This window comes from Periophthalmus magnuspinnatus, chromosome 16 (assembly GCF_009829125.3).
Source record: "Periophthalmus magnuspinnatus isolate fPerMag1 chromosome 16, fPerMag1.2.pri, whole genome shotgun sequence".
NCBI classification, from domain to species: domain Eukaryota; kingdom Metazoa; phylum Chordata; class Actinopteri; order Gobiiformes; family Gobiidae; genus Periophthalmus; species Periophthalmus magnuspinnatus.
The window spans coordinates 18,263,535-18,525,519 of record NC_047141.1 but is presented as its reverse complement, the minus strand read 5'-3'; the positions used below and the strand labels follow the sequence as shown (position 1 = coordinate 18,525,519).

General features: G+C 39.5%; 3 protein-coding genes across 5 annotated transcripts in view; 2 read left to right on the top strand and 1 right to left on the bottom strand.

The window, feature by feature from the left end:
* Positions 1-18,891: 18,891 nt before the first annotated feature.
* Positions 18,892-140,638, top strand: zfpm2a (zinc finger protein, FOG family member 2a). Its single transcript, XM_055227527.1, has 8 exons — positions 18,892-19,195; positions 54,134-54,274; positions 60,857-60,955; positions 76,585-76,709; positions 94,854-94,965; positions 135,818-136,024; positions 136,578-136,805; positions 137,087-140,638. The coding sequence occupies exons 1-8, from the start codon at positions 19,156-19,158 to the stop codon at positions 139,585-139,587; spliced, it is 3,453 nt and encodes a 1,150-aa protein (XP_055083502.1). The 5' UTR covers positions 18,892-19,155; the 3' UTR covers positions 139,588-140,638.
* Positions 140,639-141,054: 416 nt separating this feature from the next.
* On the bottom strand, positions 141,055-162,161 carry si:dkey-122a22.2 (uncharacterized). The gene is made up of 11 exons (XM_033980901.2): positions 162,012-162,161; positions 161,580-161,748; positions 161,404-161,475; positions 161,254-161,330; positions 160,683-160,783; positions 158,143-158,259; positions 157,158-157,232; positions 143,575-143,713; positions 141,550-141,632; positions 141,360-141,456; positions 141,055-141,261 (listed from the first exon to the last, which is right to left on the bottom strand). The coding sequence occupies exons 1-11, from the start codon at positions 162,069-162,071 to the stop codon at positions 141,094-141,096; spliced, it is 1,158 nt and encodes a 385-aa protein (XP_033836792.1). The 5' UTR covers positions 162,072-162,161; the 3' UTR covers positions 141,055-141,093.
* A 4,489-nt stretch (positions 162,162-166,650) lies between these two features.
* oxr1a (oxidation resistance 1a) overlaps positions 166,651-261,985 on the top strand; it is a 133,010-nt gene continuing 37,675 nt past the window's right edge. Inside the window, exons 1-4 of one of the 3 annotated variants that reach the window (XM_055227528.1) lie at positions 166,651-166,812; positions 178,085-178,160; positions 221,104-221,291; positions 257,300-257,382. In XM_055227528.1, coding sequence (XP_055083503.1) covers positions 178,144-178,160; positions 221,104-221,291; positions 257,300-257,382 — 288 coding nt within the window. In that variant the 5' untranslated portion in view covers positions 166,651-166,812; positions 178,085-178,143. Of the gene's footprint in view, positions 166,813-178,084; positions 178,161-221,103; positions 221,292-241,989; positions 242,270-257,299; positions 257,383-261,985 lie in introns of those variants that run through there. The other 2 variants (XM_033981697.2, XM_033981698.2) reach the window with 2 other exon arrangements.

Here is a 261,985-nt window from a genome sequence, read left to right as displayed (position 1 = left end):
GGTGGCAGATCTGTAACATAAAATGGCCCCTGAACACATCCCATACAAGCCAGTGGCCAGAGTTTGAGGCTTACTCCGTTTGAGGCTGGCACCAGGAGCGTCTCTGGACCAGGGCAGGATGGGCACTGGGCAGTATGGTGCCTGTGTCATCCTCTTGTCCCTTGTGGATTCCTGCTATTGAGGTGATTAGAACATCTTGGTCTATGGTGTAGGGGACAGATGGAGAGACCATGGAGTTGGGGAGTGGAGATGTTGATGAGGAGGGAAAGGAGAAAAAATGGCTGCCCAAGAGCATTTAGGTCCAGAGAAATTTAAAGAGCTTTATGGAGGGGACTCTATTAGTTGTAATTTTTATTTTAAGCATGGCACTTGGCCCTGACCTAGCTCTAACTTTAAACCGGTTAAATATGTTATGTACATTAGGGGGTCTAAAATATACTGTTGCTTTAAAGAATTTTTACTTTAAATGATAAAAAAGGCTAAAGGCATTGCAGCTCATCACTGATTCAAATTTAAATTTGTCCGGCCTCCTCACACTGCCTCTGTCAGAAGGTCCTCCTCGTGTGTGATTAATTGCTTTGTCAACCATCAATCTCCAGCAGCACCACAGAATAGCCACAGGAGCTGCAGCCAGTCACCGTGGTGAAGGGATGGCACAGGAATCCCCATGAGGCACATATTAATGAAGCCTAGTTAACAATTTGCCATTTAAACCTAATGCATTCTTTAATTAATTAAGAGCTCATTTATAAACACCCAGCACTTCTCACTCACTTCAAATTTGACCCAACAATAGAGTATTTAATGTTTTATGGCAGAGGCATAACATATTTAAATGTCATTAATATGTGAACACCAAGATAAACATACTTAAAAATTCTATTAGCTGTAATGGGGCGCGTCTTTGCCGAGTGTCCCCCTGTTTTAACCAAATACGACAGACTGCAGTACCAGTGGTGGGCAGAGGTGGCGATGACTTTTACATTCACTTTACATTTACTTGAGGAACATTTTAATGCAACATACAAGATAATTTTTATTGTTGTACACTTTTTACTTTGGCTTGAGTCAAAGGCCATGTAAGATATTTTGGAATGACTGAATTAGCATTTAAATTTAATTTTCAGCTTTCCTCTTTATTGATTCTTGAATAAAATTGTGTTTTTTGAGTATTCATCCCCCGTCTATGTGACCAATGTTTGTTTTCAAACACGTTCTACTGGGGGATTTCCTAGTACAATTTAAAACAAAAAAAAAACTTAAATGATTATTTGTATAGCCATTTTTACTTGTTCAAAGTTGTATTTCGAACAATACCTTTACTTGAATTTTGCTGCTCTACCCACCACCAACTAGAGGACAATTTCAGCTCATGTTCAGGTATAATTCTAGCCCTGAAGGAGGAAGAGGAAGAGGAGGGAGGTGATCATTTCTGTAACATCACATGATTATCTTGTACTTTTCCAATCCAGATATCAACTAACTGAGGATCTAATTTCATGTCACACACCTTTAATAAGAAAAAATAAATTGGCTCCAAAATTGGTTGGTCACTCTGAAATTGAAAAATGGGTCAAAGTTTCTGCAATCCCACGTGTCCGCTAGGCTCTGTGATTGCACATCGATATGTGCAAGAATTTCCACTATTCAGAAGAGCATGGGGACATGTGCAGGGGGCTACAGAGATGGAAGTTTAAAAGCTGCTTTCTAATAATCATAAAATTATGAAATTTTCTTTTTTTAGCAGCACTTACTTGTTTGTAAAATTGATTTTTGTGGTACACTGTAGCTGTAGCAACTGGTATATTCTTGAGGACAAGGATCCCTGTGGAGAAATATATCCTCTCCATTTGACCCATCCTTCAGTACCACTGGGGCAACCTGTCAGGAGCAGTGAGCAACAGGACAGTGTCTGGAAACCATCTCCATATGTTTAATAAAGCTTGGTCAGAAGTAACTCATTTTTATTGTGCATGTTTTAGTTTGATGGGCAAAAAATGTATTTGGATATGTGTGAAGGGGATTTTGGAACGCAGTCCAAATATATCAACTGTTCTTAATAAGTAAACAAGGTTCTTTATCCTTTATCCAGTTTTGCAGCTAAATGGAGGGTGAATATACACCTGAAATAGAAGTGTTTTAAGTTGAGATATGGGCACTGAGGTGACTGACAGTGTCTCAGCAGAAATGTACACTGCATGGAGTCCATTCAGAGAGAAGGGATCTTTCATTACAGCTCAAAGTTATTGCCTTTGCCTTTCACAGTACTGTATGTCTTTATGCTCCAATTTGCCAACATTTAAAGTGCATTTCATGCATATTTTAAATGGGAATTTGTTAAAGTTTAACTGAGCCAAAGCTCCCCCCATAATCATTTGGATGTTAATGATGTCTATAGAAGTGCGGAGTCACCCCTGCGATTTAATCAAACCTAATTTGGGTCAGTCCGTTTGGCTGCAGCTGAGCACCTCCACATCATCATTATGCTCCTTGAACTTTAAACTCTGAGTTCACCTTTCTGCACTCAGCCCAGAGGAGCGAGCCAGGACCAACCAGCTGCTGCTCCTCTCCTGGTTGTTACAGTCTGCTTGGATACTTTTGGAGCTGGTCTGACAATTAAAGATGATTTCACCTACAGCATTGCATTTTTCTACCAATGAGAAAACTAGTACACATTCAAAAATTACATCTGCCAAACCAAATGAGACAAAACACCATTAGGCAACAAAGCCAATTTTTGATTTCTCTCTATTCATTTTTTTTTCTTTTTCCATTTTGCTATCTAGATTACAAAATATGAACGTGTTACATTGTTAAGAATACTCATTTGCAAACAAAAGTAGCATTAAAAATTGAATTCTAGAAAAAAAAAAAAAAATTCCACTGCTAGCCTTATATGAAATAGAAATACATTTAAATTTACAAATCATACCAAAAACTGAATTACTTTCAATATTTTCTTGTAATTTTCAACTTGCACCTCTTGGTTCTGTCATAGCCTGCCCGGGTTTTTGGACATCTTTGGACATGCACTTGTACGCGCTGCAGTTTTTTGGTTCTGAATTTCCACCATGATCCAAATCAGAAATGAGACTTTGTGTTTAAGATTTCACTTCCAAGCTCCCCTTCTGCCTGTGGGACCTGCTCCTTGGGCTTTTCATCAGCTGCCATTTTCGACGGCATGCAGTAATTTCATGGCTCATTGCAAGCGCTGAAAACCTTTGAAACTGCAAATGTTAACTTTGCCTGGCCCGGAGCCATTTAGGAAGCGATTAATTTAGCAAACAGAAGTGAGCCACTCTCTCCTCCCCTAGCCTGTGCATAAATTTTGGGGGGCTTCTATCTGTATTTGAGTAAGAGTGAGCAATGTAATGACGACTGCTGTAATTGTGGTTCCTGGCTGTATCTCTAGTCATCTCTCTTGGCTGGGGCTAATATAGGATGTAGCAGGGGTGGAATCACTTGGAACACGCTTGACCTTATTTCTTGTTACGAGCTGTTAAAGCTGTTAAAGCGTGTTAAAAGAACATGTTTGTTTGCAATTTCCACACCTCTCCATCACCGCTTCTATATATTTGCAAGCTTCATACTGAATGATCACGACACTCCCGTATCTTTCCGAGATGCGATACGGACGCAACAATTCAATTTACCTAAGCAGTGGAGAGAGGGAGCGAGAGCGTTGATGGGGGGCTTTTTGGCAGTGCCGTTCGCAGGAAATAGTGGTGTAGAGTTCTCCGTGTTTGCCCATCCTGCAGGCATGTTTTGTCACTGAGTCTGTGCAGTTAGGCATGGGAGAAGGCAGAAGGTAGTGGGTCGACAAACCTTCCCCCACAGCTGTGCCCCTCCAAACTGGCACCCCACTCCTCGCAGCCAATATGAAAACAAATTCTCACCACATTAATTTTCCTTTTGCAGGTGGAAAGGTCCTGACAACATAACGTATAGCGCATAGTGTACAGGAGGTATGCTGTGTACAGAAGCAGAAGTAGCTCACGAAAAATCAGTTTGTCCCCCAAGAGTAATGTCCCTCCGTGCTGGGACTCAGTCTGGAGTGTTGGCCCCCTTGTGTGCATATACATCAGGGAAAAAGAGGGAAGTACATTTATGGCTTGGCAGCAGTCTCTGAGTCTCCCTGATACTGTATAATTACAAGAACAAGGACAACACTTTGCATTGGAAACATTGTGATGAAACTTATCCCAAGAGGTTGTTGAGCTGCAGACCCAGAAATGGACTTCAAATGCACCGCTGGCCACATGGAGGATGCAATGATGAGCTTCTTAGACAGCATCTTTTGATCTCTTGTTCATTATGAATTAAGTCTTTGCTAGGCCTGTCACAAGAATACATTTTGAAACAATATATATCACTACAGTTTGCAATAAATGATAATATTGAAACTGCTTCATGCCGCTGACATAATTAAAATAAAGCAGGATAATTTCAGTATCATCAGGAGGCTTGAGCTGCAACACATAAACAGCAGAATGAACCAATAATTAGCTGTAGAAATTATTTATTTAACCCTTTACAACTAAAATCTGACCATATTACTTAAAAATGGCAATGGCATCTTCCCATTTTTGCAAAGAAATTGAACACACAATAAATATTGAGCCCCGAAATGTATTGTTTCAGCTTTCATATGTTGAATAATAAGTCAATATAATAATTATTGTGACAGGCCCAGTCTTTACTCATGCTTTATTAAGGTAAGTTGTAGTTATTATGAAGTTGTACCAGAAAAACAGCTTCAATGTTTTACTCACAGATACTTTATCAACTTATCTATTACCTATCTTTACTACAAGAAGCATCGTTAAAAGCGAATACAAGATTTAACTTTGAAGCTATTATTAATCACTATTGCATCTTTACTAATAATATAAAGCCATTTACGTTTAACATTGCACTGTTCGCTTTCATTCCTAACTTCATAATAGATTCCACAGATGTTCAATAAACAGCTTGCAATAGTTCACAAGTCAAGGATGCACATGCACAAAAGAGATCCAAATCCTGCTCATAATGCTCCATTAAAACCTCCCATTGACTTTTGCGATGCATTGCGGAAACTACCGCTTCCTTACCTGGATGCCCTCAAACCACACGTGCATCCTGTTTCTCCCCCACACCATTAATTTCACTGAAAGCCATTCACAATAACCACGAGATACTGGGCAGCGTTGCTCAATGCTTTCTTCCTCCTTCTTATCATAAAGGTCCCACATGTCTTGGCAATATTCCCAAAATAAAAAAAAAGATAAATTTCTCCTAATTACGTCCCTCGAACAATGTTGTTTGACGGCCAGACACGTCAAATTAAATAGTATTTTGATTCGGCAAAAGTGGTGTCAAGGTCTTATATATTTTCATTGCAGGTACATTGACGGATAAATTGTGCGGGAGAGAACAGTAATTATAGGGTGGAAATAACATCAGAAATTAAGCAAATTGTGAAAGGGCTCGCTTTTAAATAGGTTTGAGCAATGAATTAAAAAGACCATTAACTGGAAGAAGCAGGTGTTATGATGGTGGCCCAAACAAAACAAATAGGATGGGGGGGAGGGGGTAGATGCAGGTGTGTGCTGTTATCTATGGACAATCCCATGTCATTACAGAGTGGAGCTGTATTTAGCAGATTTGCCACACTTTCACACTGTGTCCATTTGTAATGCATTGTTAAAATCGGGCTACAATTTATTACATTTCCAATCATTCAGGTCAGCGGTGTTATGAACAGCTTTATGATAAGATTTGTCATATTGCAATGTTGTAAATGTTGCTTTGTGGGGCAGAGTGGCAGAGTGGTTAACGTCTCAGCGAGGATATTGAAGGTTTGGTCTGGGGTCAGCTGACCTCAATCTCACTTTACCATCTTCTCACTTTACCATCTGTTTTCTCAAGCACAGCAACCACCCACCGGAAAGAAATTAATGTTATGAGGAAAATATGTGACTTGAATCTAAATATAACAAATACTTAAAGGGCTGCGCTAACCTAGTTTTAAGTTAGATTTTATGATACAGCTACATCAACTTTATACTTATCCCGTTGATGTTGTTTATATTCATATGTTAAGCTTCATACTGCTATTGTGTGGGTGATCTGATTCTTAATGACGCGCTCCACAAAATGTACTATTACCATAAATTAACCTCTAAATTGTTAAAAGCTAAAAGCAAACTGTGAATCAGCTTGAAACAGAAAATAAACAAACTGTAACTAAACAGTGACTCACTCAGAACTTGCACACTGCCAGGTTTTTGGTCCTCAGCCCAAAATTTTGCCATTTCGTCCTTACTGTACATTTCTCAAACTTCTTTCCTCCCCTTCCCTCTTCCACACATCTGAACCAATTCAAATTCAAATTGTCCTCTCCATAAATCACAGCATATGATTCCAGCAAATATCAAAAGGCAGAGGATCAGAGTCTCATTTCACCCCATTTTGTGTTGCCATATTTCTTCTTTCATTTTTTTTTTTTTTTTTATCAAACTTGTCTGGTCTTTTCATGAGCCCAGAGAAATGTAAAGGTGATGAGAGGTCCTGTGGCTGATAGGACAGTGGGCCGCTGCCGTGATCACACAAAATTACATCAAGTTTTCCCCTCAGCTGAGCTTTTTTTATTTAATCAAAGTTTCTTGCCGCCCCGATGGTGCCCTGTCTTTGGGCCAGGTGTCAACCACTCTCCCATTGATGTCAATGCTCTGTAATCACAATGTCTATCCACAGATGCCTGCTTGCTCCAGCGTCTCACAGGGGCATCGCTAGCCCTGCCTAAAACCTTTGAGGCATGAGAGATTATTTCTGCAATCTAAAAGTGTGAACAACCTCTAGGAAGAAACCAAATCACAATATAAAGTAATTAAGCACATTATCAACGTGGAGGTTAATTAGCGAGACCCAGTACACCCGCTCCACTCGCAGCATTGCAAACAGGCGAATACTGCAGTTTTTTCCCTCTTTTTGACCACACATGTCTATGCAAAGGCGGGCACTTGATTGTTACTGTTTGGGGCTCTGAAATTGATTAAACAACTCGCAATCCAGCTTAATTAATGGGAACTATCTGTAGTTCAAAGCTATTTAGTTGAACGTTGCACCCCTCCGTCTCATTTTACTCAGACAATCATAGAAATTAATTGAATTCTAGCATACGGTATGGAATAACCTTAAAACAATCTTTGATGTTACAGCCTACATTAGAAGCCATTGTGCGTATAAACACAGCCAACCTGTGAGTTGATATAGGCACTTTATCCATTTACATGAAAGAGCCGTGCCAAGCTGAAATATCACAATACAGCCTCCACAGCATGGACAGCCTCTGTATCTCCCAAGTGCAGCCCAGTCCAAAATGGCACATTGACAACAACATACATAGTTGCTGCATAAAAACAAAAGCAAGGCATTCCTAATTATTGACAACCAACATATATTTACTTTTCCTCATTTCAAAACGATAAGTCCTTCAAGCCCCAGTCGGCGTCTGCAGTGCGAAGATGTCCCTATCAAAAGCGACAGGCGTACCTGTTTGTTGAGGGAAACTTGGCAGGAGAATCCCTTCTGTGGCAGCCGGGCTGGAGCCATTAACCAACTTAACTTTCTTCTGCTCATCGTACTTTGATTACTGCCTTTGTGCCTTTTATCTGGCTTTATTGCATTGGAGGAAAATAAAACATTTGGCATGGGCTCAGCTGGTGCTCTTTCTGGTAACAGTTGGTTAAAGTTACTGTTTTTGACCCATTAAATCTGTTTTTACTTTTACTATTACTATCCGCCATAAGCTTTTGGAGAAATGCTATCATTTCATAAACAATTTGCATTGTGTTTTTATCACTGCTTTCCCCATGCATCATGTTCTGTTGTTTAGTTCTTCCCGACTCAAAATGAGGTCCTTAATAAATCAGATTGTATCTCTGTCCAAGAAAAACATGCCAAACAGCTGCTCCACGGGTCTTAAACTTAAAAGCATCATGGCTGACCTTTTTCACCTCCTCTCTCTCCTCTTTTTTCTCCCCTTCCCCCTCCTTCTCTTAAATGGCTGAAGGTTGAGATGGCTCCCGTCCAACATCTCTGCGCCTGGGACCACACAGATGGGGAGAGATAAAAGTTGTGTGTGCGAGCTGCCATTTTGCACAGGAGTGAAGGGTGAGGAGGGGGGAGGAGGGGGTAAAGGGGGGAGCCACCTGCACCGTGACATCACAGTCTTATCACACTGATCATGTATCACCTGCAGCTCGGCGTCAGGCCCCACCAGACACATTTCATCTGTCATCTGGCCGAGGATCTCGATATAATTTAGTGTGCTGATGTGACATCCCGAGCCGGCCTGTTGCCAACGCTAATCTTCCACTGGAGGACTCTCATCTCTGCGCGCACTCATGTCCTTGTGAGCATCTATCTATCAGATGGAGCCGTGAGTCGAGGAATCTGGAGTTCAAAACTATATTTCTATATTTAGAATTGGCTTCATAGTCCATTTATTGACGGCGAGGAGCCATTACTCAGTTGCAAACTCACTACTGGCCTTGCATGCTGTCACTGTGCTTGTTTGATTATGGCATTTGAGGTGGAGAATGCGTGCCTGGGATCCAGTTGTGTCTCTGTATGTCCTATACAAAAGAATCCTTCGTCCGGTCATCACCTCCTCCACTGCGCATCAGGCCAAACTTTTTTTCCTTTAAATTACAGTGACACATGGGAAACAAACAAGCGCACTGGTCATTTAGAACAAAATCAAACTTCTCTCACCTTAGATGAACGGTGTACTTCATTCATTAATTTGGCAGAAATTTGTGATGTTTCCTGCATTTTTCCCCTTCCTTCTTTTTACTCGCATGCAGCCATATTTGTTTTGTTACTAACGACAATGTGTGTCCCTGATTGGCTAACTCACCTGTCAAAATCAGTATCCAAACTACACATGTTTGTAAAGTATTGGAGAAGTGTGTATTCCAGGGATCATCATCAATCAAATATTGAGGAGTGACTGACAAATAGTGGAGACTTTGTGGAAAAATGTATAATATAAAATAAAAATTAGGAACTAATTAACCATTATATTCCATGTAATATGTTAGAATGGTCAAACTCAGTAGAAGAGGAGATCCTGATGTTTCTGTAGAATATCAATATTGAATTGTGTCCTTCTCAAACCCAAAACTTATAACAAGCTTGTAGTAATTATCCTTTTTTCTACATTGCAGGAAAAACAATACATTGTCAGAGATGTTAAACAGATGCTATAGCAGCTGGGTAAGTGTCTTCAGCCCACAATGTTCTGAAGAGAGTGAGCATCTGTCTTTTACAGTGTGCAGAGAGAAGCAGACAGTCTGATTTGTACATTTGCATACAAAGATTCAGAAATGCAGACTTTCTTTTCAAATGTTCTCCAGTTTCCACTTATGCGACTATGGAACGGAAACTTTTGGAGTAAGTATGCAAAACTGAGATTATCATATAAAAGCCAGGAGCAAAAAACACACGGAGTATCAAAAAGCATAACCTAATTAGAAGCACTAATCAACTTTAATGTCTTCATATTTAAGGAGGGGAAGGGTAATTAGTGCTGGGGTGCCGTCTCTTCCTCTGCAGTCATGCTACTAACAAGAGCGGATGCTGTCGAGAATGGCCACCCATATAACAGCTAATTGCAGGTCTTTGCCCTCCAGCACCCTCCCAGTCATAGAGACAACAGGGAAATTGGCCATTTCAGCGAGTGCAGCTATCATTAATAATTAATGACATTTTCAAGAGTCAGACTGTCCCTAAAAACCCAAGCAAGTAGTGCAGCAGGAGCCACGCGCTTGTCCTTGCTCTGATAGCAAATATAGGCTTTTACTGAGAAGTTTAGGTCTCTCTCCTGCATTTAGATGTGTCAATCCAGTGAAATATTTAGTCGCCTGCCTGAAATAGGACTTAATGGACAGTGTTCATATATAGTCATATAATAATTTCTATATTGTGGAACAAATATAGAAACTTGCATCTCTCAAGCCAAGAGCATGACATAATACAGTTGTGCTCATCTTACATCTAAAAATGATAATGCATACTATTTAACAGTTTAGTGACTTCAAACTTATTCTAAGAAAAGCTTAAACCACAGTTATTGTGTACTGAAAATTCTGCATGACAATTCTCATTGTGGTATAGCATAGTATCAAGCCTTTTTCTTGTTTAAAAATGGACAACACTGGTGGACAAGCTGTCAAATAAGCTGCAACCTATAAAAGATTACTTGTGATTTCATTACTCAAAAAGTTTACAGCAAATGAAGAGGTGTTTCACTCCTGCTTTTAGTAAATCATGACTCTCACCACTTCCTGACTCCTCAAACCCCACGCTGCAAATCCCTACAAACTTGTCGACTCTTTTGATCCGTTTATAGTGTTCCAGTTCACTTGCAGATCGCGCCCGGCCTTTCAGAGTGTGCACACCTGTTGCCTGAGCCTTGATTTCGTTTTTTGATCTGGCAGCCCTTGGACAAAAGAGACGAAAGAGGAGGCTGAAGAAGAGACCAGATCCTTATCCAATGCACTCTATACCGGACAATGAATTTCTACCCCACCATTCAAATATATCTGCAGAATGCTTGAGTGATTCATTACAGAAGATCCTCAAGTGTGACAATGGACCACAGAAATGAGAGATGCTATCTGTCATTTCCCTGATCCTCCTTATCCCCGTGGCCTGTGTACCTCCATTAATTAGAAAGTAGGGATTTCCACTCATCAACTGATGGGCTTCATGCTTTGGGCCAGCACAAATCTCTGCGTCCCCACTATCTCTCCATCGCCTCCCTCCTTGTCTGCAAACCACCTTGGATTGTTCACACTCAAAACTAGGTCTCAGTATTTTGGATGGCTTTAGCGATTCATACAGTGATAAGAGAGGCAAGTTATTCTCGAACGTCATCATAAAGTGAAGATGATTTCTGACAGATTTTTAGTGTCCAAAACATGCCCATAAAAATATATTAAAGCAATATATATTCCGTAAAAAATGTTTTGCTTTAAATGTACATTTACACAGAGGAGCCAGATTGCGCCTTTCTAAGTGAAGGCACCTCGCAGAGCCTTTCCTTATTTAACAAAGCCCGTCATGCTTGAAATCTATTATTTTATTTGACTTTATTGCTGTGGTCTTGCATAAATTCTAGTATATCAAAGCATTCAAAAAATATTCAAGAAAGGCCCAACTTTGTCCTATTTATAAATGTGTTTAGTATTTAGTATCAACCTCCAGCTCAAATGGGTGTCTAGTTTCAATACTGTAGTTTCTGTACCTGGGTATCCTTTAAACTAATTTGCTTTCCAGTTACTTACCTATAATGATATTAGTAAAAGAAAAAATCAGTTCCAAAATCAGGACAAAAAGTTTTAGCTTGGATGAGCTGCTTTTTGTCCAGTTAAGAAGACTGAATTTTTGTTTTGCCATGGATCATACCTGAATTGGAGGGATTACCCAGATAAAGTGATATACTCATCATTCCGTGCTTCTTGCTCTATCCATGTCAATATTTTATAAATGTGTAGCATAGGATTTTCTTTGAGAGCTTTCTAACAGTGGAGGTTGTAATATGGTTTTCTATATATTCCTTCCTTGCATTTAAACTACTCTCTTTTAAAAGGAAGATACTAAAACATTTAAACACAACTGGACACTAAATGCAAATATTATATGACAAATGCTAGAGTATGAAACATGTAAATCTACATAATGAAAGATGTTATTTTGCAGTTTAGCTAAATCACCCTTTGACCCTGCTGCGGAGAGGAGGTATTGGGGAGATTTCGCAGCTTAGGCTTGTTCATATCCACAGTCCCAGTTAAATCTGCTCCATAAGAGAAATGCAGGATAAGCTCTGCACACATTACTGCTGCAGCTACACAACTGGCAGCATCAACACTACTCCTTAGCACGTCACGCTAAAACGCCAAAATCTGACGACAAGAGAAACAAAACGCACAACATCATGCAGCTCATATCATGCATTCTCTGTGGGGATTTAGCAGCTATACATTCCACATTAGTACTGCGGTTTGCAAAATTTAAAAACGCATCTTGCTGTTTTAGCCTGTCTTTGTTTAGAGATAATTTAAGTTTTCCCAAGTGCCACCCAGGGGAGCTATATCCCCATGAAGCCCATTTTGTAACTTCTCTTTTCTTTAACTTCAGCCCTTATATCCAGATGTAATTATTTAATATACACCCACTCATAGTGTGCATGTGAGATATGAATATAATTGTATGTTACTTTTTAATTACAGGAGAAAATCTAACTTGTAAGATGATGGGCTGGAAGGTGCCATTGCATTGTTATTTTTTTCATCCTGGTTTTCTGATTATGTGAGCCGGGCTCCTTTGCTAAGCGATGATAAGCAGAATTTCCATGTTCTCTGCATAATTAATCCATCTTTGCCTCTCTTCATGCCAACTCTGCCGTTATCGCCCGCACATGCCTGAATTGCAAAAGAATCCTCTCTTCAATTGGAACTTATTGATATTCGAAAAAACTGGAAATCCTCAAAATTTAAGCCACAGATTGTTAAATGGATTAATTTCGCGGCAATCGCAAGCATCTAACGCGGAGAGACAGGCACGGCAAATTGAAAGTGTCTCCTGTTTGTGGAGTTTTAGTCCCAAATGATAGGGTTTATTGGCATGTTTTTTCCTCCATAGAGAAAAATTACCATTTATTTGCATGCCATAAAATACTTTTATATGGTTCGAAATTCAGAGGAATTTCTTTCAATGCCTGTCATTGGCTTCATGATAACAACTTGAGCTTCCCACATCTGGACGCTTTTGATACTGGCTGAAAGGAATGTGTGAATATTTAATATTTTTATCTGTTCTCATCGATGGTTTCACTATTAAGGATGGCTCTGCTGTTTGCATGGAGCCTGCCAGATGTAGATTTATTTTCTGAGCTGTCTTCGGCCTGCCTTTCTCTGAATATATTGATGCATTTTCCATTTTGCTTTGCACTGATGCCTCTGCATATGTAATAAACCAGCAGACACACTTATAAAATACATCAACACACTGTATAATAATGTGGAGGCTGCACTCCCTCATGCATACACAGGGAAAGGGAGAAAAATCAACTACACATATCAAATATAATTTAGTTGACCTCATAAAAATGAATCAGGTGGAATCACAGCATGTCAAAACACATGAGGTGCTCATGTTTAAAGCAGCAAATCTGTTATTTGTTCACTTTGCATAAAAACCTTTGACACACAGTGATATATTGAAACACAAGCTGGAGCTGCACAATGAGTCGTAATGTTTACACATACGGATGGGCACAGGAGAGGAGACTTGAGAGGGGAAAATGTCACACAACAAAATTATGACATAACATGACATGAACGAGTTGAATCATATCAAATGTTTTGGACTCAATATATTGATTCAACTGTTTTTACATGTTTAATTTAGAAAAAACACAATTCTATCGAAATACACATTTATATACATTACCACAGAAGCATGTATTTTATTTAATGACAGCATGTAATGACCTAATTTGGGTACTTTAATTGTTCTAATGTGTAAAAATAGGCAGACTACTCATATAATATTAATAAAACAACAATTACTTAATAACAGTATTTTTGTATTGTTGTGTTGCACATGTACATGCCTTTGTGGTTGCATGTGTTGGCAATTAACAACTGTATCTGGAGCCATTTTCTTCCTGTTTAATGTGTAACATCGTCTTCAATGCAGCTCCGTTTGTGTCACCTCGTATTCTACAAACTACTTTCTTATATATGTTTGAACAATTTAGTCCTGCTGTATTAATTAAACAAATATGTTATTTCCATCTATAAAAGACTGACCGTTTAGCCCCTGGAGGCGTTACACTCACAGCCCCTGACCACATAAAGTGACAACAGAAAGACTGTACTTCTATGTCGGTCCTCCTCCTCTCTCCCCAAAATCCTCTCTTTACAGATCTCCACTGTTCCAGTGGGAGGAGCATAGTTTGTTCATCCCACCCCTTTTAACATTTTCATCTCTTCTTTTTGTAATCTTGAAATGCTTTGGGCTTCGGTGGCTTTTGTATTCTGTAATTGTCGAGGTTCCCGACTTTGGTTAGCATGATAGCTTGTTGTGGTATTGTTTCAAAGCATGGCATAGGACATTATATTCTCCCCCAAGAGAGAGTGAGAGAGAGGGAGGGGGTAGAGGAGAGGGGGTAGTGGTAGTGGTGGATAGGGCTGGCACATGGGTCTTTAAAGCCGGGGGTGATTTTGGCACAGCAGCCGGGCGAAGTGGGCACTCTCTCAGACATCTGTTTGCTCACTGCTGCTGCTGCTGGAGCTCTGCTGGTGGGACTGAGGGACAAGCTGGACAGGGGGACACGGGAGGACAGGGGGACATAGGAGGACAGGAGAGAGAGGGACAGGAGGAAAGGGGGACAAGGGAGAGGGGACAGGGGAGAGGGGCGCAGGACAGGGGAGAGGGGCACAGGACAGGGGAGAGGGGCACAAGACAGGAGAGAGGGAACACTGGGACACAAGAATAAGTCGGGGGAGATAGGGACAGAAGGACAGGAGGGAGGAGGATGATTGAGAGGGGGATGTGAGGAGACGGGAGAGGAGAACAGCAGAGAGAAGGACAGGAGGACAGTGGATAGGGGGACAGGGGAGAAAGGATGGAGGCGGAGCATTAAGGCACAGCTCACATGGATGCCAACATCTTCATCAGAACAAACAACTTGGACTGAATAAAAGATCATTACTGAAAGTGGTGAAAGAGAGGCACATTATGTAGCATGTTCGACAAGGTTGCTGTGTAGAAATCAATATTTAGTCAAATCTGATATTAGTTACAGAGATTACAGGGATTGTTTTAAATGTTTCCTAAATTTGAATTTGAGTGACTCTCAAGTGCTTCCTTTTAAATGTGACCAGCTCCCATTGGTCTGTCCCTGTCTGCTCTGATTGGTGGTTGGGAAATGCCTGTAGCTATGTAGATCCAACTGTGGTTGAGTGTGACAGATATCTTATTGGTCGCCCACCCGTCACAATTACCCCATGAGGTATATCTTGCAATACACATTTTTATTAATTTCATAATGAAATGAGGTAATGGTGCAATAAAATATTACATCCTATCCTTCATTGTTGTAATATAAAAAGAGAGAACTGTTCAAATCAGAATGTTTAAGTACAGGGAAACATAATGAAAACACATAATGCAAAAAACAAAAAGAAAACAGAAATTGGATATATATGCAATGTTCAGTGAGAGAACTGCGAGACGAATTTCCCTATGGAGACAACAAAGTGTACCTTAACCATAGCATGATTTTTAAAAATGTAATTATAATATGCTAAAAACATATTTAATCTAAATGAATTTTATAATGATCTAAATTGATCCTGTAGTATTTATAACACAAAAAATTGCTTCACAACAATAATAGTTGGTAGATACATTTGGGTAGGTATATCTTTGAGAAAAAAATATCAGATCGGGGATAAAATTGCTCCATCTAACTGTGAACTTTTGACATTGCAGGCACATCATATAAACCATGAATGTGTAATCTTATCTAGCCTAAAAAGTAAAAAAAATAATAGAATTGCAGTATATAGCAGACTCAAGACTCAAACTTAAACAGTAGTGCGGCCTTCATCTCTTCATACCAACCACCCACTTCTCTGAGGATACAAACCAATCCCCAACAGCCAGAGGGGTGCAGCACAGCAGGTGAACTGTCCCCCCACCCCCCTCCCTGTCCCGAGCAGACCAGCAGACCAGTGCCACCGGACATGTGTGTGTGATCCCCAAAAGAAATCAAGCCAGTCATTTGTCACGGCACACTCCGGGACTTCTCTCTTTCAGCACATCTCTGTATATATACTTCACTGCAGAGGAGAGAGTTTGCAGCTGTAATTATAGCAGTAATCCTGTTTAGCTCCCTCGCAGAATGAATACAAAATGCAAGCTACGTAATGTTGTTGGACACTTTTATGAGCTAATGTTATATGGTAAGTGACTGTATAGCGACTGGTGTGTGCGGAACGCAGCATAGGATGGGTTAAAAAGAGGGAGAAATGCAAATAACGAGAGAATAAGTTATCCCTGTAAAGTCGCTTCTCCATTTTGTAATGTGGCTATTTTTAAGCAGTTCAGTTGATATATACATCTCTACTTTTTTTTTTTAATGATCAACGCTAAACTTACTCATAAAAAATCTAAATAATTTATAGCAATACTCTATGTGGAATCATTGTAAACAAACAGCGAGCAGAGGAATAAAAGTCAGGGGCATGGCTTGTGTATAACGTGTCTCTACAGTATCGCCATGTCCCTAAAGTACTGAGCTCATGCTAGTATACTACAAAATAAATCCTCGTCAATTTATCCATTAAGATAATTTCTATTTATTTCAATTATTGATGCATTTATTTGCTAAGCAGCTAAACATTACTCTACAGCTGTATTGTGTAACTATTTACTTTAATAAATAAGAGTTGTTTAAATAAATCTTTTATAAATGAATATGAATATAAAACTCATAACTGTAACACAATGCAAGTTTGTTAAATATTCTTGCTTCCTTTCCAAGTTTTTTTAACTGCATACTTGTAGCATTTTTTTTTTGGTATTGCTTGTCACAACATAAAACTATTGAATGCATTTTTTTTCCTTTTTCCACAATAAAAAAACAACAGCATGTATAAAAACATGTTCTTATTAAATGAAGCCAGCCCAACTACACTTGCCCCTACACCGAGTGGCATTCCCCAAATGTGACTTGGCACTTTGAATCAAATGAGTTCGCTCTTTAGTCCCACCTTTCCCCCTCTAATCAGATTATGTGAGTGCACTGTGTAGCATCTCTGCAGCATACAGTCGACTTTAACCTATTAATGTGGCCAGCCTTGTGTCAGTGATTTCCCCTGCGATGGAAACAGTATCATGTTAATTATCACAACCATCTGGTCTGCTCTTGGAAAAAAAAGTATCATTTTTTCTGCAGACTTGTACCTGTCACTCAAAAAATGGCTTCAAACAGACCACTGGGGCTGTGGAAGTGCTCAGAAGAACTCCGCCGCAGTCTCACCGGATTTAGGATGGCGTTAAATTAATCGGCAGCTGGCAATTTGGGTCTCTCCTCTCACTGTTGTTGCTCTCTGCACCAGTCATTGATTTGGGCGCCCGCTTCCTCATTTGTACTGCTATTTATAGATATTTAGCATGGTAATTTTGAGTCAGAGGGAGTTCAGTATTTACATGAAAAAAACATTTTACTTAACTTTTAACAAATCTGCTGTAGAAAAGTAAGAATTAAATGTTACACAGTTTTTTCTGGTTGCTTGTTTTTTTTTTGTTTTTTTTGCTTAATGAAATTATACTTCTCCAGTTGACTTAATTAAACCTTTTACTTGCTGTATTGCTGTTATTATTGTGTTACTTTACCAGATATGGATTGATACTAAGAAACTTTTTTTTTTTTTTTTGCACTTCTGTACTCCTGCAATGTGGCAACTGTGGGCTTGTGGTGGGTTGGTACAACAAAGTTAATTTATGACCGGACCTCTTATATGTTTTTAAAAATGTTTTAGTAGTAGACCATACACAAAAAAATCCCGTTTCCTTTCCTTTTGCACAACTGGAGTTGCTTGAGTAATGCCCAATGTATCAATTTAGGCGTTTATTCCTAACTAATGCTATAATAAAACCTTTCAAATTGGGCTTTCCATCAAATCACACTAAATTTGACCAAATTTGTAAAATAAATTTCTCCCAGGAGGCAACAGCCTGCTGGGATTTTGAAAGACAGATGCTCTCCTCAAAGTGAACCTGTGCTGACCCCTCTGCCACATAAATTATTCTGTAGTTTCAGACTCTGCCCCAAACTTGTGGAATTGGGTTACAAGATAATTTCACAGACCACTTGCTTGTCTTCCTTGGCAGTCCAACTGGCTAATTGAAGAGTGATTTCCAGTCCAGAACATGGCAGTGAAATCACACAGGCGCTCATATTGCTACATTTTTTTATTTTATTTTTTTATTAAATATCATAAATATTCAGAATGTATTTTAGGTGGATATGCAAAGTGTAAGCTGCTTGAAGTCTGAGTGACAGTCCAATCACATGTAAATAGGCAGAGTGGGAGTGCAAGTGTAAAGGCCACAAAGGGAAAGAAAAGGCAACTACAATATTTATTTTTAAAGAAATTGTTTTAATAATAATAATAATAATAATAATAATAATAATAATAATAATAATAATAATAATCAACCACATGTTTTGTTTCCGGGTCACACCATTTGAGGCCGGACATCAGATCAACAAATGGGATCAAGTGCATCATGGAAGAATGACTGGCTAAGCTGCTACTGGGCTAATCCCGGGGCATTTACCAATATCGGCTCAGATTGGTCTCTGATATGACAAGGACCACAAGCCACATAACAGCAAATTACCTTGGGCCACAGCAGGTCCTTCACACTGTCTCTCTCCATCTGGGGATGACAGGAAATGTGAGTAGACAATTGTTCTAATAGTGGAATTGATTTTTAATTCGTATTTTTAATAGACCTATTAGTTTTTACGCGCAGTGGAATTAAGTGCAACTTTGCCAACGGTCAGTCTAAAAAGTGTTACAAATTATACACTCAATTAATAAGAAAGTAACTATGAATCAAGTGAGGTTCATCAAACCACAGCTACGATATCCCTAGAGGAACAAACGTTATCTTCAAACAAAAGCGCGAAACGTTTTCACCTCCCTAGTCAGTCCGAGCGGATCGCGGCGAAGCGCAGCCTCATCGCGGAGAAACGCTGCTGAAAAAGAGTGAGAGAGCGCGAGAGAGCAGGAGGAGGGTGTGTATGTGTGTGTGAGGGAGAGAGGGAGAGACAGACAGAGAGAGAGAAAGCGAAGCCTGAGCCAGAGAGACGAGAAAGATAAAGGAAAGACAGACGGAACGATAGACTTGTGCGTAAAAAGTACTAGTGCCCCCTCTTTTCTTCTACTCCTTCCTCCTATCCTTCCTCTTGTTCTTTCTCAATTTCCATCAGACAAAAATCCCAACCGGCTGCTTGGATGAACCAAAACCTATCGATCTGTCAGTACTACACCTGGATTCACTGACCAGCACGCAGCAGGCATGTCCCGAAGGAAGCAGAGCAACCCCAGGCAGATCAAACGTAAGTTTCTGTTTTTTTATGCCGCCAAGCTTTGACTCCAAATCCGCTTATTAGACTTTGTGTAATATTGTAACGCGACTGACCACAGTGGAGCTGATTACGCTGCGTGTAACTATCGCCACGCGTGTGCTTGTCTGTCATGGTCCGTGCGCTCCAGTCTTCCTCTGCTCTTGTTTTCAACACCTCGCTTATAGTCCAGATCCCCCGGTGCTGCTTCCCCAAACTTTTAGTTACTGCCGCTGCACTTATTTAGTTACTCGCTGTCCAGCGTTGCTCCTTTATTTATGACAAAACTCTACCTGATTCAACCTCCTGTGTGTCTCAAATGTACAAACTATTTGTCTTGTCTCAAATTGTCGATCTTGAATTCGGTGTGTTTTGTTTGCACTCATTTGACGACTTGACTTGTGTGTGTAACACACACACACACCCTCACACACACACACTTGATGTTTACCTACTGTCGGGCCTGTAATTGATTCTCTATTGATTACCCATACTGACATTAGATAATGTGTGGCTCATGTTTAAAGGGGAAGAGGTGACTCAAATTTTGGAAGCTTGTATTTCCTTTGCTCTCCTGATATTTTTGTTTGTTTAAAAGTAACCCTCAGTGTTGGTTTATAACAAGTTATATTACACATATATTGTAATTGATTTTAAATATGCCTAAATTATTGTGATTGAAAATATACATAATATGATATTACATGAAAGACACAAATTTACAATGACATTTTTCTTATTCTTAAATCTGGTGATATTTTGTGACAATCACACCCACACACTCACATTTAAAACACACACAAACACGTGAGCCTTTTAGTCATCTTTTGTTGCAAAAGCTTTTGGGCTGTTTTATTATGATTTGTTTATAGCTCACATCTCACAACCAAAGGGCAAAAATGTTGCATGTCTCAGTTTTGAGTTTGGACGTGGATTTACACCACGTTTGTGGGTGTCTGTGCCACTGTGTGTGTGCTGTACATTTGTGTCAGATGTCTATCAAAATGAAAGGATTTTATATTATTTAGTATTGGCTTAGTTAAAAGACGTTGGTGACATAAATTCATTACACTTTATTTCTTTTCTTTTTTTTTGGCTTATAACTTGATATAATATGTGGTTAGTGTAGCAGAATTCTGTACATTTATAAATTACTGAGGATATCTTGTCTTGTGGATAAACAGCATGCTGTGCATGATAACTTAATTTAACACTTAATTTATAGTTACTGCGGGGCTACAATGCAATAAAAATAAGACTTAAAAGAACTTAGATTTTTAAGATAATTACCAATCTGGTGATCAGTCGGACTTACTTTTTTCTTGTTCATTGTTTAGTGCCCACAGCTAAACATAATCAGAACCACGACAAGGATGACGTGATAGGCCCAGTGTCCTCAGGCCAATCCAAAAGCTGCATCCATGTTTTTGTCACCATGTGAAATAAGTCGGACATTATCTGAACATGCGTGTAGGTCTGTTAAGATAATAAATGTTGAACTACGAGATATTGCTGAAGACAATATAGGATAAATGATCATATTGAATGCCATTTTGTCACTGACACGATCACCCTAAAGCAGGACCCCCCCAAAAAAACTATTCTATATGTACAGTATTGTTAATGAACATGAGCTGTAATTAATAAGTGAAACACTTATGAGTCATTTATTCAGCTCTCAACAGCTCAAATCTTTTCACGGTGCAGAAAAATAACCAAAAGTCCAAAGAAGAAGCACTCACGATAAATATGGACCCCCCAAAAGAATTATTCCATCTATCATTTATTGAACGATAAGTCGATGTAGTAATTATCACGACAGGCCTACATTGAGTGTGTCTCTGTTATTGGGACCAGGTCTTATGTGGATGACTATGTGACTATGTGTAGATGGTATTAATATGGAGCAGTGTCTAAGTGTCTAATCAAACTATAGTGCAACAGAAAGGTCAGGAGGAGCCTGGATCCTCTCAGCGCCGGGAACTCTGGGAAAAAGGCACTCCACTGAAGTCAGCACAGACAGTGGTTTTAAAGGACAAAAAGGTTGTTGGGCGCAGTCCCCCACCCCTCCTGCATACATTGGGCTGTTATCTAAAATTGTGATTTATGCAGTATTTTAATATTTTGCTTATTCTTTCCCCTTGGGTGCTCTCTGAGCAGTGATAAAAAGGCGATGCTGAAAGAGCACCATTAATTTGCTCCGATGACTGTGGAGATAAGGCCAGATAATGGGAAAGATAAGCAGGGAAGATATACCATCTGAAACCCGATTATTACCATTAAAATTCCAGCCCAGCAATCTGCAGCTGCCTGATAATTCCTTCTCCGTTTCCACCACTTTGGATGATAAGGCAAAAAATAGTCACTCAGTGCTCCTTGATTAGGCTGCCTGGATATCCCGATAATACTGTGATAAATTATGTATTTTCCGTTGTTTTTTTTCCCTGAAACGTTACATCAGATTTTTTTTAATATAAATATATATTTCTATGCCCCTCCTGTATCCCCCTCCCCTAGTTGCTTCTTCCAGAGAGCGGAACAGAGCCATAGACTTTTATTGTAATAAGAGTTCGATGGAAGGAGCAGATAGAGGTGGAGGTGTTTTGTGTGGGAGCACATATCAATGTTATCAGCTCATCTCCCAGGGCCAGCTGCTAGCTGCTGTTGTTTTTAGCCTTATCACCCTGTGCCAATATGCCAATAAATTGCCCAGATTGTTAGCTGTTCGGAGACAGGTCAGTGGAATTTGACAGGAATGATGAAAATATCGCTGATGCTGGCTGGATTGCGATTAGCTGCTGTAATATGGTGCGTGAATTCCTCCAAGCTGTAGCCTCTCTCTCCCCTCAGCCCTCTCCTGCTCCTGTGGCTGGTGTCCATACCTCTATTGGAGCCGAGAGAAGGAACATTTTGATGCTTAATAGGAAGAAAAGATATGAGCAGGCTGAATTGAAACCAGGCCCTCAGAGTAATTTTTCTGTAAAATTGCCCCAAAGTTTGGCGGTGGGTGTTGGGGGAGTGTGGATGATGTAGGGAGCCTGTGTTTATGGGAACATATTGGAGCAGCCCTGTGAGGCCACGCGGCGACGTCTAATGTCAAATGTGCTTATTAAACTGACTTAGTGCTCTACCCTTTGTGTTGTCTTCACCATATGGAGCGGCCCACTGTTTCCCCATACACTGCATGTGCACACTGTATGGTCATTATGTTGCTCTTTTATTGCATTATTGTGTAAGACTTTTGCAGTCAGACCCCTGTACAATGTCACTATATATTTCATCTTCTACTAGTGCTGATCCTATATATGCTGTATGGCCTATATGCTGATTATTGTTACTGATTGTTTTTGGCAAAGCTATTATTTCCCATAGTATATTTGGGCCTTTCATAAAATTGTTCAACATTATGATTTTACTGTATATGTTATTGGCTGTACCGTGTGCCATGTTACTCCCATACATACTTTACATTTTCCACTAATCTGCTAATTACTGCAATACGAAATGTTGTTTAAAAGTGTGTAGTATTAATTGTTAAGGATTTGAATATTTTTGCGTTTCAGTTTTTCTGTTTTACTCCGATTTTTTTTTCATCCCAACCATAATTTTTGTTCCTTGTCGCTCTCCCTCCCTCCGTCTCTCTCTCCTTGTAGTGAGTCTCTCCAAGTCCTTTAGCATAAGGCCACTTTATGTAGCGTCAGCATACAGTTTATCATATCAGGTGACGTTTCTATCTTTGAGGGGCATTTATCAGAGGCAGATTACAGTGCTAAGGGATAAGGGAGTGTTTACTGTATTGACTGCCAACATTCTGGACGTGTGTGTGTTTGAGTATACATTAGTGTTCCTGCTGTACATATGGGGAGGAGCTTAGGCGCTTGATGGAGAGAAGTCAGTTTTTGTTGAATTCTGTCATCCTTTCCGCACTCACGCTCCATCTGTTTGTATGCTTACTCTGTTTATTTAATGTTCTCGAAGAAAAAGCAGTCATTCAATCATTTATAAAGCAATGCCTAGTGCCTATACGTAACATCTGATTTTGTCCATATTCCAAGAGTTCTGTTACATTGAAACGTAAAAGTAGAAGTAAACAATAGTTACCCGTAGAAAGTCCAAAATGTTGCTAAGAAAAATGTAACTTAACACTACCCACCTCTCTTTACCGTATTGTCATATACATCATTTTAGCCTTTGCTCGCTAAAACCTGTCCTTCTCCGGTACAGCCAGATGTAGTCAGATGTGTTGGGGGCGTGAAATCAAGAGGAGTGCTTTGTTTGCCAGCCCGCGTGTGTATATTTAAGGGTCTCTCTTTCATCGGGTGACAATCAGGACGTCTCCAGTGTTCGTCTTGTTGATTTCTGTCAGGAGAAGAATGGTTTGCGAATGCCAACTTTCCCTCCAACATCTGTTCACTGCCAATAACAGCTTGTGGCTCGTCTTAGCTGAAGGATCCCTGATTGCCTCCTCCACTTTTGACACACAAACACAATGCAGATGAATGTCATATTCTTATAATGTTTTCCCATTGTGTCTGCACTAAATGTTTTGCATTGGGGACGTCTTCATAGAAAAGGTGCTTGTGTCAGTGGTGTACACATATGGAAGTTGCGTTCAGAGATTCATATTTGCTGGTTGATTGTTTAATGATTTCATTGAATTAAAAACGTATCTAATTAAAACTACTGTCATATTAATTATAGCCAAGGGTAGGTGATTTTGTCAATAAAAAATAATCTCTCTATTTTGGAGTATCCCTGTACTTTATGTAAGTTGATGTTAAAGTTCAAGTACGAATGTGAAATTACTGTAGAATGACACACAGAAATATACAACTTTTTATTGTATAATTTTATTTTATTTATTTTTTATTAAAGTATTTATTTTATATAGTCAATATTCAACTTTTTATTGTTTTTTTAAATTAATGTATTTATTTTATACAGTCAATATTCAAATGTTGCATACCTTCAAAACAACAACATTCACAATATTATCTTTTTATTTGGTAACCTGAATTATATATCAAATTGTCCTGACAAGTCCTGATATTGACCTGTTATAAATCTCAGCCCAGTCCAGTCTTCCATGATACTTAAATTTTACTTTTTACATTGCACTTTTCACTTACTATCCAAAAATGGAGCCAATCTGCGCCTACAGCCTTTTAAATATTGAATCAAATTAGGAATATTACTAAATCTCAAATGAAAACACCAACATGTGAGACATATTACCGTTTATTGTTTGGTTGTTGCATCACAGGTCTTCATTCTTTTGAACTGCAGCTTAAAACATGCACTGTAATCTAAATCTGTTGGTCTTGTTTGTGTGCGATTGTGCATGCGGCTCTACTTCCTGTGTGGTAATGCACCCCTGGATGTCATACCTACAGCTCTTCCCACTGTACAGATTGGACTAGAGAGTGTGTAAGCTGGGACTGTTTTAAAGGTGCAGGTCACTTCCTGGTGCAGTTTCCTCTCTATCTTCCTCTTTCCTGAATTCCACTGCTATTATTCCAATAACCCCCCGATGTGTGCTGTTTTTTTGTTTTTTTTTCCCAAACCAACCTTGATAGTCATTCGATACTGGGTTGGAAATAACTATATTTGGCGTTTTGTTCAAATAAGTACCTTTATTTAATCTTAATTACATTTTTCTGCTAAACAATTACTGTCTTCTGTTATTAATCAAAAACTACTATACTCAAACATAGATGACAAGACTAAAATATGATAATGGGTGTTGACTAGAGCTGCAGTGGTCGCAATTAGTAAATCGTAAAACCTCTACAAACATGTTCTGAAATGAATGAGATTCTTGTATCAGTTTAGCAGTTCAGATTCCAGTCTTTCTGTAATAATAATGCTTCTGGTCATGTTTAAAATGTGAACTTTGAACAGAATCCAACTATTACAACAAATCAGTAATCTCATCATTATCGCAATGCTCCTCAGAAAAATAACAATTTGAAATTTTGCTAAAATTGTTTAGCCATAATGTTTTTCACTTGCACTTTTTTCATTTTTTTTTTGTCTTTTTGTCAATGTCCCATCCCTTTGCATTGTCTTCTAGTGTGTGTTCCTCCTCTCCTGTTTATTTACATTTTATATCAATGACGCCCATTGAGCCCCCAGGTACCAATTGACTTTCAGCCTGTTTTAAGTTAATAGCCTTGTCTGTTCGCTTGTTCGGATCAATGTGGGTATTAATTAATCGCCCTTATCACAGGCAGCATCTAGTTCCATTTGTTGTTACATCAGCCAAATATCAATGGAGAAAGTGAACTCCCCCGATGGTCATGGCAACTTCATCTCTATAGGTCAAAGGAGTTTATCTTATCTTGCTGCTGAAAGTGGCAAACTGCGCAGGAATCTAGTTTAGACTCAAAGATCATCGATTGGATGCCTTTTTTCACCCCACCTTGTTGTTTCGGGGGAAAGGAGGGAGGAGGAGGAGGGGCGGGTTTCTAATCGCGACAAAGATGTAAGATTTGAATATTGATGTGGAGCGAGAAGGGCCCCCGGTCTGGCTGCTGTTCAAGTACGTCCTTCTAAAGCCCAGACAAAGATTTGGTTATCAGAGATGTCAGTGTGCCCAGGGCTCTGAAGTAAGCAGTTACATTTACTTGAGTAATATCTTTTGAGGTAACATGATGCTAACCTGAGCCTAACATGAATGGATTTGAAATGTTTTGTCAAAATTATTGTGTTTTACTTCAATTCACTATCAAAAATAGTAATTTTTAATTAATGATGATTTTTAATGATAATGATGACACTACTACTACTACTACTACTACTACTACTACTACTACTACTACTACTACTACTACTACTACTACTACTACTACTACTAATAATAATAATAATAATAATAATAATAATAATAATAATAAAACTATGAAGCAACAATACTTTATACTTTACTTTTTGTTGCGTTAGTATTGAGTTCCCTGCTTTCCTCTGGTGTGTGGAGTGTATTATGTTTGTATGACAGAGACTTCCGTTAGCTGAGTCACATGACTGCTAACATGTCTCACTCCACATCCTGGTCTTTATCCAGGCCTCGACCTGTGCACCAGTACTGTCTGCAGAGCTATTCATGGTGAAGAGTTGCTGAACTAATGTTTATTTTTGTGTCTATACATAGCTGTGTGGAGTGTTTGACACAAAAATGTTTATGAAAATTTTAAATGTATGCAAGCTTTCAATAGTTTTATGGTATGTTGAGAAATTATAGCCTTTTCAGACAGTGTATTTTTACATTGTTTAATATTTACATTTTTTTCTTTGAACGTAGCAACATAACATTAATAAGGTACATTGGAATGTGTACAGACTTATTTTAGGGTTCTAAATGTAAACTGCATGTTTATTATTGTTGCAGTATACTATTGTGTTTTTTTTTATAAAAACAAAAAGTTGCAACTTTTTGTTTATTATGTATGTGTGTATATATATATATATATATATACATAATTATAATTTTTTATTTTTTTCTATTATTACTTAACAGTTAAACATACCCCAGCAACACTAATATTGTTTTAATCATATTCATTAAACTTAGCTATCAAATTGCAGAACTTTCATTTTTTTTCTGTTCATGCTTACATGTTGTGCATAAATGTGTGCATTTCATTACTGTACTATGGGGTGAGATTCCACACGAGCTGATTCAGTGTTTGTTTAGAGTGACACAGCAGTGGTTTGCCTCCTCCTCGTGTGGGATGCTAACTCTTGTGTTTGTATATACAGCAGCAGTGGGCCGGCTCTTCTGTAGCTCATCATGCTACCGCCAAGCTCCTCAGGGTTAGAGCAGAGAGCACAGACACTGTCTGCGCTTTCTCTCCCCTTTTTTCTCTTCCTCCTTTTGCCTCTGGGACACAATTGCCTCATTTAACATTCTCTATTTGGCCCGTGCCAGGAGGGGAAATAGCCCGGGTGAGTGAGAGAGGCCACCACACATCAGGAATTCTTCTTTCATTTAACTTGCACGGCCCCCTTTCACCTTGCTGATGCACACGGATCAGGAAGCGAGATATTGCTCAATTAAAAGGATTTCTGAGGTTGCTCCGGAGGTATTGCAGTTATTTCTGAGCCCCGGCCAAGGTTTTGATGTATCATGGATATGGATATTGGGTTCATCGCATTTGTGTGATGCTTTGACATTTCCATAAAGAGAAATGGCTCTATGCCTGCAACTGCAACTAGATGTACCATTCTAAACTGTAAGCTCTCTTCTGAGGCACTATTGAATCATACAGTTGTGATTGCAGAAAAAATATCTATCTATATTTAAAATAAAACTAAAATTTTGTTTAGGTTTAGTTCTGGTTCATTTGTCTTCTTTTGTTATGGTTAAGATTCAGGAAAATGTTTTATTTATTTCAAATATTAAAAGAATACCATTACTATTTAAAATTTGGACTGCAGAATACTGTTCTGTTTGGTCTTTACATGGGTAAGCTATATATTTTTTTTTACCCATTTATCTGTCTTATGTTAATGTTATTTAGTTCTGGTTTTGATCTCTTTGAAATCCAATGTGTTTAAAAAAAAGTTCACTGTTAAGGAAGAATAATCATCTAATCATATCATGCAATTCTGGCATTATTAAAACCTGTTCTCAATTTGGTGTGTATTGCACTTATGTGTGTGATGTTTTGAAATATCAATTCAGAAGTAGCCATAAAAATAAGTCTGTGGTCTTGAGGTTTGGATTCGCAGATTACAAATGGAAGGGAGTCCTGGGAAACTTGACTCATAATTAGTTTTAAATACGTTAGCATTTTACTGTAAACATATAGCTAAGTGACCCTGGTTTAACCCACATATAGTGTCAGTGTTGTAATTGTATTTGAGGAACTAGACAAAATGGTGATAATTAGACTGTAATCAAAGCATGTAATTTGTATGGTGTTTTTATGGCGTAACATACCAATGGCTGTTCAATGTAAATCTCTGTTTATTTGACTTTACTATGGCTGTGTTTGTAAAAAGGAGGAGGAAGGGAGATACCCAACTTTACATTGGGATCAAATTGCAGCAGCGGCTCTATAGTTAAGGGATAGGTGGCAACAGAGGATTAAGTAACAAGCTTTTCACTTCAATTTGTACATCAGCATTTCCCAGTTGGCTAACACTGTGCAACACTACAACATCTTGCGCTTGGTGGAAAATCGCTAATGACAAAGCTTTGTACATAGATAAACAATTTCTGTCAAATATGCGGAAAATATAAAACAAACTTCAAAACATGTTAATACGTTAAAGAGGCTGTGTTTTGATTTGCACCACTGCAAAGCTGCTAAAGCTGTTGACAGCGCAGCTTACACATCATGTGATCACCAGCCCTATCTCCTGCATATGATTAGCAGCCACCCAGCAACATAAATAGACCAAAATGGAGTCATATTGCAAGCTAGACATTAATGATCGATTTTACACATGCTAAATTATGCAAATCAGATTAGGCCTGTTGCGAAGTGCATGCCTCCTGCTTCCTATTATCTTGTAAAGTGACAGTAAACATCCAAATAGAAATTCAGCTGTTATTATTTCAGCATCGTCCAATTTTATTCTTTCCAAGTATTTCAAAGTATGCTTATCTAGTAATTACTAAAAACTGTTGACATTGAGAAAGCGCTGTAGCCAACTAAAATGCCTTTTTGTCTCATGATATCAGATAGGATTTTATCTCCCGTTTCATGCAATTCCTGAAAACGGCAGATAACTGGCAAAAAACTCTCATTCCAAACACAGAATTAAGCACTTCCATTTACTTAAACAATGATTACATTCGGCATCTTCAATTATAATGAAAATAGCTGATAATATTTCTCCTTCTGGTCATGTCTGGGATGTGAATTTCTGAGACATTTGGTCCATAATCAAGTTTTTAAGCTTCAGAAAGTGGATAACAACTGGGTCAGATGATAAGCCTGAGCAAAACAGGAGGAAAAAAAACGTCTTTTCTGTGATAGACGAGGAGAAAATCTGATTGATTGATGTCTGCGGGCTTTGCCACCATCACACGGCGCTTGACAGTTAGTTTGGCATCAGATGATTTCGCTCTTAAAGATTGGGGGTTCGAGGGGGAAGCTAGGCAAATATGAAGGACATAAAGGTCAATGGCTTCTCTCCTCTCCTCTCTGTATCTATCTCTCCCTCGCAATAGCCAGCTTTGACAAACCGTAATGTGTTGCTAAGCTTCGTGGCAGCAGGACACATGGTCGTAGTTTGTACCGTAATATCCTATTGCCGTAATCTCACGAGGAATGATTGAAAATGTTGCTGGAAGAATCTCGGTGGTGTTGACATCATCTTAACTGCAGCGGACTGGCAGATGTCTCGCCACTTGTTTGAATTTTCCCACGAGAGCGAATATAAGTTAAACAACAGCTTTTTGACTCAGATCTGTTATTGTAAGCAGGATCTGATAAGGCAGTGTTATAAAGTTTGTGTAGCTAAGAGGCCAAGAAGCGGGATCCGCAGCCAGTGTCGTCCTCGCTGTGGTTTGGGAAAAAGGGGAACGTGGAGCAGTGACAAAGGATGATTGGATGCATATTGTAAATAAACACCCAAAGCTCTCACTCCAGTCCAAAAATCATGTTCCATTCAAAGTAAAATCCACTTTGGTTGTGTAGATTGTGGAGATGAAGTGACAACGTTGCCCTGAGTGTGACCCTGTCTGCAGTGTGCTAAAAACGTTTGTACAAGTTTACCAAGAACAAATGTTTGGGGCAGCACTAAGGCCAGTGTTTGTGGCTGAAATGAAATAAAATCATCCATGAGTGCTCTTTTCTAAAGTCTGATACTGAGGCGCAAGGCTGTTCTTTTATTCAGAGGGTCCAGCTTCAATAGGCCTGTCCATTAGTTTTACATACGACATTTCCAAGATCAAGGTCTCACTTGTAATGAAGTAGCTATGCAAATATAAGTCAAACTCCACTATTGTGAAACACTTGTTTTAATCAAGTTTTTCATTGAAAACATGGCCTCCTTTCAGTGGCCCTGACAAACAATAAAACGGATAATCCAGAGACAATTCCCGTGGAATGAAACCGGACATCGTTTAGGAGAGAGACAACAACTCTTTGTTTGTTTGAAGTGGTTGATATGACAACCTTCTTGTCAAAGACTCTGGGCGAATGAAAAGGATTTGTAATTACCATAATTATCTCTTATATGTTTTCACCTAATGATGTCCATTAGAAGGCTTCTGAGCGCCTCACTGTAGGTCCATAGACTCATAATACAGCATGTTACATTACACAGAGCACAAGTAATGAACTTCTTTCATCAGAGATGTTTATCAGGCTGTGCTTCTGGAGGGAAAAGCCAATATACTTCAGCTTTTTGTTACAGCTGGATTATAACAATTCTCACAGTTCCCACTTATCTTTCAAATTTTCTCTACACGTGATATCAACCCAATTGGCTTCATGTCTAAACAGGACGGGCCCTAATCTAGACCGCTGTTCGTTTCATGTAAAACATCTCATTTTATGGCTTAGGATGGTGGCTGCCTTATCGTTACATAATTCGCTGGCCTTGCTGTGATTCTCTTTGTGGCAATTTATTTAAATTCCCTCATGTTTATATACGTATTTTCTGTCTCTCTTTATTCACATTGATTGCCTTTCATAAGTTCAAAGCCTCATCTCCAAGACTTTTGGTAACTTTACAGATAGGAGCTCACAGTGGAGCGGTCTGTAAAAGCTATTTTGTTGGAGAGCAGCAGGAGGACTGTTAGTGCATGTCCTTGTGAGAGCTGGCTGCAGGTTGAGCTCAGTCAGATGAGATCTGATACAGCACTGTAACAGTGCAATGTCTGAGGACCACAGCTCTACACTCTATGCACTAAGGCCCGTCCATCCGGCATGTGGCTGCACTCCTGCTCCTTTGGTCTTTGTCTGCCACCTATCAGCATATCAGCAGTGTCTCTGAAGCCCAGTTGTATAATGCACCATTTATGGCTTTGTGGAGAGAGATGGCGGTCGGTTGGTCGGCGGAATGGCTCCAGGCCTTCCCCTCAGTGAGTGGATTAGCCGCGGCCCGCTTTAGCGCACTCTACCGCAGTGTGAAATCGGCCCGAGCCTCCCTCTCTCTCTTTTCTACTCTCTGTTTCCTCACCTCCATGCAAAGCTTCTCCCAGCCATCTGTGAAATGTGGAAACTGTGTGTCTAAGTTGAGTTCAGATCCATCCCCTCGTCGAGCTGAGGCCAGGACGCAAATGGGCAGGCGTAGTTGGAGGGGGAGGAGGTTTTTGGAGGGGGGGGGGGGGGGGGGGGGGGGGTCGGCCTAGTGATGTCTTGCCGCGTGTGCAGGAACCTTGCCTGTTCTCCGCAGGCGAGTTGGAGGAGGGTCCGGGCCAGGTCCAAATCCCCCTCTCTGAGTGTGTGTGTGGAAGCGAGGTGGCACGGCTCCCCTCAGCTCTGCCCAGTGCTTTGAAGATAAGATGGTGATACAGGGTCCCTTTCGGTACGTCGCTACCCGATGGTCTTTGTGCGACACACATGCTTCTCTCCAAAGGACCCCGCAGCTAAAACACCTATGGTCTTTACTGAAACGAATCGTCCGTCTGGCCCCGGGTCAAATGAGATTATGAATGGGTGACAAAATCCTAGATCGTGTGTTTTCCTGCTATTTCATGGTGATAAGTGCTCTTCGGCTTGGCACTGTATTGTATTTCCACTTGATTTCTCTCCTCTGAAAAGAATCACTTTCATAAATTCAAACTAACCACGGTCTTGCTGTATGTTTTTCAGTTTTCCATGGCAACCAGTTGTCATCTAACTGCTGATCTCTGCTATCTGCGGCCACACAGCTCTTGATCATGACGGCTTTTAAAACATGTTGTTGCTCTGCATTTATACCCACATTGTGTGGCTTTCTCTAGCCAATTCTCCCACTTCTGGCTCTCTACAGCACGAGGACGCCCATCATAATCAGTCTCTGAATTATGATCTCAATATTCCCTTTATTTTTGCTCCTGTGGCTTTGTGGTTCAGATCTGTGCATAATGTCTTGTGATTGCATGGTATTATGGCGGTTTGGAAAGCCAAGTCGAGGTCCAGCCACAAATCATCTTTCCATAGACAATGTGAATGTGTGTCCCTTTGAGCTCATCAGGCATGGGGCGTTGATTGCTTTTTGATACCCCTCCAAAAGTGGATGGGGTCCTGCATACATCAGCTAATTAGGATGTACTTACAGCGCAGTGTTTGTGCGGGACAGCTCCCACACTTTTCCTCCCATACTCAGCCTGAGAGCTGCAAACACATCACTAAAAGCTTTATCACATTTTCAATGAGAAGGGGCTAGATTTTGGGTGGTTTGAAGGAAAAAAAGAGAAAAAGTATGGTTTTGTATGTTTATTTTCAAGTTTATGTTCAAACATTCAAACATATATATATATATATATATATATATACATATATATATATATATATATATATATATATATATATATATATATATATATATATATATATATATATATATATATATATATATACTTTTGGATTTTAGGTTATGACAAAAAGATGCCCACCTTTAAGTATGTTAGTTTAGGTTAGTTATGGAGCCCTTCTTAACACAGCCTTTTTACATTTACCCAGGCTTGTGGCTAGCATAAATGCTAAACAGTTGTGAACCAAATGAGGATATTGTGCAATTACTTGGAGTTAACTTCACGGTTACTGATGACTTCCCATTTTGAGGGCCTGAATGGATGGCAGTGGCACAGCAGAGTGGAGGGAGGATGCAGCTAATTAGGCAGCACAAATGAGTGAGTATATCATCCACAACACCTTGGTGAGATACAGCCATGAATGAAGGACAGAGTTGGGACGAGTGTTGATGCCACAGAAACCTGTTAATCCCAAATTAGCCAATAAAGTCTTGTTATAACTTTCTGTTATCACGGTAGATTATTGATACAGCTCCTCACCTGCTTCACTCTCACAGCCTTGATTTAAATTCTGTTTCTTTTCTTAGATACAAATGCTTTTCTTAATCATCTCATACAAATAAAGTGTGATGTCAAACCCTTTGGTAACACAATTTATGCAGATGTATGATTGCTTGCTCTTTTATTTTTGGCTAATTAATATACAAATAAATAAATAAATAAAAATGACAATACAAAAAATCTCAGCATAGTGATAGAGAGAAATATATGTAAAGAAATATAATCAGAAGAACTATCATTTTGGGATTCAAATTTTGATCTTTTATTTTATTGTAAAAAAAAATAAAGCTTTTTTATTGAGGTGGAAGTATAAGTTTCATTCTCTGGGCCTCCAAATCACATACATTAAGTTATCCCTGCTCCACCAAAGACCTGGCCTCATGCTATGATGTGAGGAAGGTGCAGGAGAGCCTGTATATATTTCATAAAGGCATCCCATTACACCCCCATGGCTCGTGTGGAGCAGTGCACTGTGGTCTGGTCCCCAAGCAGCAGGAATAAAGTCGGGTTTGTGGCACAGGAACAGAAATCCAAGTGTGGTTTCCTCAGGTAATCTTGACTCTGATCTTAATTCCAATAAAGTGTTATTTTTTTTCACAGCGTAAGCCAGATCCAAGCAAGAACACTCCAGTCGGTATTTCTGCGGTCATACTTTATTGAATATCATTTGAGATAAGGGGTGTAATCCTTTGGGGGTGAGGTGATGTATATTGACCAGTGCAATGATAGCAGTACAGTACGAGTCTGTGATTTCAAACTCACAAAGTATAACAATCTGTGTGAGTCATCTGAGCTGAAAACCTCTGAAATTTTAACAAGTGGCTTTTTATTGTATATTGTTACCAGGAAATGTCAGACTGCATTTAGGAATGTGGATTAAACTTTTGTGTAATGTAGTATATTTTGAATTTCAATATTGCTAATGGTGTTGGAACATTATCCATAGAATTAAGTGCGATGTTTCAGATGGATCTGCTTTGGAAGATTTGAGTAAACCTTTGAACTGCCCTGATAATATGGGGATGTATAAGGCCCAGATGAATGGCAATAATGGCAACACACAACTGTAATGTTCAACACAGAATATTATGTGTGTTAAGATTTTCTTTCTAAAACAAGTAAAAGGTCCAATTTTCTTTTTTGTTTATGTAATAGCTTACAGTTATATAGTACTTATAGTTTTCTTATAGAATTGATTAGTATCTGGGTATTGATACCCTATTTGCCAGTCTATTCGCTGTATCTTCATACTGTGCCCAGAATAGCATGTTTTACTCTGCCCTGGCCTCTACAAAGTGGTTTAGAGCTAAGAGTCAGGTCAGCAGGGTTAGTGCAGCCCAGCTCAAGTCTCACCTCTAAAGTGACTGTGTTTCCTCCATCACCTCTCTGCAGCCCTCTCTCCTGCTTCTGCTACGGGCTTCATTTCATTGGGCCACTTTTATCTTGACTGGCCAGACCCATGACCCCTGAGCACTGATAGGCCAATACAAGTGTGGAGAGAGCCTCATCGGGCAAGTGTGAACACCAAAACTCCATCGGACTGGTTAAACTTTACTTTTACATTCAGTTTGTGTGTTTTTGCATGGGTTCCTGCTCTTATTGATGTAGTGGCCAGAAGCTCAAGTCTTGAACAAGACTTATTAAAAGATTATTTTAAATTATTTTATTGAAATTACAATTACTGTTACAATTCAAATTCATCATTAAAGTCTAAGTTGCAATTTTAGCTAAGCTCACCTGGCTGAAGATACTGTTTGAACAGCAGTACTAGTAATAGTCATAGTTGCAGCTGTAGTAAAGTGTAATCACTGGAGTATTAATTTAAATGTATGTCTCTGGGTAAACTCTCAGGAGCAGTGGGTGACCGCAGTGCAGCGCCCAGGGATCCATAACTAGATCTTAAGCTAGGATCTTGCTCAGGAGTTATCTTGAATTAGCCTACTGTGCAGGTTTTAGGTTTGTTTGGGGGATACTAAAGTGCCTGAAGGAAACCCACCCAGGCACGGAGAGAGTAAATGTTGTATAGTATCTCTTACCTTTGTATTTTTAAGTAGTTATTTCTTTAACCTGAGCTTAAATTGCCTGACCCAAACCCCCAAAAGTTTAGCACAAAAACTTCACATACTTTTTTCCCAGTCTGGCACAGAAATGGTGGCAGATTTTTGTGGAATATTTATCATGAGTAAAATGCTAATTTGTATTTGAATGTCTTTGGAGTTGAAAATATAGACAGTGTGAATGGTCCCGTAAAGCAAACACAGACATCTAATTCTAAAACACAAAAAAGTCTGTGAACTGTTCAATTTCATGAGTATGGAAAGCGCCTCGTATTTACTTTTTATTTTGCATAGAAGAAGAAAAATGGCTTCCCTGTAAAAACAAACATGAAAGAATCTCCAAGAGTTCTTTAGGCACTTTCTGTGTTGTGTTTTGTGTAATGTATCTTCTGCACTGCCTAGGTAGCCGCTGCCATCTGACTGCTTTTTGAAGTCAGCAGAAGTCGACAATATTTGCTTTTCCGCACATTTTTGCCCACTGCTTTTCTTTGTGTTTGAAAGTAGGACCAGCAAGAAGCCCCTATCAGTCCCTTCTTTGGAAACAGTGGCTTAAATTGGGTGTTTGGTTTGACAATGAGCCCTTGCATCATTGTTAGTCTCAGTTCAACATGGTCACTAGCCCAAAGTGATGGACAGCTTAGCAGGGGAGGGAGGTGGTGGGAGAGGGAAGGCACTGGGGCCAGGATGGGTTTGGAGGGCAGAAGGAGCCAGATTGGGCCATTAGTGGCAGATATCCTCGTTGGAAAGCTGCTAGGGTGCGATCTCACCAAACTAACAGACAAGCCAAGAAATGTTGAAATGTGAGAGAGAGGGAAGCCATCAGGAGACAAAGAGCAGTGTGTTTTAGGCTGTGGGTGCAAATCATATATGCTTTATTTGTTTACACTGATAAAGTACAGTCATATCTCTTTTTTACAAAGTTATTATTATCTTTGTGAATTTGAATTGCGTTACCAGTACTGCTATCTAACTTTAATTACAATGAATTTATTGCCATAGTTTCCGATCATGCAGGCCAGGAAGTGAGCTAGGGCTGCAAGATATATCACAATTTGAATGGTTGCAATTAGAATTATATTATTTAAGTTACATAATTTCCTCCAAAAAACAAAATGTTTTGTCTAATGTATGTCTAAATCCTGTACACATATGCTCTGAAATGTGGGGTATTCTTGTATTAGTTTAGCAGTTTTTATTTCTGTCTTCTCTCAAATATTAATGCTCCTGAACATGTTTAAAATGTAAACTTTGGACAGAATCTAATGCTTGCCCTAAATTGAACCCACCTCTTAACGCATCTTAACCTCATATAGGCCCTATTTTTTCTTTTCTTTTGTGTAAACTCACATTTATTCCAAATTATGTTTCATTTCAATGTTTTATTCTGTTATGTATGACGCTGCCCCTGTATTGTGATAGAGGTGTGTGTTTGTGTGTGAGTTTGAGGGGAGGCTGAGGGGCTGGCCGGACCCCAGCCTTATCAGCACCAGATGCAGGTTGACTCCGCACTTTGAATGGAAGGTACAGCAAGAGAGGGGGAAATTAATGAGAGCCATAAAGCCACTGGGATAAATAATTAGCCAAGCGCTGCTAAGATCTGTCCCTTTAATTGTGAGTGCGAATAAATCCTTCTTGGAAAGTTTGTTGTCAAAACTGCTGACTGCTGCCATGGGCTAAAGTGGGGTGTAGCTGTTGTAGTGGCTGCAGTAATTGTAACAGAGAGTGGTAGTACAAGTTATAGTATTTTCATGGTGTTGTAGTAGTTGGTGCCATAGTATTAGCTACAGAAGAAGTTGCCGTGGTAGTTGCTGAAGTTGTAGAAGTAACCATGGAAACACTAGCAGTAGACTTATCAGTTGCAGTAAATACAGCAGTAGTCAAAGTAATAGCAGTACTAATAGTAGCTGTTTTAATAGCTAGGGATCGGACAAGGCTTCATTCCTCAAGATCTTGTGAGATTACATTTTTTAAGATTGTGCACTTATGTTATGAACAATCTTGTGATATTTTTTTCCATGTGTTTACATTTGGCACTGACAAAAACAAATTAATACCTGGTGAGTTGTCTCTTTGAGAAGCCTCCGTTTCTGAAAACACAGCGTGACAATGACAGCAAAATACAAAATAAAAATAAATTGAAAATTTAGAACTAAAAAGAGTCATTTTATGTATAATAAATTGTCTTGTCTCGTTCTCGTGGACCCAATCTCGTCTTGTGGGAATTGTGTTGCGTCTCACCCCTAGAGTAATAGTTATATAGCACTAACAGCAGCAATCATGTATTAACTGTGTTGTGCTTAAAACTACAATTCTAATAATTACCCAGTGCTGCTGATGTCTGCCCCTTGTAAAGTTTATTTGTAAAACTGCAGTTAGCTGGTGCCATTGGCTGGTGTGGTGTGTGCATATGTGCAGTTTCTGTCTGAGTTTTGCTGTGTTGTCCCCTCTTCATTTGTCATGTATATCCCAGTGACAGGTTTTGCCGTCCTGCCACCGATAATTGGCCGGACCAATGCTTCTTCCTGCAAATGTGTACGGCAGCACAGACGGACAGAGAAAAGACAAGTCAGCTGTCATAATGCGCTTCATAAATCATCGGGACGAGAGAGTGTCACCGTTGTGTTCATATTTTTGTTTAGAATAATCAGAGAGACATAATGCAGCATGTTTACCAGAGGTGTGCATTTTTAGAAACAAGCGCAGCGGGTGGAGAAGCCAAGAATCATACGCTAGAAAGTGCATTGTTGATTCAAAATACTCAAGATTCGAAAGTGTAACATTAAAATAAAAATCTGCTAATTCTAAATAATAAATATCCCCAAATTGAAAGAGTAAAAATAACTTGCTATACTACATCTATTTGTACTGTCTATACTGTAGATTTTGTATTTATATTCAAAGTATATTTCTATTTAACACTTTATTTTATGCATGCCCTTATCTTATTATACTTTATATTGTACTATAACTTCACTTTTTTATGATTTCTGATTATGATAAGTAGTACACTCAAACTGTACCCTTTGGTTAGTATTTTTCCTACATACATATACATAATTATATTCTAGCAGAAGTTAAAAGTTATATTGCAATGAACGTACTCATATAATACGTAAATAAAAAAATAATAAAATAAAACAGAGTAAATGTACTTCAGAATGCAAGATAAAATTACTATTAGAAATACTAGGTGATGGATTGGGAGATGCTGTGCACTTGTGCTAAGGTGACTGTCACTTTACCTTCCCCTCATCAGGATCAAAGCTAACTCTCCAGTGTTGAAAGGACTCTTGGTGCTGTGTAGAGGTGAAGTGTTTACATGTGAGTCGCTCCCTGAGGATTTTCTATCATGGAAGTTGTCTATATGAAGCACAGGGACTTGTATTGTTCTTCTCTTTCAGCAGTAGTTTGGAAAAAGGGCTGAGCAGTCACTGACAGACTTACATTATCCTGCGGTGTGATTGTCATTTGTGTTTCTGTGTTTAATAATCATCCCCTTTAATCTTATTCTCAGAAATAAATAAACAAGTGATGCTCCAAATGAGAGAGAGCACACGAGTGAGCATCAGAGGATTATGGGAATTGGTGAACAAATAGAGCTGTTAAACGGGACTCTGAATTGGAAAGTTGGATAATTGAGTTATTTGCAATGCTTTAATATGAACCACAGAATCTTCAAATGTAAAAAAAAACAACACATATGTCTTATGCAATTGAAATGTCCTAGGGATTTGTTTCAGTCATGCACATGCTTCTTTAGTACGCACTGGTAAATTGTAGGGAATATCTTCTACTGTATAAAGCCCACATCAACATGGCCATATTGCTTATTGATTTTTTGGGACATTGCTCCTTTTTCTAATCTTTTCAACTTGACATTTGGAAAGTCAGAAATCAATTATGTTTCCTTCTCAAATGAAAGGCAGAAAAAAAAAATGTATGACTTTAAAGTCGTCCGAGCTCCCCTTTGACATGGCACATTACAAAGGGAAAGGGAAATCTCACTGCATACCTGATCCATGAAAAAAAGCCTTTGAAATGGATGGCTGGGTGGGATCCAGTCTGGCACCAGTCGTGGCATTGATGGCACAGCCCCTGGGCGCAGCCGCACTTGGCCTGGACAAGATGGTGCTGGGCCCATATCAGTGGGCACTGGCCCATCCTCCCAGAGAACTAAGCCATGCTGTCTGAAGAAGAACTGATGGGCTGGCAGCACATATGGGCATGTTACGCCTGTTATTTCAGTCAAAACAGCCCTGATGTTATCGGAATCAGTCTCCAGCACAGCACTGCTCTGAGGCTGGCCCTAATGATGGAGCAGCAAAGACAGAAAGTACTAAAGCTGAAAACAAGGATCTGTAATGTACATATACTTTCTGAATGGCCACATATAATTGCCCAGGACTTTCTTCTATCTTGCACATTGTGTTGAGGTGACAATTTGTTCCAGCTAATTGGAAATGTGCGTTGGCTTTCCTGTGCACAAAACATCATCCTATCACTGGTGACACTGATATGATAAGCATGGTTTCCGCTCGGCTCCACTGTTTTTCAAGGCTCGACAGGAAGTTGACAGCTGCAACATTTTTCAGAATTGGCGAGTTGATAACCATCCAGCGGCTAATGAAACTTGCACCTTTGATGAGAAGTTGAAAAGAGGCTTCCACTGTTGGCTTGGCACAGCATTAGACATGTGTGCAGACAGACAGAGCAGAGAGAGCAGAGGGGGCAGGCGCTTTTAATAGGGCTCCTCCAGAGGTGAGGCACTGAACTCCAGGTCTGAGCGGGCCACCACTACATATCTTTTGTCTTTCATTATCTTTATTTCCTTATTATTTTAAATGGCCAGTGTGTTTTTTTGTTTTTTTTCTTCTCTAGAAGCTTTTTTGATATCCATTTAGATTGGTGCTTCATTAAAAAACCTCAGACAATGGAGTGACTTCTAATTAAGAAGCGCCGCATCTGGCCCCTGGCACCCTATCCCGTTGTTCCATCTATTTTGCTGGGGAGAATTCATTTGTTTCTTAATTAAGAAAAACACCAATAGCGTGAAAAATCTGCTTATGGTACCTGAATCCTAATTAGTTAAATAGTGAGGGGAAGGGGAAAACACATTCCAGTAGCCCTAGAAATGAACTCCGAGCTGATAAAAATGAACTAACTAGCCTTGCATAAATCGGAGCTGGGGAGAAAGTGTACCGTCATTATGGCTAAGACAATATGCAAACTATCTTCAAAGAAATCAAATTGCTGGAATGTTTTCATTTGCATGTATTAACCATTAACATAATGAGCAGAAGTGACATTGGACCCGGATTGTGTGTCTGTTCGGATTGATAACTCTGCTGCATCTGCAAATAGTCTCCACTGCAAAATTATGCCAGTAGTCAAATCAGGGCTGAACTGTGGAGCGGGTGAGCGAGTGATGGAGTGAATGAGGGCTGGATGGAGAGAGAGTGAGAGAGAGAGAGCAAACCTGCTGCAGTGTTGAATCAGAGCCATCTTCCTCTGACAGCTATCCTTAAACAGGAAGAGGCCTCCGTCATTGTCCCAAAGGAGCAGAGCTGCTGTCTTTGGGGAACTCCGCTCTCACACATCAGATGAATGAGACATTTCATATGGAAAAGTTGCAGCATACTCAGATTTTAAGACTCGTTTGCAAGATTAGCATTGAAATATTGTCTTAAGTTAGTGTAATTTCTTCCACATTTGCCACTTGTGAACAATATATGACACATTTTTTTCACTCTAGTTTGTCAAAATGATAGATTTTTAATGACAACTTGTAGCAATGAAGTCAGAGAAATATATGAAAAGTTGTAACCGATTGCCTTACATTTAATTGCTGTTTGTTTTAAACAAATGTTCATATGTTCAATCAGAACATATATATATATATATATATATATATATATATGTATATATATATGTATATATGTGTATATTTTTATTTATATTGATATAGATAATGAATGGTTAAAATTGTGTGGGTGGCCAGTACTTTGTAGACCCTAGAGTGGACCCCCTCCTCTCCCCGCCTGCCTCCTCCCCCTCCCTCCCTCTCCTCTGTACATATCGGACATATGCACACGCACTCCTGCACACAGCTCCAGCACACACGTGTCGCCCACCATCAAGCCCTTCCAACAAAACACGCTGCGCTTCCAGGATACCACAGGCTCACTTATCAGCTCAGCAAAGACTCGCCATGGCCCACATTGGCGAGTTGGCGGGCATACGGCCAAAAATCCTCTGTGTTCCTACTCCTACTGCAGGCATCATGCAAAACAGCGCACTGTCTTCAATATTCACAATAATTTTTTTTCCCAGGATCAGCCTCTTAGGTCAAATTATTCAATTAAGTGTCTGTTTATTACTGATACCAAAGCTGGGTGGCGGGTGTACTTATCACCTTTTTTGCAGATTGGTGTTCTCGCAGAATACCACCATAAAGATTGCCTTGGCTGTAATTAAAATGGCACAGAGACAAATTTGGAGCTAGGCTAAGACACGGGGAAATGGAGGAGGTAGGGGGGAATTGCAGAGGCTATGTTCTGTCATCCAATAAAATAAAAGTTGAGGTGAAACAGTTGTTGAGGCACGGATACATGCTACAAAGAACAGGTGAAAGAAAGAGCCTTTTGGTGGAGTTGTTGTCATCGCTGTGGAAACTAAACTCTGTAAACAGAAGTGTGGTGTGTGGAAGTGGATGCTGTTGCCGGGCGTGGGTCCATCCGTAGCCCAAGTATTTGATGAGCTATTGGCAGGAGAGAGGAACACGTGTCTCTGTGCCTCGTGGCAAACATACCTTTCACCGCCTTTGACTCCTCCAGCCTGTGGGTCTCCTGCAGGAAAAAATATGAACCAAATCAAAGCACCAATAAGCTGATGATGTTAAGCCAAAATCAGGAAGAAAAGCTGGGAAAGACCTGAGCCACTCTGGATTTCGACAGAATCTGCAGCGCTCTCTGACAAAAATTAGCATTGTTATCGCAGATAAGTGGCGATGTTTTTACTTGGTGGTACATTTTTGTGGGATATGTAAAATGTAAAGCCAGCCTCTAACGATTGCCTTAATGACGCGGATCTTGCTTTTCTCCCCCGAATCAGGTCTTAGCGGGTTCTCAGTGCGGGATGTCTGATATCTGAATATTAAAGGAGTTTCAAGCTCATCTGCAAATGTGATTTGCACATATCACACTTGTGCAGTCGTCAAGCTGCTTCATCGCCAAGCTTCAGAGCAAAGACGGCTGGGGAAGAGGGAGAAAAAAACTGAAAGAAAGATGCACATATGGGTTGCTATTGATGTATTCCATTTCTGACCTAATTTAAATCCCTGCCAGCATGCTCATATGCATACTGTACATTTGCTAAATTACAGAGAGTAAACCTTGCCTCCTCACAGAGACAGGTGTAAACATCAGTGTTGTCATAATGCACCCGCAGTAAATATGATAATGGTCTCATGCTGCAATGGAGCACAAAATAATTTGGACATCATTGTGATGCTTACAGGGCCCAGGGGAATGCCCTCTCCAGCGAAGGTGCCCCATTGACATGCCATACACGCCAAGATATAATTATGGCTGCCTGTCTTTGTTCCTCCCAAGCTTCCTCTCAGAGCACTAGTAATTTGCTTGTGATATTTTGGTATTCTTTACGATTGAGTTATTCCCTGTGGAGCTGAGTAATAAATGGGTGTAAATGAAGTCTTTCTAATTCCAAGTTTAGAACACTGTGCGAGCCGTGACTACAGTTAGGAATTATTTTTGAATGCGCAGCTTATTTTTATTCTGACACATGACGGCGCCTCTCCATTTTGGCGTGTGCTCTGAGTGTCATCACTAGCTATCTGTGTGGGACGTTGGCGATAATAAGGGGCAATGCCAGAATATCTTAGGGTTATGCAGTGTGTGGATGCTGTGGTTTGTTGTCATGATAATCCCCTCATTTGTAGCGTTGGGGATCAGCAGGTTAGCGCTCTCCTCTTGCCTGCCATGTCAAGACTCTGGGACTGGCGAGGTAGATTGTCATTTCTGAGGCAATATTTTGACAGCGGCTTCACTTTACTCGTGCGCTGTGGCTCAAAGGTCAGAGCCGTGCTACTTCCATTTACTGTGTGTGAACACTCAATCCCTGAGGACTGCAGCGGTACGACTCCCACTGCTTCCTCTCTTACACACACATACACACACACAACATATACACACAAACACACTGTCTGCTGCCTCTGCGCTCTACCCCTCTTGTTTTAACAGTGAGCAATTACACAATATGTTGGACTGTTGTTATTGGTTACTAAATTCATTTTTTGAAGGCAGGTTATCACAAGGTGGTGTTTGACCTTTAATCTAATCACTGCTAATGGATCAAATTATTAGCCTTCTGTACCTAGAATGTCCAACAAGCGTAGTTTTGGATAAGGTTATGGTTATAATGACAATTCAACTCAGATTACAACAATGGCTCATGTAACTGATCTAAAGGTGTTGAATTTGGTAATGGAGAAATGTCATATTGGTTAACTTACAAATGCTAGATGCTATTACAACTAGGTTTAAAAATAAATACATTTTATTAAATCATGTCTAAAAATAAGTAATTTTTTCTTTGCAGTTTAGTTCCAATTTGTAAATACTCGTTCTTGTGGGTGACTGCAATGCTCGAGCCACATGGGATCACAAGTGAGTGTATCACGGTGGCGGAAAGCCTTGTTAAATGGTATGGTATAATAAATCACCGTATACTTTAGAGTGAACTTGTTGTCATGGCAGCTAATAGAAGCTGCAAAGACAAAGGAGCCAGATTGAAGAACATTTTGTAGGATTTTGGACATGCCACAAAAAAAAAAGAAAACGAAGTTGACAAATTTCAAAATGATCTGTACATTGCCTTGAGAACTATAATAGATCTGATATTACAATATACAAAGCTTATATCAGGAGATGTCATACCATTTATTTCAGCCCAACTGTCACTCCCTCAAATTCTGTATCACCTCCTCTCCTTCACTCAGTGCTTTTTGGCCTATATCATGCTGAAATACACCCAGGTGCGATTGTTGGTGCTGCACAATGTCTCTATGGTGTAGCTGTCATCCATTTTGCAGTGTGCTCAGTGACACTCCTCACACATAGAGGCAGGTTATGTCAACCAAATAAGGCACTTGTCAGTAACACAAAACCACATTGTTGCCACACCATTGTTACCTGCACTCCCTGCTATCATATAAGAAGTGATGGAGACAGCCCACAGCCCTCAGGGGTAGTATGGGGTATAATGCTTACCAAGACAGTCCTGCTCCAGGCCAAAGACTGCATCATTATTAGCAGAAGCTTGGGCACTGTTCTCCAAGTACATAATTTTGTCTGGGGTATACTAGTGGTTCTCAAACAGTGGTGCAGGAACAACTGAAGATACTATGTGAGTTGCTTCTTGTTGCAATTGCTTTAATTATATTCTAGACCTAGATTTGGTTAGTTTGGTTAGTTTTTGGTTAGACTAGATCTTTAGTCCTAGTGCTTCCTGTTCCTTTTTTACTCCTGGCTAATACTCACCTAATTCATTGTATCTACTATCATAAAGTAAAGTCTTTTTTCTTATAGGGTCCTGGTTTTGACCTATTTTAAACTTGGGTCACTAAAGATTTTGTCTCCATTTCAGACTCAAAACACCACACATTTTCTGAGGTGATACTTGGTGTTAAAAGTAAAAGAAGCTCTATTCCATACTGCTTGAGTTTGGCTTGGTACAATGCGAGGAGCGGAAGCGGCGAGCTACAGCCGAGGCAGACAATAAATGATGAAATCCACATGAAATCAGATGAAAGCTACAGTACACAGGCCGGAGAGCTCTGATTCATCATTTATTTGTGAGCTGATGATAGTGGAGGTCTGCGCCGTGTGGGACATGTTCTTTTGTTTGACTGCCAGACTCATAACTGCAAAATAGAACACACTGCTGTTTCACTAATACAAGGATTTCTGGTTTCAATCAGGCATTTTGGTCAAATCTTTAACTGTCTTAAAATAGATGGGGTTTCAACTAACCATGTGTACATATATTGCCTTATTAAACAGTCGTTTGATTATGGGAAACAAAATATACACATCAGGTTTTTATTATAATTCGACTTGAATTCTTATAAAATATTTAGGACTGTTTTTCATTATGTAAGTGATTATATGCTGGATTAAAACAAAAAACAAAAAACATTGATATAACTATTGTGTTGCCTATAATCTGCCACCACAATCTGTCCTAAAGTTGATCATTTATCAATAACCACATTCATCTGCAGTAACCACAACCTCCCATTGATACTGCAGTATTTCTGTGCACAGCTATCAAGGGACCAGTGTATGTGTGTGTGCATGTGTGTATGTGTGTGTGCGGCTGAATCGTAATCTTGTGCAAGAAGCTCCACTTGGCCAGATCAAGAATTAGGCACGAGGCGAGGAGCGAGGGAGGAAGGGGGAGGAAGAGCCCATCGCAGTCTGTGTTTTAAAGGACAGTGCTTTGAATGTCATTTGACAATTTCCTTTTAATTAGAACTAATTTACAGAAAGATGCCCAGCAGCTAATCTTTACAGGATAATTAACTTCTATTTTCTTTACTTTTAATTAAAAAGTGGAAAAGATTTAGCTGATCCACAAAGAATTGTTCTTTTGAAATGTTCATCAGACTTCACACTTCTTTTGGCATTGGTAATATTTAGATCCTATCTGCGTCTCACAGTCTCCACTCAGTTATTGCAATGATTTTCTCCCCCCTTATCCACGGTATTAAGAAGTGGAACTATCAATAGTGGAAATAGGAACCAGAGGCAAATTAGAATTGAATTAATGAAGAATTTATTGCAAAAGAAACCCCCCATACTTCATAATAATACGAGAATGAAATTGACATCTTAGATATATCCATTTCATACAAATTCCTTGATGGGAAAATATTGTTTTATCTACATTATTTGATACAGCAATCATTCCCAGTCTTTTCTGAAGAGTCCCATTAAATTCTTTGAAATGATGCTGGGCTAAGAGCTAATTGTTGCCAAAGCACTTCCAGCATTTAGCCAGCCATATTACTGTTCCAGCCCCCACAGGCTCGGCAGCCACACAATTAAGTGATGAATACAATGCTTTTAGGTTAAAGAGTGGCATCTTATTATATAGTGAAAAACTCCCCCAGCTTCATTGGTACAAAAACAGCTTTTCTTGCCACCATCCAGCAGACTTTACTTAGTGGAGATAAAGTGGGCCAGTATGAGGCAAGTGTACACGAGACGGAGCGCTCAGACGGGCCAGTGGCTGAAGATGGATGCCCCCACTTAACCATGATAGCTCCCCGGAGGAGCCTCACTCCATGGCTTCATTAAAAGTGAACGTTCTGGTGAAAAGCACACTTATAAAGCAGTAATTAAGAGAGCACATATTTTACCTGCTTTGTTTCGCCTGTCACGTCCAGTGTACAGGCACATGCTTAACTTTTATTTCCTTATAAGTAGCAGAATGACACTAATAAATCAGCGGGGAGGAAGTAAAACAAGGCTGGAAAGGTCGACATGAAGCACAGTACACATACAGTACTGTAGTCTTAAAGAGGACACAACATAAAACAAAAATACAAAGCAATGCTCCTATTCTTACACAATTTGTAATGAGCAGTAGCTAGCATAGATATTGCCATCTTACCTGGTGCACATGCTACTGCCTTAACAGTACCTCTACTACTGTCTAAAGTTGTGCATTTGTTTGGATTCAACACATTAATGTTTCCTTCCTAGAGGGACTGCACATTTTTGATTTGTCAGAAAGAAAGTGGTCCCTCTTTTTGCATCTCTAAGCTACTAAAACTAATGTGATCTAACAATAACCTGAATACTGTGATAATGCACTGTCAAAAGTCTCAATTATATCATAGACTCTTCCTTTCCTATCCTTTAAAACTAGTGTCTTGTTGCAGCAGCAGCCACATATGCCATGCTCCACTTCAGTACGGAAAATATGAAGAAATAACCGAAATGTTTTTAAGCACATTTATACCCCAGTTTCTCGTAATATGACAGTAAGAATGGCACCAGTGGTTTCTCCATGCATTTAAAAGGTGTTGTTTGAGTGTTGTTACATCCTTATGCCTTCCTAAAATATAGTCCAGATAACTAAGACTTTTGTTTCTTCTGATAAGTGATGGTGACTAGTTTGTTTTCAGCTATTACACAAATGAATGGACAGTGCATCTTTAAGCCTGTTTTAATGTGCATGTTGGACTGCTGAAGCAAAGAGAAGCCCGAGCTGAGACCATATCACTTTAGTGGGAGAAAATCACTTGGATGCTTGCTCTTGTCAGTGTGTGTCTAAGCTCCAGAGACAGTGGTAGAGGCAGGAGTGGAGTGAAAGTGGACCCGTGCAACTCCACAGAGGGCCGGGCTGGCATCTGCTGAAGCCCTCGGGCACGCTCAGAGGTGCCTCCAGCATTTTAATGGCATAGTCAAATGGCAGCGTGTTTTTATGCCATTCCAATTCACATTCATTGGATAAAGAAGTAAGAGCATGTTCATTCCCCCTTTTTTAACAGATAAACCGGGCGTGACAACACACAACTTAACTCTGCAAAAGATCCAGTATTTGTTTGGTTGGACAGAGATGCTTATTGTTTATGTAGCAATTGTGAAAGACTGTTGTATTTACAGTGTGTGTGGTATATATTCTACCATATTTATTTTATTTCTATGCCCAATGAAGACCCCGGGCAGGGGATAGTCAGTAGGACCAATATTCATGGGTTTCAAGTTCCTGTTATATGCAACATTTAGAGGACTTTTCCTCATTCAAAATGTGTAATATTTAATACATGTTCATTGTTAATCATAATTTTACAGTGATCTTTTGACCTTGTGCAAATCCACAGTAGCACATAGAGGACATGTGGACTGTATTTAAATATTTCAATGTAGTCGGTCTCCTTTTTTCCACTTCAGTTTCCAGGCAATCGCTGAGTTTTGAAGTTGTTTGTTTACTGTTGATTGTAAGTGCCCAAATTTAGGAAGGCAGCCATTTCTAATCATGAGAATTACATTGCTTAGCAACCGGAAAATCTAGTTAAACAATAGCATTGCTTATTCTTGGTCACAGACCGCGGCTCTGCGAACACATTAGCCTCCAGTGAAGCTCTTCCTTGCTCCTCCCTGCACACACACGAACACAAACACACTATAGAAGTTATTATTTAGTTTTGACTGGAATTAATTCTATATTTAGGCTTTTCTATGCTAACAAAATACACACAGTGGGTTGCCAAATGCCCATTGTACATGCAGTTTACTGCACAATCATAATCTGGTCCATTTTTTATTTATTTGATCCATTAGAATGTTTATTAACAAAACATCTATTACTTTAAAATTGCTTAAAGGACTCTTGGTTAACGTTCTTAGTCACACCTTACTAAAACTTTTGCTCAGTATATATACACTAAAAAGATGACTGAATTTAAAATGTCCTTTGAGGGTTCCTGTAGCACATTAAGCCATTAGCAGTTGCATGAATGGTATCTATTTCATTCCAGTGATCAAGGATTAAATTAGAGACTTGAGCCCTGTAACATATACATAAGTGTGCTCTAAGGCTGTGGGAGCACCCTGCCTCCCAAAGGTCATTAGAGCTGAGGAGAGGAGATGGCCCCAGTCTCTCCTGCAGTCTCCTCCCTCCCGCTCTCTCTGCTCACACTTCACCACAGTGCAAGTTCAAACTAGGGCCAAGTGCTCATTTTAAATGCCATTGTATATAAGTTTACATTTGGGCATTCATTTAACAGTTATGTTTTTATATCCACACTGTATATTTTAATTATTGAATCAACCGTAACTGGACACTTGATAATACAAGCGGCACAAAAGCAAGTCTAAAACACATTTTTTGGGGGAAACCCTTTGTATATTATTCATTTTGCATTTAAGTTTGTCTGTTTCCTAAACTGATAAAAAGGAAAAATAGTGAAATTTCATAAGACTATGCAATAGATTTGGTTGTGCTTAGATAATTACATCCAAAGACATAAACGTGTGAAATGTGGAAAATGCCCTTAAATGTAATAATAATGTTGTCTACCAAACTGTGTTGCAGTGTCCATCCTCACTTCCCAGTCCATCAGAATATGCTGAGGATGAAGCATTTACTATTACTGATGAATCTCACTATTTTCGTACAGCTCTTATTTAAACTTTGTTTTATTATTTTGCCTTAGCCCTGCTGTCAGAGCCAACATGAGTGTATTTCCACCTGGCTGAGAATTGAACGGCGACTTGCGTTTTCGGAGACAAAGTCCATATGTCTTTATTCCTGCCCTGCAGAGGTTTGGAGAGTCCTGCAGAGTTCCAGTGTTAACCTGGAAGTGCGGAGGGCCCCATATCAGTCCTGGCACAAAGGGGCAGTCACAGGGAGTGCGCTTTGGCAGGGGCTGAGCTTAGGAGACCTGCTTTGGATTTTAGCACCACAATTATGCATTCATGTTTAGTCTCAGGTGCTAGCGTTTTATCCGCGGGCCAGCTTGGACACATTTTGTATGAATAAAAAACTGTATAGGTGGGAGCTAAAAAAAATGATTTCCTTTCCTTATAGAGATCTGCGGCTTTGTTCTGTCAGATTCAATTACCTCACCTCTAATTAGGGCGCTATAGAAGAGGCTGGGTCCTTGATACACACATGACACTGTGGAGCTAGGTGATAATGCATGGTATCGCTATCAGAGCTCGGCCACAAGCAAGCCACATTCAGGATGCTGGAAAAATAACAGCACACCGTGAAATTAGGAGTAACCTGCGCACAATTTTGAAGTAAATATATCTGGTTTTGCATGTGTGAGTTTGCATAGGGAGATTGGCACATCTATAGGTTTGTCCTTTTTAACTTTTAAGCCCAGATCAATGGAATGTTTTATGTGCAGATATTTTGGGAAGCAGACCATCAAGACAAACCTTGAGTGGTCCATAGTGGTCCGTGTCATTTGGGGAGCGATATTTCAGTAATACAGTTTGGAATTGCAATAGAAAACAGTAGATTATGACTATTTCATATAATGTTATTTTGTTATTTTGCTTTAAATACAGCTGTGTACAAATTGACTAAGGGAGTATAGGGAATGAATTGGCAAATTGTGAGGGATTTTGTTTGTATAAATTTAAACAACAGGGTTAGCCATTTTTATGCAAAATAAGAGTGTATGTTTTGTTGTTTGTGGAAGACTCCATTCAAATTGCGATTGATCTTGCAGCCCTATAGAGAAGTACATTCTTACAAGCTATAAACACTATAAACAATATTAAGACGTATCTATATTTTCCAATAAACCCTGCACCTCCCTCAACTGCTCAATATGGTGTCTCTCTGCTCCCCTTCCTCCTTGGACTCATTAATCCTGTGTCCATCATAGGGTCTCCGAGTATCACCCCATTTTATAGACTGTGCGGGGGCATTACCATACCCCCTCCCTGCTCCACTCCCCATGGCAGATCCCTATCACACACAGGCCACGGCACCAACAAAAGAGCCACTGTGATCACGGCCGGATTCAGCTCGACGACGGCTCTATTAGCATTGGCTGCTCCTGCCGCTGCCCTGCCGCACCACTGTTTGAACAGGGCTGAGGTTTCTGTCTGTCCTGGTCAAGAGGAAGCACCCGATGAATGTGGGTGATACAGTCAAGGGTGGAGGGTGGATGGCATGGCTTTGTATCAGAGGAGCAACAATATTCTTTAAAGGAGACATTCTTTTTCTGGATATTTTGTGTCAAACTATAATATAGATGATTATTTTAGATAATTTATATATATATAATATATTATATATGTTTTATTGTACACTGCAGTGTTGGATTAAAACAGCTTAATGATAGAAACGGTTCCAGTAACTTGGTGTTCAAAACTGCAGAAATGATGAAATGATGAGTGGCTTTCAGTAGTGACTTTTCAGTTACGTGTTTTTATTGCTGAAAATGTGTTACATTATTTTTTAACAATGTTAAGTTAGTTTACAAAAGTGTGTGGCAATAGAGGTATTTATAAACTGGTTGAAGTCTCAAATTCTGACCAAGTAAAACGTTGGTATGTATGGTAATGTTGAAGGAATGGTGTAATAAAAGCTCATAAAAGTCCATTTTACATATGTCCCCTTTAAATGAAGACTAAGCATTAATACCCTGTACTGAATTTGTTTAAGGCTTGTTGCTTGCTTTTTTCTGCTCTAAGTCAAGTGCAGTGGTTGTGTGGTGTCGCTGGCCATCTGAACCTTAGTGGACTGGTGATAAGAAGCAGGAGCACATTCCTGGGCCCAGTTCGTCAGCAGCAGAGCCTATAGAAGAGTGGGTCACACTGTGAATGTGACAGGATTTTAAACAGTACACAACTAAATATAGCAGGGACGCCACTATCAGAAAATGAGTTAGGAGTGTGCTGCTGGTCGTTTAGAAAGTCATTATTCTTATCATTGCTGTCTCTGAAATAATTTCAGGTCTCTCCATGCAATGAATACTGTATAATAAACTAAACATGTGAGAATGCAAACAAACTTTAGTAATCTGGCCCCGGAGTCGCCATCAGGGCCTTTTAATGTGTGCTGAGTATTTCATTTTCCATATTCAGCGCAAGGCCCCGTATCTCCATCAGTTTGAAAATGCTCCATTTAGTTGCTATCTGCTGGAGTGGGGAAGTGAGATGCCCTTATTCTGAGTCTATTAAAGCTCAATTCTATCTCATCTTATCTGCCTAATCTTTGTGTCTTATTGACCATGAAGTTTATCTGTGATCTCCCGTTCCCCTTATTATCTCACAACACTGTAGCTCTATTTGCTAGTCTGCAAAAGCACAAGCGCCTGCATTCACCGCTGACTTGTACGTACTCTTCTTTTTCAGCCGTGTAATAGAATGTGTGCATAGAAACATATTTTTCCTGTCTTTCTTTCACTTGGATTGCCTTGGCAGGAGGTAGTTTAACGCCACTCACACTATCTTCCCTTGATAGTACGATATTTATCTGTCTGTATCATCTTAAGTGATGGTAGCCTCATAGAGTGTCTTCACGCCTCACTTCACTCTTCAGCGAATCAGCAGAAGGCATCAGATAAGATCATAAAACTGTACTTTCATTTAAAAGCTTCGCTGCCACCGCCACCACCGCCGCTATGTCTGTATTTGAGATCTGTGCGCGCTAATTCTTTTCATGTCCGGAGCTCCTGCAGATGTACGCCGCTACAAAGGCCTCATTTAGACAGCTAATGAAAAGAGCAAGCAGTTTGTGGACATCACGGGGGTCTTTTATGATGCACAGTGTGGGAAGAAAGGAAATCAGGAGAGCCCCACTTTGTAAACTCAAATTATGGTTGGACCAAAGCTGAGAGGCTGCTGCCACAATAGAACAAACAGGGACAAGTATCAATGTAGAGCGATGGTGTTGTATATTACCATTAGCTATGTCATATATGATAGGCCGATATCAAAGTACAGATAGCTTACAATTACATAGATTTCTTTGGAAGAGGCAAAAGACGGCAACCAATACTTGTTCTTACAATGTTAATGATACAGTCCTGTGGGACCCCTGTGGACACAATGGAAGGATTCATTTATTGTCACCATAACACACCTGGATTGAAACAGTGATGCTATTCCATATCAGAATAAACAGGTTTATCCTCGACCAATGACCTTTTGTGAAAATAAAAGTTTTAGCCTGTATTTAACCAGTCCATGTTATTAATGATTTTGCTCTAGTCGTTCATTGGCAGGCATCTTTTGGAGAGGAGACATACATGTTCTTAATAAGATTCAAATGCTGGCTGAGATGTTTTTTTTTTTTTTTTCCAGGACTAATACAATTCAGGTACCAGTACAGTAATTCCATCAACGTCCTTGATTGAAGCAAAATAGTAATATGCAAATACTAAAAGAGAGATGTACAGCTACAAGCAAAACTCTGAAATCATTTAGATTTAAAGAAAGAATATTGCACAGAGGGGGGAAAAATTAATCACACGGAAAAGTGTCTCCTTTAAGATTGCACTGGTGTATTACCCGGAGGCATGGAATGTAAATGGAAAAATCAACATTGTACCCTGTGATAAGGCTACCAAATTAATAAAAGTATTTTCTTTGCCTCTCCCATGCTGATGCCTGTAAGTCTGGAGAGGACTTTTTGCTTTTTTCATTCTGTTTCTGAGTGGTTTTGTTTTGCAGGTAGTGGGATTAACATCTGTGGTCACCTTTGTTTGTGTATGCTTTCTCAAGAGCTTAAACAGAAGGACAATGTGAAATTTACTAATAAAATGCTATCCAATTTTGGCATAGACTTATTATCCCTTATGCCAATAACCAAACCTCGACCCAAACAACATGGATTTTGAAGCCTGTCGTGTGGTGAAATTGCATTGTGCGTAGGAGGTGTAGTTTATATGGAAGACCAAATACTAGATGTATGGATATAACGAAAGAGGACATGATGGAGGTGAGATGACAGATTATTTGCTGTAGCAGAGTAAGAAACAAATTCATTTAAATATTGTTTGATTTCCTTTAAATGTGCAAAGCGTTCACACTAAATATTGCTTATGTGAAATTCCCCAACATATACAACATGGGATAATGAATACACCAAACTTTTATAAAATGTTTCACTACAATATTAATAAAAGTGTAAAATTAAGTGCAATTTCAAATATATTCATACCAAATATACACGTGGGCTTGACTTTATGCTTAAAACTGAACACAATGGATTGCTGAGCTACACTATGAGTTGCATCTGCATTTGTAGTATCTCGTCAAAGGAGCGGAGCCAACCCAGATTTGAAAAGCAGCCTGTGGGGTGTGATGAAACGTCTCAGTGCTGTTTGCTCTTCTCCTGCAGGTCCTCTGGAGGATGGCCTGGAGGAAGAGGAGGAGGAGTGTGTCTCTGAGGGGACCGAGCTCCTGACCAAAGATGAGTTCTCGGCAGAGTTTGAGGCGGAGAACATGGGCTGTGAAGACATGGAGTACTTCTGCAGCAAAGGTGAGCCAACCAACTAGTTATTTTAAACCCCAAACTCCAAAGAAGCACTCCTGAGCAATGCGAGATACAGACTCGTTCTTTATTCCTATTACAAGACAATAAGTTTGGCAACAGTTGTCCCAAGTAAGATCAACGGCAGCCAATGTGTCTACAAATAGTTTTTAAGTCATTCAAGATGGCCAAGCTAAAAAGTGTGCTTAAATATTGACTTGTCTAAATGAATAAATAAATAAAACAAAAGCACAAAAATCACTGAAGAAAAAATAAGTTCAAAATTAATAAAATAGTGAAATCACTGACTAAAACTAATTAATTTTCACAGATGTTGAGCCAACTACTTTTCTGAGTGTGTTCAAATCATATCTGGCAGAAGTTGTATCCTCTTAATAAAGTTACTTCTAGTGCGGGTAGTTGAAATAATTCATTTGATATTTGATCTTGGCACCCACCTAAGAGAGCTCTGGTTTGATCAATGCGGAGTGAGATGGCATCATCATCACTGGCCTTCCCTCTGATAGTGCTGGGAAGGTGTGCTATGTTACAGTCTATACGCCAAAGCACTGGAGAGATAGCAGCTACGCTAACTCCCTGTGAACAGCACCTGCTAACCGCTCCCAGGTCCAGCACTATAAAGGCGCCAAAAGCACCCTGGTCGTCTTTGAACTCCAATTCAATTAGATAGCTTCTTTGTATGTTTGTTTCATTTCAGTCACACCTTGCCATCACAGGAGCTAATTTGTGGTCTGCTCGAGGTTACAGTGTGAAGATGACAGACTGGTCCTGCTCCCTCCTCCCTCTCCAAGTTCTCTCTCCCCCTGCGGTGGTGTGGCGTCGCTACCCCAGGTGTCCCCACTCATACTAACACGCGGGTGCCACAAATTTGACTTTTTAATAAAGAACCAGTGCTTTGAATGTCGGCCGCGTCTTTCCTCTTTTCAAAGGAAACTGTTTAGAATTATTTCTCCACACCTCCTAAACTGATGTGCCTCGGGATTACATTATTGAAGGGAATAAATCTTTCATGTTTGAGGTAGGCTATGCCCCAGTAATCGTATCAATAATTCGTTTTTCTTTTGTTCTTGGGCAAAAGTCGAGCGGTTGCAATTGTTTGGAAATTGCAATTACCAGCGACGCCTCGTTTGCGTAGCCTTTGTCTCCCTCTTAATATGTCCTTCTGCATACTTCAAAGTCTTTGTAATAACCCAGCAGCTATTAAAGCGATGGCGTGGCATGTATTGGTAGTTACCAATAGAAGAAAAAGTACAACTACTTCAAAGGGCCTTGTCAGAGGCACTGATACTTCACTTGTTTTGGATAAAACCGCTGCAGCTCCAAATCTTCTCCCCAATCCCTATGTTTGTGAATAAAGTCAACACTCGCTATCCCACATGTCAAAAATACGACTTCTCTAGACACTGTTAATCTGTTTTGTGCCAAGCTTTGCTATATCTAAGCTTATAGCAGCTAAGTCTAACATTGAACATTTGAACATTTAAAACCCTGTGATGCCCCTATCCGAATTCCCTTTCTCCTCGTGGCAAGTGGTGTCCAACCATCAGGTGTAGCCATTCTCCCTCATGATCCCTTGTGCAATTAGATCTATTTAAAAGTAATGTCAACGTGGCTTAAATTTACCCCACTTATGCAGAAAGTGCAGTGAATTAACCGGGACGCAATCCTGGCAGCATTAACTGGTTTAAGTGTGTTATTCCTTCACTATAGGAGGGCAGAAGAGAGCCCCCTTGATTAGCTAAACCCTCTCAAATGTGATGGCATGTTGTAATTAGCCCGGTGTGGACTTGAACGTGGGTTTTAGAGAAGCCACTCATCCCATGGCCTTTATCTTCTGTGGCTAAGGTCTCCGATGTGAGGTTCCTCCACTGCGTGCTCCTCTCCTCGGTTCTAGCTTAGCCTTGTATCTGTGTAGTTGCTGTCTGAAATGGGGCTTGTCAGGGGGACCTAAAACCTCCATTAAAAGTTTCAGCTCATAATAGGTATTAAAAAGCTGTAGGAACACAAAGAGGGAGTACCAATTTTCATTAACATATGAAGCACTTATTAACTTTGATCAGAGTGCGGTGAAGTAGCAAAGCTGCTTAAAGGCGCAAAGGTCAAAAACTTGAATGCCACCAAAGACTCAGCCATTTGCCTGGAGGAAGAGGGGACTCCCCAGATAAATGCATCAAGCACCTTGTTCCAAGGATCCAAGAATGGAGAACTTCCAAATCGATTGTTCTGTTTGGACTGTCGAGTCCAGGGAATGGTGGATGTTCTGTGTTTTTGGAATAGCATTGCACACAACAAAGTCTATCAAACAAAACATATGAGAGAGGAGAGGGGTAGAGGATATGGCCTTTGAGGTGGCAACAGCTAAAAGTAACATTTCACATTTTCAGTGTATCTGTAAATGTTTGTGTTCATCAAGGGTGCGGTTTTCATCATTATTTTATACAGTATTGCAGAAGGCATCAAAATGACTGCCCTTGTTATCATTGGACTGATGCAGTGATGATTAAATATAAAATACAGATCCAGTCAAAACAACATACATTTGTCTAAAATGTGTTTAAGTCAAAAGTTTTCAGTGTGCGTCTCATAAAGAAATGACCTTGGTTATGTCTCTGGATTAAAACCAATTCTCAGTGAGTTGGCCCCTTGTGTTGGGCTGGTTTCACTTTTATGGACAGTTCCAGATAAACTCTGTGACTCCACTGAAGATTTATACTCTATTGACACACCTGCCGGTGTTTTTGTCCAAAAGCTGCCTTTCTTCTGAATGGGATCTTTTTACTGAAATGGTGAAATTTCACCTTGCTGTTTTACCCCCTCTTTTATTGTTGGCTATCTGTGAAGTTCAGCGGGGTGTTGCCACAAGCTGTTGCCTTTGTGCGCTCCAAGTGTTTGTGTGTGATGACAAATGACTTCCTTAGTTTGCTCTGACACTGAATTTACATGTCGCTTCATGTGTCTCATTTCCACCATGTAACAGCTTTCTGTGAAGGCACGTTACATGTTTTTTCAGCCCAAAACGATGATTACGGGGGTCTTATAAATGTTGTGTCAGAACACCATCAAGCATGACAAATTTGTGCATTTGCACTCTTTTGAACTTTTGGCCCTTAATAAAAAAAAGAATTATAATGTGGGCAATATTTTAACACACTGTTTGAATTAATGCCCAGGATTGCTAAGCAAGGACATAACATAGTAAACAAGCGTACCTTGACCCTTCAGTAACCCAGCTGTGAATAATTTGACATTGCAGCAGTCAGAGGCGTACAGCAACAGCAACAAACAGAAAGTAGCAGAATTAATGATGGCACTTTTTGTGTGGCACAGAAATAATCAGAATCTGCAGCAGCAGAAGAGGAAGATCTCCTTGGCCGCAGCTGCCAGTGCCCAGAATGGTGGATGTGGATTTTGAACGCACAGCCGAGGCTGGAGAATATGGAGAAATGCTAATTTGTGGTGTGATAAGATGAATCGAGTCATCCCTTTAGCCCCATTTGACTCAGTGCAGGAAATGAATCATTAATGTTTGTTAAGTATGACAATCTAACTGGCCCAGATCTACATGCTCCGAGACTGAGGCAGAGTGCGATAAAGAGCGGCTGCAGACACGCAGGAAAACTGCCAGATTCTGTAATGATGGGAATTTATTGGCATTTAAAGAGACAGTGGAAGAGCATTGCACTAATAGCCTCCCTCTATTGGAGTTCTCTGCCTGCCACAAATTGCATGCAATTCAGACCCATTTTTCAGATAGCAGAAGTCTTACAGCTATGCTTGACTTTGGAGAAAAAGGTTGCTTCCTGGAATTGACTTTATCTGTAGCAGGGTAATCTGCATCAACACCCAAATATGCAATATCAACTGACTGGCTGCCGCTGCTGGGAAGGGGGCAGCCATCGCCCTAATATTACTTTCTCCAAATCACTGCAGCTCCAGTACCAGATTGTGGCTTTAGAAAAGTGGCCCAGAGTTAAAGTCATTGAGCCAGAATTCAGCCTCATATAGAACTGTGCAATCCTATACCAAGACTTAAAATACTTAGACTCCATTTTGCAGAAATTGCAACGTGTCTGTGGACTTACTGGTCAGGATTAGAGGGCCCTGAGCTTCTTAAAGTTACACGCTATAAAGATTGACATTTTCAAGGGCTTCCTTGGCTGAGACAATGCTAAAAGGGAGAGGAAAAACCAATATGACTTTGTTGCTACCTTGCTCGAGGAATTGTTTGTGTAAATCGCCTATAAGCTTATTGACCTGAATGTGTGGCGTGCTGCGTGTGACTGCGATTTGGCTACAGAGGTGTCCTTTGATGAAGCAGTGATAGGGCTGATTTTAACAGCTCACTGGTTCCTCTTGCATGCCCGCCAACCCTGAGCCCAGCAGGCCACCCCTCTCCATGCTCCCCTCCCCCACGTACCCTGCCCAGCCCGTCTGCTCCTCACATGCTGCCTTAAGTATCTCCATTCCACTGTGAAGGGAGATGTAAATTATGATCTAGGTGATAATTTGAAGAATAATCACTGACAATTGGTCTCCATTGATAGTGTGCAAAGAGTTTCAGTTCAAATCATGAAACAAAGCACTCTAGACTGCTGACTAGATCTTGGTCGGTGAAATGGAGAACCACAATCTATCTATTTTGACATTGCAGGGTCAATACTAAAGTCACCTCTATGTTGTATTGCGTACTATCAAATAAATCCTGCATATTCCAGCAGTACTAACTCCCTGCCTGGCTTTTCCCACTGACATTTGTGCAAGAAACTTCATCAAAGCCTTGTGACATTGTTCCCTGCGAGGGTGCCTGAGTGATTGTGTTTAAAATGCATTGCAAACTGTGTTAGATAGAAGCAGAAAATCCTTAATCACTGCTTAATTAAGGAATCATCTTGTAGCTTCATTTCCCGAGCTCTAATTAAACACTTCCAATACGTTTCGTTACAGGGCTTAACATGTTCGCCTGAGATCAAGGTAGTGCCTTTAATGTTATCTCCCCCGCTTTTTTTAAACTCCGCTCCATTGGAAGGAACTGTTGATATGCGCCTTTGTTATCCTCATCATAATACGAGTCTGGTATGCTAAAGAGGTTCTCCAAACCCAACAATAAATAGTGGGGAATTTAGTTGCATGTGTGTCCTGATAATATACTGGGAGAGGGCAGAGAGAGTGCTAGACACTTGCATAAGCAAAAGTGGGTCATAATGACCTCCTGTACTGTAACTAGGACGTGAGCAGACTATCCTTCCAAATCTCATCAGTCTTTTCTACATTTTCTCTGAGTGCAAGGCAGAAATCTGACATCCATAGCAATGTTTGCTACCTCCTTTGAAGTGAGCCATGGCAAAAAAGATAAACATACATGGTGAGTGGTGTTGATCTGAAGATTAACCTAAGTGTGGATGGTGCAGCAAAGAGTCCCTAGGCAGTTGTCACCATAAGGAAACACATCATATATTGTTATATTTTATGTTTCATTCCATTAAAACCACACATTTAGTACATGACATACTGGTACATTTTAAAAGTCTTTGAGTCTTGTGAATTTTGCCATCTTCATATTCACATTTCATATCTAGACATCCCTATTTCAACTGTATGAAGTGTAGTAATCCATTGTGGTAATCCAGGCCTGCCCTTGACCGTTCACTATTGGGTTTAAAACATCAAAGGGATGGAGATGATAAGGTGACAAAAGTGGGAGAAATGTTTTTCTGCAAACTATGGACTAGCCCTATTCGCCCAGGGCAGGTTTGCTCTTAGTTGGAGACTTTGGAAAGACTGTGTGTCAGCCACATTGGATTTATTTTGAGCACTACACTTGGGGCATATACTAAGCACTGATTTATGTGCCTATAAACCTAAAGTACAAACTGTGCTTACTGTATGCATACAGAAATAGTCTTTTTTTACTCACTGAGCTTCGAGGAACACTGGGTAAGCACTGCTGGGTGTATTGTGGTCAGTATTATAGCCCTGTAGAGATGAAGGTGGGGACTGTTTAACAAGCCTGTAGCACTTACATCCTGGAGAGAGATACCCAAATATCCCAGAGCATGGCTGAGGTGCGCTGCAGACTGTAAATCAGCACAACATCCTATAACACACATTTGGGAGAGCTCCACAATAGATCAAACGGTAATAAATAGCCACCTCGCTCCCACACATTGCTTTCCTTCCTGTTCCACAGGCCTGCCTCCTGTTCCTGCAGGCACTCATGGGAACCCCTGTACATAAAAGTGCACAGCTGGACCTGTGTGCAAATACACGTATACTGTAATACATCTACATAGAATTCATTGAAATATATATGTTTTATCAACCCTATCTAGAACATGTGATGGGACTGTAAAAACAGATAAAAGAATGTTTCTTTTCAATTACAAAATTGATGTTTGGTATAATGCAGTGGCAGACTATATATGACCACAACTTTTTGTGTATGTGGTACAATGTGGTATATGTTCTTATACATAATTCTTGAATACTACATATTAATAACTTGTTTTTTGATTGTAACGTATAAGCAAAAGAAATCAGTTTAATAAAACTTTATTTTTGTGTGCCTGGCAGGAGAGGAAGACGGCAACCGAGAGGCAGGGGAGTCCGAGATGGAGCCCAGCGAGAAGAGCCGGCAGGCTGCAGTGGGACCAGACGAATGGGACGGGCCAAGTAAGTGAAGACTCACAAATGCTAGCAGCAAATGTGCACATGTACAAGTCATATAAAATTCATATAAAAGGAAGCAAAACAACTGATTTAATCAAACCCTCATCAATGATTTGCTAAAGGTTTAAAGTATTTATAAAATGTTAAATACAAAGCCTAGAGGTACTAACTCCATATTTTTATCTTATTTAGTCTTGTGAAAAGACTAACTTTATCAAGGGGATGGATATTGCATTGAATTACAATTACCGCTCAGCACCAGTCTAAAGCCACACTGCTGAATGCACAAAATATGATTCCTTTTAATGCATAAAATGACCTCGAGAATTTATTGCAGGTACATGCATTTGTCAAAAAGAGAACAGTAGAGAGAGAGGGAGAAAAAGTGGATTTAGGCAAGTTGTGCTGGCTGGCTCTGCGCCCCCCGGGGTGTGTATTTTATACTGACAGTGAATCAGTGTTATCGCACCTATCAGATAATGCATTTATCATTAAATTTCACATTTGCATTTAAATCTGGGAAGGAAATGAGCATTGCTGGCTAAAGATAAGAGCGCAGGGACGACAGTAATAAACCATCACTGTGATCAGTCAGAGACGGGGCTGAGGGGGTCAGCACCCAACCATGGGCCCTGACAAAAAGAAGGCAGCACACAGGGAGGACGACGGCCTTTTGGGTAAGGAAATGCTGAGCTTCAAAATACGGATTTGAAAAGGAAGGATGGATGTAGCATGAGGAGATGTTTGACGGACTGTAATTATGCTTCTACTTAGCCATCAGAATGAGAATGAGAGCTTGGAGACACGGTGGGGCAAGAGACTGTCAGTGTAAGGCAGTGCACGTGTGAATGGCACAGGAGGTGATGTGAGGCCATTTTCTGTTGTACTAAACCTCAGTGCTTTGGATTATCAAGCAATATCCACTGAACACTGACCTATCTGTGCAGCATAACAGTGAAAAATAGCACAGAGCACATGGCTGCTCCCTCACAGAAGCATGCTTTTACATATATCAAGCCTCCTGTCTGATCTCCCCACCACTGAAAGCGTTCATCATGAGGGCCATGTGCATGTATTTAAGTTTGCTAACATCTCTATGATATACTTCCAATTAGTGAGGAGCTTGCACTGAAGCATCTGTGCCCCTCCTCTGTTTTCTCTATGGGCTGCATAGAGTGGGCAGAAATTAATCTTGGCACATAATAATGCCATTCACTCTCCAATCATGGCTGCCATGAAAGGTCATTTCCCTTTTTAATTTTTCCCATTGTGCTGAAAAAGTCAGATGGCCATGTTATAATTTGAATAAAGCAGGGAATCAGACAATCAGATAACATTTGAAATGACATGACTTCCTGTTCAAAGCGATTAAAAGCAAATTTATTTAGTTTGGAACTGTCTCCCCTTTAATCTCTTTGTAAATGTTCAGATAGTGAGAGTTGAAAAGTTCTTTGTTATTCTTTGGCTTAAGTTTAAGCAGGTGTGATTATGATCACTAACAGATAATTTTTAATCAGCGTGCATGTGCATGTGAATAGGCTGTGTAATGGCCGTCACATAAAGAGAGACTGAAGCCTTTAATGAGGTGGGCTCACTGGAACATGCCCACCTGCTTTGGTGAATCTATTCAAGCACCTCTACAACGTTTCCCTTTTGCTGAGTAACAACAAAAGCCTTTACAATTTACATGCTGTAATTGAACTTTTTGTGCCTCTTTTTCATCTCCACTTTGGTAAGCCATGTCGAGTGCTGTCCGATCACTCCGGTGCTCTGATTGTCTTTCTGTGTGGACCAGTGCAGAGCCGAAGAGAATGACTCACTATTCATCTGATAGCTGAAGCTTGCAGTGTTGTACACAGTGCTAGAGCTCTGATGTGGAACACCCAGTGAGTTTGGTCTCTCCTCTCGTCTCCACAAGTATGTCCTTAAGCCAATCGCGCTCCAATCTTGTGTCTCATGTTCATTTCTCGTCACGGCTGTTTCACAATCAGCCTGTGATTTGGGAGATAGCGTTACATGCTATTCTCTTCATTTTCATGAACTAGCGGTGATATGGATCTGAGTCTGGCTCAGTCTTTCTCTCTCCTCTGGGCTAATTGGGAATGGTGTGTGTGGTAGCAAGCTAACTCTGTTAATGAACTTGTTCACAGTCTTATCTAAATGATTCCATGTAAACCACTCCCCCTCATAAAAGTCAGCCAAATGCCAGGGTTTTCTTAAGAACATTTGAGTTGAGATTACAGCTACTGTAGAAAGGGCCGTCTGCACTACTCAATAAGTGACAGTACAATTTTATTATTAGGCCTCTTTCGTACGTACAAAAAAAGTCAGCCAAAAAGATTTGTTTAGACAAAAGATGTTTCTTGAAATTTTAATATTTTCCAATTAAATATGCATTTTCAAAACTATTTTGTACCATTACCTGCACATAAAAAATACTACCCATTATTTCATCTTTCTTTTGCCAAAGTACTAGAAAGGCATAAATCAAAAGCACAGACTCTTCTTTTGAGGGAGGTGAGTGTGACAGAGAGGTAACAGAAGCAATATGATCACCTTGTCCGTAAATCTCTTGGCTGTTCCCGATGACCAGCACTACCCAGCATGCTCGGCGGTCTGTGCCAGCTGGAAGGGGGCCAGGCCGAGCAGGGGTCAGTCCAAAGAGGCTACCTGACAGACGCACAGACAAGAGCCCTTAAGACAATCTCACCCCCTTCACCTACATCAAACATGCACACGCAGCTTCACTCGTATGGAAAAAGTCCTGAGTCTGGTTTTTGACTCCAGCCAACCCAGGAGTGTCTGTGGGCCATTCCTCTTTTTGTCGTTTCCAAAAAGCTGCAAGAAAAAAACACAATAACCATTTCAGGTTTAATGCACATATGTCAAGCTAAGAGGAAAGGAGGAGCAGATGGGCACGATACTGTGGCAGGTGCCTCAACAAATGTTTGCGGTCGCCCGAGCTGCTATTTATATCACGGTGAAACACAGAGACACGCAAATATTTGCAAAAGGACAGTGGGCCCTTTTTGTTGGGAGTCAAAGTGATCACCAAAATAAACAGATGGGATTAAACCTTTGGACTATCAGGGCTAGGACTTTGAAATTCCCATAGTAATGCTGAAGAAGGAAGGATTGTGCTGGGCCATTTCTTTAACATGTTGGAATTTTATCTTTAAAAGAAAAATTCCAGTGGTTTTCCGTCATCAGCGCTTGAAACATTCATAGTTTGAATTTTCGCAGGTTGTTCTAATAGTAAACAAGGTAGCTTCTAACTTAGAACCCATGTCCATTATAAAGTCAGGGCGTCGTCTGAAGGGAGGGGCCAGTGGAAATGAGCGAGAGAGACAAACAGAGCACCCAGATGCAGATTAGGCTGCAGAAGATGAGGGTGTAAAAGGGATTTAATGGTAGGATGGATTAGAGAAATCCTTGTAACAATGTTAAATAATTATGGTTCCAGCCGAGATCAAAGCGCCATTGATTGAACCCCTCAAGCCTCGGCACACAGAGTCTTGGAAAGCAAAGATTGGTAAACTCCGACCACTCCGGCTGCTCCACTTAAATTGGATTGGAAATATTAGGATACAGACCAATCCTTCAGGAGGGTTTTGCATGCAGCTTTTTGTCACCGGAAATGTAGCTTTGGGAGCGCTCTGAAGCCGTGATAGTGCACTGTCTACACACAATCATGAGAGAGAGGGTGTCGCAGCTGTCTCTGCTGATACCTAAGCGTTTTAAGCAGACTTATAGACACACTTGACGGTTATATCAGCAAAAACTTTCAGCGTACGCTTTCATTTCAGTTTTCTTCCCCACCGCTTTCTTCATAATCAAGAAATTTGGACGTGCATCATGGCAATTCTGCGTTAAAAAGGCAGGTTTTATCTAGCTTCTCCAGGGTTTTATTCAAAGTCTTCTTGTCAAGTCTCACAAAACATGAATGACATCGAGATTTCTGATAGCAGCGATGAAAGGCATCATCAGCGCTCCTGTGAGTTCCGCGCTCTGAGTGATGTAGAATTAAACCGTAATCAAAGCAAAACATGTAAACAGCGTTTGTCTCATCCCCACTTATTCACATTCTTAAGACATTGTTGATGAAGGCTTTCTAATTCGTGCGTCACCTGTATTTGGGCAAAAAAGCTCCTTCAATTTACAATATGCGATGATAATAATGAAATATGCAACAAGAGATTAGCCAAATCACTGTACTTCAATGCTGCGTGGCCTTGATTCAAACGCACTCACTGATCCGCTGTGCTAAGAAGCTTTATAGAGGAACTTCATGCTTGTTAGTTATATATAATCTAAAATGCAATCGCAGTTCTTATCATCAGGGAAGGACTGTGCTATATCTATTGTGTTAGGGTGCTGTTGGATATAGTACAGAAAGGCCTTATTAAGATACTGTGCTATTTAAGTCTTATGGATACTTTGCAATATTAACAAAAGTCAATTTAATAATATCATAATAATATTAGAATAGCAAAAAATGTACGCTAAACGCACTTGCCTTATAGAATAGACATGAGCAAAGGCACTATATGAGTCTTGCAGTAGTAAAGGCAGTGTCCAGACCATATTGACAAAGACCGCAATCTAAAAGTAAAACTTGTAGGAAGTTTGCACATTTTTGCCAACACCTGTAAACTAATTATAAAGCTTTTATTATTATTTCCTAGGAATTCATAGCTGTTAATACTTTCTTGGTTATTGAGTGGCTGCCCCTGGGGACAGTTGACACTCATTGCGTCTTCCTTTAGCTCTTTGAACATGTTTGTTCTGCAATGCGAGCCCTCCCAGGAGCTACGGGCACTGTTTTTTCCAAGAGGTATGATTGTAATTGGGTGAATATTTGATGTGTGTATTTAGAATTTGCAGTGAGACCCTGGTGCAGACACTGCTGGGGGGTAACACTGGCTAAACTGGATTGCTTTAGTAAGTCTGGTAGCAGGGTTTCTTTTTTGGTCTTTTGTTAACTCAAACTGGCCACATCACAGACTGGAGTTTGCATAGTGTTTCATGGATCGTTTTTGGAATTTACGGACGGAGCAATCTCCTGGTATGTATCCTATAAAACTATAAGAAATGCTGCACAAACTCTTTAGTGATGAAATAGCTGGAATCACACACACTATAAATATTCATGACATCATTATTTTGTGTAAAGTACAACAACCTGGCTTGTTGGTCCTGCTTCATGCACCTTTGTTGTGTGGGTTACATGGTTACAGAGGGTGGTCCCCTTTTGTCAAGTGAATGGAAGTACCAAATAATAGTTATAAAAGTGATAGTAAAAAAAACTTCATAAAATGACATGTTCTTCCCTGATTGTACGAGTGTTGTGGTATTCAATTATGCAATTTCCATTGGCATATTAATCATCTTTTCAACAAACAAGCCGCTGTTAATTAAAGCAAAGCATGGATAAAGACGTGTTGCCGGATCATCACTCTGTTTATCACGGAGCACAGACCGCGCTTAAGTCAATGCAGCCTGTGAGAGGAATTTCAATGCTCTCCCACTTTCTGCCATTGTACATCTGTGTGGCTCACTATGGCACTGTGCAGGGGCGGGGCTTGTGACGTGTCATATCTCTGTCTGTACTAATCAGGAGGGGGGACTTGTTCAGACACTTCTGATGGTGAATACTGAAAATGAGATATGATTAGGCATAGATTACAGATCTGCAATTCAATAAAAATACTTTATAAAAATTGTGTTTAATTCAGATCAAAGTATAAGACTATAGGCTAATATATGACCCTAGCAGGACAAACCAGGTCTATGCCAAATCTAACCATTGGACCAAAGTAGTGCTGATCCATAAGTCACAAAATTTAAAACATTGAAAAGGTTTTATATGATAATAATATTTTTTTCTCCATGATACATTTTCTTGGAGTAGCATTTTCTTACAGTGCTACAACATACCTTTTCATACACCCTACTTGTCATCTTTTGACACTGTAAAATTCACTTTGCTGTGACTAGATCGCTCTGCATGATTCACATATTGCGATTGGCCCCTGTGGTCAGCCATATTGAGTTTGCACAGGGAACAACATGACATCTCTGTAGACTCTGCCTGCTCTTCTTGTCGCCCTTCTTTGGATTTTTGTGCCGTCTGTGTGCCTCACTCATTGGTGCGAAGGGGATGGAGATTATTCAGGATTTGGTAAGATATGGGACTTCTCTAATCATAGCTGACTGCCTCCACTGTCATTCAGTCACTAAATAGAAGTGTGGAGGGAAGAAAGAAAGTCTCTTGGAGATGGGAGCAGCCAGCAGCCATAGCGAGCATGCACTAGAGTTGAAAAATAGGAAAAGCATCTGTAGACATGCGGTGTGTACCCTGTCCTTCTTTGTATGACTTTATCAGCAGAGCGCTCACTAAACTGGAGTCTCTTCTTAAGTTAAACATAAGATCGTTGTGGTTTGAAGCACTCCACTGCTCTGTGCATCTAAAAGGCTAAACAACTTCCCGCTATACTGTCTTGCACATCTCCAAATCACACCTCATGGAGAAGAAAAAAGTGTTTTCTGCAGCGTCGGCTCAAATCTAAATTCACTCAAACATACTGTTGCACTGGAGTCACCCACACATGCATAACCCCACCCAGCCTCCCACACCGCCATCAAAAGAGGGACAGAGGGGAAGAGAGAGAGAGAGACAGAGATGGAGATGGAGCAAGAGGAGGAGGAAGGAGAGAGAGAGAAAAGTCAAAAACCTCCACATAACAATGCCAGAGAAAAATCAGAACATTTTCCACCGAAAGATGGGCCATTTCCAAATCCTTGTGCCCTATCAGACAAATTAAAGTAAATCAAGCATGAAATGAAGCAGAAGAGCCCGGAGATAAGGCTCCTTTAAGTCGTTTACAGATTAGGACAGAGGGAGAGAGAGAGAGAGAGATGGAGAGAAAGAGAGAGAGAGGGAGAGAAGGAGAGAGGTGCATGGCCGGTGCCACTGAAGGCTGAAGCTAGTTTCTCATTTCACAATAGCAGCCTGTGTATAGGATTACTCTCCCCCGTCACTGACATGAGCAGCAGTGGAGGGAATACAAGTCCTCAGAGTGTGTCCACATCACAAATGTTTCCAAGCACAAAAATCTCCACATGTCATCGACAGAACAACCTCACCCACCAGACCTGCATAGGCCCAAGCACAAAGAGCACTTCAATTGTACATGCTCTCTCAATGGAGCCGCTAAACATCTACTGTCAATATTAAGTCAGAGTTATAAAATTATTTACATGTGGCAAAATGAGGCAAAATTTTATGATGAAAACAATCGGCTGAATCCACTCAGAAGTGTTATTCAATTCATTGTCAATCTTTTTTTTATCAAGACAGCATCACTACTCTTGAACAATACTACATTTCAGGTTTCTCTAATATATTTTTTTGTTCTTGGTAAGATTCAATCTACAAAACCCTTAGATTTTTTCTTTTTTTTCTTTTTCTTTTCTCTGTTAGCATGCAAGGTTAGAGCATATTCATATATATATATATATATATATATATATATATATATATATATATATATATATATATATATATAATTTCTATATATATAATTTCTTACCACGCAAAATATAAATTCAGCATTCAATTTTGTATTTTTTTTTTTTTTTTTCCACAATCTTTTTTTTCACGGTTTTGTCTGGTCACCTTTTGGTTTCTTTACAATGAGCCTCGGAATGCACAGATTGGTTAAGCTACATCACATGATCTTATGGCTGTCACCTCCGATACGTTAGAATATATAAAGGAGGCACATGGGGCTGTGCACAAATTATATTCTCACATTTTTGTCGCTCCATGAAACGGCTGGTTTAATACGTGCATTCCATTTCCTGTCTTACATCGTCGGATTAATTGGTGTTTTATTTTAGTCCTTGCGAATAATCAAAACATAATTATGTAGCTAGTTGCTCGTAGAGATATTTTGCACACACATATAAGCGTTTCATTCATGCATGGTAGGCAGAGGCGCCCCCCTTCCCCTCACAAGCTCACCCTCCCACACAAGAAGAGGGGGCATCTGCGCACACCTCTCCACACATGATTGGCTCTTCTTGCATGTATCTATATTTTGGCGTAAAGAGAGAGGTCGAGCCCAGTTTTCGGTTAGCTGCCACCCCAAGCCGCAACCTTGACCTTGCTCGCGGTGCTCTGGACTTTTAGGTTTAGTCGCTTTATCGCGCTATCTCCAGGCGTTTAAAAATACTCCTGAAACTCAACGCTTTAACCCGCTTTTACGCTGTTCACATCAAAAACTGGATGAAAAAAGGAGAGCTTAATCCATCTTATCTGTTGACTGTCAAACTGCTCTGGCTAAAACCTACTCACAAAAGACAACTAGGTCACCCAGGAAAAAAAAAAAAAAAAAGCATTCCCGTGTTACCAAGAGGCTCCTTGGTAATTAACTTGGGAGGAGATTCAGGAGTACTTAAAATAGTCTGCTCCTAAATTACCTAGGATGTTGCAATGTTTACTTTTTCTTTGTTAAATAATTGTTTATTGCCAACCCACACAAATAGACGAGGTGGGTGAAGGGTCTTGCCCAAGGACACAGCGAAAGTATGAAATGTAGAAAGTGGGAATGAGTCCACCAATCTTCCAATGAGCTAGTTTTTATTTACCTCTGAAGTTTAGCAGGCAAATGATTATGTGAACCTTTGCAAAATAGTATTTTCATCATGGCCTCTACTTTTCTCTTCGGTTTTAATTTATTTTGTTACATTAATTCATATTTTTGTTCATCTATCTTTCAAGTACAATCCTATAATTACATCAAACAGAATGGCCATACCTTTCACTAAATATTACTTTTTGTGGACTGACAAAACAACCATTTTCTGCAGTGCTTTTCTGCCTTTGTCCCAAACACATACTTTTCCAGTGAGCACACCATCAATTACTCATCCACGCTGACACTTTCAGGTGGAATAATGTCCTTTTGACGCTTTTGAAATTTTAAGAAAAGCGTTTAAAACAATCTTGATTTCCTGCCAGAGAGTGTCTCGTGTGTCCTCTAGATGTTGTCAGCGATACGGAGATATCTTGGCGGGGGGACAGTCATTCTTTAAGTTTTGCTGTCTTCTTTTACATGCTATCAATAGAAATAGCAGTGCTTCTGGAAAGATGGATGCCTGGGAGATTGTTGTCTGCGGCGTCTGCCTCTGACTTGGCTGGGCTGGTGATGAAATGGTGCTTCTGACAGAGCATATATTTCAATTGTTCAATGACACCTAACAGCAGCTCTGGGTTGATAATGTACTGCCGGACTAACTTTGAGTGGGAGAGACATGCAGTGACGTCCTATTGCCATGCTATTCTTTTCATTTTGAAGCTCGACATTATACGGACCAATAATAATAATAATAAAAATAATAGGTCATATGTTGGAGAAGTAATTTTGAAACATGCAGTTAAATAACATCCATTTCATTTATCCCCATGAATATTTGTATGTTTTACTTGTGCTGTTTTCATTTAATGTGAGTGACTTTTCAATTCAATTTTTTTGGACCATCTGTTAATATAAATGTTTGTGGGAAAGTTGTACTCTGTTACTCTAAAACGAAGAGTATCTTTTTGGCTTATTGTTATGTGGCTCAGTGGTAGAGCTTTTATCCATATGCATGTTATCGGCCTTTAGTATTTTGACTTCAACTCTAGTCTCTGCCAAATGACTTCACCCTTTTTCCTGTGCTGTAAGTTAATAGTCCATACATATTTTAACACTGACATAATGTTTCTTTTTAGTTTTTTTTAAATCATACCATCTTTAAAGGTGCGCAGTGTAACTTTTCTGGTGGAGGTTGCACATTATTGATTTTCCTTGTATGTTCTGCAGTATGGCAAGTAAACCTGCATCTCTACGGACAGATTACAGGTCATATCTGAGGAGAAGCAAGCAAAGCAAGGCAAGTTTATTTGTATAGCACAATTCATACACAAAGTAATTCAAAGTGCTTTACAGAATAAGAAAGACATTAAAATCACAATACAAACAAACCCAAACATAAATAATCATCATAAAATTAACATTAAAAGTGAAGAGTGTAGAATAAAAACCTTTCAGTCATATGCACGGCTTAACGGAACCATTTGGAGCATGGATTTAAACATCGTCAAAGTAGAGGCCTGTTTCACATCTTCAGGAAGACTGAAGTCCTCAAATTGCGAGATGGTTTGTTTGGCACTAATGTCGGAGTAAGAATGTATGTTTATCAAGGTATTTCATTAGCAATAAAAAATGTGTAAAACAATTAATGCAAGATCAAATGAATGCCTACTGAACATTCCAGACAGACCAATAACAGTTCCGTGGAAACAATAATACGTAATACAGTGGGATATTAGACAATAACGAACTGTTGATCTGACTGTCGCTCTGAAAACGCTACACGGTATGGTTACTGAGGCTGAGTACGAACACTGGTGTCTTTTAAAACAAGCTCTCACTGAGATAATAGTGTGGGATTATAAATGATGCATTTTACTCAGCACGACCTGATAGTAACAGTTTGGACGAAGGAAAGAAGAAAGTTCATGCCTGTCTTATCAAAGCCCTGTGACATTTCTGCTTCTGCTGTTAAATTTCATATCACACATCGCCTTCAAAGATTGGCCACCTTTTGTTGAACTGATACTGAGCGCTCCATCTCACCCCATATGCCTCTCCTATGGTATATTAATTTATTGCCCATTTGCCACCACCATAAGAGCGACTATTCAGAAGATTGAGGGGACATATCTGAATTGCCTCTCACAGGTTATTGAACTTTGAACAGTGCATTGCTCAAATCATGAGTATACCTTACATTTATGGTTCTCAAACTAGGATAGAGGCCACTGGGGGTACGTGGACTTGATTTTGGTCTGGCTCAGTATTGTTTAGAGCAGGTTTAGTATCCAGTTTTCTAGGGTTGATTGAAATTCTCCCCAATATTTTATGTGGTGTATGGTTTTAAAAGCTTGAAAACACAATAAAACATACATAAAACATTTTTTCCTCTATAATATTCATATTGTCATACAAAATATCTCAAATCTTAGCAATGGAGAGTTAGTTGATGATGTAATTTGTCATATCTGTCCCGGAGCAGAGGGCTCATTCCAGGCGTGAAACTGTATTAAGGAAATGTATTCTTACTATTAATGGGACTCCATAAGCATAGGATTTTATGGCCAACTATATAAGTTGATAAAGTGCACAAAGAATGCACACCAATATGAAACTGCACTGAAGCTGCAGCACTGGGAAATAAAAGCATCCTCTATAGTTTGTCTTGAAAATTGATTTGGATCACCAAGAAAACAAGAATGAAAGGAAAGAAAGGAAAAAAATGCATTGAAACAACTGCATATGCAAATTATTAAAATGTGCACTATGTAACTTTTATGGTGGTGGTTACATCACTTGAAGATGTTAATGCTTTTCCTGCAATGTTCCACAGTATGGCATTAAATGTAAAGTGCATATTTCATTATGGATGTTTTTATTGCTTCAACTTCAACTAGTTGCATCACCTGCTTGTCTCTGTAGATCGACAAGCAGCAAAAGCATCTCCATGAAGACAAGCATGTGGTGTACTCTTTACCAGAAAAGTTACTTATTGCACCTTTATGTCTTTCTCTCTTATAAGCACACACATTTATCCTGCCTCTTCTTATTTTTAAACCACACCACCACACTGGCACCGTGCCACTGTCAAACCTATTATCACACTTATACCACTGAAGCTAGTGATGAGGTTCCATGTCCTATTGCACCATAACCCACAGGCAGGACAGGGACATACACAAAAGAGTGAAAAATACAAGCAGATGCCAGCAAGGAGCATCCTGGGTCCTATCTGACGAGGATCTCTGAGGACAAAGGGACATTCAGTGGTCTGCCAAGTGTCTGTAGAGTGCAGAACAGAGCCGGGACTGTAGCGACAGATGATGATCTTATCAGGGGGGAGGGAGGTGTGGGGGCCTGCTTTGGGAGGGGGCAGCAGGGGCTCTTCAGATACATCCTGGGGCTCCTTTTGCCAAGTGTGTGGTATTTCAGAGGAACGGTGCTGAGGGCAGAACACAGGTGCTAGGTTGGGTCAGCCATTTTGAAATGTCTTCTTGGTTAAATCTGATGACCTGCACATTCCATATTCATTCTCAATTACATTTATGGACATACAGATTGGTTAGCATCTAATGCTAATACATTGTTCCTTATCTAAAGTACATGTTTTTCAATTAAGGTGTGTATACAATTTTCACCAGGATTTTTGCCTGTCAGTTGGTTCCCCTGAGGAAAAAAAACAAAAACATACAGAACCTAGGTAATTAAGAGTGTATAATACTTGGCTATATCTTTCCTTTCCTAATGTCACTCCCTTTTATCAGAGCTTGGAACTGAATCTGTGTTGAGTATGGTACTGTCGTATTAAGTATTAACCTAATTAGAATAATTGTCAGTTATCCGTCTGACACCTGGACACATCTGCCCAAATATTTCTGTTGTTTGCAAACTTATGCACGCTTACTACAGCAGACAGTGTGGAGGGGAGCCTCATTATTCATGCACGGGACTTATTTTGTGTGGAGATTTTCTACTAGTGTCTGCAACAGATGTGACAAGCCATCTGCCAGCCAAGGTCCTCAGGCAACATTTGGTGTGAGCTGCGCACAACTGGCACCCAAAACATGGTGGCCGCCGCGATGCGCAAATTCAATAAGACCCCCTTTTCTCTCTCGTTCTTGCACCTACACTAGTCACCTCATTATTTTTTACCCCCAAAAATGTGTGAATGGTTTGGCTAGTCGGTTGCTTGGAACCGCGAGTCAAGCGGGGCTAAAAGGGAACTTGCATCCAGGCGGGTAAAGGCCGCGGGTCTTATCTGAGGACAAACAGAATGCATCAAGCGGTGGCTGTGGCTCGCAGTGATGACGACCAGCTGTGCTCCCATGTTTAATTATTTCTCTGTAATGAGCTTACCCACCTTCCTCTGCAGCTCCAGGAAGACAGCGCAGGGAGCACTGAGGGAGAGGAGAAGAAGAGGCAGAGATAAGGCTGATTATCTTAACTTTTGGCACAAGTCCAAAATGTTGAATGTTCGCACTAATAAAGGTTCTCAAACTGTGGACAAAAACTGATGGTATGAAGGGTCGTAATAGTAATACTCTGAAGTCACAGGAACATTTGATTTTGTGAACATTAATATAAAGTTAAATCCTGGGTTTTCAACTTTTGACACGATGTAATGCCCGATTCCTTAGTATTTTGTTATTGTCCATTATATGGTAGCAAAGTGCAAGGCTAAAAAGAGATGCTAGCATATTTTATAGTTGTTAGAATCTTGCATTTTGAAGAGACACATGGTTAGTGCTTCTGGTTTATTTTAGACCTGGTTTAATCCGGGCTCACACTTGGTTAGGCCCTGCTTTTTTGGTTGACCTCTGGTTAAATCTAAGTTCATTGTCCTTATGTTTTCAGTTATGGTTTTGTCCTGCCAATGTTGTTTTTTGGGCCATTTTAGTTAGTCAAAATCGAATAATTTTCTGTGATGTATTTAAACCACCACTCAAATATTTATCAAAGAATATTTTTGTCAGTGACATTTTCACTTTGATTGTTAACGAATGTAGCAGCAGCAAGGTGTTATTTGCAGCACGCAATGGTACAAGACCCATTATGTTTATGCATGCGAGAGAGCACATGCGCACACATTTCCATAGCAGCACAAGGGGCCGGACACAAAGGCGTGCCACAGATACACAGTTGATATTTGGAGCGGAGAACAGGGCAGGGGAGGTCATTATAGCACAACGCATCAGAAAGTTCAATAATCACCGCAGTCCATTCAGCGTCAACCCGGTGCCCTGTGTGCATATTAGCAACTCGTGCGGACACCAGTTCAAAGAAACAATGTTAACAACCTGTGTGGAGTTTGGGCCATGACAATAATTGTTTACCAGAGGGGATTGCTCTCATTTGAGAAAAAAAAAGTGTATGGTCAGTAAGCTCTGCCCAGTCCACATGATTCAGTTGCATTTAAATTACTACTGGAATGACTTTACTACTGCCATTATTATACACTCTAGCCTAGTCAATTTTGCTTAATGACATCTTAATATTTTGTTTAATCACTGTGTTGAATAGAGCTGGGGAATGTCAAAACAACTGTTACCATGGAAACTATGTTTGTGTGCAAAAGGTCCATAGCATTAACTAAAGCTATGAGGAGAAAAAAGTAAACAAAAGTGCAATGGAACAACTTCATAAACTGTCACTACTTGTAAATACACACATTTACATGTCACATTCTAGTGCCAGACACTTTTAACAAATAATGTGAACAAGGCAGTTTATTTAGGTCCAACCCTGACCTCTGACATGGGTCCAGTCCAGTGAAGAAACAGTTACATAAAGAGGCAGTTTTCAGACATGACTCACAGCTGAGAAAAGTCTTTTGGCAGTGGAACATTTTGTGTCCAAGCGTTGATAAAACCTGATAGCACTTGTTACAAATATCTGATTCATCAACTTCCACCGTCACCAAGGAAACTGTAAATGCAAATCCAGTGTTGTGTTTGTTTTAGATCTGCACTAGTCCTTGATTTGCAAAGTTTATGAAATAAATATTTGGCCTACTAGAAGACATTCAATGTTAAGAAAATTATTTGGTTAAAAAGGAATCATAATAAAGTAATCAAATAGGAAGCATGTTGTAAAAAAAAACAAAAATGGTTCAACAAGACTCTTAAACCACCTTGTTAAGTGATTTTACAAGTCCAGGACAGCGATAGAGTATGGATCAGAAAGCACAAATTTCCATTATAATTCTTCACAAATGGGTAGACTCCTTTAAATGTAAAAAAATAGAAAGACATTATTCAAGTTAAAATATAAAGTATGATCCAGTAAATGTAAACTGTTTTGCTTAGCCTGGCTCACTTATTCCTATCAGTGTTTTGACAAGTTGAATTTTAGTCTTAGTTAAGTTGAAGATTCTTTTGGGGGTTCTGGGATTGAAAGGGGAACTTGGATTTAGTTTCTACTCTGCTCCTCTCAGTCTCATAGTTTTTGATTACAAAAATATGACATTGACAAAATGTGCCAAAAATATTTTAGTGTATGAAATCAACACTGATTACCATTTGTCATGCAGTTTATGATAACCATGTCATTAATCACCATCTACAAAAGTCCAGTAAGTCTAAGTGATAAGCCTGGTGGGGTATATAGTACTAACACTGTTATCCACTTTTACTGTTAATGAACTGTAGCTGTAACAAGGGCTCGGCTTCCTGGAACAACCGAAATAGGCCTGCCACAAGCTGCTCCTGCCAGCCAGCGAGCCTGCACAGTCTCACCCAGATTATCTGCACACAAGACACCTTTCAAGTAAGGTTAGCGTGCCGCGTGTGTGAGGAACACCATCAGATGGGTGCTCACTTGATTTGCTTATCCATTTTGAAAGTGCGTGGCTGTAACCTCTGCTGTTTATCGCTGAGCTCAGATGCAGTGCTGTATATCTGCTCATGTACTCACTGTGATGTCGTGTGGACCTTGTTGTATGCAGGAATATGGCTGATTTCTGATTTTTTTTTTTCCCTGTGCTTTTTTTAGGAGAGTTAGACGTGTTTCTGAAAGATGGAGAACGAAGGATCCACAGCAGGCAGCAGCTCCCCGTGGGCACGACGTGGGGGCCATTCGAGGGCAAGATAGAGATGAACACGGACACCAACGCACTGGTATGCGCATCCATCTTCATGTCTTCCTTGTGTTTATAGGTGTGGCCCAACAAACAGTGACCTGCATGCTAATTTATGAAACTACATTGTTCCTTGGTGATCAAGTGCATGGATGTTTGTTTTTTCAGTCTGTGCTTTAGAGTATTGGCTAATGTCCAGCATCTGTCTTTCACTATATATTTATTTTAATGCAATCATTTCTTAACTCAGTATCATTGAACTCTATTGTCAGATACATTATTGGTCAGGGTACATTTCCCTTAGGCCCATAGCTGACATTTCCACCAGGGTTCCTTACAATTGAATGAAGCTCTTTTCAGAAGGTAAGTAAATATATGAATTTATGCATTTTTGTTACATCTTTGCTTTAGTTGCTCCTATGGGACCCCGCCTCTCTCAGCGAAGCAAATTAAACAAATAACTAAAGCAACATCTGTAGGCATATTCTGAGCCCATTCACTAATTATTACGGGTAATTATGCTACTTGGAATATTTCTATATATAAATCATATTTCAAGAAAGCCACTCTGCCCATTGAAAGAATCTATTACCATTGACTCCCATGTCTCTCAACACCAACTCACAAAAGCTTTTGAAGTGCATCTATTTTAACATTTTAAGCCTTATATTGTATGACAAAACCTTTTAATTGGTGGATTTGACGCTGGGTCCATGCTATGAATAAGGTCCAGTCTTTTTCATGTCCCCTACCCTCCAGCTCTCTATCTCCTCTTTGAAACCTCCCCAGGCTGCTGTTGACCCACTGCTCTGGTGGAGTGACTAGCCCTCTGTGGATTCGATACTTTTGGATTAATTAAGAAATTCCTATTAGTATTGTAACCAGTCGAATGTTCATCCGGTTAAAAACATATGAAAAAGTCCATGAGGATTTTCAATACTAAAGCTATTCACCCGGTACAGCCAGATCTCTCAACTTTTTATTCAATCATTCTCAACTGTTTTCTAAGCTCCTCTCATGGTTTTGAAGTCATCAGTTGCTTTAAATAACTGAACCCATATTATAGGCGTGAAATATGTCTTCTCTCGGGCCAGAGTCAGTTATCCTTGGGCGGAAAAGTGATTTGACAGAGCAACACCTCGGCTTGCCTTCTGAAGTAATGCGTCCCATATATTTCTGTCTCTGTTTCTCCAACAACCTTTAGCATCTTCCCATCACGCAGTATGGTCCAAGACGAGATGTGTGCTGGATACCAAATAAAGGACTTTCTTTCTTCACATTGAAATGGGGTTGTGCAATTAATCTAATCTGAATTGAAATCGAGTTTCATTCATTTCTAATTGTCAATGATTAGCTTTGGTCCACAGTGAGTTTTCTGTCAAAAATCATGTGGTTTAGAGCATAGTTCAGATTTTGGAGGAAGAAATGTCAGTATTTTTTTTAATATGTTGTTTGTTTAGGACATGAATGTTGAGTTGATCATTATGAGGGAAAAAATCCTTGTGATATTGCCCAGCCCAAGGCCAAATAAACCATTTATTATGGGAACAGACTTTATTGTTGGTTATTACTATACACATTCCATAATACTCAAATACAGTCAAATATGCAAAAGAAACAACAATCACGAATTTGATTTAACATTTTTGAATTATGTTTTGCATTCTTTCATTTCTCACTTCGTACTGGTGTATAGCCACAGAACTGATGCGAAACAAGACTGTCAATCTGTGCCTGCAACCCCTCTGACCACATTCATATATGACCTCTAACTCCCTAACTTTAATTTCAGCTTTTTTCACCAATATCCTACAATGAACTGTTTCACATCTCATGATCCAAACCATCTTTACAAAAACATCTTGCTGATTTATCACTCTGAAGGTGAACACATTTCAAAACTCTGCCCTTAAACCTATCAAACCAATCACACAACTGCTGATGACCAGACTAAGTGCTCTCCGTGCAGTCCAAGTTTCCTTCTCTATCTCTACAATGTGCACAGGTGTTGGCCATCACCTGTAATGGGGCTATGGAGGGGTCAGCGAGACTGCCCAACCACCCCGCAATTAAAATAGAGGAAAAGAGAGCTGCCATCGTGCCTCAAAGCATCTCATGTGTGTCTTATCTCACGGGAATCCTTTTAAAATGCTTAACTGCTTTCTCTGCTCCCATCTCACCAAAAGGGCATTAACAGGTTTTCTCTTACTATCATTAAAGGCTAGGTCATTGCAGTGGTTTTGTTTTAGTTTTTTACATTGTTTTTGGACTAAAATAGAACGGCATTTCAGAACATCACAGGGGAATCTACATGTCTGAAGGTGCATAGTTGGATATCTTATTTCTTTCTCCAGCTCAAATCTCATTGGGTTGCCAAACATACAGCCGTTGGCAACATCCCTAATATGGCGTTTCATTTATCTCAGTTATTTTGGTGGGAGGCGAGGGAGCTGTGTAAATCTTAAAGCGCTGATACAAAGACGGCTAAAGGTCCGATGCTAGCCTTACCTGGAGACTGAGGGGGAGTGAAAACAGGCTAATGTAGATGTATGGGAGGGTAGGCAAAGCAGCTGCAGGAGTGTAGAACAATAGGGGATGTATCGAAGCAGAGAACAAACTGTGGACCTATTCTGTCATTCCGATTAAAGCTGCATTGTGTAGAATTCTGTAGTAAAGGAATATGCCATGAAATGCTTTCCGTAGTGGTCATACAAGTGTTGATAGAATGTTCTTGTTGGTGTGAAATTCTGGTTTACAATTTGCTCATAATTGCCACTTTAACATAAAAACAGCTCTCATCAGAACACGGAATTCTTAAAGTAATACATTTAAAAAAAAAATAAAATAAAATAAAACAATATTTTTGTCTCTCAGCCATCATAGAATCAGATAACAATGTGAACCACAGTTGAAAAATAATCCACAAGAATTATGGGATTTTGTAAGGCCTTTGTCTCTTTATTCAAGCCCATAATCTGCTGGTGAGTTATAGACATCGATACAAGTTGTATTCATTCATTTAAAAGCATCAATCAGCTCCAACTTTACTAAGGTCAAGCTATTTTTGCACAGGCCCACAAGCTCATAGCTGTTTCCCTGTCTTTGGCATGGAGCCCAGACAGGACTAAGTGTAATGACCAACGCAAAGTAGCTTCTACAGTAAATAATGAGGAGAGTGGGAGAGATTTAGGGTGAGACTACTGAACATGAGCTGACCTTTGACCCATGGGAGTATGTGGACTAATAGGCCTACTTTGTGACCACCGAGTCCTATGCTGCATTTATGTTGTCCTCGGGAACTCGAGAAAATGTTTTTCCGAGTTGAAACATGCATAGAGTCACTCGTACAATTTGGAAAAAACAACTTAGGAGCTCGGGCCAAAATCATCTGCTCGAGTTCCTCTCCTGACGTCATCTGCTGTGTGCAATGAATGAAAATCAGCAGATTTTTCAATTTATCTATTTGAGTTCTTTGACTAAAAGTTACTACATTTAGGGGTTAACTAGGGGTCAGTTATCCATATCATAAGAGCCACAGATCTGCACAAGAAAGACTTGAGACTACAAGTACGACTGTAATTAATTACCAATGTCACATTAGTTACAAATAACATTTCATTTTGAGAAGGCTAACAACAACAAAAGACTTTCTGAAATAAAAGCACATGAACACAAACAAGCCCGAATTCCGCCATCTCACCTCGGAATCCCCTGTTCTCGAGAACCAGATGAATGCAGTGCTATTTTACTTTTTATTTTATTTTTTATTGTTTATTTGAATAGGGACAGATACAGCAAACATAGATTAACAATTCAGTTATCTGAGGCAGGTATCACAGTGTGTATGGCCTAGGCTAGTTCGCTAAATTAGTCCCCGAAAGGACTTTTAAAACTATTCAAATTTCACAAAAAAAAACAGTGGGATTATTTGTTGAAAAAGCAATAAATGTGAATTTGTCTAAGTTCAATATATTTTTACCAACACAAATGAAAATAGGCAAAAGAAATTAGAAAATTAGGAAATTAGAAATTCTTCATCTTACCTTACCTTAGCTTACAAATACCTTAGAAATACCTTCTATTATAGTGTGAGGTAAGCAAATCTGGCTCTGTTCTTGGTGCACATTTGTTCGTGCCTGCCCTGATGGGAAGCCCCCTTTAGTGCAGTGTTAGTGGAACATTTCAGCTAGTGACCGACAGGCCTCAGGAGCAGAATGAAGTGACGGATGATGCAGAGACTGGACAGTGAGCGGAGCATTACACACAGCCACAGCACAGAGAGGCATTGCGCTAGAAAACGAGACAGTCAGATAGCAGCGAGAAGAAAAACAAGGGAAAAAGCATGACAGGAAATCTGGGCATCTGCAGGACTGAGATAGGGTCACATCTCCAGCGTTTATCAAAGAGGGAAGCAGATTTCACAGCTGATGGGGCGGTGTGCAAAGGTTTGTGGACCCCAGGGGCTCGGCTTGGCATCCGCACCACAGTTAGAGTTATTACTTTTGCAGAAATGTTAACACAATCATATGGCACTATCATATGCAGGGCTCACTGGGCTATTTTCCTCTCCTTTATCACAGTATCAGTATATTAAATACAGTTATATAACATGCAGATAGATGTTCTGACAGGCAAACACAGCCACATTCCCTCCCTTTTTCTGTGGCCTCTGAGATACTAAACCTGGTGCACCAATGTCTATATCACACAAATTTACTGAAACTTCGCCCCAGGCCCTGTCTGTAGGCCCTCATTCTCATCATGTCAAAACAGACCCCTCAAGTTGCACATATTCAAGGATAGTTCTACTCCCCTCCACTGATCAACTCTCTATAAATATATTTAATCAATTTAGTAATATAAAAGTGATTTAGAAACTTGGGGCCATCTAATGACATTTTGCCCCAGAAAAAGGTGATGTAGAAGTTTGCCATTTGTAAGTAGCAGACAAAAAGCCCAAACATTGTCAGTATTTGTGCTGCTTCTCTCCCTGCTCCTCTGTGTGCTTGTGTCCGTGAGAGTATGTGTGTGTGTGAGTGATTGAGCTGCCAGCGCACACTCCCATCCCTCACTCGTCTCTGATCAATCAGACCATTAGAGTCCCATTACAGCGGCCCGGTGCAGGTGAGACACACGCCTCCGCCTGCTCCTCACATTCCCCAAATTAACGCAAATTAATAGTGACACTCAGACATAAATGTGTGCAATCGGGGCTAAATGAACAGTCTGGGTCGAAACTATTGAGTAGCAGGTGTCTTTAAAGGGCCTAATTACCTATGTTGGATGGGAGCTGGAGCAGGGATGTGCAGGGCTGGAATGGGGCTGGAGAAAGGCTGGAGCAGGTCTGGAGCAGGGGCAGGAGCAGGAGCAGGAGCAGGGGCAGGAGCAGGGGCAGAGGCAGAGGTGGGGCAACGGGCGCAGGAATGAGGCAGGGCTCGAACATGGGCTGGAACAGGGGCACGAGCATGGACTGGAGCAGACCTGGAGCAGGGGCAGGAATGGAGCAGGGGCAGGAATGGAGCGGGGCTGAAGCAGGCCTGGTCCTTGGTGTGCCTCCAGTAAAAGCCCTGGCCCTGGGAGCACCTCATTGTAGGTGTTAATAATTGATTGGGAGGCAGCCTATTAATGAGCAGCAGATTTAGGACTGTGTTGTAAATGTGTTGATGAGGGTGTAGCCGCCTCTTGTACAATGTTTTACCAATGCTAATTACTAGGGCTTAATCAAGGTGCACTGTAATGAGACGCATTCAATACAATACTGGATTTTATGTGTCTGCGGGACCTTTTAGTGCAAATTACATGCTAATTGAAATATAGACCTGTGTAATCCAGATTACTATCTATCACCATCTTTTCATCTAAGTTTTAGGAGCAGGGCTGAAGCACAGCTAGAGCAGGGCAGGGGCAGAGCTGGAGCAGGGCAGGGGCAGAGCTGGAGCAGGAGCAGGGTTGGAGCAGGGCTGGAGCTGGGGCAAGGCTGGAGCACAGCTAGAACAGGGCAGGGACAGGCTTGGAGAAGGGCAGGGGCCGGGTTGGAGCAGGGGGAGTGATGGAGCAGGGCATGGCGGGAGCAGGGTTGGAGCTGGGGCAGGGCTGGAGCAGGGGAAGGAATGAAGCAGGACTGGAGCAGGGCAGGAGCAAGGCTGGAATAGGGCAAGAGCAGGGCTGGAGCTGGGGCAGGGCTGGAGCAGGGCTGTCCTGTGGTGTGCCTCCAGTAAAAGGCCCGGCCCTGGGAGCACCTCATTGTAGGTGTTAATAATTGATTGGGAGGCAGCCTATTAATGAGCAGCAGATTTAGGGCTGTGTTGTAAATGTGTTGATGAGGGTGTAGCCGCCTCTTGTACAATGCCTTACCAATGCTAATTACTAGGGCTTAGTCAAGGTGCACTGTAATGAGACGCATTCAATACAATACTGGATTTTATGTGTCTGCAGGACCTTTTAGTGCAAATTACACGCTAATTGAAATATAGACCTGTGTAATCCAGATTACTATCTACCATCCGCTTTTCATCTAGGCTTTTATCTTATTTATTTTAATAACAGATATGCCATAGCCATCAGATATAATGATCATCCTGCACTTTTATAATATTTTGCACTTTTCACAATGTCTGAAAAGCAAAAACACAGAGGATAGATGCTGAACAGTGATGATGTTATTTTATTTATTTAGTCCCAAATTAATTTTACTATTTAGGCAGTTACAGCAGGTCCATTGCTTCTTTTATGCAGTAAGTCTTTTTGTTCTCATGTTACTACTATATAGAGTATAATCTTTATGGAGTATGTTTGTTTGGTTCCTGTGTGGGAGGGCATCTGAGCGTGTTCCTGTGTGTATGCTGACTGCTGTTTTTTTGTAGACGACTAGAGAGAGAAATGTCCCGATACTGTCCTCCTTTTCACCTGGGACAGGGAGGCACTGGCTGTCAGCGATGAACTCTGATTATTGTGTGTTTAGTACAAGGGTGAGAGGAATATGGACCATGCTCCAAAACTGCTCCAGAAATTATTCAGCCCTTCACTCAAGCCATTTATCTCCACCTTGTGCCCACCTCTCTCTCCAACATGTTTGTCGTTAGCTACCCCTAAACTTTAACAAGTGGTGGCAGATTTTTCTGTTTCAGAAATTATATTTTTCTTCTTGTCATTGCTTCATTAATCAAGAGGAGGCATTCTGAAAAATGTTTTGTTTTGGAGGCTGCAATCTATTTAGTGTGTGTGTGTGTTGTAGTTAATCTGCGCCCGTGGCAGGTTTCCCCTCCGAAACGCAGCGCTAAGCAGCGGTATCGCAGGCCTATTGTTGTAGCCTCTGTCATAGCAAGGAGAGCCTGATGCAGGCCTGGGCTGGCCTGATAAGGAAAAGAGGATTCAACATGGCTGGAAAGGAGAATCAGTGGGACTTGAGAGTGGAGTAGGGATGGGGCAGATGCGCTCAGACAGACACATACAGTACATACACAGTACACAGCAGACACACAAATCATCTGCACATCGCACTGGCACCGGCCCAGGCAATTATTTACAGTAACAGCCAATTACATATGCAAGAAGGCACCCCCGGATAGGACCTCTGTGTAGCATAGCCGCTAAATGATGCGCATCGGCAGGACATAGCCTCAAATCTGCACAAACAAACACTCTAAACATGGTGGTGCATGGCAGTGTGTACTAAAATCTATATTTTTTTAACAAGAGCATCAGTTCAGAGATTGGTAACTGAGTTTGAGTTGCTGTGTTGGACACACATAATTTTGCCACTAATGTTGTGGCCTCGTCTAATGAAATAATTGGCTCAGATTTTAGGCAGAGAACCAATTTGTGATTGCATGCATCAATTATTTGTTGGGATCAAACCAGTATCAGGGCTGTGGGTCTGTTCAAATGCCTGCAATTACAAGGACTTGGCCTGCTTTCTGATGCTCGATGTTATCCATATATTTCTTCTAAAATATTGCATTTAGAGGGAGGTTAAAGTAGTATTTTATTAAATAGTTTGCTGTTACCTTAGATGTCAGTGAGTCAGATTCCAAACCCTGGCCTAGATAAGCTCCATCCCTTGTTTCAGTGCAGTCTCTCTCAGTGTCAGTGTGCTCAGCTCTTGGTGCGTAGCTGAACTCGCCCACGGCCCTGTGTACTCGCTATGAAGCACTCAGTCACTGGGCTACACTCACAGCTCTTATGGCCACTGTTTGAGAGATAATGCATGGTTGAGTTGATCTACAAGTGAACCTGACATTTCACTGTCCTTACATCACAACAGCACTCCCCAAACTGATGTGGCGGCCCCAGATAAGGCAGTACTCTCTCATGGTTAGCTTTCTGCTCACTGTAACTGCTCCAAGCTTCTGCTAAAACATGCGGAGGACAGACCCTGCACAAGCTCATTCTCCGTATAGACTGGTATATTTGTTGTGCCAGTGAATGAAATAATTGAAATAATAGTAGATGTGTGCGTGAGGCCTCTTATCTGTAAATACATGATTATCTGCGAGGGAAACCATGGTTAGGGCTGTTTTTAATTAAGATAACATTCTAATATAATATAACGTGTTAATCCTATCCCAAGGATCAAATCATTATCTTTATAAAACAAACACATTTATTCATCTGATATTTGGTTAATGCTTTAAGCACCGTCTTCAACGGTGTAATTGACATACTCAATAATTCATATGTATTTTAATTTTGATAAGTACTTATAATCATCATTTATTTTTTTGTTAGATACAAATGCAGTAATGCATTACTAAGAATGTGACACATCTTTTAAAAAAGACATAAGATTAGACCAGTTTAGCAAATGAGGATGAACCATTTAAAACACGGTAACACTATGTATTGCAGAATGGGTAATTGTTGGTTGTTTTATGTGCTTCTGATGCTTCCACTTTGTACTGCCTCCTGCTGTGTGTGGGTTTAGGAAAGAACCAGTGATGACTCCAAATCCCAAAATGCTCCTTGTCCTGGGGCTCCTCCCATCCCTGGGCTGTGAGCTCCTGTCTGCTCTGCTCCACCAGTCTTTGACACAGTGTGGATCTGTAACTGTCAGTGGCGACATGTACAATCTGCATCTATCCTTCTGCATGTCACAAACACGTAAACAGCTTGATCCCAACATTAAGATGCATGAACAACTGTTCCATATGGGAAAGCAAAACACTTAAACAAGTCACACGCTATCGCTCACACACTTATCTCAGAGTTCTATGAATTTGAATGACTGCTCGGAGCAGATTTGGTAAGATCCTCCTTTAGCAGTGATATTCCTACAACAAATAAGTGCAGATAGGACCCAGTTTTAGAGTTAGTGACAGACGACAATAGTCAGCTCAACTCCCTGGCTTCACGTGCATCTTCTTGTTTTACAGTATGCAATATGTCTTCCCAAATGAATGATTCTCCAACACTTCAATACACAACAGACCTACTGCAGCAAAGGCACTTGAGGAGGACGCAGACAAGGCGAATAGAAAGAAAAATGAAACAAAGTTGAGTGGTGCCAGCTGCTCTGCCATCTGTCACTGTCAGGCCGTAACTGTGAGATGTTGATACAAGTTTCTTGAAAAGTGCTTCAGATAAAAACCTGATTGTTTCCATTTGTGAGCCCCAAAAGTATATTTTATGCTTTAGCAAGTAGTGGGCACATATATGTTATTCTTGTGATCTGTTTAGAAGAAATTGTGATAGTGGCAGTCTAATTTCTTATTTTGTTTATAGCACTGACTGGTGTAAGAGGGAAAGCCTGAAACATTTTTCCTTGATAGGCAGGAGTCCCCCCTGGAGGCGGGCCCCCTGCTGGTGCAGCTTGATAAGTGCAGACTGTCCTGCGTTTTGGGTTGGACACTGTGATTGTAAGTCTTTGGGTATAGTGCAGACATGGGCAAACTATGGCCCGGGGGCCACACACGGCCCTTTAGGCTTATTAATCCGGCCCGCCGAACGTGACCAAATGATATTAAAATAGGTAAGGGTAAACCTTGTTCAAAGTTTTCTACTGTGTTTATTGGAATTTAATAAATTTGTTATTAATTTAGTTAATGCATTTAGAAAGCAATTTGTACAATGATTCTTGCATATTCATACTTTGCTACATGTTAATCTCTGTAACATGCATAATGTAATATATAAATATATACATCCTGGCCTGACCCCTGAGTCAAATTTTAGAACCCATTGTGGCCCGTGTGTCAAAAAGTTTGCCCATCCCTGGTATAGGACCTGTGAAGACAAAGAAACAAAGATAAAGAAAATCAAAATTATTATAATAAAATTATTGAAGAGGTTGTTGTTTCCAAGCCATAGGTGTTTGAGGAGATAGTGGTCAGGACAGTGTCTGCTGGGTCCATGATGGTCCTTCCTCTCCTCATTTACACTCTTGTATGAGGCCTTCAAAGCACCAATATTACACTCCGGGTCGTCAGCAAACTAATTGGGTAACAAAGAGCATTTCCAGCTCGGGAATCCCATCTCTTACCAGTGCATGTGCTGAGACTCTGATAAGAGAGTTCACGTCTAATGCATTTAGTGAGGGCCAAGTTCACCATCTTTATCTTATTTACTTAACTTGGTGTAAATATTGTTGCTCTTTTACGGTGGATTTAGTGAGACCCCATTTCTCTGCAGTGCACCAGGATCAATCCATCATACATAACACATATGCAGATCATTATGGGCTATGGAAATCATGCCCACTTTGTCCAATTTCACTGTTTAAGTTACAGATGTGATGAGCATCTTGTCTTTGTTCTCTATTCCTAATATGTTTTACTTTGTAATGTGCTCCCTGCTATCACCACTTATATTAATATGACTAGAAGGCTTTATGATTGGCTGCTGAGAAAAAGGCAGCCCTGCAAGTTGTGAAATATATAAAAAAAAAAAATCCCATACTGTAGATGTCTTTCTAATGCATCATGAAATGTGTGCCTCGACCAGAGAAAGGCACAGAGTTCAAAATAATATTAAAATCCAATACCTAAAGGGGTGAGATGGGTTTATCTAAGTCAGGGGCTTTATTCTAGCATCACTCTTGCTATTTTATTGTTTGTCTATATTTGCTGCTTTCAGTTGATGCTGCTGTGGTTAGGAGGGTGTGGATTTGTCATGACCCCATTGACAAATTGACTATGGGGTTTTCCCTCTTTCTTCCCTTTGAAGAAATTCTACCTCTGAATGTTTATTCTCGACAGGAGAAGAGCAGGATCTGTACGGAGCATGTGCCACCTGCACTCTCTGACCCCCGGGGGGCGCAGTAATATCCATACAGGGGAACATTACCAGCTCCAGGTTCGCTATTATGATCCCTCACACAGCTTCTTCTTGCTCGGGGAGTCAAGCCTAACTTACATGGAAAAGATCAAACAAGTCGTCCAATTGAATTCAAATAGGAAATTTTGTGTAATTCAAACAGTGAGTAGCGAAGCGAGGTGCACTTCTGTCCCCTGACCAAAGCCAAACACAAGAGGAACAAGTTTACTCTGTACCTCCAAGAAATCATTAACATATTCCGCCACAGTACTTGTTTACTACTTCAAATACTTCCAAAGACAAGTACATTATAGAAAGTTATAGAGCCAGACACACATAGACTTTGTGAAACTATGGCAACTGCTCAAGGGACCAGCAAACTATTGTTTATTTTGGGATATGAACCTTTATAGTTACAAAGATCTGCAGACTTAGAATTAAATGAAAAAAAATCAAGTAAATAATATTTCTCTGTACCAAAGTCTTGTTAGAAGTGATTGACTGTGTAATCTACAACTATTTTTAATTGTGCTGTCTGATGAATAACACAATGAAGCTTTAACGATATTTGTGGTCACAGTACTTGAAATCTTAATTCAGATTGATGTTCACCACAATCACCTAGTATTTGTTAATTTATTTCACATTTGCTCAGTCATTTTCTAATTATAAGCATCAGAGCAGTCTCAGTGACTGCAAAATTCTTGATGCTGACTTGTGATTATCCCCAGGGCCAGACTTGGGACTGTTCTAGCCGGAAAGGAGGAAGTATCAGAGGTAGAAGGAGGAGAGATGGGCTGCTTGTCTCCAGGGCAGGGACAGCTTACACTAAACTGTTTGGCTTCAGACTTGGAACACCTCAATGTGCCCCGAGCTGTGAGCAGAGACCCCCCTCCACCCTCTCTCTATTCTTTACTTTCTCTGCTGGTGACTTCAACGCTTTCATTTTTGTTCAGTAAAGGTCAGTAAAGGGCCAAGGACAAACTTATTAGAACAAATCATATTTAGATTTATGCAGCATTTTGAGATACTTACAGTGAGTTATTGGTGTAGAATGTTCTACAGTATGGCATTAAACTTTTCTATCCCCATAAACACAAGCAGACAATGCTACCAGGAAAAATTACAGGTCAGATCTGTGGAGAGGTTACCCCACTCACAGTATAGACACATGTCTTTGAGGTAATTTATTAGCAATAATAACAACTGTAATAAATGCAAAATAGATTAGGCTAATGCCATGCTGTGGGAAATTTTAGACAGAGAAATAGCATCTGGGAACAAGCAGCTGGTGTAAAGTTACATAGTGTCTCTTTTAAGTAGATTCTTTACAAAGTGCAATATAAGTATAGTAACTCAACTGAAAGTCCATGTCTAGGCACCATATTTTGTATTCCTGATAGCACTCTTTTCCCCACCCAGATGCTTCTACAAGCCTGACTTCTGGACAGCATTGTACATCAATAAATGTACGTATGCTAGCAGTTTTAGTTATTTACATGCATCTAACCATGTTTAGCAATCAGGCCATACCCCCCTCAGCGAGTGCAAATGTGACCACAGCTAGCGTCTCAGTTTGAGCAATAGCTAATGCAGCACATGAACTTTGATGCTTATAGTCCAGTCAGCGGGATAAAAGGTGATTTAAATGAGAAAATATTTATTCCCCATAGCGCGGCCGCCATGATAGCACCCACCAAATAAAGGCATGTGTGTGCACTGTGATGGGTGTCCCTTTAAAGATTCTGGGAACAGTAGTCACTCTCTCCCCCAGTTTAATCGATTCTCAAAATGAAAAGTCAATTTAACAAAGTTGAAAAGAGAAAGATTGGGCTGAGGCGAGGAAAAAAGCATTCTCTTGCACTCAAGCAGTAAACTAACTGACGCACATAGGCACACACAGGCTGAGATTTCGAGCTGAATTATCTCCCACCTCACATTTGCTCTTAGGCAAGCAGTTTAAAAGCCAAGCGATTGAGCCAGTGATCCAATTTGAAATGCAGAAATGATTAGAGCAGCGCCTGCCTCAGTTCATATCGAAATTCTCTGATTTATGACAGGGCAGGAGCCAAGATCTATCTCCAAAAGGGAATTAGTGTGCGATTCCTGCATATTCCTTGTTATTTAGCCTTCCCAATACCAGATGCTATAGCCTTAGAGACAGGAGGAGATGTAGAGAGGGGGGAGGACCAAGCGGATGAAAGCAATATATAGGTATCTTTTCATTTGAGCTGATGTCGCCCTAGCCATTTAGAGGAGAGAATGACACAAAAGCCGACTTGAGAAATTGTCGTATTCCTTTATGCAAAAATATTGACAGAGAACCTTCTTTCAATGAAAAAATATGCAGCAGCTAACAGTATAAGCCTTTGCCAGCAGAGGATAGTGGTAGACTATGAGGTGAGCTTTGGTCCATTTATTCAACAAAAAGACCCTGCGCAACCCGTCCATCCTTGAGGCTAAGAAAATATTAATACGGTGCGCGATAACGAGGGCTGCAGGAAAATCTCCCTTAATGAAATTTCCAGTTGACCACATGCAATTTGTTTCATCGCACCGAACAACTAATTGCAGCGGACGTTATCAAGGTGTGAGTGTGCTGTCTGCTGTAAACTGACTGGTAAAACAGGTACAAATCCTTTATCCCCACTGCCATGTTAGGAGCAGAGGACATATAAACTTGACATAACCCATACATAAGCTTGTTTCTATATTGTTAGACAGCCAGAATTGACAGAACGGTGGAAATTAAATAGAGTTGTTTTCAGTGGGAAAACACAGGGTCAAATATAGACTAAAATGGCCAGCCAAATACTAAACAAACATCTGGACTGCACTTGTTTTGCATGTAGTTTTGATTATTTTCAAGCAAATATAATACACTTGTTAGGTCTTGACAAAGTTCCTCCTATTGTACGTATTGTAATTAAAAACACAAAATGAGAAAATTTGCAATGCTACTGAATTTGAGCATGAGGTCCTTGCTGTGGACATAGATTCTTAAACCCTAAACAAAATCAAATGTGTAATGTTTAATGTTTAATTCCTATAATTCCTGCAGTTTTCATTCTTTTGTTTATTTGTACATATAACGACAAAGCATGGCTCTGCTCAACTCCTCACAGTGTAGCGGTAGTTGGTAGCCCCATGTATAAAGCCAATGTCTGGAGATATTCAGACGGAGTGGTTTTGATCTCTCAGTTGTCTAAATCCTGCAGCTGGGGATCAGGATGGATACAGTGGCAGTCAGTGACCTTGGTGGGGGAGGGGGGGAAATCGAAGAGGAAAACCTTCATTGGCAGCACCAGGTTTGTGTGGCTCTCACCTGGCTGACCACGAGCAGGTTAAGAGTGTCTGCTGGAGCTGAAATGGTCAGTGGTGATATCATTAGCTGTTGTTTACACAGGAGCTGGGAGTTAGCCGGAGCCCAGTGTCACAAGCCACTTTCTTCTTCACCTCCTTCAGCTGATCAGAGGATCATGGTATCAAGGAGGGATTAGTAGCGACTTGGGATTTGTGTGATTGGTTAATTTATTGCGGTGATGGCAGGTCTTTCATCTATGGCAACATTTAATCAGCGCAGCCACCGAGGCTATTACAGGTTAGCTCTTTTCTGGAGTCGGTCTGGCTGTGCCATCAGCTCTATCACAATTCCCCTGAAATTTCCAAATTATCTGGAACAGGCTTTAGCTCCTCAGTAATAAAAATTAGAACAGATTCCTGATAGAAGCTTTTGCTCGCACCGGGCCAATTATAAATAGTACAGCCCAGCCTTGGAAAAGCGAAAAGGCAGAGGAAAAAATCCAAGTGTGAGAGATGTGCACTCACTTATCGTTGAGCCCCTGCGCCGCTCTGATCCAAATCCGTGTGGCTGAAAATTTATATTAGATTTTATCACAGAGGTCTAAGTCTAGAAAAATCAATGAAGGTTATCTTTTATGTTGCAGCAACTTGTGGAAATATTGATTTTCATTTTATGGCGAATTTGGAGCATCAGTTTGTAATCACTTCCTCGCTGACTACACTGTTTCGGTCACTGTATCTCTTACACGCTACAGCAACGTAACTGAGGGAGAGAGAAAATAGTAGTTTAGTATTGCACCAGTGGAGTGAAGGCATGGGAGGATAAAGCAGAACACATTACACAGGAGCAGGGCCAGGGGCTGTGCTGCCTCTGACAGGGATAATACTGTGTAACTGATACTAAATACCCCATATGAAGGTAACAAAGATATGCCCTCTTTTCTAGATAGATCTTCTATAAAATATGTAAAGAACGTTTCACTAAATGTCTTCTTGTATTTTATCAGAGTTACACATAAATACAATGCCACAGATTTATTAAGGATCATGTAAAGGCTATGTGCTGCTAAGATTTTTAGAAGAGAATTCTTCTAGGGTTGCATTGAATAATAATAATTGTATTTTTGGGGGCATGCAACCACACCTGTTTGTCACAATAACATCAGGATTACAAGCATTTTTGCATGCACACTACTAAATTTTCTAGATGTATACCAGATATCTTGATTGCTATCTCGGGTTTGTATAATTAGAGCATATTTTGCTATGTAAACAAGATGATTTTGGGTTATAACTTCCTGTACCTATAATCAAACATTGTATTTGGGTTATTTTCTGCTCTGAGAGCCCTCATATGATCCTATATAGTTCCTCTCTTGTTTCCTTGTAACGCTGTGTGTTTGTAAATCCAGTTGATCACATTGTCGCCTTGCTGCATGGAAGTCGTCATTTTGTGGCTGTCAGTCTCCATTCCCTGTGGCCCGGACACTTAGACCAGCTGATCTGCTCCTACAAATGTTTTCATTTGCATTTAGCAGACGCTCCCTCCCTGCGCCCGCGCCTTCGCCCTAATCCCCCTCTGTGTCGCGTGCACTGGCTTCTCCACACAGCTTTGTCTTTGTGATGGCTGCTACATGCTGCATGCTTACAACGCACTTAGGCCACTATTGTCAATATAGATGCATTATGTAAATCTATGTTCTCACATTGTGCTGGGCTGTTGCTATTGCACAGTTAGCATTGAAAAGAAAAGGCTTAGAAGGGGCAAGAATTGGCTGCAAAATCACAAATAGTGGATATTAGTCATAACCTTAAAATGCTGTTACAACAGCATGTGAAACAAATAAGCAGTGATTTGTAACAGTGGAGAAGTGTCTAGTTAATGCAGTGTTTAGTCCCTGTTGGCCCCATTAGGAGCATCTGGAATATAGCGAATTCCCAGCGGCTCGGAGGGACAACGGAGAGGCCTCTATAGCGCTGAATAAGAGATGGCTCCCGTCTGGAGATCTAAGAAAGGGTTAATCTGATTCCCATTTCAGATAGTCGTCCGGGCAACAATCGGCCAGTTTGTGCTGCTCCTTTGACAGGGCTGTGAGATTTCCAGGTTAGCCAGATAGAAGACTTTATTGTGAGGCTAATTTGAAATGTGAAATGGAGGATGACTTAAATTACAGAGGTCTTCTCTCTCTTATGTGCTGCCAGCGCTGGATAAGGCGATGCCAGCAGAAGGAATAAGAATATCAACAGACACAATTTACTGTCTGTGTTTGATCACTTTGGCAGGGAACGATGCCAACGCACCCGCATGTATATATAGGGCATATGTATCAGTCTGTCTTTATTTAGAATATATATTTGTGTTCCTAATTTTGCCCACAAATCCGCAGCAGATCCCTATCTCCTCTAAGACATGTATTTGCTGTTTCTAAATAATGCTGTAAAAATGAGTTTGTCCTGCAGCCTGTGAGGAGATAGAGTTCATGTGAGAAATGGCGGTGGCAGAGGAGAAAGAGGAGGAAGAGGAGGAAGAGGAGGAGGGGGCAGGCAGTGCACATGCTCATCTCTTGTGCATATCTGTGCCAATTCAGACCTCTAACATGCTCAAGTGACATTTGCATTTATCCTTGAAGGTTGTTGCCTTTTGCGGGGGAGAGCGCAGTGAAAGGCGCAGAGAGGACTGGTATTTTTTCTGGTGTATTAGGCAGATGGACAGTGTCCTGTCCATTTGTGACTCAGATGGAAAAAGAAATGAAGAGTGGAGTTGCACCCCAGCCCATTTTCCTTGAGCTAAACTATTTCGGTAACAGTCTAATGAAGGAAGGCCCAGGGGTTCAAAAGTAATGGCCTTGAAAAACTGACATTGTGCCTTTGAGTAATAGGCGAGTGGAGCCACAGTCCGAGATGTGTCTACCACCCCCTCAGCACCATTTCACAGTGCAGCGCAGCCTGGCCTTTAAAAACAAACAGCATTGTGTAAAAAATAAAATCACATGAGGATAAATAGAGCCAGCCAATCTGGTGACACTGCGCCGTGTGAATCTGCAATGAGGGGGTTGTTGCACTCTATCTCCCTCTCTGATTTTTTCTGTGCAAGAAATAAAAGTCCACGTTTGACCTCTGACCAAGAAGAAAAATGACCTTACACATTCAGAATAATTTTCCAGCATATTATAAAAACTCTAACCTCAATCGCCCTTTGAAATGGATACTGATTCTTTAAATTCTTCCTTGCTTGTTTCAGGAAATAGTAAGATCATGGTGATAGTGAGGCACAATGTGCCCAAAGTTCACTGCTGAGCGCCCACTTCCTTCTCTTTCAAAGTCACAGCCCTTTTACCTTGTTCTTTCTCTTTTCTTTTGCAATTCCCAGACACTGGAGATTGTAATCTCAGGGTTAAATTCTCCATGATAAGTGGTTCTTACACATATAGGCTCCTGCACTGGTCACTACTTCACTAACAATTAGGCGCAGAGGAATTCGTCCTCAAATCCTTTCAAAAGGATTGTGGCATGCTGTAGAGTTTGTGAAAATGGTGTTTATGGTTATTCAGAGCATAACTGTGTCTTATTAATGCCGCTTTAATCACCAAAAAGAGACCCTGATTAGTGTGTGTTATCTGTCCTGCTGCAGAAGACCAAGAGCACGGTCCCGGTGGTGCTGAGCGCTGGCCCCAGGTGGCTGCTGGATGTGACTTGGCAGGGAGCAGAAGACAACAAAAACAACTGTGTGGTGTACAGCAAAGGTAAGCACTCACACACACACACACACACACACGCACATACATACATACACCACTGCACTGGCTGTTATCAGAGAGGCACGCAGGACGCCACGTCATGCACCAACACAAAGACACTGACATCCCTCCGTCCTCCTCTTTCTCTCTCTCTTTCTCTCTCTCTTTCTCGCTGTAACTTTTTCTTCTCAAAGTCACATATGCGCACACACTTAACACACAGAGAGCCTCTCCTCTAATCTGTTGTTCTCATCCACTCAGTAATTTATATCACTAAAAGTGTGATTAGGACCTGAGAAACATCACTTGACACACTAAGTTAATGGTCTTTAGATTTCACAAGGTAATTAATGCCCCTTTTTTTCTCCTAAGTGAATCCCTATCTCAAAGCAGATAGGGCACACAGCATGAGTGCAGCCTGCTCCATTTTGCTTCATATGTTTTAGCTCAACTCCTGTAGTTCTGGATCTGACCTGCTGCGTGAAAAGTAGAATTTTTTTAAAACGCGCTACTGAATGGCAAAATATATTTAGTTTGGGCACAGAATTATTTTGAGGTATAAACTTTACTAAAACTGTATTTATTTCAGATTTTTTTTTATCAACCAGAATTTACTCTAGTTAGTGTGTTGTAATGAAAGGTCTGGGCACATATTTGCATGATAGAACCAGCTCCTTGGCTACTCCCAAATAGCTCTTTGCTTGTTTTTGTACATTGACTCTCAATATTGAAATAACTATATCAGACAGTTCACTTTTATGCTACCCTACAACACAAGATCAATACAATGACAGATTAACCCTTTAGGTGCTTCAGGCTATTTGAACAAGAAGCAACTACCGGTACTATTGTTTGTTCTCCTCTTCTTCTTGCCGTGTTATTACCAGACAATTCACACAAACTAACACCTAAATAGAGATGTTGTTTTGGTTTTTGAAGGTTGAAGCAAAGAGACTCCCGCATTTATCACTTTTCAGAAATGATTACCCCGTGACAATACCCCAAAGTTGAAACTGAGCTGCCTCTGCCTGAAAGTGAATAAGTGGCAGGAGAGGGGATTTGAAAAAAAAAAAAAAAAGAACCCGGATTTTCGCTCTCCCAATTCTCATCTACTAATCACTCCACTGCACTGGGGAGTTATCCTCTTAACCGGCTACTTAACTTTGTGCTCTTTATCGCCAAATCATTAAAGTTTTGATAAGCTGTTAAAGCAGATTACGCACTTCCGCTTTTGGAATCGTCTAATCTTTCAGCTCTGGGAGTGAGTATATGAAACACAAATAGAGCAATAACCGGATTTGGCTGGTTTTGTTGAGTTACTTTCATACATGTATCATCCAGATAGCATCGCACAGCCCCCATCACCTCCACTGTCTCTCACTGACGCAGGCTTTTGTTGGCACTTTCTACATGGCCTTATTAAATTAAATACAATAACTTCTGCACACGTCCTCGTTCGAGAGCTGGGCTGTTGTGCTGCGAGTTTGTGATGAGTGCAAATCCTCCACAAGAATCATCTGATGGAGAAGATAATGTAACCGAGCTCTCTGAATCTAAAGAATTAATTTAAGTCGACACTAAATGCTACTTGTAAACCTCTCATTCAGATTACTATTGTTGGAACATTCATGGTTCTAATCTAATTGTTTGTAACTATTAATCCTCACACAATCTAGTCTCTCCCAATCCCAGAATTAACTATATACTTTATATCTTCAAATGTAGCTTCAAATTAACATGAACAGTAATCAGAAGTAAAAGTATTATGGAAAAGCGTATTGTAAAAGATCTGTAATGTGTAAATACTCTCACTACAATTTCAATTACCACTAAGGCTACAACAAATTTAAACCATGACTTACTTTTTTGGTAAAAGTAATAATTGCGATTGCGATTGTTTCAGTGGGTTGTAGGTAAAATACAGGAAATAGTGTTGATCTAAATGTGTTAACATGGACCCCCTGATGTAACACTTAGCATTTGAAACCAGCAGTGGTACTCATCAGCCCTTTTCCACAGGTCTTCATTTCTTTGGATAACCCGGTTAGGTGAATGCAAGTCTCCAAAATTGTTCCACATTTTTCCCTCTTGCCGACTTTTTGCTTCAGAAAGTAGTGGAGCTTTTGATGGTTTTGAACACTTGGAGCCTTGCGTCCCTGTCCGGAGTGTGACTACATTTCCCCCTTTCACTCTCTCCTCTGCGGCTTCTTTTAAATATTCCTATCTGCGTGTGTGTGCACCCTCTGGAGGTGACATTGAAATTGAATGTCCATCCTCTTTCTGTAAAAATATCAAATCTTTGTCAAATTCCAAATTGAATTTTTGCTGCAAAGTTGGAGGGGAATCGTGTTTATCATGTTAACGGCGAACTAAAGTAGCTCTGGACTAACTTTTCCTTCTGCCACCCAGAAAAGCAAAGGCCTGGGTATATCTGTGGGCTGGTTCATTGCTCCCTGCGTTACTTATGGAAAACTGTGAATATCTAAATACACATATGTTGGGAGAATATGTTTTGGCTCACGTTTCACTGGTCCCGGCTTCCTTTATGGCTGCCTGTGCGCAGATAGGACGACTTCACTTTGGAAGTTTGCCAGTGTCTATGGGGGGAGTGTGTCTAAGTACAGGCTGGTGATTGGTTTGAGTGGGTCTGTACCTATGATTTCTGCATCACATTTTGCACAGCTCTGCCTTGAGGTGCACTGTAAAACTCCATTGTGCATGTTCAAACTAATTTGAAATAAGTTGCGCTGTGAACTATATTGGTCTCTAGTTATATTACACATTTCACATTTTCTACATCTGCTTCTGAGGACTTTTCTTGTTATAGTATTTTTTAAAGCACTGATGTGATCCCTGACCACAGTGAAATCATTCTAAGATTCTACAAAGAAATGCATTTTGGTATCGCTGCATTGGGCAACTTGACTGAGCAATGAATATACATATTTTTTAATAAATATAATATAATGTAATATCAGTGTATTTAAAATGACAAATTACAAAACTCATCTACTTTTTTTTTTTTTTTTTTTTTTGAACAGTTTCTAGTTATTTGCGCCATTCACTGTCATACATTTTATCCAGGCCTTTTTTGTACACCTGTATTACCAACCAAGTAATTTGAGTCAACCTGTTTCTCTATGCAGTAAAATGTATTCGAGGGAACTTGTGTGTGTTTTTACAGTGTACTTGTCATTCAGGAAGTTGAGCTGAGTGCATGTGCAGAGGAGAGCATGGCAGCAGTAAAGTGACTCCTGGGAGACTTGCATTGTGTGTTATGTATTAAACATGGGCTCGGTGTGTAACCTGCAGAGGCCTGTGTGAGTGTGGTGGCCTGCAGGATGCCTCAGGTCGTCCTCACCGGGACAAGTTCACCTCACAGCACACATCACTAACTGGATCGGGGACTATTTTAAGAGCTAGTTCTTCTAAATGTGAGTTTAACCACAATTTGTTTATGGGTTTTTGTCTCTATATCTCTTTAGACATATGGAGACAAAATACATATGGTTCCAGCATACTAAATCTAATCTTTCAACTTTAACTAAGCCGGAGTAAGGTGCCTCTTCACCCTGGGTTGGTTGTATAAGATTGAGCTAAAAAGGGGGTATTCTGCAATATATACTTTTTGGAACTTTCTACCACTTATAATGTTGTTCCCACATCAGAAATATGCCTGAAGATGTTTTAGATGCCATCCATGCATGTTTGTGTAATTTTGTATTCTCCCCAGGCCCCATTCAAACCCTCCTGTTAGCTCTAAGATTTGTCCGGTGCTCCCACATGAGAATGGACAATTCTCCATAAATATACTAAAGCATGATACAAAACTGTACAAAACAACTTGAAAAAACTAATAAGATGTGCACACTGATTGTGGAGTGATTCAGACCATCAAAAATGAAAGTGAAATTGATAATAACATGTTAATGTGTTATGTGTTAGCAGTTAATACCCCATAGAAGTAAATTACCCCCTCTTTAAGTAGTAGTTATAGCTGTGGTAAATTTCACTACACTTTTTTTTTTTAACACCAATTAATTTAGATTTATTATTTTTTATTTTTTCTTAATAGTGTCCATACAATTCTAATCTAATCTTCATGTTTTAGAATTCTCTGGAACTCGATCCTTTTTTTTACTTATAATGTGATCTTTTTTATTATTATTATTATTATTTTTTTATAAATACTTAAACATACTTAACATGTCCCCAAATGCTGTAATATCACATATTTTTATTTGAAGGTCATAAATCCCAGTCCTGTGTATTATCATTCAGCCACTTAATTAATATATTTTCCTCTTTGAGTTTTTCTCAGTTGAAATGGGAGCACTCAGAGCCTGCAGTGCGGGTGGAGAGGCCAGTATCAATGTGTCAGCGGGGCCCTGTTTGTTTTACATTAAACTCACAGCATCCAACCATTACCCAAACTCCCCACTCCAGCTCTGTGCTAACTCATTATCAACAAATCCACCTGGAACTCCCACAATGCACTGCTCCTGCCTGCCCGCCTGCCTGCACACTCCAACAGACAGTCTCTTTGAAGCGCTCAAGTTATAGGGAGAGTAGTGTGTGGAATAATTATATGTTACAGTAATGCAGAGGCAAGCGTGCGGAGAGACAGAGAGAGAGGCAGTGACAGACAGGGAGCACACAAACAACAGATTGATAAACAATGCAGCTGGGATAAGGATGGAGGAGTGGGAGAAGAGAGGGATGGGTGTCATGGTGTCACGTCACTTCAATACAAGCGTCAACAACACGCGCTGATGGGAGGGCTCCACAACAATCTGCTCCTCTGTCTAATTGATGATAGGAAAAGCATTTTGAGTATGTTTTTAGGAAACTTCAGTGGAGATGGTATTGAACGGGTTTGTTAATTATTGCTACAGGTTACAAGGCACACCATTATAAATAATAGTGTGTGTGTGTGTTTTTTTATTTTATTTTATTCTAGTACCTCCCTATGAGAAAAATGATACGCCATATACAGTTTAGTTTCACTTTCAACCCCAGACATATATAGTCATTAGGTGGAGGAAGGCCATCCGGTGTTGAATGTATCATGGTATAAAGATGCGCTAACTTTTCTGGTGGAGGATTTGTCTGTATTTCAATATGTACATGGAGACAACAGGTGATACCATTAGGACAAAGTAGATAGCTATTAAAAAATAATAATAATAACACCTAATTGTATATTCAAGTAAGATGACAAAAAAGCAATACATTCTCCATTTGCAATACATTCTCCATTTAAATAAGTCATATCTTGTCTTATAGATTCACTCAAGATTCAGTTGGCATAAATATCTTTAGGTTTTTAGTACCAAATCTGACCCCATTCCATTTTGACTTGGGCCTACATTGTTCTGGTCCATGTCACCTGATATGAGAAACTATAGTCCCCGACAGAGACCATTATATGTAGCATTATTCAGAGGTCACCTAAACTTTTCTACTATAAGCGGCTTAAGCCAGACCACATCCCGATACAGCATGTCCAATAAGTCTCTGGAGCAACTTAGCCCTTTGTTCGAGCCCAAATTGACCAATGTAACAAGGGCGTTTTACATAAGCCAGCATAGTGGAGAATTAACCAACTCTTTGTATTATTTCATATTCTCTAAGTCCCTTCAATCAGATCCTCTCTTTATGCCATTGTCCACTGGTCCACAGCTCCAGACCTGTGAGGCATAACATGAACTAGCATGACCTGTCTGGACACATGCAGCCTGAGAAGAAAATTGGACTTAAAGGGTGGAAATGGCTGTATCAGAATAGGAACAGAACTTTTTTATTTCTCTACACTTTTTACTTGAATAAGGTTTAAGATTACTTGGAGTGCCACTACTATTACTATGACTACAAGCACCGATTGCAAAATAATGGCCTTATTTAAATTCATACAGGGGAACCCCATGAGAGCACTAGGGCTCTCTTTTTCATGGGTTCTCTGTTTAAAATACAATACAAACAGAAAAACAAAACAAATAAGTATATAAGTCCATATAAAACATTAAAATAGGTGCAGCTGTGTGTATAAAAGTTTATTACCAAATTATTAGATTGGGAATTTTGGATTTCATTAAAAGCTTGCAGTTTTAAAATCACCTGATCAGCAGAGGGAGCACTTGTAAACAAAACAGCATCATCTCCATGTAAATGTATGAGGCTAAATTGCAACCAATGGAACTAATAAATATAGTAAAAAGTAGCAGGCCCCAAATTTTGCTTTAGAGCACTCCGTTACTTAAAGTTAGAAAATTGTATTTAAACCCATCAGCTACTAGTGCTGCTCAATTACAACATTAACTGCCATTATGATTACTTTATGCCATATCAGTGTGTGTGCCATTGAAAAGTAATATTTTATAAGATGTGTTAACTTTTTCAAAAAATAAACAACTTTAGTAAAATATTTAGCTACTTCCATACTTAAAGGTTAGCTTGTGTGCACATCTTCAGTCTCAGGCCACACGCAGCTCTAAACAGTATGAGACGAGAGAGGTCTTGCAGTTCACAGTTTAATTGTTCATTTCAACCCTGCTCTTTCAAAATGACTGTGGCGACAGTAGGTGCGAGGCTTATTATCTCTTATCTGAGAACATAGCGAAACAGTGTGACTGAATAATAACTAAACACGGCACACAATGTAAAAATTTCATTATCAGTGTATTAAAACAAAATTGTACCCTAAAGGAGTCCCCCGCCACAGCTCCGAGCCGACGACTAATTATGTTTAATTAAAAGACAACGGAGATCAACAGAATCATTTTCATTAGGAAATTATTAACGATTGCACTGCAACAATAATTGATTGCAGTGAGCCACATGATAAGTAGAGTCAGGCCGCGAGTGAGAGGGGTGGAGGAGGAGATGTTACTGGTTTAGGCATTTGGCAGGCTGCTTGTAACCGCGTCTTGTAGCTAAAGCTTGCACATTAGCTACTGAATGGAATTTGAAAAGGGGGTTTTGTGAAGAAAAAAGAAAAGAGGAGGAAGAAGAGGAGGAGAGAGAGAGAGCATTTCGGGTTAAGAACGACAAAATCTGCCATCTGAGTGGACTTAGCCATCCCACACATACATTTAGGAGCATTTGTGCAGCTTGCAGGCCCGAAAACATAACATGCATTATTTCCGCGCTATTCAAAAGGGCGTCTCTGTCTGCTCTTTCTTTACATCTCACTGCGAGGCATATGGACATGTAGAGAAACACAGCCGTACACTAACTCCACACTGCTGCATTCATCCCGAGACGCTTCCCTCCAACACTCCTCTTTTATGTGCATTGTTCTCCCGTTAGCCTGCGCGAGACGTTAGCGTACCACAGCAGACACCACACTCTGCAAACAGCAAAAATAACGAAAATGCACATAATGATTCCTGACACATATGGATCCATCTGTATTCTGCACAGGATAAGCTCCAGACAAAATGCAACAAAACAAGGAGGTTGTACAAAGAGGTGATAGGCAGTGATGATGGTGGATAGTGTGCTTTGAAAAACAGTTTAGGGATCCTCAAGTTCTCCCAAACTGATTCAGATATTGATAGTGCCAGACTATTTTTGCATAATTTGAGTTTATTTACTTTTTAATTTACGTCTTGCTTTGTTCTTTGTTTTTCCTGGTTTGTATTAGTCATGGTGTAATTCTGGGTTTAATCTAGTATTGCCACAATACAAAATTTTGATTTCCATAAGGAATAGGTTAAGTACTGATGTTAATACTACAGTGACTTCATACAGTGGAATTTTTTCATCAAAAAATAATATTAGTTTCTTTAATACTGTCATGTGGTTCCGGGTGTCTTGGATTGTCATTCTTTGTGCTAGATTTTATTTCATTATTAATACCTGTTTGAGTGTTTTAGTTTTGATACTAGCTTTAGAATTGATTAGTACCTGAGCATGGATTTTTGGCAACTCTGGTGTAGTCTTTTTTGCCATGCCTAGTGAAGCCTGGTTTAGTTCTGGTTCAGGCCAAGGTCATTCATTGTTTGGCATAGCCCTAAAATGTAGCTCTGATTCAGCGGGGGTAGTTCAATGGTACACATTTTAGTAATGCATTCAGTTAATCTATATTTTGAAAAAAAAAAATACACACACAAATAAACAAAATAGTTGATAAACCAATGATTACTGATCAGAAGTCTAATGTTCATACTCGTTTCTAGGATTGCCATTGTACTTTCATAGAGGGTGTACGGATAATGTTAGTGGGCTGTCCATAGAGCAGAAGGCTTTGGGTTGTGCATATTTAAATGCCTTGTAGAGCTTAAGTAGGCCCACTTTTCCGTGTCAGGGCAGCGCTCAATCCTGCTGCGACCGTTAATTACGATACCATTTTGCTCCGGTGTGGCTAATAGGAGTGATGTACTGCACCAGCGTGGCTTTATAATCGTTTGAGTGGAGTACCTGGACTGCACTGAGCGAACGCACTTTAAGCACTAGGTTTTTAAGGGGAAAGTGTGTGTGTGTGTATATCCTTCTCCCTCCTCCTCTCTCATTCTGTCTGCTTAACGCCTAGACATGAAGGGCCTGTCACTGACTTAACTTCTCCATAATTGCATAATCAATGATGAAAAATGCTTTGGTATTGATCATGTTGAGAGGCTGAGTGCAGGTCTGGACTGAGGCCATCGCAGAGAAATGTGAGCAGATGTGCACATAAGTCAAGCTATTTAGCCCACACATACACAAGCTTCAGTGTAAGTGAAGAATATGTAAAGTTACTACATGAAAATACTACTAAATTACATTGATTGAAATGTTTTTATAGATTGTATTATTGTGTTAATTCAAAAACAATGTAACACTTTAGAAAAACTACAGTTACCAAGTCTGAAACATTCTTAATAAACTATTTGTTCATTATGAACTAGGTTATGCTTTATTAAGGCTATTTAAGGTAGGCGTAGTTATTATAAAGTAGCACTGGCAATATGTTCAGCTTACAGCATAAAATACTACGAAATCCCACATGTAGTAATTGGTGTAATGTAAACACAGTAGATCTCTAAACGTTCTTATTTGTGTATATGCTTTGCTCTACAAAAAGTATTTCATGGTCTCATCAGTATAACATTTGCTGAATTATAACTTCAGTTTGTTTGTGAGTACACTTTGACTGATCAGGTTTAAATACATGTGTAGATTCTAGTACCAAATGCATATATTCTCTATTGAGGTCATAGATTTGTATAAATTCTAATCTCTTGATGCACTAATATAGTTTCTCCATATGTGCCCTCTATGAGCCTGTTTTATGAGTTATCTGTATGGCTCTCACTGATGTCTTTGAACTGGTTAAGTGGATTTTGAGGACCGCTTCTTAACATTTGGAGCATGTCCCTGACTGTGAACACATTCAATACAGATGTAGGGAAAAAAGATCACATTTTATTACATTAATCACTACGAGTTAATGTGATTATATGTACTTTATATTTCACTACTTAACTTCACTCCCCTTTACGGCATAATCAATGACCACTTTTATATTCATTGAAAACGTCTAAGGAATGAAAATAAGCCTTCTATAAGTTTCTCCCCTTTTTAATCTAGTCCCGGATCTTGAGTCAGTAATTAGAGAGTCCATTTTGTGTGTCTTTTAAAATCCCCTGCACTGCTTTTAAGCCAAATATGATCTGGCCAACCTGCCCCCATCTCTGCTGCTGCTTCTGTTAAGTAGGTGTGAAAAGCATTGTCAATTGGCTACAGGATAAAACCGGACCAGTGCATGCCATTGGTTAGAGTGTGAGCCCACATGCACAGCAGAGATGAAGGGGCAGTTTTGGTTTTGCATGGAGGGGTGCAGATAATGGGAGACAAAGGCTGAGAGCTGCAAAGTGGGGCCTTTTTGGGAGAAGGGGATGGGGGGGGTTGTCATGCTGTAGATGGGTCAGAGTTGGTGTGTGTGTATATGTATGTGTGTTTGTGTGTGTGTGTGTGTATAGGTAGAAATGGAGGAATGGAGGAAGCGTCTGGGGAGGTAGCGGGCTGTTAGATCAGTGTGATGGAAAAGCAGGCTGTAGAAGTCTGAAGTTTAACAAAGGGCTGCAAAGGTCCAATCAAGGAGAGGAGAAGTCAAAACAAGATGAGTGTCCACTAGGAATATGCATATTGGCATCAGCTTGATATGCTATTTAATAATGATGAAATTATAATAAAAAGCTTTGGTTAGTTAGACTGCCTTTGGTGTGGTTCAGTATGGTTTCTTTCTAAGATGTGAAGAAAAAATCTAAACATAAATCTCAATGATTTCTCTCATTATCAAATCAGGTATATACTCAAGTTTGATCCATTTCGTCCTGTTCTTAAATACATAGTGAACAGATTTCTAGCAAGTAAGCAGTACTATAAGACATTTGTGTCGTGCTTATAAATAAGAAAATATATGATATCTTTCTGGTGCAAAGTTACTGTTCCATGTGGAATTCTGATCTGCAACTTTGCCACTGGATGTCACTAAAAGCTGCAGACTCTGCTTTAAGGAAGAGGAAGAGGTTAACTGGGGCCTTTAGCAACAAAGAATTTTGCTGGATTTTTGTGGAGCTGTTTCAATGAAAGATTATTTTAGAGTTTGAAAATGAAGTAGTTACTTTTGGAAAATAAGTTTTGTAAAGAGTCAACCTGGGAGTTATGCTCTCCACCGTGCACAGCCTGGGGCAGACGAAGAGGCACAATCTTCTGATATAAATTTACATTTCCTTGTACACACAGAGACCTACTTAAAACTAAATCATATAAACAATACAATAGCATTCATCTAAACATAATAACTACTGCTTTTAGATATTTTAATGTTAGTAGACACAAAATGATTCCATTTGGCAAGAAAATTTACTACATTTTTATAATGATTCAACATTAAACATTCAACACTAAAACTACTGCCATACATTTAATACATAACTCATTTCTTTTTTACTTTTATTCTAATTGTATAGGAATTTGGGACACATTCTGTAGGTTTCTAGCACAAAGGAACATACCAGAGTAAGAAAAACAGTGGTGTACTTGTGTAAGAAAAACACATATGATAGGGCTATAACTGTGAGAATACGGCGCAAACAACCACAGTATATACAGTAGGTGCTGCAAGTAGGGTCTATTTTTCCTTTGATAATGAATACCCCTACAAATCAATTTTAGGTAGTGCAAAACATAATCAGATTTCCTCAGAAGAAATAGCTTGACACATTACAAAATTGTTTTGCAGGGTCGCCTCTGTGTTCATGCAGGAGAACCGGACGATAACCTTTATACATACCTTTGCAGCTAATCCATTTTATTGATTGTACACCCGGCTGCATGAAAAAACGCACGGCCCATAGTCTTTAGAGCGGCGTATCAGTGCCATATCACACTTTTTCTTTTCTCATTGCATAGAGCTACACAGGAACGAGCCACCTCTACCACTACTGCCTTATCTGTGGGCTGCTTTATCATGCAATCTGCTACGGAATCTCGGTGCTTATAGTCCAATACCACGGGTAAGGACATACTAGGTAGACGCCATAGGTATGGGTTCAACAATGAGGTGCTTAAGTGTGCTTTCAAAGGGATGAGTGGAACATTAGAGCTTGTGAGAACAATTTGGAATTTTTAACACGAGTAGACTCCGAAAGCTATGCACGTGTATTTGTTTATATTTAGCCGTCCTTTTAGTTTTTTCTTTGTTTGCTGTTCCATTTATTGCAACATATACAGCTGTGTTTGCTATGGCTCCATTAGCAGTCATTTAGAAAGTCATCATTTTCGTATATATATAGTAATAAATGAATCTTAATTCTCCATGTCATTATGTTTCACAACTTTTGCTGTAACTCTTTATATGAAAAGCAATGGAATCCAGCCTCAAGAAAAAGTTCATCAGGGCATTAAAAAAAATAAAAATACAAACCAAAACATAGACTTCTTAAGGGCTAAAGATTAGTAGCAATTGACAGAAGAAGATGATGACGAGGACATAGAATACTACTGTTTATCTTTGAGTTACTACTAATGAAGTGGTAGTGTTATAAGATTTATTATGGCAGCACCGCAGTTCTCCTGAGGTCCAGCAGAGGTCGAGCTGTTGAACTGTTGTGACCCCTGATTCTTGCCTGTTGGTGGCGGCTGACAGGGACTGGTGCTCCTGTCTGCTCTGGGTGTGACTGTGTATATTAGAGGGAGACAGGCGCGCTGTAGGTACTGTATAGTGTAGAGGACTAGACATCAGTGTCGCCTGGGTCAGACAGGGCCATCCATTCTGCACACACCCCAGGGAGGAGAGAGGAGAGAAGAGGAGGAGAGACAGTGGAGGAGAGGAGAGCTCAGATACATGTACTGCTTCTTCTTCAGACTGTCAAAGCCTTTCCGTTGTGCTCCCCCGCACTCGCAGGAGACCCATCTGTCATTACTCAACTAGCTGTCTCTACCAGGACAGGACCAGAAAACCACTCTGTAATACGTAACAGGTTGTTTTCATGTGATGTCATGTGTTTTGGTACTGTTTATGGATTTTATTCCTCCCTGATAATAATAATAGTTGATCAGGCTAAACTGTTATAGCACCTGAGATTGTGAAACTGGAGGAATAACAGTCTTTATATTGCTGGATATCAGGGGTTACATTCCAGTATTGTATGCTTAACGTAGTTCACCACAGTTTGGACTACTATTTACTCATTTAAACTCTGTAAGAGCTGATGTTTTGAAGATTCTCTGATCCACATGCTTTGCCATAATTTTTTCTACAGTCCATTTTGTTGAAATTGTAACACATAAACCTAAGGACAAATATGTATGCTGCTTTTAAATGACCAACTGTCAAAGGCCATAATACCATGCATTTTTTTTCTTTTTTTTACCTACATTTCCTTTACAGAGAACCAGCTGACTAGCCTCTCGAAAATGGATGCCTTTTCTCCCCCCGTGGCCCGAGCTTGCTAAGCCTGCATACAGTAGAATAGTGTCCAGCTAATGCTGTGTTCCAATGCCACTTGGAGTCACGTCTTCCCCTCTACATGCAGGATTCCCCCTGTCCCCCATTTTCCCCTGTAATCTCTCCAGCGTTCTGTGTTATGGGGTGGCTCGCCCGCTGCTCCTGCCGCTATCCTTCAGCCCCTCTTCTTCTTACAAGCCAGCACCTCCACCATTTTAATCCCTTTGACCCAAACCCTGTGTGTTTCTCTGTATCAACAGCTCCTGGAGATTACATCCTCCTGCCTTCCCTCCTCGCCTCTGCGTGCTTCAGTCACTGTGCGAGGCAGAGGCAGCCATAGCCATGCGCTATAGGGTCTTAGTCAGACACTGCTGCCTGTGATAGCCTCTGTCTCCAGTTAGCCTAGGCTGAGGTTAGGCCAGATGCAGGCAGCTGGAATAGCAGGGGGATGGTGCTGATGCACACCCAATCAAGGCTTAGGTCACCAGGGGAAGATGTGAGGAAAAGAAGGTTGAATGGAATTTGTGGTTTTTTATATATATTTACTTTTTTGTTGTTTTTGTTTTAAATGGATATTTGAATATCTTTACAGGTTTGTACAAGAGAGTAAAGAGAGAATTATGTTAATAGTTTGGGATAGTGAAGTTATTTTGGACCCACAGTAGGTAGAAACACTTTTTTTTAATTTTTTAAGCTACCCCTCCCACAGTCGAACTAGTTGAGAAAGCACCAGCATCAGAGGAACCACATCTTGACCAATTCATAAAATCCAGTGTTTTGAATTCATTTTGTACTCTTTGACATTATCCAAAAAGTATGGTTTGAAAGGAAAATTGCATTAGCCACTATACATACAGTATGTATGATAAAGTTCAAAGCTTTTTTAATCAGTGCTGCATGAACCTATATGCATTCAAATGTAGATGTATGCATAAAAATGTATCTTCTAATATGGTTATCCGTAAATTTGTTTTCTAAGCTACTTAAGGGAACATAAAAGGGGATCAGAGTTGAGGAGGTTAGAGGAGTTATCAGCCCCGAGCCTGTCAGTGTGGGGCCTGGCTTGTGCTTGGCTGTCAGCGAGTGAGGGGATGGCACCAGGAGAGTTTGAGCTTCCTCTGTCACCAAGCCCTTCTCTTTCATCTGCTCATGTCTCTAGTAACCACTGATATGAAATTACGGGTTTGTCGTATAAAGAGCTACAGTGTATTTCCTATGGGTCACATTAGATGCCTGACCTCAGTGAAGCCATATCATCTTTTTTTTCTTTTTTTTTTTAAATATTGGAACGTGTTTGTAGTCTACCAAAGTGCAAAATTGAGCAACTGTATTAGTAGAGTCAGGATATGTCATAGGTTGCAGCAAGATCTGCAATCTGATTGTCTCCAAGTATAGATATTATACAGTATAACATTTAACTATCTACTGTCTATATTCATGGTGACAAGCGGGTGATTCTTACTATACCGCCTGTGTATAGGTGACATAGTAAGAATTCATATTTTTCAATTTTAATTTTAGGCAAAGCAATGACATCTCCACGCAGACAGACTCCCCTATCCGAAAAGTTCCACATACTTTATTTATACTTTTCCGTGGCCTATACCTGCTTCACATTCCATGAATCAATAATAGAGAAAAGGTAAGCATTGTCAAGAGGGCAGTTTGTGCTCTCAAGACATAAACTATGACATTTAAACTAATTTTCAAACTAAGATCCAAATGCATAGCCATTAAAATCCAACCACATGTCACCGTCACCTCTTGCCTCTCCCCCCTCCCTCGCCATACATTAGGGCACACTTCTCATCTCCCCTCCCACTTGAGTCTGGCCTCCGGAGAGGGTGCAGGGGCCTGATTTAAGGGGCCTCTTGTGAACAGGAAGGTTGCTAGTGAAGACAAAAAGCACAGACAAATCACACCGCAGCTGTCTCAAGGTTTTCTGTTAAACTTACCCATGAAGGCAACAGTGAAAAATCCACACACTCCATCCTGTCAGCACGCTTTTGGCTTATCTTGAGTAACTGTCAAGGCTGGGAATCTCAGCGAATGGACAGAAATATATAAAATTAATAAGCTGCTGGATGTTGTCAGGAGTTATGATGCTCCATAAATCCCAGTTTGATCGTGGCGGACAAGGCTTAAACCCACAGCCTCCTAGTGTTCTGAGCAGTGTTTTGGATTTTGTTTGGAAGATAGAGGCCCTTTGCTGGTTACAGTAAGGTTTCTCATCTCAACATCTATCTAATGTCTGTGGTGAGTGGCAAAGATTGAATAAAGCTGACACCCATTTTTGTCAGTGATACGGTCACAAGCAAAGCACGAGGAAACCAGTGCAAATGCAGACATTGCATATATGCCGTTTGTATAAAGTTCACTTGAAATCTTTAGGTTTAAATTAGCAATGGCGCATATCCAAACAGTATTGAGCAAATGTACCTTACTCATAGACGATCAGATATTTTGGCATAGGTTATTGTCCTATCTGACACAACTGTATATGTGTGTACGCTGGCATAGACTGGACGAGCACACATGGAAAACTGGACTGTAATCCTGTGTAGATGCATTATATTTTTACGCTTAATAATTTCAGTATTAATTTGCTATAGGTATTTCATCAGATGCCCTTCTGTTACACATTTGTTCAGCCTTGGTACACTGTATTTTGAATGATATATGGAGAGTTTTATTATTTCCATATCCACCCTTACTTTTCTTTCATGAGTGACAGATATTAAAAAGATCGCCCAGAGGTAAATTGTCAGCCATCACTACCTTTTAATAGAAGGGCACAGCCATGTAGCAAGGTGAAACCGTGGCCAAAGGCAGCGAGATGGTATTGAGTCAGCAGGAGAGGACAGACATAACAGTTATCAGTTGTACTTTCTTGGTCAGGTCAGGGGTCCAGGAGCTTTTGTTTGTTTGTTTTTTATACCACTAGGATGAATGCTATCTCTGTCACCATCCACACAGGCCTGCTCCTTCAAGAGATGCAGGTAATATTTCATGTAGAGAATCAAGCCAGTCCACCAACTGGTTTCTAAAGTTAGACGGCCACCACATTCATCATAGTCCCTGCTGGCTTTGTGAGGAGCGCTTCCCTTTCAGAGTGGTTTTGTGCGTAAATAAGGAAGGGAAGACACTAATTAGAATGATGTGTCTAATCTCTGGGGCTTTGGCTGTCAATAAAATGTTGTCAGGAAAAATGACGCGTCTCTAAATGAAAGTCTTGGCAGGTTTGATATGTAAAACACACGTGACAGGGATTCACTCAACAGCGCACTCATGTGACAAGTTGTCAACAAAAGTAAAAGGAAAACAAAAACATCATCAGCTGCATCAGAGCCACACAATGACATTCTGGTTTAGGTGCACCTGCTGCTTCCCTCCGCGCGCTCTTTGGGAGAGGTCATGCTTTTTGATCACGAGTTGTTTCAAGTAAATGTATTCCACTTATTTCTTGTAACTGCACAAAAAGTAATGAGGTGCCAGAGATACATTTATGAAGACAATAAGCAATGCAATCTTCTTTGGAGACAATTAGCACATAGCTGCGACTCTGCCCAATATCGCAGCCTTATGTTGCTCTTCAATATGCAGCATCTGACTTTTCTCCAATTACATTATGTGAGGTCTGTGGGCATGCGGGCACACTGCACTGAATAGAGGATGCCATCTTTGGTGTGATATTCTCCAACACTTTCCCCTGCATATGCCTATGGCTCTCACCATGAATTATTCAGAGGCTTCCTCCACACAGAAGAATGAGGAGCCCGGCTCTATAGTAAACAGATTTTCTGCTCACCGTCCTCAGAAATCTGAAGTGTAGGGCTTTGTAAGTGCCAAATAATTACACGCTGCCCCTTCTCCATTTTGTCTGGGCTAACCTGACCTCACAAAGGCGGCTGGACTGAATAATATTTTGTCATTGGCCAAACTTGGAGTTAATTAAAGTTCTACCTCAGTGCAGGAACAAACAGACACAACCCAGTGAATATAAATGTCTAGGCACACTATTAGCATGTAACAGTATCTACTGTTCCAACATTGTTTTACCATGTTTTGTGAGCAAATATTCCCAACAGGCTCACAAAAATGTGCACACAGTCCTTGTGTTGATTTATTAAACTGTAATGGATATCAGCAGCCCTAGAGTTTGACTTTGGCTATGTATAATCACTTTAGTTCCCCGCTAGCTATTGTGCCTTGAAATAGGAAATATGAATATTACATGGGGTTTAAATCCCTGCAAAAATCAAATTCAACAAGAACATGGCCATATCCATAGCAGTGTAGGAGGGACCATCACTGACTAATGCAGATTTGACTGTATTTCATTCCCATTACAGTAGCATGAAATCAGCTGAATGTTTAAGAAATGAACTTGTAGTGGTGCAGGACTATTCTGTCTGAAGGGCCAGCCCTGACCTTGAACCAGACTATCACAGATCTGTGTCTGACACATGTCATGTGTGGAGAGGAGGAGGAGCCTACAGGGAGGACTCTTGGTCCATAGCCCAGTGTGTGTCAGAGGCCGCCCCAGTGTCAAAGAATGGGCATGTTTGGCCCCAAACACAGACTGCACCTCATCCACTCATCTCAGCACGAGAACACCTTTGGGTGCACCATGCAGGAACCACAAAGAGCACGCACACACAAGAGTGATGTGAGGGGAGGGTCTGTATCTCCACAATGACTGTAAAGCTCAAACCTGCTGAAGCAAAGCCAAGCTGCTTTCTCTCTCTTCACGTCACAGGGAACCCTTCACATTCAGTGCCACGCTCCTTCTTACACACCACAGGAAAACGCAAACTACAAAAGACTCCAACTCCTAATAGAGACAACATCTAACACACGCCTCATCTGCTACAATCAGATGTAGCCGGAGTGCGCATCATCACATGTGAATGAGTTAACACACAAATCGGCCTTCACTGTTCCTCTGCTTGACTGCTCTTGTACTCAGACAGATTGTATGAAGGCGGGGGAATAATTTGTTATCGACTTCCAAGGTGCTGAAATGGAGATCAAAAATCCCCATTACACAAAAAAGCCGAACATCTGGATTTAACAAAGCCTGCTAACGTCACACAGTTGACATGTATCATGACATTACTATTGAAAAATCCACCTTTTATCATCAAACGGCTGCCCTTTACCATTGTAAGAAGCTAATTGATGGACTAGGACCTTGTTGTTTGCATGCTCCGCTTCAAGCAGCCAAAGTCACTCTGGCTCCTGTAAAACAAATATAAAAAGTTTGTTTTTTCTCCCGAGTCAAAAGAAACCTTGTCTTTGTTTGTGTTTAGTGCGTCTCTGCATCGACACAGGGCTAAAACCCTTAAGACTTTGGCTCCTAAATAACAGCTCTGAAGCTAGGTCTCTGCTTTGTCATCACGCTTGAAGAATTCCCTTTTAATGTACTGTAATGTGAAATTCTGTGGGGACAAGTTTAATTGAACACAAACCAGTTGGGAGTAGTGCTGGAAGCTAGGTGATGTTGAGGTTTTTAATCTGTGGCTCCGGAGACGCTTGTTGACGGAGTGGTTCTTTCTCTTTGTGCAGGAAAAAAGAGGAAGCCTAAGAAATGATACATCCATGGATAAAACCAATTGGCAACCCTCAAAGGGACGGGGGTGATAAGGCAAATCCAGCACTTGTAGAGAAATAAAAGAATCCAACTGTTCATTAAAACGGGAAACAAAACAGGCGATTGAGAGGGACGGCAGACTGCGCAGTGGAGGAGTGAGTGGAACAGACAAACAGCGCCAGATATCAGAGGCAAGCATTGGAAAATAATCAAGGATTTGTGAGGGGAATTAATAAGTAAAAGATAGGCACAAATAAGCATTTTTGCCTTACTCTGGGCAAAATTAGCAGGGATGGACCACAATTATCAAACAGAGGAAATGGCATAAGCTACATAGACACCTCATTATAAAGGATAACCCAGATATGAAGAGTGGTGACGTTATATTTCAGTGACTGTGACTGAAAGGCAGCGGCTCTTTGTGCGCATCACCAAACAGATCACTGGATAGAGGATTCATGCATCTCTTAGAATGTACTGAACAGAGAAATACTGTCTTTTACTCTGCCCAGTTGTACACTAGTTATAGGAACAAAGCACAGATTTTAACATGCTTGAGAAAGAAAACTATTAATTTGTTTATAATAAAAATAATATATATAATTTAAACATATGTACATCCATATTATTTTGTAACATTTTTTTCCTGATTTGTTGAAGAAGTATTGATTTATTAACAGCAAACCTCAGAATGTAACAAAGTACCAAACATGGCAATGAGTCTGCTTTTTTATGTCTTGTCAGATAAGATAATAAAAAATACTTTATTTGGATATTTTATTAATGATAAATGACATTATATTCAAAAAAACAGATACATGAAGGCAAATATATTTAATTTCCAATCATGTATACAGTCTTCAAATCAAATATTCTGAAAAGTTTGTAACTTTGAAACATTCAGTGTAAATGTACAATAGGGACTTGATTTGCTAAATTATGACAAAAAGTAGATTAGAAAGGTATACTGTATACACGGGCTGTACACTCTATGGACCATATGCCTGAAAGCAACATATCTAACTGTTGTTGTGGCTCATGACTTCATCTAGTGGTGCAAAAGCTATAACCTATGTTGTTGAAGTTGACATTCACACCACTATGGTTTATCTACCAGTGTACACTTACTATCCGATTCAAATTGTAGCAAGTTTACATGGAAAGATGTGGTAAAAAGCTCCTGTTTGTATGTTGATCACTATTGTGGGCTCATTGCAAGGCATATGAATTAGCTAGCTGACCCTATCCCCTGACCCTGCGCTCTGTAAGGTCCAGAGTCACGGACAGGAGCAGATACAAACAAAGACGATGATGAAAAACCTGAAGAAAGCGGAAGGAGGGGAACGTTGCTGAGCAGGGTTAAAGCTATAAAATTGTCAGCAGTTGTATGATCGGCCAATGAGACGTTCCGTTGGTGTTTTGTGTGAAAGCGGGCCATTCATCAACATATCAATAAAAATATGAAGCAGATTATTATTGTGTTTGCTAACCATGGGCCCCATCGTAAATAATGGCCATGCCGCTGCTGCCCGTATTAATTATAATTAGAATGCTGATAATGTTCGTGCTCTTTTATTACGGGGGCTGAATCAATTTTACAGTCTTATTCAGCATTACAAGGTCACGCAAAGTTGCTGTGGCTTCCCTGTACAGTGTTTCTTCAGTCAGCAGGAGGCCAGGAAGGCAGAGAGCAGCGAATATGTCTCAGCATGTTCATTCCAGATTTTATTAACAAAACAAACTTAAAACACAACCTTATTGCAAAAAAGTTATTCAGTGGTAGAGAGGTTTCTCAGCTAGGATTTGATCTGTTGCCTTCATGATAACGTGAACGTGAATGATGTGGTGGTGAATAGTTGATGTGTTAAGTCAAGTTTATGTCCTGATTGTTTTGTGGTGCTAAAAGAAATTCTGAATTTTATAAAATAAATTATAAACTTATGATGTGCAATTTAGAAATGCAATTTACCCCAGATTTACCGAGGCTTGGGACTGCATGGCTCTGAAAAGCACTGGCTTATGATGGTCGCCGTTTTGAGCTGTGTAAATATCTTATCATGTCTAATATTGAAATGTTCATAGCATGTCAAAGTACAGCCTTTCCTGCATGTTTTTTTTTTTTTTTTACCATTTATGTGTTAACCCTTGATAAGCAAATTTGGCACATGTTGTGACTGTACACCCTTTCAAGAAAGATTACTAAGAGCCACCAGCAAATGGATTTTGGTGCAATCTTTTTCTTGGTGGTTTGATTTACATTTGTTGACAGTTCACAGAAGAGAGAGAGAGTATTTTTTGTCCGAATGTTTCGTCTCAACTTAGTCTAAATTCATAAGGCACCCCACCGGCCTGTTCCTCTGTTTCTCTGCTCCTTGTGAGCTACTGTCAGTTGGCCCAACAACAGACTTTCCCAGTCTATCAACGGCTGCTACCTTTATAGCTCCCTGCTTTTAAAGACACAGATATACGTAGCAAGGCTTGGCAAGGTTCAAATGAGCAAACTATGCAAAAGATCTTGTTCCCCAAATCTTCATGTTTGTTTTATTTCTTGCCTTAGATGCACAGTGTTCTCCCAGTCTATAAGAAGGTATTGGTGCTTCAGTGAGTCACCTGTTAATAAATAAGCTTGTAATCTGTAAAATAAACATGATCATCCTAATTAATGTTATGCATACACAGGGATTTGTCCAATTAGAGATGCATAGTAACGTCTATAGGATGCAGTGTTACTAAAAAGAAATGCAACAAGCATGGGGTTCTCTCCCATACACCAACTGAATCTGTGTAATTTTGATAAAAATATATGTGGTTAAGTATTACATATAAATGCTCATATTTTAGTTTGGTATGTAAAATATGTTTAATATTTCAGAGACATTCAAGTGCAACATGCATGTTGCCTGCCTGGTGCAAAAAATATCAAATTAAGTTTTTTTTTTTTTCTGAAATCTCAATGCTATACACATTTACATTTTATAAATGATATCTGTGAGAAAACATTTTACATATCCATGTTGTTATTATGTCTCGTCTTGGTTGGTAATTGGGTGCGCTTTTCCTTTCAAGGCTAAGTTGTATTTTCTGCCTGTGAATGCTGAAATGACCCTGTGTTCCCAGTGAATTCATGCATCTGTCAAGAAATTATACATTGGCCCGCCCTCATTGAACCAGGCATTGACTCTGCGCTGCAGACTGCCACTCTGGCCCTGAATCTTGATTATGGATTCTGTGATACTGTAAATGACTTGAGAATCCCCTTTTCTCAATGTTTGGGGATTAATCGGTTTGTGGAGATGCGCTTCCATTTTTCTCTCTTTTTTTCCCTTTTTGGTCGGCGCCATCTTGAACAGCCTTGCTCATTTCCATTTCACCATCACATTGTGCATACCAAGCAGATTTACAGATAGGTAATCCTTGTGACATTTTTTCAGAAGACAGGTTATTAGAGGATTGAGTGGTGCGCGTATGAGTGTGGCGGAGAGGGGGAGAAATTATGTATGTTTTTTAAGTTGGGCAACAATGAGCTGTGTCTCAAGGCAGTAGACATGGTAACTGTCTCCTTTCACTTTTCACCTAACAACACCGAAGCCCCTTAAAAATGAGAATAGACACACACAGCACCCCATCCCAGCATCCCACCTCCCCTCTTTGGGATTCTTTGAAATGCCGGGGGCTAAAAAACTGGTTCTCCTCCCCTGGCTTGCTGCACCGAGCCCTTAGATTATTCTTGAATACCAGCCCCCCTCATCCTCATGTACCCCCCTCCATCCCCTGTCTCTACCTGTCACCTGTCAGACACACCACACCTTTTAAGAGGCCAGTCATTTCCCGCATTGGTTTTTGCCGTGTCTTTCATATCATGGCTCATTAAAGCGCAGCTCAGTACGGCAGCATATTTACATAGAGCCCATACCGGGAGCGGGTTTTAATTTGCATCGGTACAGAGCATGACCGGAACCGAGGAGTGCACTGCCGACTTTTTCACCGGGTAGCTCCAACTACCACTATCCCATCATCACTGCCTGTCACCCCCTCCCCATTTAGAAAAAAAAAAGAAGAAAAAATGTGCGTAATTGCTTGAACGGGGCAAGAAGACAGAAAAAAGGGGGTATGGAGGTGTCTTCACAAGCTAGCAGTGCCGTTGTGATCATTTTACTGGATATATACCATTCTTTTTTCCCACAAAGTCCCAACTGTTTGAGCCGAGCACTGTCTGGCTGTTACATTGGTGCTTGGGTCCAGAGTGGGACTATTCTGCCATCTGCGGCTACTCTTTTATCCCAGTTATGGCTGTTTATGTTCATGTGGTTAATTATAAGGCATTTCTCATTTTAATTCCATCTTAAATCATTGGAATCAAACTTTAGTTTAGCACTTACAGTTGTAATTTTTCAGTTTGTTTTTTTTTACATTAGGGTAGAGAAGTAAACGAAATTGCTACTCATAAGTAATCATAATAATTACAACTATTATTACATCTAGTACACTGTCTATGACACTGTTTTTAGTAGTGCACACTTGGGACATTTCCTAATTCTCCTGCTATTGCTGTTTCTAGTATTACAACAACAAATAGCTGAAATAGCACATATCACTTCTAGTAGTACTTTAACAAACTACTGCTACTAATACAATAGTTTCAATACTTCAGTAAACGTAAAAGCAACACGTTTATGAGAAAGATCGATGTAGCATAATGAGTTATCTTCAACTTTGAGTTCATATGTTTGTGTTAATGCCAGACAGTACTCACTTCCATTGGTCAAACGAGCTGGGATCAGTTGTAATATGTTATCTTATCTGTCTGTACAAAAAAAAAATCCTTCATGAAACCTTCACGTATTCTTCCAAATTAAGCGATAAGTTCTGTGTTTTATAGTTAAAGGGGTGAGTTCGTTTTGAAGGCAATTTTTGAAGTATAGCCCCTCTGTTATTTACATGACAAGATAGTCAAGCTGCCAACTTCCTTTATTCTATCTCATGGCGCAGGCGAACAACATCATTTCCCTTTGACAAGATTTCCAAGTGAGATTCCTCTAAAACGGAGGAGAGCCCATTCCCAGTCCGCAGCTCCTCTCACTCCCACATCAGTAAGGCGATACCATTATCAGTGTCTGGTTCAAGATTGTATTCAAAAACAGACAAGACAAGGCTAAATGTTGTCATAAGACGTTCTCCCAAAATACCCTGTGCGCTGGGAGTTTTCGCAGTTGCAGAGTCGACTCTCCTCAAACATTTGCTCTCCTCCCACATCTCTGGGGGGACCTACAAACTGGCTCATCGCATGCACTCCAAATAGCAGGCTGTTTATCATGCATTGTCATAGAACAGTGCCCAGCTATACAACCTTACCCTCCCTCTCTCTCCTGCTGGCCCTACATCCCATAATAGAGCTTCCATATCAATCAACGGCAATGAGGTTGGCTCGGGCCTCCGCGTCGTGCCCGAAAAACAACAGCAACAACGTGCCTGCAGTAGCCTCTCTTTGCCCGGGCACAGCCACACCCTGGTGCCTAAAGGAGATGGACGTAGCCTGGGTATTGGGAGACAGACAAGGAGGCAGACAGACACGTGGCCATGTGATTTCGGTATAATTTTGGAAAGCATATTGTCTAATTTTGCCATCTGTCCGGGAGGGAGCGATGGCAGCGTGGAGCTCATTTGCCGTCTGCTTGCTTTATTGCAGCGATACAGAACAAGTTTTTGGAGCAGGATGCGGGGCTGGGTGTGCGGCCCACTGGAGCTGGGAGGAGTGTCAATACAGGCATCAGGAGCCCCCCAATCTATCATCTTTGTCTGACATGGAAACAGCAAAAGTAAACTTCAAAGCACCTGCCAACACCTGAATGAATGATATATGAAGAATTTCAATGTGAAGTGGAAGGGTGTTCTCAAATACAGTTGTCAGTGTTTTGTGTTGTATTATATTGAGTGATATTGTTATGCTGTTGGTCAGGTCCGTTAGCTGTAATTTGGAAGAAAGAATGAAAAAAGGAGAACATATAGTATTTAATATATTGCAAAATATTTCTTATAAACTGAACTGAACTGCCAAACCACCAGAAGACCTATTAGTTGTCTTTGCTGATAAAAAGTGAGCACTGAATTTAAAATGTATTCCTACAAAAATATACTGATACTTAAAAAAACTAAACAAAACTGCTGTAACAAAACAAGAATAAAATTTCCCATTAACAAAAAATACTGCACAGTCTGAGGAGATTTTTTATATGACAATGTAATATTAAAAATGCGCATGTGCAGTTTTCAAGCCAACTTTAAAAAAAAAGTTAGATTAGTAGCTGTGGCCATACAGTCCATCCTCATACAGTAGCCACACACACACATATCCCTGTCGCACGTTGCCGGGTGCGTGTGGTTCAGCTGCTCCTTGGCTCCCACATTAATACAGAGCAGATTGGTGGAGATCTGCAGCCCTTGTTGTTTGATCTTTCCTCCTCTTGCCACATTTCCTGGCAGTGCCGGCCTGCCACACCGCGTGGCGCAGGCAGGACTGGCATGGCCTCAACGTGCCTGCCAGGTTTGTTCTCTGTCTTCTTCCTCGTCCAACTTATTCCCTTATGGCCACGCGGTGGATCCAGCTCCGCACATTACAAGAGCTCCCCCAGCCCCCAGTGACAGGCTGTGTTCAAGAGAGCTCCAATCCACCAGTTTGTCGTCTTCAGAAGGGACTGATGCGACTTCCTCTTTGCACTGATTATAGCCTCTGTGTCACCTTTATACTTGTATGACTACTAGTTTGTTGCAGCTATCCAAATCCAACTCACATAGTACATTTTATATCAGGCAGCTTCAAAAGCGCTGCACAGAGACAGAGAACAATTTTAAAAAACAACATATGGAAAAAAGGTTCAACTGAATCTTACTAGTCTTAAAGAAATAAATTCAGTCAAATTTAACATAAGCAAAAATATAATATATAATAGAATTTGTAAGCCATTACTGCAGCAGAATAATAGCAGCAGTAGCAGAACATGGTACTAGGATTAATATACGTAACACACAGACATGTACATACTAATAACTTTAAACTTATTTTAATTGTATAGTTTTAATGTAAAATGACTTGTTAAACCATTACTACATGAAGAGACAGAAGCCAACACCTAGAGCATGCTTGAACAAACACTATGTTCTTATCAATACATCCTTATTCATTCTCTACTGTGTTTACCCAGTACTTTCATTTGGCCCATAATGCATTGTGGCGGAATAGAGAAATTGTTTAAAATGTCACAATCAAATACAAGTATGAAAAGCAAATATATCTTTGAACTATACAAATAGTATTGCATTTCTTTTACACTAACTTCTATGTCATACTACTTATAGAATTACTATTACTATGGTTAATAAAAATGACACCGGACACTTTACAACAAATAAATACCAAAATTTTGAATCCAGTTTTACTTATATTGTACACTGCTTTCCAACATTTTTATTCCAGTGTTACAAGCAAGAAAACCGCAGAAGCTAATTCGCTATTAGCATGGCCCCATGTTGTCAGTGCCCAATTTGCAACGCTCTAGCTGCCATTTTAGCACAATCTGTCTCCCCTTTTATGAATCGGCATCAGATCTGGCGCTTATCTCCGCCCCTCTTTTTGCATTAACCACTTCATTTGTGACTAATGGCAAGTGCGTGATCATTATCGGCCTAATTTATTCCAAGTTTAAGATGAAGGGCCAGATAAGGTGCACGAGACAATAAGCTGAAAAAAGCCTGTGTGATGCAGTTGAGTTAATGAGGCACGCCGTCTAGCCTCCCCCTGCTCTGTTCTGCAGCGGTGCCAGGGTCAGAAATACTTGCTGATTGAGAGTGAGGGGAATACGGCTGAGATGGCAGTTCAAGGAATGGGACTGGAAAGAGAAGGTGCCAAAAAGTGCTTTGAAGGTGATATGAGATCATGAAAGCATTTGAAACAGAGACTCAGTCAGCGGAGATGTGAGGGGGGAACGAGGTAACGCATCTGTGCAGGCCAGTGTGGATTCAGTCAGGTGTAACGCGAATGAAACTAAGAGTATTGATTGTTTCTACAAATTATTAACAAATATCCGTTTTGTATGTACGTAGTGTAATTATTTGTAGGTAATCAAAATCAATCAAGTCATTAAATGTGTGTATTGTAGCGAAGTAGTTAGTCAGGGTTGTCAAAACACATACATTTGAACAAGTATAATTAGTGAAAAAAATAACTTACCATCAAGTTTTAGAATGATGACAACACTTTGGTTTATGGCATTGCTCTGTTGTCCAAAGACATGCATGTGTAAGTCGAATACTATCCCTATAGAATCAGTGTGAGACCGAATGCCATCTACCCCAAAACCCTTAGCTGCTCTGTCGGCTCTACCCAACATGCCCCTAATCAAATAAAAAAGAAATCATGCAACGTTTAAAATTGAACTTTTTACTTTTGATAGCCAGATTTCTTCTTTTTTTAGTTTGTGCAAGAGTGTTAGAAGCAGGTCCAAAAACACATTAATAATGATGAACCAAATCTTGGCGTTCGCTCATTACTTCTCCATGGTGCTCTCAGGAGTGATCAGTGTGTCCCGATGTGATGGGATCAGTCTGCCTCTCCGCCTCCTGGGCAACATATGGAGCCCTCCAAGTTAGCGCTAAACTTCCCATCGGCTGTTGTGAAAGTGCGCGGCTAACTGTGGCCCTTCGAGAGCTAATTACAAGCCCTTGTGCATAAACCCTGCTCGGATGTTGCTGTGGGCTGCACTGGCGCGACCGTGGCAAGATCTGTGCTGCCTGCTACATAATAAACACCATTTGCATATAATGTCAGACATCGTACGCTAAATTCTTGTACTGATACCCATTTTGGTCCTCCTTAGTCCTGGTTTAATCCTGGTTCCAATAGTTACAAATTTCGGTTATGTTGAGGAAATTAGTATTGTAAGCCACTTTAGTCAAAAACCAATATGAGGATATTTTTGTTATATCATCCAGCCATATGATTAGTCAATTGTTTGTCATGTGATCGGCTTCATTTTTCAAGCACTTGGAATCTATTACTCAATTTTTAAATAAGAACTGTACCCACGCCCCTATGACTTTCTACTTTCTCATACTTTTTCCACTGAATATCTATTTTGTTAAATATAATACCTCTGCACCTGATGCTTGTTTAATTATTCATTTGATTTGAGACACAACATATTGAAAGAAAAGACATGCCATCTGATCATTAAATTCCTTTGTATGTAAGATATTTGTTCCAGCTGACTATTTTACTATTTGGATTCTGGATGCTCAAATCCTTAACCAAAAACTAATTAGCCTTCACCCTCCAGTGATTACAACCTGTGATTTGTAACAGATAAAAAGGCCCTCTTAAGGGATTCCTACAATACATATTTAGCTGTGGAGTAATTAAGCTGTATTAGACTTCATTCATACCTGCCAGAGTGGAGCAGCGTAGTGCTACACAGTGACTCTTTCAATTAATGGAAATGTCTAAAGCAGTGTTCATCAGGGATCAGTGTGCGGGGTCGCGCCTGCGTTTGTCATGCAGCATGCGCCAACACAATTACACACAGCTAACGCTAACTCAGCCACTGATACTGAGCAGCACCTTACAGTGGGCTGGAAAAACTAGCCTGTAGAGCTGATAACAATGAGTTGTGTTTGCTGGTAGGAATTACATTTCTTAAAGATGCACTATGTAACTTGTCTAGTGAATGGGTCTACCACCTGCCTGTCTTCATGAAGATGCTTTGAATGTTCCACAATACCTTATTAAATCAATATCTTTATGGAAACAATCGGGTGACACCATGTACCCAGTTATAGCAGGTCAGGTTCTATGGAGAGGCAAGACATGCACAGTAAGAATATGTTATTTTTCTGACAGTAGCTCAGTTGGAGTTTCAGTTAGAGTGTTTTGTCCTCTGATCCGGGTAGCGGTTTGGATCCCGCTCTTGACATAAACATCATTGGTAGAGCAATCAGATCCACAGACCCACGTGATGCGATTCTAGCTCCCACAAATGAGTACTGTTGTTGAGTAATAAATTGCTCTTGTTTGTACTGCAAGGCTAATTAAAGTGTAGTGTGTGCGTATATATACATATATGCGTGTGTGTGCGTGTGTGTGTGTATGTATATGTACTTTCAAATTTTGACGACTCTTCCAAATAAAAGTATGCTCCTCCATCTAAGCGAGTATGTCTCTGTGGAAAACTGTAGATTCTAGACTTGTAGGATGGAAACAGCCCAACCTTTTACCAGCTGTAAATCAGGTCTCACTTTGAAGAGGTGGAAAATAAATAATGTGTGAAAGTGCAGTGATTTCAGTGATTTAGGGTTGCAGCTTTGAGCAGCGTATTACTGCAGGTGACAGCCGCTGGCAGATAGGCGGCTCGTGTTGAGAGGAAGGATAAGAGGCTATGACATTATGTCTGCAGGGTTCAGGTGTCAGAGTCACAGCGTGCTCCACTATTACTGGATCAATACGCCTCAGTTTGGACTTATCTGGTGCTCTGTGGTTAGCTGACGCTTCTCTGGGTATATAGGAAGTAAATGCCACTAAAGACCGAATACTTCCTTGTTTCTGGGGCACAGGTGAGAAATATTGGTTTGAGTCCTTTTTGAACAAGTAGAGTTTAAGATGTTCTGTTAAGTGTAAAATGATTTTTCTGAAGTACCACATAAAAATACACTTAAAAATGCTCTTATACACTTACTGATGATAGATTTTAAAGTGTAACACCCAAACCTTGATCCTATCTTCTTGCCTGGTTCATATCTTTTACTGTTTGCTAATAGATGGGCCATATTTTAATATCGTTTAAAGTTTGTGCAGTTTGTATCAGCAGCTGGGGTCAAAATATATCAGCTGTGTACTCTCTGTATCTAGTTATAAAGTGTTTTATTGTCCAATAATCAGGAAGCATACTGTTATCATGCTAGATGTAGTTGTTTAAATCAACTAGTTCTGTTTTTCATGTTTTGCTCGTTTCATGACAGTAAAAATCAGGTAAAGTGTAATACGGCTATCAGCTCTGCATTGTGGTTACATTTGTGGGAGCCCTGTAATATTACATTACATTACATTACATTACACTATAACATTAACAATTATTTGGGATAAAATGGTTGTAGTTTTATTACTATAGAATTGCTCTAGTTATATTCTCCAGCTGGAATGTGCTCTTAAGACCTCTCCTTTATGCTTTAAGGAGAAAATCATGTCATGTCCGCTCTGGTGGAGGAAACAGAGGCAGCCAGAAACAAGGAAAAGTGCGCACTTTCAAGTCTTTCATTAAACTTCTGAGGCGTTGAGTTAATCCTTGCTGTACACAGAACAAAAACTCAGCATTCAACAATTTAAAGGCAGAAGGAAGAGGGAGAGAGGGAAGGGGGGAGAGAGTGAGGAGGGAGACAGGCGGGGGAGGGGTAGCCTGATCGCTACATATTCATATTCCTATGCAGGCGTTATCACTTAAAAGGCTTCCTAATTACAACAACAAGACAAAAACTCCTTGGATTCCTTCCAGACCCACTAAATGATAAAATAAGCTTGCACTCTCTCTCTCCGTCTTAATCTCCGCAAAGCACCTTGGAGCCTCATCTCCCAAATACAGGCGAATGAATGTGAAAATGCCATTTAGAGATGCAGGTGTGACATTTGATAAGAAACTTCTGGATTAAATATGTTCTGCTAATGAGGAACCCAGCTATACCCCATCAGGGCAAACTATTGGTGGGTTTGTGTGCTCGCTGATAACGCTTCCACGCGCAAACATCCAAATTCATTATTAATAAACAGCCGCGGTCCCTCTATCACACACAAAGTCTGGATTCTTCAGTAGAGAGACAGGGATGTAGCTCTTATTAGGAGCAATAGCAGGGGGAGGGAGCAGGCAGAGCATGTAGCTGGGTAGGGGCATATCAACTGTGTTCATATTTAGCTGTTTAGGGCATTTTGGGGGGCGGGCTGAGTTTGAAAGCACATGTTGACGGTGCATTGAATGTTGGAACAAAAGAGTCGAAAGTTTCAAGGGATCTGGCACCGAGCGTAATTCTTTTGCTGTGGCTAATACGGAAAAGAGGGGAAAGGCGGCTAAGCCATTGGTGCAGTAGACTGGGAAGTCCCTGGCCCCCGCTTGACATTTATAATGATTTGGAGCAGATTATAGCCGTAATACTGCTGTAGTCTGTAATGTGGCTCTGTAATGAGGTGTGAGTGCATTACCAGCCCGCCGAAGTTGAAGCTTTTCAGACCTTTAAAAGAAAAGGGAGTGAGCGGTTGAGAGAACAGCACACTCAAATGTATTGCATTCATTGTCAGCGGCACGAGGGGAGAGGGAGGACTCCTGAGGCCGGCCCTGTTCAGGAGAAGTGTCAGTCTAAACCAGCTTAGCTCAGCCAGCCAGCAAAGTGTCTATGTGACAGGCAGCAGCAGAGCGTTATTCGGACCAGTAACTGAGGACCACGTCTACCGCCTGGAAAATTTATATTCAAATAGAAATTAGAAATGGATTGTGTTATTTTGGGGAATGTGGCACTTTGTAAAGGCTGCACAGACTGGTGTAATTCTGAGGGAGCCCTGCCAGCACTCCGCTTTGACAATTATTATTTTGGCCTGCTGGCTTTTTACAGTACCTCGTCAAAATGACAGTGGTGCCAATTCTAAAGTCAGACTCAGAAAATGAATATTCTAAAAGGTGTTAAAAAATGCATGTGTTATCTGCAAAAATAAAAACACAGGTAATTCAGCAAGCGTGTGTGCAAATGAAGGTTGCAGGTGTCGGTGGTCCATTTAAACGCTCTTTATGATGTTAATTAGTTGTTAGCGTAATTTCCAGCCTCCGCCATCAAGCGTGAGAAGTTCACAGACCTGCTGTTAACTGGGAGTCAATGCCATGGCACCAATTCAAGAGCTCCCAAAGAGGACGGCCAGCGATAACGAACAGGTGATGGGGCCTGATGCCTATGGCAGCCGGGCTATTGCAAAGACAATTGAATTTGTAGGGAGAAATGAATCTTCCGGACAGCATATCAAATGTTAAAACAACACACATTGCATGCAATTTGCTTATGCAGGCGGGTGATAAAGTGTGCTTATTTAAAAGATAAACAAAGGGGAATCTCACGCAGTAAATTGTGCATGTGTGTTTATTCCCTATGAGTAACGCCAGAGGTTTATGGGCCCAGACACAGGGAGCCATACTTTATGACTACTCTGTTTGTGTGATAGCAGTATTTATGATATTGGAATTTATGTTGCCCTGTATTCTCTGTCTGTGTGGATGTGTGCGTCTGTGTTTAAATACACTTAAGGAGATTTGCTGTTTGTCTCGACCAAGCGCCTTTCACTGATGTCTCAGGTCAGATTCATTATCCCTGTACACGAGCCTCCCAAGGTTAAACTCAGCACACAAGTTTGCTTTCCCTTTATGCCATTAAAGGAGGCTCTTGTCCAGTCTGTTCTACAGCTAATCCAACTAATAACATTCTGCTTAAGATTTGTGTGAAAGAAAACATTAATATTTGTTATTTTGTTGAATTGTTTTGCTGCGGTCCCCATACAGTAAATGCCCCCACCCATATGGACAGACTGCGGGGCATCCCTCTCCCTCTCTGTCTTCTGAAAAAGGCAAATGGGAAGATTTAGGGATTTCGCCAGAGCTCAACTCTATATTATGTGCTTACTGTGATTTCCGGGGTTCTGTCTATGGGATATTTGTTCCCAGCTTTTGAAGAGGCAACTGCTTATTATATGTCAAGTCTTTTGTCAGTTGTATTATCATTTTCAAGCTCCCAATTGCAGCTATGTCTATCTGTGAAATAAATACTAATATCACTTCTGCTACTGTTACAAAAAAGATTTTCTCATGTAAACATTTGTTTTAGAAAGTGGGGTCAAAAATTGTACTTGATCAGACTATTTATTTTCCCTATTTCCTATTTATTTTATTTAATGAGAACTCAGTAGCTATAGTCACATACTTTCACTTGACCTCTAAGTTGTTGTCTTTTTAATGTGCTGTCGATTATAAACTATCATGGCACACTAGTAAATCTGGCATGCATCATCTCCACTATAAACAGCCTAGTACAATTGGCTGTATATTAACAGGCGTCACTGTATACAGTCCTGTCAGGACTCTATTACGGAGCATGCGCCCGCCCCTTGTTTTGATACAGCAGTAATTTAAAGAGTGATCTTAATTGACTTATTTTTTCCGCATGCCTGTTGGAGCTTGCATGCACTGCAATAAGAGTCTTGTTTCTTTATTGGGCCACACACAATGTACTGAGTTCAATTTTACCATTCATAATGAAGGCAGCCGCGCCATTCAAATGCAGCCATAAGCACACAGCAGATAAGAATTTAATTAAATGTAGATTAAAACCAAACAGGAAAACACACTGGCTGATAATTTTTTATCACGTCCCCTGGTCATATTTTTTTCCTCCCTCATACTTTCGACTTGTTCTTCCTTGGGCAACGTCTTTTCAGCTCTTGCCAAAAAGTGGCACGAAATACCTCGCCACCTCTCTCTCACCGCAGTGCCGTGAGATGGTGCAAAATGCCAAACGGAGGGCGGTCATAGGACTAATCGCGATCGGCATGTCTGGGGGAGGATGGGGTGTAAGGGAAGAATTAGTTGCTTCATCCCAAATTTGCATCGCATTCGAGAGGACGACCCCGGCACTGTAGGCAAGGGGGAACATATCTCACTCTGTGCAGCAACAATTAAATATTACCCACAATGCCGTAGAAATGTCACCTTCAGTATCAAATTGTCCATAGTTGCTAAACATGGTGTTACAGAGAGTGCCTGGAAAGCATGCCTGGGCAGTGCAATCTTGGTTTTATTTATTTATTTAAGCAGCATCAGCTAACACAGTGTAGAGTGTAGTGGAGCTGGTGATCCTCAGGCGCTAATAGTGTGCTGAACTCCACTGGGGATACAAGCCAACAGAAACAACTGCAGCCTTGTCAGGGATTTCCCACCAGTGCAACATTACACCGCTCTGTGAACATCCGCCAAACTTGGACCAAATAAACTTTATTTTGAAGAGTTTTGTGAATTTAATGAAAGCACTTTTCAATTAATGCATTTCAGTTGAAGACGTACATTAATTTGGCACCATCTGGTCTACTTATCATGTCACATTTTTCACTTGCATCCAGATTTTTTGCGATTTTAGACAGCTGTTTGTGAAATTAAAATTATGAAAACAAATGTCTGCTCAATAAATTGCTTCTTTCACTCAAAAGTAAGTCTGCATATATGCACGTTGATGCTGTACATGATCATTTGAATATTTTTATGGTATAGAAGTCCTGCTGCTCTATTAGCACAGAGGTTACGGACATGCTCGTCCTGGCTGCTAACATGGCAGAGGGCTTTTCTGTGCCACCTCCATAGCGGCCGGTGCCCGTTCGATGCCCGCCTTGCACCATGGTGCTGCCTCTCAGTTCCACTCTATTACCCGCATGCGGGCGATTGGCCCTTTCTGTGGGGAAAAGAGCAATTTCCTGTCGCAGTCTGTTTGATCAAGTGCTAAACCCTTGTGATCAATAGAGAGACAGATGTCGGCTCCAGATGGCCGCGTGGTGATACCTGGGGCATCGCGGGGCTTGCCAGGACCACAGAATGGCAATGAGCAAGGGCAGCTCCCGATGCACCAGACACAATATGACACACACAATTAGACCTTTAAGCCAAAGATTATTTATCTCTGCTGCAAACCCACACTACATTTAATTAGCACATACTTTTGCAATATAAGATCATGTGAGCAGAGACAAAGAGCATGCTGGGAGTGTGGATGCATTGAGTGGAGCAAAACGATTTACAGAAGAATGAATACCAGGCCAAAATACTGTATTCAATTTTTTAAATAATAATAACATTTTCTTATAACCAGATCAGTCATTTTGATTTCCAAAATGGATGGCAGGTGCCTTTCTCTGGCTCTGTTTTTCTGTGGATAGAAAAGAATTGCCAACACCAGAAGGCCAGAATAGACCTTTTTCCAAAAAGGAGAGACAGAGGAGGAGAGAGTTCCCATTTTTTAAACAGCGAGCATTTGCATTAGGCCTGGCATGCAGCACACTCCCCCTCACAGTCAGCGTGGCCAGCCCATGTGGTGCGGGGTGCAGCCATGTTGGAGCAGGCACTGAGGCTCTCTGCACTGGCCCTCGGCCGCTCACCTGCTCCCGCTGAGGCATGATGGGAAGGAGGACATGGGCCATGGGGCCACAGCTGGAGGGGAGGGAGGTGAGCTCTGCTCTGGTGCGAGGGGTCTCCCAGTCCCATTAGCAGGGCCTGGTCCGGACGGGCCCCTGAGCAGCCGGCCTCCTCAGCGGGGGCCGCAGTAAACACATGTCGACCGGCCACAACCGGCCCATACCGCCCTACCCGCAGAGCCGGTGCACTAATAGAGAGCTCCATGGACAAACCTGTCCAAATAAAGAATAAAGAGGAGAGGAGCCAGTCAGAGCTTTAATAGTCTCCTCCAGTGAGAGTGGACAGGACACTCTAGAGTGTGGCAGCTAATGAGGAGGAGCTTTGTACTGCACCATTATTGTCTCACTGACAGCCCACAGCCCACCGCCTCTTATAGAAACTCCAGCATCTTTGCAGTTTTCCTTTGCTGCTCATGTTTCTTTTTCCTTTTCAAAATTACATACTTTTAATATGACAAATCTTGCACGATCATTTCCAACTCAATTAAACACAGGTGTGCAGATGTAATTAATTTTGAGCAAATAAGATGAAAATTGTTGAGCTTTATAAATGTTAGTTAATTTAAAGCAAAGCAGCTGTTCATTTCAGTTCTTGTAGAAAACAGTTACTGTCTTATTCATGTTTGTATTGTGAAAATGCTGCTCGACTTCCCACAGAGAAGTCAGACAAATTCTAACTGACTAAAAGATGTGTTAAATCATTACTGCAGTGTTTTGTCTCTAAAACACTGTCAGGTGAGTGTTAAATGACAGAGCTGCCCCATGTCTTTGTTATGTGCACATACACTGTGTGTGGAGGTTGTGTATGGGGCTCTCCCGGGAAGACTTTTTAATTTGTGGATTCTGACCCACATGCCATTCACTCAAGGCCATTCATGAGCTGTGGTACCGGCTGGGTCTGCAAAAAACACTTGATGCTAAAATTAGTCCGATCACACACTGAAGAGCAGAGGATTCTTCAATGGTTCTTCAATGTGGTTCTTTGTTAATAATAATCATTTGAAAAATGAGCCAATTTGTATCATACAACTCCATCATTTTAAGGAAACTGTGATTATACTGTTGTTTTTAAAACAATGTAAAAAAAAAACAAAACAAAAACCATTATAAAACATTAATTGTGGTACAATCTTCATTTTAACATGATTGAAATTAAGTAAGAAGACACAATACTATAAAACTTAAAACAATACTATAAAACTTAAAAACAAATAACAATATTATCACTATCCCAGAGCTCTGTCTCATTAAAAATGCAAAAATGCAAACAAAAATACACATCATTATTATAAGTTATTTCACAGGAAAGTAAGAAGTAACTTGGATAGACCTTGCTGTGCTGCTATGCCATGTATAAGGGGTCCTGACTTGAGCCTGAGCAGAGTCCACAGCAAAATGTGGGCCTCTGAGGCTTGAGCATGAGAAGAGTGCCTCCTAGTGGATGATAGAGGAAACACTATAGGAACGGGCTGAATTGGAGAGAGAGGTGCTGCCAAAGTGTGTCAAGTGAAAGAATAGTAGTGTCAGCTAATTGTAGTTTAGCGTAGCATTAATAATAGTAAGCTTGTTTGAATTCTGTTCCAACTCAGCGTTTTCTTTTCTAATTCGGTTGTAAAAATAGCTTGACAGTCATTCTAACACGTCTGATGATCTCGAAACAATCCAAATATTTACCAGCATTCATGAGGTAGATTTTGTTTAGTGTTTGTCAGCGCTGATATGCTCATTATACAGACAAGATAGTCATTTCCATAAAATCACAATTGAGTGTATTAGTTTGTCGTTTTGTAATGGGTTCTAGTGGATGTAAAATAAAGAAAAGGTGATGACATGCAGCTACTTGATATTCGTAGGTGTTGGCGAGCATGTTCCTATTTGACCAGGAGGGTCTGGAGCTGATTGGGAGACAAGCTAGAGTAGAGGTCTTTAATTACGCGCCTGTCTTTTGGCTTCAGGCATCACTGGCCCCACTTCACAATTAAGACCAGTAGTTAGTGTGCAGCCAATAGACACAGACAGGAGCAAGGGAAGAAAAGGAAGTTTCACATCAACAACAAAGAAAAATGTAAGCCTCTTTCTCCAGTAATGTAGATGGGAGCACTTTAATTTGTTTTAACTGGGCCATGCATTTAAATTGACATATCCTCACATGCTTTTTTTTTCTCCCAGTCAAAGCAGAGGTTGCTAGAACGTGGGTCTCTGATACATTTATTAGTAGAATTTTCTTCAATACGCATTTTAACTTCTGCTTATTTGTGACATTGTTTTTCACTATACGCTCTACACACCAACAACACATCTACACATAATTTCTTTATTTATTGGTATCACTTAAGTTTAAGTAGCACATATTAATTGTTAACAGACATATTAAGTAAATAGGATGGTTGTTAGTATATATGTATTAATGCTCTTGTCTGTATGCCCTATTACAAGTATTTAGCCTTGAACCATTTTTCCCCAGTAACTACCACTAACTACTAGCAAACCAATCACCACATCCATCGCAACTGATCCCTACACTTAAGTGTTACCAAATTTATATGTACATTATTGTATGCTTGATTACATCTCCCTACTACTGTTACTACTTAACTGATATATTTGGAAGTTTACAACTACTATATATTTGGTTTAGTAATTACTTCTGGTTGTGTATTGAGTGAATTAACAATACTCCAACTTCCCCCTCCCCATGGGTGTTTTGATACATGATCAGATGGTGCCATAGGTCTAATGTTAGTTTTCCCCAAATGCCCGTTAAGCCCCTCCCTCCCTCATATGTGAATAGGACTGTACTCCAATGCCGTAATGGCCACTGCAATGGTAATGTGTTTGGACAGATGGGCGAGGCAAGTGCTGATGCGGTGCTTAACTACGCATTTTACAGCTAAACTATTAAAGAGTTGCGCTGTTTACACACCAGCATTTGAATACCTGTCTTCAGGCCAGTTTAATTATCCCGGCCCTTCTGTTATTCCCGCCGCTTTGTTGTCTCTGAGCTTTGCACCAGGCATGAGAGATTTGTTTGCAGCTTCATTAAGATATGGTTCTGGTAGCGGTTTGCAGGGTGCGGAAAAATTTGTTTGTGCTCAAGTATCTTTGCTCTGTTCTCCCCTGCAATGCACCCCCATACGTATAAAGATAATGTGTGCATCCATTTTCTTATAAAGTCATTTAAAGTCAGAAAATTAAAGAAATGCCCCATGATGCCTGCACTTTGAAATCTCTCAGAGCTTTAGGCAAAAGGGGCGGAGACACAGTGCCCTGTGATTCATTGGTAGACCTTTGATTGGTTTAGGAGCACTTAGAGGGGAAAGGGTTTGCATTATAATGTGTTTTATGGATTCCTTCATATGTTCCTCTTCAATGGTATGTTCAAATGGAGCATTAATCAAAGAAAGTGCAGGGTGAGGGCATGGAGCCAACCCAGCCAGAGTTGTGGGCCGGCTGTAGAAGCAGTGGTTTTTAATTATCTGGACGACGTACAGGATGCCGTTTTTGATTGTTTTAATGAGGCAGCTGGCTTATTGTCTCCCCTTAATTCCTCCATTGTTTTTAGAATATGTCATAGTTCTTTATTCTTTTATCAGGTGCTCTGCAGGAGGATTTAGACAATAGCCTTCATTCCAACTGCATTGGCCACTGCACAAAGGCGGCTCACTGCAGACAGTTAGCCGGCAAACAAGTGCAAATCACCACTACACTTCTGCAGCCTCTCCTCCAGTTTTCTGACTCACACTTTGGCCTCTGGCTCTGACATCTAACCCTCTCTTGACACCTGTATTGACAAAGATATTGCAGGGTTAAGAAATCGTCATAATCGCTAAAACTGTAAAATGTAAAGTGATTCTCTGTGATATACCACAATCCTGCACCAAATTACAACAAAAATATTCAGATAAGAGATGCATTCATGACTCACATTTATAAGCGCATGTTCTGAATTCAAATCTAGGTTGTTGGGTAGCTTTGTCTATCCCAGATTTCTCTCTAATTTTAGGGTTTGTTTTTTATGTAATCAAATATCATAAAGGAACAAATTAAATCGCTACAAAAAAGGTCACACTTTGGCAATTTCGTGTTTCCTGTTAATCTCAATTGGAAGGCATGTTTAGGGGAAAAGTACAATCGACAAGTCCATATGTCACTCTGCATTAACTTGCATTTTTACATTCACTGCCTAGAAAAGGTAAATTCTATAGTTTATGCATGACAAATTGTAAGCTTGTGCGCACACTGGTGTTATCACAAAGGTGATCGTGAGGACAATATAATGATGACAGTTGAGTTCCTGCAGCATCACCCTGCTCCTCTTGCTCTTGGCTGGGTAACTTTACCAGAATGCTGCCTCAGTGTTTGGTGTTGCTCTGAGAAAGTGGGACATCCTCAATCCTCAAACTCTCTTCTCACTTACGCACACACAACAGATGGATGTGTAGCAGTCTTGGCTAAAGGAATGCTGTCACACTGTATATTCAATGCTTTCAAAATGCAATAGAACATTTTCATCCAGCTACATAATCTACTTTATTTCAGCTGAGTAGAGCATTCAACTCCTTTGATTTAGATTGATCCAAAAACATTGAAGCCTATCTTAGCATCTTCTCCGGTTCATAATTCTCTTTGTAAACCAAGTGTTTCAGAACTAAGCGCTACTTCACACGGGAGAGGAGAGACTTTTTTTGTGGCTGCGATATATTCCCTGCCATTGTCGGGTGGCAGTTTGTATCTACCTTGATGGTAACTTGGGCAGACAGTGGAGAGGAGTTTTGTTATTTTAATTAGAAGATAAAAATTCAAAGGGGCTCTCCAGGCAGTGTGTGGTATGACAGAATCAGAAAGATGAAGTGCGGCAGGCCTGAAGTGTGCGTAGCGTCACAGCAGATTGTCCGACAGATAGGAGCTGCTCTTTAAAGTGGCAATGACGTGCACGCTCTCAGCCATGCACACAAATGCCATTCAGAAAGATACCATATTTTAAAAGTATTTACTTCTTATGACATCTTTGTGCTGGTTCAAGCCATACCTCTGCAGCTAGTAAGTTTTCTTTAATTTAGGCTAAAAACGTACCCTCCGTTCAGGTCAAATGCTGGCTTTAGTGGCTTATTGAACAGCCTGTCAGAGGAACTTTTGCTCTGGCACTGAGCTATGGTTTTGGCACCTAGTAATAACCATTTAAACAATAGCCTTTTTAAAATCGGGTACTGAAATGCAATTAATGAATATGCTGAAAAAGCTTGTAGTTAAAGAAAATTGAGGCCTATGTTATTTGGTGGCTGAGCTGAGCTGGTTAAATCCTAGTGAGTTGAGGTTGTGTGTAAACAGGAGTAATCAGTGCTGCACACGTGTGGCTCTGTCTCCTCTTGTCCTCAGCCTCTGTAGCTCTCCTCAGAAGTCTCTTTGTCTCGCAGCAGCCAGGGCGCACATCACATGTCCCCTCTCAGCCTGACACTCCGTCGGTATGTTTGCACATCTTTGAAAGCTAACAGCGTGCTTTAATTAATTGTCCAGCTTTCCTCAGAAACAATGTCCTAATTCTGCCATTTAGTGGGAGCGTATCATAGTTTGTTGTTATCTCCCCAGCCAGATTTCTGTAAATAGTCATATTAAAAACTTTAATCTCTTCAATGGAAAATGAAGTGCAGCTGAAAAGCCTGTCATGTGCAGAGATAAATATTATCTAAAGCTAAAACCTTCACTCTCTGCCTCTCCCCTCCCTCCTCACAGCCCTCCCCTCTCTCACTTAATGAATATGTTCAGAAGATTTCAGAGCAATGCTTAATCCCAAAACATAACAATCTAATGGCACAGAGGACCTGTATACCAGCTGACAATGGTGCCGCTTATCGAATGTGTTTTCAATGTCAATTGCAAATTACAGTAAAATGTGTTCTACTTTAGGACTTTAAGAGTATGTATTGTACTTAAATAATATTTACAATATGTTCTTTACACTTTAACGCTTTTCAGAACATTATCGTGCAACATATAACAACATCAACTACCATTACCCAAACACCTTTCTGCCTTACCTTACATTGAAGGCCAGTTGTCTTTAAAAATCTTTATCTCTGTGTTTTGCCAGGTGGTCAGCTGTGGTGTACCACCACTAAGAACATGATGGAGGATGAGGAGCTGGTGGCATTTGCAGTGGACTTTGACTCTCGTCTGCAGGCGGTGAATCACATGTCTCTGAGCGAGGGCATGTACCCAGCGCGGCTTTTGGACAGTATCCAGCTCCTGCCACAGCAGGCTGCCATGGCCTCCATCCTGCCCACTGCCATCGTCAATAGTGAGTGTACACGCAGCAGCATGCACACTGCTGGAACCAGGCGAGCTTTTGTTTAGGGACACACAATCGCTCTTGTGTCTTTCCTCTCACACACACCAACACAGTCTGCATTCAGTCACCTGCTTAACAAGAAGCACCGTCTCCGCCGGGCCTAGATTAACCCAGATGAGTCCCTGTGCAGAAGATAAGAGCTATCGACCTTCAAGTTTTGGGTTCACACAAACAGATTGGAGCTCAAACTAACATGTTAATTGCAAAATACAGGCCTCATGCAAATAGTGCGTGTTTACTTAGCAAAGGCTATCTGGGTTCAGCACAACAGGGAGGCTTCTGTAAGCAGATGGTCTAGTGTTCTTGTTTGCCCTTGAGAAAGAGCACCAAGCCAGTTGTAGCAAGCAAGATATGCAAGGGCTGAGGATTTGGAGGGAAAGCTTTTTAACTGTAGGAAGAGTCTGTATGTGTCTGTGTGCGGTCTTTATCTGTACATGTTAGAATATGAAAGTATGGGATAGATTCTGATATCACAACCTCTTTGTCCTCTCTGTCCTCTCAGAGGACATCTTCCCCTGTAAAGCCTGTGGAATCTGGTTTCGGAGTGAGAGGAACCTACAGGCCCATTTGATGTACTACTGCAGCGGGCGGCAGAGGGAGCCAGAGACAGTGGTGGAGGACAGTGACACAGGGCCACACCAGACTCCCAGCACCTGTCCATTTCCTCAGTGTAACAAGAGCTTCTCTGGAGCCCGTGCACTGGAAATACACTTGAGCACTGCACATAGTGGTGAGTGAACAAGAAAATAACCACACAAATCGTATTCATGCATGGGACATGTTGGTAAAATGTATTGTGAAGACATATTCATATTTGAATACTTTTGTCATAGAATCAACATATGTCTCTGTCAGCAAATAAAGCTGACATACATTAGTCAGACTCAGAATAATGCATTGAAGCAAATACTCTTGGCATAATGCATGAGCATGTGATTCTTCCATAGTTTGCTGTAAAGCAGAAGTGGGAGGCAAGATTCTGAGCATTTCTCCCTTTTATCTTCTTCGCAGGTGTCAAAATGGAAGAGAGCCTCCCTCCTGGCACCAGCTTGAAATGCACAATCTGTAACTACACGGCAGATTCTCTTATTACATTCCAGCATCACATCATGTCTCACCTGTCACAGGCGGCCTTCAGATGCAATCACTGCCATATCAGCTTCCAGAGCCACAGGGAACTCTTACAGCATCAGGACTTACACGGGCATGGCAGCAAACTTCACAGAGAGGGCGATGGCACGGAGCTGTCCCCCAGGGGGCCGGAGGAGAGCCTGCAGCAGGCCCGAGCTGATCTGAACAGGAAGGACGCTCTTCTGGGGAGTCCCAAAGGGGCCCTCACCAAGGAGCCCAGTACAGACGGGGAGGCTGACAAAGCTGAGAAGAAGCCCATGCTCTCTGCTCAGAAGGGAGAGGCCCACCCAGGCAGCAAGGCCAGTTTTTCTTACACTCGGATCAAATCTGAACCTTCCAGCCCCCGACTGGCCTCCTCCCCTGTGCAGCATAACATGCCTACATTTCCCATGGGTCCATTCTTGTCTCAGTTTGCTTTCTCCCAAGATATTTCAGTAGTCCCACAGGCTTCTGAAATTCTGGCAAAAATGTCAGAGCTAGTTCACCGGAGACTGCGCCACGGAGGGAACAGTTACCCCCCTGTCATCTATAGCCCTCTCATGCCCAAAGGGGCCACCTGTTTCGAATGCAATATCACTTTCAGTAACCTGGACAACTATTTGGTTCACAAAAAGCACTACTGTAATAGCCGCTGGCAACACATGACAAAGTCTCCGGACTTTTCTGCCTTGTCTGATAAGATCCCTGAGGCAGTGAGCCCCAACAGTGGACACAGTTCTGTTAGCATGTTAGCAGGCTGCCACCCAACAGAAACTGACAGCCATCTGATGCAGTCTGCCTGTCTAAACTCCAATGTGCTGGACATGATCAATGCAGGGAAAGGAGCAGATAAGGATCTAGCTGGACAGGTGAAGAAGGTCTCCACTCCGACAGGGACAGAGGACAGGCTCAATGGCAAACCATTGGAGGGGAAAAGCCCCAGTACAGGTTTAGTAGAAAGTGACAATGACCCAAACAAGACAACTTGCGAAGCCTGCAATATAACTTTCAGTCGCCACGAGACCTTCATGGTCCATAAGCAGTACTATTGTGCGACACGTCATGACCCCCCCATGAAACGCATGTCTGCTAACAAGGTTCCATCCATGCAGAGGACCATGAGGACCCGCAAGCGCCGGAAAATGTACGAGATGTGTCTCCCTGACCAGGAGCACTCAAGACCTCCAATCGGACAACCAGGTTTCCTGGGTGTTCCTCCAATGAACCCTTGTACATCCCAGGAGGCTGTAGACAACATCACTGATCGCTTCCACCCACGCTGTGATCTGTTCCCCAGCATGGTCCCCAAACACCTGGAGGCCTCTCTGACTGTCACTAAACCTATTCTTCCCGCCAAATGCAGTACAACAGAGCAGCAGGAAATCGATGCTCCAATTGATCTGAGCAAAAAGTGTTCACCAGGTTCTGACAAAACATGCATCTCCCCAAAAAGACTCTTGGATTATCATGAATGTGCGGTTTGCAAGATAAGTTTTAACAAAGTGGAGAACTACCTGGCACACAAACAAAACTTCTGTCCTGCCGGAGCTCAGCCTCAACCGCCACAGCCACAAGCGCACAATGAGACTGGCAGCCTTGATACAACTGTATTTACAGAAGTGAAGAGTGAAACCAATAACAATCCTGATGACATATTTGATAAGAGCCCGGGCAAATGTGAGAAGAATGGCAATGGGAAGGTGCTTGTGCAGAATGGAGGCATGTTCCCCCCTCACCTGGGGCCTGTCCCAGGACTCAAGCCTTTTGCTGAACCCCAGCTCATCCCTTCAAAGGACGAGAACAAGAATGTGTTTCTGCCCCACTGCCTTTATCCTGGGGCAATAAAAAAGGTTAAAGGTCCGGAACAAATATCCCCTTATTTTGGAATAAAGCCTACTGATTATGGGTCTGCAGGAGGAGCAGGTCAGGGTGAGCTCATGGAACAGGAGCAGAGTGTGAATGGAGGCAGTGCTACTGTTGGAGGGGACACAGGAACAACTCCCCAGCAACCTGCCTCCAACGGCTGCCCCCACCCTGGCAAAGAGCCCCTTCCTCTGATGCCCAAAAACCGCAGCATGGTCATTGTCAACGGGGGACACAAGCCAGAGGACTGTACAGACACGGCTCCTCCACAACAGGAGAACCAGCCTCAGCCGGAGGGCCAGCCCCCCAGTGCCTCTCCCACGTGGGCCAGTGAGAACCAGAGCAACACCAACGAGAACATGTCCCCCTCCGCTAAGTCCCCAAGTGAGGAGGCAGCGCCCACCGTTAATAAAGGCGTGAATGGAGCTGGGAGTGGAAAGTACTGCCGCCTCTGTGACATCCAGTTCAACAATCTGTCAAACTTTATAACCCATAAGAAGTTTTACTGTTCTTCACATGCGGCAGAGCATGTAAAATAAGTGCAGAAGAACACAAACTGTTACTCCCTTTGCCCTAATATTCCCTTGAACTTTGACTCCTTTTTCCTCTTTGTTTTGGTACACTGTTGTGTCTGAAATAGTGCATCATGCAGTGCTATCTGCTGCTTGTGGACAATCAAGAGAAGCTTCTTCTTTCATTGTTTTACGACTTAAACATGCAAAACCATTGGTTAAAAAAGAAAGAAAAATAAATCAAGAATAATATTGGTGCCACTTTCACATTAATTTATTTTACAATCAGTATTAATAGGAGTAGTGATCTTAATTTAAATTCAAAATGAAATTTATATCAGAGTTGTTTGTAATGTTATTGTATAGTCATTCTTGTGTAGCACACATATTGTTTACACTGTATTGTAGGCTCAATGAAACAATAGACAATACAAAATGAGATGCATTTTAGACACAAAATAGCTACTGAGGCACTTGTATATTCTTTTTTGCTGAACCACTTTCTGTATATGCCCGAAATGTCACTAGCAGATGTTACTAATGACATGTTACTGACATGTTAGCCTTCAATATCAGTTTGAGGGTGATCAGGCACTATCCTGCAGATGACTTGGGGCACATACACTTGGCTTTGCATACATCTGTGGCTGTTTGTCCCTGTCTTTTTTCTTCAACTCAGATGTGGATGTTTTCATGAGGATGGCAGCATTCTTGTATAGTACTTGTATTTCTGTTTGATGATACACTTTGGTCTCCCTTTTTGAATTTTGCTCTCAATGCAATACTCTGTAAATGAGGGAACATTACTGAAAGCAGTATTATGATGGGGACTGTGCATATAATTATTTGTAACCCCAAAGGGAAAAAAGAATTTAAGTTTATTGCTGGTGGATGGGTGGGAGGTCAGTGGGGATACTGATGTAAAATGATCATTCCAATGTCCTGACTGTGGGAGAAAATGTTTCTTAAAACGTTGTTGCTATGCATGTATATGGATGGAATTAAATTCCAGATCTGTTGGAAATTTTTATTTTGATGTGGTGTCATAATTAAACTTAAATCCTCAGGATAAACACATCTCAGTGGTCTTTTTTAATTATTTTTCATCAGATCAGATGTAGAGTGATTTATCGGTCTCAGATCAGAGACATACTGTGGCATTTGTAAAGAGCACCAGAGCATTGAACATATTTCCTTATGGACTCTGGACTCAGTCCAGGCCAGGGATATTGTGGAACGATGAATGCTCAACCAACTGAGGGATGGAGCTTTAAAAATTTCCAACAATCCAACAAAGCCTATTTTACCTTTTGTAAATATTAAGATATCGTTGGCTTATTTTACAACTAGAGAATTAAACATTATTCCATTGTTGACTAATTTTCAGATGTACGTCTTAGCTTCATAACTATAATAACTCATACATGAAGAAAATACAAAACTACATTTAAAAAATATATTTTTAATCATAATTCTTAAAAACAATATTCCAACCGATATTTATCAGATATTACATTGACGTTTTGGCAGAATCTATGCACTGAAGTGGTTGGCTTGTCTCTGGTTGACTAGCTTCCTCAGGTGTTGGCTGATGGCAGATGGCTCCTTGTAGATCATTCGCCGGTCAGCTCCTTTTATGTGAATGTGATTGGCTGATGGGTATGAAACCTCCAGAAACTTCTTTTGAAGCTTAGCCACCATCTGGTGCAGGAAAGAGTTGGTTATAGACCATTATTACCACATATTCAGACAGAGAATATCTACTAAACCATACTAGACTCCATTTTGAAGAGGCTCACCTGGTTGAGCTGTTCTGGTATTTCTTGGTCAAAGTGATCTCCAGTGATCACAGTCACAGATGTCCTGCTGGAGAGGGGCTTAAACTGTGAAATGTCTCTAGAAAGAAGAAATGCAAAAATATGTGTTTCATTAAAATTATCAGAGTTAATATTTTCTAAAAGCCAACAGAAAAAGTGAACTTTTCCATACTGTACTTGAGCTGCGCTTTCATTCAGAAAGTAATGCTCATCCACAGCACTGCTCTGATGGGCAGGATTACACAACAGGTATTTCTAAGAGGAAGAAAGAGATTCACTCATTAAAACAACTCATTGTATGTGCATATTGCACAGAACTTGCTTTTGCCAAATACAATTTTGACCTAGAGTTCACATTGTGAAATATACTAACATACATGTATAGAGATGAACCATTTTTCTTTAAACCCACAGAATGACCCCATTTTGGACTTTTCTCAATTATATACAGGTTAAAAGAATGTACCCTTGAGAATAGGACTTCATGCTCTGTTGAATTTTGCTGTGTTTTTTTTTTTTTTTTCCCCACTGTGTGTGCGTGTGTATATTATTCGAACCTTCAGAAGCCTTTCTACCCAAACCTCACTCTGTCCTTGGAGATTTCAAGCACAATGATGTCCTCATCTCCTTGGCAACTGTAATACTTGAAAAGCTAGGACTGACATCACTTGTGCCATCACATGTGGGCGGCTGGCAGTAGCAGACAAGGCTGTTCCTGTTTTAATTTAATACTGGATCATATGAACAGATGTTGATGACTGAATGTATGGCTCGAGTATAGAAAAATATTCAGAGGTACACTATGATCTTCCTCATATTGATGAGTTAAAGATTTGCTAAATTTACGGATACTCAAAATGCTTACTCTAATTCACACTCACATTAATGAAGTGACCCATGGACAAACAAGTAAAATAAAATAAATCAAAGAAAACAAAAATGGAACCACAGCACTTTTTGAATCAGTACTTATCAAGTCTAAGGTAAAGGCTTGGTAAAAAAAAAAAAAAAAAAAAAAAAGACTTACATGCCTCAGTTTACATACATACATACACACACATTTTTTAGAGGACTTTTCAAAGTATAGATAAATAGAGTTAATAGAAAAAATAAAAGAAAATTAAAGTCCAACTTTTTTTTCAAAACAGATACATAATAATGGATCAATTTGATAAACATATAAATATAAACATTTCCATATAAAAATCTCATCCCCAATACATGTTTGAAATGTTTGTAGGTTATATTAACAGCTTATTCCACTAGAACTGCATGGCCTGTCACAGGGCTGCATTTACTATACAACAGGGATCAGGAGATATGATGCACTTGTGTCTTGTCAGTGTAACAGTTTTCATTTATTTAAAAAGGAAATGTGTCTGGTGTCATATCATGCCAAATTCAGCCTCTTTCAAAATGAAAACAAACCATCATCCACTCTCATCTCCAGTCATTACTCTCACACTAGCACCATCCTGTGGCCAGATTAGAACCATGAGACAAACGCATGTAAACACTTCAAACTAAATATATTCTATGCATTTTTTTCAATACATCACACATTTAAAAAGTAAAAAAAAACAACAAAACATTTCAAATAGGATTTTTTTTTTACCGGTGAACACTACTGAGCATTCCTGTATGTCATTCAATATTGTGATGTCTGCACACACTATGGATGACAAATGCTTTTATTTTAAAAACACACTTTTACAAGAGGTTACTAGTAACATGTAAAAATAGTGTAATAACACCAGTAGTAATAGCATTAGTGGTACAGTGAGTGTTGTAAATTCAGAAATTATTCAGAAATATTGGCAGTAAAAATATTTCATATAAAAAAATACCAAGTTATTTTCTCCACTGTACGTATTTTTTATCTCACCCCTGAATCACATCAATCTAGTGATGAAACAAAGTAAAGTAGTTTTATCTAGTGTTTCCAATGGAGGGCCCACTCATCTCCATCTTGTTATTGTTTTTTGCCTTGTCTATCTTCAGAGGTCTGTTGAGAGACGACTCTGATCACAGTAAGAATGCTTTTTTTTTTTGCTTTTTTTTTTAATAAAAATGTGTCTGTTACCATACTGTGGAACATTTTAGGAAAAGCAATAACATCTCAGTGGAAACCAACAGGTGGCGAACTCACCACCAGAAAAGTTAAACATATTAGATGAGGTTTGATTGTGTCTCTCACCTGCCGCTGAATGACCTCCTCGGACACATTCTGGCCTCTCACAGTTGGTTCCAAAGCCCCCAGGATGATCAACATGCGGCTCAGGCCCGTGGCTGCGCAGAACTGCTTGGCTTGGAGTGATGGCACCAGCTTCCCATACCTCAATAAACACAAACAGACGAAATAACAAAACTCATTAAACTTTGGCAACGGGCACTTCAGCCTTGTAGCCATATGGCAATTAGATTAGCTATATACCCTTGATAATACTGGGATAATGGAAGACGTGACACTCAAGTTATTTAGTGATGCAACATTAGTGGAAATAAAGAAGTTAGGCCAAATCTACCAGTGCTTTTAATTTTCTTTGAAGCCTATTCCAAATGATGTTATAGGTAACTATCACAGTTGTCACATTTTCCGATTTTTGTCCCTGAGGATTGCCACCTGCTAATGCTGGAAGGAAAGTCAGTGACAGTTTGTGTACAGAAAAACACTGCCATAGTGCCATAAGTGAGTCAAGACATTAAGACTTGTCACTCCATGTGCTAATGAATACAATGAGTTTCTGTAAAGTTAAATGTTACAGCTATGTGCATCACCATATGTGGATATAATGTTCTTGCTTTAACCACTTTCCACTACAAAAGTTTCAAAAATTTCTTACACATTTCTATTCAAGTCACCTTCCCAGCAGTTTCAGTTCTAACAATTTGGTACATGTTTGGCAGTCATCCAGTATGTGTCACCTTTTAATAGCCTTAAAAGACCATTCATAGTGAACAAATAGTTTATGATGAATGATTCAGTCTTAGTAACCACTTAACCTAATTGTAACTCTTTAATTAAGTAAGTACTAAGCCTGAATCATTCTTAATGTTTGGTTCATTATGAATCAATTTTTTTATTCATGACTAATTAAGGTGTACTTATTCTAAAGTGGAAACCAGTAACTCTATAGAAGCTGCAGTTTTGGAAATGCTCTGACTCAAATAGCTATTGCATTCTGAGTTTGATAAATATGGCAGAAAGTATGGATGCTTGTTAATTTATACAGCTTCTTAGACATTATTCTTGCTGCCAAATGCATCATAATTTGATGCCTCGTACAGCCTTACCATACGAAAGAAATTATTCCAGCTAGCACTATGAAAGCTACTACACTATGAATATTTGGTCAGCTCTTTTCCGACACAAAATCTTAAAGTTTCTCTCTTGCAAACATTTGCCTAGGGAATGAGAAATGCTCTTTTTTTGGCAGATGACAGAAGAAGAGCAGTGGGATTTTGTAACCCAGGAGGCCCAATCGGTCTCGGCTCACTGGTGCTCTGAATTGCCTGGTCTCAGCCTGTGGAGCCCAATCAATAGTGCAATGTGCCTGCTGCCGCCATGACGATGCAGCGCTGTCTTCCCAACACGCTGTAGATCTGCGACAGCGGCTCCTACCTTGTGCTGATCTGAGCTACATAGAAAAAACATACATACACTATTCAATAGTACTGTTTAATATAAGGGCAGAAAAGCTTAGAAAAACTTTTTACATGTGGTAAAGTGGGCAGTTCCACAGGTGCTAATATGTTTAATGTCAGGGTTTTCTTTAGATATAGTCACTTCAAAATGCACAAGAAAATTATAGGTATTGATATAAACAAAATAAAATCAACATCAAAATGCTGCACAAAAACTCAGGGCGAATAAATAGTGCAGCTCTGATATTCAGGGGTATATTCCAAATTTTTAGAAAGGCCAAAGGTCTGTCTTTAAGATCTGGGGGTCTCATTTATAAAACAGTACACTAAAATCCAAAGTTATAACTGTCAACTGGACAAAAAGTTGTAGGACTGAAGATGTTTTGCTGCTCATCCAAGCCGCTTCTTCAGTTCTGGTCAGATTGCTAGTGGACACTGCCTTAAATCTATGTGCATGGAGGAGCTAATTACACTGAATGTAGACTAAGACTGAATGCAGGCTCATTTAGGCTGAAACTGTAAACAATAGCTGTTTACGGTTTCAGTGTAGTTAGCTCCTCCTTGCAGATAGATATATGCAGATAGACTATGGATCATACCTGGGTGACTGAGGGATTACACAAATATAAAACAGTATGTGGAATTGTGTCTAAAAGTACTTAGTAAGAAAAAACAAACTTCACATATGTGAAAAAAAAAACATTTATAAAAGCCTCTCTTTCCAGCAAGTCATTTCATCATGGGAGGACAAGCCCCTATATTGAATGTACTTCCAGAACATAACTGATGGCTGATATCAAGAAATCCAACCAATGGCTTGAGAGAACTGGTCTGGACTAGCACTAGTGCAATAGAGGCCCAGTTCTACCAAACCAGACAAGACCCAAGGTGGAGGCTGTAAAATTATGTCCCTGAGAGACAATCCAGAAAATAACTGGGTGTAAGATGCTGCAGGGAAAGCATACATGGAGCGGTATAACCAAGTGTCCGGCATAGTGTACAGAAACATCTGTGCAGAGTACGGACTGGAAACACCAAGGTCAAGGTGGGTAACGCCTCCAAAGGTAGTGGAAAATGACCAAGCCAAGGTCCTGTGAGACTTCCAGATACAGACTGATAGAATGGTAATATATCAACCGGACATCGTGGTGCTGATTAAACAACAGAGCAAAGCCGCTGTGGTGGACCTTGCAGTACAAAGTGATGGGAACATCAGGAAAAAGGAACATGAGGAACTAGAGAAATACCAGGGACTCAAAGAAGAGCTGGAGGAGTTCTGGAAGGTGAAGGCATCAGTGGTTGTGCGTGTGCGTGTGTATATATATCAGTCACAAGATCATATTTCATATGTGGACACAATCTTGTGGAGATCTTGTAGAATGTGATCATATGCCATTCCTACTCACTAGACAAACATAATGCATTTCTGTAAGTCCACTCTAAATACTGAGACTGTGCTTTGCTCCACTGACTTCACATTGTACACTGTGCTGCTGTGCTATCAGGCTGCCATTCTAAACATGTACTTTTCATGTGTAAAAATAACCTCTTTCACCTGTTGTTGATATGACATGTCTCTACCATAGCTAGCTCCTGCTTCAAAATGCGTTTTGATTGAAGTGATAAGGTCGATAGAACGCACACAGACGGGGTTTTTCATCTCCTACAAATGGCTGTGTATAGATAACATATCGAGCATATTCATGTACAAGTTAAGACTCCAGCTGATTTATACAGTTGAAACCTGAAGTCTACATAAGCTTTTTTTCCCCTCACTGTCAGACTAAACGTTTTCTGTTTTAGCATTAGAATTACCTAATTTATTTCTACTTGCTAAATGTCAGAATAATAAGGATTTTTTTAGACAACTTTTCATTACTTTCTTCAAAGTCAGATGTTGACATACATTTCAGTAGAATTTGAGACCATTGCCTTTAAACTGTATGACTTGGGTCAAACGTTTTGGACATCCTTCCACAAGCTTCTCAAAATAGTTGGCAGGAAATTTGGTTCATTCCTCCAGACAAAACTAGTGTAACTGAGGTAAGTTTGAAGGCCACCTTGCTCGAACATGCCTTTTCAGGTCTGCCCATAAATCTTCTAATGACTGAGATCAGGGATTTGTGATGGCCACTCCAAAATGTTGACTTTGTTATCCTTAAGCCACTTTGTAACCATTTTGGCAGTATGCTTTGGGGCATTGCCCATCTGAAAGACCCATTTGTGTCCAAGTATTTCCATATAATGTTCTTTCCTCATGATGCCATCTATTTTGTGAAGTGCACCAGTCCCTCCTGCAGCAAAGCAACCCCTCAACATGATGCTGCCACCCCCTTCTTTCTTCCCCTTTCTTCCCCAAATGTAACAATGCTCATCATGGCCAAACAGTTCAATTTTAGTTTCATCAGACCACAGGACATGTTTCCAAAATTAAGGTCTTTGTCCCTGTGTGCATTTGCAAACTGTAACCTGGCTTTGTTATGTTTCTTTTGGAGTAATGGTTTCTTCCTGCATTGTGGCCTTTCAGCTCATGCCAGTACAGTACTCGCTTCACTGTCGATAATGACATGCTTCATCCAGCATCTTCACAATATCTTTTGCTTTTGTTCTTGGGTTGATATGGACATTTTGGACCAAGCACGTTCATCTCTGGGACGCAAAACCCGTCTCCTTCCTGAGCAGTCTGATGGCTGGACATCCCGATGGCTGGACATCCCATGGTGTTTATACTTGCATATAATTGTTTGAACAAATGAACAGCACCTTCAGGCATCTGGAAATTGCACCCAAGGATGAACCAGGCATGGCAAGTCCACAATTCCCTTCCTGATATCTTGGCTGATTTCTTTTGACTTTAGACAAAGCCACAGGTGTGTCTCTAATTAACTCAAATGTTGTCAATAATCCTATTAAAAGCTTTTAAAAACATGACATCATCATCTGGGTTTTCTCAAATTTTTAAATGCATAATTATCTTACTGCATGTAAACTTCTCACTTTAATGAAATTTTATGAAAAATCTTAAGTCTTAAAAAATCCTTCTCTCTCTTTTTCTGGCATTTAGTAAATAGAAATCATTTTGATCATCCTAAATCCTAAAAAGAGGAAAAGTTTAGTCTGATTTCATGTCAGAAAAAAAAGTGTTTGTATCTTTTTATATAGTGTATGTAAACTTTTGGTTTCAACTATATATACACATGCACACAGGAGGAAGGAACAAAGCCTACAAGAGCTGGATGATATGAAAAACAAACTCCCCCTTATATTAATTAATCACGATTTTTAATTCAATTTCATTTTGTCTTACTAAAAAAATGCTTCCATTAGTTTCCTGAACATAAACAATACAGACAACAAAAAATGGTCCATTTATTCCTCCAAAGTCTGACCTCTGCTGCAAGCTTTATCGGCAGTGGATTGGCTATAAACCTCTCAATTGAAAAGACCCAAGAATATCTTGGACAATTGTAAATGGTTGAATCTCGATCCCATTTCAAAATCAGTTATCTAGCCCTAACTATACAAGTCAACACCAACACTTAATCTGGACTAAACCAGAACTAAACCAGGATTAAACCAGCCCAAAGGGAATAACCAACATCATTTTTGTTGAAACTTTTTAAGTCAGACCCACAAAGAGTGACATTTTGACATTTTCATCTTCCTGCTACAGTTTTCCCCTGAAGTCTTCTTGGCACTCTAATTTAGAGCTATACCTTTTCAACCTGCCTCTTAGGTGACAACTTTTCTTTGCAGTTTTTACCTGTCAAAGTTTTCTTATAGCTTGATTAAAAAAATAATAGCAACAAAAATTTAATAAATAAAGTTGCTACTTATCAGCCCGCCAGTCCGAATCTGGTCAAATCACTCCTAGGTCTGGCACTGCACATTATTTCAAGGATTCTCCAGCCACCTGTCCTATTCCCTTTTTCCATTTTTAATTCTGCCCCGGAGTGAGGATTATGCGAAGCAAGGCATGCGTGTCAAAGGGAAATTTAGTGGGTAAAGACAGCCCAGATTGGCGGGGATGAATTAAACAGATAACAGAAAGAGACGATGGAGTGTGCATGTGTGTGTGCTTGTGTGTTGATGGGGGGACATGTAGAGCAAAATGCCTCACCGATGTTGGTCATTTCTGAAGGGGTTCTTTTTTTTTCTCCCCCCCACAGGAGCGCCCAGGCAATATCTAAATTAATAAAGTGATGAAATGAGTTTGTGCCGTGGACTTTCTGCTGTTTGACTTTCCCATCTGGATTAGTGCAGGCTGAATGGACGCTCTGTTACTTTTGTTACAACTGCGCAATTCACTGTCGGAATTTGGCCCGGCGCTGATAAGACTTCCTCCTCCTCCCTCCCTCCTCATTTCCATGTCATTCCACATGCAGGGCCGCGGTTACCTGAGAGGCCGCTCACACACAAAGCAGGCGCCATTACACGAGCTCCTACCGACTATTACAACGAACCAGGGACGCTTAAACACTGGATATTACATGGGGCTCACCCAACTCTTACACCTGCAGACGCTTTTAAACACTTGTTCAAGCAAAAGCCAGCTATAAGCACATAACAGAATATGTAGGTAGGTGTGGGCGGCAGATGCGTAAAGAGATCTATACAGTAAAGACACAGGAAGGCACAGTTTTCGGCCATTTTAAATTAATGTTTGCCACCAATATGCATATACATTTTTATTTGTGGGAAAATGTTACTACCAAGATATAAGCTCCCTTTGTAGACCACATCACTACTCATTCATTACTTAAATGAATGGGTAGAGATGTACAAAGGTGAACTACTTAATTGATCAGCTTTACAGCACTGATAGATCTGATGCAATGCAATAGACACAGATTTTCCATATAACAATCCATGTACCTGCAATGACATACAAAGTTGTTTAGCTTTTTTTTTTTTTTTTTTATGGAACCCATAATCTTCTTTCACATAAACTACATTCTTGGGTGGCATAGTGATTTAAGGCAGGGGTTCCCAAACTTTTCAGGCCAGGACCCCTGCTGAAAAATAAAATAGAAATTTGTAACAAAACATTTCAAATCTGATTTCATTGTTCATCTGATTGTTCATTGTTTATTTGAAAAGTTTATTGTGTTTTTTGGCCTATTTTTTCTAAAATATACAGTAAAAGCCAAAAGTAAAATCTGTCAGCTGGACAAAAAAGTTGTAGAAGTTAAGATGCTTCGCTGTTCATCCAAGCCGCTTCTTCAGTTCTCCCCTGAACTGACTTAATGAAACGTCTTCACTCCTACAACTTTTTGTCCAGTTGACAGATTTTACTTTTGGCTTTTACTATGGATCAGACCTGGACAACTGAGGGATTACACAGACATCTTCTAAAATATACAGCGTTGTTTTGTTTGTTTGTTTTTTATTTGAAAATTAAGTTTTACAACAAGCTCAATACTTTGTGACCCCCACTTTGGGAACCTTTGATTTAATAGTTAGAATCAAATCCATGTTTTGGTCACGAGATGAGAATCCTAAGGCCTTTCTGTGGGAGTTTACATGTTGCAGTGGTTTCATCCACCACAACAAAGTAAACATTCTAAGATACGAATTCTCCTCTGCACCTGTCCAGACCTGATCAATGTGGAAATTCTGACTTTGACACCAACATGAGCAGTTTGTTCACCCCTAAATGAACAAAGAGGGACGTTATTTGGCAAAAAGTCAAATTATACAATCTTATGTTATATGAAGTAAATATCCATTAATGATACATGTATTTAAAAACATTACTAATACGAGATGGTGATTAATTTCAAATACCATATTAGTCTTTTGGGTTTACACCATTTTGAACTCCATCTATAATGTGTATAATTCCCTTACATTTACATGTATATTTCAATTTCTTTCAAAATTACTGAAAGTACAAGCATTAGAAATGTGTTTGCCCAATCGCAGCTAAATGTAGAACATTGGAAATCAGTATGTAATACACTCACCTACCACAAGGTGTCATTCTTGCCCCACAGCTGTAGAGGTTTTCTTTCGCTGAGGCTTCTTCCACATTGCATCAATACTATAGATTACACTGGGGTAAGCACACTGGGGCCACGGCAGCTCTGCTTCATTAGTGAAGCGTACAACAATAGTTACGCTTACAGTGGTTCTAATTACAATTAATTGGCATTCCTGACTGGTCCAAAGTTCTCTGAATGAGGAGAGGCAATAGGGGAGAGAGCTGAGTCAGAGAAAACTATGAGGAGACTTCAGGAGGTATTAAAGAACGTTGAATTACATCCCATTGGTATGTATAGAAAAGTAGTCCATATTCAGTTTGTAAATCCATTAATACTGAATTTAGTTTGCAAAGCTCAATGCTACCGACACTGAATAATTATATTAAATTAAATTAGCACATATTAAATTAAATTAGCACAAATTTCATAAACTATCATCAGCTATCCACTCAAGCATTTTAATTTTAAATGCTGATGGAAACAACTATATATTTACACAAAAGAAAAACATTAACAAGCCTCAACTGGAAAATTAGAATAGAAATCCGGGCATTTCAGTTACTGTATTTTCATGCATCTTTTAAGATAAAACTGTAATAACTCTAGCCATGAACATAGCCAACCAGAACACTACACAACCTTCACGACTGAATTTACAAATACCACACTGTACTGTGTGAACAACTGCTGCTGAACTGAAAAAATAATGCTGTTTATTGATATTGCAAAATGATTCAATACATATCATAAACACAAATGAATCACTTTACTATTAAATATGTCAAATACTGTGCATTTACTACCTTTTTAGAAGAGGAAAGTGTCCCCAATTGATAAAATGTCAATTAAGCAGGCCACTGATGTCCAAAAAGTACAAACTTTTTGAATCAGAAAGCATAGACAAACTTTGGTGGCAGAATTTGACTAGTTGGCATAAAAATAGTACCACCATCAGTGTAATATTCTATCTTGACTATAATGACTAAAAATGGACTAAATATGAGCTCTTACATTTTGCACTTCCATCTTAATATGCCACCATTTTAGATTTATGCAGGTCTGAGTTGATAACATTGGAAAAAAAAGGAGTGTAAACCAGGACTCAGCAGTGAGGGGGAGAGATTATATTATGTCTGTAAATCTGTCCACTAACAAAGAACTGTGTGGATGAATAAAAACACCCCTGTTGTCCCCTGTGTTAAACCCTGTCTCGCTCATAAATCAACCTAAAAGCAGCAGTAGAGTGTGAGCGGTCGTCAGTCAAAATGGCATACGCTGAATGTCAGACAGAACAGGAGCCAGGTGAAACACAAACCAGGACTATCTGCTCCGCATAGGGACAGACTGGTGATGTGTGTGGGGTGCATAGATACAGTGTACATGTTTATGTGAGGGCATGTGGAGGCACAGTGGGCATATTAATGACCGCTGGAATGATGAATGGGACGCTGGGTGTCATTTTCATTTTGAGCCTCATAACTCAATCAGGGATCCACCCAGAACCTGGTGCCACAGCTGTGCAGCCCACACTGAAGACATTCTCTCACAGCACCTTGGCAAGTGCTAGTTAAATTTTTGACTTTGTTCACTTTTTTTCAATACAGGAGTGAAACACCAAGCATCCAAACCATAATACATTTGAGGTAGACATGAAGAAAAAGCAAGGGGAGCATTTAAATAGAATACAAATCACTGAGTTAACCACAGAAACACATAAGACACTAATACTTACCATACTATAAACACAGCCCTCAACCATTCTGAACATGTAGTCAAGGTGGGTTCTGATGTCATGTGTCACCAAACAATTAATGAACATTCAAGATATAACATAAAAATATGAGACGAAGTGAACAAGCAACAATACCAACAGTAAATGATGACGGGTAACTACAGGAGCTCACTTTTTACCAACTTGTCAGCTAGCTATGATTCACCAGGTCTTGGTAAGTACCTACATGTATTTTAATGTTTTTTGTCACCAATTTAAAATTGTCAAGTGGTAGAAGTCTTGACAGTGAAATTTTTAACAATCAAAGTATCTCCCAACATCACCATCCAATTTCATTTTCCCAGTGGCTAAATAAGAACATACCCTTCCAGCCCAATGCTAAAATTGAGTAGTATATTCCCAGAGGAGCAAGCCCTGGTTCAGCAGCTTATTAAAGCCAGTTTTACTGGAAAAATCTGTATGTGGGATTGTCTGTATATGTGTGAGAGTAAGGGATATAAACTGGTTCTAAATCTGACATAGCAAAAAATAATAATTAAAATATAATAATAATAATAATAATAATAATAATAATAAGCTAGAAGCACTCCAAAGATATAGCGCCAGAAGTCAGGAATCAAACACATTGATGTTCTGTTCTAGTTCAGGCATACACGTTAAAAACAAATAACAAAATATGTGAATGATTTTGAGATCTCAGTTACTTGATTAGTCCATTGTATTAAGAAGAAGAGGGCAGAGGACAAGGCGAATAAAGCCTTTGATTCACAAACAGCAGGTATTGCTGCTGTTTGTGAATCAAACAGCAAACTCGGAGTTATCCATACGCTACAACACAGAGCTCATGTAGTGCCCACAAACATAGAGGGAAAAGTGAAGGAGGGACAACACGAGGAGAAAGCCCTCTCGGCTTGTGGATATCAAAAATGAGCCTTCAGTAGAGCTAAGACTGATAAAAAACAGGAAAACAGGGAATCTGAACATAGACATATTCCTTACACAGCTGGTGTGTCTGAAAAGCTTCAGAAAATTTTCAGACAGTATGAAATTCCGGTCTATTTCAAACCTACTTTAAGACAGAAACTGGTTCACCCAAAGGACAAAACCCCAGGCCATAAACAAAGCAATGTGGTCTACTCCATATAGTGTAGTGAAGAGCGCAGTGAGCATTACATTGGAGAAACTAAACAGCCACTTCATAAGAGAACGTACCAACACCCTCGCAAGAGCTCCTCTGGACCCCAGTCTGCCATACATCTCCATCTCAAATGCACTAACCACTCCTAACCACAACCAGAGAAAAAATGTTTTGAGAGGGGAGTTAAAGAAGCAATTTTTGTTAGGAAAGGCAGTTCTTCCTTGAACAGGAATGGGGGCCTTAGACATCACCTTTCCCCCATATATAACTCCATCCTCAGACTCAAGGCAAACATAGGAAACTAAGAGAACAATGGAGCTAGCCAGGTAGACAATAGGTGTGAAGAAAATCCATTAACGGGAGTTTGAATATGTTAAGTACATCTCAGGCACAGTGCACACTTAGCTTAGCTCAATAGACCTAGCCTACATACAGAAACTGTAAACAAAAGCTGTTTCCAGTTTCAGTGTAGTTAGCTCCTTCGTTCAGATAGATATAAGGCAGTGTCCTCCAGAAATCTGACCAGAACTGAAGAAGCGGCTTGGCTGTGCAGCAAAAGGTCTTCACTCCTACAACTTTTTGTCCAGTTGACAGATTTTACTTTTGGCTTTTACTATCCATTGCATTAACTTCAATCAACTTCTTCAACTACCACCAAACACACAGACGCTTACTGTGCCATAAAACACATACAGAAAATCTGTCCTTTTTTTAATGAAGGAAGTTTCAATACCTGGTTCTGGTTCATATCTCATAAACACTCCAAAACAAATTTGTACTGAACATATACATATAAAAATAAAGTGCATTTGCATAGTGTTGTCTGCTGAATTTAAACCCATATTATTGTTAAAATAACAACAAGATTCATCTCTGTGTGATGACGCACACCGCATTCAATGGGGCTCAAAAAACAAAGAGCGACAGCCGCATTAGTGAAACACTGGCTGTTCTTCTGAATGGAATTTGCCCACACTTATGCCAGGGCTTCTCCTAATCCCCTGTAGCATGACCAAACGCTTGGATTTCCATCAGAAAGCATTAAGCAAAACCCAGGGAAATGAGACAACAGCCACAGATACTGCAAAAGATATCCATAGTCCTACAACTGACCCCAATATATAACACAAAAAGAACAGAAAGCCTACTTTCATGCATTTACACATAGAAATATAAATTAGGTGATGGTGGCAAGTCAATTAGCAGGATATTACACACATTTTTTTAGAATGAGCTTTTGTTAATAAAAAGGTCTTGGATGTGGAAATCTCAGGCAAAAAGCTGATAGAGTCTACCATAATAATGTGAAGATTGGCTACTGTCTAAAACAACCATCACAAGGTTCACACAGACAGACAGATTTCACTAAACTGTATATAGTGTATTAAAATAATGTATGAGTAAAACACTTATGCTCTGTGTATGTTTGACTACACAGCACTATTCACATAGGAATCATAATATATTTATTAGAACGGCATATTTTATTACAATTACAAATCACTTCCTTCATCTCTTCCCGTTTGTGATCTCTGTTGAAGATAATACATTGTGCATTTACATGCATAGTTTCTAGATTGTGTTCTCTCTCTGGTACTTGGAAGAAGCCCAAGTACATTTGTGGCAGGAATTAGGACTGTTACAATTTATTTATAATATCTTTAAGTTTTGTTTAGGGGGCATATAGATTGATAATAACATTTTAGAATATGTATGGTTCTAATTTTACTCTGTTGAGAAAAGATGAGATAATCAAATAGTTTTCAGCTTCATTTCCATCATATAGAATAATAGAATTGTGGTAGTGCTGTCATACACTGAAATGAACGTCTATTAATCAGCGGGTAATTGGACACATAGCCCTGATAGATGGTGCTACTGCACTTTGAGTCACGTACAAATTGGCCATTTTCAGGGAACCATTTCTTATCTGCCTTGACTGATGCTTACATAACCTATGAGCTTACGCTGTTGGACAGAACTACAAAAGCCATGAAACTAAGCCACACCAGACGAGCCATTTTAGCATACCTTTCAGTGCACAATTTTTGACTCATATGTTGTATTTCTGGTGATGCTGTAAAATTAGATACAGTTTAAGATAATGTTTTGATATGCTAATAAAAGTTTATTATTATTATTATTATTATTATTTCTTTCAGCTGCTGTCTTGGTGTGTCTCAGTCCTACCAATGCATGCTTTTCTCATACACTAATTAACAGTGACCTCTTTTACTATACAAAAGTCTTATCTGTGGACCTACAGACCTCCTGGCGGCTCCTGAGTTCATAAGCCCTGTCCAAACCATCCTAGTCAGTCACCAAACAATAATCATTTCCCATCCAAAACAGAAAAAAAGCATGAATCTTTGGCATTAGCCTACAGCTTTATAAAAGTAGCATTGAAGTAGCATTCGGTAATTGTCTCTTTCACCAATACTGCTCCTTCATGACGTTTTCTTCATTATCATTTGCCAGTCCCCTTTCATAGAATCATTAATGCATAATGAGATATATTCTATGACAATGACTACCACTTGACACAGACAGTATCTCTCCTGGAGGATTAAAGCTGTGTTATTAGACTTTCTGTCAGTCAGGACCAACCATCATCACAGCGCCCTGCTCTCGTCTACGTCTGTTTCATGCTACAAGATTATGAATGGCTAATGAGCTTCCTTGGCCTCCAATTAATCAGGCTAATGAGTCCCACCCAGCACAGATAATCAACTGTGGCTTGATTCTTGCAGTAGAAGCCAATACTGAGAATTTAGACACCGATTTGCAAAAGGATGAGTAAGTTCAGTCGTATCATCTGTTTTAGATTTTTCTCTTCAATGTGCCCTCCATGGCTCTTTATCACATTTTTCAGGAAGCTTAACATTTTAACATTTTAACATCTTTTCCAAGTAAATTTATTCCCATGTAGAGTGACATCTTAAACCAGTTTCTGAGGGGCCATAGAACTGAAATAGTATTCAATCAGATCTTGCAGTAGAAAAAGTAAAACAACAGCCAGCTCACAAGTTTAAGTGTTTTCAATAGAAATGTTATCAGATACTGTGATAGTTTATGTTACATACACCAAATACCTCAACAGGTTAACATGCAAATAAATATTCTGATGTCGTGAAGCAATACTCAGGTTGAAGTGAAATCAAATATGCAACAATTATAAGATCACTCTTTTGCTAGCTACTTGCTGTTGCTGATCTTGACCTTGTCTATTTCATCACCCTCTCATCTTTGTTCTCCCCTCTGTAATCTTGATGCAAACTCACCAATATTCTTTCCACAGGTCGTCCTCAAAGATGTCCTCTGGGATGGGATCAATCATGACCAGGTGGGACACTTGCCTGCAGGACAGAGGACACACCACATTTTCAGATGAGCAAAGACTCATTGACTTAGGCCTGACCACTTTAGCCTCCTGGCCTGGGTGTAATGACTGTTAGGTAGCTGCCATCATCTCCATCTGTCTTTGGTTGAATCGCCTATGCTTTCAATAGATCCAAGGGCGATATTTCTATTGGGATAGGTGTCACCCACTCACCACCACTTAATTTTCTGCATTTAACGACAGTGACATCACTCCTGATTAAATACTAAATCTTTCATCCCTGGTACGGCTCCTTGTCACATTTATCACGCTGTTGTCTCGGAGATAGTCGAGTTATGGGCGATGATGGAAATTACCATGGGAATATATCTTTCTCATATTATACCTGTTTCATGGTGGAATTAAATGTATACAAACAATGCAAAGAAGATCTACAAAAAAAAAAAGAAATGAAGAAAAAAACTAAGTGGAAACAAGTAAGAATTTAAGAAAACAGTCTGTCTACATCATGCTTAGGATATGTGTAAATAAAAGCTACTCATCTACATCTCTTCATCATTAAATGGAGAGATGTAGACTAAATGTAAACAAATAAAAATAAATAAAAAGATTACAGACTTATTTACTTTTTTATAAATACATCTTATACATTACATGCAAGCAATATTATTTATGTGGATCAATAAAATCAAGTTTATTTAATCAATTCTGAATTAATTCAACATACTACGGGGCACTGCAATCTAAGGCGGAGTAGTCACAACAGCTAGTTAATTGCATGGCCCTAAAGGCATATCAGGCCAGTTCTGTTTGAAATATTGTTGAGGCCTTCTTGCAATGCAATGTGAAATAACATAAATGAGCAAACTAAATGTGTAACAATGTGTTTCTCCAAAATAAAAGAGAAGTCTCTTGCTTACACTTACACATCATGAATGTGGCTGTAGAACCTTGCATTGAGGGCCCCCAGCTCTGATCCCACCAGGATGAAGGGTTTGGTTATTTCGGTTGCCTGAAGGAGTCTGTAAAGATCATCCACCATCCTGCAAGACAACAGCCTCATCTGTCACAGCGCTAACCGGGACGAGCTGCAAACGAGGCCACAAGGAGGTTTATTTATTCAGCCACCAGGCTCCAAGACTGGTGACATGAAAGATGAGTACGGCATGGCACCATTCATCTCATTAATTTGTAATTTCTTCATTACTGAGTTCTTAAGGGCCCGTGCATCAGTTCATCATCAGGAGTCCTCAAGATGGGCAGGACAAATATTTTTATGCAGAATGATTGTATCCAATGTTATGGTCAGTTATATTATTCATTTCACACTAGAAAAGAATAGTCCCCAGTAAAAACAATCAATCTAACATAAAATAGCATTAGCTGCTGGCTACTTTCCATAGCAGTGAAACAGCAACCATAGATTAATGCACTGAAAGTATTCAAAGAAAGTACTACTATGCACATACATACATACAAATGTGTATAACTTGAGGTACCAAAACCTCAAATATTTACTCAATGTTAATTCAATACACATAATGGAAAAAAATCCTCTATGATAGATGTCCATTTTTAAAGAACCACATTTTTAAAATTAAACAAACTGAATATCAAGGTTTTCTTTGTGTTAGTTAATATGGTACTTAATTTGTACAATTGCAATTGTAATATTGTCTGTATGGAAAATATTTTTTTATACAACGCATGAGGCTGACTAAATTAAAGTATACATAATCATAATACTGAACTTGGGGAGTCCAAAATTATCCAACTGATCATACTTGAGATGGTTCTACACCTTCACTGGAGTCCAGTTTTAAACTGATTGGACTTGATTAGGAAGGCCATACACCTGTCTATATAAGTGCTTACAGCTTGCAGTGCATGTCAGAGCAAATGAGAATCATGAGGTCAAAGGAACTTCCTGAAGAGCTCAGAGAGAGAATTGTGGCAAGGCACAGATCTGGCCAAGGTTATAAAAAAATTCTGCTGCACTTAAGGTTCCTAAGAGCACAGTGGCCTCCATAATCCTTAAATGAAAGACGTTTGGGATGACCAGAACCCTTCCTAGAGCTGGCTGTCCGGCCAAACTGACCAATTGGGGGAGAAGAGCCTTGGTGAGAGAGGTAAAGAAGAACCCAAAAATCAATGTGGCTGAGCTCCAGAGATGCAGTTGGGAGATGGGAGAAACTTCTAGAAAGTCAACCATCAATGCAGCCTTCCACCAGTCGGGGCTTTATGGCAGAGTGGCCTGATGGAAGCCTCTCCTCAGTGCAAGACGCAAGGAGTGCTTCAGGTGTTTTTAATCAAACTCCATGTAGGCTTTCAAGATGGTGAGCAATAAGAGCAATTCTCTAGTCTGATGATTGTGTCTCTGTCAATATGGGGTGCTGGGTGTACATTAATAAGGAAAAACAATTAACTTAAATGATTTTAGCAAATGGCTGCAATATGACAAAAAGTGAAAAATTTTAAGCGGGTCTGAATACTTTCCGTACCCACTGTACATCAGAGGAATCAGAGGAATCAGAGAAATCATTACAGGGTATGTCACAGTAGCCCCTGTTTAGAGAGTCATCTGTTGTCCTGGGTTTGTTGTGCTTATAAATCAACAGCAGTGTGGCACATGGAAATTAAGAGATTCTAACACTTGGCGGGTTAAGGTTAGCAAGTAATCACAACATGACTTACTGTATCGAGAAAAGTGATTGCAAGTATCTCCATTGTGCTTTCCAGGCCAGGTGCCAAGGTAAACTGGAGTATTGCTGACCGGCATATCGGCTCACCCCTTAGGCAGATTTAAAAAGCAACCTATACAATGTCAAAGACTGGAAGATTTTATTCCCATCCTGCTGCAATTTAAGGTATGGTGGGGAAGACTACAGTTCAGCACAGCCTGGCAGTGCATTACTACTACAGGGATGGAAAATATTTTTTGTATATTTTGTTTAACTTTATATAACCAGGCATATTAAGAGTGACCTGGTTGAGAAGTGAGTTAAAATAAACAATACATTACAAGTTATATCAATTTATGTAATATTAAGAAGTTTAAGAAGCCAGTTTAAATAATTATATTAAAAGGTTCAGTTTGTACAAGAATCCGTCTTTTTAAAAACAATTCTACAAACAAAAAACAAAGACAAAGGCCTAACCCCTTGAAAATCTGACAATATTACTGGTCTTCCCGCTGTGATGAAAGAAGGCTAAACACACTGTGCTCATCATTTCGATGACCCACCTCAAACAGGAGTTATATATTTACTGTGTTTGTCTGTGGTAAAGTAAGATAGCCATTTTTTTTTTTTTTTTTATAACCAGTCATCTGATTTAGTTATGGTGTATCCAAGCAACAAATCCACTCATGATTTCCTTTTAATCAATTTTATAATGTAAAATAAACAAAGAACAAGTGAATATGACTGAATAAAGACTATCAGTGTCATAATTGTTTTCAGCTTACCGTCCTGTAGTGGACACTCCCCAGGTTCTTTCTGTTCCTGTGGTTTCATTCTGCATCTGACGTTTGCTGAAGCCCAGACCCATCCTGTCATACGTACAAACCTAAACATTGACAGAAACATGGCCAACATAAATACCAAACAAAATACATTCTAAAATTAAAATGATTCTAAGAGTTAATGACAAAAAGCCAGTCCTGTATTGTGTGTTTTATAGGGAGGCTGTCTTATAGTGCATGCGGTTGTAATTTAGTTGTGTATCAGCAAGGCTATCCTGGGCCAGTCTGTGACCTCATTTGGGTCGCGTTTCAGACAAATAACGAGGGGCAGGCTGTCAGGCCCGACTTTCTGCTACGCTGCTCCGTTGTTGAGGAGAGAGGATGTGGCATGGTTACTGGAACAAGTGTCCCTATGGGCCACTGACAACTAACAACAAGGCAGCATTCGTGTGGCTGCTTACTGTGAGGTGTTCACACGCATCTAATAAATAATAAGAACACAGAAGGGATTCCATCTTAAACCTGACTTTTCATGCATATTTGTGTTACACGGGGTCTAAAGTTACACTCTCACCTTAGTAAGTGAGGAGAGATCTTCTTGAATATGAAACCAGACATCTGAAGACATCCCAGTTGGGGCATCTAATATTACTACAAAATAAGTACATAAAATTAAAAAGCAGAAAAATCATTGTTAACATTTCTAGTAAATATCTGTTCTTACCAACTGGTTTCCCATCTCCTTTGCACAAAAGTTGCATCTTCTGACCCAAACCGACATCAACAATTTGTCCATCTGGATGGATTGGAAACCCTTACACACTTGAAACAACTTGAAACACTTTTTTATAAAATAATACAACACAAAAATATCAGGGTATCTAATTGCATAAATAATACCTTTTGGGAGGAGCATCTGGCCCTCTCTCTGAAGTGATGCATAGTTGAGGAATGGAGGAACAACAATGATTAAAAGGAGACATTTCCCAATGTTGATTATCAATGAACCACAGGAGACTCTGGCTTTGACCTCATCTGGACTATTGGGTGGGGGTCGCTCTTCGTTATTCTGGTTCAGGTTGAACATGTCAAAATCAAAACAGGCATATAAGAAAGTGTCAATAATAAAATACTGAGTAGGCTACAGTAGTCTAAATTAATAGTCAATGTAACTATCTATTAAGCTGTAATCAACATAATAGGTTTGAAATGCATGCGTAACATGTTAGGAAAGTTTAAGGTGGTATAAATATATGGGTGAGGCTAGGTGTTCGTATCGGGTTAGCAAATGCTATCATATTGAGCAATTAGCTGCTCATTGTGTGCAATTACCTTTTTGTCACTATTAACATGATCCTTGTTTGTCGTCTGAGTATCCGGGCGTCTGCGCATGATGGGATGCTTGAAGCGTAGAGGCACTTAGGTTAACATTCATAAAATTGCAGAATGAATGAACGTGAACAACTTCCTGGTGGCTGTACGGGAGCCGGTAAGGCAAATGTTTTGTGCAACGCTTTTAACTGTGCATCGTAAGATCTTGAAGTGTTCCGAATTTGGCCAAGGAAGAGGACTACAAGTCTACTGGTCGAAGCTAAAATCAAAGTCAAAGTCACCAACATGCTCCAATCAATACCCAGTGCAAATGACAAGATAAACCGATGAAATTGTAAATTACACTCTAATCCAATAGTATATTAGGAAAAATGCCATTACTTTACTTTTGATTGATAGATCGCTTAGATTTTACATTGCAAATATTAAATATAAAAAAGAATTGTGCATAAATTTGCTTATGCTTAAGGTTATGCATTCATCTTCTTTCTTATGTAGGCTACTGTATAGACCTATAGATCAGGAAACAAACAGCTTTTATATTATTGTTATGCTGCAACAAGAAAGACTAATGTTTTACAAATAGCCTGTCATACAAGAATGCTGCTAAAATCCCTAGTTTGATAATATAGAGGATAATATAAAGCTATGTCAAGAAACAGTTGCGAGTTTCTGCTCGTAATCCAAAGAATCAACGCATGAATACCAACCAGGACATCAGCCAAGCCGTAGAGCTTTTGTATCTCCTGTTTGGCTATATTTAAATCTCTCAGACAATTTAGTTCCTTTTTTTTTTCTTTTTTTTTTTTTCTTCTTCTTTGGGAGCTGCAGTTATATGGCCAAAAGTCCTTGCTTGAACCAAGATGAAGTGTAGGAAATAATATTAGTTGTATAATGTATTTAGTGATGTTTTGGTCCTACTATTTCATTATTTTATATGGCTCACTGGTGACAAACAATGTGCAAATTGAAAAAAGTTATAATGAAGCCTTCAAGTAGCTCTTGAAAAGCTTTGCAGTTCTACCACTAAGCATAATGTCTGGTTTTAAAGCCATGTTGGTCTTCTGAAATTGTACTTAGAGTGCAATATCGTTTGATGATTTACGATGAGGTGACAGTTCAATGGCTCTGACCATGCATTGTGGCAACATTTTTTTCCTGATTATAATATCTTTGTGGAGTGGGCACAAAAGCAGGAGGCTGACAGGGCCCTGCATCATTAGGTTTAATCAAAGTTGGACTGAAACAAAAACAAACACACAAACCTCCACCCACATATGCACAGGCTGATGGTGAGTCAATACCTGACATTCATCATTTTGGAACAGCTGCCTTTTTAATTACTGCAATGAATTCCTCACTCAGCTCAAGCCACCATTCACCTGCCATCTATCAGGCCTGTTAAGGCTGGTCTTGTTTTTTGCATTAATTATACTTAAATGTTTCAAATAATTAAAACAATTTTAACATTTTACAAAGACATCACAAGTAATCATAAAATGCTGTTGTTATATAAATTCTTGTGTGGCACATTCGATTAACCACATTTTCTTGGAGTTCAGTTTCACTAGCTAAACCCAGACCTGATTACCACCAGATGGTAGAGTCTACCAGACAAAATTAAGTTGTGTTATTGTTTTCTTTACCCTAAATCTTTACTTGTATTCTTATGGATCTCTTTACCTTAAATGTTTATTCATGGAGACGTCTGCTGGTGTCAAATCTGACCTTCCTAATACCATCTGTTGTTATGCATGGGTGTATCTCTTGTTTGTTGCTGTGGCCTCAAGCCATTTGGACTAGACTAAACTGGTATGATTGTTTTGATGGTATAAATACACTGTATGCATTTTCATTTGTCAGCTGAGGGCGAGACGACACTCTGTTAGGGACAAGAGCTCTTTGACACACAATTGATTCAATAAAGCAGTCTCTTTGATTCAAGACAATTTCTCTGTTGATTTTGTATTTTTAAGGTTTTTACTATTAGAAATTCCACAACAGTAGGCTGAGCAATCTCAAAAAGAAAAACACATTATTCCATGACCCAAAAATAATGATCAAATAAGAAACCAAAATTAGTAATCAGTGTATAATCAGCACATACATATTTATCACTCCCCTAGGCCATGAGTGACCTCTTACATACGCCCAGCAGGAAAAGGCACTGTCTTAATGCCAGGTCACCTTGACACCATTTGTGTCATGTGTGCCATGTCTGGAGGCAGTGGACATTTAAGGTGTTGCTTCATCGCTCTGGCTCTGGCATTCAGCAGAGGCACAATCCATCTCCACCACAGATGTTGCAGCCCCCTTTTCCTCTCAAAATGAAAAGGACATGGACTAAACATGTGCATAGGTTCAGTGAAAATAATATGCTGTTATTTTGAAACTTCTTACTGGAGGTGTTCCTCAAAACAATGGGAGATAAACTCAGCCTATCGATTCTTTAGCTTTCAGAAATTAACAGAAATGAGTAGATTTTAGATTAAGTTTCCATTGAAATTTTCAAATCATAAATAAAAGTTTATATGGTAAGAAATTACTTGTAAAATTAAAATAAAAGTCTTGTAGCAGTATAAGCAGTAGTAACTTTATTTGTAGTTGAGGTTGCTGATGCAATAGCCACTAACTGATAGTAAGTACAGAAAGTATTGATAGTAAGTATAGTTTGTGATATAGTTGTCATAGTTGCTGCCATTTATTCATTTATCTATTCTGCTCAACCGGTCTATCTATGTGCACTTGTCTTCTTCCACTTATTGTTTGAGCTGCACAACCACCTGTCAGAGAAATCACGCTGTAATTGAGATAGCAGTTGAATAAAGACATGTTCTATTGGTTTTATCTCCATTGTCACATAAAGCAGCAGGTTAACTGTGACACACCACACAGGGCTGCCCATATCTCCAAGGCCATCACCAAATGTCGCCAGGGTACTCATATCTCCGCACATGTTGGTGTGGCTTTATTAAATCCACATAAGTGAGTGCTGGTGTGAGCCTTTAATGTAAAGCATGTTACATATATTCAAGTTATCTCATATTATTTCAACAGAACTGACACATTCTTTCTGCTCTAATGTTCCATATTGCAGTATGATCTAATAAAAGTGCATAACAACACAACAGGAAGATGTAGAAGACTTGAGTATGTACTCTATAAGTTACATAATGTCACTATTATAGAATACTAGTCCTATAGCATGCTGAACTCAACATACCAGTCTGTACATTTATTTATGTGTTTATTTAAACATACACCATGGATGATTTGTTGGATTGATTTGTGGTTTGATAAAAATAAATAAATAAATAACATCACAGCATATAACAGTCAAACATTCTTGTTCATAGCTTTTCCCCTTAGGGTTCTATCCTCTGTTTCCTTCACGTGCTGTGATTTGCATATTGATTTGGCACTGTTTTCATAAGATGAAGACCTTTTCATACTTGGGCTTGGGTCTAGACCGCACCTGCTTGTAACCTCACAATTTCCTCCTACATTTAAATGGAAATTTAGAGCCACACCTTTTTTTTTTTTGATTAATAAAGGCTACATCTCTGGAAATTCCTCTCTTCATTTATTTATGGGAGAGCTGTGGGGCGTTCAGTGGGGTAAAGGCATCGCTCCTTCGTCTCCTGCCTCCATGCGATGCTCATCGATTTCAGCCCCTCTCTGCTGAAGTGCACCATCAATCAATACAGTAACAAGTCTTCATTTAGACTTGAGAAATGCACTTTCCAGCTCAGTGGGCACAGAGTCCTGGTGTTATGAATGCAGCCAGTGTTAGTGCGGGTCGAGTCCTTCCTTTGGCCTTGAAACTTATCTGACCATCAACTAATGCATGACTGTGTGTCTCCTCTTGACCAGCACAGACCAATGATAGTACTCAGTATAGTAGCAAGTTGTAAGTACAGATTTGGTCAACATGTTGTTAGTGTGTTTTTCCTCATGTGGAAAATGTTAAATAGCAGAGCAATGAACAATAGCCCACGTTAGATTAGTGGGACTTGTGGCACAGTGTGTGGGGGTTTCACCCCACTTGCATGAATGATAAAACTTTCATGAAAATAGGAAGCAATCAAAAGGGTGTACAATGTATGATTATCTTACAAAATGTTTCATTTTTTATGTATTTATTTATTTATTATCACGATTTCACTAGCCTATATTTATTAGCTTATTACACTAGAAAATCAAGCAAAATAAATCATGTGGTCTTTAGGCCTATTTGTTATTGACTTCAAAGAGAAATGGGAATAAAAAAAATAAAAAATAAAAACAAACCAAACATTTCATTAAACTATGTAGCTGACTTTCAATTTCCATGGAGATATTTATGAAAGCGCAACAAAGATGAATTTATCCTGTGCTGCACTGTATAGGCTCCGACAGCAGGGGTAGTAGCAGCATCGGGATTCGCCAATTAAAAGGCAAAATCATATAAATTATAAAAATAAAAAGATAATTTGCTGATCTTAACTTTTTCAATGTACAGTGCATCTCTTGTATCTCTGTATCGCTGACTCCGCTTTACGTCCGAGCCCACCGCTGGATGACTCCTCCTCCTGCCCACCCCCCTCGCCTCGCCGGCTCTCGGATTTGGTATGGTCCGCTCCTCCCCGTCCTACGTCCCGTGAATGGTAGTTTCTATTGGGAGAAGGTCAAATGACTCCGCATGTCTGCTTCTGTGTACAACATCCCGCTATGGTGCACGGCCGATGAAGAAACAACTCCAGCGCGAATCCACTTCAGATTTGATTGTGCGCGAGGTTTTAAGTGGAATGTCTCTGTGAAAGTAAGTAACCTACTGCTATTGTGTCATTTTGTATCCCCCCCCAAACCCCCATCAGAGCTGATATTTTGATACTGGCCGGAGAAGTCCTTTTCCTATTAAGATTTAATGTTTGCAAAGTGTTGTGTTTCCATTGAGTCGCTGCAGCTTACGCGTCCGGGATATTTTGAACAACTCTCATGGGAGGATGCTGTCGTTTCCAGTGGATGCGAGTGGGATGATGGTGGGAAGCGAGGGTGCCCGTGAAGCCTCTTTAAACACAGCTGGGAGCTATTTTGGTACTGACATGGTGATGTGTTCATACTCAAACGGAACTTGTGCATGTGTATTTTGGAGACTATAGGAAACAGCGTGGTGGTGCGTAATTGTGCCTCTGGTTTATCAGAAGTATTATGCATTATGGTTTTTGTATGTAGCAAAGTAGGACAGTAGTAAGGTTTATGACTAAAAAGTTAGTTATGTCACTCAGAAGTTAGTTAAAAAGTTCATGCACACAATAAATATTACTATAACACAGTGTAAAGAAAATCATGGCAAACAAAATATTAATGAATCAGAAATGAAGATAAAACTATGGAGTAGCCTACCTATTAAGCCTACACTATACTTCATTACTGTATAGCAAAGAAGTTTATTATTTAGGCATCATTATTATTGTTATTATGTAGTTATTTTCTATATTAAGTTCAATCTCAAGCAAAAGTAGCTTTGAGAAAAGAAGTGCTACAGGAGTAGAGTCACCAGAGTGCGGCCCAAACATGCCCCCTGCTGAGTCTCGTGCAGCTAAGCCTATTAACTGTATTGCATAATGGAATAAGTTATAGCTGCTCTCCATAAGGTGCCCAATGAGACTCCCTTAGGGCTAACATGGTGAGGCTGCGTATTGTCCACAGACTAATCTCTTATTACACTTCCTAATAAAAGGTAGCAGTACAGAGGTGGTCAGCATGTTTGAGTATCCAGCTCAGGAAGGAGGACATGTCCAGAGACTCTGTGCTCTGCTGAGTAGGTTTTCTGCTTCCTTATGCGAAGCAAGCCAGATTCTCCGAGGAGACGTTTCATTTGCACACAAAAGCTCTCTTATGGACTTTAGCAATTACAATTTCATAATGTATACACAACGAGGCTTTTGAGATCATCCTAACGTATATCACTTAAGCTTACACAATTCATGTATCACGTAATTAATATACAAAAATGCACCTTATGCTGCCTTCATTAGCAACATAATTTCACCTTTGGTTTTGATTATTGTTTAATATACTAGTTTTTACAAATGGTCATCTATCTTGTTGAGTTTCTAATACTCTGAGGTGACACATTGCTGGCCATTAATTCTTTGTATATTGTATATTGTATTTTCTATTTTCGATACCAAAGTCCTATTTTGAGTTTAGCATCCTCATTACATAATCACTTGTTGATAAAATGTCATATTGCATTGACATAAACAAGATGGACGCTGGTTGCTGTCAGGCTGTGAGAGATGGTACAGTCACGGACACTTTGAATGATGACTTTCATGATGAAATTATGCATGCTCTGGCTGCTCTTGACTAAACCTTTATCCTGACATCAGCAGCCAGTGCTCCCTGTTACCAATTGATTTCACATTTGGATCTGTGTCAATAAAACTAGACTGTATTTGATTTATTAGAAAAGTATGCATACATGTTAGGAAGCAAATTTGATTGGTAGATATGTTAATATGTTTCTTTTGGAACATGTAAGCTCATGCTCTGTTATAATGTTGGTTCTTCATCACAAACATACCTGGAGTTGCGTTTTGTTTCATTCACATATTTTGATTTGTTTAATGTATAATTATTGCTTAATGGTTGTTATATAAGACTCTTAGATTTAAACTACAGCAACTGATATTACTTTTGTGCATCATCCATACATGATTACATTTGTTCTGCTAGTTCCAAGGGTATGTAATTCAGGGAGTAGATTTGTAGGAAGGGCATCCAACATATAACCTCATATGCCAAATAAATATGTCAGTCACATAGGGATCAGGGAGAAAATGCTGATAAGCTCAAACAATCAAATGGATTTTATCTTATATGAGAAATAACAATGGTCATGTAAACATGAACATATATTTACTATTAGAATTTGAAGTGATTTTGGATGCTGAACAACGTACAACAAAAAAGAATTGATGAGCGTGGCCCATGGTCCATGAGAGCTGTTTCATCCATAGTAGCAAGGCTGTGTGGAACATGTTGTCATTATGCGGTGTTAGGTGGAATATTTACTGTGTGTCAGTCTATCTGAGCTCAATGAATTGAAGGGATCACTTGTGTGTAGAAGTTGGCCTTTAAAAACCTGTTTATGTGACCACAAACAAGTATATGCACACACACACATATATATATATATATATATATATATATATATATATATATATATATATATATATATATATATATATATATATATATATATATATATATATATATATATATATATATAGTCTTGCACAGAATTAGGGATGGACCAATCCAGCTTTTTCAGTTTCGATACCAATATTGATACAAAATGTATCAAAATGTGTTATGTTACTATTATGTATCATGCAAGTAACTACTGAAGTGTTTTGCAGGAATTTAATTTCTAACATTATGAGTTCTGGGCGTAGGCTGCAAGTTTCTCCCTAGTTTGACTGGTTTCCTCTGGGCACTCCCATAAACTGAAAATATGCACAAATGGTAAAATCCTTCAGTCAAGGTAGTTCTGATGGAGCCTATAGTGCAAGATCGTGGGGATGATTCCCTGCAATGTGGTGCCCACTGCTCCTGACAAGTTGCCCCAGAGGCAATGAACAATTGCTCAAACACAGAGGACAAATTTCCCTATGGGGACAATAAAGTGTACTTTAACCTTAAGCTTAATATAAAAGTATCTGATTAAAAACAGTAATTTAGAACAAAAACATATAAACAGCTTGTATGGAATGGGACACACCACACAACTGCATGGACGTACAAATAGACAATAAAAATAGGGATGAAACAATAACCGCAAAAAGAAAATGAGACTTGTTCATTCTTTTCTGATTTGATCCATCAACTGTTGTCTTCATAGAAGTATATTTATTCAAAAAACCTCAGAATTAAAGGTAACAGAGTAAAGGTGACTGCCTTTTGCCTTAATGCACACCTAAACCTTCACCAATCTAATTTATACACATTTTTTTGAGCAATAAGCTGTTTCTTTGTGTTTTGTTTCTTTCCACATTTTTTGTCTCAATCCAAAGCTGTTATCCTCCTTGTAACGATCATAATCTCCAGTCTTAGGAGGATAAACATCTTGAGAACACAGAGGTTAGCCATGACCAATTCACAGTCGCAGTTGGACGTAAATTGCTTTTTGAAGGTGCGAGTCTGGCTCGCGTTTGTTTGTGTTAGATTTACCTACACACAGTAAACTGGCTGTTGCTACGTAGTTGGAGGATTACACAGGATTTGCTGTACTAAGCCACTGGAACCAGGCCCACTGACCCTGTATCATCTCCTCCCTCTTTTCCTCTGTACGTTGTCTCCTGATCGATTTAAACCATGCACAAAAACATCACATGACATTTGAAAGCCCTCTGATTGGCTCTTAAACTGTGTCACATTATTTTATTTTATTTATTTATTTATTTTAACAGTGAGATTTTGCTTCAGTTATAGAGCAAAACAGGGGGAGGCAAAGAATTAGTACATCATGGAAGAAATAATACAGTATTGTTAAAATATGGGTCCAGAAACGTTTAAAAAGAACTGAAGTTAAAATTAATATTAAATAAAATGTAATCACTATAAAAATCTTCTAGATTCCTTATTTAATATTTGGCTTTAGCCATTTATAATGACCAAGCATGGTTTCAAAGTTTTGCAGCATTTATTAAAAGAGTGACAAACATTTTGAATGAAGGCTCTCTGCACATATCTGAATGTTGAGGTTTAATAGCTATTTAAATCTATATGTTCAAATAAGCAAAAAGATCATGTTATTATCTGTGTGTGTTGCCATAGTAAGTCCGTTCACCATCCAGTCCTGAAGTATCTGAGCAACTGCAGATTTTTATGCCAATCACTCTGACTCAAATTGACAAATGTATTTACAATTTAGAGTTATACGCAGAAATTCTGTAACTTTTATACAATGTGACGCCATTACTTAACCAGCAATCTCTTTAGTTGCACATTTTGTGGGATATGGAGTGAAAGCAAATTGAATGTGGGGAAGGTGAAATGACAGCATAAAGAAGCCCATGGTCCAAATGTGTAAAGCCCGACTACAGGCAGTGTTCTGGCTTTGTCTTTGCCATGAGGCTGAGTGAGTGCTCCCACTGTCACCAACATGCTGCTAAGCACGTACAAACAATAAGAGAGAGCTTTAAACAGGGAAAGTTTATTTTGAGATACATTTGAAGTGTGCATTCCAACATTTCCAGAATGGTCACCATCATACGTCCATCAAAGTGCATCAAAAATACTGGGGCAGGCAAATACTTTATGTAATCTGAATGAATCTGAGAGGTTGTGATAGAGCAGATAAAGACCACATAGCCCTTAAAAGTCAAAATCAAATGTCTTTCATGACAATACCGTGAGGCACTCACACAATGCTCCCATGATGGTACAGACATTTATCTCATATTACAATAAACTACTATGAGGGTCTTCCCACAGTATTCTGCCAGCATGCCTCCGCTCTACTTACAATGTGTTTTAATCTGGTGTTGGAGTGAGTGAATAAAAGCTGTTAAATTAATATAGTCACTGAGAGCTCGAGTTGTGTTTAGTGGCAATGGTAATTTGAGCAACGTTTATGGGTCTCCATATTTGAGGCTCTTTGCAGTGCTGTTCCTGTAAGCATGGATTCTAATATCACTCAGACCAGACAATAAAATCCGTAGGTATTTTAATGTGATTGAGAGAGTGGAAGAGCCTTGTGGTGATCGCATTGTAGGAATTCATTGAAAATTTCATAAGCTTTGTTCTGTTTGACTTACTAAATAAAATTTGGGTAAAGTCAGGTATTTTGTTGAACAAAGTGAATAATTACATTTTTAGGCAGAACAGTTTTCAGTCTTTATTGAACCATTGAACAACCCTTGGGTTTGTGAAAAATAATATATGGCTAATTTTAACACAATATTCCAAAGCACACTTACAGTGACTATCCTCATGCGTGGAAGTTACAAGTCACTTGATGAGCAGTCCTAAGCCTGGTTAGAAATGTTGCTTCAGGCTGCCTTATTTTTACACCCTGAGGCAGATGTTTTGCTGTAGTGACCCCATAAATAAAACTGCATTGCAGTTAGATTTCATTAGATTTTTGGCAAATTTTCACCATGGCCCATCATTACACAGTGCAAACAAACTAGACTGGCCCACATTGACCTTGAGTTTGAGAGAGACTAGTTGCTTATGAGACACTAGCCACACGCCACAGCCATTAGCCCAATGTGAATACAAGAGTCAGGAGCGACAAGGAGACTGTTTATTCTGTGCCTGGTAATTGACTGAGAATCTCCATAATAGCATTGTGTTTCCTGCCAGGCTAATGTGACCCCTATTAGTTCAGGAAAGATGCTGCAATCAGGCTCTACGTGCTCTGCCGGGCACGGCCAAAGAGAGCAGAGAGAGAGAGAAGAAGAAAGAGGTGTAAAGGAAGAGATAGAAGACAATGGAACAACCAGGGACAGGATCAGGGGACCAGGGTGTGGATGGTGAGGTGAGTCATCACTGCAGCACCAGCCCTGATCAGAGCAATGTGGCAAATTTAAACATACTGTAGATAATTTAACATCGCTTACTACATATTTAAAAGAAGTTTTATTCAAACATTTTCCATAGAAAATGACATACATTTGAGCCATCTGTCTCTAATACAGAGAAAAAAAAAAGCTATTTGTTTTTGAATTGTAATAACAATATTTCTAATCTGCTTTTTGGCACAGTAAGTTCAGTTAAAGTAAAACATGCCTGTCAAGTCTAATGACCTCATGATTCATGAATAAAACGTGCCCCCCCCCCAAAAAACAAAAACAAAAACAACAACTAGAACTTTGTGTTACTGCGATATATTGATTATTGTGTCAGCCAGTATTGCAATTAGCCTTAAAGCCTTAGTCCCAAACCTGCAAATATAGAGGGCATCCATTATGACTTGTAAGGGGACATCATATGGGAACCAAAAGAAAAGAAGGCTGAATAAATGAACATACTCCCCTGTAGCTTTTTCTGACTCAGCTCTAGATTAAATAATACTTTTCATGTTCATTCTAATAATGAATTGTTAAGAGGAATGCTTCAGCTGCTAATCTGAGCAGAACACAACAAATATGCTGCCAACCCACTGACTTGTGACGGGTGATTATAGCAGACTAGCCATGTTTAAGCAAAGAACGCTACTTGAATTAATCAAACTTTACCTTTTGAAATGTAGGAGCACCAAAGAGAAAAATCTGGCTGAAAATAAGGAAATAATAGAAAGCATGATCAAGCAAGTTCAAATGAGCTCCATTTTAGATCCTTTGATAATGACCAATACAGGAAACAACAGAACTCTTGAAAACATCTTGTACTATATAAATTGTCTGGTGTTTGCTCTTATATTACTCTGGCTTTACAAACAGCAGATGTTGTGTTGTATTTTTCCTCCAAGCGTCTCACTTTTATAGCTATTTCTGATTTAGCTGCATGTTGGCCCGGCTAATCCTGACCCTGATCAATACCCTCCTCTGCTTCACTCTGGGACTGGTCCATAAGCTGCTGATTTCTTGGCTTTTCATTCATTGAATCAGCTTCACTCACATTAGAATTACCATTTAAAATACTTAACACTTACATCTAAAATAGTGCAAATTGTACTATTCTCAGCAGTGCACGACTTCTACTGTGAAGTATGGACATTTTTTAAAGTCTCCCTCCCCTCATAAAATAGCAATTCAACACTCATTTATCCAAATTAGGGAAAGTACCAAAAAGCTATAGGAGCCATCTGCACTCCCACTCTCATACCCAGGTATGAGGAAGTCGGCAAGTCCCTCAATTGGATTTCCAGCCTGGTGGGCGCCTTTCCTGCCCTCGATGGCCTCCCTGATCCAACGATTGTATTCTTTCTATGACCTTAGCCTATCCAAAAGGTGTTTTTTCCTCTTACACCAATCTGTTATCACAAACTTAACTTATATCATATACTTCGGTCTTTGTAATGTAACAGTATGCGGTTAATCTTCTGTGGTTTGGAGCAGAGGTCAGACTTAAGATGAGTTGTGACACTTGCTTTGTGTTAATAGCCCTTATTTAAAGTCTGTCTTGTTTATGTTCATGAAATTAAAATTGAAGGCCACATCCAAATGTTTTAATAGAAAAAAATAAAATAAAATAAAAATAAAAAATTCATGACTATTCATTTTATGTAGATTATAAGGATTTATTTATTTTACATTATAAAGCTAGTTGAAGATTTGGTATTTTTTGGTATTTATATGTAAAAAGGCAGATTAAAGTCATTTTGAATCTGTCGTGATATAAATATATTGTTTCCTAGTACTTCCTGTGTATGTGTAGTCAGATGTAGCGATACCTAATAGTACTTTTAGTCCACTAATCGATCGGTAGGACATGTCTCTAGTCCACCAAGAATTTGTTTACAGCCCCACTTACTAAAAATGACTTTCAACTTGAATTTTCTTAACCGAAAAAATATAGACTTTTAATCACTGCCAGTTAACACACAAAACTCAGGCGTTTTATCCCCTTGCTTAGCTCATCTCAGTCATGTAGCCGTGTCAGTGCAGTTTTCCGGTCGGCAGCTCACAGACTGGTAGTTTGGGCTTTACCTGCTGTCCCTCTGTGTGACTGTGTCCACCTCTCACCATTACATGCTCCAGTGCTGATAGTGTTTGTCAGGATGCTCTGCACGCCCCAAGACAATTCAGCTCCAACACCGGCGTGGCCTAATGAAGCACAGGACACATCATCAAATGCATGGGAGTATTTAGCAGGCTGCCATATATATTACAAATGCACTGCTGTCTGCTTGAGGGATGTCACTATGTCAAATTTTTGTGTATTGTATTTGTAAAAAGAAAACCTTACAGTTCTAAAATTATTCACAAACCATCACCAAAACAACTGTGAAATCTCAAATGTGTAATTCACTTTTATTCACAATAACCATCATTAAAAGAACGTGACCAGCTTCTTGAAATCAAACAAAGTAATCAAGGTTTAGTATAGTTTGAACCGAATTTGCTTTTGAAATTCTCACAATGTAACTTTTTAGTACTTTTGATTATATTGAAAGCTATAACAGTAATTAACTGAATGATATCAACATCCCTATTAGCCTAATTTATTTCTTGTATGGTTGGTTGGTTATTTAATTCTGATTTACTTTGAGCTTTTTTGAGCTGACTTACAATGGTGCCTCTTATTCCTTAACACTTAGATGTCATCTTTATACTGCTAAATATTTTCATGATATAGTATTAATCATTATGTCTACTCTACTCTGACGTTGCTCTGATGGACCACCAGCGGCAGTGCTCAAAGACATCAACCCATACCAAAGAGCACAACTGTCAAATTCAACCTTTCACAAACCTTTTTAACACTGATATCATGGCAGATAGTGAGGAAAATACTTTGGATGGTATTCGTTTTAACTAGACTGTATCAAATGTATTGTTAATCATTGTTACTTTGATATGAGGATATTTTACAGTTCTTTTCACATGAAGCAAAGAGAGTAATAGACAAGGGGAAAATAATAAAGATATAGCGGCAGGATGCACCACTCACATCCATTCATTAAAACACATGATTCATTTTGAGTTCAGTCTTTATTATTGCATAGAGGCTCAGTGATGACTAGAGTAGTGCAATCCAAATTGGCATTCAGCTTGTGTTATGCTGACAACTGCCATTTTAAAATTCTGTGATGGGTCTCTTGTTGAATGTATTTTATTGCCTCAGAGTTAATGTTCTCTTTGATTTGCAGTGATAATTTTGACTAAAACACTTGAAAGATTGAAATGATTTTAAAAGATTGCCTGTTTTATTTTTAACAATCCTGTGGTTTAATATTCTCCTTATAACACTGTGACAAATGGGACGATGACTCATAGAAAGAGGAAATGTTTTAATATAGGAATTATCTGAGTACTCCTGAATGAATGTTTATAAGAGATAAACTCTTATCCTTCTTTCACTGACAAATAATAATTAGCTTACAGCAATGAATTGTTGTTGTAAGGTAGCTCACGCAATATTGTTAATTTCACTGTTATGAAAAGTGTTCCAAAACAATTGCTATTTCCACTATCGGCATATAATACTTAATAACACTAGCTCCACTTACTTGTAATCTTGGTTTGTAAAGCAGCAAAGCTTCATCTCACATGGCACAGCCAAGGATTGCTCTTGTTTCAAAGTTACATTACATAACTTTAACCTTCAAATATGTAGCCTCTAAGCTGTTTGAGTAGCAGGCAATGGCAGCTGAACACTGGGAAACTGAGTTAGCTCAGGTGACACACTATTAATTTTAATGTGTTTTTTTTTATTTTTTTGGTAGAACACTGAGAGACTCCGGATGTAACACAAGTTTATTTACCATCCAGTATTGTCCATTCAAGTCTGGCCATGCTCCTATTGTAGGCTGTATTGTAACCACTGATGAAGTGGGTTAGAATGAGCTATCTGCAACAAATATGTGTCCTTGGTACACTTTCCTCATCAGATAAGAAATTAAGGTTGAGAGAGCAGTATTCTATTGTATTATGTATTGTAGAAGTTCAGGCTCAAATGATGGCATTATGAACCCAAGACTTAACAGAAACCTAGTCTCTCCAAGACTAAGAGCATTCACACTTGCTCACAAACCTGGGACTACACCTGGAACTAAACCAAGACTATACTAGAACTAGGATCATACCAAGTCTACCTTAGGACTGAAGGCCTCAGACCAGAACCAAACCAGGACAAGTGGGAACAGACCCTTAATTAGGAACCACAAATTAAACCTGGCAACTTAAATTTAGAAATATATCATTTCATATTTTCTTTTTAATGATAATTACAACACTTCTTTCCATGCATACTCTCAAATCTATTTTCCACTGGTTTTGAATATAATCCTCTTTAGTCACCACCACTTAAGGCCAGCCTGTGTTGCATCTGCTTGTTTACCTGTTGGCTCCTGCTATGCTCGGATCTATTACGGAAGTGACTACATCCCGCTTTTAGTGTCACCCAATGAATTATCACATCTTTCCGCTGTCAGAGGCCTTTGTTCACCTGTATACATCAGTTGTTCCACTTCTCACAGCTCACTAAACAGTTTTACTATCGCTATTCATATACCCTTTGGATAGATCAACAGTACGGTCGATCGCTCAAGTAAGGTATTTGCCAGTAGTCGTGTTTTTGCCTTGTTGCCACTGGTAGATGGTAAGAAGTGAAGCATAGGTAGGCCTTTGCATAAATTATTAAAGCCTATCTTCTTTTACCCGTGGTCTCTGATAGCCTTTGCTTGCTTATGTAAAGGTTAACTCGCTGATATTAGATAACACAGTGAAAAAGGTTTGAGGTTAGATTCCCATAGTGTTGCTTAATAACATTCACGTGCCTTGTTTGCTGACATAAGCAAATATACAGTCCATTTTTAATTGCATTTTAATTATAGTTATTATGCGCTTCCATGTCAGCCATAATTAAGTTCACTCTAGGTAAACACTGATTCTCCATGTTATATCTATTGGTAAGCATAGATGTTAATAAATAAATAATGTTTTAGCATCAACTCGTTGCACGTTAACACATTTGAAAATTCCTATTTTCATAATAAATATTAAGGTTTTAGTAATTTTTATAATTAAATAGAAAATGCAACAGTTACTTGAGTAGTATTTTCCTCAAATATTGTTTTACGCATGCGTCAGTGTTTTTTTGGACTTCTACTTGTGTAATGTTATTTTTCAAGAAATGGTACTTTTACTTTTGGCTACTCTTCCCGTCTCTGCTTATTTTATTGGAATGAGCCAAAGACTGAATTAACAAACTGCTTTCTGTAATATTTAAACCAGAGTCTTCGTAAGAGTCTGTCAGTTCTCTCTTCCTCACCTCCTGCTGCTCCCAGTCCACCCTTCGTCTCTCTCTCTCTCTCTCTTTTCTTGTGAACAGTTAATACATTTTGTTATGCTGAAAATCTCACTCTCCTCTCTCTGTCCCTCTCTTCTTCCCTACTCTGTCTTCTCACACAGGTTTGAAAAGTGGACTTCAGACTGTGATCTCACTGAGCAGGAGAGAAGACTCTGCCAACATGTTCAGCACCAAAAGGTCAGTCCAATGTCACTTCTCATCCAGTCTCTCACACACTCAAAACAAGCACGTCTCTGCAGTTTATAATGTTTTTTAGCAGATAATGGTTGCCAGATCAGATAGTTTTTTTCAGTTCAAAACACATTTTTGGTATCTTTGAATTGTAGCACATTCACCCACTGTTTAATGCAGTGGTTTGCAACTGATCTGAACTTGGAAACCAGAAGTTAGAAGTTAAATTTCTGTTCTGATTGTATCATGACCAGAACTACAATTGGCTCATTGGCTTGTTTGGTTATTCTTTGTGCAGGCTTTGCAAAAGTCCTTCAGTTTATTAATCTATATGGCACCCTCATGTAAAAAATGTAAACATAAAATAAAAAAAATTAAAAATTAAAAAAATGCTGCAAATACATTTTTTAGTGCTTAACATCTTTGGAAGTTGTTTAAGTTGGTGCATTTGCAATTAATCTAAATTAATGATCTTGAGCTAAACCTCCAGTACTGGTTTTAAATACACAACAGAAGTTAGTTTTAAATTAAATTGTAAAATGTCTTGCAAACTTAAAAGGAGGCTTTGTAGTCTGCACTCATATTGAGGTGCAGACGCCACATTATCACATTTTTAAGTTGTTGTATATTTGTTGTCATATACCTTAACTGTAAGTCAGGTTAATGCAGTTTAATGTAATGGTTTGCTGGAATGAAAATGGTGTTTTAGACAGGGCATTCAAGCTACCAAATCTTTTATCTTGACCTTTTCCTCATAGACGTCCTGTGATCAGTTGTTGCCATAGTAACATTGAGCCCCCTTCCATAAACCTCAGATAAACCACTGTTCTATGCTTTTTTATGTTTTATCCATCTGCCGCAGGTTCCTATATTATCAGACTTGACCTTGTGCCTCAATGACTCCCCTCACGCAGGCACACACAAACACACAAATAAATAACACATCTATAGTTTAAACCCATTGGGATGTATGTGGTGGCCTTACTGGTGGCAACAGGATTCTTCGTATGGTATTTGGTATATGGTATGCTATTTTGGTCATTGCATTATATCGTGATTTAGTGTTCTTCTATTTCCCCTCCCACTTCTCTTATTGGTCAATCTCACTAAGACTCGGAGACAGGGACAGATGCAATTAACCAATCATGGTGTAAAGACTTGATTAAAGACAGTAAAAAAGATACTAATTATGTATGAATCATGATAAAATCTAAATTGTGATCTGGCTCCAAGAAACTCTACATATCAAGCTAGTATATTATGGTAGTTTGTGGACATGGGAAAAACATTGCTCATATTGACACATTTCGTTTATATATATTATATATATATATAAAATATAAGAATTTCATTGTGGAATAAAACGACGATAAAGAAACTTGAAAGCTGCTTGAATCTGACATGGATGAAGCCTCAGACACCAGATGTACAGTGAGGCGTGTCATTGGTTCATATTCATCCACCTGTCTCTCTCTCTCTTCCTCTCTGTATTATATGACTCTTGTGCGATCATATGGGCAGTGGCTGAGAACATGATTAAACCTCAGCATTCCTCCCTCAGTCTTCTGAGGGCTGCGTCAGCACCAGCACTGTGACATGGATACGCTCAAACCCTCTGTAATAAGGTGCCATCTCCACATTCAAAGACTCCAATCTCCTTTTTTTCTGCTGAATACAAAACAAGGCATTTTTCCACCACTGAAGTGCTGAACCAAACATAAAACGCCCAGTACGTATTTGCAGAAGATTACTTTGTGCTGCTGTTGTGGCTTCTTCATCTGTTGGTTTTTCATATTAGCTTTTCCCTTGGGTCGCCTCGAGATATCGAGAGTACATACAATGGAGGAGCATAATTAAAAATCCTGCATTAAACCGTGAGAATTCAATCGTATTAAGGAAGCGAGGTACATTTGATTTGGATGAAATGAGGAACAGGACATGGCTAATAAATCCGTGACACTCCTGATGTTGTATTGTGAATAAGCTGCACATGCTGGGCTTGTTTGTGCTCATTATAATGTAACTAGAGCACTGTAAACCCGCAATGATTTGAACAGGCAGCAACACTACAGCACTACACTTTGTCTTAGTTTACACTACTTTCTCCACTTCTCTTACTGTCTAAGGTAAATGCTTATTATTGAACTTTGCACAGGAAAGCTTGTACTTATGCTTAAAAAAGGAAGACATTAAGCAAATGTTGTTTGGTTTGTTAATTTGTCTGAAGACTTATGTTGTTAGTTCATGTTATAATTTATTCTTTGATTTAGTATTAAACTGTAACATATTCAAATCATTATTTCACATTTTGTTCATTGAAATCAACAATATGGTCTATAACATCTTTAAAATAGAGATTGGCCTCCTATTCAAAACTTGATAACTGATAGTCTTTATAGTGGCAATTCACTGTGGCAAGCAGTGGATTTAGCATCATTTAGATGTTTTTGTTGTTGAAAAATGACTACATGACGCGTTTGAACCCTACACTTTTGATCTGGAGTCTGATTTTTCTTTGGATGATCGCATGTATGCACAGAGCGCTGGGCGAACACTACTGAAACATGCATGAATCAATTGAAATACAACTCCAAGTAAGCTATTAATGAAGAAACACTTTTATAATGTGGTTAAAGCTTATGCAAGTATTTTTACAATATATTCTAGCATGTTAAAAGTTAACTCTTGGGTGAATGATTTGTGAGTACCCAGAAGGTCTGTTTTTTTTCTAAGCCTGGCTCATAGCTCTATCCTCGGGCTAATAGATCTTCCAAAGCTAACACAGACAACCTTTACGAACAACAGACCACATGATTGGCACTTCACTTCCTTTGGTCTTGATCTCTGTGGTTCGTCCTTGGCTTACACTCGTTACATGATGACACAGTGTCCAGATCGTTGCCCCTCTGCTCCATCCATACTCCGATCAATATGTCACATCCTCATCGGGGCATTTAAGCTTTTAATGACATCAGTAATTACACTTTCAACTAAATACCAGCCCTGACATTGTCCCCCCCACTCAGTGACCTCCAAACGCAGTAATTGGATATCGGAGTATGTGTAGCTGGGAGGTGTTGATAGTCATCAAGGGGCTGTGGACTTGATTATTTATGTATGCAGTGGGTGAGGGAAGTGTCTAGGGAGTGGGGAGCCTGCTGGGATCTGTTAACCCCTTACACATGCCTGCTGAGCCCATCGGGTAGCAGGCTGCCACTCCACTTAAACTATATGGACTACCCTTGGGTCAACCTTGTGGTGAATTCTTACTATGTGCTCATTGCATAAAAGACTGAGATGTTACATTATTTGTTCCATTCAAAAGACACACTGTTGGGGTGAGTGTATACATATAATAATAATAGTTATATAGTTAATAATGTAAACTACATCCATCATTATTGTAATTACTGCCTGTAGGGGTGAACTATAATTGCCACTTACCACATACTAGCACTTACCAATACTAAGCCAACCATTTACATTACAGTAACTATGATGGTATGGAATTTAAAAACAGTCATCTGAAAGGAGAATATTTGAAAACTTGTCTACTTTGCTCTCTTGAATGTAAAAAAAGATTTAAAGTTAAAAAGGTGCATCCATTGTGGCCATTGACAATACTTCATGCACTAATTTCCCAGTGCATGGGACACCTTAGGCACACTTGCCCTTGCATAAGCCTGTTGAAACAATGTGGATATAATCAGTCTGGCTGGCCCATATGTCGGTATGAGTCTCCACCTCTGCAGCTCACTTTAACAGTACGGACAGCAGCAGCATTCTGATCAGCAGCAGCTCTGTGTGGCACGCCCAGACCAGAGGAAGTAACAAAAGCAGTGTTAAAGCCAAAGGACTGCTCAACTCTACAGAAAGTGAAGATGACTTAGTAATAACAAATGAATGGATGTTTTATGAAGGTATATGGTTAGTGGCTTTGTTTACATGCACACCAAAATCTGATTATAATCTCATTTCTGGACCTTTAAGATTATTTAAATGGCACACAAACTACACAGTCTGATGTGAGTATTCAGAGGGGTTGTGATGAGACAGAAATCAGAGGAATTTGCTGTTTACTTGTCAATTTAATAGTCAGTGTTCTAGTAGGGACTAGACTTTTACTGCATATTTGCAGTGTCATTCCTCGCTTTCCTCACACATTCCTGGCGTCCTTATTATCCATTACCATAACCGTGTTTTAGAGCTTTCAGAGGGCAGAGCGAAGTTTTGCCGTCACAATAATGCTAACAACAACTAGTATGCTAACATTGCACTTCCTGATTCTCAAAGGATAGAATGTTTTAGTAGATACAGACAGCACACAGTGGTCTCATTAATTGCCCCAAGAGGTAAATAGAGCATATCTGGCAACAGCATAGGCGACAGTAGCACAGTTGATAGAGTTTTTGTTCTATGACCCACAGGTTGGCGGTGCAATTCCAGCTCTCACAGATTAACATTGTTGTTGTGTCCTTGGGCAAGACACTTAACCCCTCGCCCTCAGTGTCAACATACACTATTGTATGAATGTGTGTGTGAATGGGTGAGTGGTTCCTTGATGTAAAGCTCTTTAAGTGCCTTGAAGGTGGAAAAGCGCTATATATAAAAATGTGACCATTTACCATTTACCACCAAATAGGTTTTTCTCAAGTATATGGGAAAAAGGTGTTGTCACTTTAACATTTATCCATGCATTTACAGCATTTGCAGTTCTGTTTATCCCCTCACAAAGACACAATGTACACAAGGACAGAAAAAGTGGATTACTGCTTTTGTCATGTTCGGTAGAGCAGAAGACCAATCGAGTGAGTAAACCTTTGTATTGATTTTGGGAGACATTTAAAAGAGCGATTTGGTGAATGATCAAATTGTCTGCTTTTCCACATAATCAAACATTGCATCCACTTCAACGAACTGCACTTCTATATAAAAGTAGGTGGGCTCTGTGCTGTGATAAGTCCAGTAGATGATCAATATCAAACCCTATGCTTCATGTTTTATAGCCTCTTCTTGTCATCATCAGGGGGATAAACGGCTCACCATGACAACGGTGGATTTATTGTCCTCCCTGAAACACATAGCCTTGGTTGGTTTTGAGTGTACTTGCAGCATTAGCAGATTGATGTGTGTTGTGCTTTGATGGAATAACAGCGAAAGAGGCAGCCATGGTCTTTTTCAGGGATATTCATATGGACTTTTAAGGTCAGTTGTTGTTGAGGAAATAAGAATGTACTCACTGAAATGAGAGGGTTTTCAGGAGCAGGGTTTTAAATGAACAACAAGAGCTATTCAGTAATGCTTTGCTTTCATATTGATCTGAAATATGTAATCCTTATGGTTAATAATAAATCCTATATAGCTGCCTCAATGTGTATGCTTTATTAATTAGTTTTTTGAGTTTCAGACATTTGATGTTTACTTGAAATTCATGTATATTTTAAGTAGATGTATGTAGTATGTAACCTTACCTTTCTGTGGTTAACCAACATGCAGTAGTACGCATTGGTCACACATGACACCATTGCAAAAAATACTCACCTTTAAAGAAGCATACAGGTTTTTTGTTTGCTTTTGCTAATTTGTGATGTACTGGTGAAAAAGAAACAAATGTTGAGATCAATAGCTCTTGTTGAGAATTAGAATTAGTATCACACTGGCCAGTATTTGTAGAATTTACCACTCAATTTTATCAATTGAGTTTTCCACTAGTTGTGGCATAATGCAAAGCCTTTAACAAATTATCCAGAGAAATTCCTTATATTGTCAATATTCATATAGAATATTTGTTTTATTTTTGAAAACCTTACTTCAAGTGTCTTCAGACTATAAGGATACATCTTCAGTCATGACCTTATGTAAAATTTAATACTTGCATGTGCTCACATAGTGATGACACCTTCAACTAGTACAGCAGAGGTGACACTTTTTGCTGTAGTTTGAAGGTTTGTTATTACACCTACCACCCCCATGGTTCTGGGGCCCAGCAGCTGTCAGTCATTCTGATGGACTGTCTCACCAAACCTGTGCTGTCCTCCTCCTGCAAAGTCTATAAATCTACAAAATGCTCTGTTGTTTTTGCCCAGGTCTTGCTCTGCTGTTATGATATGAACAGATTGTCATGTGACCTTCTTCTGATTGACAGGATAGAGATCTGTTGACCTTGGCCTTTAGTCATCAATTGATGTCAATGGCTACGATCACTAGGGATGTCTCAGTATCAAATTTCAAAACGATTCCTCTCAGAAGAAACATCATGGTTCCACCACAATTATTCACAATCACTGACATCATGACCAAACAGTGAAATCCTTAATTTTGGTTCATTTGCAGTGTCTAATACATTAAGTATTTGATCAGTTTGATGAAGTCAAACTATCCAAATCTAAACGTAAAGTGATGTGACATAAACAGCCAGATAAAAAAAAAAAAAAACATTTAGGGATTAAATGCAATGTTGTATTTTAGCATCTAAAATTATTACAGTTATCATTATGTCTAAATAATATGAAATCCTCAACCACCTTTTAGTGTAGACCGTGCAATGGGAAAATAATAATAATTTGGCTGTAGAATGTGATAGACATGTGTGCCCTGAGGCTTATATATAGTCTTTGTCTTTGATTACTTGCTCATATCAGTCTGATTTTGGTTCCTATTGCACTATTACAGTAACATTACAACACGCATCTCCAGTATCCCTGTGCCAGTCCCATTGGATTGCCTCACATATCAGATCAATGCACAGAGGCTGAATGTCACCTGGTGAAATTGGTGAAAGTGAGCCTCCGGGCCATCAGCAGCAGCTAATGAAATTTTTATGGTGCCTTATTTAGAACTATATTTTACCAGATTACGTTTCCTGCTCCGTTTCCAACTTCAAAGAGCAGCTTTCACCACTGCTGGGGGTAGAAAGCCTATAGTCGCACCACTCCTCAAAATTGGACAGTTCTTCTTCAATTATAAGCTTGAAGGAGTTTTTTTATTATTATTATTATTATTATTATTATTATTATTATTATTATTATTATTATTATTATTATTATTATTATTATTATTCTTGTATTCCCTCATCGTTCAGCTTTCAAATCATCAGTTCTGACTCACTGTATTTTTGATCCCTTTTCCACTTAGCTGCGATTATCCATGTGCCGCCAGTTTGTGTGTGGCTTTCTTCATTAGATTAATGTTTTTCATCACTTGTAGCTAGATGAGAGATATGAGGAGTGGGAACAGCAACAGCTATACACACTTGATGGGGCCTGTATATATGATGACATAATAAACATAATATACACAAAATTTCACACAATTTATTCACAGAAAAGGTACATAGGCTGGCTCTTATCTCCAAATTTGGTCTACTGGCCTGCTGCTAGATTTGTGTGTCTGCATAGTCATGTTTTATATCATGCTTCAGGCGAATTGTTAACTAAATATGACTAAAAAGATGAATGCATGTGTCCAGAGTTGCTGGGATAACCTCCAGTTAGTTCCAGTCAGATTCTACAATGTCAAGAATCGGTTTAATTCTTTAACCAGTTCACAATCTTTCATACCGGTGTTTGTGTACGTAAAATTGCACCATGGATTAGATAAACAGTGAAGAATAGTGTAAAAATAACCACTTAGATCGCCCAACTCTGTAAGACTAATCATTTCATTTTGTATCACCGGCTTGCAATGGTGGCACACCTTGGATCACAGCCCACATTGAATAATCAGTACTTGGAAGCCACCTTCACCTTTGCTCCATTCTTTCTCTCTTCTCATCCCTCTCTTTTTCTGGGTGAATCTTGTGTTATGGTAGCAGCTGGCGCCCACGGGAGAGCACTGACCCGGGGTGAACACACAAGAAGAGGCAAATGAACGCTTTATTTCATTACTGGTGCTGGAAACACCGGTGCCACAGCACTTTTCAATGTTATCCAGAGGGTAAACGCAGCTCAACAAAGAGGAAAAATCACAAACATGACCATTGCAACACTACAGCTTTTAGAACATTTGCTTTGGGAGCCCTCATCAGGTAATTTACATTGCACCGGGGACAAGTTTTAGTTTTGCCTTCTACTTTAACAACTATATTTAACTAAAGCCTACAGCATCTCTGGAGACACAAGTACCTGGGCATTAAAATAAAGTTTTGAGATCAGATATTTATACCAGTTCTTGTAAAACAACTGTCATAAAACATGACTATTTTGAAAACTAGTTTGTCAGTGAAAGCTTTCCAGGGCAGCACTCATAATGCATGAAGTGGTATAGCTAGTGGCCATACAAGTTTTTCCTTCTTTGGGTGTAAGTCGTTCATCTGAAAACATTTTGGTTTCAGATCCTTTTTAAAAAATATTATCTGAAACCAAAATATATACGACAGTGGTTCAGTTGGTGTCTGTGCACTGATCTGAAGGTTGGCGGTTTGAATCCCCCTCTCAACATAAACATCATTGGTTGACAGTCAGATCCACTGACCCACAGGTTGGCGGTGCGATTCCAGCTTCCACAGATGAATACTGTTGTTGTGTCCTTGAGTAAGACACTTAACTCCCCTCGCCCTCAGTGATTGTGTTCTCTGGTGAATGAATGTGTGTGTGAATGGGTGAGTGGTTCCGTGATGTGCCTTGAAGGTGTAAAAGTGCTTTTTAAAAATGTGACCATTTACCATATATTTTTTCAGTCAAAGTCCAATAACGATTTACATTGCAGAAACTTGTATAAATGTACAATGAGGTTGTTAAATCAGCTAATATGCAGCACTGTATTCTGCAGTATCACCAACATCATGTCATGAGTCCTTTAAATCCCCTACTAGGAATTTTGTCTTGCTTTTACATAATGCACTATTAATAAAACCAACAACACATCTTTGTTTTGTCCTTGTTGTTCTCTCCTGACCCAGAGGGTATCAATTATGTCATGCAAACAGATTTGGCCACCAGTCTCACTATAAACCACAATGTGTTTGTTGTAAGCACAGTAATTCACTGCAGGGGAAATACCACACAGAGAATAGGCCCGTTCATTGTGCATGTTTTAATCACTTTTTGTTTTTGTGTCTTATGTAAGGACAGATTGTAGAGAAGCGTATTAATAAACAGCTTCAAAAACTGAAGTCAGCGTGGTGGCAGATATGTTTTTGCTATCTTCCGTCGTTGCAGCGTCAACTCAATTTGCTGACTGCTGTGACGTTTTTGTGATTGTGGAAAAGTGCAGCGCTGGGGTTTATTGTCACGAGGATTTTGCTTATTTTGATGAATACGCTTAGAGCTGAGGGAAGCGTTTATGCTGTCTCATCCGGAAATGTTCAGAAATTGTGACTTATTAAAAGAGGCATCAATGATTAAAACCCCTGCAAGATCATAATAATACATCTGTCCCATCGGCAATATCTGTAAACTGTCAGTGCTTGATAAGGACGCTAGAGTCACAATAGTTTATTTAAATGAACACAAACATGTCCCTATGGTGAAGGACCATGGGAACAGGCCTGTGTAAATAGCTTTTGTTTTCTTTTTTAATAGTTATTTTTTATTATAATCCTTTCATATTGTTAGTCTCCTAGCACAGTTGCCAAGACATTTTTCAAGGTTTGAAAAATAGAAAAAGGCACGTTTATTTTTTTTTTGTTTTTTTGGCTATAAAAATTTTTCTGATAGTTCAAGGACAAGACTGTGACTTACACCTGCAGATGTCACAGGGTCTGGAGAGGAGAATGAGATAAAACATTTCCAAAAAATGACTTAGGCAGTTATGTTATGAGGCCAGCAATATGAAATGATCATCAATCCTATCAAATGGGATAGAGTTAATTGCTCTAGCTGCATGTTTTTCTTATATAATTGAGATAAAATGTTGTTTGCAAGTTTCATTGGCTCAGAAGATTAGCCACTAAATAGACCAAAACACATTTATTTTATATTTTTCCATTAGTCATGACACAGAATTCATTTGCAGATGAGTTTGGAAATTTAGTTGGATCTGCATGTTTCATATTTGACAAATCTTTCCAAATTAGTTTTAAATTGCCCTTCTTATTCTTCGTCTTGCTCCAAACTAAATGGTGCTACTTGTTGGTCATGTGACTTCATTGGACCTTGACTTTACAGCTGCTTGTATAGTTGGAGAATCAGATATAGTAGTCTCCAAGCGCTATTAAACTTAAAGGCACCAGGATTGGTTCAATAAGAGATATCCCCCAGAGAACCCCAGCTCTGATTTATAAGAGGAGCAGGTGGGACAGTAAAAGTTAACTTTCATTACTCATGGCTCTAAACAGTCTGAATAATAAAAAAGAACACATTCCTTTTTTTACCTCTTAAAATGTAGAGCAAACATTAAAGCACTTAAGATAATTGGCCCAGGAGCTGCTAATACTAAAATACCTGATAATGTGGCATAGATGTTTCCACTATTGATGTTTACACTCAAGTGCCAATTTAAAACATTTTGCACAGGTTCAGAATTCAAAGTTTGGAGGAAGTTTTATAATTTGTATTCAGGAAATTAATATTTTTATTTAAAACCGTTTTATTTTATTTTAATAAGATAACATAAAACTGAATTGAAAACTGATTTGAATACATATTAGAGATTAATGCGATAACCCATGTGATATCACCCAGGCCCTTGGTTCTTCCTAACTAGAAGATGTATTGGCACATTTTGGATCGTACACATTTATTTCAGCTGCTGCGCAAAATTTGATCTGATATTATATTTATTAAATCCAAAAGTGGAAGATGGCAGCCTCATTTTACCCTGGGTTCAAAGAGAGGCTTCGTTGACGTTAGCACTCCTCACTCTCCCACACAGAGTGCACTTTCTCTCCTCTTCTAGTTAGGAAAGTGGTGTAGCAAAGTCAAAGTGGCCTGGGAGGCTACACATCCAACATTGTGCTTCACTAAATCCATTCCGCACTGGGGCGTTTGATTTAAATCTACAGTTGGTTTGGGGAAAAGTGCTGTTCATGCACATGCACAATGAATAAAGTATTTAAAATCGTTCTGAAAGCATCTGTGACTCACCATCCCAAAATATGTAAAAAAAACAAAAACAAAACATAATCTTATATAGAAAGCAACCATTAGTTCTTCTCTGCATAATGCCTTTCCATACAACGTGAAACGTGAGCTTTAAGTCATGTTATAATGCTCTTACCTCATCAAAAATGTATCGGGAGTTGTGTTTTGTTTCATTCATGTTTGAATAATCCTTTATTACTAGCTCAAAATGATCAGTTCCACCTCGCCATGTCATGAAGCAATAGTTTTCAAGTTAACAGCTACTTTTTATCTTTTGTTTAGTAGAGATTGGAAATTGCAGGGATAAAATTGTCCAAATGATTCTAGTGAAAGTGCATGACAAAGTGCAAAACACAGTGGAGCACTTTCTGTATTACTGCATAACATCACAAAGTGGAACAGAGTGTTTTCTATTTGAGAGAAGAAATATGCAGGGTATCTGTGTTAAACATGTGTGAATGAAACAAAACACAACTCCAGGTGTGTTTTTGATGAAGTAGCAGCGTTGTAACATGGCTGAAAGCTCACAAGTGTGTATAGGACCTTTTAAAATGCGTAGATATCTATTGATTAAAATAATTATAATATAAATTTGATTGCACTAACGTCTCAGAAAAGTTTGGACAAACCAGCAACACCTGAAAAGCATAATAATCAGTTGGGTATTCTTTCTTTCTTTCTTTTTAATAAGCCTGTTTTGACTTTACCTCTTGCAGTTAGCTCTGTCATACATTAATCAGACTTTTTTTTTTTTTCATTTTAGCGAAGCATGCCTAAATAGCTAGTGACAAAATAAACTGGCCTCCCCTAACTGCTGATGAATTCAAATCACATCTCCCCTCTCCCTCCGCTGTAGAGCCTAAGGTTGGGCCGTGACTCATCATAAAGTATAGAGGGGCTTAGATAATGTGGATGTGCTCTGAATGATAGTTACATACGCAAGAGCTACAGTAGTTAAAGAGTGGAGACTAAAGCAAGGCAGGTAGAGAACAATTACTAAATAACAATAGTAAATGTACAGGAGGTGAGATGGTGGACTAGCACAATGGCACTAATGAGAATTTATGTTCGAGCCAACAAGAGCAGATAAACAGTTAAATGGGTAGTGATGCCAGAGCAGCGCTGCTTTGTATCTTGGAAACAAATTTGCCTCACATATACAAACATTCAGAAACAAAAACTGGGAAATATAGTGGTTGTTTAATCTTTGTATCAATCTTGTTTATGCCTTTGTTATATTACATGAATGTGATGTAATGCGCAATGGCACTTTTCACTGTCAAACCTGTATTTTGGCCATTTGTTTAAATTAAGTGTTATTCTAAGTGTTGTAGCATGTAGTGGTGAGATGTAGTTACAAGATGCTGACATTAGCTCTGATGTTGTAAAGGTCCTGAAATACACCTTAGTGCAGAGAGGAAATGTACTTGAAACATCTTTAATACCTAAACAGGGGCTGATAATACTGTAGCTGTTTTATATCTGTATGGCTGTAGGATTATAGCTGCTTGTGAGCTCTATTGGGCAGAACTGTATCAGAGCAGAAAATTTGACATTCATGAACTATTATGAGAATCTACCGCTCTGTGCTCTGCGTTATGTGAGGTGCATATAGTCCTCTTAAGCTTTCTTTTCACCATTAATCTGATGTTTTTCCAGATTCTTTCACAAATCCTGTTTTTGTAATGGCACTTTTCAGCTCAGGCATGATTCGTACAATATACTTATTTTAAAGTTTTGTGTGCTTGCCTGTATGCAAAAAAGATGGAGGTTTTGTCTTGTACAAAGTATGCGCCTATGAGGGTTGATCTAAATTGTCTATAACAGTGATTTGAGTTGATGTCTTCAAGTATCAGCCCTCAGCTTTAATCAGATTGGTCCACATATGCTTCACCTCCTGCTTTTCAACCTCCTTAGTTTTATCATTAGAATTAACTGTCACATGACTCAGTTAAATGTATGTTACTGCTAATGCTTGCTTAATGCTTGTTTCTAAGAACTGCATGTGTAACTCGAGTAGTTTGCTCCATAAAGGGTGGGCTTAGTGCAGCCTGGTGCAGTCTGTGATGTGTTTACAGTCTGCTTGTGCTGATTAAGTGGTGAGATGGCTGCTCGCTGCTAAATTAAACTGGCAAGGTGAGAGGGCCCCGCATCACCAGCTTTAGCACCCCCACACACCTTTCACAGTCAACAACAACAACAAAGATTTTAGCACTTGGCAATATGCTGACACAGTTAACGTAGTATTAAGCGTACATGTATATTATTGTATCATACCAACTTTGCATTGAACATTTTAGTTAGGGTGCCTAATTGTTTAGTATGCAATTTGTAAAGGGTTCGAAGTAATGTCCTGAATAAAGTTTCTTCCACAGCCTCTAATGGGGCATTTTATCCACAGTAAAATCAATAATGAACCCAGGTGCTGATTTAAAAGAAAGAAAGAAAAAAATTCATTTTCTCTTTCAGGGCAAACTGTTTTTTCAGGGTTACCAAAGCAATACACATGCTTCTTAGTGAAAGTAATTTGTGTTTTAATGCTAGTTTGTTCATTGACCTTGCCTTGTGTGATAATGACATTTTCCAGTCATTTTTTAGAATACCATTTACTTCTGAAATAAAAGATTTATTCAGGACGTTTTTTGTTGTTGTTGTTTTTTTTTATTTACATCAATACACTTTTCTTTTTCATTTTTGTTCAGATTTATACACTGTACCATATAATAAAATACAACAAAAAAGCTCCAGTCCTCTCCTGTCTCTGTGATATAGCCATTGCAGAGACAACCCCTTACTATAGATTCATATATTCATTTTCACTCTGCTTGGTTTGTGAAATTGAGACATCCATATTTGATGTCTTGGTCGTGTTTCCCTCAGCTCTTTCTCCTCTCAGAGTCGGCCCTCTTCCCTGCTTCTACTGTAGACCCTAGTTCTCTCACTGCACAGATATGGGAGAGTAATAGTGAGAGATTTAATTCATGGACTAAAACGACAGGGCAGGCAGCAACACTTAAACCAGGAATTTAGCTCTTTATAAGGCTATAACTTTAGTGTTTAGTGTCAGTGACTCAGTCAGTGTACTTGTGTTTCATAGCACATTTCTCAATCATATAAAACACAAAAATAAGAACATTGGTTACAAATTGGTGTAGACAGAGCATGCTGTGTGTTATGCTTCCAAAACAGTATTCATAAAAACAGTACTCATAATAGTATTCACCAGTTCACTACGGCAATGAAACTGCTAGCTACAGGTCTTTATTTGGTAAGTCAATCATATAACTTATTGTTTTCATAATGTTCAATATAGGGGAATTAGCCTTTTTCTTATTCTTGCAAGGTTACTGTTACATAATGATCACACATGCCTCTGTATAAAATGCTTGGACAATAGTATGCCCTATGGTTGCTCCTCACACACCTATCTCACAGATCAGAAAACATTGTGAGAAGACCAGTCAAGTTTAGGTCTGACATAACTTCAAAATAGGGGCCATACCTAGAGGACAAATTCATAACACAACTCTTTCTACTTTACAGACAATTATTTTCGGTCTTTGTCTTTGACTCTTGTAGCAGGCACTGACAAAACATGGGGAAAATAATGTGGCGTATCTTGTATTGCTGTGTTTATAAAATGGGTCTAATTAGTTTGCAGCAAAAGAAAATTGAGGTGTCAAAAACAGCCCGAGAGTGCAATTCAGAGATTGACACAAAGAGGAGTTCCTTTGTTAATAAGCCAGTAATCCACTGTACAACTAAAATACTGCATGTCATACTTTTGGATTATGATTTTTTTATAGTTCAGGCGATTTTGTTAAAACATTGTTGTGCGCAGTTGCAGAAGTGCTCTGCTTTGTTCCTATTAATTAGTAATAGGAGATATTTTCTGAAGTTGTGTGTAAACATTTCTTGAGCAAGTTGTGCCTTATAAATGTAGTAGTATTTCCAAAATGTTGTTTCAGTGAACTAACGTATCTGTTGTCTGGTCAGCAGTGCTTCCAGGGTCAGGTGAAGTTCTTAGCCAGGTTGCCGCAGTGGTGTAGCAGAGGCAGGGTTAGACCCGCACCTGTCAGCCTGTCAGCAGCACATACTATCAAAGGCAGCACTCAGAGGTATTAGAGACTTTCATCAGCTCCTTATCAAAGTATCCATAACATCAAACTGCTGATGGGACATGCCTGGGGAATTTCAGCGTTCAGTGTGTTCTGATCTGCACTTATTTTCGATTTTAATGTTGCATCACTTGATAATCTAACAACAGTATGAATTGGGTCGATGTGCTTTGAAACATGGCTGTTCTTGAAATGTCCTTTCTTCAGGTACTATAACATCATTATTTCATCACTCACCTGCCTTACATTCTTGTAAATTTGAGGTCAACTCCTTCGGAAATTGTCTGCACTTGTGTTGGAACATGTAATGACACTGACATAAAATATCCTTACATTTACTTTTTGTCAATGGAAATTATCATTACATCCTATATAAAAAAATATGTTTTCAAGTGTGACTTTTAATAAAGGGTAATACATAAGAAAATGTATATTCTGTCAACTGGACAAAAGTTTTCCAGTGAAGTGAATCCAAGCTGCTTCTTCAATTCTGGCCCCATTACTGGTGGACAATGCCTTATTAGCATAATAGCCACCTATTAGGCAAAGGACTGGTTAGTGGCTTTGAAATGCAGATGTGCGGCAGATTGGGGTCCTGAGGTGCTCTCGCGACAGTGTTGGTACATTTTCTGATTGAGTGACTGTTTTGTTTTTCCAATATAAAGCTCACTGCAGTCTTCACTACACTGAATGGAGTAGACCACATTCTTTTGTTCGTGGCTTAAGGTTTTGTCAAAGTTTGCACTTAGTGAAGTTCAATAGTCCTAGCTAACAAACAGAAACTGTATAAAAATAGGTGAATTAGTTTCAGTATATTTACCTCCTCCCATCAGATAGATATAAGGCAGTGTCCAGAATCTGACCAGAACTTAAGAAGCCGATTGGATGAGTGGTGAAAAGTCTTCACTCTTTTTTGGCAGTTGTTAGAATTAAATTATTATTTTGCTATGGATCATACCTTTGCTCTGGATCATACAGTTGCAGTATTAAAGGATGTTCACAAATGCTGCTCTTTCTAAGATTGCATATACATATGTTTTGGCAGGTGATGGATATGAGCATTATTATTATTATTCATAGAGCAGACTGTGGTTGGGGAGTCAAAGTTCATGCAATACTGTGTAAAATGATACGCACGGTGTTGTCAGGGGTATAGGATGTATAAGGTTAGAAGTTATATTAGGTAATTAAAAGGTGCAAGATGAGCGAGACCCAGACAGTTAAGGGACGTTGTGCTCTGTGAGTAATTGTAATCAACAGCTTTTCATTATAATGGCTGATGCACTTCCTATAACAGTTTGCATACTATAACTGAAATAATTTTGTGTTCAGACTATTGTTTCTTCTTTACAGTCTGTTTAAATATTGGTTTTAATTAGAAATTGAAGGAACAGCAGTTTGCGAATAAAGCACAATACAACAATATTTTCTCATTTTTGACTATTATAGAATATTTCTAAATGTTGCAAAGTACTTTAAACAGTTGTCACAGTAAATGCATGATTCATATATCCACCTTCAGTACACAACAATCATAAAAGCTGTAACAATGGCAGCCCCCCACTCATCTGCGTGCGTTATCCTTGACACGTTTGACATTTGAAAGTAACATATAGCTGGCTGTAGTCATCCCAGTTGCATAATATCCGCTCGGAGGCCTGAAGCCCAAGGACAGTTTACCACAATTATAATGAAAGGTCATTTGATGGAGCAGAATACTCCGTTGCATACATAATTCACAAGTTTGGGCTCAGGGGCCAAATATATTTTCTTATAGATGTTGTCAGCTACAGTTACTGTTAATTGAAGCTGGGGTTTTATTGAAATCAATTTCATTTGCTTAAATGATAGAGAAAAGATGGGACGCTAAAGGCTGAAGTGTGTGTACTGTGTATGTAGGAATGAGCCCACAGACTTTGAGATGCACTATTTTGATGTTAACTGCTTGATCAGATCACAATAATAATGATGACAATTTTAGAAGGCAAGGCAAGGCAAGGCAAGTTTATTTGTATAGCACAATTCGTACACAAGGTAATTCAAAGTGCTTTACAGAATAAGAAAGACATTAAAATCACACAAATCAAACATAAATAATCACAAATAATCATCATAAAATCAACATTAAAAGAGAAGAGTGCAGAATAAAAACCTGTCAGTCATATGCACAGCTAAACAGAACTGTTTTGAGTCTGGATTTAAACATTGTCAAAGTAGAGGCCTGTCTCACATCTTCAGGAAGACTGTTCCAAGTTTTAGCTGCATAAGCAGAAGCAGAAATAAATTATTTAAATGTAACTGTCTTACATCACATTAACTTCACTTTATCATTTAGAAAGCACATAGAGGAATGCTCATCTGTTAATCTGAATAAAAGTGATAGTAAAGGTCTTCACTGGTGTTTGGTCCTAGTGTGAATAAACTGTAAAATAGTCATGCCTTTTCTCATCGTTACCATTAACACTAAAATGAGTGACATCCGTAATGCTGACCTTTCTAGAAATGCATTTTGCCTGTCTTCCTGCCCTGTTAAGTGTTCCAAGGCGCAGGAGGAAACCTGAATGTTAAATTAGCATGTGTCTCAAATTGATTGGGCGTAAATTATTCAGTGATTTGTGTTCCTAATGAAGATTCATGTGCTGCTGTACCTGTGAGGAGACACCCCGATAGCTGCAGTGTGAATACATGTGTCTGCACTGTATAAAACATCACACCTACAGGTCAGGTCTGCAGAGGGGCAAGTGAGAGAGAAGACAAACCACACAGAGTAGTGTTTGGAGGAAGAAATATTTGTTAAGCACGGAAAAGCTGAAAAGTTGCTATGGTTGTTTTTAGTAGGAGTGGTAAGATTAAAAACTCTACAGGTATTTTTTTTGTTTAAGACCCTTAAATTGTTCATGTGTATAACAACAATTTGCATATTATATTTAATTTGTTGTTCAGAGCGGTGATGGTCTCTTTGATGCACATTCACTCTCTGACCAAGCTGTAGCTGGTGAGATTTCTCTACAAGCTATTTACTGTCCTCATGTCTACGGCGATTGGTTTGCAGAAAATAATAAACTTGTCTACTGACTTGTCTAGAACGTTAAAGATGGTGAAATATAAGCAATTTTAATTAAAGCTATAGAAAACATGCATTACATTTGGACCAGGTCTGCCCTACTCCACATCGAACACTATTGAACCTAACACACTCCAGTTGCTTTCACAAATAAGTCAGAGGTTTTCTTCACCCTTGAGATTGTCATGTCTGTGCTGGCGGGTATGTGCTAGGGGCTGTGTGCTCTGTGCCCTGTCATGTCAAAACAAAAGTGTGGTGTAGCCGCAGGGCACATGCACCTTCTCTCTTTGTGAATAAAACAATACCTTCACATTTCTCTCATGTCAAACGCACGTAAAGCACTATAATATGTTAGTCTATTTTTCTTACAAGTTAAGAAGACACCAATGAGATGTCTATATTATTAAAGTGGATACATAATATACTCATTACAGTAGTGGGTGTTTTCATAAACCTTGGATTTACTATGGCAGAACGAGTTAGACCCATCAACTGTCAGTACAATCTCTGCCCCATCCTGAGCATTTAAATCATCCTTTCATCTTCAAAGTTGAAAATGTGCAGTTCAGCATCATTCTTTCACACATAATTTTATCTGACTCTAATGTGAATAGATTTCCTTGAACCACTACTTAGTTGTTAATCCAGCTGTTACTTACATAAACACATAGTAAAGTATTCACCTCTTTTGCACTGGCTGATGTAATCCATTTCTAAATATAATTCTAAACAGATTAATGTGTTTGGCAAGGATTTCTGATGCACAAATCTATTTATGTAACACTACTACCCCCGCCCTCATTCCCTCCGCCCCCTCCCTATGGGCTGTGTCCTGTCTGATTAAAAGGCCCGTCTCTGGTTCTCCCTGTCACTGGCTTCACTCAATGTGGCCCACACAGATCCACAAATCAACCACCCTGTAGTCCAGTGATACTTTACTCCAGGGTAGCATAATGTATAGTGTTTGATTTAGTTTAGGCCCTGTTTTATTCCTTATGCGTTGCCATCTCTATCCCTTTTCTTAATTGAGACCTGTTTTTGGCTCAGTGTTTGAGTTTCACGCTGTTTAATAAAGCATACCATTAGAGTTTAAACTATGTAAATTCTGCTTACTCAAGGGACCAGGGAGCCAATAAGCATTTTTCTTTGCACTCTCACTCTCGTAAAGAGGTAAAGCGCTACTCCCAAAACTTAATATGAGACCCTCTTTTACTCTTGTTTATACATAGTTTTTAGCTGTAAATGGTCTGAACATATTATTTTATTTTGTAGTTTGCAAATGTTATCCCCAAACTTTCCAAAGATACATCTTGAATCTATTTCTCCGTAAGTATTTTGATTTTAGTGCCTTGTAGTAGTATTTCGGAGAAATTTCTCACCCAGAGTATTGTATGAACTTGTAGGCAGAACAACAAACATACTGTCAGCTAAAATAAAATGCTGAAGGAAATAACATAATGTGTGAAAATCAGTCAAGTCATAAACAGTTTTTTGAATATCAAGGAAAAAATATGCAGTTTTTGTTTTGCACAAGTGACTGTTGGTTGCAGATATAACTTAATATATTCATAACAGTAAATTAATTCACTTTTAAATACTATAACACAAATTTGATAAAGCTGTAATGAGGTCTCCAGTGTGCTTACAATTCAACAACTTTTTATATATTCTTCCATTACATAAATGTGTGGTTGAAGCTGTCTTAGTAACTTATAATCAATACTTTATTAATTAACTGGAGTAGTGGTACCATAGACTAAACACTGCTTACATGTGAAACAGCCGCTCTGGTGTAACTGTGTGTGATTGGTCTGTTTGTGCCAGATGTGTATGAAGTTTCCCTAACACTGACAGATGGACGCTAGGCTAATGGAAATATTACCTCTGCAGCTTCAGGACATCTGGGTCAACATCTGCCACTGCATTTGAGACTCTCCTATCAACTTATTTGTCAAAAGTTGCATGTTTATTTATTGTTTATCTGCTTCGTTACAGTGTTGGAAAACTCGATGCACATCCTTGCTTGGCATATATTGTTTCAACTTCAGCAGTTGGTAGAGTTCATGTTTGGAAAGATAATGCATATTTCATTTGTATTCACTGCATGACATTACTCTTTAGCTGAAAATGTTATTGTTGTTATTTTATGAATTTGAACATTCAGTGCATTTCTGCATTTTTTACATATAATATATGGCAAAGGATTCCTGGAGCAAACTGGAAATAAACCACTGAAGCAGAGACAAATATGCAAGCGTCACATGGAAAGGTCATGGAAGATCAACAGCCCCCAAACCACTGACCACAAGCCAAACTGTGGGTATATGACAACTTTTGTATGTTAATATATGTTGATGTAGTATTTATTAAAGGTAAATGGAACACTGTGAAATGGCCAAAAGCTAAGAAAAGAACTTCAGTTATTGCATTATTACATGACTAACTTGCATTTAAAGTACCAGTAAAAGCAAAAGTACTACTACAACTTCTAGTATAATTTTTTTTTTTTATATTGCTTCTGCTGTGGTTTGTAAGGCTTCTCTTTTGCATTTTATTTATATATATATATATATATATATATATATATATATATATATATATATATATATATATATATATATATATATATATATATATATATATATATATATATATATATATATATATATATATATATATATATATATATATATATATTATCTTTTGAAAAGTCTTAAATATAAAAATGTTGCTTTGGAGATTCTAAAAACAGAACTCAAAGACATATTTATTCTTTTACATTAAAATATATATAAACCAACAATATTTTTGCACAAATTGAAGCTTTCCTGTGTGATGGTGTTGCATAAAAGGATTGAGGAGGAAGATTGGTGGTCTACACTATTTGATCCCAGCTGTGTGCTTATTTTGATGTGCATTTCCATCATAGAGATAAATCTTGTTGCAAAGCACCATTCCTAGCTTCTGGGATTTTGTGCTCAAGTTTGAAGATAGGGGGCAGCAGAGAACCAGCCACAGTGCTGCCGGCATCACTAACATTGGGAAGAGGAGAGAAGGATGCTTGTTGTCCCAAAACCTTCAACTGTGGAGATGTGGTTAAAGTATTCCATACCAAAAGTGACAGCAGGATTTAGGTCAGCTGCGGCCTGGGGGGTGGGGCTGTCACAAGAATACGACTGTTCGTTGTCTTGGTCTCTCTCAGAGGCAGCTTGTGTGCAGCAATCACAATCAGGCTCAGATGAGGAGATCACTGTGCACACGGCCGCCAGTCTCCGTGCATCTCCGTGCTTATGTGTATGTGCTTTTAACTTTCCTGGCCATTTTGAAGATCTACTGAATCCTCACTGTTATTCATCTGCTTTCATATTTTCTGATAGCTACTACTACTAGTAATATCACTGATCCCACATTACTTGGCCAACGCGTTGACAAAACTTTACAAAGATGAGTAGGTCTGGAGTCGTACCCTGTCTCTCCCATTTCAGAGGGCGTGGCAGGTGGATTAATCAAGCAAAGAGACGCATGGTCCATTTGTGTCAAAAATAAACATGGCTCCTTACATGTAAAAAAGGAGGAAAAATGACGTAAAAGACAGAGAGACAGTGCAGATTTTTGCAGAATCAACAATCTAAACCCCAAGCTCTTAAAAGTTAACACTTGTGAAAGTTACAAGAATGTTTGAGAAACACGAGATGCAAATTACTGTGATTGGACTGTCTCAAGTTAGGACGATGGTTTTTCACCCTCTATTGTATCCAGACCTTTCTTGATTCAATCAGAATGTAAAAGATCCTGGCTGATCCGGCAACATCTTTTAATGACATTCTAGGAAAAACAATATTGTCATCAGTACAAGAAGTACAGTGAGAAAAGAAAATTGATGCGTTCTTATTTTGGCAGGTTGCCGTCAAGTTAACTGTCTGTATCTCCCATTAACAGACCACAAATGGATTCCAGGTACAGACCCTTCCTCTGATCAAGTCAACACTGAGTTAAGCTCCCATAAAACAGGACATACAACTGCTTTAGCCTGCAATCCTGTGCCCATTCACATCAAACAGCCTCAGACACAGTGACTCATAGGCAGATGGCAGAGCAGGCTTCTCTCTGTGCCACCAGGACCCCTTATGCTTTACCACCTACACCGTGCCCAAGTGGCACCCCCTGGAGTCCAGACACACACGTACACATCCGCCACAGCTAGTAAAGAGTGTTACATTTCCCCACTGACTGGATTTCCCCAACATAGTCACATTAATCACTATTTGAAATGAACTAATATGAGAGGAAAATAATGAGATATGAGGTATTCCATGAAAAAAGTCATCTAATATAACATTTTATGCTAATGTCATTAGTTCCTGAGCAAAAAAAAAGGCTGGACTGTAACCCCTCATGGCTGGATAACACCAAGATAATAACAAGCTTAGATATGCCTGAGCAGTGCAGCGTTCACACGACCCTCTCCCCTTTCTCCTCACCTTGCATGTTCGGTCTTTGTCCCTGTTTGTCTGCCTTATATTGGTTAAATAAATTAACCTTGTGCTCCACTCTGCTAATGAGGACATGGTCACGTGACAAGCTTCTGGAATGCTTAAGTTAAGCAGTTAGAAGGATCAATGCCATTATCTCCACGGCACAAGAGTCAATGGAACCTGTTCAGCAAACTGCTAGGTACGTACACAGTGATTTCCTTTTTACCACTTAGCAAATTTGTCCAAAAAGCAATGCTATTTTTAAGGCACTTTTATGACCTTCATTTTGCATTATGGCACCTGAAGTGTGAGGCTGTACTTTGCAGGAAAAGAACAGTCTTAAAAAGGTTTTTGTGTTTGAACCAAGAAAGTGTTAAGCAAAAGAAAAAGCTAATGTCTAAATTATAGACATTTTAAATATTCTCCACTACTTCATCTCCTGTGTGAAGATTTCAATAGAATTCTGTGCCTATCATAAGGTGTGCAAGGAAGGAACAGAGGTGGTGACAGTAGATGATTCATGTTGGGACTTTGAGTCCAACTGTCAATCTAAAGAAATTATGTGTTTTGTTCTTCTGATAGAAATCCGTAGATTGTAATATAGATGTATTTTAGGGTCTGTTCACACATGCACAATCACTACATCTAAGTTGTATCTGAACTGGGACTAAATCCGAAACTAAACCTGGACTAGACCAGGACTAAACCAGAGCTAGAACAGGGACAAACCAAAGTCAAACATTAAAACAAAATATATATTAGAACTCAAATTGGGCTTAAACCATGACCAAATGATGAGGTGTGAATGCATCCTTAGCTGCAATATAACATCAGAAAACACTCAGAATGAGTCTTTGTTTAAACCAGATAAATCCTGGACAATTAAACATTTGAGAACATAAGGTAAACAAAGTCCAATTCCTTACTCCCTGGGCAGGACCATTTCCGAAAGCTTTCGTTATCAAGAATTCCGTAAAAAGCCTCTATTTTACAGCCCAGGCTCCCCTCCCCTGAGACCAGTATAGGAGATTTGATTCAGGCTTACTGGCTTTGTGGAGGAAACAATTGGTTTGTCAGACACGGCAGCTATCAAAGCCAGGTAATTTTTCAGACCTGCTCAGTAGCATCTTAATAGGCCACTTGAAAACAGGCATCAGATTTGAGCAGCAGATGGTGGAGTCATCATGAGGCTGCACTGACAACACTCTGAAGTGGAAGAGCCGTGCGTCACCATCGTTTTACACGTTTGTTTGCAAAAATTGTGTTTCTGTGACGGTTATATCACACAGAATCAGGGCTGTTTGGACAAAGAGCCCGAAAGATATAAGATGCATTATGTGGTGTTTTGAGACAAGTCAATGAGAGACATTTTCAGCCATTTATTGGTTTTAGTGGCAAGTAGTTAGAGTTCTTTCTTTGTTGTTTGTTGATAATTTCTAAGCATTCTTATATCCTGACCTTCAAAGTATGCAGGTTTTAGGCATTCAGCTAACTACTCATGAGTGAAAATAGATTACCTTTTACTTTTGTTCATGTAAAATGTAAAAATTATTGTTCTTCCCCATCTAGGGCCCATTGTTGCTTTGACAGACCACAGTACACACCAATGTAAGGATTTTATGAAGGGAATGAAAGTCTAATTTGAGTTTCCTTTTCCACCTGAAATAAATGCTTCACTCTTTCATTTGAGTCAAAAGTGTACACCATTTATACCTTAGAGCACTGGAGAGAAGTTTTGAACATGTACAGAGGATGGTTTGAGAATACAGAATTTCATGAATAACTTAGATTAGCATTGATAGGCCTACTCTATGCTTAATTACATTCAGTTTAGTTGTAAAAGAAAAAGAGGCTAAAGACTGAATGAAAGATGCTGCTGATTACTGATTATCCTGAATTTCAACAGCCAAAAAAGAAACTCTAGCTTTGTAAATAAAACCAAGCTTCGGCCAAAATAATTGAGATTAACAATAATATCACTATAATTATTAAAGTTGCTGACAGTTTAAAAATGTTATAGATATCAATAGTTAGAATTTTAATGGTTTTCTGCTACATCATTTTCATTGATAAGTAAGTTTTTCTGCACATTCTGGTGATAATGGCATTTGTTTTTGTTGGGGATTATCACAATTATATAAAATGTCCCACAAATGATTATTGTCTACCCTGTTCCTCATGGGAAACAATATTTTTGTTTATTGTCCCATCTCTACTTCCTAGAGCTCTATAATTGCCACCTTATAGGATCCAAGTTCTTAAGTGGTTCTTGGTTTACTTACTTGACTTTGCCTCCTAAAGTGAAGTTAGTGCCAGGACAAGGCTTCATCTGCAGCGCTCCTTTTAAACCGCTTGGGTCAGACTATACATAGTAGTATTTGTGAGTGTCATGATATTTTAAAGTCCTCCTAAATATAAAAGCAAACATTATTTTGCATGCAACAATCACTCAACAAACAACATTATATTTGTAGTACTAGCGGCTATACACATCTTTTTCAACTCTCTTGTATTTCCTCTTCTGGCAAACATTTGGATATCATAAAAAAAAGAAGACACGTTTAGACCCGAGGGTAAATGTTGTAGGATCTAACAGTCCAGGTGCTTTAGACTTCATGTGGGTTTGGGAGAGAGGGGTGTGTGTAATGACACAAACTTCTCTTGAATTTCTCCCCCTTTTGATTTATTTCATACCAGACATCTGCAAACACTCTGGTAGAAGTTTGTGCTCTTGTGTTAACCAATACATTTAAGAATGTTCCTCATGCAGTTTATTGAGATTTATTTTTTTATTATGTCTTCAAGTAATTTACAGTGTAACGCTTGGACTATATATATATATGTGTGTGTATATATATATATATATATATATATATATATATATATATATATATATATATATATATATATATAGAGAGAGATAGATAGATAGATAGATAGATAGATAGATAGATAGATATAAAAACCTTCCATTCTTTGATTTGTGAGGTACAAAGTCCTCACAAATCAAACAATGGAAGGTTCATAAAATTTACAGGGTACAGGGAGGTAGCAACATGTAATGTTGTTTACGGTTTTGTGATGACACTGACATTTCCAGTGTTGGCGTGCACATCCCCACTGGGCCGTCACCATGAAGAGACGTAAACAAAAACACACACACACTCATTAACTCCTTACTGATGTATGTATCAGAGCTGTGCATTTTATTTTGGATAACCCCTCTAGTGTTTTAGACAGTACTACGTTTGAAAATAGAGCCATGGGCCAGCTGGATTATACTCACTTTCTATGGGAAATCTTTTCACAGTATAAAAATGTAAATAATCAAGATGACTTCAACTAGAAACCAGCTCAAGGTCAAGAACAACTTTATTTATATAGAACATTTACAACAACCTAACAACCCAACAAGCCCTAAGTGCTTTACAGTACAGGACAACAGTAGAAAAAATACTAAATATTAAATGTCAAAAAATAAAAATAGAAATACAATAAAACAATAAAAAAATGGCTCAACCTGTATTAAAGGCCAGTGCATAAAGGTGAGATTTAAGTGTGGAACAATTTATAGCTTAGACCAATCTAATGCTGAAGCAGCAGTGAAAGCGTCTGTTTCCTTTATTTTTCAGTACTAGATACATCTAAGAGGAGCAGGTATGCAGAGGGAAGTGTCTTGGGAGGGACATAAACAGACAGCAGGTCCGACAAGTAAAGTGGGGTCAATCCATTCAGACATGTAAAAACTATCAAAAGAATGTTTAAATGAGTCCTGTAGCAGACATGGAGCCAGTGCAGTTGAGTCAGCACAGGTGTGATGTGCTCTTGTCTCCTGGCCCCTGTTAGCATACGGGTCGCTGCATTCTGGACCTTATGCAGCCTGGCCTGACTGGTCCAGCCCACAGTATAAAGAATTGCAATAATCAAGCCAGCATGTGATAAATACATGGACTATTTCAGTTCATTAAAGGGAAATGAAGGTAAGGTTTGATTTAACTTAACAGGCCCAATTGAAAATAGCTTGTTTTGACTATCGAGCTGTTTTGTTTTTCCAGTTTAAAAGAGCTGTCCAGAATAACACCTGACAGATGACCGACAGTAGGGAGCTAATGGGCCAAGAACATTTAAATCATTTCAAGCCTCCATTTTGCTCTCATTCAGGTGTGGAAGGTTATGGGCCATCCACCTCGCAATATCCTGCAGACAATTCGACGGGGCATGAATAGAGTCGCCAGTTGACCAATAACGAATAATAATTTATCTTTCCATCCAAGTCTTTGTCTCATGATATCCAGTGTTAAATGGTGCAAAATATAAAGGTTTTAGCATGGACTACCAACGTAAGCAACACCAGCCTAACTGTTATAAACATTCTGTCTGTCTGTTTACATTATAGTCTCGGACATTGTTTTGTTTTGCAGCTGTGGTCTACATGTGTTTGGCCTGATGTGTGTGGGGGAAGCAGAAGTCAGCACACTTGTTTGTTTAGGAAGTTTGCAGGAGATTTCACTTGACAAATTAATGGTGGCAGAGCAGTGGTGCGGAAGACGCTCTGGGGAGGGAGAGAGAGGAGAAAGATCTTAACTGGATACAGAACATGCTCAGCCCCCCTCTGTCCCAAACCCAGCTGGGGCAGTCTGTCGCTCACCCGCCTGTTGGTAGATGCATGGGGCGGCGAGGGAGGGAAGAATGAGAGTTAAGATGACAAGGACAAACAAAAGACAGGCCATGAGCGCTTGCTATATCACTACTATTAATAGCAAAAAGTGAAATTAACACGTCTTACACTTGGGATTCTACATCTGCTTTAGACGGCAGTATTATGCCCTAATCTAGTTTATTTTTGTATTGACCAGTATTACAACAATGTTACCTCCTAGAGCTTTAGAGAAATGATTGATAAATGGATGAAACAATGAATGAGACAAATGAAAAAATCCAATAGTTGACAGTGAAACAATGAAATGGATACATGTTTCAGAGTATTCTTAGACCCTTGATCTAACCAATATGAAACTGTGCGAAAAGGGAGAAAAAAATGTCATTACTGTGAATACCACTGCTGCCATTATTACTACTACCAATGAGTTTGCTACTGATAAGAGTGCGACTTGGCAGTTGCAATGCACTACACATAGTTACTGTTAAATGCACTGAAATATATACTATATATGTGAAGCTGTTTAGCGTTCATTGTTTAATCCATGTGGCTATTACCCTATGGCACTAAACACTTAACCCCTCCTCAAAAATAATAAAATAATAAAATAATCCCCACTTCAATCCCAAGTGCCTTGTGGTATGAGCTATAAAATGTAAAGGAAGAAATGTAGTCTAGAAGCATTACTGTATTTGAAGAGAGGTTAATGTTCAGGAAGAACCACTGGAGTAGCTTGAGCATTAGTCTGGTGTGGCTGTCTTTGGTTGAGTGGAATTTATTATGCAGGCTGGTACCAGTCCCAATCCTGCATAATAAAACCGTGTATGCCTACTGTAGCATATATGATAGGTACAATAGAAATGTATAGACTAGAGTCAGAAGAATTATCTGGTTCGGCTCAGGGAGGGGAGTTGAACAGTTTAACAGTTAGAGACCGTAATATGGTGCAGGATGTGAGTTGTATTGAGGGGTAAGACAGACAAAGGGATATATACAGTATTCACACAATATTTACATGTTTTTGATTTACTGTCTGAGCAGATGTGAGCGATCTGAATCTGACCCAGTCTTTCTGGCTATAGCAGTGTATAAGGTGGGGAGCAGGCTACCGTACCTCCTACTATACTGTAGAAGGTGGTTTTTAAAGTTCCTCAGACTTGTGGCCTTGGGCAGCTCACCATTGGATTCAGCTGGACCAATGGAATGGATGGACTGATAGATGAGGAGATGGATGGAGGAACGGACACCCATTCCACACACACACCCCGAATGGAGAGCGTGCCATATTAAAAGGAAGTATATCACGGAACCTCTCGTGAAAGAGTAATAAAAGGCAAAAAGTTGAATGGTAAAAATCACCCGGGTTATACTTATGAATATACACTTAAGATGATGTCTTCCCATCTTATGTTATATTTGTCTGTCTTATGGCACATAAAAACATTGAGTTGTTTTTCTATATCATAAGACAGACAAAATAAACATGGAACTTGTATTATCCTGCAGCATTTAAAGAAACACTTGAGGTCTACACCCCCACTGTAAACAAACCCAGCAGCAGGGATCTCTTGTGCACTGTTGCAATTTGACAATTTTCAGGCTAAAAATACCCTCCAGTTTGTTGACGTTTGGGTATTAGTGAGGATAACGCAGTGCTGATAATAACTGTCGGTCTCGGGCCAATGGAGATCCAGCAGAGCACATAGACATATAGGAAGATGGGCTATGCTGTGTGCGCATGTGTCAATGGGATTACTAATCTGTGAATAGGGCTCCATGACTTTGCTCAGTACTGCTTTACTGTACTCTGAGGAAACTGCTTGGCAGAAAAGATCAACCAAGTTTTTGCTAGTAATACAATCTGCCTTTCAGTTCCAATGTTTTATTTATTAGTCTGATGTGTGAGACAAATACTGAAGTAGAGCAAAAGGGCATAGGTGGCAAAAATGACTGGTACTACAGTCACTGTTAGTACTAGTACTACTACTGTTGCCTGCATGTTACTATCACTACTACTGTTACTTCTATTGCTTTAGCTGCCACTGTACTGAGGCTATACCTACAATGCCTAATTACATACTTACCATAGCAAAAGTAAATCGAATTTTGTCAACTTGACAATTTTACTTTTTTTTAAGTAGCTCTTCAGTTGGGTTCTGATAAGTCACTGCCTTAAATGCCAGGAAATGAGGTGTGAACTGTCACCATGTCTTTTTTGATTTAAAAAAAAAACCCAAAAACTTCCATGGTGAAATACTTCGCTACCTCGATTTTGGTTAATGATGTAGCTGAACAGATAAATTGAAAATATTATTTGCAAAATGTCATAATTAGTCATGGTTGCACGGTTTGAATAGTGTCTTAGAAAGGTGAGAGCGTGGGGTACTTTCTGTCATCTCCTTCCGCCAGAGACATTTTCACCAGTCACTGCTCTTTGAGCTGTTTGCATTTGAATAGACACTGTGTCCTCTCTCTCATGGGCCTTTTGATAGACTCACATTGTCAACACAAGTTCAGCCCTCAATCACACAACCTTTTATCTAGATGTATTTAGAGGTAAGCGTGGTGTGTAGGGCATTGAGGGAACAATTTGAACAGATGACTAGCTTTGTGAAGGAGTAGGGGCGTAGCTGATCTGGATTAGCCTGTCAGAATAGTGACTGTGGAGCTGAGGGCAGCAGATGTACAGCCACGGGCAGAGGGCTTGTACATTTGAGGAAGTTTCTCTGTATAGAGCCAGATTGATCTATTATAGTCTGTCTGGCACATTGCGTCCTCTCGGCAGCTTTCTACGTGCTTAGTCTATCCTCTGTAGCAGATTGAAGATGTACAAGTATATTTGCTTGTCATTTTTAAGCAATGACTCATTCTGGTGCTTCTTTTTTGTATAAGTTGCTGTCTAATATACCATTGTTTATAACGCAAGTTTGCTTGGTCAGGACTACCTTAGATGGAGGATTGTATGTAATTGTAGAGGTGCTGATCTTTCAACAAATCAGGTAGGATCATGTTGCAAAGTGGCTCTAAACAGGCTTTCACTCTGTTGGTATTTTGTATTCACCAATTCTTGTAATGTCTTTGGACATGAGTAGAAATGCCAGCAGAGTATACCCAAAGCAACAAAATTAGGACGTGCATTCTTTTAGTCATATCATTGTCGATTAGCTTGAAAAGTCCCAACTGCCCCATGCTGAGAAAAACAGGAGGTTCCACTCTGCCATTGTCCAATATGTCTTTGATAATAAGCAGTTTAAATTCAAAGGAGTTCACTATGTTACTTTATATAGAAGCACTTTGTATGCATAATCCTGAAGTATACAGCATTATGAAGGCTCTGTTAGAAACTTAACAGATGTCCCATTTGAGCGGAGCTGTGCTGGGAATACCAAGTGTCAGAGCCTGTGTGGTGCTGCCTGGCTGATGTACCAGGACGACAGGCTGTTCACTAAGTACTGCCCAGCGGGATACATCACTGCTGTCCCTCATTCTCACACCCTTCTTTAGATCATCAGAGGTCAAATTGTTGTACACATGGAGGAGCCACAACATTATGATCACCACCAAGGTTGCATAATGTCGCAATGAAATCGAAATTTGACTTGACACAATATTCTAATCACAAAGGCTGAAATTATTTGGGTAGTAGAATGTCCTCTGCAAAGAAAAATATATTACACCTGTTTATCTGTTGCTTTGGCCTCTACAAACATCTTCTAAAATGCATGTAATTTTTGTATTAGTTAACAGTTCATGTTTATGCTCCTGGATGTGTTTTCACTGTGAATTAAATCAAAGCTAATCATACTTGAGTTTTTTTTTTCTCTCTCTCTCTCAAGAATTGTCAGCTTTACCAACCACCGATCATGTTGGGTGGGATACTGCAGGCTAGAAAAAGAAAATGTTTTAGGACATATTTGAGTTTGATTGTGTTAAGGAAGACTTGATCAGACCATCTCAGCCATATTGTGGGGTATTCATGAACTAATTATTTTCCGTTTACGAGAATTAGTAGATGAAGCGAAGTGGTGGTCAGTGTTGGCAAGATCAAATATCAATCTACTACAGCCCCAATAGCTGTAGAGGTGAATGGCAATTCTGATATTGGATTATAGGCCTATTAAACACAACACATAACCTTAAGATTGTGACGTGATGTATGTTATGCTTGATCAGCACTTGAAGATGAGTTTGCATGTATTAGATTCAAACCAGTTTAAGCATGTTTACACTTATAGTTGATATACAGGCTGTACTGAGTTAACACTTATGGTCTAATGTGATGCGTTTGCACTAGAATCATGTCATTGCATTTAATTTACATACTAAAGAGTATTTCTGTCAGGTAATTCTTCAAATCTTTAATATGTTCTGTGTGATTACTGTGCAGTTATTATGATCTTCTGTGTTATTAGTTTGATGCATAGCTTCCCTATTATGGCCTATTGTTTCTGTTTTATATACACATTTAGTCATGAACAAAAGTCTTGTTATATTCCCTGCTAAGGACTCCCAATACTCCCGTTAATATGTTTTATATGTGCTACCCTGATGTCCTTGGTGCGTGTGCATGAATTCAAAGAAGACCAAAACAATTTTCAGTTTTCCCTCGATAAAGACCCAGCATATATCTTCTGCATTTATAACTCTATGCTTAGTCATTAATGGGAGGTTTTCTGTCATGCTGCAGCCTGTTCGGTAATATGGAGCCTTGCTACTTTTTAAACTAACAAGATGTTGTCACAGACAGCCGCATATTAGTGTCGGTATCAGTTTGTTCTATGTATTTCTAAATTCTCTCTTTAGGGGCTATAGTTTCCCCCTCATCACCCATCTAAAAAATAAACTGTGTCATTGATCAAACTTGATTACTAGCAGCAAAGTGGTTGTATTTCGCCTGTCGTGGGTCAGTTATTGGTCTGTGTGGGGCCTTATATGTGCAGTTACTAGCATCCAGTTGTTCAGTTTTTTTCCATCCACCTATAACATATAATAGGTTTTAGGTCTTCAGCTTGATACTCTACAGGATCCTGGCTTGAAGTTTTGAAAGTAGTCCCTTGGTGCTGCACTCTGATAACCCACTCCTATTAAATCCTACAAAAATATACTCGAAGTTCATTTCTATTTTGCAGGAAGAGGCAAGAGTGCAAAAAATGAAATACTATTAGATTCTACAATGAATGAAACAGTTTTGATGACGTACAAGTAATTTTAAAATGACTAATAGATAGCCTTTAAATCCATATTATTGTTCCATAAAAAGCTCAAGAAAGAATATACAAAGAACTTTGCTATCTTGTTGTCGAGTTACTCTAGGTAACACAGCCCACAGCTACATTTTAATTAGACTCCTGTGTATCTTCAAGAGAAAGCATTCAAACAAAGTCCATTAATAGTCTGTCCATAAAAACAAGTTGTAAATTTGCATTGTTGGGGCCATAAATCTGCCTCTGCCTTCAGAGTGACGATTTGTGTGTCATGATCATCTGCTGCAGTGACACGGTCTGTGACAGATGTGAACAGATGCACAAATGGCTGCCAACACAATGGAGCGTGAATGTTTTGTCTGTGGTGAGTCCAGCCTTAAAGCAAGAGGTGATATTGTAATAGAGATGTTTTCCAGAGGGCGAAGGCAATGACTATGACGGTATATCAGAGCTGTGTTTCTCTGTGCATGGGATGTTGGTGGTGCTGAATCTGGCTTGTTTTAGACCAGATTCCTACCTGGTTCAAGTGCATTTATTGTTCTAAGTATTATTTTTGTAGTGGTCGGTGGTTTCAAAATTATAGAATGTCATGATGTCCTACTCTAAGATGGGAGGTAAGAGTCAAATTTCCCTTTTTATTACAAGGTGCTTTCATTAGAAATGTCTAAAAGGTAAAATTCACAAATATTCACAAACAATATTAACTTTAGCTGCTACTCATATGTATTAATTGTTATTGGCCTAAAGAATGCCCTGCGAGGCGACTGCTGTTGTGATTTTGGGCTATACACAAATACATTGAATTGAATAATATGATGTCATCTGAAACCCAGCAATTCATCAATAGTTAAAAGTGGACTCTGCTTTTCCCCATAGAGATGTTATATATTTTGCCTTAAATTTTCCTCAGTATGGCATTAAACTTGCATGTTTTCAATTATAGGCCTCTTTACTGTTGAAAATTACGCTGAAAAACTGAGCAAATTCATCTCTCCAAAGATCTGGCATGTAACTTGGTTGGCATTTCCTGCTTGTCTCCATGGAAATACATGTATTTAATGCCATATTGTGGAACAAACAAGACAATGCATCTCCATGGGGACAAGCACGTGGCGGGCCCTTCACCAACATTACTGTAAAGTAAATTACAGGTTTGGAATTTCTTATGATTTCCTTGTCAAAATGGCTGACAGAAACAAAAACTGTGAAATAGACAATCTAGAAGTGTGATATTTATATAGTTTAGTACTGTGTGTACATATATCTTTGGTGACACTGCATACATCAAAGTAATGTGATTACAAGCTGTCAACTTTTCATAATATATGCCCTACATGTGCCCCCTGAGTAAGTCATCTGGGTGTCCTTGTCCTGCATGGATACAGCAATAAGTTACTATGTCTAAGGGCATGGTCTCAATGATGTTGTAGTGTGTCCTTCATGTGTCCAATGTTATGAGTCATTCTACAGTCGCTAAGGTTTCAAGGACTGATATGAATACATGGATCTAGTCATAGGGGCTTTGCATGCTTATTAGAATAAGCAATAGCCATTCAGAAATCTTCATGTAGCTGAAAGAAATAATGTTTTACCCTTATTGATGGTCGAGTCAGTCAAGTTGTTTACATTACCCTTTTAAAAAATATATATATTTACTTTGTTTTGGGGATGGTGGATGGTAAAGGACAAGGGAATGTGTTTGTGAAACTTTACTAACCATGTTGTTGTCCATAGAATGATAAAATGCATTCATCGTGCACAGGAGTAAAATGAATCACTGAAGGCTTTGCCCACAGTGTTTCCAAAGATGTGCTAATAGCAACTGAAAGGGCTAATCAGGGAGACAGCAAACAAAGCAAACTGGTAGGAAAGCGTGCAGAGACAAACTAACTGAAGAGAGATGCACTTTTTATGTGCTTTTTAACTTTTAAGGAAAAGGAAAAAATGTAAAACTTTATCAGGGCTGTTGGTAGCTTTTAGCCTGTTGAAATGTATTGTATTTACTGTGCCACTTTATGGACCTTTTACATTCTTTACACATTATTCAGGAGAGTGTGCTAGGGCAAAACCTTGCTTATACTTTTTGAAATTGAGCAGTGTATAGAGTACAGATGAGGGTGTAATAGGGTATTTCTGCACTCGTGTGGGTAATTCATGGGTTGTGCGGTACCTGAACCACAACCACAACATTCACAGGCACATTAGGGAAAAATTCTGATGGATTGCCATTGTTATGTTTGAATATTGTCATGAAGATAATCTTGAGATATTCATTTTTGTCAGTATTGCCAACCCATATGGTAGTCTCAAATCTGGATAAATAGAGATTTAAGTTTTAGGTAGAAATGCACTATAATAGGAGTGCATGGTATTTCACATGCATTTATAAGCCATTAACTTACTTGGAAAACTCGCAATGTGACAAAGTGGTGAAAACAGATTTGTGTTTATCTTGGCAGAGCCAAAGTTTGTCCTAACAAGCTGTGTACATTGTTTAACATAAAGTGAGGCTGTAAAATGCGTGTTTTGTTTGAAGAAATGCACAGTTGTTGCCCAGAGATGTCTCTGCATGGTATTCGTTGTTCATAAATTAGATGATGCGTAGGGCGCCAAGCCTAACTGCCATAATTAAAATCTTTCTTTTTATCTCTGCTGCCTGTCCTGCCCTCCCGCTCTTCTGAGATATAATGATCTAACATGATAGTACATACAAATGCTCAAACTGACAATTCTCCGAACCAGCTTGTGATTTTTCTGCTCCGCCACAAGCATTGACGTCACACCTACTACTCTAAATCGACCAATGAGGGGCTGGCTGTCATTGGCTCTCAGCCACTTAGAGAAGAGAAGCGGGATGGAGGCTAGCAACCAGGAGGAAGAGGAGGAGGAGGACCGCGTGGGACTGCAGGAGGAGCAGTCCTAAGGTCCATAGACACAGAGCTGAAGGCTGAGTCTTAGAACCTTTTGAATTAACATGTTTTATACTGCATGTGTGAGAATTTGTTGACTAAGTAAAAAAAAGGTTATTATATGAATAAAACTTGCTCTAAAATAAAACCTTTAGCTATAAAACATTTAGCAACAAAATAGTAAGAGTAACATTTTATTTACAAATAAATAATATCTATTTTATTTTAAATTGCCATCTGACAATATTTGTTGTGTACCAGACTAGTTACGCACATTTAAAAAAATCTATCTTAAAATTGTGGGAAACCAGTTAGTTAATTTTAAACAGTTTGTAGTGCTCCAAAATTATTCCTCACTTACCTTATGCATTCCAAGTATTCTCATTATTCACTGCGATGCATTTAGAAGCTATTTCACAACATTAGGATACCAGGACAATGGTAAAGCTTCAGCAACTAGAATGCTGACATTGCACTTCCTGATTATCAGATGCTTTCTAATCAGATGCACACCTCAAGAGCTGCTAATACAAAACAATACTGCTCAAATACAAATACTTACTTAACTTGTATAAAGTAAACAGTAGGTTGCAAAGCCAGTGCAGTTGATGTGCTGAAAATGAATTGTCTCCTTTCTTTAGGCAGGGTTTGGGGTAAAATTGATTATGTCTTCTTGTTTGAATGAAATCTTTTACATTGCTTTTGGCGGAAGCTGTTCCTAAGTGACAGAAAAATCATTATTGGCATCTCACGGCCTGTTAGCTGCTGTAGTCTGCCATTGTCTGCACCGCGTGATCAATTAAGGTTTGCTTAGACTGATGACACAGATGTTTATGAAGACAGTGCTGCAGATAAAGTGCATCTTCGTTTCACAGGTAGTAACGCTGTTTTAAGTCAGTGTGAGTAATAGCTTGTACTCCAGAGAAAATCAACTCTACTTTTTATACATTTTGTTTGGCCTTCAGCATGGCACTACTGGATAAAATACATAGAGCTCTGTCGACATTAGCCATGAGGTCATAAGATTTCTTTACTTTCGATTTGTGTTACAAATATATTAAAACATGAGTCTACCCAAAATCCAGTTTCCGAAAAGGGACAGATCTCGGCTCTAAAGCAAAACAAGTGCTTGAAATTGCACAACTTCAAAAAGAAGAGTGTTAGCAAAGTAGGCATTGAACTGAAATGGATCATTAAAAGGAAGTACACTCAATAGGTAAAGAACGTGTCTCATTTTTGGAGCCAAACCAAAGTTTTTTGAAAGTACTTCTTGAAATAAAAGCTGCTCTGTACTTTACATTTCTTTCAGTTTTACTTTATGGATATTTATAGGGAATAGCTTTTACAACTTTTTATAATTATTATTTAAGGATGGAAAAAACATGTTAACTTCTGATAGTATAATAGCTTATCTGATAGCAGACTTTACAGCGGGGCAAACAAGTATTTAGTCAGCCACCAATTGTGCAAGATCTCCCACTTAAAAAGATGAGAGAGGCCTTTTTTCATCATATGTGCACTTCAACTATGAGAAAAAAAAAAATCCAGAAAATCACACTGTCTGATTTTTAAAGAATTTATTTGCAAATTATGGTGGAAAATAAGTATTTGGTCAATAACAAAGGTTCATCTCAATACTTTGTTATATGCCCTTTGTTGGAATTCAGATCTCTCCAGGACCTTGAAATGCTTCTTACGAAGCCACTCCTTTGTTGCCCGGGCAATGTGTTTGGGATCATTGTCATGCTGAAAGACCCAGCCACGTTTCATCTTCAGTGCCCTTGCTGATGGAAGGAGGTTTTCACTCAAAATCTCACGATACATGGCCCCATTCATTCTTTCCTTTACACAGATCAGTCATCCCTTTGCTGAAAAGCATGATGTTTCCACCCCCCATGCTTCACTGTAGTTATGGTGCTCTTTGGATGCAACTCAGCATTCTTTCTCCTCCAAACACGATAAATTGAGTTTTTACCAAAAAGACCATATGACACTCATCCAAATGTTCTCTAGCAAACTTCGGGCCTGGGCATGTACTGGTTTAAGCAGGGGGACATGTCTGGCACTGCAGGATTTGAGTCCCTGGCAGCATAGTATGTTACTGATGGTAGCCTTTGTTTCTTTGGTCCCAGCTCTCTGCAGGTCATTCACTAGCTCCCCCATGTGGCCCCAGATCGAGGGAGATTATCAGTGGTCTTGTATGTCTTCCATTTTCTAATAATTGCTCCCATAGTTGATTTCTTCACACCAAGCTGCTTACCTATTGCAGATTCATTCTTCCCAGCCTAGTGCAGGTCTACAATTTTGTTTCTAGTGTCCTTTGACAGCTTTTTGGTCTTGGCCATATTTGAGTTTGGAGTCTGACTGTTTGAGGTTGTGGACAGGTGTCTTTTATACTGATAACGAGTTCAAACAGGTGCCATTAATACAGGTAATGAGTGGAGGAGCCTCTTAAAGAAGAAGTTACAGGTCTGTGAGCGCCAGAAATCTTGCTTGTTTGTAAGTGACCAAATACTTATTTTACCAAGGAATTTACCAATTAATTCATTAAAAATCCTACAATGTGATTTCCTGGATTCTTCCCCCCATTCAGTCTCTCATAGTTGAAGTGAACCTATGATGAAAACTACAGGAGAACTTGCACAAATAGTGGCTGACTAAATCCTTTTTTTCCCCTACTGGATTGTCAATGTGCTGTACTCTGGTACACCATAAGGGAATAGTCTGATTGGATGAATATACATATGTATTATTGGAAAGGGATTAACATTTATGAATTGATTATTTGATAATGATAATGTGTGGCATTATAGTCACTGATCACAGCTTTACTTATGCCGATGTTTCCTCCTTGGTCTCTTCACCTTATTGTTCCCTGTTTAATCCACATCCTTGGCCTTTCGCTGGCTCTCTCCTCGCACTTTGTTACAGTAGCCATCCAAGTCTAAAGGCTCATTGGTCAAACATGGCACATTGGCCCCTGACACAGAATTGCTGCTGTGGCATTTAGCAGGGCAGAGAGGGGAGCCGAGCGCCGCACTGTGGTCCATACATCATTATGCGGAGGTGTGGACAGCAGCACTCTTTCATTATCACACTGCCTCATTTACATGCACTGCCCTCTGTCACAGTATCACAAACACAGCCACAGCGGTCACTCACGAGCTATTATTGGGGGCATGTTGAATTACTTGATCAATATAATACAAATAGCTGTAGCTTCTTTTAAAGTGGATTCTTTAATAAAAATGTGAGTTATGTGTACACTGTAAAAAAAAGGTAAGGCTAAACTAACGGTAAAGTACACGCAAAAAGGACTGTAATATTGTTGGAATTTGGCCATTAATTTATAACAAACTCATACAGTGTATAAACTGTGCAGTTAATCAAAATGTAACTGTTTCTTAAATCAGTTATTAAAAATAAGTAAAAAATAAGTTTTCCCTCTCATCTAAAAGACTTTATTAATACTGAATTAACACTTGTTTGGAAAATGATACTGAAAAATATGCAATAAAATTGCCAGTTGAAAAATCCCTGTAATAGACTAATAATGCTTGGAGCTGTTTTATAGTAATTCTCTTTAGGGTTAGTACGAGTCTCATCTCTCACAGGACGTAGTGCTTTGAACCATCATTCATAGAAAATATGAATTAGTAAAGCATTAGGGGCTGATTAATGTATCTGGGAGAGACTTTAGAAGAAAAATAGAGCACTGTGAATATTTCAATATTGCTTTATATAGCTCTACAAAAAGCCCCCAAAGCTGAAACTGAAAATGACCTCACCTTTTTGAATGGTTTTAGCAGTAGTATCACTGCATTCAGTTTCTTTATTTTTTGCAGAAGCTGTTATTTGCTACTGCTGACTCCTAAGCCTATTTAAGGTTAAAGTTTAATTTTAAATATTTCTGCCATTTAAGTGCAACTGTTACCACTGTATAACGCTATCACATACACATACATCACATCCAGTCTGTTTAAGGGCTGGGCGATATGTTTTTCCCCCTCATGTCTCATAAATCATGTCTTTCTATTCAAATTTAGTCTGCCTTAAAACCGGCTTTCAATGACAAAAATCTTTTAAAAATAGACAAATGTATTCCTCCATTCTCTTCCGTCTGCTCCAAACCTTTACTGACAGAGGATTAGGTGTAGACCTCTCCATTAAAAAGGCCCAATCATGTCATTGAGGAATAGAAAAGACCAAATCTCGATTTCAGTGTATATATGTAAATATCTTTTAACTATGGTGCATATTGTTGCTTAAAGCTACTACATTTGAGGCGCGCCAGTAAATGGAAATAAAAAGCAATTGAACAGCATCCACGTTTTTCCTATAGCCTTAATCCTTCTTAGTGAGGAAGTGATAAGCATGTTTTGACTTAGCCACAAATTTCTCCTTGTTGTTTACGCTTTCTTTGCCAGAATACGTGGATCCCTGAAGCGAATGATAATCTTTGTGATGGCTGTTTGGCAGGGACGCAAGCATACTACAGCCTCATGGCCCAGGCACAGTGCAGCAGTGGTGTAGAAATCAAACTAACCTCTGTGTGGGTTCGCCTTTCTTTTCCCCTCCCAGTGTGTGGTTGTTTAAATCAATGATAAGACTCTGTCTGAAATGCAGGCATTTCTCCATGCTTTTTAGTAGGAAGGCTGAGGGAGTTAGCACAATTTGCTTCCATAGTATATTTACTGAAAAGCAATTCAAAAGGTAGCACGGATTCCAATTTCCTCTCCTATCTGCTACTTGTAAGTGTTATTTAACCATGTTTTAAAATAGCATAAGGTGATTGCATGTGTGATTTACCAGTTTACTAGACTCCTTGATGCAAAATGAGGTCATGCATTTGAGAGACAAGAGTGAGGAAACCTCTTACATCATTACCATCTGCACACTAGCTCTTTCTAGGGTTCTTCTGACTCCATGGGATTTCCTTTGAAGAACTGAAACAATTTTTTAAAATTTCTTCTATGATCTTTTATCTTGTATTTGGGTAAAATTTTGAATGTTTATGTTGATAAGTAGTTGTGTTTTGTTGCAGAGTGGTTCAGTGATATGAAGGTTTTCTCCAAAATGGGAACTTTAAATTTCTGTAAGCAGTAAGAGTAAGCAGTCACGATCACAAATTATTTTCGTGAATGTTTTTTTTTTTTTTAATAGAAAACATCAGTAGCTGATTGAAATTACCTGATTCTGTCTTAATTCCTGCATGAAAAAAGACCATATGTACAGTTTTAATGAGCTTTGATGAGATAATTACATAAAAGCACTGCTACTGGGTAAGCCATCTCATTGGTGACAAATAAAATTTGTTTTTATCACTTTATTACAGGATTTGCTCCTAAAGCTGGCTCTGTCTCTTGCTTGAGATTGTGAGCCCTCCGTTTTGTGTGATCTTTGACTTTATTGGTATGATATGAGCCTTGTAGCTCAGTGGAAGAGGGCAAGCGGATGGCCTTCTGCTTTACTGATGAGACAGTAATTAGTGCCTCCAGCTTCTGAGGGAGGGGACATAGACTTTACTCACTTTGATGCAATTTGCTTTCTGCTATGTTTGTGTAAATGGTGTATTTGTTTTAAGATGCAACACACTGAGCACATTTTAATAAATCCAGTCAGTGTTGTCTTTTTACTGCTATATTTGTCCATTTACTCATTTTAATTGAGTTGCATTGTTGTATCTTTGGAACTGTTACTGTGTTCCTTTGGCATGAATCCTCTTTGTGAAGGAATAAAACACATATTAAAAAGAAAAAAAATTAAAACCATTGTGTCTGTTTAGACCGTACACTGTATAAAGCAGTAGACTAAGGAAGTGTGACGTCACCCATAGCGTTCGGGTCCAATCAAATGAAGCTCGTTGAGTCTAGCAGTTACAGGGGCAAATGTGGAGCCAAGTTCCATATTTGGAATTCTGACTGTGAGTATCATAGCAACTGAAGAGTCAATCCGAAGCAAGGCTGTTGAAAGTAACGCCCCCTTCACGCCCACATTGCTGGTTTAGCAGGGGGCAGGAATGAAGGCACCTGATTTGTCTGTTATTATTGTTTTATCTTGATGATCATGTAGAGCGTGTAGAACATTTTAAGACCAAAATGACGAGGCTCACTGCAGCAGTTTCAGAGAGAGGGGCCATATTGGAGTGATTTGGAGCCAAAGTCGAGCCCATGATCACTTCCTCTTTGGAAAGAGGCAGCTAGCAGGTTAGGTATGGTTTAGTTCATGTTTTGTGCTCCAAAATTTTCTACTGAGATTCTTGAGGGAGGGTTTTTCAAAGTAGTGTCAATGTAGATGATATTTGCCAGAGTGGTCAGGCTTGGCACAGTTAAGACATGGACAAAAGACAAACGTGTGTCAGTGTGTTTTTGCGAACCTTGATAGGGCCAAACCTCTCTCCTTCACACTCCTATCCTCTGCATTTGTCGCCCACATCAAATTTGTTCTATTGTCAGGAGAACACACACGGTGATGGACAGCGTTTCCATGGAGATTATGCATTTTCATTTGGCTGTGAGACACTGTGTCATGTGTGCTGCTTTGCTCCGTCAGGGGATGAGCACAGGGCTGAACCGGCTAGAAAGATAGTGTTCACTTCAGCAGTTTTGGCCCAGTGATTGAAAGTGTGTGTGCTCTGGAGCTACTATTGCTGTTTCAGGACTTTTTATGACTATAGATAGATAGTTATTTCTGAAGCTGTTTTTCACTTCTCTCTCCACGTTGTTGCAGTAATGTACAAGTATGATCCAGTGTTATGTTGTGAAGTGATTGCTAGTCAAAGTGTGCCCATGAAAGAGAGAATCAGTGGTTCATGGTACTTTCTTGCTATAATCTGATGAGTTTTATGCATTTTATTTGGAAAAGGAAACAAACATTTATAAGGGAAAGTATTTCAAGGATGTATTTTCTAGATTTATTTATAAAAGTAATGAAAAAGTTACCAATTGCCATAAATCCAAATCCAATTAATGGGCCATCCTGGAATTAAAAGATCACCCTTGACAGCACTTGCACTAAAACTAAAATCTGTATTCTTAAATAGAGTCAGGAAAAGAAAGAGAAAGCAGATTTGTGGCTTGGATCTGTATGCATCTTCTGTTTGTCAAAGTCTTTATATGCATAGAGAGTTCCCTCCACACTATGAATCCATTTGCTTGTGCACTTGTTTTGCAGCGTCCTAGCTCTGGCATCCTGCTGTCCCATCCCACTGCTTTAGCCCACTTTACTCTAGAGATTCTTCTTAGTCAGACGTGCAAAGCAATGCTAATAAATTCACCCCTAACAAGAGTCTGATTAGCTTATCGATCCATTCTTTCAACTTCCTTGCCCCTTGCAGAAAAAAAAGTCTTGTACAACTACATTTCTCCAGCATTGACAAGCTTGGATGGAAATTATACATGCCCTTGAATCGTGAAGGTGGTGGTATTTGTGCTCCACTGTGAATGCTGTGCTAATGCTAATGCTAATGCTAATGCTAATGCTTTCCCTTCTTTTTCAGACTTAAGAAGAAGTCTCAATCGGTGGATATTGGCAGCCAGGGTTTCTCCCCGACTTTGGTGCCAGCCTCGCCCCTCAATAGGACGGCATCTCCTGTTGCCAAGACGCATGCAGTGCAGGAGAATAACACCACCAACTCTCAGAGACGCAATCCCAAGGTTGGAGAGCTGAAGAGGGGATACACTATAGGTAAAGAATCCTTTTAACAACTACAACAAGTATACAGACTTTTTTGACCCTGCGATAATCTGCCGCTCTTATATATATATTGCGATTCAGTTATTTTCTATTTAAAGCTACCATCTGCAAGTTTGATTTTTATTTTGTTTACAGTACATGGTAGATGTGAAACCAATCCCCCCCTCCCCTCACCTGGCCTTTGTTCAGTCTGTGCTCTCTGGTCTTCTTCTGCCAGACCAATGCTGGTACACTGTCAGACAGAAGTAACATAGATGGCATCTAGTGGTGATATGTGGTAATACAACAGGGGCCAATCTAATTACGAATGTTAGCTTTTACATTTTCCACCAGCCGCTCTTATTGGTCAGCAAAAAGGACTGGGAAGTCAAGAGTACATAACGAGAACAATAATAAGATCTATATTCTGCCTCCACCAATTTCCCTTGAATTTAGGAGAAAACTGGATTAAATGTGCATTTGCCCAAACTTTTCTTTCTCATGAGTGTATTTGATGTAAAATTTAATTCAATTTTATAAGCACTTATTCTGTTATGCAGTACATTATAGTACATTATAAATTGCAGCAGAGTATCAGGGATTGCCTTATTATTATTCTGTGTTTGTAGATGTTTAAAAGTTAATGCGCTCTGCTGCTGACCTGAACTTTTTACTCAGTAGCTGTCTATTCCCATTTGGCATCTCCCAATTCATTTGCTGTCTAGACATTATACTTGTATCACTCTTTTGAGATTTCCTTCTATGCTTTGGTGGAGAACAAAATGTCTGTGTGGATCTATTTCTGTGTCAGACGTATATGCAGCGGTGAGAAAAGAAGTGCACTTGTGGGAACCCACTGTTGGGAGAGGATGAAATGAGCTTGAGGTAAACTAATTCAAATCTCATAAATGCATCAAGAGATCTTTGTCCACTCAGGCTTGTGCATGATTGAGTTGGCAAACTACTCCGGTCAAGGTGCTGAAAAAAATAACAGCAGAACAAAACAGCTAAGCCCCAGAGAGTAATTAGATAGTTACTTTCTATATTTTTATCTTGACACATATAAAAGAGGCAATTTTGTTTGAGGCTTGCCATGTTATATGTTTTAGTTGCAGTGGCACAGAAAAACAGACAGGGGGCACTTTGTTCTTGCCAACAAAGCAAAGTATGTACACATAGCTGGTCAGAAATGAAATCATGAAGGACACTACCATACACCAACAATACTAGTGTTACAACTATAGTTACTACAGTACCATTGCCACTACAACTACTACTACTGTTACTAATAATGCTACTCCTATTACACTATTACCTTACCTCAATCAAATACTTTTATTCATACTTCTGCCAAATAACTGCATCTTCTACCTCTCCTCTACTTCTCAATAACATACTCTACAAACATCTTATCTGCTGACGTTAATACTTTGAAGTACTTGGCCATAAAGTCAAGCTGTTTTTGAACACAATTAAAATATGTTAATGTATTTAAAATGCTACCACTCTGTTCCCATATAAGCGAATTACTATTTTTTTCCAGCTTGTCCTTCAGCCTGCCTGTCTGTTTCTTATGTAAATCAATGCAGGGTAAACATCCTATAGCGGCGCTTGTATAATGCAGGAGTGGCTCTTTAAATGGGGCAGTGTTGAGGTCAGAGGAGGATCATGTCACATTGGATTCTTGGTCAAAGAAAGGGGCTTAAGAGGAGGTGAAGAACGTAACATAGCACGGCGCAAGCTATAGGCGTCCAGTACAGTCAACATGTATGGACTGCTATTGATGCTGGCCATTGACATGTGAAAGCATTGATCTGTGCTGGTCTATATTGGTTCAGGGTGTGAGAGTCAGTGTGGAAATGGTACAATGGAAGACAGATGGCTGTATTCTTATTCTGTAAATTATTATTTTTTTTTCCTCTTTTAAAAGTTTTTTATTTATTTATTTCAAGATACTATTTTAGGATAAGCCCTCCAGCCACAAGGAGACAGTAAAGGATTTTCGTGGGAATGTTGGGAATTTTTGGCATCCTTTGGGAGTCATGTTTTTAATACTTGATGAGCATCTGACTGTAAGATATTTGTATAGACCCAGTGCAGCACTCACTACTCTACTCTACTCATTACTTTGTTTTAAATATATAATCATTAAACGTAAATTGTATAGAGAAGTGGGGCTAAGGGAGTGTGATGTCACCTATAGCGTTTGGCTCCAGTCAAATTAAGCTCATCAAGGCTAGCAGTTATAGGGGACAATTTGGAGCCAAGTTCCATTTTAGGAATTCTGCGAGTATCATAGTAACCAAAGAGCCAATCTGGAGCAAAGTAACGCCCCTTCCCATTCGCATCATTGGTTTGGCAGGGGCGCTTAGCAGCGCTGTCAATCAAACCTGTTGCCAGTGTTAGTGGGAAGGAGCTCGGGGAAAAAAGGCAGCTGATTTGTCTGTTATTAATGTTTATATCTTGATTTATGCACACAATAGCAATAATATTAAATAATAATACCAGGATCATGTAGAGCAGGTTACGAACATTGTTGCCAGAGCTGATGGAGCCGGAAGTGCAACCATGATCACTTCCCTTTTGGAATGCGGTGGCTAGCAGGTTAGCAATGTCCATTTATATACAGTCTATGTCATTGAACCATGTACTCTTGTGAAAAGTATGCCAGATAATATGGGCATTTGCGAGCATTGCTACTAGATTTGTGAAGTGCCTTGCCCGTGGACACTAACAAATTGATTCTTCACCCTTTAAGGACTGAACACATTATAGACCATTATAGCTTGCCAAGACTTTTTTCCTTTTTTTAGCCATAAAAATCATGTTAAAGGAAGTATCAGCATGTACTTTTGCCTTTTTTCACTACCTCAACTACCTCTATTTTACATATCCATCCTTATTTTTCCTTTGACGCAAATAAACTGACCGGGAAAATCCCACCTGCTCTCTGATTGGTCATCTTCGAGGGACAACATAAGCACATTACCGTAATGACAGTAACATATTTAAAGAGCCCCAGGCCTCTGCTTTGAGATGCCGTTTGAATTTACATGAGAGCACAATTGGTTGCGGAGTTACGGAAATGGAAAGTCCGCAGCCGAGCTCTATCAGCGATGATAGCATCCAGCGCTATAGGGTTAACTCAGTACTAAAAAAAAAAAGATTTGTTAATAAATGAAACATACATTTAATTGTGAACTATGCATTGTCTGGTTCAAGTTGAAGACCAGCAGTTTGTTTTTTTTTTCAAGCTGAGCAAATGGTGTCATATGTGGACTTACTTTTAATGTCCCGGTCCACACTTATCTCCCATTAAATCCATTAGCGGGTCACAAGTCTACAGTAATGAGGAAATGTGAATTATAGTGACTTCATGATTTAAATTTCAAAGCTACAAAATACAGAAGCCTTTTAAGCATGAGTCACCACTGTTAATCATTTGCTGTGGGTGATGGTGGCCTAGATAAAAGCCTATTTGAATAAAGGCGTTGAGTGAAAGTGCATCTGTCACTCATCTCTACTGTTCCCATAATTGGACACTGATTACTGACGGGCCGCTCTCTCGACTTTCTATCTTGATGGGATCTAGAGAGAAACGCCCCTTGGCATTTTCATATAGTAAACTTGGAGCCACACAGTACCTCTAGGGCTTGATAATGCTAATTTATTCTAATGTGTTAGTAATAATGTGCCAGGCCTCTCGCTGTGCTGTCTGCCAAGCTTCAGATAGACCTGTCATTACAGCCACATCGCACGTTCAACATAGACGTTTTAATAACACTCCCAATGAGCCCCCTGTTGTGAAAACACCAATGGCATTTTCAGTCTGAATGCACAGAAGCAACGATTGATAAATTGATAGTATTCTTATGGCGGTGTCAACAGTTGTAAGAAAGAAGAGAAGAGGATAGAAGGCAGTCAAGCTGTTGTCGATATCCCAGAAGCCTCCAGTGTTTCTTGGTGAGACGTGTGACTCCTGACACCAGCTCTCCCCGGACTCCAGATCTCCTGCTCACCAGTGCCCAGTCGCAATGCCACACCTGACCTTTACATCATTATAGGCAGCTGTAGACCACTCTCAGAGCGTACCTCAGGGAAAACCTTCACAACATTGGACCATCATTAGTGACTTTCTATTTAATATATTTTTACTCTAAGTCTATATTATAATAACATCCTTTTCCTCAATATTCAGACTATGAATAATTGCAGACTTTATACAGCGCTCCATGTCATCTATGAAGCGCTATAACCAAAAACTAGAGCATTGTGGTATTTTATCCACATTTTTCTCCTCCTTTGGGTTAGTCCTTGTTTAAAATGTCTGGATCCATAGTGTAGTCCTATTTTTAGACCAAGCCTAGTTTAGACTTGGTGTGGTCCTGACTCCTATTATGGACATGATTTAGATCTGCTGCAACTCAGAAGGGTAAATGTTTTTCTTAGGTTTTACTTGAAGCAGAGACAGGCTTTTACAACTGTTTGCATTTTTCTTAGTAATCTAAAGATATACGCATATGTGGCTGTAATATTTACTATTCTGTAATCTATTTCATTCTTGTAGCAACAACTTTAAACCTCTGTTAGCAATCAGCAATGGCAGCAAATGTACTTATATTTTCAACTAGAGCAATCATCTGTTCATTTTTAAAAAACCATAGACTGTATATATAAATGTACATAGCTAACCTGCTAGCCACTGTGCTCCATCGACTCTGGCTCCAATTCACTTTCTATTGAAAAATGTCACTCCTCTCTCTGTAACTGCTGCTGTCGGGCTTATTATTTTTGGTCTTCATCCTGGCATTGTTATTTTGCTATTGTGTTAATCGAGATATGAATATTGATAACAGACAAACCAGATGCCTTCTTTCCCTGAATTTGCTCCCAACAGCCTCGCTTTGGATTGGCTCTTTGGTTGTTATAATATTTACAGTTGATATTCCAAGTATGTTTTTTTGGGGTTTATCTAAAGTATATTTTAAGGTTCTAAACAATTCACTACCACTAAATGAAGTCCATCTGTGTCCAGATTCCTGCAGAAATGTTGTTTCCCAGGTAGTCCTCCTAAAGCTGCTGCAGAGGATGTGGCGCTGTCCTTGGTGCTGAAGCAGCTCTTGTGTTGATGCTGAGGGGGAGCGTTTGCAGCATGTCACTGTCGATAATGGGCTCTCCTCTCGTCCTGCCCTCACAGCTCTTCACTCTTTCACTCCAATGGTTTCTCTGCTTATTCTGCCATTTTGTCCACTGCCTGGCCTCTCTCTGCCCCCCTCCATCACACCACCCTTGTTTCTCCACCTTGTTATCGTCTAATGTATTTGCTGTATCTTTCTGGGGGCCAGCTAAAGCTAATCTGTTTCAAGGACGGACAGCTAACACAGATAGAGACTTGGTCAGCAGCAGCTTTCACTTAAATTATTTTATGATGCATTCCTCTTCTATGGAATAAGTCAATTTTAATTCACATTAATATATGTGTATTGCATTAATATTAATAATGGCTAAAGAATAGCGTATTTTAAACTCTGTGACTCAAGTATGATTCCTTTTCCTTAGTACTGAAATAGAGTTAGACATTTTCATATTGTGACAACACTAATATACATATTATTGGAGGATAAAGAATCTAACCCTAATCACAATGTAGAAAGTATGAACTAGCAGATTGCAAGGATGTAAAATATATTTTGAGACAAATGGAACATGGCTCCCATGCATATCCAGGCTGTGGGACATAGAGGGCAGACTCCTGACTTTGCAAACACAGCGCTGTGCACCTGACAGAGGAAATGTTAATAAACACAGGCTGGCCACACATGTTGCTGCTGTGCTCACACGCCTGTCACCGAGCTGTGTGAGCGATTATTCCCCTGTTAGTTATTCATTGGATTTTCACTGCAGGGTCGAACAGTAAAGGGACAAGTGCTGGGCGGGCAATATGCTAACTTCTCACCACTGTTGGCTTGATATGCAGCTCTTTCTTTCATGGATGGGCTTAAAAGGGCTTGGATCAAATTAGCAGATAGTCAATAGATCAAAGATTGTGTTACCACTTTGTTGCCCTTTTACTAAACTCCATGTTAGGTATTTGTGCTTGAACTTTTTTTTGGCAACTTTTTCTACATACATATGCATACCCCCCCCCCCCCCCCCCCATATATATATATATATATATATATATATAATCTCCTTATAGCATTATAGCAGCTGTTTGGTTGTATTGTGACGTTGTGAACCAGCTAATCACAGAGGAGTTGACAGTTCTAGCGGCGCTGCGGGCAGTACACCACTGCAGCTCTCTCCCCGTTTGATGTGATAGTCCCAGGTGGCTCATCTTGTGTTTACACATCAGGATCATGGCCAGAGGTGGCAATTACAAACACACAACACAAGCACTTGTCTATGTGTTGATCCTATGGAAATGGGACAGGAACAATGGGCTCAAATGTGATTATGAAATCTCACAACACTGCTTTGTAATCTTTGCTTCAATTCTTGTTTATCATTCATTCATGTTTGTCTATTTAATCCTGTTCAAGACTCTGTCCCTGCAACTATGGCCTTTAGGCAGGAATCAAGGGCGACAGTAGCTCAGTTGGTCAGTGCCCACTGATCTGAAGGTTGGTAGTTTCAACATAAACATCATTGACCGACTCACAAGTTGGCACAGTGTCTACACACATTGGTGTGTGTGTGTGTGTGTATGTGTGTGTGTGTGTGTGTGTGAATGGGTGAGTGGTTCATTGGTGCCTTGAAGGTGGAAAAGTGCTATATAAAAATTGGCCATTTACCATTTACAATCAGGGTAATAAGGCGTTATTCACAGTATTAACAACTCCTTTCCATAGTATTTTCATACTAATCCGGGATATGTTATTTGGATGATGTCAGAAAGGGCATTGGCGCAGATTGGTAGCCTTGTTTCCATCAGTCTACCCCAGGGCAGCTGTGGCTATAGAAGCTTACCGGCTGAATGAATTATAAATACATTGTTAGACTTGACAAGATTGTAAAGTGAATTATACATGTTTTATTTTATTTATTTTATTGTTATTGTTAAGAAATAATGTTTGATACCATTTTAACCACTGAAACTCAGTAATGTCCTTTCTATGTTGTATGACCCCATGGAGAAAAGAGTTCACCTTTCACAATTATTAGACTTAATTAAAACTATCTTTCCTGTACAGTATATGTGGTGTATTAGTAATCTATCCTCCTGTGTGTCTGCCCTCCCCAGTGAAGGAATGGAGTGGCATGGGGAGAGTGCCTGCCTGGCCCAGTATAAGTGAGTTAGGGTCTGTCACGCTCTGCCTGCAGCCCACAGCCATGCCCTGTGCGCTCCCCGGCAGCTGCTTGTGTGTGCTGAGATAAGCCTGAGCCTGAGCCGCCTGCCTTGGCTGGTATAGGCCAGTCACGTCGCACCAGAAGGCAGATTAGCCCCACCACAAATCCAATCCTGGAACTTCCTCTCACCACCGTTTACTTTACCCCATCTCTCCCATTTTACAGACTGTATTCCCCAACAAGCTCCTCCACTGGGTTTTACACCATCTTTTCTGTATGTAGCACTGCAAGATCTTTAAATCTAATACACCTCACAAGCATGTCTATATGTTGAGTTGAGGTGTCATATATTTCCACTATCCCAAGATCTGGCGACTTTCCCATTTCATCGAGTGTTGTTTTTCAGGTGTGAAGTGAAGCATCCGTCCTGCAACTAGGTCCTGTCATTCTATGCCAGGTGCAGGAAATAATTATTCCTGAGGGCCATATTCTAATTCGAGCATGTGATGGAGGCCAGACTAGCGCGGTCACTGGTGTAGAAAATACTTATTAACAAATTTCTGTAAACTACTACTGTAGAAAACAGCCAAGGCCTCAGGTCTGCTCAAGATGTCCCTTGTCTGGCCTACTACAATGAGCTCTACACAGACACAAAACCATTCAGGATTTCCAAATCAGTATCAGTTGCCCTGCTTTGCTTGTGCAGCCCCACACACTGAGTATTCAGTACACACAGCAGGGGTTAAAGTAGATTGGGTAATATTAGATGCAACTGCACTGTTAATCCTGTGAAAGTGGTACTGCCCACGGGGTGCCCCGGTCTGCACTCTACATTGCATGTTTGATAATAGAAGCCTAGAACAGTGGGCCTCCAGGGCTGTGTTCAACTAAATAGACCTGAGGGCTTCACATTCACACTGTTCTTCAAGCCTTAGTAGGGATGTCTTACAGATTTATTTTTTTTAAATTATTATTATTATTATTTTTTTATAATTTTTTTTTTTTTTTTTTAATAAATATTTATGATTAAATATTTAGATGTTTTATTTTTAAATTCGGTCCATTGCCCATATTCCATAGTCTCTATAGCACATATAGCCATTTAGTTCATGCAGTAATTTGACTTTTTGAGAATTTATAATGGCAATTCTTCAATAGAATTTCAATAGAGTTTTTGATGTATCTGTTTTGGCTCCAATGAAATAGTCTATGTCATATATAACCACCACTCCAAGGCATATTTGACCTCTCTGAATGTCCACATTTTAAAGTTTGCTTGCATCTAACATATTGAAATGCACTGACCTTGTTTGTATTTGTTCCCTAGAGACAGTCGCAGGGCACATGCTGCTCGGTGCCCCATCAATCTTGGCCTAACCAGGTTGTGCAAAGGTCTGGGAGGAAACGGTTGACATTCAAAATCTTCATAAAAATGGATTGTAAACCTCTATTACAAGACAGGGTGTGTTTTGTATGCACACAGGACGCACTCACCTCCAAACCACTTACCCTCATGACGTCTCAATGTCGAAGAGATCAGGATCATGTTAGGGCTGCTACAATTGTCCTCTAGATGTTCGTCATCTCTAAATATCCCCCCGGGACTGTGCACAGAGTCCTTTAAATCAATTCAGTGCTTTCAAGCAGACTGTCCCTTAAGTCCTTCTTTTTTTTTTTTCCAAAAGAGATATATATTAAGCACCCTTGGATAGCTTTTGGCTTGTTCAAGGACTCTAAATGCCGATGGCCAGAAGAACTCACTTGTACCTAATTTGGTCCTGACTGAAAAGGTGTGTTTCTGAGATGGTCATTTGCAGGTTGCTTTGTTTGAATGATTTTAGAAAGCATTCACTCCAAGAGCTCTCAGTGTTTTATCCCGTCTCTAACCTCGGTTATACTTATAGTGGTCATAGCTGCCTCAGGGCTGCTCCACTTGGCCAGTTTGTAGCCTAAACCTTCTAGTCCACATCCACTCTAAGGGACTGTATTCAAGTGATAAAGAAAATTCTGTTTGCCCCAGATACATTGTAAAAGCAGCTCTTTGGTTCCGAATGAGACCGCTCTGTGCACTGTCTGCATCTAATTACAAAGTGTCTTACCCAACCTATCCGTAAAATCAGGAAGTGTACTGTTAGCAAGCTAGTTGTTTTTAGCTTTACAAGCTCCTAAACTAAGTGCAGTGAATAACTACGATATGTTGGAAATTGACGAATAAATTTGTACACCTGCAACCAGTTTCAAATCAACATGTTCTATTTTTCATTTTTTAAACCCTGTAAAAATCAAGTACAGTCCCTTCAACTTCCCAAGGCACTATTTGCTTTTCGTTGTTCATACATTTTCAGGGTAACTTTTTGCAGTTTTGGTCAAAACGTGTCTACAAAATATGTATATTATATAATAAGTAAATTATGCCTCATAATTATAGTAGTAGTTACCTTGCATCTGTAAATGGACAAATGAATGGATGAGCATTTGAGCTGATGTACCATTAAATTGTCCAGTGAGTGTGTATGTTGTCGTTTGTGACTTCAACACACTGTAACTCATAGGTTTTAAAGCAAAGGCGAGTGAGATTTGCAGCTACCAAGGTTGTTGTTTTTCTTTTTTCGGGGCCTCTTCGGACAGCAACACAAACATAAATGTTTTCTTGGGTCCATGGTCCGCGCTGTAAGAATAGGCACTCCTGGTGAATTTACTGCAGTGCTACAGTGAGGGATTGGCGGTCAGGATTTATCGGCGTGCTGGTGTAATTACGTCGGCCGGGAGTCTCTCGGTGGCCGTCTCCTCGTTGGGCTCAATTTATAAATGCCACGGAGCCAGTAATCCCACAGTTCCCCCACTTAGTTTGGAAAGGGCCTCTGCTCTCCTCCTCCCGCCGAAAATTGATTACATAAAGCTCAAATCAAGAGTAAGCAGTTTTCCAGTGTCGAACGCCAGGGCCAGCCACAGCTATTGATTCATTTTACAGCAGAGGAAAAATAAGATCTGCCACTCCATATAAATGCTCAGATTTGTTTCCGTTTTGCTCATAAACTTAAATTGTGGTTATTTAAGAAGTTTATATGTTTTATTGTTTTGTTATAGATTGGAAATACAAAAAACATATAAAGGAAAAGCTCTGTTACTTTTACAATAGATTTTTTTCAGCTTTGATTTATGGACCATTTTTGGGAAACCACGTGTATTGTTTCTATATCTGAACCTACAGAAGGACAAAAAAAAGCCTCCTACATTGTATCTTTTGTGTCCATTGGTGTCTGATGCAATAACTAATTATTGTTGTAGAATTTTCCATTCCCTGCATTGTCTTAGCAAGGACACCTCTAGTTCATTGCTGACGTTTCTCTGTGGTTAACTATGGCATCATCCAACTGTTACAAAATTTGTCCTTTTTTAACATAATCTGTTTCCTTGGTCCACTCGTCTCACAGAAGCGCTATGCTATGCACTTCTCCTTTTATCTCACTGAGCTTGTCTCCAGCTTGTCCTTCTTAGGTCCTATTTAAATCGCCTTGTGTGGAAGCATAGTTAGGTTTGAATAGCCAATACTAACATCCAGTGTTTAGTATTCAAGTCACCAGGTCCTGTACTGATGGTAAATAAACTTCTCCTGCCTCAGACACCCAAAGTCTCCCACCTCTCTTTACAACTCAAGGACTTGTTAGGACAACACTTGGTAACAATTATCTTGTTACCATAGCACCTGTTTGTGGGTGGAGGAAATTAGTTAGTGAATGTCTGCGTTCCAGATAGTGGTGTTAGAAACAAGCAAATGACCAAAAATATTGTGAAAGGTAACACCAATAATGCCTGTGCATACTTTATGTATATGTTTGAAAAGTCTTTGCTCAGGTACCTTTCCCTTATATTCAAGTTAAACAATAATCTGTTTCATGACAATATTGTGAAACAAGCTACCTGAGGCAAATTTAAGCAAACAAGAAACATTATGTCCGCATTTAACCTTTGAGTTGTTGTTTTTGCAGAGATACTGTCTGTATACATAGCAACAGTATCCTCATGTGCTCAGGTTAAGTTCATTAGACTGATCCAGCTCTTAAAAACACACCAATTAAGGACAGCTCAGATTAGTGCCCATGTCAGTGCGTCCCCACAACAACCTGTACCCTATAGAAATATCCAGTGACAAGAAGAAAACCAAAGAAATTTGTGTTTATGTATCAAATCCAATGCAGAGCAATAATTCATGTCAAAACTGAGCAGATGAGTCTCCCTCTGTGGAGCACACAAACCACTGCACTGTTATAGATGGTATTTACATAGCTGTTAATTGAATTTACAGAAGCACGGAGTGTCACGGAATGCAATGAAATCTTTTTTTTTTTAATAGACAATGCGCTGTCATGTTTGGGTACTTCTATAATTCTGGTCAGGCTGAATACAGGTTGAATTTGCAGTATTCTGTTTATTTTTCTGAATGAACTTTATTAGTTGAGACCTTACTCACTTATTACTTCTGTGCTTCTGTGAAGAAATCTGTATTGTAAGAGGGCTACAGAAATGTTTTGGGGAGATTTGCTTACTTTAAGGAGACTTTTTACAGTGTTTCCATGGAATTTTGAACTTATTTCCACATGATTAGTGTTATTTTGTCAACTTTCTTATTCTTATCTTTTTAATGGACATTATAATATTATATAATGTAATGCTAATTTTGTGATATAGCCTTAACAGGACTTGACAGTTTAAAATATTGCCTTCTGACAAGCTGTCAAGATCATTTAGAATTACAAGTACATTTCCCACAAAAATGCAAGTCGTCCAGGTCTAATCCATAGTAAAATCTGTCAACTGGACAAAAAGGAGGAGTGAAGACATGGCAGGTTCCATCCCAAATCCAGCACCCTGAAAATGTACACAAGCCGTAAGGAGGTAGGCCGAGGACTAGTGAGTGTGAGAGCCACTGTCCAGAATGAAACATCCAAGATCCATAAGTGCAAGGACAAGGCCCCAACAGATGACGTGTCTCAGACAGTGGAGCACAGACGAGTAAGTGCTACCATCATGGGAGCACAAGCCCCTGGATGGGATGTACCACCGGACCATAAGTGAAGTGGCTGATATCAAGAAATCCTACCAATGGCTTGAGAGAACAGGTCCAAAGGACAGCACAGATACACTCATCCTGGCTGCACAGGAGTAGGCCTTGAGTACGAGAGCGATAGAGGCCCAGATCTACCACACCAGACAAGACCCAAGGTGTAGGCTGTGCAAAGAGGCCCCTGAGACAATCCAGAACATAATTGCAAGGTGTAAGATGCTGCAGGGAAAGTATACATGGAGCGACATAACCAAGTGGTAGAGGAGAATGGTTGAGCCAAGATCCTGTGGGACTCCAGACACTGACTGACAGAATGGTGATGGCAAACCAACTGGACATTTTGGTTGTGGATAAACAACAGAGCAAAGCCGTTGTGGTGGGCATTGCAGTACCAAGTGATGGGAACATCAGGAAAGAGGAACTTGAGAAACTGGAGAAATACCAAGGGCTCTAAAAAGAGCTGGAGAAGGCCTGGAAAGTGAAGGCCTCAGTGGTGCCTGTGGTCATCAGAGCACTCGGGGCAGTGACCCCCAAACTGGAGGAGTAGCTACAGCAGATCCCAGGAAAAACATCAAATATCTCAGTCCAGAAAAGCGCAATACTAGGAACAGCAAAGATACTGCGCAGAACCCTCAAGCTCCCAGGCCTCTGGTAGAGGACCCAAGCGTGAAAAATAAAAAAAGGCGGAATGCACAAATGCTCCATTAGGATGAAAGCCCAGTCCCTACATACTGTAGTTTACTGGGATCTGTAGGCCTATGTAAGAATATTGCTTCATTAAAAACTAAAATATTCATTAATGAGAAAGTTCACAGTTCAACTATATCTGCATACATTTTTCCAGCCTGTTTTACATTGCTTATTGCCAAATCAACACCGTGAGTGCTGTAATTACCCAAACATATGCAGGCATATGTTTTCACATCCATTTACAAAACCGCACCTCTCATTAAAATAATTTGTCTCACTCAGAGCATATTATTCCAGTTTGTGCATCTGAATTTTTCAATAAACATTATTACAATCAATTACTGCTGTCAGTAAGGCGTGCTCTGAGTGCTTTTAGTCCAGATTTTAACAGCAAGCCTTTGTCCTTGTGCATTACGTTTCATTACGAGAAAGATGAAATTATGATAGAGATGGATCATGGCCAAATATGGTGGAAGTTGGCATTATCGTGACTCACCCACCTTGAGCTCTTGCCCCCAGACCCCTCCTCACCCCCTCTCCCCTCCCTTGCTTCTGCTCAGCCCATTAAAAGCAAGTATAGAACATTCTCTGCAGACATGTTTGCTATGCAGTGGTGTATCCAAGGGGAAGGGGATAGCTGGAGGACAGGATTTGGCCAGCCCAGTGCAGCGTGGTACCGTCTTGTGCACATGGGTCACTGCTCTACACATTCACTGGATGGCTGCTGGCCTCTGGAAGTTTAGTATCAGCCGCCACCGATCAGGGCTGGATGTATTGTGACATACGCTATTATTCTATGCTGAGTGCAGTAGTGACATTAATGTACTAATACAGAGCTAATTATTTACATGTTCTGTTTGAATTATTTTAATGAAGCAACATTTTGTCATTTAATACTAGTGCTTACTGTTGTGTTCCCTAATGTGCATCAAAAAACATAGTTGTTATTTTTTTGGTTTGAGTAGCCTGTAGTATGTGAACAATGCAACCATTTTAGAAGTTTTACAGTTAACTGTATATGACTTATTATAATCGGTGGGAATAAATCATTTTGATTTGATTTATGTATTTGCCATCTAGTGCAAAAGACAGCTACATAGACTACAACCATGGACAAAAGTAAAACTCGGGTACTCGTGTGTAAATGTTAGCAGTTCAATTCAATTTATTTTTGTAAAGCCCGAAATAACAACACCAGTTGCCTCTTAGGACTGAACGTGATTTAACCAACAGAAAGTTAGAAAATCAACAATGAAACACATATAGCAAATTAATCAACAGAAAACAAACAAATGGATAACTGTCCCAGAACATCCCCTGTCCTGAGACCTCTGTCTCTCCTTCTTGGCAAGGAAAAGCTAAAAAAACCCCAAAAAAAACAAAAAGGTGGGAAAAAGAGAAACCTTCAGGAGAACCATCCACTCCCTTTGCCATTAGAGTTCAAGTCTTTGAGGCCAGAGCCCGCTCAACTAAGGGACAGAGGGAGGCTTATCCACGGCAGGGTAGGGGTCATCCTTGCCAGGTATTGGGTCATCCTGCCAGGTGAGGGAAAACAATATTGAAACTATTCACTTATAGAACATACAAGTTCTATATACCTACAGAAACATTATTTGTCTTATCATGCACTTACTTACCATACAGATTTACCAACAAAGCAGGGAAAATAAGACATCCTAAAGCTCATAATAGTAATCTCTACAGTAAAATACCTTTAAAGTGCAGTTGAAATGAATGAATAAGACAGAATGCAGTGTGTGTTTCATTTTAGAACAATTGATTTCTCAACCCTCATAAAATAGTAGTACAATAACCATAATTAATTCCCACTTTAAACTGACTCTTCCCCACTATTATTTACCTGTCTCTTCTCTCTGAGTTAATCACATCTTCATTGTGCTCTAATTTGGTAAAGTTACTCCTGTGGTCTCATGCTAAAGGTTTCCTCCATTTAACTAGACTAACACCCTGTACCTCCACTGGGTGATGTGTCCCGCGCTTGTAATTTCACCAACAAATTATCCATCTACCCCTCATCCCTGGGGGCAGAGATTCATTATCCAATTTAGCATACCCGTGCAATAGCTGATATGGGCTGATAGATGTGTCCGGACCAGAGACAGTTTTACAGCGAGAGGAGAGAGCAAACTGCCTTTTAGTATCTTTGTAGGATTTAAGGTGTCTGCTTGTGGAGGTGGGGGGGGGGGGGGATTATGCACATAGATCTTTGGTGATGGTCTTTCACAAGTAGCGTTTTAATGTAATGATGAAATATATGATATCTGTGTTTAGGAGGAAGCAATTAAGTCGCCATGAGCCAGTAGAGATAATAAAATGGCCACTGACATAGCAATGCATTTGCTTTGTTTATTCTCCTGCTGATTCTGGGCTTCCATACACTCTGCCTCCCTACCAGCTATATTATAGGCTCATTTTGCTGCGTGAAGTGTATTATTTTAGTAAATTGATTTATGTGTGAGTAGCAGTAGTGGTAAAATGGTGGTCAGGACTATAGTTTGTTTGTCCAGTAAGCAGCTCTGTAGTGACACTGGGCATTTTCCACTAATTGAAAAAAGTTGACAAGTCGACAGCTAAAATAATTGTCATTTGCAGCCCTAATTAATTAAATCTGTTTAGTGTTTCTTGTATTTCTGCTCAGCCTTTACTTAATGAGCCTTAGGGAGGGTCCAAGGGGGGGTAATGTTCAATGTACTAACAAGCATTCACTCTGGGATGTCTATGGACGTTAGAAAGTAGGAGAACTTACTGCTCATCTCTCCTACACACAGTGACTAACAAAATAATGGGTTATTCAAATTAGAGAATGCCAGTCCTATGTTTTTAGGTCAAACTGAACTCATGTGCCCCCAGCAAGTAATGTTTGTGCTATTTTCAGATGGTTTTGTTGGAGAAAGCAAAAAGTTTATTCACGATTGGTATGTTAGACCATTTGTTCTGACCCTTCACCTGTCTTTAAAGTTCAAATACAATACCATGGTTTAATATTTATTATGTTTGACTGAATATTATCAAACTACAACAAAATCATATCTGATATTAATGCCACAAACAACCTCCTCCTACAGTAGAAAAGGTACTGATTGACAGAGAGGGCAGCGCTCTTACCAGACAGCTGTGTTCCTCTAGCTCTGGTCATCAGTCGGCGGGGGCCACCCAGCTTCTCGGGGCAGGGAGACAGCACAGCACCCACAGGATAGATGAGGCGGAGCAGGGGCAGGGGATGTAGCACTGAGAGATGGGTGGCTCTGACGCCAGCGGTCATCGATCATAGAGAGCCACCTGGAAGGACAGACCTGGAGGAGAAGGCAGGGACAGTGGCTCATACAGGGGGAAACACAGAGTCACATGTGCGGAGCAATGGCCAGTGTCAGACCAGATGCCCTAACACCTGAGCTGTGTGTCACCTACAGTGCAGAGGTGGTATGTTACTTGCAGGCTGGTGGAATGTGTATTTTTTTTCTCCTTGCTTTTTCTCAACAAAACAGCGAACAGAACAGGTAATGGCAAAGTATCAAAAAAGCATGCTGATAAATGTGATAAAATGCGTATTGACATGATCTATTATAACATAAAATTTAAAATAATCAACTACAGATAAAATAATTAGAAGTAAATCTAAGAAAAAAAAAAACATTGTTTGTTGCAGATACTGTGTTGACAGTATGTCTGCAGGTTTAGTTGTGACCAACATTTTAGTACAGTTCTGCAACCCTGATGTTGAACTTCATATAATATTCATATATATTCTGCAGCTCACATTCGTATATGCAGTCCACTGTATATTGTTGACAGATGGAGATGTTATTAACCCTTAACCTTTTGAAACCGTTTCAATCATAACAGAAAACAATTACCTGCCCCTTCCCCATTGACCCCCTTTTCATTTCACCTAAACTGATCACTGAAAACTGAACTCTTGGTCTTTGGATTTATGAAGTGATGCAAGAAAAGATGAAGGTATTAAAACCATGTGTGTCTCTCACAATGTGCTGCATTACAGGGTTAATGACACTGACATTTGGAATAATAAACTAAAATGCCACTCAGCACTGTCAGGTGCAGCTGTGGCTCTTATTTTTAAATACCTAAAATATTTTCCAACACCAAACTATCTTCCAAGAATACTTAAATCAAGTAATACAATATAATATCTATAGTCAAAATGGACTTAACAATGCATTAAAAGCTAAAATGGGACTAAAAGGCAAGTATGTAGGGTAATTACATGTATGGTCAGTGCCTATCCCAATGAGAACCAATGACCTTTAAAATGCATCCATTTGGCACTTATGTAAAGACTTTTATATGTGCTTTAACTGTTCAAATGGCTTTTCTATTAATCCTTATGTCACCTATCAACTCACAACCAGTGGACCACAGTCTGTAATTTCTCTCTTAAGTGCAGCTCACATACGCTACTGTGGGAACATTAAGTGGTCATTATTGTTCAGTGTCCTTGGAAATTGAAGGAAAAAGACATTTTATCTGAATGACATCACTACGACTTATGTAACCACACCGTATTGGGAAGAAATCAGTCTTCTCTCTCTCTTTCTCCCTCTCAGTGGCCTGCTGGTGAGTCAGACTGGCATTGTTATTGGTTGTCATTGGCTTAACAGGTGCTGCACCATCTTTCAGTTTTTTATGTTTTTTTTACCACGGATGTTCATCTGTTTTCAAGCTGTACGATGTAACGTTTTGGTCTGGGTTCTGCCATCTGTCTTTATGGAGAAGAAATGGTCTATGAAATGGCATTAAACATATCTACCTTACAAGTAACAAGTGTTATTATTGTTACATACCAGGCATACCAATAACATATCCATAGAGATAAGCAAGCAGAGGACCCTCCACCAGGAAAGAGGAGGGTCACAACATCAGGAGACATAACACTGGTTCCCAAGCACTGCACTAACACCCTGCCCTTAACTGAAGACAAGTGCACTACCTTAACCTTGAAAGAAGTTGTAAAGTTCAAAAATTTAAGTGAGTTTTTCAAGCCTGAAACTGTGATGTCTGGATAATGACATCTTGAATGCTGCTGCTCATTTTAGGTGATCCTGGTTTACAGTATCCATCAAAGGAGGAATAGAAGAAAGGTGGACTGATTATAGGTGGCCATAATGATTTCCTAATTGTTTTAGTGTAATTTGTTATCTATGACTAGCATGTTTAAAATCCATATACTTTAATTGTCCATGAAATTACAGCACAATAAAAAGCATGTTGTTGTTTTCCGAAGATATTTTCATTTAAGCATGACTGACTTCTGGTGCGTTTCAATCATTTCCAGCATAAACATGAAATCGCTTGGACTTAAAACTGTAGATTTACTGTGTCTGTGCATCACTGTATGTCTATTAACATGCACATTCTTCCACGTCCAATCTGGCGCATTCACACCCGCTCTGCTTATGTAACCATGTTTGTGTATTCTGTCCATGTGCTAGCACTGGAAAAGCTGCAGCTCCCCAGTGGCTGTCATGTTTGTTGGTCCATAATGAGAGTGTTCCTGTGCCCGGGATTAGGCTGCAGTGTACCTGGCTCTCAATGGGAAAGTGCAGAGATTAACACTTGTTCCCCAGCGGGCCCCTCCGAGACACTAAACAATCTCCAAGGGCTTCTGCTGACACTGGCGACTTCTGACACGCCACTCGTGTATAACAGGACTTCATTTAAAGTTATTCCACAAAATGATTTACTGACTCTAGTGCAAATCTCAGGTCTGTTTACAAGGGTTGGATAAAGGAGTGACTTGAACACATACAGGCAAAGAAGTACAATGCAGTGAATAGCTTATTGCATAGCTACAAGTTATAGTTTAGACCCAGGTGGACAGGTAGAATGAATTGGCTGCACATTTTTGGTAAATAATGTAATTGCTATTAGATGTGCAATTTATATTTAAAAATCTGGATTCTCTTCAGAGTGCACCTTGTAAACAACATTTTCATTTGACACAACACTGAACTATTAACCTAAATATGACTAATACAAGAATCCCAAGAATTTCAGAACATGTTTGTAGAGGTCTAGACAACAAAAAGATAATTTGTTCATTGTGAATATGATTTGATTGTGATATGCTGTGCTACACTAAATGGCATGAGACGATGTGAGAAATGACTGTGATTGGCTGACAGTAACAGATCGTTGTAATAGATGGTATTTTGGTAGAATTTCATTACAGCCCTGTTTGTTATGCGATTGTATAGCCATGCTAGTTGCGTGTTAGTGCTCCAGTCTCATTTTGTGTTTTGTAAAGTTTGGGATTTGGTCATTATTGATGAGTTAATAGTAAATGTTATATTTCTCTTTGTAGGTGCAGGTTGCCTATCCCATTTACTCCAAGCTTTAGGGAGGCTTCACCCTACACCATGAGCAAGGCTGACGCAGAGAGAATGCACTGACAAATGTTCTTGCTAACATTCTACCACTTCAGGCAGTTTTGATTATTAATTTCAGACTGCACCACAACTTATAAAGTGCAAGAGCCCTAACCACTCTGCTAACATGTACCTCTAGATGTTAAATGAACACACAACCTGAACTAAACTATATCTGATGTCAAGTTATAATTATAGCTTCAAAGAATCTGCTTTCTGCCTAAAATAAGAATAGATAATCTAGGGTTGGTGGCTGAGTAGAACAAAGTCTTTTACATAATTTCCTTGCAGTGGGGCCTATGTAACTGGATGGTCACTGTGGGAATTCTTTCATTTTCCTCTTTGGTCACACTAAAGCTTAATTAGAGACTGAGGCACTTGGAGAGAAAATATTCCATTCTAACAACCTCAATACAGCTATAAGATATATCTCCAACCACAGTGAGAAAGACTAGTAGGATTTGATTTGAAGAGCACACCAAGATGCTAAGTAACAACATAGTCCAACAGAGCTATAAATCTGTTTTGTCAAAGACAGGTCAAAATGGTCTTTTATGACAAATTTGTATGTAGATCCACGTGTGTAATGTCTTAACTGAACCTAATTACAGAGAAGTAGGACATTCTGTGTAGGACACTCATATTTGGAGCTCACAAATCTAAGATAAATGTATGTCTTCATGAACGTTCTGTCAGTGTTGTTATTGTTGACACTGAATTGTGCAGTTCTCAGAGCCTCCAGCAGATGGCGCACACATAATGTTTATATGACCATTATAAAGCCTGTACACAGCTGCTGTCAGTCTGCACACACTGCTTTTTAAAGACTCCCCATTTGGTTTAAAAGACAACCTTACCTCTAGTGCTGAGGTTTTCACTATGAATAAAGTGCAACATTTATCACAAGTCGTTTGTTTGGACTGCCTTCCTCTCGTTAGATCTAGGCTGTCTAACTTCTCTCTACAACACTTCTTTTTAACATCGGGCAAATATTGTATAGGTTTATTTTAAGTGATAGCATTCTTAAAACAAACAATATTGTTACCAGTAATCAGCGAAGGGGTAATCTGTTTGGGGGAAAAAACGTGTGCTACATCCTGTCCCTCCTGTTTCATGGGTTTTATGAGTTAAAACTTGGTTAACTGATGATAAATGAGTGTTTGTGCAGCTGTAAACGCGTTCACTCCGGAGCGCCGCTCAGCTTGACTCCACTAGGGGCAAAATGCTTGCACTTGTGAACGTTTGTCAAATAGTTCCTGTTTAGGAATGTGCGCGCAGTTAGCAGAGTTAGTGCCGTTTACTGGCGCACACGTTACACTCTGTGATATGTGCACAGGCTCCCGGACACTTCACAAAACTTTGTGAGACTTTCTGTGTCATGGATTATCTCTTGTCTATATCGGACAGTAGCGCGAAGGCTGTCAGGGCGCTGTCCCAGAGGCTGTGGCCCGCCGGCGGACCCGTTCTGCAAACTCTTCCGCCCCAGACTCTCCACAGCGGGACAGAGCACCGCCTGAGCCCCGACCTCCTCAAACGAGGTGCGTGTCTCTTTAAATAGTGCTTCGTGGGTTTGTTACAAGTGTGTTCAGCGTGTACTATCGTGAATCTATCAAGTTTAACACCATTTCACTTGAATTATCCGGATAGTTAAACCAGTATCACAACATGTGCTGTGCGCAACTCACACACGAGACTGAACAGTTTGGTTTGTCAACTGTTGTTCACGCTGTGCTTTTGGCTCTGGATCTACACTGCTTTGCTTCGCAACTTCCTTTAGACCTATTACAACACAGAGAGGTGTGCAAACCTACTTTTAACAACCCCTTCATTTAAAAACACATTGTTTCGATTTTACAATAACTTTTGAGTAGTGAGCCGCTCTCCTGCTATTCATAAATGCATTATTCTTTACTGGTGAACTGAGTGCATTAGAAGCCCATATTACACATTCTGTGGATGCAGACTTTTGGACAGTCACAGGACCTAGTCATTGGTTCCACTGAATGAACGTCTGCTGACTACATGGTACATGAAAACATCCAATGAGCAGTGAAGGTTTAGAAAAGCAAATTACACTAAATAGTGCTTTTTTTCATTTGAAATGATGCTGTGCGATGAAAGCAACATTTCTCAAACAGTGTTATGGGTTCACCTCTGAGGCTGTTGTTTAATGTTCATTAGGTGTTGTCCCTCTTTTGTTCTTTTTAGTTAAATAAAATTACACTTCAATAGACAAATATTGTCTTTGATGATGAGTGAAACGTGAGGAATATGACATATTACCATCAGAGTCTGTGTGATTAAATGTTGGCTATTATAAGGCCTCACATTTTGCTTTGCAGCAGCCTGCTTAGTTTGTAGTCCCTTGGTCATTCCTTCCTGAAGGTTTGAGACCAAGCACTATATCTCACACTAACTACTAAAGTAGTACAGTCTGGTGTTGTAGGGATTTGACATGGATAATGTTGCTGCATTTGCTTACTGACAATGCTGTAAATTAAATAATAAATAATAATAAATATAAATAAATACATGTTTTTCTTTATTTATTTTTCAGTCTCCCACTACCACATCAGCTGATAACATACATGACATTATAGTTTATAGTTAATATGTTACTTTCCAACTTGTATCTGTTTTAGTGCAGTGTGTGTAAAGGGCCCACTGCCCCTGAACTTGCATTTAAAGTTGTTTGTCTTGTTGACTGGGCCTTGACCTTTTTGCTGATTTTGTGGAATGTGTGTCAGTGTGAGTGTCAGGGCACTGGAGCTTGCTTGGGGAGTAAGCTCCAAAAGCTTATGCAGAATAAGAGACAGATTGCTTGTGAAATGACACAAACGCTCTATTAAAAAGGCCATTTGAACATTTTAGAGAAGTAATTGAGCATGAAATTTCTTTGACCTTGGAAGTTAACACAAATGGCAAAAAGAGGACTTTGATTTAAAATTGGTGAATTAAATCATAACCACAGCGGCACACACATTTTTCTTCCTTTCCCTCTAATCAGCAGTGTATGACTTTTCCTCAATACAACTTACATCAGAACAGAACACACATACACACATGTCAATATTTCAGTCAATATTTCAGTCTATTAATCCCTATAGCCCCATAATTCTTGTTATATTGTTGTTATATATATTTTGGTAACAAAACTAGGAACAAAATAATAAGTAATGCAGGAAATGTAGGATATAGATTCTGTCATTCACCATATTAGTTGTTTTCATGTGGAATTTCCCTGTTGATTATATGGTAATTTCATGCATTTTTTGTCATGTAAAAAATGAAAAAATAGTTGAATTGTGTAATTTGCTGTGTATCTGCGACAAAACTCATTATGGACTTTGTCAGGTACCATCAGAATAAGAACCAGCAGAAGAATAGTCATCAAAACTAAAGTTAAGAAAATGTAAATATCAGTAACATAAAGAAAATAAGTACAATAAGCCAATTTATCAATTAAATCCCCAGTGAAAATAAAGTAAACTTTGTTTTAACTTAAATTCTAAATCTATAGTATCTTCGTAAAGTATGTTAATATCTCTATATACAGTTGAGCAGAATATTACAGAAAGATTATACAGTGAAGCTATAACTTATACTCTTTTGATTATTGCTTTAGTGTTAAGTAAAGGTGAAATGCTATGACATACATCATTCTCTGCACCAGTAGTACATGGTTGCAGGCCCATCTGTGCTAACAAAGACCCCTGTATTAATTGCTGATGACACAGGTCATTGTAATAAGATGGAGATGCTGCTGTTGGTGACAAAGGGCTCTTCTTGCTCCTTGCTCAGCTCTGAGCCTGAAGCTGCTCCCTGATTTGTCACTATTCACTTTCACCTCGAGGCTGACATCATCTCCACTGTAATTATCACAGTGTATCCAACACATGCTCTTGGTGCGGTAATAGGGGATTTTAATCAAGTTAATTTAGAGAAAGTCCTTGGGCACTTTTTATTAGTGAGTCACCGGTGTTACCATTACAAAACACTCTTTGGATGGGGTCATTGATCTTATGAGGTAAAGACACAAGTGACAGTTGTCCCTAAGAATTACTAAATCATTGCCAATTGGAAGTAAGAGAATCTTAATCTTGATTTAAAATTTGATTCATTGCTTAACCCTAACTCCAATGTTCATATACCATTCTGTTCACTGATCCACAAAGTTGGTAACTTGTCATGAGCTGCACCTTTTGAGTGATAGGCACAATAATAAAATGCATACAAAAATACATCTTAAAACTAGGAATCATTTTACATAAAGATATGGCATACTTTATTACTCTGTTCCAGAAATCCTGTGCCTTTTGAAATTGAGGATCTCGCATCCAACATGATGAGAGCACCCTTTCTATAAGCCTGAAAAGTTTTAATTAGACATGCACTTGGCCAATAGGCACTTTGTACGGTATGTTTTAGGAGCGTTTTTGGTAAATATCTGGAGCTAATGTTAAAAGCCCAATGATACGCAATGTGAGACTGAATGTTGAGTATGAATTACATCAAGTGAAGGTATGAATAGCTTTGAGTACACACCTGTGTATCCTGTCATGTTGAAAAAAGATATCATACTTTGATATCACTAACCAGCCTTTCATCTCCTTTCACTGACAGGAAAATATCTCCAAAACTGAAATGAATTTTCTCACTAGACAGAAGATTTTCAAATCATCTTTCCTTCAAAATCTCAAAGCAATTAGCACCCTTGTCTGTGGTGCCCTGGCTTAGTAATAAAGAGTATAAATTGTGTTTTTATGGAACACTGGCACAGTTTTGAAATAATTGTTACAGATAAATGGACGTTTTCACATTTCCTGCCACGCATGGAGAGTAGAAAGACATTTACTTGAACAAATACAATCGCACACAATTAGCCCCAATCTCCAAAAACATGATTTACTTTAAAGAATGAGAGTCAAGCTGCACAATATAAGAACAACTCATTTAAATTGTATTATTGTGATTGATAAGGTAACTAAAGCTATTTTGTTTTGTGTGTGGGAAAAGTATAGCGCTGTATATCATCATATCACCCAGTCGTACCCTAACCTCAAGTCTACAGAACTAAACCATGGCTAACCAAGAGGTTAGCTTAAACAAAAAGCTGATTTAAATCAAAGATAAATATATTAAATATATATGTTGAATTTGCATTTTTGTTGTGCTGTTGTGCTGAGTTCCTTTCTGACTGTTCCAACACTAAGTACTACAGTTGTATCTTACTGCCAGTGGCTAGTTCCAGGGGTGGCTTGAACTACATGATTTGACTTTATAAATAGACCAAAGAAAATGGCTTCAGGCGTGCATTGATCAATCTGGGCTGCAGTGTGGTCTGTGTGGAACAGCCAGTGTGACACACAGCTCAGAGGCAGTCATCAGGTCATCTCTGCTTTAGCACAGAGCAAGTGAAAGAATCGAAATGAAATCTACTTCATCTACTTCATTTTAAACAAAAAAATGAAGCATTTGTGGTGTTCACCATGCTGTCTACTCTCATGACTGCGTGATAGTCATGCACACAGATTTGAGGATGATTTTCCAGTTGTGTCTAGCTATATGGAAATTCAGGGAGTGACTCAGTAGAACAAGCTGTCTTTGTGCGTGCTTCCTTCTATGCATTCAAAACTGTATATTAGAGGTAATTTGCACATCCTTTTCCAACAAGGTAAACGCCAATAGTTTTAGTGCTTGTTTTGCAGCTCAGTGGTGATACTTACATTTAAAAGTGAAATCTTTTCACTTCTCCTTTCTACAACCATGGGTAATGGCTACTTACACTAAGAACTATCACAACTGATATTAAAACTATTGCAGTCTCTCTTATGCCCAGAGCTGAGAAATATGTGTGGCGCAATGATTTGTTGAGTGCATGGATTAACTTTGGATCTTGATTCTTGCCTACAAATGGAGCTCGAAATGGATAAAAAAAAGAGGGGAGAGAATGTGCCTTTGTTTGAGTACATTCAGAAACAAACGTAGCCAGTTCTGATTTGTTGATAGCACATCAGAGGCTTGGACGTCTTCTAGTTGAATATAGTTTCCCTTCATGCAGTCTTGCCTTGAAATATTCATACATATTGAGGTTAAAAAAACAACAAGAAACTAACAAATAGCTTCAGCTAGAGTGAGAAGAAGAGTGAGAAGAGGAAGTTTTGAAGTTTTGTTTTGCCACCTATAAGGACACAATGTTCTGTTCTATTGAGCTGCAACTTTATAAACCAATAGAAGTTGCCTCGGTGAGAACATTGTGTCCTTTTCGTATTTATTCAAATCCCCTGTGTTGGGAACAGGACCCCTTTACTTTGGGTCGGTAAGAAGATCTGATAATGCAGAGTTTGTGTTTCTCCTCGCTGAGCTCATCACTTCAGTGCTATTGATTGTTGCTGTAACCAAAGAGGCTTGTAGAGAGTCGCCGTTGGGATACACAGTGCCGTGGCTCCATAGGCTGATTTAAATACAACACTAAATGGGGACTGACCAGGGCTAAACCGGGTCGAGAACTGAACCAGGGCCTAAAACTTGTATAGCTGGGCAATATGTCAAACAAATTAATCATTTTATTCCCCTCATACATTTTCAACAAAACAATAATATTTCCCTGCTCTTGCTATTTAACACAGCAGAAGTGGTCATACATCTTTTTCCAAAGTCTGAACTCTCTAAACCACATGCTACTGGCAGGAGATTGGCTGAGGACCTCTCAATTAAGATCCAGGTATATCACTGACGATTAGAAAGGACAGAATCTCAGTCTTGATTAACATTTGATTAATTACACAGTAGAGTTGAAACAAGACTGTAGAAGGAATAAAGCAGGAATATAAAGGCTAAACCAAGACGGCACACACCAGAGCTCATGTCGTCTGCAGCTTTGTTTATCGTGAGACACACGATGGCTGTAAGTAAAGCATATTCAAATCAGGCAGCACACACATCTCTGCCTAGTAACAAGATCACTATATCTTTGAGGTTACATTTTGACCTTCATTGATTGGTGTATTAATAATTATGTGTAAACTAAAATGATGTTTTTGTGTGTGGACATTGCAGCTGAATCCTATATCGTTTTGATAGGATTCTGTTCTATATTCTATTTTTATTATTCTTCCTGGCACTTCAATGTTAATCATTGCATTAGTAGTAACAATAACATAGATAGTAGAAGTAAAAGTAGTCTTTGGTTTGCATCAGTGGATATTGTATTATATATCTCCTCTTAAGAAAAAGATAGCCAAGGATCACTTTACTCGTTCTGTCCATGTTAATATCAATAGATTAGTCCAGGTGTGATCCAGGTGATGGCATCATTGCATTACATTTGTGTCAGTAGAGGAGATAAATGTGAGGAGATTCCACTGGCCTGACATTATTTATATATTCATGTATCCATTGATCAGAGCTAGACTTCAGACCGCACCATCCATCCCTTTTACTCCACATTCTGTTATACCCTCCTCCATAGGACTGAAATATGTTGTCCCCTATGCAGTGACCGGAATCCTATTGAAATTGTCCAGTGATTAACAAACAGGGAGTTTTCAAAGTGTGACAATTTGTTGGAGGTAGATACAAACATATGGAGGAAAAATGTATTAAGTAAAGCTAACATGAAATTACTTGCTATACGATTGGCCTCTTGGCTCTCTAAGTAAAACAAGAACTAAACAGGTGTAGATCAGGACTAAATTAGGATTGGATAAGGAACAAAGCTTAAATGAGGACTGAATAAGGTATACGGAAACCGGTCTGAACCATGGCAAAGATAGTTGAAGGTTGAATTAAATTGACAAATGATTTACATATTTAGTTGGTATTACTTTAGACTGATTATGATATATGTTTTTTTTTTTGCGATATTTATAGATTTTGCAGCTGTTGGATATTTCCTGTTTTGCACTTAGTGAATAGGATTTTCAAAGTGTCAGTGACAAATCCATCAGGGCAGATAGTACAGTTAATGATATGCTCCCATTGTTTCTCAGTATTGACGTACAGGCTTGTAGTTATGCGCTGCAGCAGTAACAGTCTTTACTGATCTGTCCTGTTCCACTTAACAGTATAATGATGGATGGCCACAGTTGTGATGCAAATTGTACTTGTGTCAATAGTCATGTGCACTGTTTTAAATTAACCTCTTGCTCTTCACACATGATTTGGTGCTTTAAATAGCATGCATCAATTCAAACAAATGTACGAGATAAACTTTCTTAGATCTATTTAACCATAGAGAGGATGTAATATTCATTACTATTTCAGGAACTATTCTAATTATTTTTAAACATTTTTAGGATTGAAAAAGTTTGGAGTAATGGTCCCATCTTATATTTGTTCTTGATTTTGATCTGTAGCATCTTGTCACATTGCTTTAAACCATTTTAGTGTCTGATGAAGCACTGGCATGTCTACGTCAGGAAATGGTGAATTAATCAAACTATATTTTATAGAGCTTTTTTCATTCTTCTAGCACAAAATTACACCTAATACCATAAGTTGACCATGCTGCCATCTTAATGGCCATTGTAGGTTAAAGGTTAATTAAAAGGATTTTTTTTATTTTTTTTCATCACAAAATTACTTTTTTTGTAAGTAAAATATATCAACAGGCACATTGCAAAAACAGCTGCTTATAAGAAAAGCATCACTGATAACATACTGTACATCACATGATCCAGCTTCTTATTCTGAATCATAGCTAAACAGCTTCACTGTTTTTTATCAGTGGAAACTCCTAGTTCAGGCTCAAGGTACTCCCCTATACAGTCTTCACACCCAGGTATATCACTATGGAAACAGCCATGTGACCCAGAATATAATTGTTTAAGTGAGTGTGAGTGTTAGATTGTTCTAACACTACACTAGCATGAGCTTTGTGCTAAGTCTGTCGATTAAAGTGGGGAAACCGTGTACCAGAGCTGAAGACACATTGACACAACAGGAGTGTGATGAGGCAGCATGGGGAGAGTGTTAATGTGAAGACAGGGCCGAGTCAGTACCGCACTATTGTGGCCTTATATACACAAAAGTACACACAAAGTACACACTAAACTGCAGTTCAGCAAAGTTCTCCACAAAAGCTGTGCAGAGTGGGCAGGTAGCACTATAGAGGCTCCCACTGTAATATTGGGTTCTGTGGAGCAGAGAAAATTAAACAAAACCGATACGGTTATTAAAATAAATCAATACTCAGATACTGATTAATACTAAAACTTGAAATACTCAAGTATCGATACTTTGACAAGGTACATTGGACTAAATTTGATCTCTGAATAGTTTTACAATGATCTTGATCTGTATCGTAACTAGTTTAGGGTCACATGGATAAAAAATCTCAGTCCGACTGAGAAGAACTTTTTTTCACGGGAGTCCTGACCCCAGAGGGGAGTCTATTGTACATGTGTTTAGTAATGGGAGAAACCAGAGGACCTGGAGGAAAACTACTCAGGCACAGAGAGAACATGCAGACACATATGCTGAACCCAGGACCTTCTTGCTGTGAGACTGAAGCCACTACACAATCTTGTTACCCAAAACTAGGACCAAATCACATCTTTCTCATTCGTAACCAGTAATAATGTGAGTAAAGTAATGATATGTCTAAATGTTGATCTAAACAGTAATTAAACTATGACTCAAATAGGACCACTATAAACTTTGAGAGCAGAGTACATTGTATACAAAACTACTCTATGGAGGCTTCACGCGTTGGCAGTTCCTCCATGTACCTTCTGTATTTTCAATACACTGTAGAAAGAAAAGTGTTCAGGTATTTTGGTATTTGTATCAGGGAGATTTTATATATACATGCACATATATATATATATATATATATATATATATATATATATATATATATATATATATATATATATATATATATATATATATATATATATATATATATATGAGACTTTAAAAAATGTCTCATATAGATTATAATAATAATGCATTAATCTTGTCTAGCACTTTTTATTCAAAAATTACTTTTGAATTTTGTGCATTATCCATTCCCTCCAATTTCACTCTTAATATTGATATGCCTTCTAGTCACAGCTGACAATCCTGCCACCACAATTTACATTGTTGTAAATACATTTATAGTGTTTTGCATAAGGACACAACAACTGTATGCACTAGCCAGCTTTGGGGCTTAATTGTAAACCTTCGAGTTTGTTGGTGCAACCTTCTACCACTGAGCCACTGCTGACCCATTTTTAATTGTGTTCCTCCATGTTTAATTCTTTCCCACTGCGCTGTATTGGAAAAATAGTATAATTTTGCTATTAGGGTAGTTATTGGTAGTTATTACTACACTACTACATTACTACATTGCCCTTTTCAAAAGACGAGGTATTGTGCAAGTAAATATTTGTCACCATCCATCTTTCTTGTGCGCAGTGAAAATAAAGCAAACTGTTTATACAATTCTTTAAATGTGTTTAGTTAATCTGTGTAAGCCAGACGCAAGTAGTTGAGATTGTTTATATTTATACTTATTAAAGAAGTTTGTTTTATGGACCGTTACTTTTCACACCAAAAGTAAAATCCACATGCAATCCATAATCTCAGTAACCATAAAACAATAAAGGGACAGTGATATTTCATTCAAATGAGTTGTGTTAAATGTAATTTATTATTGGTGGAAGTAAACAACGTACAGTTCTAGATGGTGCCCTCAGGTAGCACATTGCAGACAGTTGCATTCGATTTCTCATATATTTCTTCGTGTCCACCCCCAGAATAGCACAAAAAAGTTAAGTTGCTGAGTCTATCTGTCCTCTCTCTTCCTTTTGTAACTTTTAGAAAAAAAAAGGCACCTGCATGTGGCTCCTGTCCAGCACCTGTTCAGTGCAGTGTGGTGCAGAGCTCTGGCCTCCCCTCTTTCTAAATATAACATCTGGGCAGGACAGTGTAGGCAGCTGCGGGCACCAAAACAAGGGCGCTGAGGGTACGCGCTGCCTACCAAGCCAACAGGACTCCGGACTCTGGCAAGAAGAGTGGCGGGAAACTATGCATCTATAATAACAACTCCTGGTGCACTAACATCACAGTAGTGACACACACACACACCCCACCGCCCCAGTCCTGAGCACACATGAGGTGCAACATCTAGCATCATTGTGTCACAACAACAAACTGGTCTTGAACATCAAAAAACAAAAAAGGACAAAACAACTACCGACCTCTCTATTAGCACCGACAGGGTAGAGGGCGTGACTAACTTTATAGTCTTGGGGTGACCATGACTGAGGATCTGTCCTGTCCTTCAGACTGCCTCAACTATGGCGAAGGCCCAACCACAACTCTACTTACTGTTCACCAGACCACGGGTAGTGAACTTCTACAGCTGTGTCATCAGTAGTGTTCTGATGTCTGGCTTATTAGTGTAACTGTATCAGCTGCACTAAGGTCAACCAGTAGGGATTCCAGCGGGTGAAAACAGCGGGGAAAATCATTGGGACAACTCTCCCAGATATCAGTATCATCTATACCACTCACTGTCTGAGGAGAGTGCACCACATCCTGTGTGACCGGCACCACCTTGCTCATCACTTTTCCCACCAGATAGAAGGTACAGGTCCATACTGGCCAGAACAACCCGACTGACCAACAGCCTGAATCCTCAGGCTGTGAGGCTGCAGAACAGTGGCCCCCTTCCCTCTATGCCCCCTCTCATGAACAATAACCATATCCACCAATACAATAACATTTAGCTGGACTTTGCAATGTTGCATAATGACAAAGACTCCACATATGACTGTATGTCCCTGTGACGCACTTTACTGTTGATGCCCTTTATGCTGCTGCTAAGACTGTTACTGGTGATAACACATATGCTGCCCTGAATGTCTTTATTTTATTAATGTTTACACTGGGATTATTTATGGGGTTACTGTATGGGTCTACACCATTGTTATTGTGTTGATGCTCTAAACGTAATTTAGTTGTTTTCTATGACAATGACAATAAACTCTTGAATCTTGAAATGGTTGTGTGTTCTACTGGAGCATGGGGAATAGCGCTTGTTGACTTTCATTTTCCCTGCCTGCTTCAGTTTGTCATGGTTGTGTACAAAATGCTGGGGATATATATTTAGCCATGATTCATGTGCAGCAGATTGTGCAGGACTCGGCATGCTTTTGGAGCCAAAGATATACCATATTTGTTTCAGCTCTTGTTCACGGTACCGATGAATGTCCAGGTAGCGGCTGATTTGTACCTATACTGCATTAAGTGCAATATGATAACATGTAACCCCACCCCTCTAATACTAACACTTACTACCATTTAATTATATAAGTGCTGTACAGAACTGTGAGCTTTTCATTTAACTCACACACATGCAGTTAAATTTAGCTTTTTATGGTAATTTGATTCTGAGAAAAGGTACGAAAAAATGCAACCACGTTCTTTCATGTATTCATTTTACCCGGTTTTACCTGTATTTAAATATTTAGGGTCACATGGAGAGGAAGGTTATTGCTATTCCGTTCAGTTGTAAAACACAAGTCAAGATGTTTTTATATGCAAGACCTATGAAGCATTAAATAAACCTTTTCAGAGCTTTATCTTAAAAATCCAGTGTCCATCTATATACCAAAGCTGCCACCCTCTTATAGTTTGCCTGCCTTGTTGGACACATCAGTTGTTTCAAGCACAGACTGGTAAAGCTGTTGATTTGTTGTTGAAGTGACTTTTTTGTATTTACTTCGTGCTGTCTAAACCCTAGTGCCCTCATTGTCACGCATTCTTCTTTAAGTTGGCCAGCGAGCCATGACTTCTTGTGACTCTGAATGTCCCAGATTGGTCAGAACTGGCTGGTTTGCTTCACAGACAGCAGCTTCTTTCAGTGACAGTTACACTCTGTTATTGTATTTTAAGTTAACAAAGGGTCCAAAATACTACAGTTGACATTACAGTAGCTGCATTATTTTGGATCCCAGTGTAATGTTCCAATATTTCAAATGCATTATACATAATTTTATAAATCTATGTTCTTAATACTTGCTCAATTAACTGACAACAATTATTGTGATTTAGTTTTTTTTTTTTATATTATGGTTTCATTGCAGGTATTCAAAAATAAGAGCTGTTTCTTTGAGAGGGTGCCAGAGGTGAAGTAATAACACAGATTATCTCTTCATCTTGGTACTTAGTGGGTGGGATATAAAGCAGCAAGGGAACATTTTCTCCTCAAATTGTGGGTGCTACATGACTGTGTCAGAAAATGTCCAAAAGTTCTGCTCTTGTTGAGATTTCCTGGTCAATTTCTGTCAGAAGTGGTCCAAAGAATGGTGAACAGGTGAAATAGCTAAAGTGAAAGGTGCCAGAATATACACTGCCTATGACTGATTGGTGTAATCAATAAATTGCTAATTGCTGTGGCAACAGTTCTTATTTTTGATCGTTCTGAAACCCGCGGCTATTGAAAGGGCTGCCTTACATTGAAGTCAACAGATGTTCTCAGCCTCCAGCAGCAGGAGATGAAACCATATCCTTTGTGTGATGATGGCCAGTGCTGCTGTGTGTCTGGACTGTGAATACAATGGTCACTATCCACTGTGAGGTTTAATTTTAGCCCCATCACTGCCTGTCCATGAGCCAGCTCCCTGCAGCTCCTAAAGCATTTCTCCTACTCTCTGCCTTCTACCCTCTTTATGTTATTTAGTGGAACAATTAAATTATAAACAGTGCAATATAAGGCATTCCTATTTACTCTGAAAAATTAAAGGATATTTGAGTATTTGATTTTAAAATGAAGCTTAGGACCAGTGGCTTGGCAGAGCACACAATTCAATTATATGTTCACAGCCTAAATAATGTCTCTGGCACAGTACAGTATATTCTATTTGCAAATCCAATCAACACCTCCGCTTTTTATTACTGAGACCAGGTTACTTGTCCTCTGCTGGGAAAAGTGCAATTAAAAATAAAGGCATAGTAGACTGTATTTCATAACACGGATTCACACTTATGACGTACGGCTGCCCTGGAAATGGCTAAAACACAATCAGGCACATTCCCAAGCTCCGGTTTGAATTCTCCCACTGAAAGCAATCATCTTTCCAATGTTTTCATTTAGATGCTGAATAATGGATTTGGCACATGCACAGTTTATGCAACAATGCTTTTACTCAGTGTGGCCCTTGTCTGGGGTTTGTGCTCGCTCTACAGGTTATTTGTGAATTAGCCCTACTGTGACATGTTGACAAGATAAATGAAGTGTTCTGGGGATGTATTTATTCTTAAAAATGCCACAAAACCATTGTTCAGATACATTTTAAATCCAACTGTACACTTTTACATATACCTTAGTTATCTTGGACCATTGTATTGTCATTGTCAAGGTTAGTAAAAGTAGTAAGTAGTAAAAAGTTATACACACTAAACTTTGCTGTGTAGTACCACAAATCACCACTAGAAGAATTGTGTCATATGATTGCTACATTGTTAGTTTGGACATGCTATGCTCTTATTGTTAATGCTGCGGTCACGTGATTTGGCATTAGTTACATGTCATTCATGATTTAAGCGTGACATGCCAATCACACTAAATTACTTGTACATATTTAGTTACAATCAGCCACATGCGGTCCAGAGCAGTTATCATCTTTGGGTCTTTTGCAAGCCTGGATAAATGGACAGGCTTGTACATGAATAAGGGTCCAGTTAACTCTGCCTATACTCTGTGAGGGCCTGTGATTTAAATATTCAGAGAAGAAACCAAAAAGGAAACACAGTAATTCAGTAATCATTCCATAATCAACTATAAATGTGATGTTTAAACCCTATATAATTTATAACAGACCTAACCCCATACTTCTGAGTGCTCTGAGCCAATATTTACACCTGAAGCAGTTCCCATAGCTTTCCCCTCCCTCTCACAGTGTGCCAGCAGTCCAGAGCTCCACAAATAGCGTTAGCGGTGTATGACTCACCATTGGAGCCTGATCAGAAAGGCACAAATAACAGGGCTCATTACTCATGTGCAACACCTACCATCCAGCAACATTTGGCCGAGGTGTTGAGGTTTCCAAGTTAGCACAAAAAGGACCCAAAACAAGCCCCTGTCTGGACGTACATCTGTGGATAAATATAGAGCCCCATAGATAAAAAGGAACATTGCAAACTGTCCTAAAACCGCATGTTGTGCATCTTAAGAGTTATCCAAAACTAGGTCTTCCTTCTTCTTCCTGGTTCTTAGTTAAAGGTCTATGCCTGGCTATGTTATTACCATCTCCCAAGAGCATTCTGGCTTTTTCTTTCATCTCACCATCTCAAGCTTGCGTCTTTTATCTCATCACTGTAGTATTCACTCCACTCGCTCATCCCCATGTCCCAGCCCCCCATCTTCTCCTCCCTTTTCTTCCAACTCATTGACTGCTTTACACGATCTCTACATGCTTTCATTTTATTCATTCAATATTTTTTCCAACATTTTGTTTACCCAACCCCAGGTATCATAATTCAGTGTGTCTGTTCCATACCTACATAGAGAGGGTTGTGTCAGGGAGGGCATCCATTGTAAAATCTGTAATATATACTTTCTAAATCCCACACAAACTAGTCCACAGTGTTATTGACAGAGCCTATACAACCACTAGTGTTACTTATCACAACTCAATATGTAAATCCCTGTATATCAGCCAAAATTCTGTTAGCTGTTTTAAGTTTGTATTTGTTTTCTATTTCTCTTTCTATTTCTCTGACCACACAGTCTTGAAACTAGAGCTGCCAATTGAATCTCAGTTTTACTACCAAGTTTTGCGATTACATTTAAAGTCACGGTTTACGTTTTAAGCAATTTTTCTCTTCAGAGAGCACATTGTAAACAACTGGTATATTAGCATTTCAGAGAATACAAGAATCCCATGCATTTCACGTGTTTGTTTTTTATAAAAAGACATTTTTTTCTTTGCAGAGAACATTCTGTTATCTAAATAACCAATACCCTTTGCAATTTTATAGTCAACTCAAATTACACTTTCAGTTAGTTTGCGCATATATATTGTGCATTCCTTGAAACTAATCAATAATAACAGTAATATCTCTTTAAATACCTGCCTTTTCACTTTAACCACTTCTCCAACAGCATTCCCAATCATCCAACCAGCACGTTGCACTCCCCCCTCCCCTCTCTCTCTCCTCTCTCTCCTCTCCATTCCCGTCAATAGCTTCCCAACTGTATCCATCTTCAGAACAGTGATGGAGGTCAGCTCTGTGTCTCGGGCACGGTGAACTACTTTAAACCCGTGTCATTGCTCTGTGCGGCAGCTCGGATAAGCAAACGCGAGCGGAGAGAGAGCGAGAGTAGGAGAGATAGTGAAAGAGGCAGTATGTGAGGCAGTGTGCGTGCCATCGGGAGACAGAGGAGAGAAAGACGTCCGGTGCAAAGTGTCTCAGAGCGCTGACATTCACTGGCTGCTTGGCTGGCTCACTCACTGCTGACGAATGAGTTGTCTACCCACGGGGCTGCGGGGATACGGCAGCTTGTGACGGCAGGCTGCGCGGGGGACAGAGGAACATGAATGTGATGCGTACCTTGCCTCGCTTGCTTTCAGATACCGGCCAGAAGAAGACCCCCGAGAAGAAAGATGGGAGGCGCATGTCGTTCCAGAGACCCAAAGGCACCATTGAGTATTCTGTGAGTACATTTCCTCCATTAACTCTCTGTGTATAGTCTCATCATATGTTTTGCAATGTCTTTCTGCTTCACTGCTGCCATTATTATTACTGCTGCTGCTGGTGTCTGCTTGGTAGCTCTCATCCCTAGCCATATGTAGCGCCTGTGTTTATGTGTTGAGAGTCAAACCGTGTGAGTCCATGCGTTGCGCTCATTAGTGTTGGGGAATTTTCTGGCTTTCTCCTACACGTGTATCTATCTGTTGGTGGCTGTTTACAAATGCAGTACTCTGTGTGCATACTGATTGCAAGCAGCTAAAGAGGCTGTCCAGGGATATACAGATCCATTTTGCATGTTGATTTATGGAAAGAGATAATAGCACAAACAGGACCATGGCAGGAGACAGACAAAAAGAAGACAACTGGCCATATGCACAATTGTTTTTCTATTGGTCTACCTTTGTGCCGCACATTGGTAAAGCATTCCAACACACAGCGAGCTGTACTCACGAATGACCTTCCAAGTGCGTTGTCATTTCTATTGATTTAGCTGTTGTGTAGGAGAAAGGGGGAGAGGGGTGTGAGAGGGGAACAGCAGGGAGAAAGAGAGAGAGAGAGGGTGGGTGAGAGCTTGCTTGTTCCCTGGCGTGAACTGAAAATGGAGCTTGTGTCTCTTGCTTTGCTTTAGTCCATGTGTTCTTCAAATGACCCTCAAATTTCAGGACTGTTTTCTCTTTGCTTCCCTCTGCGTGGCAACAGTGAGGAGTGCTGTCTGCTGTGCAAAAAAGCTAAATGAGATCGCTCAGCGTAAGCTCAAATATCTCCATTCTCTGTTTATTTTGGTGGGTTGCTTGGTCCGCCCTCATGCCATCCCGTCTCTCAGGGTTTTGTTGGTTATTTAAAATTATCGGCTCCCTTCCCCCCATCGCTCCAACACCTTAGCAGACCGGGACCACCTCCAGCATGTCAGTCATTCTGTATGTGTTGATTGACAAGTCTCTTGTTTACTTGCAGAGGGCTCAAATCACCAAAACACCATGCCCACTGGGAGCAGGGAGCACAGACAGAAAAGCTCAGCATAACAGGGATTCTTTATAAATACTCACGTAGCACATTGGGCTATTAGCAGCCTTCAGTCTCCTTTTGTAGCCGCCTTATTAGATTGCTGATAGCATGATGGATGGTGCGAACACTGACAATTATTGTCCCATAGTCTAATATGCAGAAAGGAACTCGCTTGAGCTGTTAAAAGCATTGTGACCAAGCTATTGAAATAATTATTTTAAGATGGAAACTATATTTGTCAATGAAATAAGAGGACTTAATATCATGTAGTGGGCCTTTTCTAGGTTTTTAAATTCACAGGTATTCTCTAAATGGCTGCTGTATAAAGATTGGCGCGGTTAAGGTGCTCTGCCACTTTACTAGACCCTTTTCTTCTAATCAAACAAATCACTAATACAAAAGTTGGGGTTTGGGAATGTGAGAAAATTAATGTAACAGATGTATTTAACAGTAACATTGGACAGTTTAGCTCTAAGCATATTTTGCTGCCTAACCTGCACTTACAATTGCGTGGCCAACAGAGTCCCCGTGATGGAGAAGCAGCTCTATCTTAAACTCATCTCCTCTGCCGGGGATGAGCGACCGGAGCCGTTTCCTTATTTCTCTTTCCAGCTGATAAGTTTATAGTCTATCGCTCTGCGCCCACAGGAAAAACTAGGACTTCCTCTTCTGCAGCCTTATCAATACTATCTCCCTCCCCTTGCCATCTACCACACAGGCTTCTTCCTTCCTGCAAGCTGATGATTTTTTTTTTTTTCATATTGAAAAATAACCTGAGCAGATGCAAGCCGCATCTGCCTAGACACTGATAACACCAGGTCTATTCAGCAATGTCCAGCAATTGGTTTGACCTGTGTCCAATTAAAAAGTGTTTGAAGGCCATCACCACAACAGGAGATGGATGAGGGGCCAGGCAGACACAAATAGTAGTGCAAAGGTGAGCAGAGTGAGCTCTGATTGGACAGACAGTCAAATAAACCAGAGCTAGAACAGTTTAATGATAGGTGACAGACTGTTATCCAGTAACAGAGGACTCATTGACAATCGTCACATTCATGGTTTCAGTTAACAGTCTGGCCTGATTTTTGTTTATCATAAACAATTTATATGTTTTGTCCTAACACTAGGTTGAATTGTATGTTGAAACCTGCCTTGCCTTTATAAATTATACTTTGCAGACAAATTATCGGCCTATGTATTCTAAGTGCCCAAATTCAGTTTTGCAGTTGTCTACTATGTTAAAACTATTACATTTTTATTGTAATTGTTGTTTACTATTGTTATTTGTTACAGAAGAACCAATTTACAGTCAGTCTAGACAGGAGATTACTTTAAGTGTGAATTGGGCTTAGGTTGTGATCCTTTTGTCTTGATCACTTAAGTCCCAACTATAAATAGACACGCCATGAAAACTGATTTTGATGTTTTTGTCTTTATTGACAGACAACAAAGTATAATAAGTATTAGTACTATTGGTAGTGTTGTATTTCGACTATGTCCTTTCCCCCAGTAGATTAAAACACTACCTATTGGCATTTTCCTTGAATCTCCCATTCCACTGTTTTTTGTTTGTGTATATTCATTATGTCAGTAAAAATAGTGAAAACATGTCAATACCATCTCACCCCTTTGATTGCGGCATTCTCCCACATGCTCTTCATTCAAGTGCTCTCAGTGGCACTGGCATGGCAAAGCTCTCATTACATTTTGTTCAGTTCACAAGTGCTGTCTGAAGAGAGCAGGATGGGGTCTGGATCCATGTGTATAGGCTGTAGACTGAGGGACAGAGAGACAGACTTGGCCTTCATCAACAAATTCTGCGCAGTTCCTTTTCAGCACGGGATTTATAATATAGCAAATTTAAAATGTTTAACAACAACTACCACATCAGTAATTATATTATATAACCTTGCATCTACAAATAAGGAGTAAAAAAGAGTAGGAAGGCTTTCTCCAACAAAACTAAAACAGAACAGATCTTAAGGAAGACATGATATGCTTTTTCAAACTGTATCATGCCATACATAGATCATTATTTTACACTTTGCTCATTGTAAACTACAATATTGATCTAAAATTACTTAATAATAGAAATGGGTCCATTGACTTTCAGTTCTATTCTGCATAACTCAAAGGTCCCACCTCATTGTAGCAGTTCCCTCTAGCAAGTTTTAGGCTTTCATTTACATTTTTTAAAAATTGTTTTTTGACCTTACATATATGACCTGGATTTTTTTTAAGTAATTGCAAATGTATAGAAGTGATGGGGGTAGGTGAAAAGTGAAATTTTCAGAGCACTCAAGCCTCAAATGCAGGATAAAGATTGTTCAAACATACAAGAATCAGCCAAACAACTAAGCTAATTATGAGAGATGGTTAAATGGTTGTGTGTGTTTTTTTTTTTTTGTTTTTTTTGTTTTTTTTAAATAATTCAAGCAGCTCAAGTTCACACTCATATTGTATTCATTTACACGTGGACAAGGTGTAGCAACAGCTCCAGCTAAGACTGCCAATGCTGTAGAAATGGTGGACATTAGATGAGTCATACTCGAGCCAGGTGTCTGTGTGTATGGAGATGCACACACAAACAATGGCTTGTTCTTAACTCTGCTCCCTCCTGACAATCACTCACTCTGATTGCATTATTCAGCACTGAGAAGGAGAGGGGATCCCACTGTTTGGGCTCTTTCCCAGCTGTTCATTCCATACAAGCAGCACAAGAAGCAATAAGAGGATGGAGAAAGAATGGTGATGGGGTGAGAAGTGCAGAGAGAAGGGAAGGTACATGTAAACAGACACATGATTTTACAGCAATGTTCAAAATGGGACGGTGACTAACAAAGTAAACCCAGTAACTCAGCTATACAAAAATGCCTAGTTCTGGTTCAGACGTTCCTTAGTCTTGCTTTGGATATAACTGTATCCAGCAAAAATCACTATTAGTTGTGGTAGTCCGAGATCTCTTTAAAGACATTGACTGTATATCGCAATGACACAAATTTGAAAATTTCAGGTGAGAATTTCTCTTTCCCTGTCTTCTTATGCCATAGAATATACCAAAATGAATTACTTTTGTCAGTATATGTATTTATTAAATTACTCAGACTGTATGCTTGCAGAGGCACAACTCATTTTATGTTCGCATATTTGTTAACAAGCAGTTAACAAGCAAAGTGACATCTCCATCATAGCAGCCCCTGGGTTTGGGTTTCAACTGTATGTCTGTGTTTGTGTTTCAGAACAATAATACTATCAACACTATCAAGGCCAGAGAGAAACAACATGCTCTACTAACTGTATAATTCAGAGTTGACATGTAGCTTATTGGGATGAATTATTTGAAATCATGAAATATTATGTTGTCCTCTTGTAAACAACACCAGAATGAAAGTGGTGAGAGATCAGTGAGAATTGCAGGAGTGTGCAGGTGGGGGATTGTACAGTGGGGCAAAAAAGCATTTAGTCATCCACCAATTGTGCAAGTTCTCCCACTTAAAAAGGTAGATATACTTGAACTATGAGAGACAGAATGGGGGGGATCCAGGAAATCACATTGTAGG

Coding starts and splice junctions, on each gene's coding strand:
- zfpm2a (XM_055227527.1), top strand. CDS start 19,156: ATGTCCCGAAGGAAGCAGAGCAACCCCAGGCAGATCAAAC. Junction 60,956..76,584: donor AGACGAATGGGACGGGCCAA/GTAAGTGAAGAC, acceptor TGCTTTTTTTAG/GAGAGTTAGACGTGTTTCTG. Junction 136,025..136,577: donor GCCCACTGCCATCGTCAATA/GTGAGTGTACAC, acceptor CTGTCCTCTCAG/AGGACATCTTCCCCTGTAAA.
- si:dkey-122a22.2 (XM_033980901.2), bottom strand. CDS start 162,071: ATGCGCAGACGCCCGGATACTCAGACGACAAACAAGGATCATGTTAAT. Junction 141,457..141,549: donor GAAAGCGCAGCTCAAGTACA/GTATGGAAAAGT, acceptor TCTTCTTTCTAG/AGACATTTCACAGTTTAAGC. Junction 141,262..141,359: donor TACCAGAACAGCTCAACCAG/GTGAGCCTCTTC, acceptor TTCCTGCACCAG/ATGGTGGCTAAGCTTCAAAA.